The 277,024-nt window shown below is 45.5% G+C and overlaps 5 protein-coding genes, 3 long non-coding RNA genes and 1 pseudogene across 15 annotated transcripts; 4 read left to right on the top strand and 5 right to left on the bottom strand.

Annotated features, from left to right (window-relative positions):
- Positions 1-21,737: 21,737 nt before the first annotated feature.
- Positions 21,738-84,431, bottom strand: GAN (gigaxonin). 3 transcript variants are annotated; one of them, XM_028502053.2, is made up of 11 exons: positions 84,090-84,431; positions 53,741-53,855; positions 51,076-51,426; positions 48,484-48,701; positions 48,162-48,283; positions 44,590-44,702; positions 43,501-43,650; positions 42,449-42,585; positions 42,060-42,191; positions 33,915-34,024; positions 21,738-33,826 (listed from the first exon to the last, which is right to left on the bottom strand). In XM_028502053.2, the coding sequence occupies exons 1-11, from the start codon at positions 84,254-84,256 to the stop codon at positions 33,645-33,647; spliced, it is 1,797 nt and encodes a 598-aa protein (XP_028357854.1). In that variant the 5' UTR covers positions 84,257-84,431; the 3' UTR covers positions 21,738-33,644. The 3 variants fall into 3 exon arrangements, with proteins under 3 accessions (XP_028357854.1, XP_035868152.1, XP_035868153.1); XM_036012259.1 differs by lacking the exon at positions 84,090-84,431 and adding an exon at positions 83,431-83,501; XM_036012260.1 differs by lacking the exon at positions 53,741-53,855 and having other exon boundaries at positions 84,090-84,204.
- Positions 84,432-87,270: 2,839 nt separating this feature from the next.
- LOC118497554 lies at positions 87,271-87,921 on the bottom strand (annotated as a pseudogene).
- Positions 87,922-104,166: 16,245 nt separating this feature from the next.
- On the bottom strand, positions 104,167-135,220 carry BCO1 (beta-carotene oxygenase 1). Of its 2 annotated transcripts, XM_028502105.2 has the most exons (11): positions 134,658-135,218; positions 132,837-132,965; positions 127,414-127,543; positions 125,734-125,881; positions 123,983-124,130; positions 120,619-120,839; positions 117,828-118,085; positions 110,769-110,874; positions 107,776-107,870; positions 106,609-106,720; positions 104,167-104,817 (listed from the first exon to the last, which is right to left on the bottom strand). In XM_028502105.2, the coding sequence occupies exons 1-11, from the start codon at positions 134,719-134,721 to the stop codon at positions 104,588-104,590; spliced, it is 1,641 nt and encodes a 546-aa protein (XP_028357906.1). In that variant the 5' UTR covers positions 134,722-135,218; the 3' UTR covers positions 104,167-104,587. The 2 variants fall into 2 exon arrangements, with proteins under 2 accessions (XP_028357906.1, XP_035868151.1); XM_036012258.1 differs by lacking the exon at positions 132,837-132,965 and having other exon boundaries at positions 134,658-135,220.
- Positions 121,845-132,474, top strand: LOC118497553. Its single transcript, XR_004900078.1, has 2 exons — positions 121,845-122,039; positions 129,879-132,474. It is a non-coding gene; the product is annotated as an uncharacterized LOC118497553 (long non-coding RNA).
- Positions 135,221-145,482: 10,262 nt separating the features above from the next.
- On the top strand, positions 145,483-236,515 carry PKD1L2 (polycystin 1 like 2). Its single transcript, XM_028502103.2, is given in 44 exon segments — positions 145,483-146,137; positions 148,155-148,319; positions 150,501-150,686; positions 152,354-152,464; positions 155,531-155,678; positions 164,240-164,469; positions 166,366-166,770; positions 168,944-169,021; positions 171,476-171,525; positions 174,749-174,866; positions 176,381-176,588; positions 177,517-177,637; positions 178,350-178,491; positions 179,668-179,844; positions 181,633-181,778; positions 182,569-182,763; positions 185,863-185,994; positions 186,779-186,961; positions 187,546-187,670; positions 188,348-188,474; positions 189,104-189,235; positions 191,940-192,162; positions 192,683-192,876; positions 197,283-197,513; positions 199,790-199,891; positions 202,420-202,598; positions 204,225-204,371; positions 206,654-206,853; positions 207,518-207,735; positions 208,403-208,610; positions 211,889-212,084; positions 212,732-212,750; positions 214,350-214,571; positions 216,173-216,269; positions 219,155-219,292; positions 220,706-220,891; positions 222,349-222,676; positions 224,353-224,486; positions 226,056-226,183; positions 229,095-229,252; positions 231,150-231,360; positions 232,005-232,106; positions 232,548-232,679; positions 233,839-236,515. Coding segments are annotated over 44 exon segments (7,395 nt in total). The 5' UTR covers positions 145,483-145,836; the 3' UTR covers positions 234,001-236,515.
- LOC118497551 lies at positions 169,342-183,166 on the bottom strand. Its single transcript, XR_004900076.1, has 5 exons — positions 183,108-183,166; positions 179,738-179,923; positions 175,908-176,224; positions 174,608-174,742; positions 169,342-171,511 (listed from the first exon to the last, which is right to left on the bottom strand). It is a non-coding gene; the product is annotated as an uncharacterized LOC118497551 (long non-coding RNA).
- Positions 189,320-204,228, bottom strand: LOC118497552. The gene is made up of 3 exons (XR_004900077.1): positions 204,159-204,228; positions 197,336-197,529; positions 189,320-189,937 (listed from the first exon to the last, which is right to left on the bottom strand). It is a non-coding gene; the product is annotated as an uncharacterized LOC118497552 (long non-coding RNA).
- Positions 236,516-239,966: 3,451 nt separating the features above from the next.
- On the top strand, positions 239,967-253,280 carry GCSH (glycine cleavage system protein H). 2 transcript variants are annotated; one of them, XM_028501797.2, is made up of 5 exons: positions 239,967-240,212; positions 243,711-243,790; positions 245,128-245,191; positions 250,468-250,599; positions 252,625-253,280. In XM_028501797.2, the coding sequence occupies exons 1-5, from the start codon at positions 240,059-240,061 to the stop codon at positions 252,720-252,722; spliced, it is 528 nt and encodes a 175-aa protein (XP_028357598.2). In that variant the 5' UTR covers positions 239,967-240,058; the 3' UTR covers positions 252,723-253,280. The 2 variants fall into 2 exon arrangements, with proteins under 2 accessions (XP_028357598.2, XP_035868149.1); XM_036012256.1 differs by lacking the exon at positions 239,967-240,212 and adding an exon at positions 240,345-240,596.
- Positions 253,281-264,409: 11,129 nt separating this feature from the next.
- On the top strand, positions 264,410-272,327 carry C12H16orf46 (chromosome 12 C16orf46 homolog). 4 transcript variants are annotated; one of them, XM_036012253.1, is made up of 4 exons: positions 264,410-265,089; positions 266,538-266,607; positions 267,975-268,231; positions 270,039-272,327. In XM_036012253.1, the coding sequence occupies exons 3-4, from the start codon at positions 268,022-268,024 to the stop codon at positions 271,038-271,040; spliced, it is 1,212 nt and encodes a 403-aa protein (XP_035868146.1). In that variant the 5' UTR covers positions 264,410-265,089; positions 266,538-266,607; positions 267,975-268,021; the 3' UTR covers positions 271,041-272,327. The 4 variants fall into 4 exon arrangements, with proteins under 4 accessions (XP_035868146.1, XP_035868147.1, XP_028357621.1 ...); XM_036012254.1 differs by lacking the exon at positions 266,538-266,607 and having other exon boundaries at positions 264,410-265,142; XM_028501820.2 differs by lacking the exon at positions 266,538-266,607 and having other exon boundaries at positions 264,411-265,089.
- Positions 272,328-277,024: the final 4,697 nt, after the last annotated feature.

Below are 277,024 nucleotides of genomic sequence, written 5' to 3'. Positions count from 1 at the left end.
TGCTGGTGGTCCTTCACGAGGGTCTGATACATGGGACGGACCCAGCAAGCAAAGTGAAGACAGATCCCCCCGCCCCGCCCTGTGTGTACTACAAACCAACGTGGCTGTGAAAAGATGTAGCAGTTGGGGACTTTCTAAATTGTGGTTGTTACAAAAATGATATATTTTCACCAGATAAGATAGAGGTAAATAAAAAATATATAAGATATATTTTGGGAGATATATAGATAAGTAAAAAGCAAATAGTAAATGTTAGGTACCTAATATATTCTAAGCACCACACACATATTAGCTCGTTTAATCCTCAAATGAGAAAATCTACAGGACGAATGACTTGGTTTCTTCAACAAATAAAAAGTAAGGAGCCCTGGCTGGCGTGACTCAGTGGATTGAGTGCTAGACTGCAACCAAAGGGTCACCAGTTTGATTCCCAATCAGGGCACGTGCCTGGGTTGCAGGCCAGGTCCCCAATACGTGGCGCATAAGAGGCAACCACACACTGATGTGTTCCTTCCTCTTTCTCTCTCCACTTCTCTAAAAATAAATAAATAAAATCTTTGAAAAAACACAAATTAATGGTAAGGAAAACAGGTGAGAAGGAGATGGCATTTACATGAAGAGACAGACATAAAAGTGTCACTGACTATAGAGAGACAGAGGGGTGGACACGTGGCAGAGAAAGCGCAGTAACATGGTGATGGCTGAATCAGGGGCGATGCGGGAGCTCACTGTACACTCTCCCAGCTTCACTGGATGTTTGAAAACTGTCCTAACACAATGCTGGCGGGGAGGCTCTATCAGCCAAAAGGAATGTGTGGATCCTAACTCAAGTATATCGAATTAGAAATACATTTACGGGACAAGCGCAGATGGTTAGATATTCGATGACTAGATGATTAGATATTAGATGATTTTAAGAAATTATTTTCAAGAAATTCTAGGCGTGATAATAGCATTGTGATTTTTTTTTTTAGGAGTCTGTCTATTTGGCCCTGGCCAGGTGGCTCAGCTGGAGGGAGCATCACCCTATAAAACGAAAGGTTGTGGGTTCGATCCCGGGGTAGGGTGTGTGGGGAGGCAACTGACGGATGTTTCTCTCTCACGTTAACGTGTGTCTCTCTCTCCGATCAATAAACATGTCCTCCGGTGAGGACTAGAAAACAAACAAACTTTTAAAAGAGTCTCTCTATTTGAGATCTGCTTTAAAATAACCAGCAGGGGAGGTAGAGAGAAAACGAGGTTGGCAATGAATTGCTAATTGCTGAAGCTAGGTAACAGAGGCTCCTTCGACTGTCCCTTCTTTTGTGAAGGTTGGAAGGGTCCAATAACAAAAAGTTTATTTGAGGGAATAACCACTCTGTTGGCAGATGCTGTTATCTTGCTGGGGAGGAAATGGTTCACACGTGTCGGGTTATTTGCCCAAGATCACCCAGCTGGTAGAACCCTGAGCAGGAATTCTAAAAAATTCTTACCTGACGTCCCATCACCCATGCTCCGCACTTTGGTGAACATCCTTCTAGATCTCCTATGCATGTAAAAGGATTTCGAAATTAAAAAAAAAAAGGATTCTGAATGACTTGGAAGCATATATATTGCCTGACCCCATCTCTGCGCGACACAGATGATGTTAGTGTGTCCCGAAGCGTGTGTTCCTGACGTGTCACTAGGAAAGGGAGCTAACAAACACAGGTGGAGTGCCACCCAGGCCACGCGCTGTCACCTGGGCAGTTCGGAGGAGGCCCCTTCACCCTCAGCACTATCATTAGGCCACACTGTTGTCCCCGTTTATACAGAGAAGGAAACAAGGTCAGAAAGGCGAAGGGGCTTGTCCGAGGTTCACAGAGCTCATGACTGCGAGAAAACCCGTGCACGCATTCGGTGGTGTGACTCGGTGAGGGTCCCTCCACCCCCCTGGCCTGCAGCCTCAGGGAGGGCAGCAGGCTGTCGGCTTCCCAGACCTTGCACTGCAGCCGAGCAGGAGCGGTGACCCCGCCCTGACCTGCAGGGGAGCACACGAGGGGCCTGGCCGGGGTCTGAACCCCTGCACCCAACGGCTGCTGTACTAGGCTCCCTTTTTGAAAAAACTGTGGTAAAACACACATAACATAAAGCTTACCATTTTAACCATTTTCAGTTTACCATTTTAACCACTTCCAGTGCACAGTTCAGTGGCATTAAGTCCATTCCTGTTGTTGTGCAACCGTCTCCACCATCATCTCCAGAACTTTTCCGTCTTCCCAAACTGAGGCTCTGCCCCCATTAAACACGAACTCCCCGCTCCCCTCCCCCAGCTCCCGGCACCCACCATCCTGCTTTCTGTCCCCTAGGTCCCTCGTGTGAGGCGTGTCATACAGTGTTTGTCCTTTTGTGCCTGGCCTGCTGTCCTCAAGGTCTACCCATGCTGTAGCGTGTGTCAGGATTTCCTTCCTTTCTAAGGCTGAATAATGTTTCATTGTATATACAGGAGTGAGCAAAAGGAGGTTTACAATTGTTCTTATGGGAAAATATATAAGGCAAGATTAAGTGATAATACCAGAATGAATAAACTGCTTGTGTACTCACAACTGCGGGCAAACATACTTTGCCCACCCCTGCATATACACCATATTTCATTTACCCATCATCGATCGATAAACATGTGGGTTGTTCCCACCTTTCCGCCATCACAAATGCTGCTGCTGCTGCTGTGCACACGAGCACACCCGTCTCTGAATCCCTGCTGATGCTGTTGTTTTCAACGGGTACATGCCCAGAAGTAGGGGTGCTGGCTCACGTGGCAATTCTCCTTTTCACCATTCTGAGTCATTTTTATGCTATGCTGTATTTTTCACCTAACTCTAAGCCTTTCCATGTGGCCATGATTTTGTAATCTTGGTGACCACTCATGGGTCCCAGAGAGACAGAGCAGTGCCTGCCGACTTCATGCAGGGGGCTTCCTCCCGACAGCCCCCCCCCCCGCCCCCGCTTCTGTCGGGTCCACCAGAGTCAGTTCATCCTCGGACTCAGCGTCAGGGACTCAGACTAGCTTAGGGGCCCGAGCAATGCCTGAGATTCCCCTCCATGCCCAGTTCCTAATTGGTTTTGTACCAGGCTCCCTTTTTGAAAAACTGAAAGGCTCACTCTTTGTGTAATCTGCGGGGCACCACCTGTAGCACATCCCTCACCCCCTCCCCCCACTCTGAAGGCAGCGGCTGCACCTCACGTTCTCTGCTCTCCCCCTCCCAAGGCCCCTTCTCAGTCTCCCGATGAGGTTACGTGAATGAATGGTATAGAAGCAATTAAGTAATTACCTCCTCTCCTGGGAGTTGTTTCCAACTTTCCAATATTATTAACAATGCAACAACAAAGAGAGGCTTTTCTTCATGCTATTAAATCCATTCCTTAGGACATATTTCCCGGGAGTGGAAATACCTCAACCTTGGATTTGGGAGTGGGGGCAGGAAACGCAAGGAACAGGCAGATTGGGGGCCGTTCACTAAGCAAGGGCGCTGGAAGGAAGTGCATGTGGGTGAGGGGAATGAGGGCGGGAGAGGTGCTCCTGTCCCACCCCCGTGAGCGCTGGCTCTTCTCCCACTTCACAGGCCGTCCTTGTAGGGGTTGAACGGTGGCCCCAAAAGATATGTCTACCTAGAACCTGTGAATGTGACCTTATTTGAAAAGAAGTCCTGGCAAATGTAATTAAGGATCTCAGAATGAGCTCATCCAGGACTGTGTGGGGTCTCGAATCCAATGACAAGGCCTTAGAAGAGAACAGAAGGGTGAACAGACCCAGAGAGGAGGCCACGGGAAGGTGGAGGCGGAGGCTGGAGTGGTGCAGCTGCAAGCCAAGGAATGCTGGCAGCCAGCAGGAGCTAAGAGAGAGGCACGGGACAGATCCTCCCTTGCCGTCCCCAAGGGAGGAAACCGACCCTGCTGGTACCTTGACTTCGGACATCTAGCCCCTGAACTACGAGAATACATTTCTGTTACTATGAGGCGGCGAGTTTGTGGCAATTTGTTACAGCAGCCACAGGTAACTAATACCGTCCCCATCTCTGTAGCCTCTTCCAGAAGGACACAGCCACCGCTGCAGGCTCCAGCGGGGCTCATCTCTGGAGCAGGCTAAGACGGCCCTGCTGAGTGCTCAGCCCTCCCAGAGGGAGGTCATTGGTGTGCAGGGGGTGTCGATGTTGGAGGACAGGACGTCCAGCCCTCAGCCCATTGGGAAAGCCAGACCATGAACTGGGGTGGGTGCACCCCTTGGCCATCTAGCTGGGAAAATAGGATTAGATTCTTTCCATACATCACACACACAAACAATTCCTGGTGAACTGAAGCCAAGATGTGAGAAACAAAACATGCAATTATTTGGAAAACATAAGAGTTTCTATGACCTTGGTGTAGGTGAGGATTTCTTAAACAGGATAAACTTCGGTGCTCGAAGCATTTGACTGCATTCAAAGAAAAACCCTGTACGTCAAAGGGCACTAGCGTGAAGCCCAGTGATGGAGCAGCAGACCAGTCTTGCCATGCAAGCCGGTTTCCAGGTTTTACAAAGAATTCCCACAAATCAATATGCAACATACTCTCAACTCCAACTGAAAAAAAAAAATGGGCAAAGGTTCAAATAGAAAATCCCCCGAGGCAGAAACCAAACATATAAAAAGATGCTCAACTTCACTAAGAAAACAGGCACGAGGGTGTGATTGAAATGACCTCCTGCTGGCAAATGCGAGTTGGTACCGCCAGTTTGGAAAGGAATGGCCTCCCTTCGCGCTATGGGATGAAGGGAGCACCCCACTCATATGTTACAGCACTAACCCCAGCACCTCACAATGCGCCTATGTTTGGAGACAGGTCTTTACAGAAATAATTAGTATAAAACCAAGTCACAGTGGTGGGCCCTGATCCAGGATGCCTGGTGGCCTTCTAAGAAGAGGAGATCGGGACACAGACACACAGAGGGAACACCGTGTGAGGACACAGGGAGAAGGCGCTGGCTGTAAGCCCGGGAGAGACGGCTCCGAAGGAGCCAGTGCTGCAGACACTTTGATCTTGGACTTCCAGCCTCCGGCACCAAGACAATAATGTTTTGTTATTTAAGCCCTCAAGTGATATTTTATTATGGTTCCCTAGCAAGCTCATACAGCCATCGGCCAAAGAACGACTCATCCATGGTGGGACATCCGTCCAAGAAAACACTGTAAGAGAGTGAACACTAGCAACAAAAGCCAGCTACAACGTGCAGTACAGAAGGATTTACATAAAGTTTGAAAACATAAAAACACTATATCTCTTTTTTGTAAACACCAATGAATAGTAATAGTCTAAAAACATGCCTGCCTGGCTGGTGTAGCTCAGTGGATTGAGCGAGGGCTGCAAACCAAAGTGTTGCAGGTCAGGGTACCCATCTGGGTTGCAGGCCATGACCCCCAGCAACCGCACATTAATGTCTGTCTGTCTGTCTGTCTGTCTCTCTCTCCCTCCCTCCCTTCCCTCTCTAAAAATAAATAAATAAAATCTTTAAAAAAACACACCTGGAAAGAAAACACCAAGTTTTATCCCAAAGGGGTGATATATCTGTGGGAGATAAGAGAAGACCTGAATATAAGAGCCCCCTGAAGTCGAGGCCTCAGAAGTATCTAGGATGCTATGCTTCTTTGATAGGATTGAAAGAAATATGGTAAAATTCATGCATTCAACAAATACCGAGTGCCCACGAGCTGAGGGGCAGGGGTCGGATCCATGCAAGGAAAGCACCCAAGAGTCTGAGCAAGTGCTTCCTCACTCCCCTCCCCTCGGGCACGCTGCGCCCCTCCCCAGCCGCCACGGCGGCATTCCTCCACTAGCGAGGTGAGGTTCAGAGGGCGTCTTTCACCCAGGTCTGCAGGTATGCACACACATACAGACTTCAAAAGAACAACACAACATAGCAACTTTCCCTATTTTTTTTTATAAACAGAGACTTCATCTTTCACTGTGTGGTAATATAAAAGAACAAAAACGTGCCAGGAAAGCAGCAGCCAGTGAGACGACATGCACCCAGTTTCCAGTGAAAACAGCAAATGAATCCCAGAGCCTGGATCCCCACAAGGGCCCAGGAGGAGATTCAAAGACCAAATAAACGGATGGAAAACGCTCAACCTCAGGAGTGGCAGAATCGCTGCTCCCAGCCCACCCCCACCTGCACACATCCCGGGGTTCTGGGGGTGGAGGGCTTCCGGGAGCTGAGGTGGGGTGTGGGGGTTCCCACTGCAGCTGGCCAGCCCAGAAAGCCCCGCAAAGGACAGAGAGCAAGAGCCGTGCAGAGGGTGCCTGCAGAGTGGGAGAGGGGGCCGGGGGAGATGTTGGGGACACTCAGGCCATGGCGGGGAAGCCAGGGGATTCCCTGGCGTGGTGTGAAACAGACCACTGGTGACCGCCTCTGCCTTGGGCCGGCTGACTAACTGTCTGAGAAATTACCATCCGAGAAACTACCATCCCAGTGCCATCTTAGTGGATTTCCAGTTGTTTTGAATGATGCCTCGTTCTGGGAAGATGTGGTGAACTAGGAAAGGAGAGCCTGTGTGTGATCAGGGTCAGAACATCCGTGAATTCACTGAGGGCCTATTTAGTGAGCACCTACTGTGTGCGGCCTAAGTCTGGGCCCTGGGGAGCTGCCAGGGGTGGCTGTGTGAGAGGGGTGGGGTCTGACAAGCAGGTGGATCGCCACCCACCCACGGGGCCTTAGCAGCAGTGTGTCAGGAGGGGCCAGCAGCCCATACAGCTGGCTGTTCATGGGCTCAGCTCCTTGTCCACCCCCAACAAGTCTCTGTGAGACGATGGCACCGTCTGACTCTAACGAGGCTGAGCAGCACATCCTGGTGTGCCTGGGCACGCCTGGCATTAGCACTGGATGCTCAGTATTCTGGGAACCCTGAGACAGGGTGCGGAGCTGGGTCCCTCAGAGCCCTCGGCGCATGGATGGGGCGGGCACAGAAGTCAAAGGCACCCAGATCGAAGCGCTTTGAGGAAGTCCCCACACGTGCTCTTCTTGGTAAGAGCAGCCAGTCCTCGATGCGGGGTCAGGGCTGGTGAGCGAGGCAGCTGAGCCACCCCTGCGTCAGCACCGAGCCGGCCGTCCCCGGGGAAGAGTGATCTGGCAAAGCGGAGTGAGGCCGTGAGACTGTTTGTCGCCTTTGACTGATAATACTGTGCTTGAAAATCTATCCTAAGGAAATTACTCTATTTTTTTTATTGCTGAAGAGCTTCTGGAAAGAAAATGTTCTCTGCAGCATTACCTGGAAAAGACGAATAAGCCTGCAGAACCCACCCAGGGCGACGGCTTCGTCCAGCAGGACCCACCCGCCAGGGACGTGGTCGCACGGCCATGGACGTGCGGCTGCTGGCCACATGGCAACGCCAAGAACTCGCATCAGGTAAGCAGTGTCTTACGGAACAGAGTAAAAATTACAGGTGTCTTCTGCCTGCAGTTTTGCACAATGTTTTTGATTGAGGACAAGGCTGCAAAGAAATATGCAGAGTATTAGGTATGCTGGGAATAAGGGAAGATTTTTTTAAATTAAATATATTTTTAAATCTCCTCATGTTGTCTTTTCAAAAGCAAGAAAGGGAAGCTTGGAATTTGCTGCACAGATAGACTCATGCTTGTGGACAAAGAAATCACTCACGCAGGTGGTCTCTGCGGCACTGGCAGAAACAGCAAATGACTAGAAGCTGTCTGAATATCCTTCGGGAAGGGTATGGTTAAATAAAAACTAGTATATCCATACAACAGAGTACTATGTCGCTATTAAAAAGAATGAAGCAGCTGTATGGTCACGGGATGACAATCAAGATACATTAAGAAAGGCCAAGCACTGTGCTGCCCTGGTGGGCGTGGCTCAGTTGGTTGGCGCAGTGTCCCATAACCAAAAGATCGCTGGTTCAATTCCCGGTCAGAGCATGTGCTTGGGTTGCTGGCTCAGTCTCCTGTTGGAGTGCGTGCAGGAGGTGGCCAATGGGTGTTTCTCTTTCCCATCAATGTTCCTCTCTCTCTCTCTCTCTCGAGGATAAGATAGAAAGAAAGAAAGAAAGAAAGGCCAAGGGCAGAAGTGTGTAGAGAATGCTATTATTTGTGTAAAAATGACACACACAGCCCTGGCTGGTGTGGCTGAAAGGGCTGAGCGCCAGCCTGCAAACCAAAGATCACCAATCTGATTCCCAGTCAGGGCACAGGCCTGGGTAGCAGGCCAGGGCCATGGGACTTGTGGGCGTGCAAGAGGCCACTGATCACTGTGTCTCTCACACATTGATGTTTCTCTCCCTCTTTCTCTCTCCCCTCTCTCTAAAAAGTAAGTTTAAAAAACCTTTATGAAAAATGATACACACACACGTACCTACATTCGTACACAGGCACAGACTTTCTCTGGAAGGACACCTTGGAACTCTGTGGAGGGCTCTGGGTGCCCAGCAGACAAGGACGGGAGGGCATTTACCTGTGCACCGTGCATTTGGTATGTCGTGAGTTAAATGGTGCCATTCCTCAAATACAGGGGCGGCACAAGTAACACCCCTTTCTGCACAATCTTTTATTACACAGTCCCAAGCACGTAATTCTGTAACATAACACTATCACACTCAAGCACACCATATGACATTCTAGGTGAAATGTTCACATTAAAACTGGAAATTATTACACCCACATTCCCACGCTACCAACCACACTCACGCAGGTGTCACTTCTGCCGGACCCCGAATACGTGCACGTCCTGATTCCCAACGCCTGTGGATACCACCTTATTTGGGGGGAGGGGGGAGTCTCTGCAGGTAAATTTCTGTTGTTGAAACCCCCCGGCTTGTGGCCATTTGTTGCAAGAACCCTGGAAAATGAATGCAGTCCGTTTTGGATTCTGGGGGTAGCATTCGATGACCTCGCCTGAACAGAATGACGTTCACGTGCACGGAAACACAGCGAGCCGAGAACAGCCCGCGCGTCTGCCGAGAGCGGAGCAGGAACAAGCAGGCTGAGGTGTGCACTCCAGACATTTTTATTTATGGTGTACTCAGTTATACCTTCGTTTGTAAAATTAAAAACAGCCCTGGCTGGCGTGGCTCTGTGGCTGGAGTGCGTGTCGTCCCGTGACCAAAGGGTTGGGATTTGGTTCCCAGTCGGGACAAACGCCCGGGTGGTGGGTTCGGTCCCCAGGCCTGGCACATACGATCCCTGGTCCAGGCGCCTGCGGGATCTTTCTCTCCCTTCCGCTGTCTCTAAAAGCAATGAAAAAATGTCCTTGGGTGCGGATAGAAAAAAAAAATTGAAGAAAGTAATGGTGGGCAGAGGATGCCCTACAAAGAACCAGATGCCTCACTCTAGAATGCTCTGGCATGGAGTGAATCTGAAAACGTGGAAGGCACAAGAGACCTTGAAGAGCATCTGCCTCTACTTCCTCAGTTCCTGGAAGAGGAAACTGAGGCTTGGAGAGGCTGCATGATCAGTTCCATGTCACTGTAGCCATGCTGCAACCCAGCAAGGGAGAAGGCTTGGCCGCTCGCTCCAAGATGCCGATGTCCACCGAGTCCCCCCTCCCCTGCCTCTTGCCCACTACAACCAGTGCACGGCGACTCCACGGCCGTCTGTGGATGGAAGTGAGGGAAGCGAGGGATGGGCAGCCAACCCTGTCCTAGGTGAGCGGACAAAGGGACGGTGTGGTGTTGACGCTGGACACCGAGCCTGGTGGACATCGCCAGCCCCCCGGGCAATCTCCAAATGTGCCCTGCCTGCTCCTCTGCTCCCAGGCGCAGGTCTGTGCTTACTTGAGCCCAGCCAGGTGTGGGGATTGGACACATGGTCATGGGTGGGCTACAGGCCCAGCCCTTCACTGTCACCCCCAGGAGGCACTTGGGAGCAAGTCAGGAGTCAGCACCCTCCAAACTCCACCGTTAGAGGCGGCAGGATCGCAGGCTCAAACACAGACTGCAGAGCAGGGGCAGGGAGCAGGGCCCTGGGGGCTGGGGTGGGGGGAGGGCGAGTGATGGGGTGAGGGAGCAGCATCAGAGAAGGGGCTGGAAGGGTAGGTCGGCTGGAGACGGTGGGGGCAGGAGAGCCGGAGCCTGGGAGGAGGGAGCATGGCCATGCTGGGGGCGGGGCAGGTGTCCAGGAAGGGCTAGAGTCCCCAGGTTCTAGGCCTCTGAGGGCAGGGCCCTTACTGGGTCTGATGGAAGGTGCTGGGGTGTGGAGAGGGCAGTGAGGGAGAATAGAAAATGCTTCTCTAGAGAGAGTGAAGTTCCACGTTTGTATCCCAGATCTCTGTGTGACCTTGGGCGTGTCGCTGGGATTCTCTGAGCCTCCATTTCCTCATCTGAGATGTGGGAATAAGAACACCTGGACGGGTGGGGGGGTCACGTGAGTGCAGCACGGAACCGGGAGCTGCTACCAGGAATCACGTCTTGGCCAACATCTACGAGAACCCACTGTACACCAGGTGCTGAGGGCGGCCTGGGGCTCCATGGTGAAGGGTGTCAGCTCCTGGCCTCCTGGGGAGAGACGGACAAGGTACCAAGGCTCTCAGCACGTGGTGGGTGGGATCAGGGTGGGCTTCCTGGAGGGGTGATGGGTGCCTGAAGACCCTCAGAAAGAGCAGGCGCTCCCCTCAAGGAGAATGAGTAAGACAACTGCACTGAGCCAAGACCTTGGGTGGGGGCGCAGCCTGACCCGCTAGCCCACTGTTCTCCCGAGGGCAGAAGGGCCCAGGCTGGCATTTGTCTCAGTAATGTGTGTGGGAGCCCCTGGCATTTGTGGGGGCAGTGGGCAGGGAGGCTAGACACCGTGCACTGTGCCGACCAGTCCCCTCGGACAGAAACAGCCCTGCGTCCCACAGGACAGACTGACGGCCACCAGGGTCACATAGGTGAAAACGGTTCCCCGCTGGGAATTATTGGCATTTAGAACCTAACGTCATTGCACATGTAAATGCAAATCTTCTTTTCCTGGCCGGTATTAAGAGTCACTGAATTCTCTAGGAGTGCAACCACCGTGTCAATGGAGGGAAGGTTGTTCTTGTTCTGTTTGGACAGTGACCAAGAGCTGGTCACCATTTCGGAAAATGACGTCACCAGAGGCCTCGCCCACAGGGCACACCTGTGACCACCTGCGCTAGTGGCCGTTCCCTGCCTGGGGCTCCTGGAATCTGAGCGAGAACCTGATTCCTTCTTGATTTCTCTGAATGGGTCTAGCGTTCCCACTTGTGGAAACCTCCTTCCTGTACATCCCCCTCCTTCCTGTTATAATTATGGCATTATACCGATGCCTGAGAGATCACATGTATAGGTGAATTATAGGTGTATACATTCAACTTCAGGATAGGAAGCCATGTTACAAAATATTTGTTTTATAAAAGAAGCACCAGGCCTGGACGTTTGCAAGCCCCTGAGTCGGGAGATAGGAAAAAGTTTTTTTTTTTTTTTTAAGATTTTATTTATTTATTTTTAGAAAGGGAAGGGAGGGAGAAAGAGAGAGAGAGAAACATCAATGTGTGGTTGCCTCTCACGTGGCTCTCACTGGGGACATGGCTGGCAACCCAGGCATATACCCTGACTGGGAATCGAACCTGCGACACTTTGGTACTTTGGTTCGCAGCCCGCACTCAATCCACTGAGCTACGCCAGCCAGGGAAAAAGTTTTGGTGGTGCTGCCAGCAGTGGAGGGACCGGCCAGCCTGGGGCCCACCCAGAAGCACACATACCTCACGAATGAATCAGGAGGGGGACCTGAATGTCACGCTACCCTTTCCAAAGCCGTGCCCTCAGGCGGAAGCCTAACAAGCACCTTCGCCTGCTGCTGACCCGCCTACGTGGGTCCTGCGTGAGCAGCTCTGAGAGCAGCGCACGGCCACCCCGGTTCGGCCAGGAAGGTGTAGGCTCTTTATGGCGAAGGAGACTTTGAAGCCGAATCCACCTAAAATGCAGTCAGTCTTGAGGGAGTGGGAGTGACCAACATTACCCCCGAGGGAGGCAGGAAAATATCAAATGAAAGGCACTTCCAGATCCACTGGCAGGTCACCTGAACAGAGGGCATGTCCTGAAGCCCGTATATTCTCTCTCTCTCTCTCTCTCTCTCTCTCTCTCTCTCTCTCTCACACACACACACACACACACACACACAAAGAGAGACAGGATGGCCATAAGAAGAACGTCATTTCCTCTTGGATAAATGTGAAAACATTTACAAACTATGGAGAGGACTGTCAAATTTCCAACCTGCCTGGAACCCCCTGGTTGGGTCCTGGCTGTCCCTTAGTGGGATGACGATGAGAAGCCAGCCAGGCATCGGCCAGGTGACCAAAGCCCCACACATCAGGCTGAGAGGCTGGAACTCAATCCCAGAGTTAATGGGAAGCGGATGGTGAATGCTGAGCAGGGAGCAATGTGACCAGATTTGCATTTTAGAAAGTCAGTCTGGCTACAGGGGGGATGATGGATAGGAGGGGCCAAGATTAGAGGCAGGGCAGCCAGGCAGGAGCCTGCCTGTGTCTGGGGAGTAGGGTAGGGGAACAGAGGTGGCTTGGCTTGTCCAGGGGAGACATGACAGTAGCCTGGATGAGCAAAGAAGCATCGAGGAAATTGGTCCTGTGTGGCTCTGAGCCGCTCCGCTCAGTGAGGCTCAGAAAGGGAGCCCCGTGGGTGTGGGGCGCCCTCTGCTGGACATTTTCATCGCCTGCGGTGGGATTCGGATCTGCTTCCGGAAACACACATTGGGATATTTGTGACAGGGAGGGCAGGCAGCCCGGGGAGAGGGTCTCCTCTCTGCCCACGTGGTCAGGGGGTGGCCATGGCAAGGAGAAGATGGCCGGTCCCCAGCCGATGAGAAAGAAGACACAGAGCAGAGGAGTCTACGTTTTTCATTCCCATGTTTGTGCCCCATCAATAGGGGTCTGCCCTGAGTGTGGACACCACCACGCCATGCTCCTCTCGGATTCACAGGAACCACGAGCAGCACGGCATTAAAATCATCCCAGTGGATGTAACCGCTACTTGTACTTATTTATCAGATAGTTTTTAATGGGTATAACTACTACACATTGTGAATATTGTATTGAATATTCTGTTAGATACTGGGTATGATTGACTAGATACTGAATTCACAGTAGCCCACAATAACCATAGTATTAAAACATTTAGTGACTAGAACTACTCTTAACTAATTGAGTGTATGACTAGACATTACCTCGCTTAATCCTCATTTCTATTATCAAGCCTGTTTTTCAGATGACAAAACTGAGGTTCCCAAAGATTAAGCCCCAAGCCGAAAGGCACACGGTGCCACAGGTGCAGACCCTTGTGTAACCCTGGGCTGGACTCTGAGACCACCGCTCTCTCTCCTTGCCTCCCTGGTCCCTCAGCTGAGCCAGAGCACAGGTGCCCCTAACACACGGGGACCCCTCGTGGCCCCCAGAGGAGGTGGGGATGTCCTAACTGGGCTCGTGTGCTCGTGGATGGCAAGCAGAGGGCAGCCACTTACCTTCCGCCATCCCTGGGGCAGCTCCGCGGGCAGCTCCACCCTTGAGTAGCACCTGGGGTGGGACTGACGCCAAAGTCCCAGAGCCTGGCACGTGCGCACCCCGAGTTCCTCCTGTGTGGCCTCAGGGCTGCAGGTGGGCCATCGGGGACCCCTAGACGTCCTGGAGCCCAGCACTCCCTCTGGAGGAAGACAGGACTTCGTGGAAATGAAGAAGCTTTGGACAATTCTGTCTGTGTGATCAGGGCTATTGATTTTAAAAAGGTCATTCCTTGGTTGGGGAAGAACAGCCTTTTCCAATAGCATCCTCCCAGAGCAGACCACCTTTACTCTGCAGGGTGAGCCCCAGGCTGCCGGTGCTTCACGAAGATGCAGCAGGTCTGACGGAGCCCCTTCAGGTTTTCTCTCGGTGGGGGGGCACACCTGAGACAGTGCAGAATTAGCCCCCACTGGGTGCCCCCGCCCCGTTCGCCAGGCCCTGAGCTGGCTGTTTCCCACTTGCCGTCTCGCCAGCTCTGTCTGCGGTGGGCGTTCACTGTCCGCCCACAGAGAGACCGAAGCAGCACAGGCACGTTGGACACCTTCTGTGCCCAGGGTCACTCGGCTGGGGAGCGACAGGCCTAGGACATCAACTCGGACTTTTCCTACTCCCAAACCCCCAAGATTTCCCCCGTAAGGGTGACATCTGTATTTGGCCTGTGGTCCACTCTGACTTCCAGGTCTTCTTCTCCCCACTCTGTGCACTAGGCCGGTCCTATCCCATCTCGCAGCCGTGCGTGGTGCTGAGGTGCACAGGCTCAGGGACCGCCTGGCTGGATGTTATCCTGGGCCTGCCCCTGCTAGCACTGGGGAAATGACTCCACTGCTCTGTGCCTCAGTTTCCTCGCCTGTGACATAGGGATAATGAAAACAGTACCCACCTTCAGAGGAGCATAGGAAGAAAAAATTCTTAGAACCTGGTATAAGTGCTCAACAAATGTGGGCTTTCCTTCCCAGGGGGCCAGTTCCCAGCCCTGGCAGCTGTAGACCACCACCACCACGTGGGGCCCACCCAAGAGGTTCTGATTTAATGGGTCTCAGGTGAAGGCCTCGTGTGGCTGGTTGTTGGAGCTCCCCCTGGCGATTCCAACATTCAAGCGAAGGTGGTGTGCACCCAGCCCGGGTTTCCACAGCAGCCAGTGTCCTGGGTCCCCGGGACAGCGGGCGGCACCCAGCGGGTATCAGGAAATGCTGGCACATGCTCAGATGCCTGTGGGGTCTATGTTCCTCTTCATTTAGCACCTAGATCCCATTGAGTTTGGATCTCATCTCGCATCAGTGAGGAGGGAGAGGTCACCCCGTCAGGCCAAGGTCACCCGCCCTGAAACACAGACCAGCTTTGTCCCATCCTGACAGTCCGAAGTCCAAACATGAAGTCATCCCAGCCCTGCCCCTGCCCAGGGCCGTGGAAGTTCCGCCTGGGCGGGCGGGCTGACGGCATCCCTGAGAATTCCCGAGAAGGGACACGCCCGTTTCTTTCTAAGTCACATGCCGCTGTCTCCTGGCTTCCCTGGGGGACATGCGGGAGAAGCCCAGGTCCGTCGGGACGTGGGCTCTTCATTCCACGTAACCAATGACTTCAGCTCCCTGGGTCTGTTTTCTCATCTGAAAACACCTCACAGGTTTTGTGGGGATTCAAATGACAGAAGACAGGTCAGGGCTGCATTAAGTGACGGCCACACTCCCACAGTCCCGCTGGTTGTTGGGCCGGGGTGGCCCAGGAGGTGGCCCGGAGCACCCTCACTGATGAGGGGCCCTTGGCAGCGCTGGGGGGGGGGGTGACCAGGGAGGAGGGCAGCTGTAGGGGCTCGAGGCCTGAGCCTGGCCAAGAGGAGGATTAGAGACTGACAGACAGCAGACAAAGTGCAGGTGGCACCAGCCAGCCCTGCCCCCTGCTCTCTGAAACACAAGCATTTCCCCCAAACACGCAAAGGGACCAGCATTTCCGGAGCCCCTCCAGGGGCCGGGCACGGAGCAAGATGCGTCACAGGTGTGACGTGCGTCTCCGCTGAGCCTCCCCGCAGGCCTCCCAGTGGGCGTCAGCCTCTGTTCCCACCTACAGAAAGTCGTGGCTTGGAGCCGGCGAGGGCCCCAGGTCCACGCCCAAACTCGCCCGGGTGTGAGCCCACAGCCCTCCCACTGTCTGCAACGGGACGCGGCTGGCATGCCAGCCAGGGGTCTAAGGCCCCTCCCTAAACTATCTGTTTACAGTAACATATGGTGAGAGAGGAGCCACAAGTGTAGAGAGCCGAGTTCCTTTCCAACACTCGTTTACTCCTTCTTTCACAAAGTATTTACTGGGCACCACTGGGTGTCGTGTGAGGCATGGGGAACCCAACAGCAAGAAGACAGGCTTGGTCTGTGGGTTAATGGAGCCGGCATTCCAGGGAGCATGTGGGGAGTGAGGTGAGCGGGGAAGAGAGACAAGGAGTAAGCGAATCCACAAAGATGAGAAGTTATAAGGGCTATACATCAGTTACCTGTTGCTGTATAACACCCCATGCGTATGGCTTGCAAGGACCATCGTTTACTCCTCACGATCTGGTGACTTGGGCTGGGCTTAGCTGGGTGGTTTTTCTGCTGGTCTTGTCTGAGGTCATTTACAGCCCAACTGTCACCACGTGGCTCAACCGGGGCTGGAGGGTTTCAGAGGCCAAATGGCAAAGGCCACCTGAAGCCCGGCTTCGGTGTCAGCACCACATCACTTCTGCGCCTCCAGTTGGCACGGTGAGACCTGCCTGGAGTTAGAAGACGGGGAGAGCGAACTCCCGACAGCCACGTCTTCCGAGCGGCCCCAGGCTAGGAAAGGCCAGGCTGATGGCCAGCACAGAGGTCAGAAATCAGGCCCACGTGCATATTTGTTCTGTGTAAATAGTAATACGTTTTCCGAAATATCGAATTAACTTAAATAAATGCAGAAACCACAGCAGTTCATGTACAACTCAAATTTTCCAGCTTTTTGGGAAAAATCAGAAGGTCTGGCAACACGGGCCCCACAGGCCACAAGGCAGCAGAGCGTCTGCTGAGCGGTGCTGCCCCCATGGGGTGCGAGTCCCTCTCGCACCTGTCGCCGTCCTCCCGCTCCTGAGGGGCTCCTAATCCCGAGGCTGAGGGCCGTGCTGCCGGTCAGGACTCTTCGGCTCCTGCGGCTCGGACAGGAGCGTCCAGAGGGAAACGAAGTCTCCCTCCTACCCAAACCCCTGTGCAAAGTGGGAAAGTGAAAGATGCCCTGGGAAGAGCCCACGTTTGGTTGTCTCCGCTGGGCGTGTGATTCGTATTAGTAGTAATTCAGCCGTCGATGCCCTGCCCTGCTTCACCCCTCTGGAACATCTCAGGCCTTTTCAGCATTTTCAGCCCTCTGAAACAAAGTTGGGGGAGAGGAGCAGAGAAGTCCCCGAGGCGAGGCGCCATCGATGCTTCTCTCTGAAGGATGAGAAGCTGGCAGCCAGGCTGAGTGTTGGGTGAAAAGGCACAGTACGTGCCCATGTCCTGTGGTCACAGGGGGCCCCAGGGTCTGGAAGATGAAGTGTCAAGTGGCACAGAAATTAAGGTGGAGCCGTGGGTGAAAAGCACTTTGCAGAGGTTTGGAGGCAGCAGCACACAGGCTGGGCTCCACTCCAGGCAGGGGGACCGCGGTGGAGGGTTCTAGGCTAGGAGTACCAGGGTGCGACCTCCAAACACAGAGAAAGCAGACTGTGAAGGGAGGGGGCTGGGGTTGGGGGGGATGGATTTTTAGGGTTGAGAGGAATTGCCAGAGATCACTGGTGAAAACAAGAGTCTGTCGAGATTCCCCGTCCTGACTGATTTCTAAAGGAAGCCTGGGTAAATCGAAGCCTCCAGGACCTCAGGTGGGCCCAGGGGCTTCGGCCGTAGCCTCTGGAGGTACATGCCGGAGTGGCTCAGATCTAGAGAAAAGCAGCACCAGTTCTGCTGCTGACATGCCGCCAACCCTGCAAGCAAGACGTCTGACATACGGGTGGTTCTCAGCTCCGGCTGCACATTACAATCATCTGGGCCCTATTCCTGGGCCCTTCCAGACTAATCAAACTCGAACTTCTGCAGGGTAGGGTAAGTTTCCTATAGCTGCTATAAAAATCACCATGAACTCAGTGGTTTAAAACAACACACATTTATCCTCTTACAGTTCTGGAGGCCAGAGGTCTCACAGGGGTCTCCCTGGGCTGAACTCAAGGTGGGGGCGGGGCTGGTTCCTCCTGGAGGCCCCAGGGGAGGATTCACTGCCTTGCCTTTTCTCATTCTGGAGGCGCCTGCGTTCCTTGGCCCGTCTGTGGCCCTGCATGCCTCTAAGCCCCGAGTCAGCTCTCACTCCCTGTGATGCTACTGGGCCCCCCTGGATAACAGGGGACCATCTCCCCATCTCAAGACTCTTCACTTAATTGCATCTGCCAATTGCCTTTTGCCACATCAAGTGACAAATTCACTGGTTCTAGGATTAGGGCGTGGAAGTGTTGTGGGTAGAGGGGGGCATCATCCCACCTACTAAGGGGTTAAGGCACCTCGAGTGTTTTCCTGCAGAGTGAGCATGCTGAAAAGAGTTCCCTGGCAGGGCCCCGTGCTGCAGGGAGCCTCAGAACAGAGGACACTTTGTCAGTGCCCATCCCACCACATTGTGCCTCATGACACAAAGAGGTGGTGTACACACACAAGGACAGTTGCAGAGAGACCGCAGGCCCAGGTACCACACAGACCTGGGTCCAATTCCCAGCTCTGCCTTAGGTGAATGATGTGACTCAGGGCAAGTGACTTAATGGCTTGTGCTTTTCCCCGTCTGTTAGGGAGGGTCACAGTGAGCTCGCAGGGATGTTGTGAGGATGACAATTAGCAGCAAAGGGCCCACCACGGGGCCTACGGTGTTAAGCGTCAGGGTGGGAGGAAAGACAGCTCAGGGGAGCGGACACCCCAGGCAGATGACACCCCCTGCTCCTCCGCCCTCCCTCCCCGCCTCATAGCTGCGCTGGGGAAACGGCAGCTACAGCGGCTGGAGAATCCGGTGGGCCTGGAATTCTTAGTCAGTTTCCCCTTTCCTGGCCGCAACTGATAAGTATATCCTGCTGGATAAAAATACACCCACCCTTACCGTAAGATTCCCAGGCTGGGAATTCCGTCAGCACCCGCCTCCCGCCCGGGGAGTCTGGCCCCACAAACAGTTTAGGAGTGGCTGGGGGTCCCAGGCAGCACCAGTGGGCTGGGGACTTGGCCGCCCTGCCGTGCTCTGAGTCGGGTAGGTGGCTGTGACTGCTACTGGGGAGGCCACAGCCTGGGCTAGGGGGTGGGGGTGGCACGCGAAGCGCGGCTCCTCTCAGCCCTGTCTGGAACCAGGGGCCCTGACGGAGCGGAGAGACAAACGCCGAATAACCAGCACAGGACTCAGTGTGTGCCGGCGTGGCTCTTGGTGCCAAGGCAGCTCCTTTGCTTCTCCCTGTGGCCCTGGGGCCTGAGGTCCTGTCACTGTCCCCAGGACACTGAGGCACAGTGGGTAAGGAGCTAGCCAAACAAGGAGTTGGTAGTGGAGACTGGATTTGAACTGCAGTCTGGCATTGAGCTGGTGGGTTGAGTCCTCTGGAATCTAATTTAGAAAAGTAGTTCAAAAGGCTCCTTTCGACTTCCTGACGGTGTGAGAGACCTAACCTGCAGGTCCCCCCACACACAGACTGACACACACACAGGAGTCCATGCGGAGGGCCCCCTCCCGCACACACCAGACCAGAGGCCCCTCCGGCCCGAACCTCGTCACCCCAGGGACATCGACAGGGCACGCCACCTGGGAAATGAAAGTGGGTCCCCCAGCTCCTCAGTCTTCCCAACACGCAGGATTCACGGTGTTGATCTTTTTTTATTTGCTCCTTGTGTTCTCTCCCTCCTTTTACTGTTGAGACGAATGTCACAGAACACAAACCATTTCCAGGTGTGCAATTCGGTGGCACTTAGCACACGTAGTGTTGTGCACACAGTCTCATCAGCCTGAAGGAAACCCTGTGCCCTCCTCAGCAGTCACTCCCCATCGCTCCCGGCCCTCACCACGCCCCCCCTGCCCCCAGCAACCACTCACCTCCTGCCGTCTCTGGATTTGCTTATTCGGGACACACACATGGCATATCAATGGAACCCTGCACTAGATGGTCCTTTGTGACTGGCTTTTTTCACTCAGCACGTTCTTCAAGGCTCAAGCGTGTGTCAGTGCCTCGTGCCTTTTAATGAATGAGTAATAACAGTCCACTGCATGGATGGACCACATTTTGTGTGTCCATTCACCTACCGGAGGATGTTTTATTAGGGCTCTTCCTTCCTTCTGGCTAGTGTGAATAGTGCCGCTATGAACATTTGCATACTAGTATTTGAGTTTGTTTTCATGTCTCTTGGGGTCATACACCTAGGACTGGACTTGCTGGGTCACGTGGTACCTCTGTTTAACTTGCTGAGGAACTGCCTGGCAGCTTCCCAGTGGCCGCACCGCCCTACACTGCCACCAGCAATGTCACGTACAAGGGTTCCGACTCCTCCACGTCCTTGGCAACACTTATTTTCTGTTGTTGTTGTTGTATTATTGTTGTTGTGAATCCTAGTGTGTGTGACATATTTATCCTTCACTTTGAAAGCGCTGGTTTTATATAATGAGGAATCACTGCCTTCGCCCTCCAGACAAGGAAGTCTAGGGATTCAGTCTCATTTTAGAGACAAGAAGGGAGGCGCTGAGAGGCTCCTGGTGGGCGAGTGGGCACAGCCAGGAACCTCGGTGCTGCTGGCGGGGGCCTGCGCGTCTCGGGCAGAGCTTCGGGTTCCCCAGTGACCGCAACCACGCCCTGCGCATCCCGCGGTCCAAGGCACTGGCGTCTGGCTAAGACTTGGACTAAAGAAAGTGCTCCACAGCAACCTTCGCCCTCCCCGGTGATAACGAGGTTCACAGACCTTACAACCTCGGTGTAGAAGGCAGAAACAAATTAAAACCAACTTCCAAAACAACGTTATGCCCTGCTGTACAACTGGAGATGAATATCCCATTTCTTCTTTCTGTGTGACTTTAGGAGTGACTCCGGGGGAACTTTATAGATCTAACTTTAACGTCACTGGCAGACTCTCTAAGGTCTTTGCCCCTCGCCTTCAGTGGAGACCTGCTTTTGACCTTTTTTTTTTTTTTTTTTTTTTAGTACCACTGGTCCTTGTGGGTTTACAGTCTCTGGCACGGTAGCAAGAAGAAATGATAGAGAATTCTAGTCCCCAGATGGAATGTTCCTATATAACTATACCCTCGACACCAAGGTTCTCTACTGCTCTCAAGTCTCATCTCTTCCTTCCAGGGAGAGGAAACGAGGAACTGTGTGGTGGGGAAGACAGTGTGGAGAGTTGTCTGATGGGGTTGGAGGGCGCCAAGGCAACGACTGGGCGCATGGCTGCCAAGGATCCAGGGCGCTGACACCCAGCGATTTAAGTGGTAGCGTAAAAAAGGCAACATTCCAAAGACATAAACCACTGTAAAAATTAGAATCAATTAGAATGCCTTCCCCATCAAATTGTTTTATTAGGTTAATTAAACAGCTTAAAGATGATTCATTTTGTTCTGTACCCTTCTAGAAAATATTTCAAGTTTTAAATGAACTTCCAATACATAAAACAAAATTACTTTACCATACACAAATTTCAGATCAAAATACAACACTCTGTGTCTGTTTTCTTACAGTTATAAAACCCAGTCAATACAAACTACATAAAAAAGATAAAACACTTCCACTGGTCCTGGGCACGAGAGAACAGCACGACGGCAACACGTCCCGCAGCGCGAGTCCTGCGCCCGCCCGCGGGAAGGGGCCGCCCGCAGGCAGCCCGCAGCGGCGGGCACGGAGACTAGGCGCGCGCTACGCGATGGAAGAAAGTGAACACATCCTTTTTGCATCAGTTGTTACTTGTAAACCATAAAGCAACTTTGTAAGAAAGGTTACTAATTCAAAATTACTTCAACTTCGCTAAATTTCATACAAGCAAAGAAATAGGAAATTACTCCACAGAACAAACACATGTGAACCACAGGACGCCCGAGGCGCGACGTCTCACCGAAATCACAGGAGCACAGCATTTCTCTACTACACTACCGAGGGGGGGGGCGGGGGGGTGATAGTACAAGTTGCAACCTCCCGGTCTTCTGAAGTCTCTGTCTAAGATCTTTCACTTAGCTTACCTATTTTTCATTGCAAATCCCTGTTTTCTCAGTAGTTGGTGTCTCTTTAAAGATCAGGATACACCTTATCACACACAATACAACCTAGCCTGAATATATCCCCAAGTAGACTTCCCAACTTGGAATCTTACTAAATATTAAATATTAATATTAAAACTATTCTGTATGTACCATGTAAGAAGATACAGAGATGTTGGTTAAACAAAGATCTGTGTTTAACAGAGTGAACTTTGATGTGGTGTTTGGGGAATTTGGTATTTCTATGGTATTCACAAGAATTTCCTTATGGTACTGAATATAATAAAATGGCACACCAAGAGGGCACTGAGAACTGGTTCTCGACGAGTGTGGCTGTTGCGTATGTGGCACCTGGTGCCACAGAGGCGCCAGCTGACAGGAGCGACGCTGGCCGTTCACTGGCTCCGGGCCCGCCGTGAAGATCAGCCACAAGTCTGAGAGTAGGGCTGAATTACAACCCTGTTTTAAGGAATCCCCCCTTAGAATAGTTTTTTCTCTTGTGGCAGAGGACTGACATCAGTGCCAGGAGACCAATGGGTGTGCAAGTTTCATGGGCGGGTCTTGGTCAGACAGGCACGGCGGGATGAAATGAAGTCTGCCGGAGCCCGCTGCGGGCGCTTCTGCAGCAGTTTCTGGTGAGGATGGGAGGAAATGGGAAGGGAGGGGAGGTGCCTTTTTTTAAGTCTGCTGATCACCCCCCACCCCGCCCCCGTTCTATGGGTACAAACTGCAGAACTGGCTGCAACAGTTGTTTGAAATTTCTGCCCAAGCTGTGATTATTTTTTGATGATTGTCACAGTTCCCAAATGGTGTGATTCAAAACAAAATGAGTACGACTCTGTCACTGGCGGCCTGCAGGGGCACAGGGGTGAGGAACCAAACAAAAGCTGTGTTACAGATGAGTGAAAATGAAAAGATCCCGTCGGCAGAAAAAGCCCCTGATTAATTATTAAGCAAGTTTCCTAAATACCTGTGCTTTTCTCAACCAAAGGCCACCGACACATTTCCCACCATAAAACGATCCAGCCCATGGATTTGGGGTGATCTGTTTTCAGGCAGAATTTTGAGGTGCCACATAGGAAGACAATGCTATAAACCCACGTAAACCAAAGGCTTGTTTTTAAGCTGATGATACCCCTTTGCTCCATATACTACTGCCTACATAATTTTTTTACAAAGCCTAAGAGTCTAATTCAGTGAGCATACGCTAGATTAATGATAATAATAAATTTTTTTTTCCTCTGGTGTTTCTTCTGCAGCAAAAGCTCCTTTTGAAAAATATATGAAAAGGTCTCTCTTATTGTAAACAAGCACTTCTAATCTCTGACTCTATACACAGTTTGGAGCGCAGCGCTCTCTAGCCAGAGCTAACGAAGAGAAAAGCGAACACGGGCCTTCCTCTGCTCTGACCAGTGCCGGCCAGACTGGTGCGGACCAGAACCCACACGGGACACCCTGTGCAGGCCCGTGGACACCGTGGCCGAGCTCGTTCACGCCAGTTTCCAAGAGCTCCCGGCCCTGAGCGCAAGTCTCGGACGGTCCGGGCCCACACAGTGCCTCCCGGCCGGTGCTGAGGTAGTACGTGTGGCGTCTGGAGCCCCCCTCCTGCCTCAGGGAGGAGCCTTGAGGGCCTGCAGGGCACATGTGGGAGGTGGGAGCCACCTGGGCCCCAGGGAGGCTGTCCTAGTCTACAGTTGCTTAAGGAGCCACAGATCTGTAGTCGGTGATGCCACAGGCGGGGAGAGGCTCTGGGCCCCCAGTCCTCACCTGGCAGGAACAGAGGGTGGCAGATTCTGGGAAGCTTCCGGGGCCTGGGCCACAGGTCTGGCTCTCCTGCAGCCAGGACGTGCTGGCTGTGGAAAGGGGTAGTCACAAAGCCCAGGCCAGGGACTCCCAGAAGATGCCTTTTTAAGAAATAATATTAGGCTAATGACCTGGGGCACTAGAAGAGCCCACTCCCCTTTAATACATAACTCAAGCGGTTAAAAAGTCAGGCTAAGACAGTTACGGGGTGAGGAACAGAGGGCAAGGCAGGTATGCAACCGCCAAGGAAAGTGTGTAAAGCGAGGACTCACACAGGCCTGAAATGACCTCTCCCACTCTGGCGCAAGTCCCTAAACTGGCATAAAGAAGTGCCAACCAGTGGAAGGGCCTACTTCCTCAGAGAGACCCCCCCCCCCCAGCAGTACCTGTGGGCAGCACACGGGGAAAACAACACGGTTCAAACCAAAGGTTATCATTAAGCGAGACGCCTTCGGAAAGGGGGAGCAAGCACATGGGGAAAACAGCCGGCTCCCTCCCGGGGACTGGGCTGCATGTCTCCGTTCGTGCCTGTTTCCGGTCTCAGGGCAGAGCCTTCCTACGGCAGTGGGGGCAGGAAAAGACACAAGGGTGCCCTCCCCGCCCTCCCGTAGCTGAGAGTAGATGGCACTGAGCCTTCACAGAAGAGGGGGAGACCAACCACGAGAGGGACCAGGTCCTGTGGAAACTGTTCTCAAAGGACAGAATGCAAGTTTTATCAGCTTTCTGGAATCTGCAGAGGTACTAAGTGATTAAAACAAAAAAGTATAGAAAAAGCAAGAATCATTGTTCTAGTTGACAATCTGGCTTTAGGGTGATCTCTAGAAAACTCTTGTGGAAGCGCTGCTGAAGACAGCAGGGGCTGTTGGCCGTGGCTGCGAGCAAGAGACAGTGAGCGGGCAGGCAGAGAGGGAGCGAGGGGAGAAGGGAACACGGGAGAGGGCACAAGTTAAAAGAACCAAGACTCTCCTCCTCAAAGACAACGTGAAAGTTAAGGTACCAACATTATTATTTTTTCTTCTTTACTAAACTGTTCCCAGAACCTCTTGTTTGCAAGGAGCTTTGGAGAGCATCAGCCGTGCCGTGCCACAGGGCAGGGCTCTCTGCGGAGCGAGCCAGAGCTGCAGGGAGTCACCCTTGGGAGCCCTTCCACAGACGAGCGTTCAGGACCCCCGGAAGCACCACTTTGCCATGAGGCGGGCGATTCCACTTGAAAGTTCTAAAACGACAAAACTCTGTCTCTCTAGTTTCTGCCTGCTGGCCAGAGCCAGGCACTCTGCAGTAAGCCCACCTGTCCTCCCAAAGGCTTCGCTCCAGGTCGGAGCCTCGGGCCTTCAAAGGCTCTCGCTACAGCGTCCAGAGCGCCCAGCGCCCCAGTGGCCATCCTCAGGGTGGCCCCCAGACCTGCTCAGGTCCCCCAGCGTGCGTGGCCCGGAACTGACAGCTACCTCCATGCGGGCCCTGGATGGATGAAAGCAGCAGAACAGACTTCCATTTCTGGTCATCAGCCCCCACACAAACACGTGCTGTTATTTTAAACCCTGGCTTATGTTCTAAACATCAAGGGTCAGCCCTGCAGCCCCACCGTTTTCCTTTCTTTTTCGATTAGGAACTATCTTCTCTGAAGCTAGACGGAAGGCTTTATATTTAGCTCTCTTATTAGACTAAAGAGCACTGCAGACCTGAACACCCAACACTTAATCCCTCCCAGCACTGTTTCTTTTACCTTTTTATGAAAGTGATTAATAAAAACATTAAAACTGGACACTGTTAGAGGACCTCAGTCCACACGAACAGGGACCCAGTCTCACCACGGCCACCGTCTGGGTGTTCAGTCCGTTCCATCTATAACTCAGCCCTTTCAGCCCTGTTTCTACTTCCTTTTCTCAAAGGAAATTCACAGAGATATTAGGAACGACTTTATCGAACGCCTTACTGAAGTCCGGATAAGCTGGGCACGTCACAGCCTGACACATCTGCCAGTCCCATAATCTGAACTGAAAAGTGATACTAGAAAAGGATAAAAGGGTCAGGCAGTTCACTGTTGTATCTCGGTTAAATAACCCTTCTTTTCTGAAGGTACAAAAGTTCTACTCACTCACACACACACTCACACCAGAATACAAATTTCGTTAGCTTGTTTTTAAGTTTTGCATCGCGTCCGAGTTAAGAGGGAATAGTTTAGGTCTACTGATCTCAAATAGAGATCTAGAAAATATCTCGTTTATCTGACCAATATAGTCTACTACTTTTGATATTTTAGGGGAAAAAAAGGAAAAATTCAACCTTGGTAAAGAGTTTTAAGTATTACTACGGGGCTTCATTAGGCAAATTCTGAATCAAGGGTTACTCATAACAAGTCTAAACACTGTAAACACATATTTTGGGATATTTCAGCTATCCAGAATCATCTTAAACTTAAATATTAGAGAAGCAGAAGGTGTCTAGAAAGTAAATAATCTTATGGACACAAATATACATTTACTTGGGCATCACATGGCAGCAGCCGTGAGAATGAGGAGTGCACCAAGGCCAGGGAGGCTCAGCACGGGGCAGCCCCTGCCCCACAGGAGCTGACGTAATCAATGACCAGAGGCCGAGATGAGGGTCAATGGCAGTCAAGGTCATAACCACCACCACCCTTTGTGTGCAAGGCCCCAGCGAGCCCGAGCTCTCACCATCACTTCCCCTACTCCTCACAGCAGCCCTAAGAGGCAAACACCCATTATCCCATACTTCCGAAGGTAGGAAACCAAGCTTTAGGGTTCAAGGGCTTGCAAAGGTCACGAAGCCGTCAGTGGTAGAAGTTGCACACCCACACGCACCTGGACCACAAGCCCACACCTGCCCGTAACCACTAGGTCTGCTCAGGAAAGTACGTCAAATGTTTACAGATGGTTTCCTCACAAAAATAATTACAACACAGTTAGGAGCTCTAAAGGGCCTGGGTTCTCTTGAAAACCACCCAAGAAAATGTCTCCTGGCCTGCTGCCAGGACCACGGGCGCTCACTGCTGTCACCTGAGGGGCAGCTGCCACTCTACTGTCAGGAGCAGGCCCCATAAAAGACTCTAAGAAGCACGAGTGTAAAAATGAAATCTTATTACTACATAAGGAGAGTCAAGTTTTTAAATTTTATCTCCTAAGTGAAGTTATTCCTAGTATGCTAAGTTTGCAGGAACGGGCTTTACACTTCTGGGCACTATCCCTAGTTCCCATAAGAAATCACCCCTGAAAGGTCAGATCTGTCTATGAGAACCGATGGGCCTCGCAGCTTCTTCCCTCAGCGCCTCGGTGAGCTGACAGGGCCCCAGGGAGAAGGCACACACGGGAGGAAGGGAGGGACATTTCGCCGACACGGGGAACAAACCTCATCACTCACAATTTTAAGTATAATGCAATTCTTTGTTGTTCGGCCAACCTCAACCCTGCACCTGGGCGACAGACAATTCCAGTGGTGTGTTTTAAAGGCCCAGGTTATCAGAACTAAAAGAGAAGAAGAATCTAGTCATGAGCCTATATTTTCATCAACATGAAAGACTCATGGGAATCCAATTCATGAAAACGCATTTAATAGATCCTCAAACTGCTCATGATAGCGCCTTACAGAAAATGAAAAACAGTAGCCCCAGGCATCTCAGTTCCAAACAGTGGGTCAAACTCCTGACAGATTTCCTGCCTGATGCTAATGAGGATGGAAATCAAACTATTTTACACAGCAGTGGTGTTGAAATATACTACTTTCCTACATTATGAAAACACAGTCTTTTGAAGACTCTTTAAAGTTCAAGTTGAGTTTCAAGTAATCACTCTGCAGCAGCTCTAGGAGAATATCTATTCCTCCTGATTGAAAGTGCCTATTAAAAAAAAAAAGCAGTAAAATGGAAAATACACCTTAGAGAATTGTATTCCTCAAGGCCGCTCACTGCTTGCTTCCAGGCTTTTGTCAAAGGACAGAATGTGTTGAATTCTTTTAAACTGGCAGGGGATCAAGCACAACACCACACAATGAGGTAGCCGAGAACAGAGTTTCTCCTATAAATACCAAGAACAAGGGAATAAGTGCATGTAATTCTCACCCAACTAAACAGGAAACATGATAAAGCAAGCTTCAGAGAGTCACATTTAAACCAAGTTCATTGGTTTAACTTCAAAATATATGATCCAAGGTTCTTAGGTGCACCACTGTAATTGTAATTGATGAATAAGAACAATAAAAATAAAGCACTTAACTTATGATTTGTACTGCAAGTAAACTTCTAATAAATGTCATTCACCAACCAGAAAGCAAGATGAACCTGCACCGGCTTGGGGTCTGAGTTACCTGAAGGGGCCTTTTCTTGACAAGGGTCCTGTCCACCTGCTCTCTATCTCTTTCCAGCTTGTCCTAGCAGTGCGCACCAGGGCCTGGCCTGGCGTCTTGCCCCTGCTCGCACCTTCTCCAATTCACATTGCAGCAACTTCAGAATTTACGACTTTGCGGGGCGAGGAGGACATTAACAACAAAAGTTATAATTAGCCCAAATTTCAGTTGAGTAGCACTTTAAAAAACATAGCTTTTATTTCAAAAATAAAACAGAAGGCAACAGACATTTCCCACTAGATAATCACATAACGTTGTTTTAGATATCTGACTATCTAGAACTTTGTTGTCAGGTATTTGAAAGAGATAGAATTTAAAGATCAATTCACTTGCAGAGCTTTGATGACAGAATTAAGAAAGAACAAACTTTCCTAAACTGTAGGCGTCAGGCCAGAGAGCACAGTCGTAAGTGAGCTCCTCAGATGTCACATAAACGGAACTTTTGTAATGAGACAAAGTTGGTATGTGTGTATGTTTAAGTTAAAATGATAACAGATTTCCTTCTGAAAGCTATTAAAAAATTAAAAGTTATCAGCTGGCTTGCCAAAAAAAAAAAAAAAAAGTCTGTAATTCAATACCACTGAGACTTCACTGCCAGCACAGGCAGAACAAACTCTCAAACTGAGTTCACGCTCTTCTCAAACACGGACAAGTGGGGGACTCCTCACCTGTATACCACGAGTTTCTATAATTTCTGAACTGGCTATAATGAATATTCAGGGTTACTAAACAGCTAGCAAAGTATTTTCTTTAACATTCTAAGACACGATTCCCTTTCCCTTACTGATCACCTTACGCGTGGCCAGTAAAGGGAGTTTATATATGAAGCTTCAGCTCTTTTACAGTAAAAGCAGCTTCTCTTTCAAACACACTTATTACTTCTGTTCCTACAGACTTAGTAAATTCTGAAAATTCCTATAACTAGACAAAATCAAAGATCTTTTATTTTATATCTGTGCAGTTTGCAAAAAAAATATGTTTGGGGGTTTAATGATTATTAGATGATTATAAGAATCCTGTCTGCCTAGAAAATGAAGTGAGTCTCATAGGCTGAACGGCGAGATGACAGCCCAGAGGCCTGGGTTCTGCCTGTGGCGAGGACTCCCGTGTGCAGCGCAGTGAGGCTGCGTCTACTGGCCTCGAGGGCGGCTCCCTGTCTAGTAGCGAGCCCTGCGCCTTCACGCAGAGGCAAGGATCAAAGCAGTACGTTCTGGAAAAGATTTTGAGCCCCATATAAAAAGCCATAAATAACACCCAATAGTAAACGTGAAAAATGTTGTTGGGCGTGCTGAGCAGAGGGTCTCAGAAGCCCTGCAGACCAGATAGAAGCCACAGGGCGGCGTGTCACATGTCAGGCACCCTGCGCTTCTTCTGTGCTGGGCTCCCACTTTATAGGCCAGCACACCTGTGCACAAACTTTCTCACTTAAAATCCAGAAAATTCTAAGTCCCCCTTGGAGGGTACTTGGCAGCCCCGTGAAACACATCACTTGGAGCACAGCACGCCACATTCACTGGTCCAGCATTCACTGCTCCAGCCTTCACTGCCTGCCTGCTGTGAAGCTGGGATTAGCAGATGACTAAGGTGCGGTCCCTGTCCCAGGAGTTTGCAGTCCAGAGGGAGAGCAGTGTTCTACCTGCCTCACTGTTAAGCTCCTCAGAAATGCAAGCAGAAACCTTAGTAGGTGCTCAATAAACATTTGTTGATTAAACCTAGGGCAGGCTTTTCTACACCAATCAGAGTCCCCTCTCTCACTGGCTCCCCCCAAAGCTCACAAGCTTGAGAGGGCAGCCACTGAACAAGAGCAGCCTCGTCTTTCCCTTCCACCAGGTGCTTTTTAAGGGGGTGGGGGGTCCCAGCACTTGTTAAATTGATGCAATGTGCAGTGTAAGTGCACCTTATTCTTTCCCCAGATAGTCAAATGTCTTTATCTGACCAGAGGAGGCTCCTCTTGAATCAAGAAAGCCAACATTCTGGAAGGAATATTGCAGTGTTTTCAGTGGTCCCTGGAAAACATTTCAGGGTCCCGGTTTGGTTTGTTCTAATAGGAACATATCAAATGGAACCCCAATGGACCAAGGCAGCTAACACATTTCTCTGAAAGCCGAACTTACTGCCATGGGTAACTGAGATGCACGGCAAAGGCAGCCCCACCCTCACCATGTCAATGTAAGGACTGTATTTCCTGTGCATTGCCTAGGGAACCCCACACAGAAATGATTTAAAAAGGCACTTCTAAAGCACCACTGAAGAAAGTGCCATCGTTAAAGTGGTAGTGCAACAGGACAGGACACTTCAATACAGACAACACGCCACCCAGCATCCCCCCTGAATGTGCCTTTTTGGTTGTTACAGCTTGAAAAAAGCCCACCGTTAGCTATTACCTCCTCACAGCAATGAAATAATAAGTTAACGAAATACACAATGAATTTAGAAATTTCTTAGGCCAAATCTTTATAGCATACCAACTACTAGTTGGCAAACATTGTTAATCCCACTAAAGAAAAGAAATGCAAACACCAAGTAAAACTACAAACTACAAATTTATCAATATTTACACTCAACGTGAGTTTAACACAGTAGTATGAACTGAAGGGCCACAGGCTCAAGAATTTATCAGAAGCACCAGAAAACAGTAATATATGTAGTTTGGAACTACAATTCAAAAGTAAACATATACAAACGGACTTACCAAGTTGCATAGCACACACACGTGTGCGTGCACGCACACATACACACACACACACACACACTCACTCTCGCCCTCACTCTCACATCTCTCTTCACACTTTTTCCTTTCACAGGATATAAGCACTATCAGAAATCCCCCTCACAAAACTTCATTTTAAATTAAACACTTAGAATCTTTGAAAAATCTACATTTGGATGGGCTAAAGAAACAAACAAATCTACTTTAGATTGTAGCACAGGGGAGATCCTTTAAATGTACTCACTTACTCTAACCTGAGACAACTTTCCTTCTGTTGGTGGGATAAGGAAAATAAATTGCACTTCCCCCAAAGATATTATATTTAAAATTTTAAGATCTAGCCTCAGCCGCCAATTCCAACATATGCCTGGTAAAAGTGCCTTATGGAAAAAGAAGTATCAAAAATTGATCGAGAAAAGATGTTTCAAGTCATAAGTGGAATGTTAAAACACAAACCTGCATGAAATGAGTTAAAATTTATTTCGCAATACTGAAATAACTGTAATTTACAAAAAAAGGTCATGATTAATTTTGGAACATAATAAAATTAAATACATCCCTACACTTCAACAAAATATTTTCATATTTATATATATATATATGTATATATAGAGTAAAAATCAGTTTGGCACTTAGCAGCTTTTGTTGGTTGTTGCATCCCATATTATGTGGCAAATTTATTTTATAAAATATTCCCTAATTTCTGCAGCTGTCATGTCAACAAACTGAATTTAAAAAAACATAACTTTGAAAAACAAAGTGCGGGGCACTGCCAAGGTTACGACACGAGCCTGCTCACTCCTGACCAACGAACCCTCTCCTCGGAGAGGCCCGGCGTAGGCTGCGAAGAGTTTAAACTTCAGAACTTAAAAAAGAGAGAACTGCTGACTGACATGGCTTTAATGAGATACCGATTACTACTGTAACGTATCTCAACTGCAGCTTTTGAATGCCAAAGCTGTGTTCGATACAAGATCCCTTACTAAAGAAAATTCACTTTTTCAGCAATTTGTTTTCTCTAAAACGAATACCTAATTGCAAGAAGAAGGTTTTCTGTCTGTGCAGTGGCCATGGAGCTTGCTTTGATAAAACATCCAAAGCATCACTGGGAAAGTGTGCAGACAACAGCGGACCCACACGCAACACGAAGGGAAAGGGCCGGCTTTGATTTACAGGCCCAACTGGACCGTGTTACTGAGACATGTGGCAGACCTGGCCTCGTGCCTTTGACAGAGAAGAGAAAGACCTCACTCCTTCTTTTACCAAAGTCTTCTGCCAGAATGGAGCATTAATGTGCCACACATGACATTCTGCAGAACCGCCACGGGCGAGGCTCCTCCCAGCAACTCTGGTAGCACTGTGTTGTTGACTTCTAGTGGGTATTTGAAACGAAAACAGAAACAAAAACCTCTCACCCTTTTTTCTATTCATGGTGGGAAAACACAAGCAACATTTCACATGCATGTTAATAGCATACAAACATTCCATATAGGAAGTTTCCTAAAGAAATTCCTGTCCTCAAATTTACAACTACCAGATACATTTATACATTAATCTTTAAGATAAAACACTGCTTCTTAGAGCCATGTTCTAAGAGAGGGGCGGGGGAAAGCTGTAGGAAACAATTAAAAAATGAAGAATTCTATATTATTAAATTGATCAGAAATCTGATATTGCATAAAATTCAAAGGATGAAGTAATCGAGCACTCTGAAGTCCCTGATTTCACACTAATGTGGTCTAATTTGAATGGAAAACAAAGTATCTTACAAGAGAAATGCTGCTAATGACAGACCCTCCCCCACAGCGGGATGTGGGGCAGAGCGGCGTGGGAGTGAGAGGGGAAAGGAGGAGTTTGCTCTACGATGAACAGAATGAAATTAAGTTGAGGTAGTTTATTCTACCAGCCAAACTTTATCGTAATTTGTCTAAAACCCTTACTGGTGAATGGCATTGAGGACAGTCTACTACAAAGACTAGATTCTGAACACATGTTCCCATTCTAAGACAAGTCTTCAAACCCTAAACTGTAGTAAACGAGACTCTGTGTGCTTTCAGACAGATTATTTTTAGAAGTTTTGATCCCGTTATATTTTGTCTGGACTGTTTTTGTTTTTTGTGTTTTTTGGGGTTTTTTATTTTATTTTATTATCATTTTGTGTGTGTGTGTGTGGTCACAGCAGACCGTTATTAGTTGTCTGATTCAGGTCTTTCTGCTGTAAAATCTCCTCCTCTCTAATCCGCTCATATCCATAAAACTATTCTGATTACTCGAAGGGGAGACTGGCACTGCCTGAGATCCTTCGCAACTCCGAGAGTGCTGCCCCAGAAACTATGGCGGAACGTACCTTAATCTAGATTCACACAGAAGTTAGCAACTTCCTTTAAATTCATACAAGGGCTGCAACCTGACTTGTTAATTTACTGAGGGTTACTAAGATAGAATGTCATCAAAGAGAAATTTTATCTTAGTTTCAATTTATCATAATATAGTTTAAAAAAGATTCTTAGCACAGAATACTAGTAGTAAATGGAGACTAGCTGGCACACCGTCCAATCTAACACTTGAGGCACAATCCTTAATTTGTTGGGCAGGGTTAGGCGTAATATTTCCTTCCAAGTGCAGGACAAAAGCAGTCTTGGTATGTTTGGATATGTTGATTTGCATATACGGATTTTTGTTTGTTTGTTTACCAAAGCCAGGTACACAGCAGTATACCTTCAGGAAAGATGCACCTTAGTATTTTAACTTCAATATTTTACATAATTACCGATTCCCACCTCCCTCTTCCTTTTGACACCATCTAGCCTCCATTTGTCTATAGACACACCTAACTGGAGGAACCGATTCCTCCCAGGTAGTTTTTGAACAGTTACATGTTCTCCCAAACAAGAGCTGAAGCTCAAGCGCCTAAGCATTATAAAACCACCAGAGTTACCACACAAAGCCTGGCACGCAGAGCAAGTTTAGGCTGCCATCTCGGTCCCCCTTGTGTAGAGCCGTGTGACGGTGCACTTGGTCAGGAGCTCTGCTTCCGCTCTGCCTCCTCTTCAAGGTGAATGAACACGGATACGAAATAAGCCTTGCTGAAGCTGCAGGCGGAAAAGCTTGCAATTTGCAATACGTAAGGCTGCACACCCAGTGCGGCGGAGGTCGGATGGAAGGAGTGGTTTAGTGTGGTGCCAGGTTCCAGTGCTTCTTTTAAACTCACGCACGTAGTCGTAATTGGTGCCTGAACCACAAAAATAAGCAGTGGTGAGACAACATGCTTTGGAATCACTAGGAAACAGTTACAGTAAAAATCACCCTAAGGTCCTTACCTGTGTCAAGATCTCCGATAACATAAATACTGGCTCCTATGGGTACAGCTCCATAAACAAAAGAGGAACTGGCGGGGATGCATAAATTCTGGTCATGAAGGTAGATCCACCTGAAAACAAACAGAAGGACAGAGTTAAGGGTGACTACCAGTGACAACAAAACTTGGTGAGCCTCCAACAGTACTAGGCACCGTGCCAGTTAACCTCAACCCCACCCCCCACTTCCGGGGAACCTCTGATTTGCTTCCTGTCACTACAGGCATTAGAGGTTTGCCTGTACTAGAACGTCATATGTATTGAATCATACAGAATATGCACTTTTCGATATGCTCCTTTTGTTCAGCATAATGTTTCTGACATATCCATGTTGTTGCCTGCATCACTAACATTTCTTTTTCTTTCCAAGTAGTATTCCATGATGTGGACATACCAGATGTGTTTGCCCATTCACCTGCTTGTGCTCATCTGGGTAGTGTCCAATTTTGGTTATTTTAATAAAGTTGTTTTGGATATCAGAGTGCAAATCTTCTTTGTGAACTTATGTCATGGACTTGCATGGTTATATAGCTAAGGATATATTTTACTTGATTAAAAAAATGCTTGTTTTCTAAAGTGTGCCATTTTGCATCCTGATTAGCATGTGTGAGAATTCCAGCTGCTTGGCATTAGTGCCAGCTTCGATACTGTCAGTCTTTTCCATTTTATCGAGATTAATGGAATGCTGTGCTCTGAAGACTAATGACCTTGAACATCTCTGCATGAGTTTACTGGCCATTTGATATATCTTCTTTTGTGAAATGTCTGTTCAAAGATTGCCTCACTTTTAAAGTTGCGTTTTCTGTCTCCTCATTGAACTGTAGGATTTTTTCTGTTCATGGGTATAAGGCCCCTGCTACATAGGTTTTACAGATATTTTTCTCAGCATGCGGACTGTCTTTTCATTTCCTTAATGGAGCCTTTTGAAGAACACAAGTTTTCCATTAGGATGTATTCCAATTCATCCTTTCATTTTCTTTTCCAGCTCATGCTTTCTGTGTCCTTCTAGGAAATTGTTGCCTCTTCCGAGGTTACCAAGGTTTTCTTCTTATGCTGTTTTCTGGAAATTTCATGGTTTCAGCTGTCACAGGTCTTATGATACATTTCAAGTTAATTTTTGTGTATGGTATGAGGTAATAGTCAAGGTTTTTTTTTTTTTTGTACACAAATCTAGTTGTTCTAGCATCATCTGATGAAAAGATGTTTCTTTCTCCACTGAATGGCCTTGGCACTTCTGTTGAGAATCAATTTAATTTCCACTAACAAGATCCGGGATTCTGTGAAGAAGTGGCTGATTCCACAGCTCAGAGGGAAAACACAAGATGAGCCTGGAGCATCTTGCACTGCCAGAGTGAAGTGCTTAAAAAAGGATGGGGTGTGTCAATGAACACAGGGACTGATATGAAGTAATGGCCAAAGCTGGGACAAATTGAGCAACAAAATAACAATAATATTAGATTTATAACTTAGAGTCAAAGAAACACCCATGAGTCCATGCTGATATAAATAAGTGAACATGTTAAAAAATAGGGAGAAGGGCTGGGTCTTCTTTACAGAATTCCAGTTGATGGAATGAAAGAAATGAAATGACCATGAGGCAAACACAACGGTAATAACCACTGCAGGCCAGTCCACTGATCAGTGCTAAACTAGTGGTGAGAATTGAGGAAAAACAGTGTGTGCATATTCTTAAACTCTCTCTTTCAAGATACTCATTCATTAATTGCAAAGGGAAAACTAGTAACTTCATAGTGGGGAAACCCAACAGATATCACTTCGACCAGGTCATCGAGGTCAGCACCACCAGCAAATAGGACAAAATACTGACATTGTTCCCTCTCCGACGTGTCACAGAGACAGGCACTGCACCACAGCTATGGCATCCCTACCCACAATGCCTGCCCACAGCCTAATCCAGGAAACCATTAGACAAACCCAATATAAGAAACATCCTATTAAAAAAACTGACCCATAATCTTCAAGGGTATCATGCACGAAAGACCAGGAAAACTAGGGAACTATCAAACACGGAAGGAGACTAAGAAAACACGATAACTGAGTGCAATGCCGGACCCGGGACTGGGTCCTGGAGAGGAAGAAGAGATAACAGTAGACAAGCTGGTGAGATTCAAATAATGTCTGTCTTTATTCAATAATATTGTATGGATGTTAATATCCTGGTTTTAATACCTGTACCATGGTTATGTAAGATGCTAACATTAGGAGAAGATGAGCGAATGGCTTATGAGAACTCCATTTTTGCAAATTTTCTACTAGTGTAAAATTATCCCAAAATAAAAGTTAGGGTGTTTTGTTGTTGTTGGTTTTTGGGTTTTTTTTGACTTAATGATGTTCACTTAGGGTAATCTGAGCAATTTCCCTTCAATAGCTAAAGGTACAACCAGGTCATAACTGACCTCGGACAGACCTTGGGAATGCACCTAGCGTACTGAGAACATGCAAGTCCAGGCCGACACTCGCTGTGGGAGCATGCAGGTGTAAGGGCATTATTGCCCCGGCATCTCTAACTCTATGATATGAAGTGTCCAATAAGCCAGGGGTGTAGGTCCTGAGCACCTCGATGCTAAATACAAATGCAAAATTATCTCACTAAGAACAGCTGTTATTTCAATGAACATTCCTCTAAGTTGTTATAAAGGAATAGCTTCACCATTTGAATTTCAAGAAAGATGGAAGCAAAATGATTTGTCCAAGATCCTGTAACACTTCATCTACCACTGACTCATCCAACACCTGAATGTTGACTGGTATCCAACGGTTTGCTGGGGCTGAGAATACAGTTTGGCTTCTGCCCCCAAAATACCTCACATTAATAGGAAAAGTGAAAAATCTAAGAGCTCTCATTAAAAAAGTGAGAACAGGGATCTGAACAGACCTATGAAAGAAAAAGTCTGGAAACGTCAAACTACAATAACTAACTGGCTTATTCACATTACATGTTTTCAGGGCTAAACGTACATATCTGAACCCTGACATTTAATCACTTCCTGGGCTCTGAATCAAACCAGCGGAAGAGAACCTCCATGCGCCATGTGCGGCTGAAGCATGCTCGCCGGACCAGCGCCAACAGAGACACACACACGACTCTTCCGAGCAAACCCACTGAAAGACCACGCGTGCACTCAGCAGGTTCGCAGTCACTTCTAAAGTAAGACAGGTGTGACTACATTATCTCCTGAAAAAGCACATCAGAATACAGGGTATTTTGGAATGATTTTATAGAGTTGAGAATCTAACAGAATCCCTCCCTGGAATAATTAAAGCTGATCTATGTAAATGATCTACCAAATCTGGTCACTAGGTGATCTATTTTATGTAATGCTGAGGCTTCCAGTTAAATAAAACTAACATGAAAATTTAACTGGAAGATATATTTGCTGTTGCTTACAAAACAGGTATAAAAGGCACATGGTTTTCCATTTCTTTTTCTACCACGTACCCCTCGCTGACCTTGGGCAATGTAGCTAAGGCAGTCTCTGTTTCGTCATCTGTAAAGCAGGGATACCAGACACCATCGCCAACCCCAAGTGAGTGTTGTGAGGGGGGAAATGAAACTGCCAATGTGAAGCACTTTGCATGGTGTCTAGTACAGAGCAGGCATCACTGTGTGGTAGTAATTTCTGTAATGAACAAGGCAATATTACGCCTTTAGTTACAAGGTTTTTAAATATAGGCTTATCAGGACTTGGAGGCTACAATGATGACTCTGCTGTTAACTCAGAGGTAAGAATACTCCCTGAGAATGACACTTTAAAATCTAGCAGGGCTCCACAGCGGTGAGCTTCAGAGGGGGAAAGCAGGAGGAGAAAGACAGGCAAGAAGGGGAGGAGGGAGGGAGAGAGGAGAGAGAGGAAAAAGGGAGCTTCAGTGAGGTTTCTGCTTTTAGGGAGGAAAGATCTCTTGACAAGCTGATCCTCCTGCAAGAAACAGCTACGGCTCTGGACAAAACACAACACACGACTGCCTGAGGGCTCTGCAGTGTGAGCAAAAGCAGGCAGGTTTGGGGAAGAAGCTGAAGGCTGAACAAGCACCTCACCCACACAAAGTGGTTCCATTCTTCGGAAGCTCTATCCGAGGGCAGTGGCTTGGGGCAGCTGAAACCCTGAGAAACCTGCCATCTTTCTGGCCACTGGAACTGAGGTAGATAACGCATCATGAAGCGACCAGAATCACCGAGGTGCAGTGTGGGGTCTCAGAAAGGTGAGAGGTAGAGAAGAGCCCCTAAACTTACATGCATTCACTTGGCTCAAGTCTTTGACTGACCCCGGGACCACGAAGGCTGGTAACTACGGCTTGAGGGACAGAACTCTGAGCTGCCACCCGCTGTGGATGTGACAGCTGCAGACCCAGTCTAACCGAGGCCACTGTCTGCTGAGGCTCCTGGAGCAGCACTCGGACGCAACAAGGCCCCAGGGCCTCAGCGACGTTCTGTTCACAATGTCCAGGGCGCAACCCAAAATTATTCAACAAAAGAAGAGCCAGAAAAATAAGAACTCATTCTCAAGGGAATAAACAATCAACAGATGCCAACTCTGCATGACTCAGATGCCGGGATTATCTACCAGGCAGGGACTTGAACGCAGCTACCAAACTATGCTCAGTAAGGGAAAGGACAATGTGCGTGTGGTGAAAACACAGGAGGCTTCAGCACAGATATTTTTTTTAAAAATGAGAACAATTCTCCCTGAAGAATTTAGGAAAGGAGGAGCAAAATAAACCCTAAGTGCAAGGAAAGAAAGAACACGGACAGAGGCAGAAGCCAGTGAAGCAGAAAACACACAGAGGAGGAAAGTCAAGTCCACAGCGGGCTCCTTGGAAAGACAAAGGCAACGGGAGGCGCTGTCAACAGGGGGTGCTGGAGCAGCCCAGGCCCGGTCCTCTGGCTGAGCAGAATCGGCTTTGTTTGGAAAGTAACAAGGAAATAGGAAGGATCTTCGGCAGGAGGATGAAGATCAAAATGACACCAGTGGTTCAGAAGCACACGCAGGTGAAAGGTATTCGAGAAGACTGGTTAGAAGGCTGACGACACCGCACGCAGGGAAAAGAGTGCTCCGGGAGGAGCAGAGAAATAAAGGTGGGTGAATGTGAGAAATAGTACAGAGTTTCAAAAAGCAGAGAAGACTGGACAGCGGAGGAGACGTGAACTGAAGCACAGGAGAGACTCGAAGATGACCTTTCTGGAGGGTGGACAATGGGGAGGGGTGGCATTAGCAAAGAACAGGAGCACGAGGAACGGACACAGAGACACCGCCCTTCTGACGTAGCACCTGGTTCCTACGACTAGGTTTAACTTATGGCGATGTCTTTGCTTTCCTTCAAACAGTGTGTGTTCAGTCAGAAACACAGAAAATGATAAGATATGGCATTTTTCCAGGAAAGTTTTAACCTAAAAATAGGGAACAAAGGCAGGAAAGACAAGAGATTACTTAAAAACAATAAATGGTATCCGATCTAATACAGACTGTTCATCTGGCAACAGTTTCCAACGAATGCAAATATAACATACTTGGAAATATCTGATGATCTTTTAAGAAATAAAAATGTTATTTTCTTTCCACAGATACTTATGAGAAAGCCTACACCCTTAGGGCAATAAAGTATGGTAGCTGAGAAGGCTGCCTGTGGGGCCGGAATGTCCAAATTCGAATGCAAGCTCTGCCACTGCATTTGGGCACAGACTTAACCTCTCTGTATGTGGATTTCCTTATGAGTAAAACAGGAATAAAAAAGCATCTATATCGCAGAGGGCTGTTGTGAAGGTTAAATGAGTTAAATGTGTCCATACGTGGTACTCAGCAGTATGAATGTGCTTAGTGTTATCTAAGCAAGTAAGACTCTATCCAGCTGAACCTTGGACAACACGGGGGTCGGGGCACTGACCCCACCCCCACACAGCTGAAAACCTGTGCATAACGTTGACTCCCCCCAAAACTTAACTACTAATAGCTTACTGTTGGCTGGAAGCCTTACCGAACATAGATAGTCAGTTACCACGTATTTTGTATGTTATATGGATTATATGCTGTATTCTAACATTAAAGTAAACTAGGGAAAAGAAAATATTATTAAGAAAATAATAAATAATAAAAACACACTTACAGTACTGTATATATTTATTGGAAAAAATCTGCGTTTAAGTGGATCTGCACAGTTCAAACCTGTGTTGTTCAAGGGTGAACTGTATGCTATATTGACGGGAGAAACTAAGCTTTCTTCATTCTGTTTATGAACTAACACTGAAGAGCTTAGAAATAAGAAAACTAAAGATACATGAATTTTATTTGCAAGTGCATTTAAATACCATGGAAGGAGCAATTCTCTTATGTGTGACAATTATGAACTGAAAGCAATACATTTGCATTCAAAGCTCATCAACTATAAATACGAAACAACCTGATAGAAATATAAAGGTTCTAACAATTTATAGCCTGTCAAGGGCAGACTGAGAGACTTTACAGCCACATTTAAGTCCTATACAATTAAAACAGGCACAGAAAAAGGTCAAGTTGTATGCAACCTTTACCACCCCAGTGGGTCACAGCTCCCTAGCTGGTACTGTCCACACAGTAATTATGAAAAAGGCTTCTAGCGTCACTTTATCAGAAGCCAAACACACTGACCGCTGCTTGCTTGTTAATGAAGTCGGGCAGACCGTCTCGAGATTCATTTGGGCAGGAAATTAATATGCTACAGTCACACCTCGGTACTCATGGGCTTCAGAACCCATCAAACCCTGTACTCGGTGCATTTTGAGAGAAAAATGTTTCATCACGAGTCACCCCGCTCTCGTGACGCGTCTGTCTCACGGCAGTCTGGTGCTGGCCGGTGGCACTTGTGGCGAGTCCCAGCACGAAGTAACGACAAGTACCGAGGAGGCACCACTGTCCTCCACACCTCGGACGGTCAGCCCTCACGGTGAAACCGTCTTTGAAACTTTGCCCCCTCAGCCCCACCATAGCAGACATCCTCTAAATCGCTCTTACACTGCGTCTAATAAATAAGTTTTCCTAAGGCAGCTGACCCTTGTAATTGAAGGGGGGAAAAGGCTATGAAAATATTCTAAATTAAAAAAACATTAAGAGTTAGGTAACATTTATACCTCTTTCTAAAATCTTAGAGGTATAGGTAGCTGTTCACTGTCCTAACCTAAAACAATATGCAAGTAAACATTACATTACGGCACCCCCTTCTGGTATATGACTGAAACACTATCACACAATTAAGTTTAGCCTGGCAGTTTCCCTGTAGGATTTGAACATATTACTGCAATAAGAATACTGCTTAGTGGTTATAACAATAAAACGGGTGAGAGAAGGGACGAGGGGGGAGGTTGGGAGAATATCACCTCCTCTACAGGACACACGGATATGTGGCCGCCTGCCAGAGGTAGTCAGTCTCGACACCACACTTCACCCATTTAATCAGCATTTTAGGGAGCGTCTGCTACAGGCTGGTTACGATGCTGAATCCAGGATTCAAAGCCGGCTGAGCTGGACCTTGCCCTGGCAGAGCTTACAGTTAACAATCCCACCAAGAGCGAAATGTGTACAGAACGTTAGGGGATCACAGACTGAGGAACCCAAATCAGACCTCTAGGGAGTGATACCTAAGGAGAGCTGGGAAGAGGCCAACTTAACGGGATAAATGTGGGGAGGGGAATTCCAGGCAGAAGGAACAGTGTACAAGCACAGGGCTGAGACCACCAGGACACAGCTGAGGGGAAAATGACACTCAGTGGGACTCCAGGGAAGTGTCTGGGTCCAACAGTAGCAGAAAGAGTGTATCACAAAAGGTCAAACATGCGAAGTGAAGGGGTTTAAACTTTTTCCCAAAAGCCACAAGGAGCCAATGAATGCCTTTAAGCAACAAGGTGTCAAGGTCTGATCTATGTTTTAGAAACACTTTTGTATGATTTCCCTTAAGTCACCAATACTTCTGAAGTCACTGAATCAGTATCTGTTATGCACTACGCATATGTCCAAAACAGAGTGGATAATTCCATGACGTCACTTGAAAACAAAACTAAACAAACCTACACATGACTTTTAAAGGCAAAAGAAAAAAGCAGCAGAAGCCATTCGTAATTACCTTTTAAACTCATCATGGTAGAATTCCGACTTGCACGTCACCATCTCGTTGGTGACTGGGACGTCCTCGCGGCCTCGGACGCCACCAAACACGTACAGCTCCATGGCCACCCCACAGGCCACCGCCCCGAATCTGCAAGGACACACAGCCCGTGAGGTGTTTGGTTTACAGCCCATGACCCGGGTCCCCGATTCCTCTTCTGCTGGTTTTAACTTTGCAACATTCAGTGTTTGGTGAATACGTGGATTTTCCTCTTTCAAGAAATGGATTATTCATTTCACTTTACATAAACTAAATCCCAAGTGAAATAAGAGGTTTGTTTGAAAGAAAAGAAGAGCAAGGGCCCAGCACTCAGGGGAGTCTGTAAGGCCCACACGCACACTCTTCACCTTTTCTCTTTCAGCGGACAGATGGCAGTCCACTGCTGGGTCCGCGGGTCGTAGCACTCCACAGACTCAAAAAGTTTTCCGTACGACCCTCCACCCATGGCATAGATTTTCTTTTTCATAGCTGCATAGCAGCCAATCTGAAGGAAGAAAGCAACAGTGAGGGAGGCAACATTTGTTATTAAAGTTAGATTAATATTCACTTATCTGACAGCATTACAGAGTATTTGGAAAAGGATCTGATTTCCAACAGTAAAACTATGATGCTTTCCAGTATCACAACAGAGGATTTTAAAAACGAGAAGAAGAGCAAGGTAATACATATATTGTTAATCCCCGGAAAAGACTTAAGTCCATCTAATATTATTTCACTAAGTATGATAAGTAAATAGCCCTCATTTTTTAAAGGAACTTTCCAGTCTCTATCATTTTACCACTATTTGCAGATTCTAAGATTTAGATTCCGTGGGGCAAGATGTCACTCAGTTCTTGCCCAATTGACGTAGTTAAAGGGAACAAGCAGTGAGAGAACGTTTTATGAGTGTGTCCCAGCACCTGAAGGCGCACGCACGCACGCACGCACGGCGCTGGACAAAGCTTAGCTTGACGGCAAACTCCCTGCCTGCACGAGGGCATACGAATAAAGGCAGATGCCCTATAGAGTGAACGTGACCATCGGTTTTTCACTCTCCCCAGTAAGCAGTGGCAGTTCTTTACCTGTAAATTAATGTTTCTCCCCATCCTGCATGATGACTGAGAAAACAGGTTTAGGAGAGGTGGTTGCTTCCCAGGTGACTGCACTCACAAAACGTGTATCAAGCGTAGGCCTTGGACAGAGCAGGGCAGCACAGCACGCACCCCAGGATAAACGTGCACACACCCCGTTTCCTACCTTGGTGAATGGCTGATGAGAACAACTGCAAGCTACCGAGAGAGGCAGAATTCTATAACATTACTTCTTTTAACACTATCAGTTGTATTAAAAAAGCATATGTAGATAATGAAGGAGTATTAATTTTAAAATCCAGTTTGTAATCATAAGATACAGCTCTCACCTTTCTAACCATGGTCAAATCGGGTTGCTTTGTCCAGGTTTTAGAATAAATATCATAACACTCCATGGAAATTAGCTCTTTGTCACCATCCTCTCCTCCTAAAATGTACAGCATTCCATCTATCTCCACAATTCCAAAGTTATGTCTTCCCTGAAAAGACATCGACTATCACATCAAAAGCTGATACTTATGCATTTAATAAAAATTACAGATATCATTATATGCCAGAGTTCCAGCAAAGAAGTGCCACGCTCAAAAGCCCCGCTGTTAAATATTTCTGCTTTCCCTAGCAGCTCACTAGTCTATCACAGAAGACAGAAAACCCCAGCCTAGGAATTTCTCAAAACAAGGGAATTACCGGCTCGGTAAACTCATGGTCAGAATCAGTACTTTTTACCCACAATAGCTCACAACAAGAAAGGAACTGTTAATTTTTGGTTCCATGAGGTTGTCTGTGTTTGGTCTACAGCTGTTTCCAAGCTGATGCTGAAAGACAAGAGCCACAGCAACGGGACAGACAGGCAGTGGGAGAGCAGGTTCTGCGAAGGCTATGGGCAACGACAGAAGCCCGAGGCGTTCCACATTCACTGTTAGTCTTCTCCTCGCGGCCCCTATGTGCCCAGCACTATTTTAGCACCAAGGACAGAGTTCTGAACACAGGTAATATCCCCTGCTGTCAAAAGAGTTTGTGTGAACAATTTAAAACTTCCTACTCTGCGAGAAGGTGCTGCATGGTATGAAGGGGAAGAAAGGGGGGTAGGGGAGACAGGAGAGCTGCCGGGCTGGAGGGAAGGCTGCCCTGACAAGGTGCTGCATGGGCAAACACTGAGGGAAGCAAGGAGCATGCCACATGGGCATCTGGCAAAGGTCCTGAAGCAGGAGCATGTTGAGAAGGTCTGAGAGACCATGAGGTCAGCCTGAGCGACGGGAGGGCCCTGAGAGAAGAGCTGGGAGGCCGAGCACTACCGTCTCAGGCAGCACAGCCTGGCAGGGCTGCTACGCTATTTTCTTATACTCAAATAGAGAACAAACAGTCAAAAGTGTCAGAGGGAAAAAAGAAATGTGCCAAATGAAAAAGTAATGTTTTACCTCGTTCATTGGTGGCAATGCAGTCCATGAATTTGCATCCGGGTCGTACTTTTCTCCAGAGCTCAGGGTCTGCTTATTTTCATCTTGTCCCCCAAATACAAACAAAAATCCCTCTGCAAAAATGAAAGGAGGCACACAAGAAAGTTGAAACTTTAGTCCTCAATATCCGTCTCCTGTCAAATATGAATGTCATAGTTGTAGAGCCAGTACGTGGAGAAACCTTCTCTGATAACAATGGATTCGAGATCTTTATCAGATTTCATTTCTTCCCTGGTGAGAGAGCCAAGTTTGTGAGTCACCGTGACCATTTTACTTCTTCAGTGTGTTTTAGTGGCGTCCCACCACCTTGCAACGTAAAAGGAAGACTGACACCACCCACTCAAGTCTGCAAACGGCTCTGGGTTATCTGAGTTCATCTGTTCTGGGAAACTGTTCAACCTTTCTTTTCATGGCTTTGAGGGGATGTAAAGGACAGAAATCTGAACCCCAGGCCCACAGAAAATATGTCTTCTGGCAGAAAAGCCTCTGCAAAGTTCTAACCAGCAGAAGCAAACAACAGAAAGTAGTCTTGCAAAGATTTCAAATTTCAAATATTGGAATAATAAAAAGACTTATACAACAATGTTTTCTACGTTTAAGAAATAAAAGGCAAATTTGAAGATAGCCCTTGGAAACGAGGGGCTATGGAAGTGACTTGCAGATTTGAAAAAGATTTAAAGAGAACTTCTAGAAATGAAAAGAAAAGAACAGCCCAGGCTGGTGTAGATTAGTGGATTGAGTGCAGGCCTGTGAGCCGAAGGGTTGTTGGTTTGATTCCCAGTCACAGCACATGCCTGGGTTGCAGGCCAGGTCCCTAGTGGGAGGGTGCACAAGAGGCAACCACATATTGATGTTTCTCTCCCTCTCTTTCTCCTCCCCTTCCTCTCTCTCTAAAAATAAATAAAATCTTTAAAAATAACTAAATTAATTTAAAAAACCCAGAAAATTAAAGCTCCAATGGATGGATTTAATGGTAGATCCATTGTAGCTAAAGAGAGAATTCATTAAATGGAAGCTAAATCAAAAGAAATCACGACGAAGCCAATATGGTGGGGCAAAAAGATAGAGAAGAAAGAGGAAGGTAGGAGGCAGGCAGATAATGGAGTAAAAACATCTAGCCACACTTAATCTGACATCCAAAAGCAAAGAAAGAAAGTAGAACAGAACAGGGGCAATATTTTGAAGACATAGTAAGAATTTTCCAGATCGGATAAAAGGTCATGCCACAGAGTCAAGATGCCCCCAGTCCCTGAATATGGTAAAATTCCAAATAAAGTGTGCACCTAAGCACAATGTAGTGAAGCAGCAGAAAACAAAAACAAAAAAATCTTAAATACAGTCTGAGAAAAGGCAGATGTTTAGACTGACAACTGACTTAACAATAAAAGCCCAAAGTCAGTGGAAGGTATCTTCAATGTGCTGAAAAATAATAAATACCAATCTAAAATTCTATACCCAGCAAAAATATCCTTTAAAAATGAAGGCAAAGTAATGACATTTTCCGGCAAATAAATTAAGAGTTTGCTACAAGAGAACCACATTAATGGAAATGCAAAGGGATGAACTTCAGAATGAAGGAGAAATGATCCTATATGGAAGGTATGAGGAGCAAGGAAGGAAAAACGAAGAAAGTGGTAAATATGTGGGTAACACTAAACACTATCTACCTATAGATACTTATATAAAACATAGATCAATGAAACATGTACATATGTAAATATTATATTTATACACAATCATGTATTTTAACTTTGTTAGACTTGAAAATATGAAAAACACAGTATAAAAGTACGGATTAACTTCAGGCTTTGATAACAAGCTATAAGGTTTCTAAGGAAACTTTCAAAGGAATATACACAAAGACTATAATTTCTAAACTGGTATAAATGGAAAGACTGAAGGGAAAAAAAGTCAATCAATTAAAAAAATGCAAGAAAAGAAGAAATGCAGAATAGGATGGGCAAATAAGAATTAATCATTTCACAACTTCAGTCCATACAACTGGACACAATTCCTCTCCTCTTGGTTTAGCTTCTGAAATGCCAACCCCTCTGGGAAATCTTTGAGAATTAGTGCTATAGGAACCTTTGTGGTAGGTGTGCATGTGAGGAAATTCTGAATATGTGTACATATTGGGGGAAGAAAACTTAAGGAAGCCAAAGGTGAAACAGTAGAATAGGGAAATCAGCCCCACACCCTACTGGTTACACCACTCCATCTAGTTGTTTAGTATTAACTGTAACTTCAATTATCCTGGCACCTGGAAAATGGTTCCATTTCTATACTATAGTACAGATTTACCCATTTTAAAAAATAATTAAAGATTTTATTTCTTCATATTTAGAGAGAGGGAAGGGAGAGACAAAGAGAGGGAGAGAAACATTAATGTGTGGCTGCCTCTTGTGCGCCCCCCACCGGGGGCCCGGCCTGCAACCCAGGCATGTGCCCTGACTGGGAATCAAACCAGTGACCCTTTGGTTAGCAGGCCCAAGCTCAATCCACTGAGCCACACTGGCCAGGGCAGATTTTGCCATTTCTATAACATGGTGTGAGTTGGTATAGCTTTAAATTGTTTTATTATTGAATTTATTGGAGTGACACTGGTTGATAAAATCACCTGGGTTTCAGGTATACAGTTCTATAATACATCATCTGTACATTGTACTGCATGTTGACCCCCCCAGGCCAGTCTCCTTCCATCACTATTTATCCCCTCTACACCCTCTCCTCCCTCCCCTTACCCCCTTTTCCCTCTTGTAATCACCATTCTGCTATCTGTGTCTATGAGTTTATGTCTGTGAGCTTTTTGTTTGTTTGCTTAACCCCTGCACCTTTTAATGTCAGTGGGCATGCAGGACTACAAAGTAGGGATTCCAGGAGGACCGCTGCCGATAACTAGAATTCAGTAAAATGGGGCTTGTGGGGTGAACCCAAAAGGCAGATCCAAGGGTAAGAGAAAGGCAGCCAATAGCGGTGAGGCAGTGAGGACGATCTTTTCTATCATCTCCTTGAATAAGAACATGGAGCTATTTTCAAATTGTAAAAGCCAACTAAAACATACTTTCTGTAGTAAAATAACCTTAAGCCATTGCTAAAGTAGTACTTTCTAAATTCTCATTTGAAATGCCTGCTTTTACATCACACTTTTATTTTAGACAGTTACATACTGTAATTTTCAATTGAGTTTCAAAGATGATGGGACCATCGTGACTCAGAGAAATTCTGTGTTCCAGGTATGGTCACACGGCTCACTGGTGGTCAGGGTCACTGAATTCTGCTCTTCTATCAGTTAGTCATCAAGTAAAATGCTCCTCTATTAATGTCTGAAAAATGGCCATGTATTACAATTTGGGGATAATAAGGATGGACAGAAAGGACGCTTCTCACCATAGTCTTGAAAGCTAGAGCTACAATGAAAATGTCATCCTAGAGAGATAAGATTATCTCTTTAAAAGGCTGAGTCATTCTGCACAACCCTGAAATTACACTTGACTTGATCTTGTGTTTCAGTAAAATGTACCACAAAACAGTACCTGCTGAGAGCACTCCGTGGTTAATTCTTGGCATGCTTAAAGGGGCCAGTTCAATCCAAAGCTGCCTATTGGGGTCATAAAGAGGGCACATACATCGCATTGCTGCTGTTGGTTTCCGTGAACTAAAAAGATAAATAGATTAGCAGTTAATGTGGTTTATGTAGTTCTGCTATAACAAGTATGACAAGTTTTACCACTCTAAAAAATGTCTAAACCGTTAAAAAAGTCTTATTATTTTTTAAGTACTGAAAAACAGGAATTCTTGTTTACATAGAAATCTCTCTTCCCTTATTCCACTTTTCAAACACACACTCACACTTACACTCTTTCTTCTCCACCAACAGTCACGATGCATTCCGAGTAGCCCCGGGGTTTGAAATTGGCCAGCATCGCCTCCCCCTGCTGCGGCTGGCTCAGTGGTATGTTGCTGCACTCTTTGACGATTTCTCGTACTAACGGTTCATTCAGCATCTGCTCCCGTAAGTAGCTGGAGTCCAACCCCGAAACCCACAGTGCTGACATAACATCCTTCATGTGGACCTGCAGGAGAGGGTAGAAAGGAGGGATGGGGAATGGAGAACGTGGCACATAGCTTTTAGAATATACACTTTCCAACTCATGGAAAACTAAAACTGTTAATAGCTTATCAAGAGGCAAGTAGCAAGTGCCAGTGCTGCTTAAATATGCCTACTGGCCCCCTTCCTTTCTACTTCCCACAGCCTTGATTAAAAAAAAAGTTTAATTTAAAAATCACTTCATGTTTATATTTGATGTGTCACTGCAAAGTTTCAAGCAGTTTTCTTTACACTCTAGAACAGGGGTGTCAAACTCATTTTCACCGGGGGCCACCTCAGCCTCACGGTTGCCTTCAAAGGGCTGAAATAATTTTAGGACTGTATAAATGTTAACTACTCCTTAACTGTTAAGGAGTTGAAATTACATTCGGTCCTTTGAAGGCAACTGCGAGGCTGATGCGGCCCCCGGTGAGAATGAGTTTGACATCCCTGCTCTACAGAGTTCTCACATCAATAGGAAAACTTACAAGAACTCTGCTATAATTTGCTTTATCTTACATACTGAATGTGTTGTGAATTACATCACATTTACAGAAACATTCTATACAGTAATAGCTTGATACTATGTGGTAAACTAGATAATGAAAATGTACCAACATTAATATTATATGAAAAATATAGAAAAGCCAAAGTTCCAAAAAAAATTCCTGGGTACTATATAATCATTTCTTAAGTAATTATTGTTAAAAATATCTATAAAACATATCAATATAAATTATATATTTTGTATGCTCCATCATCAAATTTGAACTGACTATATTCTATATACATAAGGTGAAATTCTTTAATGATTAGTTTTCTTGGTTTTAAAATACCGTATTTTTTGAACTATAAGATGCACCACCCCTCCCCCACACCAGGGGAGGAATAATGGTTGTTAATGCTGCTGTTGAGTTCTGTTTACATTTACATTGGTGAAATGTTATGTTATTTATGTTATTAAATATTTTACCACATTTTTTGCTTCAAATTTTTTTTCCTATTTTCCACCTCTAAAATCTATGTGTGTCTTATGGTCCGAAAAATAGAGTAGTCATTTTAAAATATACTCTTCTATACTCTGAGTATTAAAAGGCAATACTCTTTACAGCGTCACGTTCAGATTAACCAAAGGATGAAAAACTGTCCCGCTTCCCCAACAGGCAGCTGACCTTACAGCATCCTCATCACTTCAGGGCAAGAAAAGGGCTGGGGAGAAGCTACGGATGGTGGACTCAGTGAAGGGCAGCCAGCTGGAAGCTGTTCTATCTCCTTCCCTAACTTACCCACCTCATGTGGAAAACAGAACATTAACTGTACAACCACACTGAGACAACAAGCAGAGTTGCTGCAGAATTTTAAAAACTACAAGATGAGCATTAAAACATAAGCCAGTGGTTATCAAGAACAATTAACAAGGCAACTGTACATTTTGAAGACTACTCTGAAACCGAATATATCTTTCATTTTGAATACAGCGACTGAAGCTAGTAGCTGATGTGTAAGTATGGGACTTAGAGCCCCATGATTTTGCTCCCTCCCCAGTGTATTACCAATTTGGATCTAAAGCCTAATACTCTCTAAGACCCTTCTTTCCCAGGCTGTCACTCCCAGAGCCTTCCTATTTGGACCTGCATTGTCATGAAAACTCCTGGGTACTCGCCAGTTTTCTCCCAAGCGGTGTCATCACTCCAGGGAGAGCCCACACCCCCAGCCCTCACCTGCCGCCTCCCTCAGAGCTGCTGTGGGCGTTCATTAGCCCAAGGACGTAGGAGGGATGGATGATGAGCGAGAATGGGAACACTGCATTTCTATGATGTCCAGCTTAAGCTTGAAATGCATTTTCCCATGAAAAACAACATACAAAGGACATTATGTTCCTTACAAGTATTCATATTTTCATTGCTATACTGAATTACATGGGCTTTTGTAGACTGGTCTGAAATACCAACTACTTCAGTGGTCCTATGGGAAGACGTTTCATAAATATCTTTTATCTATTTATTTTAAGATTTTACTCACTTATTTTTAGAGAGAAGGGGAGAGAGGGAGGAAGAGGGAGAGAAACATCAAAGTATGAGAGAAACATTGATCAGTTGCCTTGCACATGCACTCCAACCAGTGACTGGCCTGCAATTCAGGCATTTGCCCTGACCGGGAATCGAACTGGTGACCTTTCTCCTTGTGGGATGACACCCAACAAACTGAACCACATTGTCAGAACTACAGATATCTTTTCGATCATAACCTTGCAAGTGTTTCATGTTGAAGGAAAAAGAGAAGACAGTGATCATTTGGATTAAAAACAGCTAAATCAAGTGAAAAGGCAAAGACAGACCATGTTAAAAAACTACAGGTACCTTTCTTATTTCTGTATCATGTGCGATCCATCGAATTACTGCCTCAAACACGTATCTTTCATTGCCAACATTTAACTTCTCAAGAGAAATCACTTCTTTAAGCTTCTGAGGACTCAGTTCCAGGAATTCCTCTGTGCTGCTGACATCTCGGAAGTGAGTCTCCAGGTATTCCGTTGCCAGGTAATGCACGTGGTGCAGGCAGTAATGGAGTGCAAAGTCACGGATCCCGATGCAGTTCTCGGCGGCGATGCAGCCTTCTAGAAACTCGCAGCACAGAGTTTTAAGGTCCGTCAGCAGGAGCAGGTCCGCTGCCTGAACAACATCTTGGATGGTGTCTTCGTTTAGCCGGATCTGTAAAAATATGGTAAGTATTTTATACCTGAATGTGTGTATTTAAAACCCAAATCACGAATCTATTCAGCTGAACCACATGAAAGCTCCATTTTTGAAGATGATCACAGACTGGTAATTACATATGCTTTCACACAGTACTTTTTTCCAAGAAGAATTTGAGGGCCCCAAGGATCCTCTGAACAACACAAGCGGCACATGGCTGGCTGACTCTTCCTACTGCAGCCCCTGCTTTACCAACATTAACCACCAACAACTCTTCGAGGTGAACTGTCCAGCTGCTCACTTCTACACTTAATTTAGAGAAAAACCTTAAATGACTGAAATGCTCGGGAAATTGAAAAGTTCTGTATCCTATGGTAAACTGCAGGTGATTTCTTTAAATACTAGCACCAGAACTGTGGAAAATCTTACCTCCACTATATTAAGTTCACTCCTTTGCCAAAAGGTATGCCAAACGGAAGGCGAGCCCCTTGGAGAAAGGGGACCTGCACCGCCTCCGAAGCCTCAGTGACCACCAAACACCACACGCGGCGCGGTGCGACAGGCACAGTTTGGTTCCAGAGCTACTTTCTGGAAGGACTCCCCAATATAAGGTTTAAAAAATCATTTTGAACATTTACTTTTCCTTAATTTTGTTCAGTTTTATGACTGATGCTTCTTCCTCCACCCACTTGACAGTTGTTCTGTCCAACAGGGAGGGGTGTAAAGAAACATCGCCAGGGAGGCCTCTGAAACATTGCCAGGCCCACCAGCAGCCCGGACTCTCCCGGGAACGGTCTCGTCCTCCACTGGGGAAGGTGACGGAGGGTTTCAGAGTGCAGCAAGGAACATTCTACTACGCGTACACACCGCGTACCAGAGATACAGTCACCTTGGAAAATGAGCAACGGAAACAGAAGGAGGTGCATGAAATAAACTACAAGTACACAGAAATATCCCTTTTATATATCATATGAAATTTAGCCACAAGACAGTGGAGAGCTGCAGACTACCCAAATGTAGGCATGCAAACAAAATAACACACACACACACACACTAAATTCCATCTCAATAAAACTAAATCGCCAAATCTGGAATTTGTTATAACTTACCCTGCAACTATGATTTTAAAACCACAATTAATTTAAATTAGGAACAAAATCTGTAAATAAGGTTTCAAGTTTCAAATCTAAGCCTTAATATGAGTAAGTTTTCATTCACTTATAACTTGTGATAACTGCTGCGGAATAGATTTTAGAAGTTAGGTAAGTGGCTGGCCCTCAGGCTATGTGGTGCTGTGCAATATCTCCACTACTTATAGGGTGTCCCAAAATTAATTTAAATCCATTTGTTTTTTTATCAACCACACAACACTAACCTTACATCCATATACCCACCACCTAGTGTTTAGAGAAGAGGAGATAAATTCATGAAACTTCACCAAAAAATTCAAAAAGGACGACAATCACCAAGTTTGACTCTAGACAGACTGAATATATTTGGAGAAAGCAAGCAGCACACTCAGAATACTTAGAAACATGTAGGAGACACAGCCATCACAAAAAGGAAAGGTAACATAAGATGAAGCAGGAATAAAAAAGAGAGTAAGAAATAACATCTCAAAAAGAGGAAAGGTAAAACATATTCTCACTAACTTCTTCCTGTTACAAGCCCTGGTTCACACATTAAGATTTTTCTTACCCGTTACAAGCCCTGGTTCACACATAAGATTTTTCTTACGAGAGTCCTCATGCTATTGATAGCAGTTGGGGGGGTGGGGTGGAGGAGGCAAAGAATAAGAATGAAGTCTGATCACTTATCACTTTCCTTCCCAGGTTTCATGAAATCCCCAGAAACGTAAGTGGGTAGAGGGAATAAAGGGAAACCAGAAAGAATGGGGGGTGGTACAGGGATGCCAGTCCTGCTGAGTGACAGAACCAGGCATCATAAGTACAACGCAGGTGACTGTCATTTGTATGAGTCTAGAACTCTTTATTTCCGCCAAAATTGGAATTAAGATTGAAAAACAAAAAGAGCAGTGAAGAGGGTGCCTTACGTTCTTTGTAACTCAGGCTGGAAGATGGAGCTCAGAAGGGTAAAATCAAAAACTGGGACTGGGCAAGATCTTATTTAGTCTGCCTCCCTGTTAAGGGCAGAGCCCTGGAAGAACACGCTTGGGTGCCATTAGCAGCAGGAGACACGAGTCAAGCACACGGCAACAGAGGATGCAGATGAGGCGTTGTTACGTGGTCAGAGAATGGATGAAAGGAGACCCTCACCCTGAGCTTGAGAAGCCTTTACTTAGTCTTCCTTCCTGTGTGTCTCATCATACCTGCCCACTGAAGATGTAATCCAGGATCTCTCTCATAACCATTACCGATATCCCTTCAAGTTCAATCTTATAGGTTGATCCATCATCTTTTGGAGGATTATAGTTTAACTTTGTCCTAAGAAAGGGAAAAAAAAGTGTAAAATTTCTATGAAAGAACAGATAGATGTTAAGTAGTTATGCACTAAATATTCTATAATAATTTTAAGTATATGAATCCCACCTAGAAAATGCAGTTTGTTAACAGTAGATTAATGTATTTTTTTGTAACTTTCAACCCCTAAACATTTGTCACAAGTCTCAGAATGCTAATTCTTAAACAGACAGACAGACAGACAACCAGAGAACGAAGATCTGTGTGAACAAGGATCTTACTTCACCTTGGGAACCCTAGGTCTTTCATCTTATTTTTTCAAGTACTTAATTATCCGATTATTTTTAATACCATAACAAGGAGCCCTCAAATCGACCAACCAAAACAAAAGCTATGACCCTGACAATAACCTGCTTCTAACCAATGGTCCCCCTCACCAATCCATTCCTCTGCTTCTGCATCTGAAGCGACTACTACCCTAAATTCTACATCCAGTTTCCCTTGCTTTTTAATTATTGTATCCATGAAATATATATAATGCAATATTATTGTATCCCTTCAAAATACAATATACAGATTTATTATTGTAGTCCTGAAATATATAAAACATCCATGAAGTATATATAATAGATAAGTGAATAAACGCATATATATAATTTTAAGTTTAGTTTTATAAAAGAGTTCATGTGTCTGTAATCTCTCGGGGCTTTCTTTTTAGTTAATATTACATCACTAAAAGTTATTTATATTGCTGCATATCACACTAGTTCTTTGTTCTTTCTGCTGTATAATATTCTACTTCCTGCCCATGGGCTGCTGGGCCATTTCCAGGTTTTGGTATTGTGAACAGCATTGCTCTGACTATTCTCGGACATGTCTCCTTTTGCATTAGGCAAAAGAAATTTCCCTTGGTTGTACTCCTGGGAGTAGAATTATGCTAAATTATTTCCCAAAGTATGAAATGATACGAAATTACTCTCCAAAGTAGTAGGAGCAGTTTGCAGCCTCATCCGGTATATGTGTAAGAGAATCGGTGGGTCCACAAACTCTCCGACATTTGAGTCTATCATGCCTCCTAAGTTCTGACAAGCCAGTGAGAGAAACAGGGTCTCTCATCTCACTGTGGTCTGCATTTCCCTCAGGATCCAGGTGCTGAACACCTCTTCACGTGTCTGTGGTCACACGCGTTTCCCCGTGGGTGAAATACAGGTCCAGTGCAAGTTTCTTCCTCAGGTTTTTATTGAGTCCGCTGTCATCCTCATATTGAGGTGGAGAAGTTATTTATTATATTCTTGAAATTAATCCCTTGGCGGACTTGACACTTTTCTTAAGGTGATGAACAATTTGAAGAATAATTTTTCATGGTCAGTGCTTTTTGTGTCATGATTAAAAACTGGTACTTTACCCAAAGTCTAAAAGATACTCCTAATTTAGCAGAGCAAAGCTAAGACACGGCCTAAATTGCACTTAAAACCCCTCCCCTCTGCAAAAGGATCGGAATTGGCTGTATGGAGAAACTGTGGAGCGAGGAGTAAAAGATGAGCTAAAAACAGAAGAATGGATTGACAAAGTCTTAAACAGTTGAACTCCCAGGTCCCTCTTCCACATATGTACACAACTATCCTATGCTCTCCCCACTACAGAGGGAGGTAAGTGGTTTATACTCCGAAGTATAAAACTGCAGGTGGGTCTCTGGGCAGGGAGATATCAGGCACATTTGAGGGCAGGTGTACTGTATCAAAAACCGAATTAATAGAGTATTTACATACTGAATGCTGAGACTATTAGTTTTTTTTTTCTCAATTCTCCTCCTGAAATGCTGAAAGCCAGACCTATATCCTCCATGCAAAAAACTGGAAGACTCTTTTGTAGGATTTTCTCGGTCCAAAAGGAAAGATCTAAAAATATGGACATAGATCTGCCCAAAGAAAACGACCCAGCTTGATCCTGCAATGGTAAAACCCGTAGTCAGTAAGCCTAACTTCCAGGCTCTGAGCTGCTGACACATTTTGGAGCAGCACTTCTGAAACTTCTCCATGCCACAGAAACCAAAACCAACAGAAAAAAAGAAAGCTTGGAGGAAGTAAAGATTATGCAAAATGAAAAGTCAAGGAAAAAAGAAGTCCTCTCATTACTATTCACAGAGAGAAGAGAGGATACTGTGTTCATGAAACAGGAATTGGATGCGGTAAAAAAAGGGACATTCAGGGGCTAACAAAACAATCTTAAGCACTGTGAAAAGTTTAAAATTAAAATAAAAAGCCGTATAAACTTCTCAGAAAAGCCAAAAGACAAAGGCAGCAAATAGGAAGACAGGTTAGGGAAACGAAAAGATCAGTCCAGAAGGCTGACCGCCTGAAAAACAGGGACGCCTCTGCAAAAAAGAGAACATTCTCAAACAAGGGCTCAAAACAATGGACGGAACAGCCCCCTTCCAAGACACATCATTGTCCTAACCTCAGAATACTGGGAAAAAAATTCTTACAAGCTTCCAGAAAGAAAGACAGGTTATATAGAAAAGAACAGGAATCAGAATGGCTTCACACCTCTAAAGGAAAGTTAAATAACAACAGGGAAATCAAAATTCTAAAGGAAAGTATTTCCAACCAAATTTTAATTATCAGCCAAACTACCAATCAAATATCGGCACAGAATAGACATTTTCAGCTATGCATGGTCTCAGAGCAGTTTATCCCCCATGTAACCTTTCTAAGAATGGTGTTAGAAAATGTGCCCCGACAAGCAACACAGTGCCTCAAGAAAGAGAATGGCCCTGGACACTAAACAGGGAATAATGGAGGGTAATAGCTATGTACCAGCTGGAGGAAGCTAGTCGAAGACCTTAAAAGGCCTCAAAGATGGAAGTGATGTAATAGTTCATGATCTGAAGCTATAAAGGGATATTCAGACAACTTTGTCCCTCCCTCTATTTCACATCTGCTATTCCTGCCTCTAAATTGAACTAACAGTTTTACTCAAAAGGTACTTCATTTCTTCTTGCTGCACCCTAGCTTTATCTATATGCCTGACACTTTTACTAAAAGTAAAAAAAAATTTCAATTAATCCTCAATTAAAAGAGAATAATAACATAAGTAGTACAAATAATAACTAAAACATTAGTATCTGGCTCCGACATGCACCATGTAGTATTTCGGCAGCACGTATGTCTTCTAGTAATGTTTCACTGAGGATGTCACAGGTATTTGTATTTTTCAGTCACTACGCTGGTGATGAGAAATTGGTACGTTGATAAACGTATGGATTCTCAAATCCAACTTCACCCTTTTTACACGCTCTGAGAAAGTGGATCTGAGCCTTTTAGAATTATCCTTTGTCAACGGGCAGAATGTTAAGGTTTTCAGTAGAGGGCGCTGGAAAGACACTGCAGGAGGATAGAGTTCTGCTTCCTGGTTCTGGTCCAGCAGCTGTGTATGCTCCTGCAGCGCACAGCTGCCCGCAGCACCCTGCAGGTTTTCCCAGGTTCTCTTTCTGGCAGTTTTGTAGTGGAGTGTTTCTGGTGAGATGCCTCTCCATCCACAGCCTCCCCAGGCACCTTAAAGGGCCGGTGCCAGAGGGCTGATTTGAAGTGGCTTCTCTGCCACGCCGTGAGCCACAGCTGTGCTCTGTCCAATCCAGTGTAGATCTTGGCCCTGGGGGTGGTGGCTGCTTCTTGTATCACCAATTCCTGTATTTTTTAGAGCTTTCTTCATTTGTTATTAAGCCAATCCCTCATTACTCTAATCTCATGTCATAATTAATAATTCTTTCTATTAAACTTTCTTTGTTCTGGTTTCTGTGTGGAGTAAAGGCTCCAAAATGTGTTCAGAGACAGAGGCCTCAACCCAGAATTAGAGTTGTTCTTATTTTAAAGTAATTCACATTCAACAAGAGCTGGCTGCGCCTGTGTGTGGGCTGTGGACGGTGGTGGGAGGAGGGTGACTGGGCTGGAAGGCAAAGTGGTTACAAGGAGATCATTCATTGTTGTGCCTTTTTATGTTTGAATCATGTGACTACATTGGCTTGTGTTTTTTAAAGACAACTATACTGTCATTGTTTTTACAATGGAAAAGGATCCCTTTTACTTATTTTTTTAGAGAGGGGGAAGGGAGGGAGAAAGAAAGGGAGAGAAACATCAATGTGTGAGAGAAACATTGTCTGGTTACCTCATGCATGCCCCCAACTGGTGACTTGGCCCACAACCCAGGCATGTGCCCTGACCAGGAATTGAACCAGTGACCTTTAGGTTCACTGCCCAATACTCAATCCACGGAGCCACACCAGCCAGGGCTGAAAAGGATCTCATTTAAAGAGTACAGCTTTCTCTGAGCAGGTGGCAGGGTGTAAGACAATGGCTAAGAGGACAGAAAGAGAGACTCCTTTTAATCTGAGAACTGACCATCAGATTTCTATAAAACCTGATCCTTTTCAAAGCCCATGAAAATCACCGTATAAAATCTCTAAACAATTGAAGGTAAAATTACAAAACTTGCCCTTGCTGGTATGCTTCAGTGGATTGAGCACCGGCCTGTGAACCAAAGTGTCACTGGTTCAATTCCCAGTCAGGGAGCATGCCTGGGTTGCAGGACAGGTCCCCAGTAGGGGGTGCTTGAGAGGCAACCACACATTGATGCTTCCTCTCCCTCTCTGTCTCTCCCTTCCCCTTTCTAAAAATAAATAAATAAATAAAATGAAAATAAAATAAAATAACAAAACTTATCAGGATTATGGTTTAAATTCAGGCCCTTACACCTGTTCTCTCAAACTTTCTTATTTTCCTACCCTGCTTTGGACCCCCACACCTATACCATTTGTGCACATCTGATCCTTACCCATATTCTAAAGACTGGGGGGGGGGGGGTTTGAGGGCACTGACCCCCGCCAGCTAAAAACCTGTACATGACTTTTGAATCCCCCAAAGCTTAATGAGTAATAGCCTACTGTCAACAGGAAGCCTTACCAGTAAAAAAAAAAAAAAAAGTCAATTAACATACAGTTGGTACATCTTATGAATTATATATTATATTCGTGAGAAAAGAAAATGCTAAGAAAATCACAAGGAAGCGAGAATACACGTACAGCACCGTGTGTATTTATTTAAGTAAACCCACATGCAGTGGACCTGTGCAGCTCAAACACACACTGTTCAAGGGTCAGCTGCAATTCAAACACCAGTTCCACTGAGGTTTTCCACGTTGCTCCATCTGGTCAGAGGAGGCACCTCCGCCCTCACCTCCCTGCAGGTAAAAATCATTTCTCCTGTTATAAATTTCCCAGCACTTGATATTGTGGGTCCCTCATTTTTTATCGTGGTGCATATGTAAATATCCCCTTTTCTGCCTCCTTCATGGAGCTTTCAGCTCCTCGAGTCCAGAGTCCTCTTTATCACTGTAACCCTACAACCTAGCCTGGCAGTTTACAAAGAACAGGTGCTCAATAATTATTTGTAAAACTCATTTTTGAATTGACAGCAGTCTCGAAATATTTGAAGTGCTGTCACATGAGATGTTTTCTCCGCACCACCTCAGGTACAGTGAAGCATACTGGAATCAGTATGAAGAAGTGCTTCCTAATGATTTCACCTGTCCAACACCGAAAAGACTGAAGCACAGCTTCTCACGCTGTAATGTTCACACAACTCATCCTGGGATCTTGTCAAATGCAGGTTCTGATTCAGGAGGTCTGTGGCTGGGGCTGGGGTGCCTGCATCTGTAACAGGCTTTCAGATGATGTAGAATTCAGGGGGGAATGGGTAGGGATTACAGGAACAAATTTGGAGGACACATGGATGATGTAGAAGCTGCTGGTCTATGTACCACTCTGAGAAGTGTGGGGTTAATTCACGCTTCCCCAATTACCCATGGTATGTTTTTGTCTTTCTAAGCCTTTCCAGATGAATACTTTGAAAGTTGCTAAGGGAGAAAATCTTAAAAGTTCTCATCACCAGAAAAAAAAGTAGCTGAGTATGGTGATGGGTGTTAACTTGATTCATTGTGGCGATCATTTCACAGTAGATACAAACATCAAATCATTATGTTGTACATCTGAAACTAACATAATGTTATACGTCTATTACACCTCAATTAAAACAACTTATAAAAATGAAATTAAAAAGACAAAATACAGGCTTCAATTATTGTATTAGACTCAAAAGACATAAAATTACTCTGTCAAATCGCTACAAGAGTTTCTGAACTCTTACTTTCAACGTGTGTATGTATATGATTGTGGACAAGTAACAATTCACAAACCACCCGTCCGCAGATGACATCTTAGTAGGCTGGCTGATCATCTGTCCGTCAAGAACAGAGTGAAAGTCTGTCTTAGTCACTCAGATCTGTTGTGAAAGAGTCATGGCTCACACCTATTGTTATTCTCAGGTACTTCTTTCACTGCTTAGTCACCTTCCCTTTCTCATTTCGTGACCTCGTAAACTTGTCCTATCCTCCCTCTGTGGCTTCATTTTTTCCCAACCCAACTCAATCTCTATATCCCTTTTGTGTGTGTTCCATTCTGTCTTATATTTCTTTCCTTCAGTGAACACTAATTTTTACATGCTGGTTCTTCCAATACAACCAATTACGGCGCTTAGCACTACTCCAGCACCACCTTCTCTCCTCGGCCTTCCCCTTTGCATCTGGAACGTCCTCATCCTGCACAGTGGCTCCACCTCCTCTGCCAGATGTAACTGAGAACTGACGAACTGGACTGAGTGAATGAATTTTAGAAAAAGTGAGGCTGAAGAATTAATAACTGATACTTTTGTTTCTAAAGTTAGCCCATATATAACAGGAGGTACGAGTAAATCAATTGTTCTTTTCTGTGTTTTCCATCTCTGTCCCAGGAAGCTGTAAGGTCATATGTAAATATCACAGTATCTTTGTTTTTACTATTATGTGACTGTCAGTTTACAAACTCTCTCCTAGAAAGTGCAGCAATCTTAAAATATCACTTTGAGAACTTCATAACACTCTTTGAAAAAAAACTAGAAATAATTGGGAGTGTGATAAAATTGGGCCTCGGGTATTTAGATATAAATACTCATGCCTATCACGTTCTTCCCCAGTTTTCTGTTTCTAGGGCAGGACATTTCCCCTCTCTGCCCGTTTTCTCGTTCGTAAAAAGAAGAGGTTAAATAAGGTGATTTGGGAGCTCTCCCTTCCCTGCACATTTCTAGACTGACCTGCTGAAACAGGACACAGACTTACTGCAGGGACTCTCTCTGCTCCGGAGACACATCCTGTTGGGTCCTAGAGGGCAGAGTCCAGCCAACTCTGTGTTATCTAGGGTCTACGCCTTCTAAGGGTCACGTGGTGTAAGTTTATTTTTCCTGCAATCACTTACTCTCTGGGCAAGTATTTTCTATTAGAGTTGAACAGAAGTGAAACATAATCCTTTTTTTTCCTTGACAACACTAAAAAGAGGTGTTATAAGGAGAAAGTTGTAGGCTACTAGCTAATAAAGAAGCTGGTATTCAAAGTTTTACAACCATGAATGAGGTTGACAACTTTTAAACAAGTATAATAGAGCCAAAGTACTCTGTTGATTTTTTGTATATATTATTACTCTTATTACTGGCTTCTAATTGCTGAAAAAATTCATTGTGTTTGAATGCCAAACAAACAACAAAGATAATTGGTTCTCCTCTTCCAAGAACCATTTTAGACATTACTGAATGGGATTTAACAGTGACAAAGAGTAAGTCTAAGTGACTCTTCTTCCCCTCTGATGCAAAAGCTAGTCTCCAATAAAAGCAAGGAAACATAATCAAACAGAATGCAAGAGAATGTAATGTTCAAGAAGTCAAGATTTATAGAAATTCTGAGGTGATGCATGGTATTACTCATACAGTTTCAAATGATTCCTATCACCTCGGACTGTGTAGTTTCTAAGAGTAGGCTCATTAGGATGTGTGCAGAGGGGCTCGGGCCCACCACCCCATTTGCCCACTCAGGCCAAACTAACAATTTGATTTCATGTGGGGAGTCCATTTTACAGATGCCCTGCCCCCCTTGTCTTCGTGAGCAGGAAGAAAACCACATCAAAAGAGGATCTTGAGGGCAGAGGATTGTTAGGGCAGTGACACTACTGTGCATGATAATATAATGGTGGCCACATGCCATTTCACATTTATCCAAACCCACTGAATGTACATCACCAAGTGTGAACCCTAAGGTAATCTATGAACTTTGGGCGAGGGATGTGTCAGTGCATATTTATCAGTAGCAACAATGGTACTCCTCTGGTGGGAACGTTGGTAATGGGGTGGAGGGGCTATGCATGGGGGGCAGGGGTATACAGGAAGTCTCTGTGCCTTCCTTTCAATTTTGCTGTGAACCTTAGACTGCTCTAAAAATAAAGTCTGTTTTAAAAAATGCATTTCTTTAAGTCTCCACTCAACTTAACAAAATATAAATGTGCAGGTAATATTTCCAAAAGACGGCATCCTCTCATGACAAGGCTTTTTATGGCTTGCTTTTCCACCTCTCATGGTTCCTGCCACCGAAGAAATCCATCTGCCCGAAGAGTATTTTCACGGATGTCTGAGCCGTGATCAGGGGGTCTCAGGGGGAGGCCCAGGCAAGCCCCTAGGCATGCGGTCGGACAAGAACCAGGTGTCACAGACTGACTTCCAGGTAAGCTTCCCTCCCACAGCACCTTCATCTACACGAGCTAACCAATCCAATCACTGAGGCATGCCTCCTACAGGGCCAACCAATGCCAGGGGAGCAGCGAGATGAAACCACAAGAAAGCACAGGCATGATGCTGTGGGACCCATCTGCAGCGGCTACCAGCCTAGTATTGGTACACTTCGATGAGGAGGTGGCCAAAAAAATAAAACTGGGCCATGTTCCTCCTGTTACGACTCTAGAGTTGAGCTTTATTACAGGAGTGCCATGCTAATAAAAAGTCAATACTATTGTTTTTCCTTCATTATTTCCTTTAATTTTCCTCTATCTCCAATTCTTTTTATCTGGAGAGATTATGGCTTTTACTTTTTTACCATCAAAATGGTTTCCTCATATAGATCCTGCAACGCATAATAAGTTGAATGGGTATTTTTAATTATTTTACTGATTGGGCTATTACAGTTGTCCTGATTTCCCCCCTTTGCTCTTGCTCCATGCAGCCCCCCACTCCCTCAGGCAATCCCCCCACCACTGTTCATGCCCATGGGTCGTGCTATACGTTCTTTGGTGACCCCATTTCCTCTACTGTACTTCATATCCCCATGGCTATTCTCCAACTACCTGTTTGTATGGGGTTTTATTGTTTTGGGTTTTTTACCTATTTGTCCTTCTTAATCCCCTCACCTCTTTACCCATTCCCCCACGCCCCCCTGCCATCTGGCAACCATCAAAATGCTTTCTGTGTCCATGATTCTATCTCTCTTTTTCTTGTCTGCTTAGTTTGTTTTTTAGATTCAATTGTTGATAGATCTGTATACTTTGTCATTTTATTATCCACTGTTTTGATCTTTTTCTTAAGTAAGTCCTTTTAACATTTCCTATAACAATGGTTTGGCGGTGATGAAATCCTTTAGTTTTTTCTTGTCTGGTCTTGTCTTGTCTCTTATTCTGCTCTTCAATTCAAAACGATAGCTTTGCTGGGGAGAGCAATCTTGGCTGCAGGTCCCTGCTTTTCCTGACTTTGAATATCTCTTGCCAATCCCTTCTAGCCTACGAAGTGTCTTTTGAGAAATCAGCTGACAAGACTTATGGGAACTCCCCTTTAGGTAACTAACTGCTTTTCTCTGGCTACTTTTAAGATTCTCTCTTTATCTTTAACCTCTGGCATTTTAATTACGATGTGTCTTGGAGTGGGCCTCTTTGTATCCATCTTGTTTGGGACTCTCTGTGTTTCCCGGACTTGCATGTCTATTTTTGTCACCAAATTAGGGAAGTTTTCTTTCATTATTTTTTTCAAATAGCTTTTCAATTCCTTGTTCTTTCTCTTTTCCTTCTGGTACCCCTATGATGTGAATGTTGGACCACTTGAAGTTGTCCCAGAGGCTGGTTATATTATCCTCTTTCATTTGGGATTCTCTTTTCTTGTTGCTGTTATGATTGGTTGTTTTTTGCTTCCTTTATGTTCCAAATCATTGATTTGATTCTCAGCTTCATCCACTCTTCCGTTGTTTCCCTGTAAACTGTTCTTTACTTCAATTAGTGTATCCTTTGTTTCTGACTGGGTCTTTTTAATGCTGCTGAGGTCCTAAAAAAGTCCCTTGATCATTCTTATAACCAGTGTTTTGAACTCTGCATCTGACAGATTGCTTATCTCCATTTCATTTAGTTCTTTTTCTGGAGTTTTGGTCTGTTTTTTCATTTGGGCCATGTTTCTTTGTCTCCTTGTTTTGGCAGCCTCTCTGTGTTTGTTTCTATGTATTAGGTAGAGCTGCTATGACACACTGTCTTGGTAGTGTGGCCTAATGCAGTAGATGTCCTGTAGGGTCCAGTGTTACAGCCTCCCCTATCACCCAAGCTCAGTACTCGAGGTGTGTCCTTCACGTGGACTGAGTATACTACCTCTTGTAGTTGAGCCTTGATTGCTGCTGGCAGGCCAATGGGCAGGATTTACCTAGACCAGTCAGCTGCAAGGACTGGCTATGACCATCAAGCACCAGCCTCTACCCTCTGTGAAAGATCAGCTGTGCAGGGGCAGGGTGGTGGTGCTCCAGACTGGTCTGTAGCTGTCTACTGGGTGTGCTGGCCCTGGGGTTTCCCAAGTGGTGCAGGCCAAGGTCAGCCTCCACCTGTGTTTTGCCCAGGGCCACCCTGCCTGAGCTATAAAGCAATCTGAGATGGCTGCCACTTGTGCTGGACTTGGAGATTCCCAGGCAAAGCCAAGCTGTGAGCCTAGGCTGGCTGCTGCTAGTGCTAGGCCTGGGGCTCACTGAGGCTAGCTGTTGCTTGTTTGATAGGCTTTAGGAAGGTGTGAAGCATAAGCCAAGACCAGCCCTTCATATGGAAAAGCAGCTTGGGTAGGACTGTAAGTTGGGGTGGGCGGGGTCTCTGGGGATCTCCAAGGCAGGTCAAACAGTGTTATCCTGGTTGATGGAGTCTCAGATATGGCACCAGCTTGCTGGCTCTGTGAGAAGGGGGTTTAGAAAAGGGCCTATGGCCTCCGCTTGCCTTGATGCCAGACACTTCAGTTCCTCCCCGTATGCCATTGGTGCCTTTAAAGATGCTACCCCGGTGCTGGAACTCAGAGGGAGTGAGTCTGAGTAGGTGAGTCCATGTGTGGGTTCATTAAGAGGAACTGCTTGGGGCTCTACCAGTTTCTTCCACCGACTCAATCTCTGTTGGTTTTTGCAGCCAGAGGTTGCAGGGATGTATTTTCCTGGCACTGGAACCCTGGGCTGTGGGGGCCTGGTGTGGAGTTGGGACTCCTTGCTCCTGAGATATCCCTCTTGAATTTTTATCCTCCATACGTGGATGTGGGACCAGCCCATTCTGTGTCTCTGCCCCTGCTGCCAGTCTGGATGAATGTGGTTTCTTTAATTCTGTAGTTATCAGACTTCCATTCAACTCGATTTCTGATGGTTGCGTATGATGGTTGTTCTATATTTTAGTTGTGACTTTGATGTGGTTGTGTGAAGAGGTGAGCCATGTCTGCCTATGCTGCCATCCTGACTGGAAGTCCCTCAATGAGTTTTAAAAGTAGCTCCCTAACCTGGCTTCCCAGAATCTTCTGGAAGCTTTTCCAGATCTCAGACCAACTAAGTCAGGTCTAAGACTGTGCATATTTATATAGTTCCCCAGCTGATTCTGATACATTCCCTCCTCTTGGAATGTTCTCTCCCCCATTCATCCCACCCCCTGATCACTTGGTTTAACCCTTCAATGACTTCAGGTTTCCGCCAAAGAGCAGCCCGGGCACCACACTATCTAAAATAACACCTACGCTCCCTCCCTTCCATGCTTTATTCTTCTTCATAGACTTTAGCACCAACTAAGAAACTGCATCTGTGTCTGATGTGAACATCCATGAAAACAGGAAGTTGTTTTGCTTACTGCTCCACCCCCACATCCCATAAACTGTCTGGTACTGAGTAAGCCCTGAGAAGTACACACAGACCTGCTACCAGCACACAGCCAGGTGGGGCGCCAGCAGATTTTAGCACAGCAGCGTCAGTTACTGCAACAATGTGGCCCTCAAACAAAGTGAGCACAACCATTTAGAAATGGCGTCAACCAGCAGAACAGCTGCAAGCTTTCCGGCACTGCCTCCTGCTGGCTGGTCCACACTGGGGGATGCTGCTTTCCTACAGCACCCAGCCCAGGGTGTGCTGTGCAGTCAGCAACTCAAGAACTGAATGTCAAATGCTCCCCTACTGAAAAGCCACCCAAACGTCCGTGATGCACTAATCCACCTCTGTGCTGAGGCCCTAAGGCTGTGCCGGCTAGGCCCTAAGGCTGGGTGCTGAGGAGGTTTGTGGTTTGTGAATGAGCCCCGTTGTTCAGTGTGCCATCTCACTTGCTTCACTGCCTTCTACTCACCATCACTGGCGCACTGCACGGGGAAGTCAGGAATGATCAAGTGAGGGAAAATGCAAAGATTAGGGAAGGTTTCCACAAAACCCAGGCTTTACTGTCTGTCCAGGTGTCATTACCCTCATGGTAATGAAGGTAGAACCACTTCACCACAGAGGATGCAGAACCAACTCCAAAGAGGCCATGGCCCCATCCTCCCTGACAGTGCGACACAAAAGGATTCATAAGAAGGCTTCCATTTTCCTCTTGGTATCACATCATCATTCCAAAGAGGAAATACAGCACTTTGCATTGTGATCTGCTCTGAGAAACCATGTCCAAATACATCGATACCTGGAAGGAATACGAGAACAGAAAGCACATCTTCCAGAGTCATGTGATCTGAACAAAGGAGGAACTTGTCTGAGGGAAGACAATGTTTTCTGAAGAGAGAACAGGAAAAATACTAACTACATATTAAACAGGTAGAATTCAAGGAACCTTCTATAGTTTGTGTGTGTGTGGCAGGGGGTGGGGCAGGTAGGGAGGGAGGGAGGAAAGGAAGGACCCACAGAGTATCTCAGGGACCGAGGGCATGCACACCTACAGGTGACATTAATTACACCTGGCAGCAGCACAGCAATGCCCGGAGGGAAAGAGACAAAGTGTGACCAGACCAATACAAACCGTATTGTCAGACAAATGACTTTGTTTTGTACAGTGAGTCCCTTCCCTGTTCCAGGCACAGCATCAAGTACTAGAGATGGACTCAGAAACTGGATCTCAACCAGTGGTCCCCACCCTTTAGGAACTGACCATCCATCACTTCTAACCATGGGCTCCAGCTCTGCAAGATGAACTGATGCAGCTATTTCCAGTAGCATTATGTTCCGTGACCTAGTGACTGTGTGTTCTACAATAAATCTTTTGACCCAGTCTGCTGAAAGCCTACTCCTCCCTGAGTTGTCTCCATCTTAGGAAATCATGCTATTCTCTGTCCAGCTGCTTAAGCTTAAAATATAGGAGTTCAACTAACAAACGACAGAAGGAATGGTTGAGTTCCAAAGTATAAGAGGATGCTAAAACTACCCAGTGCAAGTTGACGAGGAGTGGAACACAGGCATGCTTCACAGCTACTGCGGTTTTCTACAAAGACAAGGTGAGGCCCTCCGCCAGCAAAGTGACTACGACTCACTGAAGGCTCAGATGGTAGTTAGCAACTCTTAGCAAAAAATTATTTTTAATCAATGTATATACCTTGTTATTTTAGACAGTGCTATTGTGCACTACTAGACTACAGTGCACTGTAAACACAACTTTAATATGCACTGGAAAAGCAAAAACATCTGTGTGACTTGCACTGTCAAAGTTCTCACCAGACCTCAATACCTCTAAAATATGTGTTTTCACACAACCTTGAAGTATCGCCCCTTAACATACTCATTAATTATGAAGAGAAAAAGAATGGATTAGCCTGGTGAACACCATCTTTACCCACATGATCAAACTAACGTTACCAATGTTGGGACAAAATAACATCAGGGCCCCTGGGAACGACACCATCTCACTCCCATGGGATTCTTACCGAAAACGCATACTTAACCTCAAAGTAATTGTAAGAAATGAAACAAACCCAGGCTGAGGGACACTCTGCAAAGTAACTGACCAAGACTCACCGAAGTGCCAAGGCCATGGAAGACTTGGGAAGTGGAAGGAATGTCACAGAGTACAGGAGACCACAGGGACGTGACAAGTGAATCACTGAGAACTGTGACACAGGCGCTATGCTAAGCACAAAGGGGGCAGAAAGTCGGCTCCCTGGGGAGAGCCGGCAGAGCAGCGGCACCGAGGCGGCGCCTGAGCTGGGTCCCAGCTGAGTATCTGACAGGCACACTTACAATATTTATGGTACACCACGCAGGGCGGTGAGGGCGGGGGCGAGCCGCAAGACACCGAAGTGAAGGGCAGCACATTCGAGAGACGACAGAACACAAGTCCTTTAGGAAAGCCGGAGAGGCGAGCGGAGACAACTCAAGGGCAGAGACAACGCACACGCGGGGAGGGGGAGCGGAGGGGGCCGCCTCCTGCAGGGCCTGCACAGCACACAGATGAGTCTGGGCCTCACCTGAGGGAAATGGGGTTGCTCATGAGGAGCTTTTCTCTCTAATCTTTTTATCCTGAAATAACTTTAGACTTATACAAAAGTTTTAAGGAATTACAGAATTCCTATATACACTTATCTAGCTTCTACTAATATTAATACCTTAAATAATCTTAAATAGTAGAGTCGTCAAAGCTAAGAAATAAGACTGGTGCAATACTATCAAATAAACTATGGACTTTATTCGAATTTCGCTGGTTTTCCCCATCATTTCCTTTATCTGCCCTGGGATCCAACCTGGAGCTCCAAACTGCCGTTAGCTGTGGGCCTCTAGGCTGTGACAGTTCCTCACTCTTTCTTCACCTTGCAAGACCTTGATGCTTTGGTGGGTGCTGGTCAATTATTTTGTCCCTCAGCTTGGGTTTGTTTAATGTCTTACAATTAGACTGGGCTGATGCATTTTTGGCAGAAAGCATAGGCATCACACCAGGGAGACCGTGTGTGTATTCCTGGCGATGTCCGCCTTGGCCCACTTGGCGATGGTGATGACTGCTGGGTTTCTCACGACAAAGTCAGATTTACTCTTTCCCTCTGGTACAGGCAAACATACTGGGAGACATCACTTGAAGATATACAAATATCCCTTCTCTCTTCACACTCTGGCTGGCTAATTTTAGTATCCACTGGTGGATCTTGCCTGCAACAACCATATACTATGGTGTTCAAAGAGTTGTTGAACACCATATGGTGTTCTGTTCTCTTATTCCCTCTGTATTTATTTATTGAAATTCTTCTGTAAGGAAGAGCTATCTCTTCAATCCTATTTCTTTTTTTTTTTTTAAGATTTTATTTATTTATTTTTAGAGAGGGAAGGGAGGGAGATAGAGAGAGAGAGAAACATCAATGTGCGGTTGCTGGGGGTCATGGCCTGCAACCCAGTCATGTTCCCTGACTGGAAATCAAACCTGCGACACTTTGGTTTGCAGCTCGAGCTCAATCCACTGAGCTATACCAGCCAGGTCAACCCTATTTATTTCTTTATTCGTCTTTCATTTATTCATCCCTACACACGTGGATGTTTATTTTACTCTATGGATTATAATGCAATGTTATTGATACTCATTTTCCTGCTCAAATTATTGTAAGTTTGGCCATTGAGAGTTCTTTCAGACTGGCTCCTATGTTCTTTCAGAAAGCCTCAATCTTCTTTAAAGCATCTCCTTACTTTCTGGCAAAAACAATCCAGGTTCGTGGTGTATTTATTTTCTCTATCCCAGTGCCTAAGTCAACCACATCTTCAAAGACAGAGTTTTAAACATGATCTAATTACATTCTGGAAACGCCATTCCGGCGGCAGCAGTGCAGAACTGAGCACGGAGGCAGACAGACCAGTACGAGATCCCACCGTGATTCTCAACCAACAGAGGCTAGAGCATGAGCAGTGACAATGGTGAAGAGCACACAGATTCCAGAGAGCTGAGAGGCTGAACGACAGTCTCAGCATGCATGGGATACTGAGGAGTGAAGGAGGAAGTGATGTCCCTGTGGACTGCCGTGTTTCTTCTGGGGATTCTGGTAGCATAGCACACCCTGCACAGTAAATGGACAAGCCCTGGGGGGCAGAGGGTGCTGGGCCTGCCCGAGGGCAGGTTGGCCATGCAGCAGGCTGTCGGATATGCAGGCTGGGGGCTCAAGAGAGAGAACAAGGCAAAGGCATCTTAGGCATCTTTGGGGTATATGAGATTGTCATGGAGAGAATAGAGGGAGGACAGAAGTTTGTGCAACGTCGGGTACAGGGACAGACAGAGGAGAGCCAGGAAAGCAGACTGTAGGAGGGATGGGCCCAAAGGTGTCGGAGAAGCCTGGAGAGAGTGAATGTCAAGAAAATGGCCAAGCATGTCAAATACAGCATACAAGTCCAGTAAGATAAAACACCTAAAAGCTTTCACTTGGTTCGGTGATTATATTTAGCAAACTTTTAAAGAACAGTTTTAATGAAGCGGTAAGACAGGAGTCTAAATGCAGAGTGAAGGGAAGAACAGAAGGTGAGACTGTGGACAAGATGAACATGCTTCTTTCAAGAATCTTGCTTGCAAAGGAAAGGAAATCATAGAAGACAACACAGAGTTTGTCTGCTTTTAACAGATCCATTCCTTCAACATTTGCACATTTCCTATGTGCCAGGCACTGGAAAAGACTTAAACATACTTTTATGCTACAGGAAAAGGAGCCAGAAGAGAAGGGGAAAAATACAGGAGAAGAACGAGGATGTATGACAGAACAACATCCTAGAAGAAAAGGGAGAAACGGGGAAGGGGGGGGAGGAAGAATGGGGAGGGAGGGCCAGAAGGACTGGCCTTGACTGCCCCTTCCTGCTCCGCAGGAGACCGGCGTGCAGATCCACACATGGCATTTCAACAGCATTTGCAAGCTGATCTTCAGAGTTCAAGTTTTATGCCCAAATTTTTAAATCTAATACTCCGGATCAGTGGTGGACAAACTACAACCCACAGCCTGTGTCTGTATGACCTTTGAGCTAAAAATGGTTTTTATGTTTGTACAAGGTTGTTAAAACAAAAACAAAGAATGTCTGACGTAGACCAGGTGCAGCCTGCAAAGCCTAAAATACGCCTGAACCTTTACCGAACAAGTCCGTCAGACACCGCTCTAAATGTTTTTACAACAACAAACACAAATTTTAAAATCCAGTCTAATAGATGTGCAAAATAGTAACAACTCTGGGAAGTCACTTGCAAAAGTGACAAGGCAGTGGTGACAGACCTGAGAAAAAACATCAGCTATACATTGCCAATTCCAGATTTTCTACTCAGGTACCGTTTTTCAGATACCATTTATCTTTTTATAACCTTTACATGATAAAGCATCTCCTGGACAATAATCTGGTTCCATGTAACAAGAACAAATCTGTTTCTAGCTTCAGAAACAGACATACCCAGGACACGCCTTCCAAAGTCAGTTTACTGGCACCCACAAAAATACAAAGAAAAGAAAGCTCCAAAGTTTTTTTCTAATTTGTTTCAGAAGAAAAGAGAACTGGAAATTAAAATGTCAAATCAGGGAATGATGAAGCAAATTATACGGAACAGCAATATGATGTAATAACAAATAGCCACTAAAAATGATTATGGGCATTATATTGAGATATGAGAGGGCTATGAAATGGCTTCAAGTGAAAAAATGAGCCATAAATAATGTGAATATAGATCACAACTGTAACGATACATTGAGTACCCTGTTCAGAACCAAAAATTAACTTAAGGTGACATAAATAATTAAGCTCTCCTGTGATTTTCCATAAATTTTTATGTAAAAAAAAAAGAGATTCTTAAAATTTCAATCCAGTTCTTGTAATTTTTAAAATAAAGCAGTCAATAAAGTTTATGTCTTAGAAGACAAAGTCTGAAAACAAATGTTAAAAATTTTTAAATGAGTTCAAAGACAGAACCATGATGCAGCAACTTGTGAAGCAAAATTCTTCTACAATGAAACAAGCCTGGTTCCCCGTTCTGGGCACACCCTGACCTTTTGGAAACACACACATAAAAGAAAGATGTTCGTGCCTCGACCTGTCCAACAGTTCCAGATTTTCTACTCAGGTATGGTTTTTCGGATGCTATTCAAGCAAGGCTCCTGCTATAGCCCCGAGACCCCATGCAAATGATCATCTCAAGAGTAAGTCCCTTTGATTTGGGGGCACTCTTACAAGGCTTCTCTCTCCTCTTAAAAACTGCCCTGTACAAATGGCACCAACTACTACAAAAGTTCCATATTTCAGAAGTAGGTCCACCCACTTTCCATTCTCTCCTCCCCAATGTAAAGAGTTAGAAGAAAGGGTTAGGCTTTTTCGAAGGCAGAGAAAGGACAGCTCCTGAATAAATTCACAAAGTGAGCATTCATATGAATTTATTGTTGTCTTTGAATTCATCCTTTCAAAGTAGCTCAGGACAAAGTATTAAGTGAAGGTTAAGAAACTTATCTCTTTTTTCTTTTTAAAGGAAAGTAGTAGGGAAAATAAAACCCCAAGACGAAAAACAACAAGCAGACCGCTGGAACACACCCCCTTTCAGTTCCCTTTAATAAATGAGAGCAGCTCTGCCTCCGCTCCACTTCAGCATCTCTAAACTCAATCTTAAAACCACCTTTTTGCTTCTGGCACCTCCTTAATTTATAATCTACTGTTATAAACTTCTCCAAACAACCTGACGCTGAAAGATGCCTTTCAAAGTGTTGTCAAGGGAACGAATGCTTCCCAGCGAATTCTTTAGTCATGCTGTAACAAAAGCTCTCTCACTGGAGCTACCGCTTCTGAATAAAGAATTTGGTCCTTCTTCTCCCAGGGTTCTTGGCACCAGAAATGGACTTTGTTGGAGCGGACTGTGCCATCTGAAACAGTCCAAAAGTGAAGATTCTCTGGTAGGTGAAACTGTCGTTAGGTGGTTTATTTTGTCCCTCTCCCCCAGCCCTCAATACATAGTCAGCTACAGAGGAAAATGTTGTAGCAAAAAGACTGATCCTGTTTGGAAGCGGTATGTATACAGTGTCCGGAATCCGGATCTGGGGCTTCTTCAGCAGCACTTGCAGACTGCAGCCAACTCAACTCTCTCATGCACAGCATTTCCACTCACGGAGTTAGTGCCTCTGGCCCTAGACATGAAAGATGGGGCTTCAAAAGCCCCCAGTCCTCTGCCTGCTCCATTACTCCTCCCTGAACAGAAGACTGACCCGGGCAACCCTGAGGACACAGTGAAGGCACAAGGCACAGAAGGGAGCCCGTGGGAGGGGGTGACTGCTCTGCAGACTGGAAAAATGTGACAAAGGAAGGGGTATTGGAGCAAGGTCCCAAAAGATGAATATGAATTGATCTGCCAGAAAAGAGCAGGAGATGGAGAAAAGCAGAGAGAAGAAACATGTGCAAACACACACACACACACACACACACTCACACTCACAGATACATGAAGTACTGTGCAGAATTTTCAAGAACTAGAAGAGTATAATTAAGTTGTTTATACAGCAATTGTCACCTCAAGTTTAATGCATCAAAGACAGATTATCTCCCCCACTTTCCTTAAGCAGCCAGGCTCAAAACCTGTTATCTCTTCCTTCTACTTCACGCGCCAGGAGCAGCCGGGTGCTTTCTCCCCTGATCCCGGACACCAGGGACACCAGGACGTGCCTTGCTGGACTAATCTGAGTCTGTCAGCAACTCCAGCCCTGTCCCTCCAATCCTGAGAACAAACAACTTAACTTACCTTCTTCAAGTACATCTCCATTCATCGTACTGGTGCTATTGTTTGCTAATTGAATTTAAAAACTAAACTAACCTGGCACTTTAGAACAGCGATTTTTAACCTTTTTTTGTTTCATGGCACACATAAACTACTAAAATTCTGCGGCAGAGCAAAAAATATCTTTTTTTGCCAATCTGACAAAAAATAGGTATAATTTTGATCCATTCACATTGGATGGTTTATTGTTGTGTTGGCTGTTGTCATTTTTCTATTTGACAGTCTAAGGGAAAAAGGGTCAGTGCCCCTGACTAAATGGTCAGCTACTGCATGCTTTAACAATTCTTGCAGCACACGGGTTGAAAATCACTGCTCTAGAATATTGTTCTTAGCTGCCCACCCATACACACTTCTCACATTCCAACCCAAGCCGCTAGTCTGGTCCGGTCCAGTGTACCCACTGCCGTGAGCACACACCTCATGTTCCCACACATATACCTGTGTCCCACCTGACTGACCCTCCTGGCCCCTCTCTTTCCCTACGCCCCTCCCCCGTACTCCTCCTTCCAAGGTCTTGCTCAGATTCTGTTTCCCCCATGAAAGCTTATGCAACCACCCAAGCAGCTCTTCCTCCTCGGAATCCCCATAGCCAGAAGTATCTACTCAATGAAAACAGCTTTTGTTCCATTCTTTGTTTTTGTCACAATGAAGCTCTAAACTTCGGAACAGGTTCTGTACTTCAGGGAGTCTTCTACACTGTCCCTAATTGAAAGCTCCCAGTAAGTGATGATAAGCATTGTTTACTGGTGATAATGAGGAAGTGGTCTCCTTGGTCTTCCCTTTTCTCACTGACAAGTGCTACCACTAACAACACTCCACTCCCAGCCACTCACTCCAACTCCACCGACAAACCCACATCCAAGGCATCCTTACGTCTTGTCCAAACCACTGCAGAACCCTCCTAATAAGACTACTTCTTCTTAAAGCCCAGCAATGTCTATCCATAACCCTTAAAATAAAGTTTAAACTCTCCCACCCAGACTAAAGTTGGAAGGTTTTTCTGGGTCCCTTTGCCACACCCTGCCAGCTCCCAATACACACCAACAACTCAGAAACGTTGCAGCACAACTTGAACTCTCACTGGGGAGCAGTGTGAGTGCCAGCCTGAACTCAGACTCGAGACCCTGCCGCCTCTCTGCTCCTGTTTCGGGCCCCTCTACCCACTGCTCACCGTCCCATCAGGCTTCCCTGTGCTCCCTCCTCCCGCTTTAGCTCTCTGCTGAAATGGCACTTGCTGTGAGAGGTGCCCCCTTCACCCCGTCCTCCAGTCCACAGCAGCGAGCCCGGCCGTCCCTCGCATATCTGTACTCAGACTCTTCCTGTCTGCCTCCGCTGCAAGCTCCCCTACATGCTGGGGCCCCACCTGCCCAGTGTGTGGCCGTGCCACACGTACCTACTCAAGACAAATGTAGGGAATGAATGGTCGTATTAGGGAACCTAAATCAAGAATCTAAGTTCTCTACTTAAAAAAGCTGTTCCCGTGAATGTGACTTGTCAGGGTTACTAATACAGTAGTGGATGTTCTCTTAGGACTTAGGGTCAAGACGATGGTGCAGGCAGACATGACTCGCCTCTTCGCACAACCACATCAAAATTACAACTAAAATATAGAACAACCATCATTCAGAACCATCAGAAATCAAGCTGAATGGAAGTCTGACAACTACGGAATTAAATAAACCATGTCTGGTAGGAGGGGCGCAGACACACAATGGACTGGTCCCTCACCCACGTGTGGTGGATACAAATTCAGGAGGGATATCTCAGGAGTAAGGAGTCCCAACTCCACACCAGGCCTCTCAGCCCAGGGTTCCAGTGCCAGCAAGATAAGTCCCTGCAACCTCTGGCTGCTAAAACCAACAGGGATTGAGTTGGTGGAAGAAACTGCTGGAGCCCCAAGCAGTTCCTCTTAAAGGACCCACATATGGACTCACCTACTCAGACTCACTCTCTCTGAGCTCCAGAGCTGGGATGGCAGCTTGAAGGACATCAAAGTGAATAGAGGCCACTGTCCATTTTCTAAACCCTCCCCTCATACAGCCAGCAAGCTGGTGCCATATCAGACTCCATCAATGGCACTTCCTGTGAGTGGTGCTCCCCTCACCTAGTCTACAGCAGAGGCTAATACTGTTGGACCTGCCTTGGAGATCCCCAGAAACTCCATTCTACCCAACTTACAGGCCCACCTTGGCTCATGCTTCACACCTTCCTAAAGCCTATCAAACAAGCAACAGCTGGCCTCAGTGAGCCCCAGGCCCGGCACTAGCAGCAGCCAGCCTAGATTCACAGCTTGGCTTTGCCTAGGAATCTCCAAGTCCAGCACAAGTGGCAGCCATCTCAGATTGCTTTATAGCTCAGGCAGGGTGGCCCTGGGCAAAACACAGGTGGAGGCTGACCTTGGCCCACGCCACTTGGGAAACCCCAGGACCAGCACACCCAGTGGACAGCTACAGACCAGTCTGGAGCACCACCACCCTGCCCCTACACAGCTGATCTTTCACAGATGGTAGAGGCTGGTACTTGATGGTCATAGCCAATCCTTGCAGCTGACTGGTCTAGGTAAATCTCATCCACTGGCCTATAATCAAGCCCCTCGTCAACATCAAATAAGGTACCTACTCCATCTGTGATGTCTTACCACACAGTACACATCGATACTTTTAACAATGCTAACCCTTGAACTATAATTTATTGATGGTAAGCACAACCCCACAAGCAGTGATGACATTTCTGAGGACTGTAGTAACAGCTGGGACAGTGGGGAATGTTTTCATAAATGCCCTTCTCACCAATAGGAAAGAAGATGGTAAACAAAGAAAGCACAGCAACTAACTACTCTGTTCCTGCCCTACTGCAGGAGGGGATAAAAAAATGAGAATTTCACTCTCTCCCTGCCAAGAGGAATTAGCATTTCCAGGCAGGGGACACAAAGCTGGTAGCTCTGCTCATACAAGGCAATATATTTAAGAAGCCAGGCAGGAAAATAAAATAGCAGGCAAACAAACAAATAAACCACGCCCAAGGAGAAGTCCCCAATCTGCTACTTTATTAGTGTATACTTCCCAAGCTAGCTCTGGTGTAGAGGAAAGTTGAACGGTGGTGGGAAATTCCTTCTCACCAACCCAATCAAAGCTATGCAAGATGTGGGTCCAGGTGGCCTCCAATTCCACCCCTGAAGTAGCTGTGGGTGATGGCAGGGGGGGAAGAAAACAATGACCAATGACTTCTCTTGCTAAGGAGTCCCACCGTGCCACAGTGCAGCTTTCCTCAAACTTCAGGCTGCTCCCAGGGAAGGAGTGCGCACTACATGTTGGAAGAGATGCATGCTGACCTCATACCAGAGCCTACATGTGGGGTTACCTCCAATTCAGGGGCCGATCGATATAAAACTATGTTTCACAATACTTCTACCCACCTTACCATGTTAACATAAAAATGTTAACAAGCATCACAAGCATCAGCCCTGGCTGGTGTAGCTCAGTGGATTGAGTGTGGGCCTGTGAACCAAAGCATCGCAGGTTTGATTCCCAGTCAGGGCACATGCCTGGGTTGCAGGCCACGTCCCCAGTGGGGGCCACGTGAGAGGCAACCACAGATTTATGTTTCTCTCCCTCTCTTTCTCCCTCCCTTCCCCTCTCTAAAAATAAATAAATAAAATCTTTAAAAAATAAAAAAAGTTTTTTAAAATAAAATAACATACCCCTTCTTTAAAAAAAAAGAAAATCACAAGCATCAAATAGTCTTTAAAATTGTTCCTAAAAAGATATGGAAATACTTAATAGTTGAGAGAATCACAAAGTACCTATGAGCAAAAATATGCATTTAAGGTTCTATAGCCATAGGTATATTAACTCTAAAAATAAAAACATAGGGCCTTTAATTGTTCTATATTCTATTACTTAATAGTCTATTTTTAAAAACCAGTCCCCCCATCTTCCATTTATGATACACTCTGCTTCTCAAAGCTTTGTTGCTTGAAGACTCTTTTATCTGACAAAATATATCACCGAGATGTTATTTTCCTTAAGTATTCTATTTTTCTAATATCTCTAAATAGAGGGGAAAATATAATTTATTCCCACAGCGAAGCAGAGACAGCAAACACTAGATCATCATTTCACATCTAAGTTGCTCTTTGGCAATAAATACTTGAAAGGACTTCACTCTGCTCTTCTGAGCACAGGGATCAAGAGCGCCCGCTGAGCCCTGAAGGGATCTAGCTGGACGCACACCTTTCTGCTCCAAGAGCTACAGCTGTCACCTTTACCTGAGCCTTTGATTTCCTTTCTTCTTTGGACTCATTGTGTCTTAGGAGGCAAAGAACCCATGGGAAGCGCTCAGATTCAGGGTTGCAACCACAGCCTGCCACCTGTCACACCCCACACCCCTGCATCTCCACCCTTAGCCTAGAATTCTAACTTACAAAGTATTCATTTCTATTGCAGCTTCAGTACATAAAATGATAGACTTGTATAAGGGAAATGACTCCTTATTTGACCTAATTATGTTTTCTTTATGGATGATATACAGACCTGAAGCCTCACTTTGATATTATGAGATGAACTGATTAGCAGTTTAAACAATGGATAAGGTGGTTTTATAATCTGGATGCTTAGTCTACATTATGGAAAACTAAATCCTAAGACCCAGTGTTCCTATGTGGAAAAACACTTTGCTTGACTCTCTGAACTATATAAAAATGTACCCTGAGCACATTTAAGAGGACTTGCAGGAGAAAACCCAGGTGTAAGCAGACGTGGGAGTCTAAGGGCGCAGGTGGAAGAGTGAGGACTTACCAGTCAGTGTTCATTAGAACCAGGTATTGTTTCTGTCGCATTACTGTTACTCAAAGTAATCCTCAGGAAAGTCCTACAATAAATCTGAACATTCAATACTTTACTTTATGTTAGAGTCACTAGTCTAACAAGAATTTTATTGATTTGTTTCATCATTTGTAACCTTCCAAAAACCTCTCCAGAGTTAGCGCATTCCCTGCTGCTAACAGTAGCACCACTCTCATGTAAATAAACAAATAATTTTAAGCTGTTAAACTTAGAGCTCCAATTTACAAGTACTTTGTTTCCTTAGAAGCCCAGAGAAAAAATACTTCTCTGATTTTCTGAAACTGAACATACTTCAATATCGCTTTTGAAAAACGCACATAACAACAGGGTTAACTCAAACATAACTGCAAATACTAAAAAAAGGGAAGGAGGAGAAGGGGGTGGGGGAGCCAAAAATCATTTTCAACCACAAGACTGTAAGTCCTTCAGGATGGAGTTCATCTTTTTAAGGCAGTTGTGAAGGATGCCTTACAGTAGGCAGATAAAAAACAAACAAGGCCTAGGTCCATGAAAAGACAATTCAGGCCCAACTTACTTCCCGTCATTGTAAGAGTAGCACAAGAAATAGGTATAGTCCATTTGATTTAAAGGATGCTCAGAATTCAGCAAGGGTCTCAGAACCCAGAGCCTCTACCTTTGTACCCTGAGTACAAAGAAATTTAGCAGGTTACAGTGACTATTCAAAATCCTTTTGACAATCACCTTTCAGAACCACCAAAACGAGCCACACAAAGGGAGGAGGAGAGGCACCCACTAGTGTGTTCCACAGGCCTTTTAGAGAACATGAACTTGCTCCTTTGGCCACATGCATGGGAATCTACAAGAAAGGCAATATTGTAGACCTCAAAGGACTGGGCACTGTTCAAAAAGGAACGCCCCACAAATGTTACCAGGGCAAAACTGGAAGAGTCTATAGCATGTGGTGGGCACTGTAAACACACAAGTTAAGGGCAAGATCCTTGCCAGAGAGTTAATGTACGTACTGAGCACACTGAGCACTCTAAATGCCGAGACAGTTTCCTGAAACGTGTGGAGGAAAACGATCAGAGAAAGAAGGAAGCCCAAGAGAAAAGCACCTGGGTTCAGCAGAAGCCCTGTCTGCTGCGCCCAGAGATGCGCACTGTGTGAGAACCAATGGAAAGGAGCTGCTGGAACCCACTCCCTCCGAATTCATGGCAGGATAAGTGTAAAAACATAAAAATAAAAATAAAAGACCTCTTACCATGAAAAAAAAATCCTTATGACAATCATTTAGGACTTGATATCTATGCAAGGTGACTATAAACTCAAAGTACAAGTGGGAGAAAGGGGACTTGGAGACAAACAGCATGCTCTGCATGTAACAGAGAACACTAATGGACTTTGGTGCCCATAAACTACAGGGCAAATTTCAGGTACCAAAAAAAAAGGATGATAATGTCTATGTTACTGTGAAACTTGGACTCCTACAGAGATCACATTAGACTCCTTAAGTAGTTTCATCAGCATCATCTATGAGTCAAACTTTATATTTAAATGGCAAAACAGGCTCATCAATAATTAGGCCTTGGAACACATCCAGGTTAGCAGCATAAAATAAATGCTGGTTACAAAACAACTCTACGGGGCTGGGCTTACACAGCAGAGTATCCAATCAAGGCGGCCTGCACGACAGGGCACAGGAAATACTTTAATGCCAGGGCATGACAGAACTTAGTGATACAATAAAGCTGTAAGAACGTAAGAACAGAAACAGACTCCTTCTCCACAGCATATACACACAAAACAAAACAAAAACAGCAGGGAGCCACATACTTTAGACTTACAGAGGGGCTCTGCTGTTCATGTAGCTTAACACCCTCACTTTACACATGAGGAAACTAAGTCCCAGAAAAGTTGTCCAATATGACATAGGCTGGATTCTAGGCTCAATGTCTCCACTCCAACCTCATTAGACCAGCTTTCTCTAAAAAACATGTGGGGAGAGGTGCAGCATTGCCATTCTTATTGTTGCCTGACACTTCAAAGGATTCAAAGATCTTGGGAATCTTTTTCTTCTTCACTCTCCAGGACTAAGAGCTAAACAAAACTAGCATTCCAACAGATTCCCCAGAAAACCCAAAATTCTCAAAAGTCAATACAGGATGAGGACCTGTACAGAACCACTACAACATTACTGCAGAATAACAGTGATTCATTTTCAAATCCATTTCACATACACTTCTCCCCAAGCACCACAGCTCAGAAGAGAGAGGAGTCTGAAATCCAGATCAAATCAATGGGGCTGTGCCAGAATCAGAAGAGCCTCAGACATGAAGCAAAGCAAACTTTATCTTTGGTTTGCAATATTCAGAAGAAAGGGGAATTTTCTGTAAGCCTCGGGGAACCTTTCCCAAAAGGTCTCAGGGCTGCTGAGATGAAAGATTCTGTGGGTCGTTACATCCATGAATTCCATTTTATCATTCTCAAAGGTCATCAGCTATGTTTAGATTTAGTTTTCCCCTTAAACTAAAGGGAAGATGTCACTCAGGGATCAGAATGAAGAAAAGCTGGGAAGAGGGCATGCTGGGAAAGCAGCATCCAACTTAGGTGAATGGTGGACTGTGGAAGGCATCTTTCTGCAGCATCTGCATCCCAAGGCTGCATGACAGATTCTATCCAACCTTTTTTCAGGATTGGTTCCTTTTGCTGAGCATACAGAAGCAATACACAAAATTGTTTCCAAACCCTACAACTTCAGAAGCTTATGACAGTTACTAGAACTATGCTTACTATCGACATTAAACAAAACTCAGATTTTTATAAAACTTCAGAGACTATCAAACTTTTAAATAACCAATCCATATATTAATGACATCACAGACCTAAATGCTTAAGCTTCAATAGGGAAAGAAACATCAAATTTTAGAACATACAAGTTTGTTTTGTTTCAATATAAAAAACCCAATGTCATTAGTATTGAAAATGACTAAACGCTTTGTTTCTAAGTAGTAATACTGATTAGTCAAATTGCTTTTAAGTGACCTTGAGATTGATGATTTTAGAAGAACCCCCAAGAACATTCTACCACTTCAATAGGCAAATAAACATAAAGCAATTAGTCACTGAAATAAAACACATACTGACTGATCCATGTTTATCTGTAAAACTTCAAAAATATCTGCCCTACTTACAGCAAAAGATGGTTGAAAATGAGACAGTATGTGAAAGTACTTGATAAGCACTTAAAATCATAACATATTGTATATAAGTCAGTAAGTAGTAGAGTTTACACAAAGAATAGTTAAATATAAGTAATGCTGCAAGTGGGTATGGTAATTGAGTAGCAGACAAGATGTCATTAACATGGCATCTAATTTTAGTTCAATCATTAAGTACTAGTAACCTCATCATAAGATAATTCACTAAGGCCCACTGAACCCCATTTCTTATTTGGAAAGGAACAGAATTGGAGTAGAAATCTTAACTCCTTTTTGGCTCTGCTACCTTGATTAGTAATATTTCACACCTAAATTATTGCTATTCTATAAGTAAGTAGCATTTCACATAACTAAACATTCTCATTGTGTGCTACCACATCATGGGTGAATACCACACCTTTCCCCATTCAACAGATATACAGCAGTGAATGCTAAGACCTTTTACAGACCTATGTGCAGACCTGTGACACATTCAAAGAGCTATTACATTCTCCTTCACAGCGTGGGTCAAAGATCAAATGAGATGAAGACATTTTGTCCCTCATTTATCAGACTAGTGAGCTGAAGCCGAGATTGTCATCTGCCAGCAATGCACAGCTGCAAGAGTAAAAGCTGGAAGGAGAAAACAGGTCCCATGCTCTTCTCAATCAGGATGTAACTGAGCGTCTGAAATGGAAACATAACAGAGCCAACCTTCTAATATCCAATCAGCTGTGCTACAAAAGCAGGCAGCCACTCATTTATGTTTGCTAGACCATTAGGCACTTTCTTTCTGGCTATCAGGGACACAGCAATGAACAAAAGAAAAATCCCTGGCTACACTGACCTTACACTGTGGTTGGGAAAGATCAACAAAGTAAACGAGTAAGATATAGGCTATATCATAGTGGCCAGTGCTATACAGAAAAATAAAACATGAAAAGATAGAGAGCAGGTGTTTGGGGATTTACACTTTTCTTTTAAGCTTGCTGGACGCCACTTAAAGAACTACAACAATAATGCATCTAGAGTAGTTTTCCTAAGCATTTCCCCAAAGAGGGAACACTTTGGACACCAGGAAGACTCAGGCCTACTGATTCCGGTTTGAGATTGATTGCTCAAACCTCCAAACCGCCAGCTCTGAGCTGTCATATTGGTGATCTAAATCCCCTACTAATAAAGATTCCCACCACAACACCACCTTTAAATCCAGAGTGCAAAGTGATTTACAAAAGAGAGCCAGAAGTTACAAGAGCATTTGAACTGCTTCTGAGTTAGGGCAGATGTATCCTAATATTAAGGTCAAAATGCAGTTGGTATGATGAGCTCTGCTAGGACAAAGCACTAAGAATGCAGTACGCATCATTTTGCTTTTTCTGACCTGTCAATTCTAGTGACATTCTCTACTATCAGCCTATATTTAACCAGCTTACTAGGCAGTTTCTCCAGCTTTTAGATTTTTTTTTTTAAAGAGCAACCCGGTTGCGAGAAACTTGCTATAAGAAAAGTTAATAGCGCCCTGCAAGATCTGATACACTTCGTTAGGTACTAGCTCATCAACCTTTAACCAGGTTAGTTGAGGTGACTAATCAGGTTAAGTTTTGTTTCACTGAAGTTCTAAAATGCTCTCCGAGTCACTAAACTCTTCTGGTCCTCCCGTTGTAACTGCATCCTGAGAATTACAGCAAGTCTTAAAATTCGGGACAACTTACTTTAACGTGTATCTATAATGCACAGCCCTTCTTTTAAACGGAGTTCCCACAAGGGAGTGGAAAAGACACATTTGACAAGAACTTCAGCCTTGGGATCGGATCGCCTATCCCAAGGAGAAGATACAATACAATACAATACAATACAATGCAATACAATACAATACAATACAATACAGGTTTCCCTCTGCCCACACCGGTCTGGATGTTGTTTGGCCCCTCCGCGGGAGGAGCGCTACCGGCCCGTACCCCGCCGACTGCGCGTCGATAGGAGGCAGGCTAACAGCCCGCAAACTTCAGCGGAGGGGGTGGCTCTTCTCGGGCGCGGCCCTGCCCTGCTCGTCCAAGCGGGTCCGGAGCCAGTCCTGGTCGGCGCTTGGGGGCCCCCGGGGCTCTGAGGCCTGGGCCAGCGCCAGGCTGTGGGAATCAGAGGAGAGAGGGCCGAGGGACTGCAGCCCGGGTCCGGGGTCAGCTCCAGGGGGGCAAGGGTCCTGTGGGCCGGACTCGAGGGTGGGCGAGGCCACAGGAGCTGTCCTGGGAGCCCCGCAGAGAGGTCGGCCAGGAGGGACCCCAGCAGCGGGGGGCGGTAACAGGAACTCTGGTGCCACGCCCGGCCCGCCCCGCCCCCGGAGCAGCGTAGTACCGCCCGACCCCCTCCTCACCTGATGTACGGGCTGGCTGCCGCCAAGATATTCTTCTGAACGGGGATCTCCTCCCCGTCGAGGACCAGGTGCGCGTCGCAGAAGCGGGACTCCTCGCGGAAAGAGCTGAGCGCTCGCAGCAGGCGCGCGGCGTGCTGCGGGTCGGACACCGCGCTACCCTCGGCCATCGCAGCGCCCGCTAGTCACCGGCCGGTCCCGCTCCCGACGTAGCCACGTCGGGCCCCTTGAGCCGTCCGCGTCCGACGCGCGGCCCGCTGGCACAGCCCGCGCGCGCGCGCGCCCGTTTGGCCCAACTATCAGTGATCCCTGAACAAGCGGAGCCCCCGAAACGCGCCTGCGCCATCCGCGGCAAGAGGGACTGGTACCTTTAAGGAGCCGCGGTATTACGTCATTTCTGCGCGACGCCTCCCCGCCCGCAGTCGCCGGAAGCGGCGAGTCAGAAGCCTTGGTATCTGTCAGACCCTCCCGGCCCGCCCCTGCGCAGCCAGGGGCTGTCCACAGCAAGAGTGATCGCTGCGGCGTGGGAGGTGTGCGGGCCGCCGGTGGCTTCTGGAGCCCCGAGTCTCGGCTGTCCCATTCCCTTGCTGTTTGACCTGGGTGCGGTGCCCATCCTCCATTTCTCCGTCTGCAAAGTGAAGGTGATAACTTCTCCGTGGTGTGGACTCACGTGAGATAACGCCTGTAAGCAAGGGCTCTGTAGGTGTAGCTTTCCTTAAGTATGAGAGAAAAACCGCTTCCCAGGTAAGGGCAGCGACGCGAGCAAACAGGGTCTGGAAAGAGCGTTTTTTCGGTTACGGCCTGGGGAGGAGATGGAGCAGATGAAGTTGAAGGAATAAATGGCAGATTTCAAATTTGTCAGGTCCTCCTTGGCTGTGGTAAGGGGCTGTCCTAATTCCGGTAGTTAGGTACCATGGAAGGGCTTTGAGTAGGGGGCTTTTATAGAGATCACTCAGCCGCTGCATGGAGAAGGGGTGGGGGTGGGGAGGGTGCTAAAAGCAGAGTGGTGCTTAAATATTGCAGTACTCGATGGAAGAGAATGGTGGTCTGGATGGAAGGGTGATGATGGAGGTGGACAATAGTGGATGGCTTTAAAAGAATAGACACAATTGTGAGCGAGGGGGGGTGCCTAGGATAATGTTCTGGGTTGAAGAAACTGCATGGATGTTGGTACCTTTGAGCAAAATAGGAAACGCTGAAGGGTTGGAAGATGGAGAGGCCAGACGGTGCAGTTGTGAGAGGAAGCAACCCTGGGTCAGTTTAGCCTACGGGGCAAGCCCTATGCCATCTGAGGTTTCCCGGGAGGATGTTAAGGGCACATGGGAATGTGGAATGTAACCACCGTATTAAGTACAAACAGGTACTCAATAAGCGTCTAAAGAAATAGCAGTTTTATGAGGACCAGGGCCCAGAAGAATGTGATCAACATTCCAGATAAGGCAGGATGCGGTTTTCACTGGATCAGCTCAGTCCTCCTTCAGCCAAAGTCTCTGATAAGGTCTTGGATCTTTACCCTGAACCAGCCAAAGCTTTGGAGTCACTGGCAGGAATCAGAGTATATAACTCTGGTAGAGTCACTGGCCGAATAGGAGGATATTATCGGTGGAAAGTCCAGGCATTTCTAGTCCCTTCTTCAAAGGCAGCTCAGTATTTATGGGAGAAATGATAAAAAAGTTTAGGTTTGACTTCAAACAAAAGGAAGGGATGGAGGGAAGCAGATGGAGATATAGGTGAATCAAGAGTGGCTCTGAGTGACTAATTGTTAAAGCCAGGTTATGGGTACATGGAGATTGGTTGTACTAGTCTCCGTATTTTTGTATATGTTGTAAAATGTCGTTAAGTTAAAAAACAAGCAGCCCAAGTGTTTCTTCCCCATGATACCTGCCCAGTATCCTAGGGAGCAGTAGACACTCCTTTCTCCAAGTTGTTGCTGTAGTTTGAACATTTCTCTGGGAGTAAACTTATTGTAATGAGTTTATTTATCCATGGCATCTGCTAGCTTGCATATTTTAGTGTGTCTCCATTCTCAAGTGCCAAGCAGTGCTCAGTGAATGGTAGATGGATAGAGGGATTAAAAATGTGGGTGCTCTCCCTCTTTGGAGCACACCTGCGCCTTCCACTTCCCCCTCTTCTTCCCCTTCTTCTTCTGCACCTGTGGGTGCATTGTCTTCGCCTTCCTGTCTCCTGAGTTCCAAGGGCCCTTCTTTTACTTACATAACTTGTTTCCCGAGCCTATGCAGACCAGCTGTCGCACTTCTACTACCTCTGTAACTTTCTAAATAAACTTGATCTTATAATTTGTAAAGTAAATTGTGACTACCAGACACTTAATAAATGTTTTCAGCCTGGCTGGTGTGACTCAGTGGATTGGACACTGGCCTGCAAACCAAAAGGTCACCAGTTCAAGTCCCAATCAGGGCACATGCCTGGGTTGGGGGCCAGGTCCCCCCCAACTGGGGGCGTGGGACAGGCAACTGTTGCACTCTCACACAGTGATGTTTCCCTCCCTGTCTTGTCTCATGCCCTTCCCCTCTCTCTTTGAAAAAAAAATAAACTAAATAAATGTTTTCAGAATTGCAGTCTCTTTTTAGTTTGTCTTTTGTGATCTTTCTCAGCTTGGGGTCAACAATGACAGAGTTCTCTACACCTTGTAGACATTTGATAAATAATTGATTCGTTGCTGGGAATGCTGGTCTACTCTTCACATGTCAGAGGTTTCAAAACAAAACAAAGAACTCAAATAACAGAATCACCCTGAGGTAACCAGTTATCCCAGAATGGGAGTGTTGCCTCAGCTGAATTAATTGGAGGTAAGTGGGGATTAGTCAGGCAGGCTCTTCCTGGTAGGGGTGAACCTTGTCTGGTGTTTTGACAGATGGAAGGAACGGCAGGATCTGGGCAGCGGGTTGTAAACAAACCAGCGTCCCTCAGGGGACAGGTAGTTGCTGTCTTGAGAGGGTCACCAATGCAACAGGCAAGCTGATCAGCAGAACCTGCATATGCTTTCAGGACTACCTCACTGTTGGCAGTGGCCCCAACCAGCCCGCCTGCCTGAATAACTCATATTCAGTTCAACGTGACTTTCAGGGAACCTCCAGCCACTTTTTCATGGCAGAGTCCCCATGCTGTGCCATGCTCATGCCTTCCGTGCTGCACTGACTTCATTGCACTGTCATCGACGGGTTTAGAAGTTGGTTTGTGAGCTCCTCCAGGGCACTTAGTAGGTGCCCTGTGATGCCTTCACATAGGTAGAGGTAGCTGGTTGGGGAATTGAGCAGGGGAGGTGGGATCACAGGGAGCTGAAGGTCTCAAGTGGGAGGCAGCTCCTCAGCTAGCTGGTTGCACCAGTGGATAAGGGCCCAGTGGTGCCAAATCCAGTGATTTTTCAAGAGATGTAAAAATTCAGATTCACATGTCAAATGTCCCAGTTTTTCTGTTTCTTTTTTTTTTTTAATTTTTAAATTTTATTTTATGTGCAAAGAGTCATTCTGTGGTAAGGTAGATGTCTTGAATGACCCACTCACAGAAGTTCACTTAGTCCAACTTCATGAAGCCTGTACCCTTCAAGTACTGATGGAAACACTAGCGGCACATAGAAGGCTGTGCTTCTGGATCAGGCCCTGCGCGTTTCAGCAGGGTTCTCCGCACGAGGAGTACCCTGGCCCAGTTTTCTCAGATGGCTCCAGTAGAGCTGCTGGTGACCCTCTTGCTCTCTGCTGCAACCCGAATGCCCCAGTTTTCCAACATGAGCCACTAATTCCATTTGAGAAGCGAAGATGCAGCCTAAATCTGGCTTTAATTCATTTTCAGAGCTAACCAGAAGCCCATCTCGTTTTATTGAGGGAGTTAACAATCAAAAGTATGCTAGGCTCTCAATAAAACTTGTTGAGCTGAACTCAGGTGCCCCAAGAAAACTCATCCTGCTGCAATAGGCAAGGAAGAGGGTCCAAATGTGGGAAGAAGACGGGGGTGGGACCTACCCTTCCGTCAGCTGTAGGAGCCACTCCTGATTGGGCAATGGACTGTTTATCCTTTCTTGATATTGCTCAAACTGAGCCAGCCTTGGTATTGTTTATGACCGTCAGAATGGTATATTTGGTGCTATTGTCTCTCTACATTCCATAGATACCAGTTATTGTGAAACATATAATCTGAGAGATCCGATATCGTCCCAGCAGTTTCAGTCTCTGATGACTATAACTGTTCCCTTCTGGTTTAGAGGCTAAATAGGCAGTTGGAAGAGGACTTACGTTGTTTGTTTTTGGTCTGAAGATTAAAAAAGAATATTCAGGGATATTAATAGTAGTCATTCATTCAATAGATATTAAGCACCTACTATATGGTACACACTTCAGACAGCGATGGTGAAAACATAGTTACCTCAGTGATATCATCGTGGAGGTTTTTACTCTGCTTTTCTGACCATGTATCAATTTTTTATACTCAGAAAAAATAAGAAAACAATTTCCACTTGCAAAAAGGAGAAAAAAACAGATTTGCTTTGCTTTCAAAAGTGATCCTGTGAAGAGAAGAATCACTTTGGGGCTTGGGACTTTATCTTTTCATAAGTGTTAGGAAGAGGAATGGGAATCCAGTAAAAGAACTAATACAAAAGGAAAAAAATGAATAGTTTGAAAGCTCTTTAGAAGCCATCTAATCCAGTGGATTCATTTTATTCAAGAGAATACTGAAGTAAGATGAGCAAACAGCTTGGTCAAGGTCATACATGTGACCTTGTCAGGCAGAACAGACAGGCCTAGAGTTTCTGCCTTCCAGCCCTGTGAGCTTTTCTATTACACCAAGTTGACTCTTCGTAAACATCAGTTTGGTTGAAGCAGTCTCTTCTGATTCATTTTAAGACGGTCTTCAAATATTTTATTGCGTAAATCTGTCATTTATCCAAATCTATATATAGCTCCTTTCTGAAAGTCTAAGCTCTTCCAAATTGCTGAGTCAGAGAACATCTCAGTATTTATAACTCTTGAGTGTTGCTTCTATATGTTTATACAGTATTCGGAAGTGTCTCAGAAACCAGTGAACTAATTAAGTTGTAATGAAGATAGTGACTGTTTCTTTCTAAATCCGCGCTATACTCCCCAGCAACCAGCAGAGTGCCTGACACACAGTAGGTGCTCAGTAAGTATTTGCCAAATGATTAAATGTTAATGGGTAGGAGAACTGGGATTTTTCTGTCCGTAAGGGACTACTTATGATATTGTTTTCTGTAAGTCCCCACTGAACTCCAAGCTCGTATGGCCAACAGCCTACCTGACATATTCAGTTGAATATCTAATAGATACCTGCAACTTAACATATCAGAGATAAATTCTGATTTTACCCCTTAAACCTAATCATTCTGCAAATAAATGGCAGCACCAAAGAACAGAAACTTAGGGATGTTCTTGACCTCTGTCTCTCACACCTTTCATCCAGTTCCCCAGCAAACCCCACAGCTCTTCCTACAGACTGTCTCCCGAATCCAGTCTTGTCTCACAGCCTCCACCAGGACCACCCTGGGCCAGACACCAACTAACTCTATCTGGGCTCCTGAGTAGGCTCCTAGCTGCTCTCCCTGCTTCTCCTCTTTCCCCCTTATGGGTTCTTGCTCCCCATAAATTAATTAGATCAAGTTGCTTCCCAGTGTAAAAACCTCCAATGGCTTCCCACTAAACGGGGGAAAAATCTTAAGTTCTTACCATGCCTTACAAAGTCCTGTGTGATCTGGCCCTGCACTTCCTCTGTGACCTCACTTCCTAGCACACTCCTCTGCCTCAGGGTACACTAACCAAACTGGCCTTTTTGCTCTTCCTCGAGTAGGCCTTGCATATGCCCACCCTGGTTTCTCAGCCTGGAGGTTTCTTTCCTCATTCTTGTAGGTTGTTCTTTCCTTCTACTTAGAGCTCAAATGTCACCTCCTCAGAAAGTTCACTTATTCTCCTGTATAATGGCTCCCTTTAACCTGCTTTATTTTTCTTCACTGCATTCAATCACTGCCTAAAATTATACACGTTTATTTGTGTATTGTTTGTCTCCTTAGACTATAATAGAGGTTTCATGAGGTCTGACAGGAGCTTCCTAGTTTATTTATCACTGTATCCTCAGCCTTTAAAGCAATGCACAGAATATAGTATGTACTCAATAACTACATACTTACAGGCAGGAAGGAAATCTTACTTGATGCTTTCATCCCTTGCTGTCTAACCTGACATTGCCATCTTGGTAGAAGATGAATTATCAAGAATGATTCAAAGGACCAGCAATGAAACTTCCAAACCTTCAAAGGTTACCGTGCAACATCTCTGGGCATTGATTGCCCCAATAATTTCTTTCAAACTAAGTCCAGTGCAAGACACTGTATTTTCCTTCTTCAAGGTACACCATTTTGCACTTGTACCCTGTAAATTTGTTTTGGGTATTGTATGTTGTTTATGTACCTGAAATCATGTAAAAGATACTGAATTTTTGTCCTTCCCCCTAGATTTCTAGCCAATACACTTAAACCTGTTTAAATGTCTGTGAAGTCATGTGAATTTCTTTAATTCATTGGATTTCCTTGCTGCCTCCTCCCCAGGTCTCTTTCCTCCATCTTTGGAGACTCTGGTTACCTTACTCCACTTCTTCAGCTTCTCCCTCTGAAAAACTGGGATAATCACAGTCACTTCTAGAGAGTGGTTGTGGACATTAAATGAGAGGGTACTAGTGAAGCTCTGATGACAGGGTCTGGCATATAGTAGGCGCTCAATAAGTGCTGAGTGTTGTTATGGTTATTATCGCTATCATCACCACAATCATCATCCTGGTTTTTAATGGCATCCTTGCCCAGCTCAGGAATTATTAGCTTCCAGTTGATTTTCAAGTTAAAAGTCTAGTTTCTCCTCTACAATCAGGGCCCCACCAGCTACATCCTCTCTGGGTCTAGGTTGACAACGTCACTTCTTGTTTCACTCTGACATTAATGCTGGGCTTCAGGTGAACTTCATTTTCTGACTCCATCCGACATTTAAATTCCCTAGTCTAGCTCTTTAAACATCCCATCCTACTCCTTTTCTTTCTTGTTCCAACCTTTAATTTTAACATTTAAGTTCATCTGATATTTTCTGAAATCTGTTAAGCCTCTTTGGCCAGTAAGTTTTGCAACTAATTAATATTTAAATATGTTTTTTGTGTCTCAAAAATCTTTATTGAGATACATAGTAAAGTGCGCAGCTCAATGAACTGTTCCATGCGGAAATCGCCAGGTGACTCACAGATCGGCATAAGGAGCATTTCCGGTAACCGAGAAGGCTCCCGCAGGCCTGTTTCCAGTCAATACCTCCCAGAGGAAACCACTGTTCTGACTTCTATTGCTATTGATTAGTTTTTTCTGTTCTTGAACATTTGCATTTAGCTTTTTTCACTCAATACGATGTCTTTGAAATTTTTCCATTTTGTTGTTTGTAACAATAGTTGGTTCTTTATTACCATGACCATACCATTGTGCAAATGTGCCACAATTTATTTATCTATTTTTCTGTTGATGGATATTTGGACTGTTTCCAGTTTGTGGCTATTATAACAAAGCTGTTATGAACATTCTTAAACAAGTCTTCAGGTGGATATATGCGCTTATTTCCCTTGTGTACGTGCCTGAGTTCAGTCCCAGGTCATAGGGTGAGCATATGTTCAGCTTTAGCAGATACTGCCGAGCAGTTTTCCAGAGTTTTTGTACCAAATTATACCCCCAACAGACATGTATAAAAGTTCCAGTTGCTTCAAATCCTTAAGTAATAGGTTGTGTCAGTCTTTTAGTTATCCATTCTGGTGAGCAGGTAGTGATATTTTGTTGTTGTTTTTAAAGATTTTATTTATTTACTTTCAGAGAGAGGGGAAGAGAAGGAGAAAGAGAAAGAGAGAAAGAGCAATGTGTGAGAGACACATCAATGGGTTGCCTCCCACACACCCAACAGGGGGCCTGGCCTGCAACCCAGGTGTGTGCCCTGACCAGGGATCGAACCAGCATCTCTTCAATTCTCAGACTGGCGCTCAATCCACTGAGCCACACCAGCCAGGGCTCTTGTTGTTTTAATTTGAATTTCCCTGATGAGTCATAATGTTGAGCACCTTTTCATATGATTTTTGACCACTTGGATAGCTTTTTAAAAAAATACTTGTTCAAATTTTACATCATTTTGAAAAATTGGATATCAAACTGATTTTAGTAGGAGAAACACAAATTTCTTCTCTTAATTTGTGGTTTGCCTTTTAAATCTCTAAATGGTGTCTTTGATGAACAGACATTCTTCATTTTAATGAAGTTTGATTTATCGACTTTCTCTTTTATGGCGAGTGCTTTTCATGTTCTGTTTGGAAGTCTTCTCAATCATGATAATATTCTCCTATGCTTTCTTCTAGAAGCTTTGCTGATTCACTTTAACATTTAGGACTATGACCCAACTCAAATACATGTATTTTTTTTTTTAAAAATCCAGCTCAAAACTCATTTAACAGGGTTTTAAAATACCTATCATATGCCAGGCACTTATGGTAGAACAAAAGCAATTAGAGTCAACATTTAAAGAACATATTGGGCAGTAGAGGAAAGGGGGAGGCTTGCACATAAACAATATCTCGAAAGTAGTAATTTAGTTGGAAAATGTGATATGGCCTAATTATTCAAACACACTGCCTGGAGTCATTTCCTCTTCACACATAGGCAGATGGATTCCATTTCCTACATGCCAGTGACCCTTTCTTTCTCACCCTTCATTGGTCCCCCATTTCCTCCAGGTAATATCCAAGCTTCTTGTGCCTGGCATGTGAGGTGTCCCACCACCTGGCCCCCCTCACTCCTCAACCTCCTCTTCTAGACCCACTCCGACCTCCATCCAACACCCTCTGCACACACCCACCTGAATTCCTGAACAGAGCGAGCTGTTCATCCCGCCAGCTCTTTGAATCTGCTCTCCCCTCTACCTAGGCTCCTTCTCCCATCACTTTGATGCCTGGAAATCTCCTCACCGCTCCAGGACCACCTCTGCAGAGCCTCACTCAGTTTCTTTCTATCTCACTGTTTGTGCCTTGAAATCTACCTCTGGAGCCACATTGCTGGGTTTGACCCCTGCTTCTGTCATTTTCCAGCTCTGTGACCCTGGGCATGCTACTTAAACTGCCTAAGTCTCAGGTTCCTCACTGGAAATAACTGTGGTTCCTGCTGTCTCAGGTTTTGTGCAGAATAAGTGAGATTATCCAGGTACAATTGTTTAGCACAGTGTCTGGCACATAGTAAGGGGCTCAGTAACTGTCTGCTTAAAAAATAGTTATAACCATCATACTAATGACTTATCAGCTAACATAACTGGTCTTTTCATTAGACTGGGTGTTCTCTTTAAATCAAAGAGCACTTCCTTAATTTTTCCACAATTGCCCCTGCTAGTAGTACCCACTTTTGGGGTTCTTAGTGTAGTCCCTGGCACAGGAAGCTTTATGTCCATCACCTTAACGGATCTTTACAGCAACCTACAAGATAAGTACTAGGATCTCCATGCTACGGCTTTAAGAAACTGAGGTTCTGAGAGGTGAAACTCTGCCCCATGCCCCTCAGCTGGCTCGGGGAGAAGCCGGGACCTTGACTCCTGCTTCACTGCAAAGTGTGTGAGCCACTCACTATGAGTCCCTGCCTGGCGCCTACACAGTGAGTTCAGAACACATTTGGTAACTAGAACTAAGTCTAACGAACCCAGAGCCTACCCAAATCTGGGGAAAGGAACATGGGCTCGTCTGTGCTGCCAAGGTTCTGAATGTGGCCCTGACAGGCCAAGCAGCCCGAGACGAGACCCTTCTGGCAAACAAACAGCATCTAGAGCAGGTGCTTTCAACTTTTCCCTCTTGGGAAACGGTGGTTTCAACATCAATAATTTATACTTTGCGACTTCAAGGCGTGCTCTTTAATTGACACAATGCTACCTTTCCAGAGGAACAGGTTGTCACTTTTCACAAAATTTGTCCTATTTAAATGAAACTTTATTTGTTGTCTAATTACCTACCATTTCCTTTACTGCCATATTACAGTCCCAGGCTTTTAAGATGCTGTGCCAAGAGCCTTAGGAAGATCACCTTCCAACAAAGTCTGGAACCCTGACCTCTCTGGCCCAGGTGTAAATGTCTTAAGAGCTGGGACCACGTCCTATCCCAGCTGCGTCTCCCATGGCACCTCACTTGGTGAGGCAGGAATTCAATAAGCGTTTGCCAAAGTAATTATCTGTGTACATGTTTCATGCTGGGTATTGGGCTAGGCCTTGGGAAGGAGGTAGGAGTAATCAGATTCAGATCTTGCCCTCCAGGGGCATCTAGTCCAACCCAGAAAAAAAGACTCAAACCTCAGCAATAAGCATCTGATATGGGAAATGGGTCGTGTGGTGGGGATTGTAGCAGAGTCATGCTGGGGTACACCCCCTTCCCAAAGCATCATTTGTACTTAAAGATTGCTAGGAAATTCTCTGATATTAAACAAGCATGGGTGTAATATGAAGTACACTATAACATGTGTGTGCAGGTTAAGGTAAAACACAGATTTCGAGGTGCTATATTTGGTAGACCCTTCCCCCCAGCCTTCCTCCTAGGCTAGGTGGCCCCCTCCGCTGTCTTTAGGAGTGTTTTGGTGGGTGACAATGATAAGTATGGCTGTTGGCATCAGACAGAATTGGGTTTTCAGTCAGGCTCTGGTCATCACTTTCCAGCTATGTGTTTTTGAGCAAGTAGCCTGAGCTCTGTGAACCTCAATTTACTCATGATTTTATGAGGATTAGTGTTTTATATAAAGCTTTTGTCATATGCACAGTAGCTTTTATGCATATGGTGAGGCAATGTTCATGGGATGGATGGGTGGGTGGGTGAGTGGATGGATGAAGTAGGGAACAAGCCAGTCTATTGCCACATAGCCAAAAAAAAAAAGGCACATATTCCCTTTATTATTAATACTTTGCAATTCTATACCATTTTGTACCCTCAAAGCACTTTCATATTCACACACAAGTCATAGAAAGTAGAGTCATCTCAATGCTACCTATGAGAAAAATGGAGCCCTCAAGAAATGCCCAGAGTCTTGCAAAAACTGAGACTGGTCAACTGGAAACAGCACCCAGTTCAGCATCTTCCACACAGTAACCTGGGGACTTGTTGGGGGGCGGGTGGGGATGAGGAGAAGGGGGCATGGCTTTCAAATCACTGCCTTTCCAGTCTGAGCTGTGTATAGCCGGTTAATTTGAGCTATATGTCATGAGTCTTACAATCACAGAGTCCACACAGCTGGGGTGAGGCAGGGGTTCTTCACGTTCCCTGTTGAAAAGCTGTTTGATACAAGCTATGGACTCTAATCCCCTTGAGAACATACATACACACAAAAATCCACATGCCATTTGAGGAAGCCCGTGGGCACCCAGAAGACCCTCCAGGTGCTCAAGACGCCTCTGGAGTGAACATCCTGGGCCTGACCAGCTGCAGACCACAGGCTCACGACCTCCAGGCAGAGCAGTGGAAACAGTACAACCCAACATAACAAACCCTGGCAACCTCAGCCAGGGACAGCGTCCCCTCCCAACTCTGCAATCATCTGAAATCTGAAAAGTTTCTCTTTCAATAAATACCCAAAGTCAAGTCATCCATTTCCATCCCAGCTTTTCGAAAGTTGTGGTGGAGATGAAAATTGAGGTCATCTGTGTTTTAGAGATGAAAATTGCCAGCCTGTTAATGGAACGGGGTGGAGACTCATGAACAAGATAATACAGAGTCACTACGGGCAATGCTGTTGTTGTCATGAAAGCCAAGATCCGCCATGAAAGATAAAGAACCAGACTCACTGCTGAGAGGAAACTTGGTGAGGCCATTCGCACCTTCATTCAACACTCATGTATTGAGCAGTTACTATGTGCCAGGCACTGTCCTAGACCCCTAAGCTACATCTGAGACCAAAACAAAGGAAAAGCCTTGTCCCACATGTAATCCTTAAGCTTATAGTCTAGTGAGGATGATGAACAAATACCACTAAATGTAATCGATAAATTGTACAGTATGCCAGAAGGCACTAAGTACTGGGTAGGGGGAGGGGAGAGAAAGGAAGCTTATCAGGATACAGAGATTAGGGGTGTGTGTGATGGAGGAAGCAAGGTGCAATGATAAAACAGGGTCAGGAAATCTGCATTAAAGGCAGGGTTTGGCGAGCTTTGCTCAAGACTTGAAGACATGTTGCTGTGGTAATGCCTGAAAGGGGCGAACCAAGAAGGTGCCAATAATGATACCAGATGGCTAACATCTAAGCATTCACCTAGCAATTATTCACTGGGTGTGTGAAGAGCTAGGTGCTAGAGGCAGGCTGAATAATGGCCCCCAAACATACTCAGGTCCTAATCCCTGGAACCTGTGAATGTCACCTATATGGCAAAAGTGACTCTGCCGGTGTCATAAAGTTAAGGATTTTAAGATACGGAGATTATCCTGGATTACATGGCAGGCCCTAAATGCAATCATAAAGGTCCTTATAAGAGAGAAGCAGAGGGGTACTTGACTATAGATGAGAAGAATGTCATGTGCCTATGGCAGTGAGGGGAGAAAGGGTGATGCGACCTGGGGTCACGAGCCAAGAAAGAGGAAGCTAGAAGGATCACGGAAACACACCCTCCCCTACAGCCTCCAGAAGGAAGCTGTCCTTCTGACACCTTGATTTTCTTCCCCCAAGACTCCTTTTGGACTGCCGACCTCCAGAACTGTTAAGACTAAATCTGTGCTGTTTTCTACCACTGTGTTTGTGATAACTCATAGCAGCAATAGGAAACTAATACAGCACTTTTACAGACAAGGACATAATAATGAACAAAAGTGGCAAAAATCCCTACTGTGTGACGTCCTATCCTTGACCACTCCTTCTGTGCCAGGCACTAGCCTGTGCCCTTGTTATGCAGTATCCCTTTGTCACATCAGTCTGAGGAGATGGTTATTATGGTGCACGAGGCTGTGTAACTCAGAGACCCTGTTCTTTAACCATCTGAGGGTCTTCTGGCTGTGCCCGATTAGACTGGGTTTGTTGTATGATGACTATTTTGGGTGTGCGAGTGATTTGTGTGTGCCATCTCTGATGCCATTGGACACCTGGGTGGATGGGACTACTCTGGGTGCCTGGGAAGCTAACCCCTTCCTCTCTCACCACACCAGCAGTAAGGCTCTTCCCAAGGAAAGGAGGAGCCTCCTTTATTCAAGGGTACATCAATCAGTAGCATCCTCTACATAAACTGCCCATGGAATCTTAGCTAAGTCAGGTGGGACTAAGTGGCAGGCACTTCTAAGGGCTTTAAGAACATCAACTAATCTTCGTGGCAGCCGTATGAAGTGGGTTCTACTGTTACCCCATTTCACAGACAAGGAAAGAGGCACAGAGAGGTTAAATAACTTAGCAAGGGTTATATGACCAGTAAGGGTTAGGAGCCAAGATTCAGCCTCTTAACTGCTTTTAAGGCTCATCAATAAAATACATTTTATTGAGCAACTACTATGAGTTAGGTACTCTCTGTTTAAGCTTCACAACAGCTTTTCGAATGAGAGAAAAGTACTATCTCTATGTTGTGGATGATAGAACTGAGGACAAAAAGGATCAAAACCCAGGCAGGGAGCCTGAAGCCCATTCTCACCTACTGTGCTGTCATTTTTCTAAGCACCCACTGTCCCAGCCACTGTACCAAGGACCTAAGATTAAGATTAAGGCAATAAAAGTAAGTGGCTAAGAAATTGGACTCTGTACTAGACTTATCAGGGTGATCTCATCGTAAAGTATATAAATGTCTAATCACTATTATATTATATTCAGGTGTTGTACACCTGAAACCAATCTAATATTGTATGTCAACTATAATTGGAAATTTTATAAATTAAAATTTAAAATGTTTTTTAACTAAAAATAAAAATCCCCCCCACAAAAGAAGTTGGACTTTGGAGTCTCAGGAGCCATCCGTTTGATCTTGGACAAGTGATTTCGCTGTTCCGATACTCGGTTTTCTCTTCCATAAAGTGGGGACAGTGCTAGGACCCTCCTCAGGGTTGTTGCGAGGATTACATGAGAACCAGCACGTGGAGTGCTTCAGCACGGTATTTGGCACAGCGTGAGTTGTCAGTACATGGCAGCTGTTGTCATGTTATTGTTATTATTAATAAGAAAGTTCAGTTCCTGGACTTAAATAGAGGAGAATGCACAAACAATGTAGACATTGATTACAATGGTAATTTAAAGAGCCCCAAATGAAGGTAAGACTTCTTGTTTGCCCAACCCAAATGTCAGGCTGAAGAGGAAATCAGAGGACCCAGCCACACTCTTCACCTGCCCCAAAGACACCCACCAGCTCTCCTACCCCCTGGAGCAGAGCAGGGTACATAGGATCATCCATCACTTTAGCCCTCCTGGACCACAGTGGATGTACTTAAAGAGAGATAATAGTAGAAAATCCCACCAGGGCGAGTGGGTCTGAGTTGAGCATGCATAGACGGGACTTACCTGGAATTTCACCAGGACCGTGCGAGGAAGATGGAGGAAGGTTTCTAAATCCCCACTGCAGAAGGCGTCATGGCAACCACTGCCGACTGAGGATCCTACCTTGGCCTCCTGGTCTGTGGGCCAAGGCCTTGCTGGGACCAGTGGAGAACTGCCTGGAGTTGTTCCTTGCTGGTTGAAGGAAATATCTTCTAGGAAATGATGGAGAAAAAGGAGCTACATTTTTTTCCCTGCCTGGAAGACTTATAAACCCTAAAAGGTGACTTTAATGCTGGGACAACCAGATATCCATATGCAAAAGAATGAAGTACACTAGAACCTCTACCTCTTACTGTGTATAAAAATGAACTCAAAATGGGTCATAGACCTAACTGTTAAATACTAACACTATGAAATTCATAGAAGAAAACACAGGAATAAATCTTTAGCACTATAGATTGATCAATGGTTTCTTAGATTTGACATGAAAAAGCAGAAAAAAGAAAAATTAAATAAATTGAACTTCATCAAAACTTAAAAGCATTTGTACTTCAAAGGGTACTATTAAGAAAGTAAAAAGGCTACCCACAGAATAGGTAAAACTATTGCAAATCATATATTTATAAGGGACTTAAATCCATAATATATAACAAACTCTTACAACTTAACAATAAAAAGACAAATACCCCAGGCTAAAAATGGCAAAAGATTTGAGTAGATATTTCCCCAAAGATGATATATAAATGACTGATAAACACGTGGGAAGGTGTTCAGCATTATTGGTTATTAGGGAAACACAAGTCAGAACCACAGTGAGATGCTGCCTCGTTGTACTGAAGATGACTAAGATGAAAACAGCAGACCATAACCAACCAGGGAGGATATGGACATATTGAAACTCCCATACATTGTTGGTAAACTGTAAAATGATGCAGCCACTTTGAAAAAACGGTCTGGGAGCTTCTCAGAATGTTAAACATGGAGTTACCATATTATACAACAATTTCACTCCCAGGAATATACTCAAGAGAAGTGATAACATATGTTCACATAAACACTTTGCACACAGATGAATGTTCACAGCAGCTCTAGTCATGATAGCCCCAAAGAGGAAACAACCCAGATATCTATCAACTGATGAATGGGTAAACAAAATGTGGTCTATTCATACAATGGAATGTTATTTAGCCACAAAAGGAATGAAGTACTAATTCATGCAACAACATAGACGAAACTCGAAAACATTATGCTAAGTGAAAGAAGCCAGTCACAAAAAATCCCACACATTGTCTGACTCAATGTATATGAACTGTCCAGTATAGGCAAATGCATATGAAGTGGAGGGTAGATTTGTGGTTGCCTAGAACTGGGGAGGAGGGGTGAAGAATAAGGGGTGACTGCTAGTAGGTACACGGTTCCTTTTGGGAAATGATGAAAATATTCTAACATTAGACAGTGGTAATATTTACACAATTTTGAATATACTAAACCCATTGAATTGTATACATTAAATGAGTGGATTTTGTAGTATGTGAATTAGATCTCCAAAAAGGTATTATTTTTAAAAATGACTGTCCTTGAAGAAGCCATTGGAGACTTCTCTTTAGTTAATGCCAGTTCCATGTTACCTGGGTATAGATAAACTGGGGGATCTGGTTGAAACTTGTCTTTTCTAGGGCCCACCTTTCACCCCACAGTTCAGGTTTTCCAAGCTTACCATGTTGCCCCCTGATTTCAGGTCCAGACACTGCCCCTTTTGCTCTCCGGATCACCCATTTCACCTAGTTACCTGCTGCTAGCTTTCACATACCAGCCACCCTGGCTCCCAGAACAGCATTTTCTTACCCCCGTTCTGTTGAACTGTTTGCTTCCTTGGTGCTGTGTCCTGTACTGTGCTACTCAGTCCCTGAGGACAGTCGAGATACTGGTTTTGCTCACCATCTCATGCCAACATAGTCTTAGTTATCACTGAAAGAAAGAAGGAAGGAAAGAAGGAAAGTAGGAAGCAAGGAAGGAAGGAAAGAAGGAAGGAAGGAAATACATGTCTGAAAAAGAACACGTATGGAGTGGAAAGATACAGGGGCAAGAGAGAATACGGAAATGGAAGAAGGGGAGATTTGGGCTAAAGTTATATTACCATGAACCCATTTTTTCTGTTTCCTGACAAATACGGGTTTCTCAGCCCTATAGCCACGTTGACCATTTGAGCCTCTCAGATTCTAGAATGGCTTCTCTGTTTCCTCTGAATCAAACCAAATCCTTGGCCTTTCAGAACACCCCAAACCTTGTTTTTCTATGTTTGGCTCAGAAATCCTAAGGGGGAAGTTAGCCAAGGAAACTAACAAACACCTGAACACAAGGCGGGGCAAAGGGGCGAGCTCTGGAAGCCCATGCACGGAGCTACTGGGCTGGCATTATCTGCAACAGTCAGAAACCGCAAACAACCTCAGTGTGCAACAGTAGAGTAGTGCACACCCTGCCGTGCCCAAAGATGAAGTAATGTGCACCCATTGGAAAATACAGCAACCTGAGAACATGTGGGTATCATATGTTAAGTGAAAAAAAGCAGGTTATAAACTGGGGGGGGGGGTAGGTTATAAAGTGATTGCTAACATGTAAACTGTGCACAGAAAAAAATAAAAACCGGGGAAAAAATCTCACACCAGAATGGCATCTTCCTTATTTCTTTTTAAAAATGTATCCAGGTGTTCTACAATGAACATATGTGACTTTTATAACCGGGGGGATACCCCAATTCTCTCACTCTTTCCACTGCTTTTTCTTGGGGAATTCACTCTCCACCTGCTTTGTTCCATTAACCCACTTTCACCTCCGAATCCTCATCCCGAGTAGCACTCCAAGCCCACAAGGACCAGCACCTTCCCAGGTGCTCCCTCCAGCCACTCAGGCAGCTCCCGAAGGCGCACACTTCTGGGAAGCCTTTCCTAATCATAAGAGGAAGAAAAGGTTGGCTTGCCACAGTGCCTCCCCATCTCTCTTAGCTTGCCTTGTCTGAGAAAGTCTCCAGCTTCTTGGCTGGTGCTTGACCTCAAGAGACTGTTTCCTGATGCAGCCCAGCAGCTGCTGCCATTGGGCGCATGTGCATCTGCACCTGGCTGCTGAGTCTAAACTCCCAGAAGGAAGCTGGAGTTGAGGTCACAGAGCTCACCATTGTTGGATGACGAGGACGGTGGTGATGACTTTTCTGTGTGCACGTCCTGATTTGCCATGGGAAAGACTGCTCATTTAAAAACCACTCAAGCAGTGTTAAAACAACTTAGGAAGTGATCAAAAGTGTTTGTATTTAACCTGGACTGGCAACCTTCTTAATGGAGTCAGCCCGGCGCTCAGTAATATTGGTTGGGAGGAAATGAACATGAACCAATAATGCTGATGCAGCTCAAATGCACTTAGATTTTTTTGTGAGTTGATTTGTCCAGGTATATAGATGCAGCTTATTGCTGAATTGGAATCATCTCAGGGAGACCCTTGAAGGAAAAAGGTAGTGTGTCAGCAAACATTTGAAAGCTTACCGTGGACCTAACCCTTACATCTCAGAGCACTTGTGAAATGCTGTGGCTTTATCAAAGAGGTAAACAAACCTGGAGTGATCTTTCCTGCAGAACTTCCCGGTCACGTATTCCACCCACATGAAGCATCACAAGGCTCAAGGACAGGATGGACTGTCTTGTGGTGCCTCTAAGAATGGTGCATTCGTCTTAGCCCCTGTGGCATTTTGAGCTAACTACCCTGGCCTGTGTGTGAAACGAGATGGGATTAAGGACCAAGATAGATCAGGTGTCATGGCATGGACCTTCGGTGGTTTTGAAACGGAGAAAAAAAGATTTGGTATGCCGAGTGTGCTCATCGGCCTGGTATTTCACCTCTCATCTTAAACAAAGTAAACAAACCATGGACATATTTTTCTTCCCTGCAGAACTGCACCCTTTTCTTGTGATTGGGTTTGTGTACTGTTTGGCAATTGGAATTGAGTAGAATGAAGGTGGGGAAGCAGCTTTTCATTCCACCCTCTTCTCAAATATTTAAAGTAGAATAATGAGTGAATGACTGTCACATTTGTCACGACTCCTTTCCATTCCTGCCACCTCAGTGCAGACCTCAGTCACACTTTTCTCAGGCCACCATCGTTGACATGATGCATCGTTTTCTCCTGATGCATCCTGTCAAGACTGGAGGTGCTGAGACCTCTGAAGGAAAGTGAAAAAGAGTGGGTAGTCTTCACTCTGCCATCTGTAGAGTTTAGGTTTTTGCTTCATGGGCCCTATAAGCCAAGGGTGAAATGGAAATTCTGGGAGGGCAGAGAGGTTTCGAGGGGCCAACAGGGGAAGAGACAGACTAGAGGTCAGGGGTGGCAGGTGAGAGGAAGCTCCGGGGGCACCTTCTGTGCTGTCATTGGGTTCCACGTGGGCTGTCTTCCTCGTCCTCCTGTGATGTCCTCAGTACAATGTCCATTTCTTGTTGGTGTGCTATTGAGTTGAATCTGTTAGTTGAGGGGATTCATTCATTCAACAAATATTTACTGAGAACCTGAACCCGCCTGACAGTGCTCTAGATGCTGAGGATAAAGTAGCGAATAAAACATACCCCAAAATGATACAAAGTGGATCAATCTCCAGGGAATTCTGCTGTGTGAAGAAAAACCAATCCCCGAAGGTTAATACTGTGTGATTCCATTTATATAACATTTTGAAATGATAAATTTTAGCAATGGTGATTGGCCAAGGGTGAAGGATGGGAGGGGGTGGTAGGAGAGAGGTAGGTATGTGATAAAAAAAAAAAGCGACCCCAGACATCCTTGTGTTGATGACTGTAGAGGTGGATACAAGAACTTACACATGTGTTAAAATTGTATAGAACTACACACACACACGAGTACACATAAAACTGGGAAAATCTGAATAATGGATTCAGTATCTATGGATTGAATCAATGTCAATATCCTGGTTTTGATATTATACTAAAATGTTACCTTTGAGGCAAACGGTGAAGTTCACAGTGCCTACATTTGAGCAGAAGCGGAGTAGGGCTGCAGGGAAAAAGCCAAACCATCTGCCCCCTCCGGGGTATTCATGCACTGTCATCGGAGATTCCTTCTCGTCCTCTGCCAGGCACCAGGCACCCCCGAGACTGCAAAGCTGAGACTCGGATGTCCGTGGGGCTCCCAGTATTCACAGGGGGCCCTGCTAGGCTTGCCACTTGTTTCCTCCCTCCCCACCGCCACGCTCCCTCCCTCCTGCCCCAAATGCTTGACAGCCCATTCATCTCGGAGAACCTTCTTTCCTGTACAGACATGGGCGTGGCTCTGCTGCCCTGGTTCTCAGCATCAGGCCAGATCTCCTCGTGTGAGCCCGGGCCTGGGATTCAATCCTGCATTCTAGCTGCTCGGCCATGGCCAGTCGGGGCAGTGTCCAGACCCTTAACCCCCTCCTGTAAAAGGTGGATTCCCACCCCCACCTGTTGAACCTTTGCTTGTACAATGAGCCGTCTAGCTTGCTAAAACCATCTAGCTCTGTCGCCGTATTTTATTGCCTTAGAAGCACTTCAGAGGAAGGAAGCCATGTAAAAATAAAATAAGGTTGGAACAGACTTTCAAGTTTTTATTATTTTATATCACGTCATGCGTTGCATGGAATGACCACAAAGGGCTGGCCACATAATTCGCTAACAGGGCATGGCTGAGAAAGCCAGGGCTCCCAGGCGCACAGTCTAGTCCACCGGGAAGAACGGAGAGAGGGAAGAGAGCAAAGGGGAGGGAGGGAGGAGCAATGATGCATGTTCGTCTATCTCTCCTCTGCCGGTGGTTGCTCCTTCTAAGAACGATGAATATGTGACAACGTAAGTTCTGATTCACGATTGTGGTCTTTACAGGAAAAGGTCTTTCCCAGAAGTGCTAGAGCCGATTAACAATACTTGATCAACTTTCCAACAAGGGTTACGGGAGGGATCACACCTGTGTTCTGCGGGAGCCCGCCGGCGGGGCCGTCCAAGCCTGTCAGGTCTGGGAGGCCACGCAGGGCTCTGAGGCCCCGTCCTGGGCGTCCTGGGGAGGGGCCCGTTTGCTCAGGTCCAAGTCTGCGTCTGGGATGAATAACCCGTGGAGATCCAGGTGCATGTCTACATCTACATATGCGCGAGCCAGTTCCGTAAAACTTTTGGCATCCAGAACAAGCAGAAAAGGTGGCTTTTGGGGATCAGAGGAGATGATGGCTGATAAGATAATTCCTTTGGGGAAACAAAAGGAGACACTTTGTAAAAGTGCAGCCTTGAACTTCCTCCAGGTGGAAAGATACGTTTCTCAGCTGTGTCTCCCTGTGCTCGTTAGACCGTCAGTATCTAATCCAAACAGAAGGGAAGTGAATTTGATATTCTGAGGGAGCAGCAGAGAAAGGCCAGGGAACTGGAAATCAGCAGACCCGCTTCCAGCCCTGGCTGCGCCAGTCGCTTCACCTCTCCGAACCTCAGTCTCTTCTTTTGTAGAATGGGGGTAATGTTCTCTACCCTCTTAGGCTTGCTGAGAGGATCTCTTGCATGGTGAATTACAAAAGCACTTTGTAAATGACTGTGTGCACTGAAGAATGGCTATTTCCTTACAACTTAGAATCTCTGATGATAGAGGATCAGTTTTGATGATGCATTTAGGCTACTACACATCACTCGACTAAACTCACACTGGATGAGCATGATTCACCGCATGCACATGCAGCACACAGGCAGCCTCAGCTTTCCCTTCTGTGAAATGGAAACATTCTAAGCACTCACTCTCAAGGAATAGAGTTACATGAAATAATGCACATAAACTTCCAGCCAACATTCGTGCTTCTTCCCAAGGCCTCCTGGGTGTCAGAGTGGCTGAGTGTAATTGAAGTCAGATCAGCTTGGACTCACGCCCTACCTCTGTGGGCACAGGGCGTGTGACCTTGGGCAAGTTACTTCATTCTTTGAGCCTCTCCTTTGGTGAAACGAACACAGTGCTCCTCCCTGCCCATGGAGAGAATGCACGGGGCACGCTCAAGCAGCCCAGTGGGAGGCCAGCATCAGCAGGTGGGGGTCCCAACAACCCCCAGCTTCAGAAATGACCGTGACATGGGGTCCCCTGCCTGGCGCCAAGTCACGAATAATCAGTAGGTAGAAAACCACTCCCTTCTCACCTGAGGGAAGCAGCTGGCAGGCTTGGCAGGGCAGCCCCACCCATGGCTCTTGTTACCCTCCTTAGCACCCTCCTGGGTGTAGGCAGGGCATTTCTGGGTCAAAGGCAGAATCAAAGAAGGATAGGGACACTTGTCATGTGGAAACCCAGAAAAGCCAGGTGGGCCTCAAACACACATTTCTAGTTGCTCCGAAGAAAGGTACATGCTTAAATAATGAAGAACTCTGACTCAGCCATGAAAATGAACTTTAAAACCAAGACACCACACTCTGGGAAAGGGCAGTGTTGCTCAGGGGAAAGGAAGTGGGCTTCTGTGGAAGCGAAGGAAACAAGGAAGTAAACAATTTAATCCCCTTCGAGGGAGATCTGACCTTTGCTGCTAGGTGGTGACTTCTACCTGGGGCCAGTCAGATAACCTGTCCTCGCCAAGTGACTTAGATGGGAACTTTAAGCCACACAGTGGTCAGCTTGACCTCCAGAGGGGCTGAAGACTGAAGGTCAGCCACGACTACAAGCCCCGACACAGGCTCCGATGCGTAGGCTGAGGGGAGTTTCCAGGGTTGGCCACACTCCACGGATGCTAGTGTTGGGAGCAGGGAGTGTCCGTGACTTCCCCGGGCGCAGGGAGGTTGGGGGGTGGTGGGGACAACTGGAAGCTCCAGCAAGCTTGCAGATAATGTCAGGGGTATGTGTGGTCTTGGAGACTCCCTAGCCCTGTAGCTTTGGATTCATACAGACCTGGGTTTCAGAGCATAACTCCACCAGCTGTGGCTGTGGGCAGGGTCACTGCCCCCAGTGAGGTCTCTGTGTGAGAACGAGATTGCAAGCTGAGTGCAGTGGGTGGGCTCCCCTTCCCGGAGGCTTACCATCATCCTCGTCTTTGGCGCCTGGCGTGGGCACAAACAGGGGTTCCGCCGGCCAGTAGTGCTCCTCTTCCCATTTTAGGGACGACTTTGTGAGAATGTCATATTTGATCATCTGTACATGCAAAGAGGAGAAACATGGGGATGATGTGTTGGAAAGCAGGCTTATTTCCTGCGAGCAGGAAGGCACCGAGGCCCACAGAGAAAGCGGATTAAGCCCCTCAAGTGAAGACTCCGGAATGGCACGCCCTCTGGTGAGGACAGCAAAGGAATGAAAGCAGCCAGCTTCCCCCTTCAACTCAGAGCAAAGGTCCTCCTGCCACCTCAGAGCTTACACTACGCACTGAATTCTTTTCAAAACAGAAATTCTGGACTTATCTAGTATTTGGCCCTCCAGTGCAACTTGTTGATAGTTAAAACAGAAATTCTGGACTTATCTAGTATTTGGCCCTCCAGTGCAACTTGTTGATAGTTAAATAAATTAATATATTCAATGCAGACATTTAAAGTATAATACAATTCCTGTGTTGTTTTAAAAGTATAGATCACTCGACTTCTCTTAATCACCAAGAGTCCTGTTCCCCCTTAGGGTGTGGGAGTGTCTTGCGGTGTGTGAATGCGTGTAGGGAAAACTCAATTTTCTTACTTCGTACTTTCTGTACTGCACATTAAAAAAAAAAAGACTTTCTATTGTATTGTTAAAAATGAAGATATTAAGGGAAAGTAGTGTCTGTACAGCATTTAGCATAGTTCCTGGGGTAAGTGTTCCACAAATAGTAGTTTAAAAAACAAAATAAATCTTTCAAGTTTCAGCTGTGCCCTCCCTGCTGGAGAGAGTGAGGCCGGGACTGGAACCCCCTGGACACTTCCTTGTCCTCCCTGCCTGCCGCCTTGGTGCTCCGAAAACACGTGTGGAATAAGGGATTCAACCAAACTCTAGCCACGGCCACCCTCCCGAGCTTCAGCCCAGGAGGCGCAGCTCCTCTCCAGGCTCATCATTGTTTCGAATGTATTTTGTCCCAAACTGACCTACTCTCGAACCTACCTCCAGTCCCCCAGGGAACCTCCCTCTTGCCCTCCCTTTTTTAATCAAGGTCACCCAGTCGGAGAATCTGAGAAGTCAGCTTTGTAGACAGGACTGTTGTAGGCCACGCACCTAGGGATCAGTACCTTGTTTGGGATGGGACTCCTTTGAATTTCAGCAGCAAAGACATACCGGTATCGCTTCCCGTTGTGAGCATAATTGATCTGAGGCAGTTCTAAGCCTAGAGAGAATGATACAGCTGATGAAGCCTTCATCACCGAGGGCTGAGGGCATCCACCCTTTGTGCCTGGCCGGGTACCCTTTCTACAGACGCTGCTCCCAGGCCAGGACCCCTGAACCTGATTCAGGCCCTGGACTGGATCAGGGTAGTCATAGGGCAGAGGGGAGGAACCTCTGACAATTATCCTGGCTCTATTAGAAGGTTCAGGAGCAAGGTTTTAAGTATATAAAAATCTTTAATTATCCAAGATAGAAATCAAAAATAATTGCATGATTAAAATCAGAGGCTATTGCAATTTTTAAAAGCTCTTTTAAAAAAAGTCTCGTGTGCACACACGTGTGTGTGGGAGTGAAGAGAAACTTCTGACTCTATGGAAGGACTGTCAATGGGAAATAGTTAAAATAAGCCTGGTGAATTCATAGAATAACACTATGTTAAAATAATATTTACAAAGGATTTTAATAATGTGGGAAAATATCCTTATCATAAGGTTCACATAAAAGGATGACTATAGAATTATCTCCATTCTGTTAAAAATGAAGAGAAAAAGCTTAGAAGCATTGCTGGGATGATAACCTCTCTATATTTAATGGTTTATATTTTATATTGTACATCCTAAGTTTTTTATCGTATGAAATTTTCATTATACTCATTACTTTTGTAATCCAAAAAACCTTAACGTTTTGTCCATGTAAGTGCATATATATTTATATATTCCTGTTGTGTCAAATTAAATGTCTAAGTCTGAGTACCAGAATGAAGGTTCTCCCCATATGAACTAGGACCCGTGGAGGAGCTGGGTGCCAGGGACGATACAATGTCCGAGGAAGAGGACGTGGGGACGGGCACATCTGCCACATCAAGGTCTCCAGAGAAGGGCCCGAGGTGTGCACGGTTGTCGGGCTCAGCAAGGGGTGAAGGGGACTGGGTTACTGAGATGGGAAGGTATACCATCTCACAGGTGAGCAATCATGAACTTCCGAGAGCCAGGGCAGGATGAACAAGAGGAAGAGAGGCCACCCACATACTTCAATCAGAAAAAGATGCCCACGATTGGCCCTAACATAGGCCTGAGACTTCCTATGGTGCTCCTGGGCCCCTCAGACCTGGTCGGGGACCCCCTACCCCACACTGTAAATGGCCAACCATAGGCACTTGATTTATAAAGTCTGATTCATCCCAGCAAATTCTGCACGACTATTAAGCCATGTTCTTAAAGAATCTTCAGATGTGGGAAAATTCTCAGACCACATTCATTAGGTGGAAGGAGCCACTTCAGAATATTCTATGGGGTATGGGAAGATTCATCAAAGTATAAATGCAGAGGTTGAGGGGTTTTGCGTCAGAGAAACCTGGGTGCGGGTCCTGGCTTTGCTGACTGTCTTTAGCCAAGTCGCCCTATTATTCTCAGCTTTCCTGTCCTCAGTTCTAAAAGAAGAATATTACGTGCCAACCTAGAGTTAAGCTGCCTGTTAGAGCTGCCTGTTAGAGTTGTTCTAATAATAATGGCTCCCTTTGGCGGGATTCTCAGTACAGGCCAGGCCCTGAGCTCAGCCCCTCCTGGGGCAGCCCACCCTATGTGAATGACAACACGATGACGGTGCCGGGGTGAGAGGAGAGGATGCCTGAGCAGCTCCCAGCAGAGGGCCTGGCATGTGCCAAGCAACCCGTGCGCAATAGAAAAGACTGGATGGATAATTCCAAAGGTTGTCCTGGGTGGAGGGGCTATGAGGGATTTATCTCTTGCTATGCTTTCCAGTATTGCCCAAGATTGCTGCAATAAATAGGAATTTTCTTCTCAGAAACAAGAAGATTATAATGTTTTAAGCCTTCATCTGTCCATACTGCATGGCGTGGCGGGTCAGAGGACATGGAAGTTGATGCCTTAAGAATTAGAAACAAGATCTGTATTTGTACTTTTAAAACTCCAAGAATCTGGGTGCCGCACAGAACTGGTTATTGGATCCACGGGACGCTGTTTACAGAAATGGTCCTGGTGGGCAAATCTGAGGTCATCCTAGGAGAGTCCCCAGGATGGCACCCTTCCAGACGCCTGAACCTGGCATGGGGCAGCCAGCGTGGGGAGCAAGCTTTGAGTTTAGAGCCACACCCTGCCACTCTCTGAGTATTCTGGGCAAGCCGGTTCACTATGAATTGAAGTGTTGAACTCAGGTCTAGCTAAGCTGGACTTTTGTACATGTTGGTGACAACACTGAGCGCAAAAACATGGCCCTGTCCCACAGAGTTATTATATTCTAGGGCTGTGGTTCTCAGTCAGGGCGATGGTGCCCCTCCGGGACATTGGAAATGCATGGACATGTTTCTGGTTGTTCCAGTCCAGGGTGGGGGTGCTATTGGCATCTGGTAGGTTGAGGCTCAGGATGCTGCTCAACACCCTACAATGCCCAGGACGGCCCCACCGCAGAGAATGACCAGCCCCAGGCGTCAGTAGTGCCAGGCTGAGAAGCCCTGCTCTAGTAGGTGTGACTTCTAGTCAAGGGGGTTTCCATTGTGTGTGTAGCTCAAACTTTCTGAGGCCCGGTTACCTCCTCTGTGAAATGGGGCTGACAGCACCTGCTGTGCAGGAAATCATGGATGTGGAGAGGCGGAGACCCAAACACGTTGTGCCCACAGGTCGGCAGCGCAGCGTTTGCAGAGTGCAGCCGTGCCAGTCCCCGGGGCCAGTGACCATCCCAGTGCCTTCCTGGGAGGTGTCGGAAGATGTACCAGACGCAACTGTCTCCAAATGCTCTTCACTGGGGTGTCCCAGAGAGCCCTCCTTTTTGTCCCTTGTCCGTGCACAGCATCTCTGAATCGGAAGGAGGTGCTACGTGAAGGGGCCTGGGGGTCTTCATGAAGTCCCACCCTTCCCTAAGCACAGGGAGAGGATGTATTTACCTTCACAAAGCAACTCAGGCTGGCAGTAGACTTGGTCATCTTTCTCCTTCAGGGCTCTTGCTGTCGTAGATGCCAGTTTGACTAAATCTGAGCCTACTTCTGCATTCTGAAAGAATCAGTTTTGCAAAAAAATAAAATAAAAATAAAAAGTTGTTATCCAGAGAAAACATTTGCTTTACTGTATACATTTTTTTAAAAAATGCTTTTGCGTATGTCATCTTGCTGTGGCCTCGCATTACTCACAGGAAGCAACTGTTACGTTATTGGCATTATCGGTTAAAAACGAGGGTTGGTGATATGAAGGGGTTCCCCCGAGGTTGCGTAGCTGGTCAGTGGTAGGACGGGGGCCCCTTAAACCATGGCTCTTTTTTTCTTCTCTAGGCTAGCTTATCCCTCACAGGTGAAATTAATGTACTTTTTAAATACTGGATGATTCACCTGTGAAAGGCTGCATCCGTCATTAAAAGAGTGTTTATAAAAAGTTCATAATAACATGGGAAATGCTCATGATAGAATGCTGAGTGAAAAGGTGGCAGAGTACGTTGCATGTACAATCTGAGCTCAGCCAGCTGAAAAGCTTACACTGGAAAGAGCCTGGGAAAAATATACCAAACGGTAACAATATGGTGGGCAGTGGCATTATGGGGACTTTAATTTCTTTTTCTATTCTTATCTGTATTTTCAGTATTTTCTCCTATGAAAATGTATCACTGCTGAAAAGAAAATAAACATGCAATAAAAATTACTTGGGAGAAATATACCTATCAAGGATGTTCCCTGGCCTCAAGTTACAGCCAGACTCTGCTCTGGTCAGCACCTTACGGCCATCATTGTAACCCAGGAGAAGGATTTAACACAATTGGTTAAGTATTTATCGAGTATTTAGTACTTCCTGTTTCTCCACATACTAGTTACAGAGCCTTGAGTAAATTACTTTGCATCTCTGAAGTTCAATGTTTTCATCTGTATGATGAGGTACAGTATATGCATTGTATAAATGGTATATGTGTCTCTGAATTATTGTTCAGATTACATAAGACAATCCATGCAAATGATTTAAAGAAGGCATGGTTAGCAGAAAGTGCTAGATAAATGCTAGCTGCTGTCGATGATACCACTGTAGGATCACCACTATTACTCCTACTATCACGTTGCTGCCACATCGCTGGGGGTGAGTTGAAGGCAGGCACTGGAAGAGAATGCGAAACAAGACCACGAGTCCCTGACTTCACAGAGTTTGCGGAGGAGAATATTGTTATGGCTAACTTCTTATTCAAACTTTTCTCTACCTTCCAGATCTTCCAAAGTGGGCTTTTATAATGAAAACAAACCTATTTGAACAACAGCTGCTTTTGGCTGGGAAGGGGAGACAATTTTCTGCATCCTACCTATTGAACTGCAGGGGCCCCTCAATACTTTTCTAGTTCAATCCCTCAATTTGTAGAAGACAAAACTGAGGCCCAGAGAAGGAAAGTGGCTTGTCCAAGGTCACACAGAGAGAAGCAGAGACTGGGCCCAGACCTTCACATGGCAATTCTTCTACTCAGCAGCAAGAACACTGCAGGCAGACGACAAAGCAGGTGCAAAGGCCCAGAGGCTGGCCTGCTCCCATCCTGCAGGTCTCAACTCGAACATCCCCTCCCCTAACAACTTAGTACGCAGTGTCTGCGAGGTATCTGTGCCAAGCTGCAATTATTTCCTTTATGGAGCTGATTCCTTCTTTTATGCTGTCTTTCCCTATGAACGCAGCAACCAGATTTTATTCAGTGCGTGGCACACAGCTCCCAGGGAGTAATTGCTGAACAAGTGAGTAAATGTGTGACTCAGTAAGCTTTTCCTTGATCTGTCCAGGGGCAAAACATGTGCTTTGCAGAGTGGTTATAAGAATTAAATGAGATGAAGTGCATTAAAAAGTCACCTAGTGCCCAGCACACATGCGTTTCCTTATAAACAAAAGCTCCGGATGCCTCCACCTGCGCAGCACACAGACTGGTGGGAGGCCCCTCCTGGTGACTTGCTAGTCACATGACAGCAACAGGCCTCCTGCGCACGTCCTGGGCTGGATTCTTAGGGAGTCAGTGGATCTGCAGCCTGAAACTGGTCGGACTGGTTGAGGGATAAACTGAATTTTTCCACACACAACAGTAATGAACATGACTCTGCTGCTCTCAGCAGCCATCATACTCAGCTTTGGGAAGAGACTGCTTTCCAGCCAGAATTCAACAGCACTCTGTGGGCTTGCTTTGAAATCCCTAAACTCAAGGGGGAGAAGAAGTCATCTCAGTAATTCCCCGAAAGACTCACTGGCTTTGGAGTTCAGTAGCCCTGCGTGTGAAATCTGATTGACAGCTTTCTGCTGAGCCCACTTTCTTGTTTGTAAAATAGGGGGTAAATTCGTAACTTTTGGATGGGTAGTGAGTGTAAGTGAGCTTCCTTTGACGAGTGTTTGAGGATAATGGTTAGGATTAAGTTAATAATAGCTATGAAAACACCTGATCCAGGACCAGACCCATTATAATTAGTAACCTGAAGCCAGGCAGACATGCATTCAAATCCCAACTCAAATCCCACTGATAATTCTGCAATGTGGGTAGGCGACATTTTCTCTCATTTGTATCCAGGGGATAATAATTCACTCACAGGACTGTCATAGAGACTAGGTGAGAAGCATGCAAAACATGCTTTAACTATCCCTAAAATTGCAGGACCCAGGATGAGAGTGAGCCCCATCAACCCTAGGTCTAAACACATCAAATTGCCAAGTAAAAGACCATTCTCTCCCCCACCTAGGCACACAGACCTCCATAATGTGGAATGATGTTAATGCGGCAACCAGTAGCCACATGTGGCTATTTAAATTTAAATTTTAATTAAAATTAAGTAAAATTTAAAATTCAGTTTCTCAGCTGCAATGGCTACATTTCAACTGCACATGTGGCTAGCGGCTCCTGCATTGGAGGGACAGACAGATACTGTTCCTTCATCGCACCAGGTTCTATTGCATAGTGCTGATTTGGAGGGACAAGTGTGAATTTGGAAGTCTAGGACCCCTCATGTCCGAATCTGGACTAGGATAGCAGGGTGAGGGCCAGCCTCTCGGCCTGAGCTCTCTGTCCCTGCCCCTTTTCTTCCCACGGTACGGGTGGCCCAGCCAGCACACCCAAGCCAACAGCTAGCGCTGGCAGCCTTGTGGGCCCCGAGGAGGACAGAGGCAGGTGCTGCCACCAGGCCTGCGCTGTTTGGGCAGGAAATTCTGGGATCCCAGGTAGCCCGTTCATGGTTGGGGTGGGGGAGGGTGTCCCTCTGGGTGGGCCTGACCCTGTAGCCCTTTGAACTCCTCACCCTGGGGAGAAGGGACACGGCTGGGGTACGGCCAGATCAGGGCCTCCAAAGTGCCAGAGCAGGGGCCCCTCTAGCTGGGGTCTGAAGCAGAAAAGGCATTTTAACACAGGGCCTGGCATACAGACAGCTCTCATGATGGCTGCTCTTATAACATTGGGTCATTTTTGCATTGGAGAAAAGACAACAACCAAATCTACTGAGCTAGGAGTTGAAGCCACCGCTTCCAAGTCCAAGACACTTACGCTCCTCTCACCCCTTGCCCATGACGGCCCCTTATGTATGGATGGCTGTCAGGAGGGAAGTCCGTGCTTATGAACCCACCTGCAGGACAAGGGCAGGGTGCCGTCAGGAACTACCTGCACACACCCACACCCCTCCCAGCCCTGCTCTGCCTTCAACAACCCTCCTGCCACCCTACATGAACAGGCCGAGGGTGCCAAGAGGCCCCTCCTTCCTTTGACCCCAGTGAGCCTGGACACCAGAGAATCTGGGGCAGCTGGGAGGTCCCAGGCTTTTGAATAGACTCCCCCATTGCCCATTCTACACGGAAAACACTTTCCACTTGGGAAATGTTCCACATGCTAAAGACCCTGTGCCCTTTTGGAGACCTTGCCTCATGTTTTCCATTCATTCATTCATTCATTCATTCATCATTCCTTTATTTAAAATACTTCAGAACTTAATGAGAACCTGCGGAGCGCCAGACGCTGCAATGGGTGTGGGGATAAATGCTGACAAGACAGAGTCAGGCCCGCTCAGAGCTTCATTCCACAGGAAGCAGTGACGGAGCAAGCTCATTATACTTGAGACAAATGTCGGGTAGAGAGCTGCAGGTGCCATTAGAGTGCACGAATTCATCTGAGGGGAGTGAAGACCCTGATACGTTCAGGAGGACCAGGGATTTGCTTTCTGGCTGTAAATTAGAATCCACTGGGGGCCCTGAGACCATGCCCACACCTGGTCCCCACCCCTGGGGGTCCACCTTCACTGTCCTGGGCCGAGTCCCAGCAGGAGGCCCCAGGTAGGTCTGACCTGCAGCCAGGACTGGAGTGCAGGTCTGATGGGAAGAGAGTAGGGTTGCAGACAGAGAGATAGGGATGTGCAGATGCCCCAGACTGAAGGACATTTGACAAAGAGTGGCATCTCCCGTGGTTCTCCTCTAATAAGCCTTTGGATAGAATGAAATTAGAGCTGCTGATCTGGGCATATAGGCCATGTCCTCCTGCTTGACTTTCTGATTTCAGTATGCAGGCGGGGCAACTTGAAAGTGAAGCGAGAAGACATTTTTAAGGGACAATAAATAGCAATTAGAAAGCGTGGCCAGAGCTACCCTTCCCAGGGCTCACTCTTCTTTGCTAGTTTCAAAGCAACAGATGGTTCACACGGCGCCTTTTAAAAATATACATGCTAAACTTCTTAGCTTGGTTCCAAGGAAGCAAATCATTTTCAAGCGTGATAAAAGGTTATAAAATCCAATGGTGTGTGGGCAGCAGGAGGGAGTCTTTCCTCTCTGTGTATCATCCCTGGGCTGAGAGGGACGTGTGGGGGCTGGGCCTTGGGATTTTGCCGCCTGCGTGCCCTGTGACACCCCCACTGCTTCCTGGAGCCAGGGGAGGTCGTCTGAGGCCCTGCACGGAGGCCCTGCGCAGAGCAGAGCGAGGGCCACAGAGGGCGGTGGCTCAGGTGACGATTATGTGGGACAGGGGCCGTTCATTCAATAGCCCTGAATCACCTGGGGAGAAAGTTAATTCCTTTTATTCTTCCAAGCTTTCTGACAGGGTCAAGGGGCAAGTCTCAGCTAGGTGCCACTGTGTCTTTAACAGCTACTACATTTTAGAATTTTCTTATTAACAAAGAGATTAAGTCTTGGCAAGCAACAGTATCTGGCGAGACCTTAAGACCTTTGCTTTATTTCCATTTTTCTAATGCTCGTGCTTGCCTTTTATTTGCAGCAAGAAAAGCTGGCTTTCCGCTGGGTAGTGATAGGTTTCCTTTCAACAATGAGTTGATTTAAACAAAATGTGATTTTATAAGTGTTAAATAGAAGTGATGGGAAATGTGGTAAAAATCATGATGGAGATACACAGGTGAGTTCGGATGGGGAGATGCCGGAGAGATGGGGACAACAAACAGACCTGGGGGTTAAAGGCAGGCCCGCTCACTGGCCGGGAGGCGCCCGAACCCCAGCACTGAGGAGCCCAGCAGTGACGGTGGGAGAAGGCTCCCTGGGCACTGTGGGATGATGCCCTCCACTCCCCAGGCTAGCAGAGCCCTGAGAGCTCTTTCCAGGAGTTAGGGCGCTGGGGAGAACAGCACACTTATACCTCTTAAAGCTCCAAGGATGGGTGTAGAGACAGGCTGGTGCAGATAACAACCTTGGCTCTGCAGTTCTGGGCTGTGTGACCTTGGGCACATTCTCTAACCTCTCTGAGTCTCAGCTTCTTCATCTGTGAAATGAGTCTAATATAGGAACCTCTCCCACGAGTTGCTTGCATTGTTAAGTGAAGTAAGGAAAATAAAACGCTTAGCAAAGTACCTGGCACGTAGAGTGCATTTAGTAAATACGAGCCATCAAAATTGAATTGAATTAAATTTGGTTTCATTTAAATTAATTAAGACATGAAGTCAGTGAGTTCTGGAGCCAGAAGCCTCCGTGGCCTCCAAAACCAAGCCCAGAGCCTTGGCAGCATCACCCTAATTGAGGCTAACATCTGACCTAGTGGTCATTTTTAATGCAAGAACAGGACTATTCAACAACAGGGTGTTGGGTAAGCAAATGGGGCTGAATCTCTGCCACGGGCTGTCAGGCAAATATTGTAGCAAAATGGTGTTGTAGAAGAACATGTAACGTCTTGGAAAGATGTGTGGGTATACCAATAGGTGAAAAAAAAAGCAGTACACAAAAGAGTATGCACACATTCAGCTGCGAAAAGGAATGAAGTACTGATGTACGTTGCAGCACAGATGAACCTTGAACTCGTGATGCTGAGCGAAAGGAGCCAGGCACAAACGGCCGCACATGCGCGACCCGTTTGTATGAAATGCCCAGCGAAGGCAAATCCTCAGGGACAGAGCGGAGTGACGGTTGCCTAGGACTGGGGGTCGGGGGTGCGGGTTAAAAGGTGTGAGATTTCTTTTGAGGGTAATGATAATGCTTTAAAATTGATTGTGGAGATAGTTGTACAAGTTTGTGAATATACTAAAAGCCATTGAATTATACAGTTTAAATGAGTGAAAATGGGTGAATTACATGGCATGTGAATTCTATTTCAATAAAACAGTTAAAAATTATGCACAGTGTGATCTGGAAAAGCAAATCACATTTTATGTAATTTTAACCACTTTACTGAGATATATATCAATAGTACATGTAACATGCATATACTATATACACATATCAATTATGTGCATGTACATATATATCAGTGTGTCTATCTTGCTAGCTACTTATCTATGAAGAGGGAGAGACTTGGAGGGTAATACAAATATATTATGATGGGTTTATGGGGGATTTCCTTCCTTTTTACTTAATCTATATTTTCTAAAGTTTCTACTATGACGATCTACTACTTTTGGGGAATAATGAAAATGTTTTCTCTCTTTTTTTAAGAACAGCTCATTTTGGATTTCAGAGTCAACCAGATTAGGGCCACAGCCATTTTCTACCTGGGCTCACGTGTCCCCAGGAATAAAACAGGCCTTCCTTCGAGCCATTACCTTGTCCACGCAGAGGGGCACAGCGAACCTCTTGAGGGCGGATACACAGGTGACCACGGAATTCTCTTCAGAGTTGTTCTTTAAGTGGGCCAAGTAGAAACACTGGTAGAGGCTGCTGTCCTCGTAGGCAATGGCGTCGAACAGGAGACAGCCGTCCTCTTCGTAGGCATTGACGTGGTGGAAGACCACCATGGGGTCCGTGTAAAACTTGGTGGACACGGGCTTCCCGGTCCTTCGGTCGACGACGTGAATGTGAGTCTGAAAGAAGATGCGCATCCCGTGGTCCCTCTGCTGGCCCAGTGCTGCGGCATCAGGTACGGGACAAGACGCACCCCTGCCGCGCACTGGCTCATGGCCCTGCAGCGTCCCCTGCCCATTCCGACCCTCGGTGCCCGTCCTCCAGAGTGCCAGACGCACAGAAGGACTGAGCGGGGGGGCTGTCGGTTGTTGTGTGTCCGCGTGCATCTCTCTCTGATGGAGAGGAAGGAAGTTCGTGGGCCAGGGCTGCTGCGTCGCAAGAGCGCAGTGTTCGGGGGTGCACTGTTTCCCCTCTTTCACCTGATTATGATTGTGGGAGGGCAGCAACATGCCAGCTCCCTGGAAATGGCCAAGCTGGAGAGAGTTGGCCAAGTGCCAGAACTCTACGCGGCCCCAGGCTCCATCCAGCTCCCGGCCAGAGAGTGTGCACAGCCAGAGCCCCTAAACCCAAAGACCACACCTGCCCTTTTGGGTCCCCCTCTCCGACCTCCAGCACAGAGCCTGCTACAGGGACGCAGTCGTCACAGCAACACCCCTGCCCTGGAGGGCTGAGTGACCTGGTTCTACTTAAGGAGCCCACATGGGTATCAGCTCCTGAGGCTGCGGCACGCACTCTGGGTGTCATGAGGCGGTATCACTCTGGGTGGTAATTAGCCGTATCTGTAGCCCCAGTTGCCTAATCCAAAGGGAGGGAGTTGTTTCTATCTGTTGGCAGCTCTGGCCCAACCACCCTCCTCCCTGCTTGTTTGTTTCTTTCTCACCTTCCCCGGAATCAACCTGTGAATATTAAGCAGGGTGCAGAGGAGGAGAGCTCTGATAGCATGGCGGTGGGAGTCATTCTGGGAGGTGAGCACAGGGGTAATTATTTTAGGCCTTTCCTTCCCCCGGATTCCAATCCCTGGGTCGGCCACAGGGACTTGCAGAGAGTTCCCTCTGAAATGCATTTCCAAGCCCCATCCCGGGACTCTATGCCCTGCCCTCCAGACCCAGGAGCCTCAGACTGGAGGCCAGAGGGCCCGGGAGCGCCTGCCAGTGGGATGCTCCTCCGTGTGCATGGGGAATTTGGCTGTGGGGCAAACCCAACTTCCGCTGACTTCCCAGCTGCCGTCTTGCCCCCACTCATTCATTCCGAAAACATTTGTAGAAGGCCTACGACACATCAGACACTTTTTCAGGAACTAGAGAGACAAAATAAAGCCAAGCCTCTGCTTTCCTGGAGCTTATATTCCAGAGGGGGTGAGTCCAACAGCCAATGATCAGACATACAATATGTCCAGGGTGATGAGCACTACTGAGGAAAAGGAAGCTGGACAGGGATGGAGGAAGCCTGGGGAAGGGTCTGTAACAGATGGGTCCATCAGGGAAGGCCTCAGGGTCCGGGGGCTTGAGCTGAGACCTAGAGTCATTGAGGTAGGAAGCTGTGTGGGGCAGGACATTCCAGGGGACAGAACGTGCAAGGGCCCTGAGACAGGGATGTGTGGGGCTGGTTGGAGGAGGCACAGGGGGAGGTGGAGTGAGCAGGAAGCCAGTGGTTGAGATGAGGGCATGTGGGGATTTACAGGCTAAGGAGTGAGGCCTTTGGATCTTATTCCAAGGAAGATGGGAAACACCTGGAAGGTCTTAGCAGAGGAGGGGCCACACCTAACCTCTTTGTTCCCTCAAACACTTCCCTCTCCTCCCTGAGAAGAGAGGATGAGCCTTAATGAGGTGGCGGGACACAGATTTGTATGCACACATAAAGAAGTACATGGTGCATAGAAAGAGGAGTAGGAGAACGTCAAGTGGATAGTGGGAGCTCCCCCTGGAGGGGGCAGTGGATGAGGAGGAGGGAGGAGAGAGGACGGGACGTGGAAGGGGACTTGATATGTCACTTTCTATACTTGTGTATTTGAGACTTACTTGATGTATTTCACAAGTAACAGCAGCAAATATACATGCACACACACACATATGCACATGTGAAGACATAGATCCAGACATCGTATGTACCTGGACACATACGTACATACTCTATGCTCCCGGGTGCACCTACACTGAAGGCGTTTCTGTCCTACCAGCTGTCCTACCACTCTGTCATCATGTCTGAATAAACCCTGGCCCTGTCCCCGGCGTGACACAGTGGCCGCAGGGGTGCTGAAAGGCCTTGTCGATGGACAGTGGAGGCTGGGGGAGCCCAGATATTGTTAGGACTGAGGTGAGTGGGGGCTGCCTTGGTTGGTGAGGCTACCTTGTCCAAGGTCACACACCCTTTCGGGACAGTCTTCTCCACTGACTTACTGCTGGGGGGCATAAAGGCCCAGCACCCGTGCCCTAACTCAGGACCACTCTGAAGGGCCATCCCAACTTCAGAGCTCTCTGGAAGGTTGGCTGACACCTCTGGGGAGACCGTATGGTAGTTTACTTCCCCCTTCCTAAGAAACCTCCTCCAGGCTGACCTCCGTCTCAGCGTCCGCTGCCTGGGACACCTGGCTTTGGCTGTCTGCTGTTGTGGTTCCTCAGGCACAGCAGGTCGGAGGCCCCAGCCAGCGCTTACCTTCTCCTCCTTGTGGAAAGTTAGGCAGGAAGCCCAGTTCACTCCCCGGATGTACGCAGTTGCCAGCTTGAGAATATCCAACTTGAAGGGCTGCTCAAGAAAAACGATGTAGTTCTCGGTGATCCCGAAGCTGTGGTAGTAGCTCGGGCTGAGAAGGGAGCGGGAGTGGATGGAGCAGAGCACCTCCGTGTGCTTCAGGGGGCTCTTCTCCTTTGTCCTGTCTAGAGAAAAGCAAGCCTCAGGCACAGTGCAGGGCCTGGCCAACCCAGGCCGACTGTACCACCACCACCTGCAGCTGAGCCTCTCAAACTGACCTGGTCACTAAGAAGAACTTTTGAATAAGAGCTGACATGTAAAGCAGAGAAGGAGTTGTTGCCTAGCTGACTCGGGGCAGAGGCTCAGAGCCCTCCCTGCTCAGGCTCACCCTCCTGAGACCTGGTTCTGCAATCTGAGAACACTGAACCCCACAGTCAGGCCTCTGGGCCTGGGGTCCACAACCACAGCCCCGGGGCTAACTCAGCCTCCCACTGCCTTTGGGTAAGGGTGTATTTGAAACACAGCCAAGCTCCCGCCTTTTATGCAGGGGCCACAGCTGCTTTTGCCTTTGAGCTTCAATAGCCCTGTTGAGTAGCTGTGACAGAGACCACATGTCTGCAAAGCCTCAGATATTGACTCTCAGATCCTTTACAGAAAGTCTGTTGGCCCCTGCTCTGAGGCAATGCTTCTCAAACTTGAACATGCATGTGGAGCCCCTGAACACCATGACAAAATGTGGAGTTGGACTCAGCATGCGGGCTAGGGCCTGAGGTTCTGTCAAGCTGGCCCAGGCTTATGCTTTGACAGGTTGCTTAGGACCATCATCCGACATTGTGAGTTAATAGAAAAAATATCAATGTATATTGGCCTCTGCCTCAGTTCCTGCCACAACACTCCTAAAACCTGTGTTATTTCGCAAGTGATAAGAGCTCTAGGAACAACTCTTATTCTAATATTGACCCCATCCCTGACACTGGCTCTTAAAACCTTTGTAAATTCCTAAGTGATAAGAGCTCTAGGAGTATCTTTTGTTCTAACGAGGTGACTCTGGATGGCTCCTGTATGGGGGCTGTCACCAGAAAGACCAAGCCACGATGACGAGCTTGGGATTTTTCAGCCCCACCTGCTGTCCGTCAGACGAGAGAAGGGCTGGCAATGGAGTTAATAATTGATCATGCTTATGTAAGAAAGCCTCCTTAGGATCCCAACAGTATATGGGGTTCAGAGAGCTTATCGGTGGCAAACACATCCACACTGGGAGGGTGATGCACCCCAGCTCCATGGGGACAGAAGCCCCCGGGCGCCAGAACCTCCCAGCCCCTGCCCTCTGCCTCACTTCATCTGGCTGCTCATCTGCATCCTTGATCATGTCCTTTCATAAACTGGTGAGCGTGTTTCCCTGAGTTCTGTGAGCTGCTCTAGCAAATTAATCGAGACTGAGGAGGGGGCTGTGGGAGCCCTCTGATGCAGAGCCCGGTCAGACCAAAGTGGGGAGTAACCTGGGGACCTACTACTCTCGACTGGCATCTGAAGTCGGGTAGTGGGGGCTGAGCCCTTAACCTGTGGGGTTTGGCACTACCAAGTGGACCGACAGCCGTACAACTGAGGTTAGCTTTCGGACACCAACAGCTGTCACAGAGAATTGCTTGGTGGGGGAAAGCGCCTCCCCATCTAGTGTCAGAAGTGTTGAGAGTGTCAAGGAGATATTCAGGAGGGAAAGCTGGAGTTTTTTTAATGTAGACCTGAATTTCAGAGCGTCTCCATGAATTCTCCCGGCATTGCCCCTTCTGGAACACCTGAGAATGAGACTTAAGTACACGCGATGATGACGGGCTGTTACACAGACTGTGACCATCAAGGCAGGCAGAGTGAAATAATGGAGCAGTCCAACTGCCTCACCCAGTGCCCAAACACGGAAGGTGCTCAGGATGGGTTCGGTTTTCTTAGTCCTCTGCAAGGGTGAGTCATCAGCAGGCCACAAGGCCTCCCCTCCCAGGCCTGGGGCTGATGTCTGACGAGTTGTCTGCAAGTATCTCTGCCTTCCTTGTGGCCACCTGTGCACATTGTGAACAGCTGGCCGGTGGGAGGGAGGCTGTGGGTTGTGGGTTACTTCTTTCATAAAACAAATGCAGCACAAAGCAAACTGAAGTGCAAAGCACCCTGGTCTGGCAGGCAGGAGACGGGCCTGATCCCAGGGGAGCCACCAGCACGGAGCAGTTGCTCAGAGGGTAGGTAGCTGCTTGCATGATGTTGGTGGCTCCTGTAAGCTGTGTGACCTTGGGCATGTCACCTGATGCCCTGGGCCTCACAGTGCTCTGTAATATGAAGTGGTAAACTCAAATGCCTAGACTATCCCGAGGTCTGACATTCTAGAATCCTAAGCTAGACCCTATGTTCCTTTATTGACTTTAACGAAAATACTCAGTGCACCTTCTGACGTCAGGGGCTTGCTCACATTTGCCAGCAGAGCTGGGTAATTTGCTCAGGAGGTTCTACAGGACTGTGGGGGAGGGGGAGTGGCAGGGATCACAGATAGAAACCAGTTTTCCCAAACCAGGAGGTCAGGTCAAGCACCCTTATACTGGTGCCCTGTCTCCAGCCACCATCACAGGCCTGGTCTCCTGGGTATGCTTTCAACGAGGGGCCTGGACAAAGGCTAGGAGCCCCACCTTCCTTCCCCACAAATTGGCCTGGGCTTCCCTCCAGGATCTCAGTGCTGAGTGGAGAAGGTCCAGAAGGCCTGGAGAACAGGGTGGGGATCTGGAGTTGATCCCAGCAGGGCTGAGCTCCCGGAACAACCCTGGGAACCTGGCTTCCGGGGGCTGGGATGCAAGTGGGAGGCACAGCCCTGACATGCAAAGGTTTGTCTGGAGACTGAAAAAATGACAAGAAGGAGGGAAGGCAGGAAGGCAGGAAGGGAGGGAGGAAGGAAGGAAGGAAGGAAGGAAGGAAGGAAGGAAGGAAGGAAGGAAAGACGGAAGGGAGAGAGGGAGGAAGGGAGAGAGGGAGGAAGGGAGGAAGGGAGGAGATGATAAATGAATGGATGATGGATAGATGATGAACACTGGATAAATAATTAATAAATTAATGAAGTAATGAACTGTAAGGTCCAGGAAAGGAGGTTAGAAGAGTAAAGGGCTTTGCTGCTTCCAAAAGGAAGCCCAGCAACATCTCTTTTCTTGTAAAGAAGAAAAATGGATTCGGGGTCACCTGGTTCATCTGGGAGGGAAAGCATCAGATTGAGCCAGTGGCATCAAGGACAGTCAGAACTCTCCAGAGGGAGCCACCCTTGGCGTCTGTGCCTCATTCCGTCCGCAGAGTGACCTACCCGGTACTGCGGCAGGGATCTTAAAGATCACGTATTTCGTCTTCCCTTTGTCCACAATGGAGGTGCCCATGTTGAGAACATTTCCAGCTGAATCGTAATGAGGATGCGCTGTTGCCAGATTTATAGCCACATATTTTCGATAATCAACCTGCAAAATATATAACAGGCACCTGGTTTTAAAAAGGGGAGAAGTTGAAGTTGAAATCCTGTGAAAAGTGGATTGATTCTAGGTTCAGAGAAATGATGGCTATTTTTGCACATTTTCTGATCTGGAAGTGAGGCAGACTTCACCTTTAAAGAGAATGTTCACTCTTGAGACCTGGTCTAACCTCACGGGGGACCTCCTACTGCAAATAGGTGGCAGGGAGGTTAGTGAGCCGTGTGTGTTTTCTGTGGCAGCTTTTTGGAGCCTGCAGCCTGGCCCTGCCGGGGGTCCTCAGAGTGGAGACAGGACACCTCCCCACAGAGAGCTCTAAGCAGTGGCCTGTGCAAAGAGGCAGCCATAGTGCTAATCTTGGCCACTGCTCTGTGTTCTGCTTCAGTCATTTAAATCCTCCCCCTTTGCATTCCACATAGGCAGAATTCTCCAGGCCTCTCTCATAGGAGTATTCTGGGAATGGAGAGGTTACGAAAACATTTGGTCAAAGTAAAATTCAACTAGCAAGCTCAATAGTGACCCCACTCTGAACAAGCCACAACTGGAGAACAATGGGGTAGCCCGGGAACCAGCTGTCTGCCCTTCCTCCCCCAGAATAGCACAACCTCCAGCCAAAAGTCAACAGATACTCCATTCCCTCCTAGTGTTTCCTCCCTGCAACTTTGTGGAATGTGTACATCAGTTGGACCTATGCCCCCTAGCTTAAAAGGAGCTGTACATAATTTCACAGCTAAGAGAAGCACTCCTTTTAGCAGATCATTAAAATGTATTACAAAGACACCGAGACTTTGAATAGCCAGCTGGAGAAAACTGAAAGTGGGTCTACTGATGTTCACAAAAATGTTGACTTAATTCTGCCCAGGAGAGGTATGTGTTTGGGCGTTTATTTCTGTGCTCTTGCTCTCTGCCTCATGCCTCCCTCTTCAGGTCAATACAAGGTAAGGCCACTGGGAGTCCTAGGCTGTCCAGCACAGCCATCCAGACTCTCAATGAGCTGCCACTCAGAGCCGAGGACTGAGGACACTGTTGTGGGTTGTAGTGTGTCTTCTAAAGAGATATGTGGAAGTCTTAACTCCTGGTACCTGTATGTGGATTTAGGGTCTTTGTAGATGTAATTAAATTTGAATAAAATCATGCTAGATTAGGGTGGGCCTTAATCCAATGATTTACATCCTTAGAAGAGACTGGAGTGATATATCCAAAGAACACCAAGGATTGCTGGCAGGCAACCACCAGAAGGTGGAAGAGGCAGGGAATGTTCCTCCACTAGAAAACACTGTCCTCCTTCAGAGAGAGCACGGCCTTCCTGACACCTTGATTTGAGACTTTCAGCCCCCAGAACTGCGAGAATAAATTTCTGTTGTTTTAAGCCACCTAGTTTGTGGTACTTGTCACCGTAGCTAGGAGTGAATATAGACACAAAGATGAAAAGACAGCCCCAGCCCTCAGGGAGCTGAGATGCTAGCGTGAGTGCTACCCTGAGGAAGCACAGAGCCAGGGGCACTAGAGGGGGGGCTCCTGCAGACCACACGGCCTCACCCAGGGGGTCCTGTCTTGAGTCAAAAACTGATGCTAGGTGTAGATTTGCTGATACCTTTTCCAGAGTTTCCAGAGTCTGTGGGTCGATTTTCCTGATGTAATTGGTCTCTGTGGTTGCATAGAAGTCTCGTCCACACTTTATGATGTTAATCAGGCAGTTGTCTGTGAAATCTGGGATGGTGTGGGACAGGTAGGAGAAAGCTCTGGGGAAGAAAGCAAACCAGTGGCTGTGTCTATGCGACTGGGAAATTCTGTTTAAGGTGCTTTTAGTTTTCCTACCACTTAGGATGCTCTCCTTCAACTGAAGGAAGAAAAAGTACTGGGTCCCAATGGGTTACCTGAGGACTCAGATAGCAAGTGTTCAAAGGTGCCACCATATTGAATCAACTAAGGATTGACAATCAGCTGGGACAACATGACCACCAACTGAGCTCTCCTGGCCTCTCAAAAATCCAGAGTCTCCTGCACCAAAGCTAGAAAGAGCTGGGGGGTTGTTCTGAAGAATTTTAAGAAACTCCACAGAAATCATACATCTATCCATAATGGCTCCCCAAAACTAGCAAAACAACAAATCCTTGCTTTGGGCAGGAATGTGAGTCCACACTGGTTACCTCAAATTTGTCCAGGAAATTTGTTTTTTAAAAAGAGAAAAGCAAAGTAATTTTGAGCTAAGAACCTATAACTAATTTGATCAGAAGGCAAACTCAAATCAGGGGGGAAAAAATCCTGGATCTATATATTGGTTAGTGTTCCCCTCACTGGCAAGTGATGTAACAGCAACAATGCCTCAAAGGTTATGGTTTTAAATTCACTCCCTCCCCTTCCCTTTTCCTCCCTGGCTCTTCCTCAATGTGCAAATGTGAGTTCTGAGCAGTTCCTGGAAAAGCAGAAGCAATCTTCCCTCTCTGGGCTCGTCCGCCCCTAACACATTTCATAACTCTTCTACACCTAAAGAGAATCAGAAAGGAGATACTGAAGGCAGGCCCGATTCCGTGGCCAACCATTTAATTTGTCAAATATGTAATACAGTCACATGCGTCATAACCCAGACGACTGTAAATGAATACAACTACAAATCTTCCCCGGTCCTTTCCCCCATTTGTCAGTTTCCCACCTCCTTTATAACTCCTTCCAGAGTTCTTTACGAACAGACATGTGAAAATAAATCCAGACTTCCTCCTGCCTTTTTACACAAAATATAGCACATTATTTGCTCTTTTTATACTCTGATTTTTTTAACTTAATATATCTTGGAAATTATTCCATTTGGTACATAGAAAACATCCTCTTTCCTTTTTACTTCTGCCAGGTATTTTCTCGTGTAGTTTCACTGTTACTGATCTAACTGCTCCTCTGTGGATAAACATCGGGTTATTTCCAGTTCCTCACAATAAGAAATCATGCCGCCACAAACAACCTTGTACATTCATCATTTCAGCATGAACTAGTACACCTCTAGGCTGAGGGGAATGAACGTTTGTAATTTTGATGGGTAATTCCAAATTATTCATCAAAATTGCTCCCACCAGCCATGTGGGAGAATACCTAATAATCTGTCAGATGCTCTTTGCCGCTCTTGCTACTGGTGATCAAGGAATGCGTGGGGTATGCAGGCAAAAGCCAGTCACACAGACTTTCCGTCCACCCTGAAGATGGCTGTCAGAGGAGCACACAATGGTTGTTCTGACCATCAAGGATATCAAAAAGCACGACCAGATTCAAAATGGATAGTTACTTGGAAAATATGTTTTTGCAGGGGTCTGGATAGGCCATTGTTCCAAACTCTGACACCACAATCCTGTTTGCCTCGATATTGGCGTTGTAGGTGTCACTCCTCAGGTATTTGCTCCTGTAATAGACTTCACCTGAAAGAGAAGAAGCAGAGTCACCCCAGGCTGACACCTTTATAGGCCCGAGTGTCGATTTCAGCCATTCCAGGGCTTGTACTGGGGGATATCAGGGTGAGCAGGACAGGCATGAGCCGTCCTGGTGAGGAGATTCAAGTTTGCACATGGATATGAATCCTTGCTCCATCATCTACCAGCCATGCACTTGACCTTGTGTCACATGCAGGATCAGTCCCCTCCACTGTGATGTCAGGATCATGATACCTTTCTTACAGAGTTGCTGTGGCATTCAAGGCCTGCAAAGCACTTTGCGCATAGTAGATGCTCAATAAAAACTACATATGCTATTGAGATGCAGGATAGAGTGGGCAAGGCTTTGGGCCATTGTCACATATTGATAACTGATGGCTGCTGCAATTCTGGATTGTCCAACAAAATCCTGGAGGCAGGAAGGATCATGCAGGTATTGGTGGGGCTAAACACACTGGCCTTCACACACGGAACCTGCTCTAGGAAAACCCTGGTCTCCCCGTGAGCTGGCACGTCCTTTGCAGCCACTCTCTCTGAGGGTCACCACCCACAGGCACTGGCTAAGGTGCTTTGGACCCTGTGGTGGTTTGCTTAAAGTGTTGAATTTGTTCACTTGAAATGTAAACCCCCAGCCCAGGCTGGTTGTAGACAGGCGGCCCATTTCCTATAAACAACCCGCCCCAGAGCATGGAGCACTTGGGGCCACAGCAAAGTGTGTCTCTGGAATTGCTCAAGGCTGACACTTCACTCTGAAGCTAAGATTAAAGAAGGAGCCACTCCGCATTCCCTACCACCCTGCTCCTGGGAGAGTCTGATTAGCCACATTCCTTATAAAGGAACACAAGTAAACAGACTCCTGCCTGGAATCTTCCAGAACTGGGTCTGGTTTGGGGGGATGGGGATGGATATATATACACACACCCATATATATACACATATATAGAATATATGTATATATACACACACAAACACACATATACTTATGTATATACAAGTATATATGTGTATGTGTCACTTACGCCCATTTTTAAAGCTAACATTCGAAAAGGTCACTTTGGAGCTGTACCAACTGACAAAGCTTTAGGAAGGCTAAATTCTCAGGAGCTCTTTTTTCTGTAAATCTTGGCAACTCTGGTTCTTGGAATTACATGTTCAAATCCTCATGGGACAACAACTTATCCTTTTATTAGAAAATTATTGAATATATTTCTGAGGTTCATGCACTTCTAGGCCTACTTTATAAAAAATGTTTTATTTTAAAATCATGTTTGACTTATAGAAAAGAGCTCTTCTGTATACCCTTCTCCCAGCTTCTCTGGCTACACTCTGCCTCTTTTATTAAAATCTTTGTTAGTTTTTTAAAGCATCAGTTTTCTGGCCTCTGCTGAAGACCACCAGCCTTTTTTTCTGTCTTTTTGCTTTCTTGCTCCAAAGTCTTACCGGTTCAGCACTACCTAGGTTCCCTGTGCTGCCCGCATACTCCAGTTGCCTGGTGCTTTTATTACAGAGGCTTGAGCCCCATCTCGCAGCCCTGATATACTCGGTCTCGGGTGGGACAGGGCAGCCAGGCTGGAGGTCCTCTGTGGGGTTTTTTTCAGACCTCATGTGCTCAGGGTCACATTGGAACCATGCTAGAAACTCAGATGTTCTGTCTTTATTTTTCAGGATTATGATTCATTCAAGCCCTGTGTGTGTGCATGTGTGCATGGATTTGCAGCTTTAATTAGCATTTCAGGGGATTCCAATTCAGGAGGCTCACAAACCACCTTTTGGGAAATACTTTGTGTTCGCTGCAAATCCAAGAACCCTGCTTGCCCTGTGCATGCCCCCTTGGTTCATACATAGTCGCACTTAACACTGGTTTCTGTTGTTAGACAATGGGAAGCCACTGAGCCTTCTAGAGAACAGACGGGGCCAGGCTGTGCCACACCAACATCGACAACCTGGCGGCCTCCAGAGGACTGGGCTGGGGAGATGGGGCCAGATGGTAGCTGGCAGGATGGGGTAACGGGGGCAGAAGTGCATAATGACTAAGACTTGGGATTCTGGATTTGGAGAGTATTGGGTTTATACACGACCTCCACCACTTAGCTGTGGGCATTTGGACAAATACCTTGGCCTCTCTGGGCCTTAGACACTCATCTGAAAAATCAAAATAGTGACAGTGGTACCTACTTCAGGAACCATAGTGAGGGCTGAGGTGGGAATGAGCACGAAGCCAATGGCCAGCAAACACTTCCTGTAGTGAGTATTGAAGACATGGGCTGGGAGAGTATTGCTTCCTGCTACCAAAATAATCTTTACTTTGTCCGTGTCATTTCAGCTCCATAAAGAGTTTCAGAGTTCCCCTCTGTGCCAGGCCCCATGCTAATTGATGAAGATACAACACTTTGAACAGGAGCTCTAAACTCTGGGGCCTCCCACCCCATGCTGGAGAATGGCAAACATCACTGCAAAGAAGGGTAGGGCTTGTACCCTCAACACATGACCAAAGTCAAGAGGAGGAGAGGGGAAGGGGAGGTAATTGGGTATACTCTCCACACTTTCCCTTCTCCAGCCAGTTCCAGATTATGAATAGAACTGAGTTTTTCATGCCACTGTGCTGTATGTAGGTATATGTGCATATATTATATATATAATTATATGTATTTATATATATGAAATATATATATACATTTTCTGTGTTTTAGGGAATATTCTTTTGCTTTAACCATCCCAGGGCTAGGTGCCAGGCAACTAAAGACCACCACTATCACCCAAAGACCACTGAAATTATTCACATAAGCCATTCCTGAGCAGTTCACCCTGCCCTATCTTGCTTTCCCTTGAAACCTCAATAAAGGCCATGGCCTAAGCATTTCCCCTGCTCTTGACTTCTGCCTCCTGACCGCCCTGGTGTTTTCCCATGGGGCCCTGCATGACGTGCTGAGCCTCCCATCCCTAGGAACCTTTAAGTACAATACCCTTTGTTCTCCTGAGCCTCTCTGTGACTCCTCTTGTGGTCACATCTGTCTGACTACCTCATAAAAGGATGCACAATAGCTATTTATCTTTGACAATGAATTTTTAGTTTGAAAACCCATGAGATGCTTTTAGAAATTCTGAACAGCACACGATAGCTTTGGTTATCTCCATGCTTCCATAAGACAGCCATGGCTCAGTCATTTTCTGCTGGTTCCTTTGTCCCTGGGGTTCTCTACAGAAGGACGCTAGAGCCACTGCTTGGTAAGCTGTGAGGGGTCACTTAAGCAACCTACTATTTCTCTGGCAGTGGTGTGTGTGTGTGTGTGTGTGTGTGTGTGTGTGCACTACAGTGAGGATGGGGGCGATAGTTGCAAACTTAAACTCCAGACCACAGATTGAGATCTCAGCCCTAACTTGATGACCTTGGATAAGCCACTGAACCTCTCTAATGTTTCCATTCCTGCCTCTGCAAAGAGGGGACCGGAACACCTTCCACACAGCATTCACAAGAGCACCAGAAATGGCCGCAAAGAACCCGGCAGCCTGGTGAAGCAGGGCCTCACAGAAGGGAAGCTGCCTCTCCTGCACTTCAACCAGAACAACATTTGTTTTCTCCAGAATCATGGGTAACATCTGCCTAGAAAAGGAGATGATGAAGACTTAGAGCTGTCAGGGAATTATGGAACCACCAACTCTGTAGGTGAGTCTCAGTAAAATCTGTAAGTTTTTGAAATCATGGTATCTCCATTCCTGAAATGTAGAGTCTTAGCAGACTCTACGCTAAGTTGCTAGCATAGAGTCTGCACTCAAAAAACAATTGCTGACTGGCTTGAAAGATATAATAGTTATGCAAAAAAAAAAACAGTTAATGCTTACTGAGCACATAATAGTTAATGCCAGACATTATACAAGGCTACTTACACATACTAATTCCCTTAATTTCCACAGCAACTCTATGAGATATGCTACTAATATATCTCCAATTTGAGGATGGGAGACTGAGACACGGAGAGGGTCAGTAACTTGGCCAAGGTCACATAGCTTAGATTAGCTGGTATTCAAACCTAGCAACAACCATGGTGTTTTTTAATCCACTAGCATCTCCCAGGGGTCAAGCCCTGGCTAGATATCCATTCTTCTAGTCATCACAACAGTTCTCCAGGGAGGATGATTAAGCTCTTTTTACTGATGAGGCCAAGGGAAGTGAAGTGACCACAGATTTCCCATGCTAGAATACGGGAATTAAAGAAAAATTTCACCACGCTCAAGTTCTTGGATATGAATTTATCTGCCTTGTGCCCCTGAGCCTGCTCAAGCCTCATGCAACCCACCCTGGACCTCTTTGAGAATTCAGCTCATGCTATGTGACATTAACCAGCCCAATGGGCGACTGCAAAGAGTTTACAATCCACTTCTTGAGCCACTACCATGCACTCAGAATTTTGCCTTATTTGTGGCATTTCTTACTTTCTGCTCTATATTCAGTGTCCACTCAGGGAGAGCTACTGAACATATTGCATGTGTGACATGGTTCTCCTCTGCCTGGTGAGTAATACATTCAGCTTTGTTCTTTTCAGTTTTGTATTCACCGTTTTGATATGGTATGTGTTTGATTCCAAAGCCTGTAACATTTTGCCTGCTGTTGCCCACCTTATTGAGAATACATAATATTTTGCAAGTTGGACTCTTTGAAAAAGAGTCACCTTGGCCACCTTTCCAGGGAGGTTTGTGCTTATAGTGGGCTGAATGATTACCTCCCCAAGGTGTCCCTGTCCTAATCCCTGGGACCTGTGAATATTACCTGACAGGGCAAAAGAGGCTTTATGGGTATGATTAAGATAATGAATCTTTAGAAGGAAGATTATTCTGGATTATCTGGGTGGGCCCAATGTAATCACAAAGGTCCTTATAAAAGGGAGATAGGAAGGTTAGAATCACAGAAAGAGATGTGATTATAGAAGCAGAAGGAGAGAAAGAGAGAGAGAGAGCTGGTTTTGAAGATGGTGATGGGGACACAACCCAAGGAATGCAAGCAGCTTCTAGAAGCCAGCTAAGGCAAGAACATGGATGATCTCCCAGAGCCCTCAGAGGAAAAGCAGCCCTGCCAACACCTCGACTTTAGTTCAGTGAAACACATTTTAGACTCCTGATTTCCAGAACTGTAAAATAAATTAATTTCTATTGTTTTAATTTCACTTGTATCTTTTTATTTTTATGAATGTGGCTGAGTAAATTTAAAATCGCACATGTGGCATGCATTAGATTTCTATTGGTCCTTGGACAGGACAGCGATAGCGAACTAATAGAGTGCTTTTACCATCTCTGATGGTGAAGCTGTGGAGCAAGGCCAGGCCGTCAAACCAATGGTTGTAGCTGGTCTCCCCCACTGTGTGCATCCCAGGCCCATTGCGCAGCAGGATTCCCTGAAGCCATGTTGGAATCTTGCCTGTTAAGAGAAAGAATGTTCAGTTTCCAGTTTCTGTGTCTAAACAAAAAGCTACAAGAAATGGCCACGGAAAGGAATTGAGGCCATAGCCCCAACACCACTCTCTACAGTCATCCATTTACCTGGCAGTCATTTCCAGAAAGCGTACCGTATACCTGGTATTGGGCTAGCACTGAGGATACCAAGATAAGTAGGCATCGTCTGTGTCTTTCCGTTGCTTACCATCCATGGAGAGACAGAGACAGAAGAATCAACAGACACTCAAAATCATCTGTGGTAAAGGCAGTGCAGTAGACTCAGCGCGGGGGGGGTGGGGGGACTGTGTGCAACAACCTCATCCTGAGGTGAGGGGACTGCAGGAGGGTAAAGACTGCTTCCTGGAGGAAGTGACTTGGATGAGTCTTGAGGGAGAGTAGGCACTTGCCTCACAAAGGCATAAGGAAAGAACATTCTAGAGCTGCTCTGTCCAATATGGTAGCCACCAGCCCCACATAACAATTAAACGTGGCCAGTCCAAACGGAGATGTCTTATAAGTATAAAATGCACACCAGATTTCAAAGACTATGAAAAAAATGTAAAATATTTCATTAGCAATTTAAAAATATTGATTACATGTGTGGACAGGAAGAAGAGCCAGGAAGGTAAGAAACTTGGAGGACATAGAACTGCTAAGACTCAGAGTTGGACTACATATGGGGAGAAGAGAAGGGGAGTTTTCAAAACAGTAAATTCCATCCAAGTCTCTTGCCTTGGGCAAGTAAGTGAACGGGAGGGTTATTCATAGACACCCAAAACACAGGAGAAGGAGCAGGGGAGGCAGAGCAGGGAGAGGTGAACCAGAGCATAGAGTTGATACCATAGATACATACTAAGAACATTTATTGAGCACTACGCAACTTCCAAGGCAATTTTGCATCTGAAAAAGCTCCAATCTGACTTTCCTCGCAAAGAACGTTCACCATTGTCCTCTCCTTTTGAAAACATCCAGTCTGTCTCTCCAAAGCTGAACTTGCCTGTGAATCTGAGCTGACCCACTTGCTGTTCTCAGAACACTGAGCAAGTGCCAAGCCGGGGACCCGAGAGTTCAGACCCAGTCATTGTCCTGTACACTGTAAACAAGATGGTACCAGAAAGTCAAGTTGCAACTCAGAAGAGAAAGCCAAACAAATAAATGAGACACAAAGCCCGCTGGAGGAATGCTCCTGCTGAGGCTCCCGCTCTGGGGCTCCTTCACTGGCTCTGCAGGTACTCACATGCCCACGTGACCCCCGTTGTACCTGCAAGGAAATCACAGCCGGTTCTGCGTACCCTCCAGTGAGCACTTGTGGGAGTGTGAACTCACCCCCACTTCTCGTGCCATTTTGAAATTAATTCAAAATTAATGCACATATTTGCATAAACACAGCGGGAAGGGGCCACATTTTGCAGAATAACCCCATTGTATATATGCCAAACGCAGAATTCCCAGGACTTTTCTCCTGGAAATAGTGAGAATGACTCTCCCTCCTTGGAAACTGACTTATCATATATGAAAGCACACCTAGATTTTCACAGAGAATGTGTCTGGATTATGGATCATTTTCTCCCAGATAATGTTTTCCAGATTTTCCAGAAATGATTTATAACAAGCAGAAAAAAGGGCATACATCTAAACATGAAAGAAGAGCCAATCATTTATGCAAAATGCTCACCTCTCACTTTGGCCCTCACAGGCTCCACTTGTTCTTTCTTATTTCTGCCAAATATTACGTCCATCACTCAGGCGCCACGAGGGAGTGCTGTGACAGTGAACAGACCCGCCTCCGTCTTCAAGGCAACTGCTCCTCCGCTCCTCCTTTCCTCTCCTTCATGCTCTCCCGCTCCCTCCTGGTGCCACTCTGCTTTCCCCCCTCTGACGGCCCGGTATTTCTTCACATTCCAAGGAGAAGCTGCACCAGGATTAATTATGTTTGGTCAAAGGTCAATTTCCCAGCCGCATGTTCTGGTTAAACTTTAATCCTCTTATTGTCTCTTCCTTTCCAATGTCACTTTTGGTTTAACCGAGAAAAGCTTCATAGTTTCCTGCTGGGCTGAGGTTGGGGAGAGCTTTAGCGGTGCATTCTGCTTTGGCGGGCTGTCAGGAAAAATCCAACCAGGAGGTGGAAGTGGTTTGTAATCAGAAGACAGACGGTCAGGGCCATCAAAGACACCTGAAGTCAATGAGGAGCGCTCGTATTGCCTTGAAGGAAAAAAAAAAAAAGACACTGGAATTAGGGCTGCCAAGAGCACGTTGATGGTGTGAATTCCTGCTGCACATCATGGGAAGTTCTTCTGCAGAGACGGGAAAGCTTTGTTTTGTTTTGTTTTGTTTTAAATAAAGTCCCCTGAGCCTCCTACCACCCCCACCCCCCAAATCATACATACAAAGCAATTTAATTCTTAGTTCTCTTTTGAAGAAGTAAACAAAATATTTCATGTACCCATTTAAATAATGAATGTGGGCTCAACGTCCTGGCCCATCAAGAGAGAGAAATGATGCCTAAATTTGCTCTTAAGGTCTCCCTGTATTTGTGTATCTTGATGCAATGCCATTGCCTGAAATCCATATTCAGTTGCTATGAATGTTGGGTGACGCATTCATGAACTCATCTTAACTCATGCTGCTCAAAGAAAGAACCGGTTACTCCCTCTGGGTAGAGCAAGGAAAGCGGGTGGTGCTGCCGCTGGGTGCAGTTATTGTCAGGCCTGGGCTGAGACTGTGTTCCCGTAGCTCAGGGCTCAGTCCTGACAGCAGCTGGCTGTACTTGCATCCTGGCTGCACATTCCTTCACCTGGTTGGGCCACACTCCAGACTCACTGATTCAGAATCCCTGAAGGTGGAGCCCAGCCATGTACTGTCCTTAAAGTGTCTCTAGATCATTCTCTGTGTGCAGCAGACATTGACAGAGAAGCGCAGGCCCAGGGGAAGATGTCACACGTTTGGGTTGATACCGAATCACATCCCTCCCCTTTCTGTGTGTCTTATCCTCTTTGAGCCTCTATTTCCTTGTAAAATGGGGCAAAACTTCAACATTATTATAGATCAAGGGTCTAGCAAAAGCACCTGGCCCCGAACAGTTATCAACCAATGTTATTGCCCTATTCTTCCCCATTCTCTCAGAAGGCACTTCTCTCTGAACTCCACTTCCCACTAAGTCCCATAATAACTTGCCAGTTTATTCAGCTATCTGGTCTAAACATGTGTATCCATGTCAGGGTTATGACTTACTCCTACGTTGTGAAAGCTGCGCCCTTGTGAGGATTAAGTGAGAATGCCTGGCATACAGGGAAGGCTCAGGAAAATATCGCACCACCAGGGGCAGCAGCTCTGGTGCAGAAAACCAAGCTCAGGGCTTAGAGATCAGAAAACCTGGGCTGGGATCTCAGCCCTGCGACCATTGTCACATGTCACATGATTCCTCTGATAGTCACCTTAATCTGCAAAACAGGATGGCAAGGACTATGTCATAGGGTTTGTTGGGAGGATTATATTGAAATTATAAGTGAAACCATGACCATGTTCTCCTTTCTGGTCCATTTTGGGTAGTATTCAGAAAAGCAACAGCCCCCAACTTTTGAGCTCACTCTCTGAGTCAAGTGCTTTGCAAAGCGCTCTGCATGTACCAGCTCGCTCTGGCCTTATGTAATCCTATGATATGAGTATCTTTAGGATTATTCTAGAGGTGAGAAAACTTGGGGAAGGTAACCTACTTGCCTTAGGATACACAACGAAGAGGTTGAATTAGGCAGCTGAGCCAGGCAGCCCGACTTCAAAGTGTACACTCTGTGACAGCTTCAATGCAGCATGGATCTTGACTAGATTTTTACTGAATGAAGAGTCAGGCGGTTGTATTGATGGGTGGAGGGCCCTCAGAGCCAGTCTGGGGTTGGTGTTGCCTTGTTATATAATGCTGAGGAGCCAAGCAAGCTCTCTTCATTCAGGTCCCACGTGCACCCTGGGGACAATTATATGGTGAGATAAGGATGTTCTGATAATGGTGATAAAGTATTAATCACAATGATAGATATCTGTCTCAGTTTTGTAAGGCTTCCATAGTAAAGTACAATAACATAGGCTGGGTGGCTTAAACAACAGAAATTTATTTACTTACATTTCTAGAGGCTGGAAGTCCAAGTTCAAGGTATTGGCAGGGCTGGTTTCTTCTGAGGTCTTTCTCCTTGATGGGCAGATGGCTGTCTCTTCACTGTACCCTCACACGGTCTTCCCTCCGGGGGCACGCATCCCTGGTGTAACTGCGTGTGTGTCCAGATTTCCTCTTCTTATTAAGGACACCAGTCAGATTGGATTAGGGCCTACCCTAATGGACTCGTGTTTGACTTAATCACATCCTTAAGGCCCCTAGGCCATCACATTCTGAGGGCCTAGGGGTTAGGGATTCAATATATGAATCTTGAGGGGACACAATTCAGCCCATAACAATATCATGAAGGCTCAACAAGTTAACAGAAGATGCTTTGGCGGGAAATAACCAAGTATCTGCTGAAACCCTCACGAGATGCATTTACCTTGGACATTGAGTTCTCTGGGGGTCCTGGGTAGCTCAGAAGCTCATCTGAGTCATCTCACCAGGCTCACCATCTACTGCATCGCCATCTTTGGAGGGCTGGCTTTCATCCTTGGGCTTGTTCAGTTCTGTTTATGAATGACTCCCTTCATTCCAGGAATCGTCCCGGTAAAAGTAGGGACATACGATGGGGACAAAGGAGGTATTTTCTTTTCACGTCTCTCTCCTTTTAAGCTGGAGGAAAATCTTCCCCAGAATCCAATTTTTTTCTTAGTCTTCTTGGCTGAACTGTGTCACAGGCACATCCCAAACCAATTCCTGGAAAGGAGGAACAAGAAGTTCCTGATTTCCTTAAATCACCAGACTCTTCCGAGGGTGGCGTGTTGTCCCTTGAATCATACCAGGATTCCATTATCAAAAAAAAAGGAGAGAATGGTTTGGGGTAGGCAACTTATAGGCAGCACAGCACTCATGCATTCTCACAATGGTTCATTCATCAACATACATTTACTGAGTATCTATTGCATGCTGGAAATATAGCCGTGAACAAAACAAGAAAATAATTCTGTGACTTCTTAGAATTCGTACCGATGACACGCCAAGTTCTGAGGATATAGAGGTGATTAATAAGACTCAGTCTCTGCCTCCTTGGGCTCCCATTATGTCCTTTTTGTTTGGGGGCCAAGTCTGCATATCCCAAAGGACATGAATTTCCCAAAGGGGTCAGGGGCCCTGCAGTGGTTCATGGGCCCTCCACCCCCCCTCTTTATAAACAGAGATAGCAAGCAGCAGCTGCTCTTCCCCAAGAAGCTCTGGCATTGCTCTGAACCCACAGAAGCCTGACTGCTGCTTTCTAGGTCTTCACTAACACAGGAAGAGTGGGATCCATCCTCTAGCCTCTGATAAATACCGTTCACTGGGCACTTGACCTGTGCCAAGTACCTGCTAAGGGTCTCATGAGCAATCTCTCATTTAATCCCTATACATCCCTCCAAGGGAACCATTAGCAATCTTCTTTTTATAGACTCAGAGACGTAGAAGGACTTGATCAAGGTCAACAGCTATTCAGTGCGTACTCTATCTCACTACGCAGTAATGCCTCCCACCTTTTGAAGTTGCTGGTTAAGCAGATATGAGAGCAAAAGTGGGTGTTCCACAGATAATTGCTATAATGTATGTGCTGCCTTAAAATGGACAAAAACTGTCCAGTGCATGAGAGAACCAGGCAATGGGAACATGAAGGGAAGGCGTCTTATGCAGAGTCTCAGTCTGCCCCCAGAGGGTCTGAGGTACTCGCAGGGCCAGCAGGAAGGCTTCGTCTCCTCCCTTCAGGAGAGGGGAGGAAGGGCGTTCACCGATGGGTGGCCCCTGCTCTGGACTGGCACACACCACATCTCCTGATTCTGGCATAGACCTGATAGGCACTGATGTTGCCCCCTTTTAATGAGGGAGCAACTGGAGTTTTGGTGAGGTCGTGCCCCTGGGCCAGATGTCCTATAACGAGTGGCAGGGGTGGAAGATTTGATCTGCGGGGTCCTCTTCATAATTTTGGGGAAGGATTCAGGAAGAGGAAGCTACCCTCCTCTGGGGCCGCTTATTCCTTGAAATGTGTTGCATCCTTAAAATAGTCAGGAAGTGAAGAAGTATTGTAAAAGAGGAATTCAAAAAGAAACATTCTGTGCTATAAAAAAAAACAGCCTTATTTTGCAATTCTGTATCTTCTATTACAAAGGTATTGAGTAAAGTGAGTTAATATTTCCCTTTCAGAGATACTGTTATCATATCTAAATTATTGTGGAATTTTCCAATTAAGTTAGCTTCTAAATGATACCTTTAATTAGCCAGGGAGATAAGCTGAGCAGATAATGTGGAAATCTTGTATAGCAAGGTCCAAGGTGACAGGTAAAGTCCCAGCAAAGGTGGCAGCTGCCTCCCTGATGGAGCAGCCTTGGCTGGTGAGCCCCAGAAAACCTGCGCTCTGCACAGGCCTGTTCTGGAGGCAGGATGTAGGCGGGGGTGGGAGAGCCACCCTAGACCTCCTGGAGGGAGTGCTCCACCGCTAAATGAAAGATCACACATTAGGCAATTCACACCTAAGAACATTCATTCATTCTGCAAAGTCCTACTGGACAGCAGAGACTAGTGTCATGCTGGGAACTGGAGACAAAAAACATGGAAAATCATAGCCCCTGACCTCAATGAGCTGAGAGACTAACAACAGAGAAAGGAATGCAAATAATAACAGTAGTAGCAGTAGCAGTAGTAATAATAATAATGATTAATAATAAGCCACACTTGGGAGGCAGAATGGGTGAGACTGAAATACTATGGGCACTACTGTTAGAAAAGGAAGTGCCTTTGTGGTGAATGAGCTGGAAGACCTCAACCTTCCACCATGTACTCAGGGCCCCATCAGTGAGGCTGGACAAAACCTTCAATTTAAATAATAACTATACTAGGTTATAGCCTGGACAGTAGTCCTCACATTTCTACTTCCTAAATAATCTGTCAGACTCTTCCTCTCTCCTCCAGCCCCCCAGCCACTGCCCCCACTACTGAGTACCTCTTGGAAGCAGGCTCATGGGCCCCAATCCCTTCAATCTACCTCCCTGCTGCCACCAGGTGACCCGGCTGAAATTCAAACCTGATCCTGTCACTCTCCTGTTTAAAACGTAGTTGAGCACAGTGCCTGGCACATGGCCTCATTGTGCTACATCATCTTGTGAGTTTCCTGCCATGACAAAGAACCCCAAACTCAGTGGGAGCAGAACTGTCTAAGCTTGGGCTCTCCCCAGAAGCGGACCCCAAGACAGGGATTAAAAGGCAAGTGGTTTGTTTGGGAAATGAACCCAGGAAAGGCCAGCAGCACAGCGGGGAAGTAAAACAGGGAGGGAAGACATCAGGCATCATTGTCATCACAGGCAGCTGAAGCCGGCGGGCTGGGGGACTCTGGAGACGATGTGAACGTGCTTCGGGGTTATTTTGAGAGAGCTGGGGGACCGGCCCACCAATGCTGGTCTGGTCGGTCAAGGGTGAGAGTTTCTCCTGAGAGGAGTTAACTTCCAGGCAGTCCCATCCTGTCCCTTGCATGCAGAAGGAGGCAAAGAGCCACAGGAGCTCACATTTAGAAGCCTTACCTGGCAAGCGTGACAGGTTAAGGTGGGACCTCGATAGGGTCTACGACAACCCTCGGGAGATGACTCAGCCCAGTCTGAAGGGTAAGTGCAAGAAGATATTCAGTGTTGACTAGAATAGCAAAACTGAACACGTGACAAACAACTGACGAAAACCACACAAAGCATCTAGCGACATGGGGTGGTTTAGTAATGTCCATTTATAGAGAGGAGGCACAGCTACCACCATGCCAATTTCAAAGCCCTTGAGCAACACAGAAAAGGTTTACTGTTGAATGTTAAGTGGCAAAAGGAAGGATGCAATAATCGATTATACATACACTCTGGTTGTGCCTGGGTGAACATCTATCTTCAAGGCAAGAAGCATTCGAAGGAATCACAAAGAAATGAAAAGATATTAGGGTGATAGCACCATGAGAATTCTTTTGCTATGTTGTCTTTTCAATCAAATGGGGGGCAAAGATTTACTATGACTAATTAAAAACATCAGTTCATATGAACCGATGGACTCCCCCCGCCCCCACCACTGTTTCCTGCATCCCCTCCCAAATACAATGTTGGCTCAGGAGTCACGTCTCAGTTAGCTTTGGGGGAGACACAGGCTAAAGTGGTCTACTCTCAGGACTGGGATGCCTGGGCCACAGGGCGTGTCCATCTTTACGGTTCTTTTCATGGTTCTATTTCAACCAAACGCCTCTCTTTCTGTTTTCATTTGCTGATCCTGAAAACTGGGATTTGGTGGCTCAGACAGCTGCACTGGATCATTGGAAACACATTCGCATGTGTCCAGCCATCCCCGCTTCCTTCCTTTGTGTACACAGAGGTTAGGGCACTTTGGGAGTTGACATCATCAAGGCAGATTCAGTGCCCAGAGTCTGCAATTTATCAAAATGTAAAGGATGTGAAAATGGAATTTAGCCCGCAGATTTGAGTTCCTTATCAAATGCCTCCAAGCGTGTTCCGTGAGTGACATAAATTAAGTCTTTATCCAGAAGATACACTATCTCTGTGTAGGGCCTTCCACATTGTTTTCTGATGGAAGTCATTAGAAGCTTGGGTCCCACAGATAAGAGACCAGTTCTGCCCCATCTATGAGTCAGCAAGGACATCGAATCCTGCCCTGGGCTCTCTCTGGCAGGACTGTGCCAGAGGGCTTGGAAGGGCTTCTGGGAAAGAGAAGAGGGGCAAGAGTCAGCCCCAGGGACCTGGGCAATGGGGCCATGCTGGCACACGTTCATTGAGTCCTACTATGTGCCAGCCACGGGATAGAGATTTTGAGACATTATTTCTTCCCCTCAGGAAACTCACAGAGTAATATAACCCAAATGCCCATCGATGGGTGAATGGAGGAATGAAATGTAGTTTATCCATAGCTTACAATGGGGTATCATCCAGCCATAAAAAGGAATGAAGTGCTGATATGTGCTCCGACACATGTGAACCTTGAAAATATTACACTGATGAAAGAAACTAGACACAAAATCACATAATTGTCTGATTCCATTTGTGTGAGATAATGTATAGAACAGGTAAAAACACTAAGACAGAGAGGAGTGATTGCAGGGACTGCAGGGTGACAGAGGTGGGAAGAAGAAAAAAAAAAGACTTATCTTAGACCTAAGTAACAACTTAAAATCAAATATTAGACAACAGTGTTCTCTAAACCCTGTGGTCACCCTGCCATAAGAAATGGCTTACCTGACACCTTTTTTGAAGGTTCCAGGGTTCCACCACATTGCAAAGCTCCCGCCTCCAACCTCAAATTATTAATTTCTTATGTAAGAAACATAAGAAATACTTTAAACATAAAACACTTAGATTTTTCATCAAGTGTTGTTTTTGTTTTTATAGTATAAACTATGACCCTGGTGTCTCCCCTGTCCCGACTCCAGTGGCCCGTGTGGGTGTTTCCTAAGGAGAAGGCATCCAGAAGAACAATGGTACTGGTAGTTAAGGCAATGTTCCCACCACTAAAGTAACATGGTAATTTTGGCAACTTTAATTAATTTTGAAAGTCACCATGAACAATGAACATTATTCAGGAAGGCAAACAAAGATGGAGATTTATTAATTCTGGAAATGTCTGCATTTAATTATTACCGTATGAACATTTATTGAGTGCCAAAAAAGAAAAAGGAAAAGGAATGACTCACTCCCTGATATGTGTGCTATAAGACGGATGAACTTTAAAGACGCTATGCTAAAGTGCCCTGGCTAGTATGGCTCAGTGGATTGAGGGCCAGCATGCAAATAAATTTTTTAAAAACTGTAAAAAGAAAATAAAGACACTGTGCTAAAGTGAAAGGGGAGTGTCACAAAAAAAGTCATCATCATATTGTATGATTCCGTTTACCTGAGGTGTCTGGAACAGGCAAACCCATAGAGACAGAAGGTGGGTCAGCGGCTGTCAGGTGCTGGGGGAGGAGGAAATTGGGTGTGAATGTAACTGTACACAGATCTGGCTGCCGGCTGCTACGAACACTGAACTCGAGAGACAGGTGCTGATGTGAGGGAAAGTGGTTTATTTTCAGGGGCTGGCCCCCTGGAAGATGGGATCCATGTCTCAGAGCCCATCTTCACATCGCAGTGTAGGCAGAGGTTTTTATAAGGAGGGAGAGGGGAAGCAGAACAAAGAGATCAAGGGAGAGGCTTGAAAAGTTCTCGACGTGCAGATGAGCACAGCCCATTCTGACTGTCCGGTGATGGTCTGGTGGGTGCACCATCCTGGCTCCGGGGTTGGAGGTCAGCGAATTTCCCAAAGCTGGGGTGCCTGAAGGTCAAAATCTATATCTTTTGAAGTTAGTTCCTAGGATTCTTATACAGTCGTGCTGTTTATCTACAAGCTACATATTAGAGTCAGCATTTACAGAAACAATGTCAAAAGAACGATGGGGTGGGTTACAATTTCCCACTGTTATGCAAATGCTAATGAATTTTCTTTTGGTGTGATGAAAATGCTCTAAAATTGATCATCATGATGGTTATACAACCTCATGAGTAGACTAAAAGGCATTGATTTGTGTACTTTAAATGGGTGAACTGTATGGCATGTGAATTATATCTTAGTAAAGCTCTTATTAAAAAATAAGAACAAAATTCAGAGGGGATAAGCATATTATATGAGGCAAGTTCTACAAAGCTCACAAGGGAAGTGAGATTTGAGCTGAATGTTGAGGGTGGTCAGGGAAGGACTAGGGAGAAAGTGGCCCCTGGCACAGGGGACAACACAGGAGCACAGAGACGAGTAAGGAAAGGTCAGCAGCAATTCATTAAGGCAGTTAGGAAGAGCAGTGACTTTGAACTTGGCAGGGGAGGGAGATGATAGGCCCATGATACTTTAAAAAAATAATTTATAATTTTTGAACAGGTTATACATTCACGCACATGGCACAAAATAGAAAGGCTTTAGAAATGTGGCCAATAAAACAAAAGTTTATTCCCTTCTCTGTCTCCCACTGACCTCATCCCCGCACCCAGGCACTCACTGTTGCCAGTGTCTGTACATCTGTTATGAGATATACACGTACAAATAAGTCTCCATGTGTGTTTTCATGTAAAAGGCATCACACCATTAACAATATCTCATACTTTGCTTTTAATATGAGCAAAAATCTTGGAGATCCTTCCAAAGTTGTATACAGAGAATTTGCTCATTTTGTATTGGGAATGTAGGACGTACCACAGTTCGTTAACCAATTTCCTGTCACTGGACATGCAGGTTGTTCCCAATTATTCCTTCCCACAAAATTCTGCAATAAATAACCTCATACATGTGACCTTTCACATACGTATGAATTTACCTGTAGGTGAAATTCCTAGAAGTGGAATTGCTAATTACAGAGCTTGTGCTTAGAATCTTTTTCTCAGAATTCAGCTTTTACGGAACGTGTTCAATGAAAGAGGGTTGGTCAAAAAGACCCAAGCCTGTGTCATCACCAGACTCCTCAGACTCTCCCTTCTTGGCTTTCACTTTCTCCTCCCCAGCTGGGACAGCAGCGGGGAAGCCTACGCTGCCGACGAGGCTACTGTGTTGACACTGGCCAAGCCTTCGCAGCAGGCCTGGCTGCCAAGGTTCAACATTTATACCCTTTAATGAGGGTGCTGATCTCATCCTCCTCGACCGTCACCTCGTCACTGTGCAGGATGAGGCCTGAGAAGATGCAGGCGAGCTCCGAGACAGACGGAGGCCGTGCTGTGGGCGGGAGCTGGGCCTGCGCTGCTGGGCACAGTGCTTGTCAATGGATGAAGTGAGGGCCTCGCCCCCTGTGGCCCTAGCTTCCTAGTTAGGAATCAGCCCCTTACTAGTAGCTGGGGAGAGGGGCGAAAATTTTGATAGATACTGTCATGCTGCCTGCAGTAGAGGTTGTGCCAATTTATTCTTCTATTGGGAAAGAGAGCCCGATTCCCCACATTTCGAGATGAGTGTTTGGAAATGCTGCCTGGGGCCAGTTCACACAGGGCGTTGTAGGCAAAGCTAAGAAACTTGAACTTGATCTGTCGTGCACCGACACCCACTGGAGGGTTTAGACACTGGATGAGGATGGTCAGGTTTGAAGTTTTTAGAGCTTATTTCCATGATAATTTCAAACAAATTTTGTAGAAAACATTATTCTCTAACAGGCACGAGTGGTAATGTGATGGACCAGAGAGGGGAAAAAGTCTCCTCTGGGATTCAAGCCGTGCTGGACAGAATGTGATTATCACGTAGGCACAGCGGCCATTCTAGACAATAACATTGGATATGAGTGCAACCTGTTTGGTTTTTTTTTTTTACAATCCCATAACTCTGACTGTCTTGTCATTTTTCTTTTATCATACTCTTCCCACATGCGGATGGCTTCTAACGAAGCGTTTGGCCTTCAAGGGAAATGATATAAAACCGACAGCCAGGAATTTTTATCAGAAGCTAACAGTTGACCAGATGACAAGAAGACAGGTGATATAGCAGCTTCAGCTTGCTCTGGAAGACCATTCTGCAAATAATTGTATTTGGAACTGGCATTAAACAAAGAGCCGGGGGAAGCAAAACTGCAGACACATTTATCCTGAGTCTTTGTTTCTCAAAGAAGAGGTAGTTGCTGTTATTTGATGCAAAGAGAGAGGGAGAGATGGATGGCGGGTGGTTGTGAAGGCAACGGCATATGAGGGACTGAGAGCCAGCTCCATCCAGAGTCTCCAGCAGTGGTTCAAGGATGAGCTCAGCAGGCCTGGTCCTCCTGGGGCTTGCTCTCAGGTTTATGGCCGCTATTGCTAAGCCAGAGGAGGGCAGCGTTTGCTCTAAGAGCCAAGTGGCTTTCAGAGACTCTTGCTATGAATTTGTGCCTTTGGGCTGCTCCTTCAGTGATGCCCAGAACTGGTGTGAGAGGCAGGGAGGCCATTTGGTCTTCATCCGTGATGAAGGCACCCAGCGGTTTCTACAGAAGCATATCTCTCAAGACAGGGAATGGTGGATTGGGCTGACAGGGAACTCGGCTCCAAACGGAACCACAGAAGGTAGGTGGTGCTGGGATAACTGTTTCACGGTAGCCTCTGGCTGCAGTTCTCACCACTGCACCCTACCCAAAGCTCCATAGAACAAATGAACATGCCCCATTCTCATGGCAAGGAAACCCTCCTCTTTGGCTGTTTGGTGGATCAAATAAAATAATTCATGCCCAGTATTTAGCACAGAACCTGGCACATAGCTGACACCCTAGAAACTTGCATTTCTTTGCACAAGCCTCATCATAATATTAGCTATGAAATATTTGTTTCTTGCTAAAATAATGTACAGCACTATCCTGAGTGCTTCATGTGGAATCCTCATGATAACTGGTAATAAAATTATCAGTTGTCTCTATTTTACAGGTGAGAAAACTGAATATCGGGAAATCATTACTAAGCTATTTTCAAAGCACTTCCACACCCCTACCCGCACCCCTACCCCTGAGGCTGAAGCAGGTTGAGTGCTTTGCATGGCCCCATTTGTATTAGATAATCTCATTTTAATGGTCTCCTGGGAGCTCTCACTTACCTTTTGCTCCGGGAGGGCTCCTTGCCCCAACCCCAGCACAGCCAGGGGAGCCCTTCTCTAAGCACCTGCAGGACCTGTCCACCCCTCTATGAGCATCCCTTTGGCATGACTTCAGTTATGCAGATGTCTTCCTCCCAGACAACAAGCTCTTCAAGGGAAGGAACCATATCCCGGACCAAATCCGCCCCCCCCCCCCACCCCATGCATGTACATATCAAAGCTCGGACAAATAAACCTTGGTGTTTAATCCTCACACCTGCCCCATGAGGTAGACATTGTGACTCTTACTTTGTGGGTGAGGAAGATGAAGCCCAGAAAGAGGGACAGCCGTGCCTAAGATGACACATCTGGGGAAGGGAAGCGTCCTGCCATCTCATACTGCTCAGTGGAAACTCTGGGGTTTTACAAACAAGAAACTTGGTCTGGGCTAAGCACCTAGAGAACTAACTATACCAGAGCGGATGGAAAGTGCTTTAATAAAGGAGCAGATGGGCAAGTTCATTTTGGGATACTCACAGCCAATAGATGCAAATTTTCTGCAATGTGTCTCCAGGCAATCTCTCTTGAATGGTTTCTTGCTCTGTTGATGCAGCCATATGTGGGTTTCTGCATTTTGAACGTCCATTCATATGCACTTAAAGGACTTGGGTCTATTTAAAATCTACAGGGGACAGATTGGAGCAGGCCGATGTGTAACAACCTTCAACAGGCAATGTTATTTAAGAAGCGAGGGACAGGATGCTGTGTGCAATATGATGGCATTTGAGTAAACAGATCTCAGGCACTCCCGGGTGCCAACAAGTGGGTGAAATTCAGCCTGGAACAACTCACAAGAAACATAACAATAATGGGAGCCGTACAGAGGTTGGGAAAGGGAAGATGCTTTCATTTTATGCCCTTTTCACACTTAAAAAAATTTAACCATTTGTATGAATTTCTTTAAAAAATTAATACATACATTTTGAGTCTTTACATTAAATGTTTTACATCTGGCGTTCTCTAGATCTCTAGTGTCCTTGAAATGCCTCTGTATCTCTCTCTCTCTCTCTCTCTCTCTCACACACACACACACACACACACACACACGCACACACGGTGCTTCTTGGAGGAACATCATTGGGTTCAAGGCTCTGAAGGGTCCTGAAGTAAGGAAAACTGCTTCCATGTTAACTCGGCAGTACCCAGATACATTTGACAAAGGCCCCTTTTCTGTGTGAAATACCCTTTCGCACCGAGGCTGAAACCATCATTTATTTAGTTAAACCACCTTGTACAGGCTTTCCAACTTGGGGTGCCAGTGTGCAGGTTGAGTTCTTACATTTGAGTGTTGGGAGATAATGCCTAGGAAATGCCGCCTTGCTGATACGGGAGAGGCCTTCAGCCTGTCAGCACTGATTAAGCACCAACTCCATGAAAGAGTTGAGCCGGGACAAGTCTTCTACATAAAAGGGATCAGAAGAACATTCCTGAGTCCTGGTGCTCATGTTCCCACCCCAGGGCCGGGGACCTGGCTGGACACCTCCCACGTGAACTACAGCCACTGGCACGAAGCGCAGGCCTCCCCTGCTCCCCACGCCTGCGGCTACATCAGGAGAGGCCCTTCTTCTAGGTGGGCTGCCTCAGACGACTGCACACAGTCGTTCGCCTTCGTCTGCGAGTTCGGTGAGCTGGCCTCTGTGGTGGAGTCTACGTCCTTCACCCTGTCTCCTTCTGTCTCTGTCTCTTTGTCTCTCTCTGCTTCTATCTCTGCCTGTCTCTCTACATGCCCACCTATCTCTGCGTGGTCATCTGAGTCTGTCTCTCTCCATGTGTCTCTGTCTCTCAGTCTCTCTCTCTTCGCTTCTATTTCTCTCTGTTTCTCTGTGTGTCTCTCCAAAGGCCCACATCTCTCTGTCTGTGTGATACTCTCTGTTTCTCCATCTGTCTCTGTCTGTCTCTCTCTAAATGCCTGTCTATGTGATGATCAGTCTCTCCACGTCTCACTCCATCTCTCTACTCACATCCTCTCTCCCTGTCTACTTACCTGCCTACTAGTCTTGCTTGTCTCTCTTTCTTCCTCATATACCTGTGCCTAGGCGGAAATGCTCATTCACCCTTGACTCCTGCTCCCTGATCAGCCTGGGTCTGAGCCCCCCTGGCCACATCTCACCAACTCCCCACTTCTCTTCTCTTGTGCCTTTTCTAGCTGTTGCCCATGCCTGACTCCCAATGTAGACCTTGGGGACTGCGATAAGAGGCCTGCAGCAGTGGGTTGTGGCCGCACACCAGGTTCTGCCCACCAGGTGGTCACTGCAGTGGGGCCTGGTCTTGGAGCTGAGCCTCCTTCTGATCCCCTGACCCACAAACCAGGCTTGATAGAAGCTCCTGGGCTTCCTGGGTCCAGCCCCATCCATGGTTCTAAGCTCCTGGGTCCTAGGCCCTGTCCTGGGTTCGGACACTCACAGGCACCCCTGCTCCATTCTTACCTCCCCCAACTTTAATTAAGTGCACACAGGCTTAACTCCCTCTGTTGACTAGCTCTGAAAACACGAGAGCTTCTATGAAGCCCTCCCTGGTCTGTGCATTATGCAAACTCCCTTTCTTTTTATCACAGTCCCCTTAAGTCCCTGCTCCCTCTGCCACCCCAACTTCGAGTCTGTCTCTCAGGCTGTCAGCCACCAGGGTCTTGGAGCCCTGACATGAGAAGGTCACATTATGAAGAACTAACGAGTATCAAGCAGAAGTTCCACTGTTGAGAGAGGTACTCCATGTACATTTTATTCATTACGAAAGAAGTCCTTCCACCATTCTACGGTAGGCCCATTATAAAGCTAAGAAAAGTGAGGCTCAGAAAGGTTAAGTTCCTTGTCCAAGGCCATGCAGCTGGGAAGTGACAGAGATGAGACCTGACTAGGTTTGCCTGTGGTCAGAGACAGAGAGAGAGGCTGGAAGATGCTACAGTGCTGGCTTTGAAGATGGAGGAAGGGGCCACGGTCCAAGGGATACAGGTGGCCCCTAGAAGCTGGACAAGGCAGGAAACAGATTCTCTCCCGAAGACTCCAGAAGGAATGCCCACATCTTATAGTCTAGAGAGGCCCATTTCTGGACTTCAGACCTCCACAACTGTAAGATGGCAAATTTGTGATGTGTTAAGCCACTAAGTTTGTAGTAATTTGTTACAGCAGCCACAAAAAATGAACACAGATTGTGGTCTCAACTCCTACTCTGTGGCATTCCCACAGACAGGCCTGAGTTTGAATTCTGGCTGTTCACATCTGAGCCAGGTCATTCTTTTTCAACAAATGTTTACTGAGCAGGTGCCAGGAGCAGGGCTGGGGTGGGGTCTTTGCACAGTGACCCCACTGAGCCCAATGTTCCTGATGGGGAGAATAATAGCTCAGCTCATACAATGGGTATGAAGACTCATTGAAATCACTCATTGATTCAACAAATGCTTGTTTAGCATCTATCATATACTAGGCATTGTTTTCAGATAAGGCTCAAGGAAAGCACTTGAAATAGGTGGAACAACAGTCACTACTTTAATAGCCCATACTCCGAATGTACAAACTCATTTAATTCTTTTAAAGTCCCTGTGGAGTATGGTAGAGACTCCTCCCTACACAGGGTAAGCAGAGAGAAGCTAAGTAACTTGCAGAGGGCCACACAGCCCCTGGGTGACTGGGCTGGAGCTGCCCCTGGGCAGTCTGGCTCCAGAGCCACACTCCCGCCCATGCTGAGGCAGCTTCCCCTGTGTCCTTGCCTCTCGCAGTCCTGACCCCTGAGACTCTCCCACCTCCCCCCAACCAGGAACTCACCCATCCATGACCATAAGCTTCCTAAGTGTCACCTTACCTCTTACAGGTGTTGGCCAGAGTCTGGCCTGTGAGGGCCTCAATGCCATCATGCACTGTGGCTCAGGGGAGGTCATCCAGATCCAGGATGCTTTCTACGGGCGCCGGACTCCCCATTATTGCTCCCAGGAGGCTGGGCACCCCTTGGACCTGGAGGAGGAATGCAGCTGGCTCAGCGTCAAGGACGAGGTGGCAGGTAGGGCCCAAGGGCTTCACAGCCATGGCTGTGAGCTCAGGGCAGTTCCTGGTGTCCTGTGCCCAGCAAAGGGTTTTGGAAGGCTCAGGCAATCCTCATATATGACCTTGAGCCTCCAACACTGAAAAAACTAGCCAGTCTCTGCCCACAGCACCGAGCTGGTAAGTGAGGGAGCCACAACTCATCCTTCCACTGGACTCCAGTGGGTCAGGTGGGCATTTTGCTCCCCACCCAACTTGGGTGCAAGCAACATCACTTGCTTTTTAATTCAAGTTTTAAAAAATCTTGAAATACTTGACACATATAGATAAGAATAAAAAATATTTCAGTGAACTCCCATAGACCCACTGCTCCCTACTTCTTCAAATCTTAACATTACGCCATATCTGTTTAAGATTCCCTCATTAAAGAAACAAATACAACAGTGGATACACAGCCGATGCTCCTGTGAAGCCCTGGTCTGCTCCTGTCACGAAGTCAGTGTGTATTAATCACATGCGAGGTTTGGTTATTGCTGCCTTCTATGTGTGCAGCCCTGAACATTATCTAGTATCGCTTTGCAGGTTTTTAATGTTTATTAGAGTGGTATCATATCATATGTCATTCTACAATCTGCTTTTTTTCTCTTTTCCTTCTTTATCTTATTTTTCTGCTCAAAGTGCTATCCATCTTGATCTATGTCATGCGAATTTATCCATTTCATATACTGTGTGACCATGCCACAGTCAGTCCCTTCCTCTGCTGAGAGCTGTGTGAGCGGGTCTGAATCCTTGCCGTCGTTAATGGTGCTGAACAAATGCTCCCGGTGGCATCTCCTGTTCACGTGGGCGAATTTCCCTAGGACCTGTTTTTCTTAGATTAAATCTGCCTCTGAGCTGCCTTTGCCCCAAGGCGACGATTCACTTTCAGGGAATGGGGGGCTCTCTGCATCCTCCTGAAGGCTGCGAAGGCCTCAGAGACCTCTGTCATCCGGGACAGAGGGGAGCCCTCTCCTCTCTGCTGCAGTGACTGCTGTCGGGCCTGCAGGGCCCCGTGAGAGCAGGTGGCCTGCTATAAGCCAAGGAGGAAATCAGGGCCATGGTACCTGCCTGTCCCTTTCCCAGGCTTCTCCGTAAGTATTTAACTTGCCTGCATAAGCAGGAGGGAGAGGTACCAGTGTCGGCAGGGCCCTAAAGTTCTGGCCTGGGCTCTCTACAGTCCTCCCTCCTACAGGCACCTGGCGTTCTGGTATCCACAGGTTTCCTAAACCTGTCCACTCTTTGACAGTTCTCAGGGTGTAGACTTCCAACTTGAGGCCATTTGACTAGATGCCATTGGACCAGTGGTTCTCAAAGTGGGGTCCCTGACATGACCCAGGAGCTTGTTAGAAAAGCAAATTCTCAAGTTGCCCCCACATCTATTGGATCACAAGCCCTCCAGGCATTTCTGGTGCGATCTCAAGTTTGAGAACCACTGGGCTGGACCCTGAGCTGCCTGAGGATAGGAATCCTACTTCTCTGTCCCCCAGTACCCAGAACAGTGCCTAGTCTTCAGCAGACACCAGGTGATATCCATCGGGCAGATGGTGGGTGGATAAACGAACATGAGGCCATTCATCTCTGTCTGAACCTGTCCCTTTATGTCCTTCACACTGTTCCTGCTTCTGCTGGGATGTGGACGCTTCCCAGGACAGTGCCAGGGGCTGCAGGCGTGCCAAGTAACAGCAAATGAGACCTTCTTTGGAGATCTGTGCCCCACCCAGGGCAGCTACCTGTGGGTGCAGTACGAGTGTCGGGAAGGTGAGTCCCCAGCTGGCCTGGGTGTGGGAATTCCCTCCTCATTTCCATGCCAGGTCCAGCCCCCCTCAGAGTGGACAGAGCATCCACCCATGGGGGCTCAGCTACTGTGTGCTAAGAAACTTCCTAACCTAAAACTGCCGTCCTGAGGGTGGCCCGGCTTAGGCTGGGGATAAAGCGTTTGAAGGTCCCATTGCAGAAATGAGCTGTTGAGCCAGAAGTTTAAAAATAATTTCTTTTTTAGCCCCAGGACCCTGCAATTTAAATCTCATGGGGTGACCCAATAAACATAACTGACAAATCCAAGCTTACTTGATTGAAAAGAGTCAAAATATCTCTCCCACATGTCATAAACATTCAACCACTGCCCCTCCCATAGGCCGCCTTTTCAGTACACACAGAGACTTTGTAAAAATACAAATCCCGAAAGCCATAAAAATAACTAACCCACATTACCACAATTTAGAAAAGTTTTATAAATCAAGAAGGAAGAATCCCTCCCTTTAGTTCTACAATCCTATTCCCCATAACCAAACCACTGTTAACGGTGTAGAATAAATTCTTTACTGCTTTTAAACATATTTTCATAGACATGGCTGTGTATGAATTTATATATGTATATTTTTATAAAAATATAATTATGTAAAATATGTTGGCTTACAACTCATTTTCTTTTCACTTAATATATCCCAGGCATCTAAGTCACTAGCTTATTTTTTTTAATAGGTACATAGTATCATCATAAGATTATGTCAAAATTTATTTAACCAGTTCCCCTATCGATAAATATTTAGGTTGCGTCTGATCTTTTGTTGCATAGCAGCAGTGCCCTCTCGTACATTCTTGTGCCTATATCTTGACATGTGCCTGGGACTATTTTTAGAGGAGAGATCCCTAGTAGTGCAAATGCTGGGTCACAGGGTATGTGCTTTTAAATGTTAATAGATGTTGCCAAATTACCCTCCAAAATCACTGTATTGATTTATATTGCTATGGGCAGTCTATGGGAGTGCCAGTTTCCCCTATGGCCGTGAAACCACATTATGCCATTTTCCAGCACATTAAATCGGTCAGAACTGCAGCTTCTATTGAGGGTGCGGGTAATGGTGCAAGGAGCTCTGAAGGGAAAAGATGAGTCAGGGAACGTTAGGGTCCCCGGGGGCCATCCAGCAGAGCAGAGTATGGGAGAAGGGAGGACCACACAGAAGAGAGGGCACAGGAAGGGGAGGGTGGCACAGAGGACAAGCTTTCCCAGGGATATTAATTTGCTGGACATGCTTGGGTGGAATAAGAGTGAGCAAGGTGGCCCTGGCCGGGTGGCTCAGTTCGTTGGAGCGCCATCCGATACACTAACAGGTTGTGGGTTCAATCCCGGGTCAGGGAACACACCTAGGTTGCAGATTTGATTCCTGGTCAGGGCACATACTGGAGGCAATCAATTGATGTTTCTCTCTCTCTTCCTCTAAAATCAATAAATATATCCTCAGATAAAGATTAAAAGAAAAGAGTGAGCAAGGTGTCTCAATTCTGTTTTCTGGGAAGAGGAGGCCACGTGTTTTGGCGGCACCTTCCATTTGGTGGTTTTGCTAATGGACAAAGTGCCCCTTGGCTTCCCGCCCGGCCCGGCGCTGCCGTCATCGCACAAACGTATAGCTTAGGGTGGGGGTGAGCCATGTCTGGCAACCACACGGTCCGGATTCTCTGCCCCAACCTTGTTTCAAACGTCCTGTCAGCTGGTGAATCAGTGTGTTCTGATCACAATCAGGTTCTGGTTTGTGAAGGGAGGGACTTTACCCAGAAGTCCCCACCCCCAACTGTGCCCAGAAGGGCCTAATTATACCTGACTTTTCCTAAGGTAGTTGACAAAAGTCCTTTTAATTTGCATTCAGCTTCTTTTACCTTTTCCCTTCTCATTTGCGCTCAGAAAGGAAAGATCATGCTGCACCAATTAGCCCACGGCTGTGTTAGAACCCAGCAAATTCTACCCTTCGCCCCACCTTCCATGCCAAATTTTGAAGCTCAAAGATTTGTTAAATTTAATGTGCACTAAATGGCTTACAATGAATCATCAGCTACCTTAGCCAAGTAGATTTTCTTAAAGGTGCTTCCTTTGCCTTTTGTCTTTTTAAACACTATAAAATACATTTGGACAATCAATAAATCCTGGTTAAATAAATTATGGTACATTGTGCAACTATTAAAAAGAACAGGGCAGGTCTAACTGAATTTATATAGAACGATTTCCAAGATATATTAAGTGAAAAAAGAGGAAGGTGTCAAATAATGAATATAGAAAGAACCATTTGTATAAATAGAAAAGTATGTGCTTGTGAATATGTAGACATTTCTGGAAGGTGACCTGGGATATTGGTAACCGTGGTTGCCTCTGGACAGCAGAACTGGGGGCTTGAGTATGGCAGTGGGGGGCAGCTTATACATGTCAGAGTCTGTACTGTGGTCATGTATTACCTATGAACAAAAAGTAAAATTCAAAAGACCTTTAAAAAGTAAAACTAAAGATTTAAAAAATTTAAAAGCCCTACCTAAAGATGCAGGACAGGTGGATAAAAGAGTCAGGGTGGTTTAATTAATTAATTAATTAATTTTTATTGATAAAAGAGAGAGGGGGAGACAGACAGAGAGAGAAACATCAGCTTGTTTCACTTAGTTATGTATTCACTGGTTGACTCTGGTATGTGCCCTGATCAAGGATCAAACCTGCAACCTTGGTGTTTCCAGACGACACTCTAAATAGAGCCACCTGGCTACATGGCCAGGGTGAGAGTTTTTTTTTAAGATTTTATTTATTTATTTTTAGAGAGACGGGAAGGGAAGGAGAAAGAGAGGGAGAGAAACATCAGTGTGTGGTTGCCTTTCTCATGCCCCCGACTGGGACCTGGCCCACAACCCAGGCATGTGCCCTGACTGGGGAACTCAACCAGCGACCTTTTGGTTTGCAGGCCAGCACTTAGTCCAACTGAGCCACACCAGCCAAGGCCAACAGAGTTGGTTCTAAATATGCGGTTTTGCTCTGCAATGGCACACAACCTTTTGTGTTTTCCTCTGCAGGCCTGCAGCTGGCGGTGTCCAATGAGAGTTTCACCTTTCACAATGTCACCATCTCCCTGGCGTGGCTCCTCTCTCCTTACACCGGAAATCTGTCCTGTATAGTTAGTACTGGGGATGGCCACACGTTTGATCCTTACTACCCTCACAGGTGAGAGGACTCTCTGAGCCTTGAGTCAGTATGTTTCAATCAATTTTTGCTGCATAACAAAACAACCCCAAACTTACAATAATACTTATTACTTGTCATGTTCTTTATAGTAGCCAGGTTTTCTTGTTTGGACTAGCTCAGCTTGGGGAAGATGGCCTAGAAGGGCCTCATCTGCCAGCTGACTGTCAGCTAGGTACCTCTGTTGCTCACACCCAACAGGCTAGCTGAGGCTCACTCCCATGGCGGCAGAAGAGTTCTTGGTTGGCAGTGAGTGAGAGCAAGGTCCAATGTGCAAACATATTTCAAATCTCTACTTGGGTCACGTCTTCTTATCCTCACCCAAGGACATGCTTATTGATTTTAGAGAGTGGGGAAAGGTGGGAAAGAGAGGGAGAGAAACATTGACATGAGAAACATCAATCAGTTGCCTCTTACACGTGCCCTGACCAGGAACCAAACCCACAATCTAGGCATGTGCCCTGACCAGGGATCGAGCCCATGACCCTTCTGTCTACGGGATGGCACTCCAACCAACTGAGCCACACTGGCCAGGGCTACTTGTGTCGCATTTTCTAATGGCCCATTGGCCAAAGCAAAGTCATTGCCAAGCACAGACTCAACAGGTAGGGAAACAGACTACACTTACTGATGGAAGAAACGGCAGAGCCCAGAATAAAGGCGTATGCACATGGGAAAGCGAGAAACTGGTGCTCACCTGTTCCTCATTAGGGAGGCCACCTGAACAGTCCTGGGGAGCTGGGTCCTCTCGTCTTGGCTCTGTGTGGTCTCCTGGGTCACTGTCTGAGGAGTTGGTAGTAGGGTAAAGAAGAGGCTCACCTGGGTATGGGAATGTTTTTTATTAGTAAGGATAATAAAAATCATAGTAGCAACATTAATAACAGCCCAGCCAAGCAGTTTTCACACACAGCCTCACTGGAGCTGTGTTCATATAACCACTTGCCACGTGAGCCACTGAACACTTGGTATGGAGCTGTTCTCGGTTGAGACGTGCTGTAAATGTAAAATGCACAAGGGATTGTCAATGCTTAGTCCCCCTCCCCCCCAAAAGAATGTAAAATACCTCACTAATAATTTTTATATTGATTACACATTGAAATGGTAGTACCTTGAATATGTCAGGTTAAAGAAAACAAATTATTAAAATTAATTTAACCTGTTTCTTACTTTTTCCAGTGTGGCTTTTAGAAAAGTTAAAATTACATGTGTGGCTCATACTATTTGCATTGGATGGTGCTGAACTAAATAATCATTACCTTGTTTTTACCAAGGAACAGTGGTGTTGCCCAAGCCTTGTAGCTAGTGAGTGGCAGCACTGTGCTATTGTACAAGCAGGACAGTCTGGCCTTGGGCGGAGCTCAGGCTCTGAGGCCCTGCAGGATTATATAGCACATAGCATCGGGGCCTGAGGGCACTGCTCTCCTCCCCCCGGGAGACAGTTTCCTCCTGAACCTGTAGCAGCCAAACCCAATTCCTAACATTTCAAAGTCTTACCTGGCTTGTGTAAGCTCCAGTCTGCCCTGCTGGGGGTACCCCAGCAGGAGGGGTGCCCCAGACTACTTCAGAAAATCCAGATCCTCTTTGGATTCTGGGACTCCTTCCAGGGACCCCCAGTTCAATATGGATCCCCTGAGAAGTCATGGAGACCTATAAGCCTTTCTTCTAACCCCACGCATCTCCATTTCTACTCTGTGGGACCAAGAGGTTCTAGCTGCATGGGTGCTGGCATTCCACTAGGTGGGGTGAGGCAAACAGGGGGCCAGCCCTGTCCACAGCCCAAGTCTGCTCCAGTGAGTGTGCGTCTCACATTCAGCCGTGCTCTGATGTCTCTGGCATTGTGCCAAACAAAACTGTGTCTAGGAGCTGGGGTTCTAATCCCAGGCACTGCTAGTATATTGGGAGTGGAAATTACCCCAGGTCTTGGGTTCCTGTCTCCTTCACTGTCACATTTATATTGATGGTTGTCACATTTATATTGGAGTAAAATCAGAAATTACATGTGAAGATGCTTTGGGAGGTAAATGTTTAAGTAATACAAAGACCTATGGCATCATTCTGCAGGTTTCTTCCCATTTGCCACCATTTCATTAATGAAACAACAAATTCTAAGTTACATAATCCTTAACCCCCGAATTTTATAGAACTAGAATTTGGCATAAAACAAAATTCACTGTCTGTAGCCCTGCTAAGAACTTCAGTTACCCAAGGACTTATTTTTAAATTTTTAAAAAATTTACTTATTGCCCTAGCTGGTGTGGCTTACTGGATTGAGTGCTGGCCTACGAACCAGAGGGTCATCAGTTCAATTCCCAGTCAGGGCACATGCCTGGGTTGTGCCAGGTGCCCAGTAGGGAGTGCACAAGATGCAACCACACATTGGTGTTTCTCTCACTCTCTTTCTCCCTCCCTTCCCTTCTCAAACAAACAAACAAACAAACAAACAAATACATCTTTTAAAAATTAATTGATTTGAGAGACAGACATTGATTTGTTGTTCCACTTATTTATGCATTCATTGTATGTGCCCTGACCAAGGGCTGAACCCACAGCCTTGATATATTGGGATGACACTCTAACCAACTGAGCTACCTGGCCAGGGATCCACAAGGACTTTATAGTAAATAAACAAACAGTAGTTAAAACCTGGAGCAAACAGAACAAAATGGAAATATTTGTCAACTCTGGGTGGTGAGTCCAAGGGTGTTTGCATATTACTCTCTGGAATTCACTGTGTGATTAAACTTTTTCATAATCTAAGACAAACAATAGTAAGCAGTGCTTTGCATTTGCAGTCCCTCTGGGCATTAGCTCTAAGTGCAAGTGACTGGCATTGTTTTTCTTTTTCAAAACACACAGATAGCAATACCCTCCACCATCACCCTGCCTACATAATCCATTTCCCCTCCTTTAAAGACTTGTTAGACCTTGAAACTACCCACCACCTTCTTCTATCATTTTTACTAATATTAGGAAATATATTTCTGACACTTTCTAATCAGTATTAGCAGCTTCCACACCCAATTTACAGTATGAAAAATGGCATGAGTTTTAAGTATACAGATGTCCCATACTTTGTGTGGATGTCACTGGGCTCTTCTTTTGTGTGTGTGTACAGACCCCTACTTCTGCTGAACTCCTCCTTAGGCTAAGACTTAAACTCGATGCTCTATGTCCACTGTAGATAAATAACATGAGCTGATAGGGAGAATCCAACCTCCAATAGAAACGGTGTAATAAAAGTCAAACAATTGCCCCTTTAAAGCTCCTTCTTGCCTTGCATTCCCCATGTCTTGAGTTCATTTGCATGGCAGGTTGTTTTGTTTCTACAGTTCTGAAATTGTATTATGTGCTTTACAGAATAATTTGCATAAGGTGAACCATGCCCGTGTCCAACGTTAGGTAACTCAGCGCCACCTACTGACAGATCCGGGGATTGCCATTATTCTTCAGTCCATTCGGTCACCTCTGCACACAGCCAAGTATGATGCAGTGTTGGTGGTGGGGGACTTCGTAAAAACCCATCATTCACAAGGCAACATAAGCCTTAGAAAAGAACATAGAGTGACTTAGATGTACACAGGCTGTTGGGAGGCGCAGAAGAGAGAACTCTGTGGGAGATGACGGTCAGAAAGGACTGCAGAGCTGAAGTCCTTGGTGGGGAACCAGAAGTAGGCAGGAGCAGAGGGTGCAGAGAAAGCAAAGTCACGGGTGTGGAGGAGCACGGCCTCCCAGGGTAACTGTGAGCACCTCACCTGTACCTGGAGTTCAGGGGTATGTGGGAAAAATGAAAGATGGTGCGGGAAAACCCAAAACAGTCTGGTGATGGAGCCTTGATACCTGTGGGTTTAAAGAGATTGTTTTTTTTAGGAGTGTATGCAGGTCAAACACCAGCAAACAAGCCCTGATTTGGGGTGCAGGAGGTTTCCTAGGGGTACTAAGATGGGGCAGGGGGAGAAATGGGACTGAGATGCAGTGGCAGCACAGGCATCACCGACACTGGATGGAGGGCAGGCCTGGGGAGGGGCTGCCACCTTGAGCTCCCTGTGGCTACGGAGAATTCCTGGAGATGTTTCAGGTGTGAGCCCTCAGCGTCTGTCACACCAGGAAGCTTGGGGTGGGGGTGTTGGGGGGTGCAGTATGTGCAGGCTTTGGTCTTAAAGGGTGGACCCAGGGGGACATGCCACCATATTCACCACAAAAGATATTTAAGAATCTTTAGGCCACAGTTACATGATCTGTGATGATTAGTATTGCCAGTGTTAAGTAATACTCACTGAGTAATTTTAAAAAGTGAATGGGACTACAAAGGATAATACAGAGTTGATTCTAGCAAATGGGTAATTGTTACTGCTATATTAATATTACATAAAAGTATATACTACTTTTAATAGGCTAAGTGCATAAATGGCATCCTGTTATATAAAAAGCTACAGTATTTGAGTCTATTACATGCCAGATACCTATCCAGCCATGGCATTGTTTAAATCTTTCAACCTAGCCAGGAATAGTACTCAAGGCATTCTATAAACAAGAGCACTGAGGCTCACTCAGAGAGGGTAATTGAGTTGTTAGGTTATCCAGGCAACCCTAGGAGTCCTTGGAGATCTCATTTCCAGTTTCCTACCCTTTCCGCTCCATCACACTGCCCAGTTTGGTCAGATGGCTTCATCCACCAAGCTGGCTGGCAATTTGGAGCAACAAACAAAATCGTGTTCTTAATGATGGACATTATGAGCAAAGACTGTGAGCTTTCATCTCAGCTTTCCTTTTAAGTTGCATCCCATTAACATCGAGTAGCAAAGCAGGGTATACAAATCAGTGAGTGACAGAGTCTTGAACCAACTTTTAAACATTTTATTTAAGCATAATACATGTACAGAAAAGTATGCAAAAAGATACAGATTAATTAATTTTTACACAGTGAACACACCCAAGTAACCAGCACCTAGATGAAGAAACAAAACATGAGTTGTCTCCCAGAAACCCCCCTGTGCACTCCAAGGGTTCTAACATCATCAGACAGTGTGACCTGTATTTGAAACTTATGGAAATGAAACTGCATAAAGTATATACTCTTCGTGTCTGATTTCAGTCCAATAGTGCATTTTTAAAAGTTTTTATTTACTGATTTTAGAGAGAGGAAGAGCGAGAGAGAGAGAGGGTGGGGGAGAGAGAGAGAAACATCAATTGTTGCCCCACTTATTTATGCATTCACTGGTTGATTCTTACATGTGTCCCGACTGGGAATCACACCTGCCAGCATTGGCTTATCGGAATGATGCTGTAACCGACTGAGTTACCTGGCCAGGGCCAATAGTACGTTTTTGAGATTTATCCATACTGTTGCATAGAATCCTGATTTCTTTTTTCCTATTGCTGTATGACATCTCATTGTGTGAACATACCTGAATTTACCTATCCATTCTAGCATTGGTAGGCATTTGGAATGGTTTACCATTTGAGGTATTATGAATAGTGAATCCATAAACAGTGTAGTACATGCCTTTTGGTGCACATATGTACACATTTATGTTGTGTTTCTATCTAGGACTGGAATTGCACAAATCCATTGGGTCATAGCACAGATTTTTAAGTTGTTATCTTCTTCTCTTTGTACTCTGAGCGTATCTTCCCTTTGCTGGCAGCAGTTTCTAAAACCACTCTGTGGTCTTCTCCCTTGGGTGAGCTCACTGGGAGAGAAAGCAGAAAAACAAATCCATTTCTCTGCTCTTTAGTCCTGGACAATTTCAGCTGGCACCAGGGTTGAAAGAATATAACAAATTGCTTTTTCCAGACATATTACTGAAAAAAACGGGCTGGGTTTTGCAATTCAAAACCATCGTTTGCAAATCCAGAGAGTTAGCATTTTCTTGTTCTAAAATCTACATTATTTGATATTCATAATGGCCATTTCAGAATTCTTCTATTTAGTGTTGATTGGTAGATCTTTCTTCTATCCTTTTACTTTTAACCTACCTACACCATTATATTAAGGGGGTTTCTGGCAGACAGTATATGCTCGAGTCTTGTTTTTTCAATATCCCTATGGCATAACAATTGGTGTGTTTAGAGCATTTACAGTGAATGTAATCATTGATATGGTTAAACTTAGATCTATCATTTTGTTGTTTTCTATTTGCCTCCTCTGTTTATCCCCTGCCCCTGGTTCCTCTCCTTTCTTGACTTTTTTTTTCTGATTACTAAATATTTTTAATATTCCATTTTAACTTAGTTACTGGCTTTTTTTTGTTTTGGTTTATCTCTTTGTATTACTTTTTAGTAGTTTCTTTGGGAATTTCAATATACACGTCTAATCTTTCACAGTCTACTTAGACTTACTGTTATACCATTTCAAGTAAATGTTGAAGCCTTACTACCATGAGTCCCTTTGCCTGCCTACCTCTACATTGTAAGTGTCAAATGTAGGACATCTACACACACTGAAACCCCTTTCAACAATCAGACATGTTTTAAAGAACTGAAGAGGAACAAAAGTCTATACAGTTACCAATATTTACCATTCCTTGTGCTCTCCCTTCATTCCCGAAGTTCCAAGTTCCTCCCGGGATCACTTCCCTTCAACGGGAAAAACTTCCTCTAGCATTTCTTTTAGAGTCAATTTTCTGGCAATAAATTCTCTTACAGAATTTCTTTATTCCTGAGAATGTCTTTATTTTGCTTTAATTCCTAGTAGATTTTTTCGCTGGATATAGAATTGTGTGTTGACAATTCTTTTCTTTCAACATTTGAATGGTGCTGTTCACTGTCTTCTGACCTCTGTGGTTTCCGAGGAGAAATCTATAGTCATGCAAATCACAATTCTCCCTATACGTAATGTGTCATTTTTTCAGGTTGATTTCAAGATTATTTATCTTTGATTTTTCAGCAGTTTGATTATTATATGTGTGGGTATGGTTTTCTTTAAATTTTTTTCCTCTCCATGGGGGTTCATAGCACTTCTCAAATCTTTATGTGTTTTGCCACATTTTAGCAGTTTTCAGTTCTTATCTCTTCAAATACATTTTTCTACAGCAATCTCTTTCTTCTCACTGGTGCTCTAATGACACAAATATTTTCCACTTTGATATTATTACACAGATTGCTGATGCTCTGCTCATTTTAAAAAATTTAATAGTTTTTTCTCTCTGTTCTTCAGATTGGATCATTTCTCTTGCTCTATCTTTAAGAACATGGACTTTTTTCATTCTTTATTCTGCTGTTGTACTCATCCAGTGAATTTTTAAATTTCAGATACTGTTTTTCATTTCTAAAATTTGCCTTTGATTCTTTGTTATAGTTTCTGCTTCTCTGCTGAGAACTCCCATCTCTCCACTCATTCGCACAGCGTCTACTTTTGCCTCACAGAGCACGGTCACAGTAAACAGCCGGCTGAAAGTCTTCGTGTGATAGTTCCTACATCTGAGTCATCGCAAAACTGACATGTCTATTGATCATGTTTTCCCTTGAAATTTGATCTTATTTTCCTGATAAAGGATGTGTGATTCTTAAAGTTTGACTTTCCTCCACGATCTGCTTTGCTCCCCCCCTTCTGCACCCTCAGGTAGTTTCTCTGTAATCAACGGAAGAAATAGGCTATGGTGGGGTTACTCCAACTTGGCTGGCACCAGGAATCGGGTTATTGTTTTCTAAGCTTTTTCACAAATATGTTCATTTGTCAACTATTTCTCAAGCACAAACTATGTGCGAGGCTCTATGCTAGGTGCCAGGCATATAAGAGAACTAGACAGACGCTGGGCCAACAGCCTGGCAGGGAAGAACAACAGTGAATAAGCAAGCACGCAAGGGATGAGTGTTGCCTAGGAGAGGCAGCAAAGCTACGGCAGTAAAGGGAACCTAAGGAAGGCTTCCCAGAGAAAGTGGTGTTTAAGCTGAGAACCTGAGGAGGAGTGTGAATATGGGCAAAGACATAGTCAAGAACCTTCCCAGCAAAGATCAGTGCATCTGCAGGCCTTGAGGTGAGCCAGAGGTGGCATGTTCTAGGACCAGAAGAGGAGGTCTCAGTGAACATACAGTCAGAGGAATGTGTCAAAAACAGGGAAGAGGTCAGGAGGGAAGGTCATGTGTATTTTTGCAGATGATTGTAGAGATTTTGAATTAGTCCTCTTGGGAAAATGAGAAGCAAAGCAAACCCATGATTTTGACATGTTTGGAATTTGATCCATTTTACAGATGGGGAAAATAAGGCTCAGAAAGGCAGATGGGGCCATAACATTTTACAGATGAGGTGAGAAAACCCAGAGAAGGGATTTATGTGGGTCAGAGGGAATAAATGGTAGAACGTGGACCTGCAGCCAAACATTCAGCTCCTGGTTGGTCAGTGCTATTGCTTCCACTCTTACCTGCTCCAGGATGTTCCGGTATCATCTTGGCAAACAATGAGAGCTCGGTTTGTGGCATCTTTTTCTTCTTTTTTAATCTCTGCAGAGCAGAAAAGGTGTGAGGTGGGTGACTGCATTTGTGAACACGTGTGTAAATATATGTGTCCATGTTCCCAACACTGGTAACATTTCTGTTTCCGGCAGTTTGTCTAGCAACTTGACTTACCAGTTCACAACACCTGGGAAATTCACAATGTTTGCTGAGTGCACAACTAGTGAGTGGCATGTGACGGCTCAGAAGCAAGTGACAATTCGAGACCAGAGGGAGAGACTCAGTGTGAGTGGGTGTTCCAGCCTGTCCAAGTCAGGAGCCAGCCCTCTCTGCCAGACTGTCTTTGGGGACCCTATGTGGATTCAGGTGGAGCTTGATGGAGGTGAGTCTGCAGAAAGGTCAAGGTCAAAGCAGCCTTGATCTCCCCCAAATTTATCCATTCAACTGCCAGACCTTAATAAATACCAGCAACAATCATCTATTGAGTTAGTTTTTTAGCTGTTCATTTGTTTAGCACTTTGCTCGTGCCAGGAAGTGATCTAAGTGCTTTATATACACTAGCCCACCCAGCATGCCCTATTAGTATCTCCTTTTTATAGGCGAAGAAATGGAGGAAGGGTTCAGAGTCAAAGGTTCAAAGTCACAGACTACTAAGCCAGTGAGAGCTACCAGACCTCCAAAGGCCCTTCTTTGCATGCCCATATAATCACATCTCAAGAACTGAACTTGTAAGACACTCCTCATTGGGGAGGGGGGATTCGAATAGGACGGGGCATGCTACCAGCTGGGTGCAGCCAGCATCAACCAACTTGGCACAATTGTGTTGCCCCAAGTTAGGTCTGATACTCAGCTGTGCACACTGCTACATCCGTAGCAGATGTTATGGCTGGTGTCCATTCTCATTGGTCTCAGTCTCTTTTCTGATTGGTCGCAGAAGCCATTGTAATTGTTCATCATGTCCATTTTGATTAGTCAAAGTGTCCATTCTGATTGGTCATAGTAACATTTCTTATTGGTCACAATGTCCATTCTGATTGGTCTCAGTATCCATTCTGATGGGTCACAGCATTCATTCTGATTGGTCACAGTGTCCATTCTGATTGGTCACAGCATCTTTTCTGATTTATCAGAACATCCATTCTGATTAGTTGGTGCCCATGCAGTTACCGTTGTTAAATATTTTGAATTCCACCCCTCCTTTTGGTAGAGACCCTCCCAACTAAGACCCATCGTCACCCAGTGCAGCATCTGTCCTCAAGGCACAGGTTCAGTCAGAGATCTAGAGAGAGGCTTGTTAACGTAGACTGTGTGGCACAGAGCTGCAGAGGCGAGGGCATGAACTCACATGACCTCACACCACCTGAAGCCTCATTCAGAGCAGTGACTTGTAAGAGCTCTAACTGGGCCTTGAATACAGTACTTGGGGCTCCTTTCCATCTGGTGTGCTTGTTGGCTGAAGATGGTGGCTGCACATTCCTGGAGAAGTTTAATACAATCCTTCATGTATTCATTTATTCTATAAATGCAATATATCGAGTGCACACTGTTTGCCAGGTATGGGAAAAGCAGCAATAAACCTGAAAGTCAGGATTCCTGCTCTCTCTCAGGCTTATGTTATCATCCTCACCATTGTGTTTATCATCCTCATCATCACTCAGACAAGAAACATACTAGCTTAATTTCTATTGGAAAGAATCCTAATTTGTTGGTTTACATCATAGTTTAAGGGTCAACCACAACATTTAGCATTCAGTTAGGGCAACTAACCCCAACCTGTAAGAGCACCATCGTGACGTGAACAGACTGAGTTCTGCTGGGCAGGGTTTCGGGCAGGCAGCTGTGGAAGTGGCAGGAAACAGTGTCGAGTCTTGTTCCTGCTTGAAACAAGACTTGAGGCTCATTCCCACGTATCATGCATAAACATCAGCCATACCCTTAAGAGATGTTTCCTTTTTAGGCTTTCTCCCCACAAAAAAATCTCTCAACGAAATGTTCTAATATTTTTATTATGAACTTTTAAGTTTATGGGTAACACATGCATAGTATAATTAGAATATTCAAATGAGTAGAGAGGACCCAAAACTCATGAACCCAATACTCAGAGATAATCACCATTAATATTCAGGGTCAGGGTGTATCCTAACTTAGGTCTTTGTAGCTGTATCTGTATCCATGTCTGTATCCAGGATCTCACTTCAGAGCTTGGGTCTGAACTATCTCCGTATAATCAGCTACATGGTTATTATCAACATTCTTAAATGTTTCTTACCCCACCTAGAAACAGGGGTGACTTACACTGTGCTGTCAGATAACACCACCCTGGCTGAGTCCACCGCACAGAGGGGCCTGCTCCCCTACAATCTGACCCTGGACAGAGCAGCCCAGCAACGGATAGGCCCAGGGGTGCACCACCTGGAGATCCGAGCCACCAGCAACACCACCATCTCTGCACCTTCCACAAACGTCACAGTCTACTTCCTGGAGCCTCTGTCAGGGCTGCAGGCCTCCTGGGCTTCTGACCGCTTGGAGCTTGGACAGGACCTACTGGTCAACGTCTCAGTGGCTCACGACATCCCAGAAGAGCTGACCTTTGAGGTAACTGGACTCAATGCGTCCTTCTCCCATAAGGAAGACAGCCTTGGACGGCCATCTGGGATTTACCATGTGACAGTTCCTCTTGAAGGTACTTGGGATTGGTGGCTCCCGTTCCAAACCTTCCTCCTCTTCCCTTCTCAACTTAGACCCCAGGGTCCTGACAGCCAGTTTTCAGGGTGTCCTGGACACAAACAGGGTTAAGAGCATCCAACCCGAGTCACAAAATAAGGCAGAGACAGATACTGTCTGCCTTTGTGGATCTTGTTGTCACTGGGGTTCTCAACTCTGGCAAGTCCAACCTTTGGGACTGGACTATTCTTTGTTGTGGGGCTGCACTGTGCATTATGGGATGCTTAGCAGCATCTCTGGCTTCTACCCTTTAGATCCCAGTAGCACCGCCTCCTAAGTCATGACAACCAAAAATGTCTCCAGACAATGCCAATTGTCCCCTGGGGAGCAGAACCACCCAACTGAGAACCACTGAAGGAGGGTAGGGGTATTCAGATTTCTGCCATCATTTCTAGTTTGGGAAACTGCAGTCCATGCCCTTGGGAGAGAGACAGGTAAACACTGAAGGGTGGAAAGAGAAGAGGGTGGGACAAGAGATTCTGTCAGGATTCTGGCCGGAATGGAGATAAGGCAACTGACTGGCTTGGGGACAGACTGGCTGGCGCCAGCCAGGGGAGGAAAACACAGCACACATTTGCATTTAATCTGAAAAGAACAGAGTCCCTGAGGGCAGTGTGGTGAGGTCAGCAGGCAGGAGTGTGAAGAGGGTCCAAATCTCCAGTCCACCCAGGATCCAGCCCCCCAGATCCCATGTCCTGGATCTCAGAGGTGTGTAAGAAAGAGGGTAAGCCTATGCAGGTGTGGGGCTACCATGCCCTCAGCAAGGGATCCGGCAAAAGACATGGCAGAAAGGATGATAGGTTTATGAAGGAAAACAGTGGAACTTTGCCAGATGCCAAAGGTCCAGTTTGGAACAGGAAGAAGCCAGAATGAAATGAAATGGCAGTGGAAAATATACATAATACATATGCTATAGCACAAGTGCAAAATAATTTTTGTTTCCTGCAAAAATGACTCAGTAGGGGATAATAGATAAAATTTCAGCATGCCGTATGACTTTATGGCTTGCTCTTAAAAGGTAAGCAGTCTTTTTGCCCCCACAAGAAAACAGATTTGGATGAGTCCTGTGGTGAAAGGGGTGAAGGAGAAGGCTAAGGAACCAGGTAGGACAGGAAGGCTCTCCCTGGCTGGTGCTGGCCCAGCCATGGCTGACTTAGCTCTCAGGGCCCAGAACATATTTGCAGCTGCCTCTGCGCTTTCAAGGACCCCTGCTGGGTCCCTGGGCTCCAGGGCTGGGTGTTACCTGTCCTTCAGCTGGTCACACCCTCCCTGCTGCTGCTGCTTCTAGACCACCAGCAGGGTCATTCCCTGTTCTCCTCATTCTCATTACCTTCTTCAGAGCCCTCTCTCCCCAAGGGGAACATTTGGTCCATAGAAAATTCTTCCCTATTCCTTGGCCTGCTACCAGCCGATCACGTTATTTCCCAAATGCAGAAATGTAGCCCTTAACTCCCTCCCTTTGCTTTACCCCGTGTCACAGGCCACTCCTGCAAGGGCCCAAGTAAGGAGCAAGCCCATGGGGGTTCCTGACCTCAAAGAACACACACTCAGTTTTCCAGGGGTCCCCTCTGGTAACCTCTCTGGGCTTGAGAAGAAGGTAGCACCTACCATCCTTCTCCCTAAGGGAGGGTGGGTGGGATATACATGCGTTAGTGCTCTCCACAAATAAATCTTAAAAATCCTCTCTCCCCTCTCCACCCTCTCAACACTTTCTAGAATCCTGTCAGGTCTTTTGCTCAGCTACACTCTCCTCTCCAATCTCATTGATGAGCACTCCTCCTCCTTTGAATGCCCCCGCCCCATCCCATAAACCACTTCTTTGTGCCCTGAGATTAAAGTGACCACCCACCCACACTGTGCACACAACACCCCCACGCTGATTCCTACCAGGGCTTGGCACTGTCTTGCAAGTCTATTAAGCCATAAGGCCCCGAGGACAAGAACCATGTTTCATTCATTTCTGTGTCCCCAGAGCCTCACACCATGCCTGGCATAAAACAGGGTTTCGCTAAATGCTCAGATGATGAAAGATTTGGATGCTACCATCAGGGGAATGGAGAAGGGGGAGCTGTCTCAGCGTGAATTAATCATCTTATTACAATCTTCATAATTTTTCACCTTTTGCATTGCAGGCACCTTTCAGGTCACCGTGCTGGTGAGAAATGCCTTCTCAAACTTGAGTTTGGACATTGGAAGCATCACTGTTGCAGGCAAGGGCTTTCTGCAAGGGGGTATAAAACTTGTGACCAGGAGTCCAGGGCATTGTACTTGCTTGGGATCTAGTGAGGGGCCCTTCAAAACAGGACTTGCTCTTCAGACATTAAGAATTCTCTGAGTACGCTAAAGAGGTAACAATGTATGCAGTAAAATATTCAGCTGTTGATACAGAATTCTAAAATACCTGAGTTTGTATTAGTTGTGATGCTTTAGGCTGCAAGTAGCAGAAAGCCCAACCTCAGTGGCTTCACATTTAAGGCTTTATTATCTAATATACAAAAAAGTTAGGAGGTAAGTTGGGTTAGTTCAGTGGTTCAGTGTCAGCAGCAAGGACCCAGGATCAGTTTACTATTCTGTTCTACCATCCTCAGAGATTTTGCTTCATCCTTAGGCTTGCTTCTCCTGCAATCAGGAGGGCTGCTACAGTTCCAGACATCACATGTCAACCTAGCTTTATCCAGCAGCACAGAACCATTTCCTCTTGTGAGCCTGTTTTCATTAGTGAGAAATTTTTCCTGCTAGTCCTCAGCAATCTTCTCCTTAGATACCATTGACCAGGGTAGGGTCATGTGCCGCAGCTGTAAGGGATGCTGGGAAGCAGACATTCAGCTTTTTCAGCTCTGTGGGAGAAGGTAGATTCTGGCAGCCAAGAAGCAGGGATGGGTAATGTTTGTGGAGTGGACAGCCAACAGAGCTTGAAGGTTACCTTGAATGTGTGTGCCAGGACTCTTTGAGTAGCAAGGGACTCAAGCAGTTCAAATGGGCTCAAGTCAAAAGGAAATTTTTGTCAACTCAGGAAGTGAAAAGTCCAGGGTTTAGATGCAGGTGGATCCAGCCATTCAGAAATCTGTCGCTATCTCTTGGTTCTATGTCACCTCATCCTGATTCCCTCTTCCCAAGCAGTAGCAAGATGGCCCCAGGCTTCAGTCCTTCAGCCCAGAGAAGAGCAAGCACCTCTTAGACATTCCCAGCAGAAGTCCTGAGGCTGTCTCTCACTGGTCCAAGCTTGGTTCGTGTTCCCCTGTGGACACACTGATGAGACCAGGGGGCAGTGGCACTCAGTTTGGGCAGACAAGGACCACACGTCCACCCTGGGACATGATGTAGGGATGGCTTCACCCAAATCAAGGACTGAAAGTGGGGGGGGGATGGTTCCCCAGAGAAAATATCACCTGTAGGTGCTGTTACCAAAAGAAGGGGGTATGGCTAGGGGAAAAGTCATTAGATATCTTTTTCTACATATGGAACTTGAGGCCTAGAGAAGTGAATTGACTTTGCAAAAGTCACTCAGCTAATTCATGGCAAGATCAGAGATAACAACAGTTTTTCTTGATTTCCTCATTCAGGATTATTGGACCCTCTTCTTACTTAAGGTTAAGAAAGTCCTCCGTGTTTCATATCTTAATTTGGTTTGTATAATTTTACAAACCTTTGAAGCTATAGTTGTCTGAATGAGATTTCCCTGGGAAAGAATTTTCCAAAGATCAGTAGTACCCAGCTCTTAAAAGATCCAAGTCACTGGAGCCTAGAGAATCACATGGAATAACCCTAAGTTCCTGTCTTAATCTATGCTTTCATTAGACATTAATCATATTCACATTTCAGTATCTTCCCAGCATATCAATTAAATGTACCCTTTCCATTTTTTAAACTTAACACACTAATACTCTTTACAGATATAGAGATTACAAAGCAATAGTATATATAGCACAGCATTCAGTCCTTCCGGAGCCTTGAGAAATAGGGATTGCTTTCAGTGTTTTTTATGGAGGAGGAAGCTAAGACTCAGAAAGAATCACTAACCTGCCCAGGTTTGCACAGCCAGTAAGAGGCCAATAAGGGATCTGGAGACACGCCATGGGGTGCCAAGGCCAGGCGCTACCAGCTTGCCAGACAGAGCTGGTTATGCCCATCTCTTCTCAGTCTGCATTCAGTGACATCAGCTTGGTAGCTTTTGTGGGAATACAGATGTGGGCAAAAGTAGGTTTACAGTTGTTCGTATGGAAAAAGACCTGGGTTGTGATTATTACAATGGCTTTATTAACTCTGTTTGCATGCTCACAATTGTAAACCTACTTTTGTCCAGTCCTGAACACCATAGAAATTAGCAAATGCTACAAATACAAATCAGGGGTCCCCACCCCAACCTCCTCGACCGGTAGTTAAACATTCAGAGCACACAGCTGCCTGTCTGACTCTAAATCTTGTGTGTTATCTGCGTTGGCAGCTGCATGCCTCTTTCTTTACTACTGAAGAGATGTCTCTAACCCAGTGGTGAACTCAGTGGTTTTGCTTTTGACCATTTCCCTGTGACCTGAATGTTTGCTATGTCCCCCTGAACCATTTCCAAAGACAGGCAGGTCCCCTGGGGCCCTTCAGTATACCTTATCCTTTGCAGCTTGATGAACACCACCAAAGTCTGACATCCATTCCCACTGTGTTCACAGCTCCTTCTGGTCTCCAAGAACCATCTGGAACAAGTGCTGAGGAAAAGGACGTGAGTATTTTATTAAAACACAACCTCATGAAAAAAAGATGTCCAAGCACACTCTTTTACTTTTGGGGTCTGGTTTTTCAGTGTACTAGGAATCACCAATATTTCTTCTTCTGGAAAAGACACCCAGATGGATTGAAATTAAACAGCAAAGCATGTTCTTTATGTTAAAAATCAACAATAAGATATCTAGGATGTGAATATATCTTTTAGCCATCGTGGAAATTAAACAGCACACTTCTAAAAAATATCAATGGGTAAAAGAAAAAAATCACAAGGGAAATTTTAAAATATTTCTGCTCTGGCCAAGTGGCTCAGTTGGTTGGCGTGTCATCCCATACACCAAAAGGTTGAGGGTTCAATCCCCAGTTGGGACACGGACAGGAGGCGACCAATTGATGTTTCCCTCTCACATCAATGTCTCTGTCTTTCCCCTTCCTCTCTCTCTAAAATCAATAATAAAAAAAATAAAAATAAAAATATTCTTAAGTGATAATGACAATACAACCTATCTAAATTTGTGGGATGGAGCTAAGGCAGTGCTCAGAGGGAGATTTATTTCTTTTAATGCTTATGATAGAAAATAGGCCCAGGTCCTTTAGTCTTTATAGCAAGACTGTCTTCAACTCTTTGCTGTTGACACTGCTTATGCATGCACTTATTCCATCACAAAGACTTACTGTGCATTTACACTGTTCAAGACTTGTATCAGGGGCTGGGGATACAAAAGTGAATAAACAGACATGATCCCCACCTTCATTGAAATTTACTGGGTGAGATTAACAAACAAATGAGCATATAATTAAGATTTCTGATGTGTCTAACTAGAACCAATAGGGTTCAATGACAGCTACTAACAGGGTGGTCTAGCAAATGTGATCAGACAAGAACTCTGAAGAGGAGACATTTAAGTGGGGACCTGAAGATAAAACAATCAGCCACGCTGGAAAGCAACACAACAGCTTTCTTGGTGCATGGCGTAGAGGAATCTGAGGCCTGTGTGGAGGGGGAGGATGTAGGAGATTAAGAGAGATGGACAGAAGACAGACCACATGGAGTCGGGGTCTAATGTGCCAAGGCAAGAGGACTTTTTATTATCAGGCCATGGGAGAGCACTGGGGGTTGAATGCTGCTGCAGCCTCATGTTACTCCAGGTTAAGCCCTCTGGGCATGGCTGATTGACAGGCCCTACCAGAGCTGACTCCAGGAGCACACTGTATGCTGCTGGAATCCACATGGTCTTCATTGTTGCCCTGCTCACTGTCACTCCTCCAACTTCACAACAGCTCTGGGGTCCTGTCCTCTGGGGGAGCTTGTCCTGAAGCCAGCTCTCTGCTTTGTAGAGGTTACTACTTGGCACCTTCCCCAGCACTAGACACAAGAGGAAGTACATCACTAGTTTCTCTCACTTGATCCACAGCAATCCCAGGAGTCAGATGTTATCAAAACCTCAGAGGAACAGAGGCTCTGTGAGGCTTAGATACTGGCCAGAGGCCCCAGGGCCAATGATCCAATTTGCAATCTGGCTGGCCCCAAGGCCTACATTCTCAACCTGTTGCCCCTTCTCCTACATTCTCATAATCTCCTGGGCCCTCTCTTCTGCAGTAGTTAGCACTCTGTAGTTTTTCTTTTCTTTTTTTTACTTTTTAATTTTAATTTGAGATAGAGAGAGAGAAACATCAGTTAGTTATTCCACTTATAACCAAATGCAGATCCAACTGCCTGCTGCTTTGAAAGCCAATACTTGAGAGACAAGTACTGGTATAAAAGGGAGGTGGTTTATTTATTCAGATGCGGGCCATCTAGAAGATGGGAGACTCATGTCTCAAAGACCATCTCCACCTCTCAGTGGGGGCAGAGATTTCTATAAGGAGGGAGAGGGGAAGCAGAACAAAGAGATCAAGGGAGCGGGTTGAAAAGTTCTCTACGTGCAGACGTGCAATGAGCACAGTCCATTCTGATCAGGCCAGTGATGGTCCGGCGTGCGTCATCCTGGTTTAGTCATCCCGGCTTCACGTCATCCTCGCTCCATGGCCGAAGGCCAGTAAATCTTCCAGAGCTGGAATGCCTGCCTGAAGGCTGGAGTTTGTATCTTTTGAAGTTAGTTCCTAGGATTCTTACGTAAACATGCTGCTTATCTACAAGCTGCAAATTAGTCGGAGTCAGCATTTACAGAAACAATGTCAAAAGAATGGTGGGGTGGGTTACAATTCCCCACTGTTATACATCTATTTATGTATTCATTGGTTGTCTCCTGTATATTTGCTGACCAGAAATCAAGCCCACAAACTTGGCACATCAGGAAACACTCTAACTAACTGAGCTCCCCAGCCAGGCAGCACTCTGTGCTTTAATCACTGGTTTCCTTGCCTATCTCACCTGTTGGGCTGGCCAAAAGTCTGTAGGGTATTTTTTCCTTAAAATAAAAGACACGTTTTTCATTTTTATGAATAACTTTATTGATTTGGATATTTTGAGTATGCCGGCTATCTCCTCTACAGGTAATAACGTTGATTGTTCTCAAATTAAAGTCTCAATTTGCTCACTACCAACTTCAACTGGTCTACCTAACTGCGGAGCATCATCCAGAGAGAAATCTCCAGCTCAAAATTTCACAAACCACTTTTGACATCTTTGATCATTCACAGCACCTTCTCTATACACTGCACAAATCTTTGTGACATTTCAGTTGCATTTTTAACTTGCTTGAAATAATAAATCATAATATGCTAAAAATGTGTATTTTCTTCCATGTTCAATACTAAAATGGCTACACAAAAATTCACCAATTTTGATAAGTTTTTTTTAAATGCACACTGACATGACAGCTGTCACAAAACAATCCAACAAAATTGTTTCAAATGAAGTTAAAAACAACTAAATGCTACTAGAGCCATCTTATGGAAAAAAAAAAACAAACGAACTTTTTGGCCAAACCAATACCTCTAAGGACAGAGGCCAGGTCTACATTCCTGTTTGTCTAGGTATCGAGCACAGGGCCTGGCCTAGAGCAGCCTTTGATAGCGCAGTTGAACACACAGCGGACCCTTAGCACTGAGCCCACATCCCAACTAACGTTACTTACTCAGTGGTCTGTCCTGAGGGGAGCTGGGCAGATTGGACAGGGTCTGTCTCCATTCTACACCTTGGCACAGGCAGCTCTGAGGTAGGGGGTGCGGTGCCAACTGTGGACAGGTGTCTTACAAACCAGCTGCTTCTCCTGCAGAGAGATAAAGGGGATGTGGAGGTATACGTGGAACCTGGTCGGTACGTGGATCCTTTCACGACAGTGACCCTGGCCTGGCCGGATGGTGACGAGGATTTACGCTTCCAGTGGTCATGTGGTAGGTGGCCTCCGAGTTCTGGAACTGTCCTATCTCACCACGGAGTGATGGATAGCAGTCAGCTTTGCTGTTCTTTTTCCTGCCCTTTCACCGAGGCGTACTCAGCCCGACATTTTGTGTACCTTGTATGTGCCAGAGATTGCACATTCCAATGGGAATGGAAATGGGAGGCAGCCATGGCACACCAAGGTGGGGGTGGCCCTGAAGGCAGGCAACAGGGAAATGCCTCATCTGTAGAGAATTTAAGAACTATAACAACCCTGAGGTCAGTCTGCTTTTCGTATTATCACTACAAACAAGGTCAGAGAGAAAATACTCCTCCCCTCTTAGGGGGGCCCCTCCTTTTGCCCCCATGCCTTTGTTTTTCCACTGGGAAGAGCCTAGGAGGAGAAAGTGACGAGGCATTTTCTGACAAACCAAAATCATAGCATCAATGCTCATTTTTAAGTAATGGTTGTCCTCCTTTTCATAAGGGTATATCCTAGCTACACACACATTCTTTTAGAAATAAAATGAATGTCATTCATACTGTACATATTGCTTTTGCTACCTTTTTTTTAATTGAACAATATATCCTGCATTTTTTTAATGCCCTGGTATCTTTTTCTCCACCTTGATATTCCCAGTAACTGCATAATAGACTGTCAGGTTGATGCATGATCATTTATTTCTCATTGCCCTCTTTTTGGACATTTTTGTTATTTCAAATTATTTGCCTTTATAAACATTGTAATGAACACTTTTGTAGTTCAATCTTTATTTGGACCTGTGGTTACTTTCATAAATAAATTCTTAGAAATGGAATAGCTGGGTCAGAATCATACAAAATTTGAAGGCTTTGATATTACTTGCTAAGTGGCCAGAACATCCTTCTGAATATGAGTTCTTGTTATCTGAATTAGTAAAGGGGACAAATACAGAGTTCAGGTGACTGAGCCAATGATCTGACCCCTGGACATGTCCTGGGAATGACTATCATTTTGAGAGCAGTGGATAAACCTCAGTCGACAGAGTTGAAGGGCAAAGGATATAGAGACTCACCGAGCTGGTTTCATGAAGCTGGAGATGACACTGCAGCCTCCCAGATGAAGGGACAGCTCCCCAGGGCCCCCAGGTACCCCACAGGGACATTCAGCTGAGGACAACCACTTCAATGTGGAGTGAGAATGACACCAGTGACAAGAAGCTCCCCTGGACATTCTCCCAGGCAGGCACGTCTCCTGTTATATGCCTGCCTGCTCATCCGTGCAAGTCACTGGTGCAAAACAAGCTGACATGTCCTGCAGGTTTGCTCAGAGTCTGGGCGAAGCATGGGTCCTTTTCCCAGAAGGTTCCCTCTGCAGCACCATTCCTGCAACCTGCAAGTGAAATTTTTTTTTGAAGAATCAAAATCTGTTTGAAGCCCATTTTCTTATCCACGACACTTTTCTTCTAAAAACTGCAAACCAGACGATAGCCACAGGTGTAAAGTTCAGAATTCCTGGATGGATAGCGTTTGTCTGTCTCTTTTTCAGGCCATTGCTGGGCTCAGTGGAGTGACTGTGTTGAGAGAAAGCTGCTCCACAAAGACCAGAGAGAGCTGGTGATTCCACCATCCTGCCTGCCACCGCCTGGTTCTGCAGTCACCCTGCACCTGGCCGTCTGGAGGGGCCAGGAGCTGGAGAACCAGGAGGAGCAGTGCCTCTATGTGTCTGCCCCCCTGGAACTCAGGCCTCAAGTCAGGTGGGGCCTCTCTCCTCTCACCCCCAAACTCCAGCCAATGCTTCCCATTGGGTGATGCAATCTATAGAGACCAGTCTCCTAGTGCAGAGCAGCAGAAGTTGATGGAGACTGGGCTGTAGGGAAAATGGAGAATGTCTGGCCACATGTACTAGGATAGACATGAAGACAGGAATAGGGAAGATTTAAGAGCTGTTATCAAGTTAAAACGGAAAGGACCTGGGAATGGGTCAAACATACAGCAAGTGCCAAAGTGATCTCTGATTGGGTCAAGGGAGGGGTATTATAGAAAAGGCCCAGGATTCAGATCAAGTCGTGTTGGTTCATGTTCCATCCCTTTACTTAGGAGTGTATCAATGAGACAAGTCATATAAGCTCCCTGACCCTGCCTGGTTCGCTGGTCTATGATATGAGGATTGTAATATGTCACTCATAGGGTTGTGGTAAGCATCAGATAAGCTAATAACAATGGAAGTCATGTATAAATGGGCATGCATGCTATAAAATCACAGCATTTGTTTATTATTGTTAGAACTAGGGAGAGTCACAGAAATCTCCTGCTCTGATCCCTTCACAAGGAAACTGAGGCTCAGAGAACGTAGGTGACTCATACAAGGTGACCATTCATAAGTGGTAGGCACAGAATTTGAGCTCAGGGTCCTGTCTCAGCCTTATGTACTTCCTATATCCTTACCCTGAGCAGTGAGTGAAACGGGAATTCAGTCAGGCACGAGTCACCCCATCTTCATGGCCAAAGCTATTTCCCAGTTTTGGCTGGGGAGGGGGTTGCTTTCATTCCCCCTTTCACTTGAAAGAAGGCTGTTTCTCACCTTCTCAAAGGACTTGAGAAGAGCTGGACCAAAGACTAGGCAGGTAAGTGGCGACAATGCCTGAGTGAGCTTCCTCGCTCTGTCCTCTGCCTCCCTTTCAGCTGTGAGAGGAACTGTGGGCCAGCGAATGCCAGTGAAGATGTTATGCTCAGGGTCACCATGGGTGACGACTCCTCAGTGGCCACGTTCAGCTGGTATTTAGATGTCACCCCTCTAGAGAAGGTGAGGATGCCGGCAACTCTCAAAAATGGAAAAGTCTTCCCACTTTGACTTCTCAATGCCCAGGACTGAGCTGGGAATGGGTCAGCTCCACTCGGAGCTGGTGGAGAGGGAGCCAGGGGTTGGGGCACATTCCCCAGAGGAAAACCAGGGCACTGGTCAGAGAAATGGGTGCCTGGGAGCAAAAGCAGTGGGGAACACCACAGCAGATGCTGTTGGTGCCCCAGTCCCAGTCCACGGTGGAGTGGCCCCTGCCAATAACTGTGAAGTCTAACGGCCCAGCCCCTCTGCCTCGGAGGGAGATGTTTTCATCTCCCGAGGCTGTGGTGCAGCTTATGTGCTCCAGAGTGCCCTGTGGGATGAGGCTGAGTCTGGATGCCGCCTGACACCATTTCTTTGCCTAGTTTCATTTCCTACCCTATTCGGCTTCCCCACCTCTTCCTCTGGTTTGCCCTAAGAGCCCTCCCTTAATAAATGACCTGCACACGGATCCTCATCGCAGGCTCTGCTTCTAGGGAACCTGACCTAGTAGGACAATACCCTAACCAGGCTGGAAATTGGCTATCTGGGCTGACCTCAGAGAAGCAAGCAGTGGCTGTCACTCACCTGTCCTAGACAAATCTGAAAGGCACCCCAGGGGTCAGAAACCAGTGCCCTGCTGAGATCCAGTGGCCTGACTGTAGCCTCTGGGCCTCTGGGCTGTGTTCTCTTTCAGACCCAGCCCCTCCCGGCAGCCTGTAGACTCCGAGGGTTTCGGCCTCGTTCTTTAATCCTCCTTCAGAGCAACGCCTCCACCCTGCTGCTGAACAGCTCCCTCCTGCAGGCCTGGGGCCAGGCTTTCCAAATCAGAGTCACAGGTGGGAAGGCCTCCCTTTAGTCTCTTGTCATGGGTTTGGTCTGCTGCAGAAAATGAGCCAAGACAAACCCAGAAGCCCTGAAATACGGGACATCAGTATAGGGTGGGGGCCACACACAGGCTCTGGTGTGAATCCCATCACCACCGCTTTCTAGCTGGAAGAGTAGGGATTTAATCTCTCTGTGCCTCAGTTTCCACACAGGTAAACTAGGCGTGATAAAAACACCCGCCTTGAAATTGTATTATGCAGGGTAGATGAGAAAACACCAGCAGTGTAAGCAGATTTCTGGGGTCGTGCAGCCTGAATATCCTACCAGGATGATTCAGCACTTTTTACTTAAATCCAGCCCAGAACCCAGAGAAATACAGAGTCTCAAAAAGATAAATAACGAGGGTGAGAATTCTTTTTGGGATGGATTCCTTTGACTCAGTATTTATCAAAGTGGCTCATAGACCACCCACGCTGGGATAACTGGAAGTGCTAGTTTAAAACACACACTCCCGAGTTTGCCCCAAACCTTCTGAATTAAGTCTAGGCCAAGGAATGAGTTTTAATTGATTAAGATTGTCTTTATGCTCAGCTCTTCCACGTAGATACTCTTTTTGAAAAATCAGGTGATTATACCAGGTGATGTGTGATGTTGGTGCAGGTCAACTGGGGTTGCGGGGGGAGCTATGCATGGTGCTGTGGGGACCTGGCAAGAGCATGGTTTCCAGTGGGATCAGCCTGTTTTCAGGTCCTGGCTGTGGCCCTACCTAACTCAGTGAGCTTGAGCAAGTCGTTTTTCCCAATATACTCCTTCCTCACCAAAGCTCTATGAGGAAGCTACTCTTATTTACCCCATTTTATAGATGAGGAACTGATTCTCAAAGAGCTTTTGTCCAAGGTAACCTGTCTAGTAGGCAGCAGAGCTGGGATTCAAGTTCAGGTTTATTAGAATCTGTTTCTCTGTCTCTGCCCAGTTTCTCAAAGTGAGACCCCAGGATGCCCTGTTTCAGGGTAGTTGTTAGATTTGCAGAGTTCTGGGCTTACCCCACAGCCCCCAGTGAGGTCTGTGGCTCAGTCCAGAGAGGGCCCTGGGAGTCTACACGTCCAAGTTTCCAGGGGAATCTGGAAGCAAGGTGGAGTTTGTATGAGCCACACAACCCCTAAGCATCTTCTGTCTTCACTCCCCAGCAGTGACCAGGCACGCCTACGGGGAGGACACCTATGTTATCAGCGCTCTGCCTCCCCCTGAGGTGCCCACCTGCACCATCGCCCCGGAGGAGGGCACCGTTCTAACAAGCTTCTCCATCTTCTGCAACACCTCCGCTGCCCTCGGCCCCCTGGAGTACTGCTTCTGTCTGGAATCAGGTACTGGCCCAAGGCTAGGTTCCTCCTTTGGCTCCTGGGCTCCTCCTTTCCCAGAACAGGGCCTGTCTCTCTCTGGAAGCTGTGAAGAATACATTCCATGTGTGATGTATGAGAGAGGTTTACAAGATGAAGGCTCCCCTAAGTCTTAACACTCCCACCCCCAGACACACTGGCCCACCCACACACCTCAGATGAGAGCAGATCCCATCAGTATCTCTTCCACAACAGTGGAGGCCAAAATGACCCCTGTTCTGGCATGAGGGATATGGAAAAAGTTAAATTGATGAGTATACACAGAAACATGACCACGTGGGGCCACTACTAGGACATTATTGCCCAGCACTCACTTGGAGTAGCCATGACCCCTTGGAAATATGAGCTATTCAGGACAGAGATGGGTCTGGCTCATAGAATCATCAGCAATTTTATTGACCGCATAGCAGGGAATGGGCAATGTTGCAGATCATGTTCAACTGAAAGGAGACATTTTTGCAAAGGTTTACAGGCGTGAAGCACGTAGACCCCATCCCCATTGCACAATGCCCTGCACAGAGTCCTGTCACCACAGCCCACACCCCAGGACAGCTATAGGGCATCAGCAGGAGAGATGGGGTGAGCGGCCCACACCACATCTGGTCTCCCAGTTTGGGGATAGTTGACCCTTGGAGGGCTCATCTGGGTCCTCGTCTCCTCCCAGTGAGTTTTGTGATCCTCACATGAGCTCTGAAAATGTTCCAGTTATATTGAAACTTTCCTCCAAACCTAGGCATACAGGAGTGTTGCTATGGAGCTCTCTGACATTCAGCATTGAACACTATAAAGATGTAAAGTGAATGCCTTGACCAGGAGGTGGATGTAAGCTATCCTGAGACCCAAGCAAGTATAAATTTCATGAGTTGTCCCATCAAATAGTTGTGGAATGCAGGGCTGTGAAGAGAGCTGTGGCTAGGTCTCAGCCAAGAGGGAAACAATTCAAGGAGGGAAATAGATTTTCATTCCAAACCCATGTTCCCCTAAATGGAGAGGCCAGCCTAGCTGCTCCAATTCTGACTGATTATCCTCTGTAGTACGTCCTCCGGAATCTCACAGGTTAGCAAGGAGGCAGGCAAGTGTGATCATATAAAAATGAGTTGTCAATTGCAGTTCAATAACTTCATGATTGAATAGTGATTCCTCTAAGAATACAAAAAATATTCATTCATTCACTCATTCTTGTAATCAATATGTACTGAATGTCAGACTCTGTCCTAGGTGCTAGATATATAGCAATGGACAAAATAGAAGAGCCCCTGACCTCAAGGCATTTACAATAGTGGTGGAGACAGCTGGTAAACAGAGACATCTGACAGGGGGCACTGTTTGAGGCAGAGCAGCCAGGGAAGACCTTTGTACAGGAAGGGACATCTGAGTGAGCTTGAGTATGTTTGGAGCTAACGTTAAGACCTTTCCCTTTTCCTCCTCTTCCTCCTCCTTTTTGTAGTCTGGTTTACAATCTTGATCTAAAACAAAAAACAAAAAACAACTTCTAAATAGGGATTTTTTTTCTGAAAATTTTCATGGATTTTAGTAAAATGAATCCAAGGTCCCAGCAGCAGGCGATGACTTAGGGAGGACAGTAAATCAGCATAAATGGCTGTCTTCTCCCTGAAAGCATGGAGCCCCGAGCACTTGCCATGCCTTCACCAGCTATGGCTTTTGTGTCCTTGTCATCAGGCCCTACCTTGGTGGACCTGCAGTCTCCCTGGGGCCTGGAGGTGCTCCCCTAATTATCTAATGTCCATTTCCCAGGTTCCTGTCTACACTGTGGCCCTGAGCCTGCCCTCCCATCAGTTTATCTGCCACTTGGAAAAGAAAACAACAACTTTGTGCTGACAGTGGTCATTTCTGTTTCCAATCACGCGGGGGACAGGCAGCACACCCATGCAGCAGTTAAGGTGGGTAGCAGCCACTGTTTCTTTACTGAGAAAACTTGACTTGTCAGAACTTCACTGAGAGGATGGCTGGCTATTGAAAGTCAGCCCTCGACACAAGGGTTTGTAAAAAAAAAGAAAGAAAAAGAAATTTTAAAAAATAATAAGAGGGTGGCTGGGTTGAAAGGAGCCTAGGGCATGACCAGATGAGTCACTGATTCATTCATTGCTTCAACAAATATTTACAGAGCACCTACCTATGTGCCAGGCCCTGGGGATACAGCTGTGGACAAAACAGACTCAGTCCCTCCCTTTAAAGGTCTTATGATTAGTGGCCAGAATAAGGGTGCGGTCCTGGGGGCTTAGAGCAGGGGACCACCTCAGGTCCCCTGCTCTAAGTGAGGTGAAGGACCCATGGATGAGTTAGGCCAGTGTGTTTGAAGTTAAGAAGAAGGAGGACCAAGATCAGCTAACAGGGCTACAAGGCAGAGGCTGGAGAAAATCCCAGGTAAATGCCCAGGGTCGGAGGCCAGTGGACTGGGAAGGGATTGAGAGTACCATGTGGAGGGCAGTGAGGGTAAAGCGGTGACTTGCCCAAGGCTTGTTTTTGTTGGCCATCAGGTGCCTGGTGCAAGCTGTCCAGCTGCCCTCAAAGCTCAGAAAATGCCCGAGGCCTCTACACCAGGTGCAAAGGTTTCTAGGCCTGCTCTGTACTGTCCCACATGGAGATCTGTGACATCAGGCTCTTGCTCTTGAACAAGAACCAGCGAGTTGAGGTCTTTCCTACACAAAGCATGTTTCTGGTTTCCCACAGGTGGGGCTTGGAGACACTCGTGTTGAGGATGGGGCATTCCAGGCTGCAGTGTCAGAGAACATTACTGCTGCTCTACAAGGGGAGCAGGGCCCAGAGCGGCTCTTCCAGCTGGCCAGGTCTGTGTCCTCCATGCTGGACCAGGAGTGCCAGGGGCTGGGACCCAGGCGGCTACAAAGAACGGGCGCCAGACAGAAGGTACTCGAGATGAGCGCTTTTATGCCTTCTGCTGGAGCCCCTGCAGCCTGTATGTAGCTGTTCGGGGTGGGGAGCAGTGCTCAGGGATCTGTGAAGAAGCCTTTGGTGTCTGCTAAGCTGTTGACATTATTACCTTGCCCCTTTGGTCCTTTCAGTAAGTGACAGAAAACGAAGGCCTCATGGTGTCACAGGCTCCTGGAGTGGGAGGGGACTTGGAGTATCGCTCCAGTCCTTCCCATTGAAGACGATGGTACTGAGGCCAGAGGGGAAAAGTGACCTGGCTGCAGTCACAAGGTTAATGGCTTGGAGTTGGACTTAGACGCTGTCCTAACTCTGTCACTTACCATATATATTATCACAAGCTGGTGACGGAACCTCCCTAAGCCTCAGTTTCCCAAGTCTGGAAAATGGAGATAATAGTATTTTCCTAATAAGGTTATAGTGAGAGTTAAATAAGAATTAAATTCACTGTAACTATAGGTCGAACCATATGAAATCGTCCACATCCAATCACTTTTAATCCACCAAATGGCCACTTCATGTGTTATAAACTAATGTTATAAATAACTATTGCAGAACGTATGATTACTTCCGATCCCAGTGCATGGTATGTGAATATGAATATGTACTCACAGGCACGGAACATGTCTGCACCACACACAGCATCACACATCCACGGTGGGCATGGAGAAGGGAAGAAAGACTTCTCTGGTTCCCTGAAAGGTTTTCATGAAAGCACTTGGCAGAGTGCAGGACACATGATAAGAACTTTTAATACAGAGGAGTGGTGGTTGTCAAAGTAATTAAGTATGGAGAAGTAACTATCATTTTTTGAGCATACACTATGTGCTGTCAGGCCCCGAACTAGGGCTTTAAGGGTGTGTAACCCCCATTAAAACCCTACGAAGTAAATGGCTAGGTCCCCGTTTATGTTATAGTAGAAGAGACAGGGTAAGAATTTTAGTAGCTTGCCCAGGTCCCCATTTCTAGTAGGGGGCAAAGATGGTTCGAACTCAGGTTGGCTTTTCCCCCACCCACCTCCAGCCCCCCAGCCCTCCCACCCAGCCCTTGGCTTCACGTTAGAGCCCCCACATACAGACATACCCCCACCTGGTTCTTGGTTGCATTCACTCAGAGCATTAGCTGTGGCACATTTCCCTTCAGATGTCCCTCGGTCCCTGAGCACACTGATCACACAGGACAACAGCAGCTCCACCTGAAGTGACCGGAACCCAAAGGGGGCAGCTGTGTGAGAAGAGGGCTGCCTGGTAGGAGCGGTGGCTTTTGAAGAATGAAGCAGTCAACCCACCTGACAGGGAGGACACTGGGACAATAACTTCTAGCTCTTTTTCTTCCTGCCCTCCGTTCTCCCGCCGAGTGAATCCATCGGCCAGAGGATCAGGGGCCAGTGACATCTCCGTGTAGACTGCCTCTGAGGCGGTGACGAGGGTGGTGGAAGATCTACAGAGGCAAACATGAGATGGACCATTTTCTGAGTTTCCCTTCCAGAGCATTCTAACAAGAGTTCCCTTGTATACTGGCCTATTCTCTCCTCTATCCAAGCCACAGCCTGTATACACCCTGAGCTAACGGCAGACACACAAAAATCTGCAGCTGCCGTGAAAAACTGTTGGATGGTTGGACTGAGCCAGCTGTGACTAGCAGGCGGTGAGAAGGGTTGTTCATTTGCATTTGTGCGATTCCAAATGGTTTCCACTAGCCATGTCCAGCTACTTACATTTAAGTTAAAATGAAATAGCCCTGGCTGGGCAGCTAAGTTGGTTGGAGCGTCATCCCAATGCGCCAAGGTTGTGCATTCCATCCCTGGTCAGGGCACATACAAGAATCAACAAATGAATGCATGAGTAAGTAGAACAACAAATTGATGGGGGGGGGGGTTCCCCTCTCTCCCCCTTCCTCTCTCTCTCAAATCAGTAAATAAAAATCAAAATAAATTAAATTAAAATGAAACAAAGTTAAAAATTCAGTTCTCTAGTGGTACTGGCCACATTTCAAAGGCTTAACCATCACATTTGGTGAGTGGCTACTTCACTGGACAGCACATTGAAGATGTTTCTTTCAGTGCAGAAAGTTCCGTGGGGCAGTGCTGAAACGATACTTAGTTTGTCTGTGCTGCTGCCAAAGCCAGCCCCTGGCCAGCCCCTCATTAGGGCTTTGTGGCTTAGAAAGCACACTCCTCGGAAGCCCCAGAGGGCTTAAGGTGAGCGTCAGTGGATGAGGAGGAGGCATCCTGGTCCCCAGTCACTCCAAAGGCGCACAGGGACCCAAGCCTGCCCCAAGGTCTGCCATCCACACTGGGCCAGCAAAGCAATGTGACTCCTGAATACCATGCCATCCTGGTCACAAGTGTCACCCTGAGATGTGACTTATTTTGAAATGATGCCAAATTTTACAGATTTAATTTGAAGATTTGCAGAAAGCTGAGAAATTCTGTATTAGTGTTCTATGGCTACTGTAACAAATTACCACAAATTTAGTGGCTTAAAACAACACAAATGTATTATCTCACAGTGCTGGAGGCCAGAAGTTTGAGAGGAGTCTCACTGGGCTATGGTCAAGGTGTTGGCAGGACTGTGTACCGTCTGGAGGCCCAGGGAAGAATCCATCCTTTGCATTTTCCAGCTTCTAGAAGTTGCCTATGTTCCTCTCACCATCTTCAAAGCCAGAAGTTTAATGTCTTCAAATCCTTCCCCTACTCCTTCTCTCTCTCCCTCTCCACCACTTCTGCCTCCATCAACTCTGACTCTCCTCCCTCCCTCTTATAAAGATCCCTGTGATCACACTGGTTTCACCTCATTAATGTGGGACACTCCATCTCAGAATCTTTAACTTAATCAAGTCTCCAAAAAGATTTTGACGGTCCCTTTTGCCATGTGAGATAACATATTCATAGGTGTCAGGGATTAGGATGTAGACAGCTTTGGGAAGTCATTATTCTGAGGCAAACAAAGGTCTGTGGGCTTTGAAAAACCCCGGAGGAGTCTGGTCCCTTGCTCTGACCCTAAATCTTTCTAAAACTGTTTCATCAAACTACTGGGATTATATTTCCTCTCCTTACCTTCCTCCCTCTGTACCAAGGTCAGAGAACGCGTGCTGGCGTCACTGTCTGCAGTCACGGCCACCCTGGGGGACATGCAGAGGGTGCAGGAGCTGGCCACGGTGCTGAGAGAGGTGACCCATCGCAGTGAGGAGCTCACGCCCTTGGCCCAGGTGAGTGGTTTCCGGCTGCTGAGCCAAGCCATGCTACACGTACTTCTATGATGTCTGACGACTCACCCCAGCACAGGCAGCCAAGACTTCTGCCATCTCTTTCCAAGAGCCCTACAAGGGTGATGCTAGGGGAGGAAAAGTGCTCTGTGTCTCCTGGGTGTGATGGTCTATGTGCTTACACACCACACACCCTGCCAGTAAATTTAACTAATTATTGGGTGGTTAAGTGTGTGTCCAGACAATGCTACTACTGACCACCCATGTCTCCCACTCGGGTGCACAGCAGCCTGATGCCCAGCCACCAGCTCTAGCCTTTCTTTCATCTCTGACATCTGCCCCCCCGACCCCTGTGTACTCTGCCTCCCACATGGAGGCTTGAACATGTCAGGGAATCGATGCTGTGGTCAGTGATGAATTGGCTGGGGCACATATACCCCAGCTTCCCCACCCCTCCTGGTGGGTAACTCCCACCTATCCATCTATTCATTCATTCATCCGTCCAGTCTGTGAGTGTTTACTGAAAGCCTACTATGTTCTGGGCATTCTGCAAGGCACTCTGGGAAGGATCCCAAGATGTACTAGGCTACTCCACTAAAGGAAGTTAGTACATTGTAGGGAGGGAACACCAGCCTCAAGTTGGTGATACAGGCAGCTGAAGTGATGGGCCTGGTCCATATTTTCCCTAGTTTGGGTCCCCACCTTGTTCCCCTCCCTTCTAGCCCCTCTCCCGTGAACCCCAGGCAGGGGCTCATGCTCTTTTTCCTTCCCCTTTGGGTGAGCCCAGTGGGAGGCCAGCTGGGCTCTGCAGCATGCCAGTGAGGCCCTGTTGGCAGTGACTGCCAAGGCCGATCCTGAGGACCAGAGGCGCCAGACAGCCACCAGGGACCTGTTTCAGGCTGTGGGCAGTGTGCTAGAAGCTTCCCTGAGGGACAGACTCGAAGAGCCTTCGGAGTCCAATGGCAGCCAGGTAGGCGTCCCAGCCCAGAGGCGGACCTCACACCTACGATGTGCCCAGCTCACACCAGCATTTCTGGATGGATCTTTCACCACATCTTGCAGATGAGGAAACTGAGGCATGAAAATTAAAGTCCTTTCTAGGGAGCTGAAGGAAGGTTCCAGAGACCATAACTCCTGGGAGGCAGTGTGGTATAGCAGGCCGGGAACAGGCTCTGGCAGGAGACAGACTGAGTTCGAATCCTGCCTCTATCGCTTACATGTAACTGGCTCACAGAATTCCTTGTCTGAAGATGAAAAGGGTTCGTGTAAGTCAAGTGTTAGAAGTTTTATAAGTGCTTACTCTTCGTTCCCCCACTTAATGGCATCCCATCGTGGTCTCTGCCTCACCCAGTCCCTGCTGAAGGTCCCACACCAGCCTATGGCAGTAACCAGAGGTGACACATAGAGACGGGGCTCTCTTGTTCTGTCTCCTCCCTCTTCCCTCTCTAATCTCTCTTTCCTCTCTTTTATCTTCCTCCTCTCTGTCTTCCTTCTCCTCCCTCTCTCCTCTCTTTTATCTCTCCCCTTTCTACACACCCCTGCTTTCTTTTCCAGGTGGCCACAGTGCCCCAGCTGCTCAGAGCTGTGGAGCATGTACAGTCTGCCCTCCTGCTGGGGACACTGCCCAGGGGCCTTCCAGCCACACTGGCCACGCCCTCCATCTCTGTGTACACAAACAGGTAACCGACTGTACTGTGGGTCCCCAGGAAAGCCTGTCCCCTGATCTGGCTTGCTCCACACCCACAGCCCAAGACCCTGTGACAGGCAGAGCCCAGGAGACCAGCATTGGAGGTGGGAGAAGCGACGGGACTTAGAAGTGAGAAGGCTTTTCACTGAGAGATGTCCCTGTGTTGGGTTGCCCTCTTGGATCACGGAGGTGGTTTCCCAAAGCAGCATGCCGATCAGAGCGAGGTTTTGAAACCAGGTCCCCAATGTAACCAGATGGGACAAGGCCAAAGGCTGTAAAAATGGGGCTGAGAGCCCATGGCATCAGAAGTCAAGTAGACAGGGGAGATAAGCCCAGACAAATGTCCACATCAAAGCTCATTTATTCATCCAACAAAATATGTACTGACCACCAGTATGTTCCAGATACTGTTCTAGATATTGGGGATACAGCAGTAAACAAAGCTGGCTAAAGCCCTGTCCTCATGGGGCCTCCAACCCGGGGTAGGGGTATTGCCTGCCTTGCGTACCGCTACTGACACAAACAGGCGGAACCATATCAGGGGGCCAAAAGAGAGCAGCCTATTTTGATGGTAATGCAGTCCTCCCTATGGTGCAATGGGGGGTCAGATATTCCTCTGACACAGACTTCTCCTTCCTCCTGGCACCTCTGTTCTCACCTTGTGGCCAGAATTCAGCCCCAGAGTTTGCAAGGCCCCTCTGTGCACATTGCTGCTGCCGGCTCTGCGACCTTCACCCTGCCTGCTGCCTCCTCCCTTGGCTCCTTGGAGGATGCTCGGGAGCCTGTGGACATAAGGGTAACAACAGTAATAACCTGTTTGGGAATAGCTCTTTACGATCAATCTACAAAGCACTTACACAGCATTTGCTCAGTTCTGTTGATTGACAACAGCCCTGTCAATTACATAGTATCGTGATGCCCATTAGACAAATGAGGTTCCCCGACTTGCCCAAGGCCACAAGCAAAAGTGGGAGAGCTGGGATTCAGACCCAGGCCTTCTGACTCCTAACCCGACTTCATCCCATAACTAGGAAATAGCAAACCCAGGGCTCTTTCCCATTCCCAAATTAGTGCCCAACTGACTCTTTGCTCCTTGCACCCCAGTGAAAGCGAACAAACCCCTCTCTCTTAGAGACTTGTTAGCTTTGCCAGAAGAAAGACTCAGACTGTTTTACAGTCTAGTAACTGCTTAGCTGCAGCCAGTCTGATTGGGTTCTCTAGGCCCAGCTTTCAGAAGCTACAGCCCTGACGTGTAGACACATACCAGGGAAACCAGCACTAGCTAAAGGCAGGGTCCCAGTTTACCCCTAAAGGCAAGGACTACTTGTCTACCCTCCCTTAGGAAACCTCATGACTTCACAGAGGGACCTCTTCACCTTCCAGCCTTGGGGCACCTGGGCCAAAGCTCCTTGTTCTTGGTTTCAGATGATGAGTTTCCCAAAGAGCCCTTTCCCAGCCCGAAGGCACTTTGATGTCAGTGGAACTGTTGGCGGCCTCTCTCTGACCAGCCCTAGCGGACAGCTCATACCCATGAACAATCTGTCGGAGAACGTTGAGGTACATGTTGGGGGTGCTGTCAGAAGTCAGGTGGCCCTTCTGTCTTCTTCAGCTTGATTGGGACTAAAAGTTGGTTGGCTATGAAAGAATACACATTAAGGAGGAGAATTATAAAAAAATGATCCTATCTTAAACATTGTATTTTAACTGAAAACTATAAAAGTACATCAGTATAAATTTTGGGTATACAACTAAAAAGTTTCTTTAAATCTGTTGTTAGAATTTTAATCATCTTCATTACATAACACAGCCTCTGAAAGGTCCAGATAGATTTTCTTTACAGTTAATGAAAGATGTAAGCACACCACAGTGCCACATGAGTTCAGATTCTTTGGAGAGTTTAATGATTTTTTTCTAATCCCTTATGGTTTTTGCATCAATGACTAATTCAATAACAATTTTTAGCAACTCATCTTTATTATCTTCTCAAAACATTCAACTTAAGTTTTTATGCAAATCATTCTTTCCACACTCCTACTTTGCCACTGTGTGAAATACATGATTAAAATTGACCTTTACAGTCACGAGCACAAGGGACTTGGGCATAAGCAGGTCAGACACAACTGCTCAGCAGCGAGCATGTGCCTTGACTGGTAGGAGGGAGCTGCCAGGATTACTGCAGAGATGTTATGAGTTGGGTTCTCTAGAGGCAGGAGTTGAGAAAGAATTTTCAGTGCAAGATGCTTCCTAGAGATCAAATACCTGAGAAGAGCAAAGAAAGAAAACAGGACTGGGCAGAAGTCAGTAATGGCAGAAGTCTCTAATCCAGATCTCACACAGCCTCAGTCAGTCCAGAGGGAACTCTGCAGCGAGTATGAGCCATCTGGGTTCTATTAATTGTGTTTGTTATTTTCTGTATCTTATGTTGTTTTGACATCTTAAAAATCTTGCTGGTGAGGAGAGACTGTCGCTCCCAGGGCCAGCCAGTCCTTAGAGATAGCAAAGGGCTCGAGCCTTTCACAGGCACACCAACTGATCCTGAGTCTCTACCCCAGCCATCCCCTTTATCTAACGCTCACATACCAAGCCAGTATTCAACCTTGACCAAAATCACCCCAGGGCCAGGTACCAGGCAATTAGAGACCCCCCACACACACACACGATGTAGTCTAAGCCAGCCAGAATTATTCAAACTGGTCAATCCTAAATTGTTTACTCTGTCCTGCACTCCTTCTGTTTGGAAACCCCCATAAAGGCCATGGCTTGGGCTCTCCATCTCCATGTCAGCTTCTGCCTCCCGACCCGGCACTTCCCCTGTGGCCCTGTGTGGCATGGCAGGTCCCCTCTCCTCAGGAAATGCACATAACAAATTCTTATTTAAATGACATTGACCTCTCCATGTCATTACTCAGTCACTTCCATAAATTAAAATCCCATTGAGACAAGAGTATCCTGCATCAGGCCAATATGTCTGGACCTTATACCCTCCTCCTTGCTCAGTCACTGAATGCAGGTGGCCCCAGGAAGGGAGGCCCGGAGGACAGGTGAGTCTACAGCCAGGACAGACCCTGAAAGACCTGGGAGCTGGAGCCTGTCTACTGACTACACTCCTTGGGATTGAGCAGCAGGTCCTTCCTGGAAGGCAGAGATGGGCAGAACATTGCTGCCTCTACCATGGAGGGCTACCAGGAGTAAACAGTGTACAATGGGCATACATCAGTCTGCTTTAAAAAGCGAACGGAGAGTATTAGTTAATCTGCAGAGCTGATTAAATGGAGAAAGGCTATGAGAAGTTCTGATGTAAGAATGATAACAGAGTAATAGCAACTATTGTTGAGTATTATTGTGTATCTGGTACTTGGCTAAACATTTTATGTACAGTATCATTTTTAATACTCTTAGTGAGTCTAGAGTCTATGTGTCCTATGGATGACAAGAAACTGAGGCTCAGAGTGGTTTGTTAATTGGCCAGAGGTCCCAGAGCTAATATAGGGTAGAGTCAAGAACCAAACAGAGATCTCTCTGCCTCTACAACCTGTGCTCTAACTTACACATACTTGATCAACACTTTCATCAATACCACCATTAGTTCACAGGGCACCTTTGTGTGAATTAGAAAAAGCCTCTGCTCTTTCTGTGCAGACTCAGCCCTGAGCTGGGGTGTACAGCTTGATGACCATGGTAAGTTGAATAAAGACCCTGAGATGTCCATGTTCTCATCCTTGAGCCTGTGAATATGTCAAAAGGGACTTTGCAGATGTGACTTAAGGATCTTGAGTTATAGAGATGATCCTGGATTATCTAGGTGGGACCAATGTCATTACAAGTACCTCATAAATAGGAGGCAGAAGGGGAGTTGACTCCAGAAGAGAGGAAGGCAATTTGATTACAAAAGCAAGAGGGCAAGGTGATGGGAAGAAGGAGCTATGAACCAAGGGATGTAGGTTGCCTTCAGAAGTGGGAAAAGGCCAGAAGTAAATTCTCCTAAAAAGCCACTAGAAGGAACCAGCCCTGCCGACTTTAGCCCTGTGAAACTGATTTTGAACTTCTAGCCTCCAGAACTACGAGATAAATTTGTGTTGGTTCAAGCCACTGAGTGTGTGGTCACTTGTTACAGGAACTCTAGGAAACTAATAGAATGAGCAAAGCACAGAGTGGATTCCAGTTCCCCAGGTGCTCACCCTGCCCAGCTCTGAACAGCAGCCCCGATGCTAACTGGCATTCCCATCTGCCACACCCTTGATTTGGTTGTTTCTGACGACAGATCCTGCTGCCCCGGCTTCCAGAAGGACACAGCAAGCCAACCGTGTTGAATCTGACCAGTCCTGAAGCTCTGTGGGTGAACCTGACTTCAGTGGGGGCAGCTTTGGGGATCCAGCTGCACTGGAGACCTGACATCCCACTCACACTCAGCCTGGGCTATGGCTACCACCCGAATGAGACCAGCTATGATGCCAAAGCTCACTTTCCACCAATGGCTGCTCCAGGTAGTCACATCATCGGGTCAGCTCCTCAAGCTGCTTCCTGGGAATGAGACCAGCTCAAAATTTGAGAATCAGAAGCCATAGGGGGAAAAAAACACCTGCTACATTAAGCACTTATTTTTGTTGTTAGTGTTATTACTATTATTATTAACAGGTGAGCACTAACTATATGCCCTGAACAGGCAGACAAGCACTTACAGAACTGACCTCATTGCAACCCTCACAACAACTCTCAGGGATGGGGACTATTGACATCTCCACATTCCAGATAAGAACAGAGAGGTTAAGTAACTGGTCCCAAGTCACACATTCAAGAAGGGACAGAATCAGAATTTGAGCCCTCATCTGTCTGACTTGGCAGCCATGCTCTGTACACTAACCAGGGAGAGCCTCTTCTATGCTCTTGGTCTCCAGAGGAGAGGGTACTCCTAGGACACTCGGGAGACCACCAGGGCCAGCTTCCCAGCGAAGTCACCTCAGTCTCCCAAGGCTTCAGGCTGACCCCGAGCCCCCTTCCCTGCAGATGGGCTGTCCACTTGGATCCTGAGCCCAGAGGACCTACATTTTGGAGAAGGTGTCTACTATCTGACTGTGATCCCTGAGTCTGACCTGGAGCTGACCCTGAGCAGAGACCTCACAGTTGGCATCACCACCTTCCTTTCCCACTGTGTGTTTTGGGATGAGGTCCAGAGGACTTGGGACAACTCTGGGTGCCAGGTAAGGAGAGGGAAGCGAAGAAGACACAGCAGCTTGCTTGGGTGCACCCCGGTCCTTTAGGGTCCTGTTTTAGTGCCTCTGGTGCTCCATCTTCAGCCCCTCCCTGGGCCTCTGCACGTGTGCCTGGAACCCAACACCCACTCAGTGAAGTTAACCCCTCCTCAGATCCCACCTGAAGTGTCACCTCTCCCAGAAACTCTCAATGCCCTGGTTTGGCCAGACTTCCTAGGGTGAACTCAGCACACAGGCCCGCCTCCTCTATACACTAAGCAGGGTGGTAGTTCTAACACCCACTTAGGAGACCGCTGAAAGGTGTCCATTCCCGCAGTGCACTGGGAGTAGCTTGGGACAGGAACAATGTGCTTTGCTCACCATCAGGAACAAATGACCATTGAACGAATGGACAAATGACTGGGAAACCCTGCTGACTCTGGGTTGCTGAGAGGGGCCAGTAGTCATTTCCAAGGAAATGAACTCCCAGCTGAGCCCTTTATTCTATGCCAGGTGCTGTGTCCCATGCTTTCTTTTGTTCTCTCATCAAATCTTCACATTAATCCTCTAATAGAGTTGGTATTCACATTTTACAGGTGGTAAAACAAAGGCTCAGGAAATCCAACTAACTTGCCCCAAATCCCTCACCTAGTAGGTAGAGGAGTGGGGACTCAAACACAGGTCTGTTTCCAGAGAATAAGCCTTGGCAATATGGGCACTGATTCTCTGGAGCCCAGCCCAGTCTCACTGGGCCCCTGGATGGTACGTGGATCTATTAATTGCAATTAAATCCTTGTCTCAGGTCAGCTCAGCTCTGCCCCCAAGGAGGAAAAAACTGTGACAGTGTTCTGGCAGTAGACATCGGCTTTGAGGCCATCAAAAGTCATCTCTGTGTCATCAAGGTCCCCCATTCCCCTTCCCCTTGCCCTTGTGCATGCTATTCTCTCCCTGGAATTTTACCTACAACAGCCGGTAAATTCCTATTCACCCTTCAGTCTCCCACTCCAATGCCTCCTTCCCTGGGGAGCTTCTCGGATGTCTGAAGTCTCCCTCTGTTGGATTCCCCAGCACTTCACACCTTCCTCAAGAACAGCAACCTCCATATCTAGTTGAAATTTATTGCACATCTGTCTCTACCTATGGGACTATAAATACCTTCCTTTATTTACTTTACAAATAGTCACCATGTGCCAGGCCAACTGGTGGGAATATAGAGGTGAGGAAAACCAGTGAGCTCTCAGTCTAGCAGAGGACACAGATAAGAAGCAAATGGCACACCTGTCAAATGATGGCAGTAAAAAAAATAGTATAAAAAGCCAGGTTGCAGTAGAGTCATGGAAGGGGACTCAGAGACAAGCTCCTTCCACGTTTGTTTGTGTTGCAACTGCAGCTTCCATATCAGCTCCCGCCCTGGCTTCTAGCTGCCATACAAAGGGAGTTCCCCAAAGCTCCAGGAAGAGATGAGGGTGCACTGAGATGTCCAAGGCATAGCAGGTTCCCCGCACTTGCAGCACAGGCCTTTGTTTCTTGTGAACAAGACCCTGGGTGTGTTGTGACCTTCTACAGCCTGCGCTCCCAGAAGCTGTCTGATCCCCATGTGGCTGGCGGAGTGCAGGCTGCCCTCAGATGCCCGAGGCTCAGAAAGTGGGGTGGTGTAGGGGTGGGCAGCATGGGCCCTGACATTAGACAGACTTGGGTCCAATCCTACTTCATCAATTCTGGCAAGGTGACCTGGGGCGAGTCACCCCCACTCTTGGAGCTTTCCCATTTGAAAATGAGCATAGAGGATACTGATAGTTGGGGTAGGACCTGGGCAAGATTAGGGGTATAAAGTACTTAGTGCGGTGTCTGGCACACAGTGAGCACTCCATAGGCTAAAGTGATTGCTACATAGCCATCACTATGTTAGCCAGACTCACTGTGTTAGTCCGAGCATAGAGAAGATAAAACTGTCTATAAAATGGAAATCAAGGAAAAAATGACCATGGAATTCAGCATGGTGGTTGGGTTGGGGGAAACATGGAAACGGGTTGGGGAAGGACCACTTTACTAACTGTAGGTGATCAGAAAGTGCCTAGCTTTTCACTAGAGTCATGGGTTCTCAGGGGCTTATTATGTTAGTAATAATATACACCTGCTAATGCATCCATAACATACATGGATGTGGAATGTACAAAGGTTATATGTGGAAGTGTTCACAGATGGAAAATTATATTAATCCAATAATGTGTACAAAGTGTGATATAGCTATATTGAGATCACTGAGGACCATAAATAAGTAAATGGGATCATCAAGTTTGCCTGGAAAATCACCACTGAATTCTCTAAATAGCTAAAGAAAGTTCCAGATCTATGGACTATCGACCTTGCCAAGGGATAAAGGGATATTGCAAGGGGTCTAAGAACCATATTCTCACCCGTATCTTTTCTCAAAGGATACTAAAGTTACAGCTAGTGTTGCAAGGGATGTACAGAATAATTTCCAATGTTCAAAGAAGGCTTCATGCTGGAAGAGGCTGAGAAGCTGCTGCCCCCTCCCACCTCCCCAGCAAGGTCTTTGTGGAAACCCAGGAGGGCCAAGTTCTTAAGACATAAATCAAACCTGGTCCCAAGGCTCCCGGCACTGAGGTGGTCTTGTCACCGGCACCTGCTTGGGTTTCTTCTCTGAAACTAGCCCCGCCCCTGCTGGGTGTGCCAAGTGTTCCCAGAAGCCCCACAGCTGCATGCCAAATGCTGGCCAGGATTGGGAAACAGTGAGAAAAACAACAGAGCAAACACCGGACTAGGACCTATGTGAAATCCATCAATAAACAGTCGGTGCCGTGCCTGTGGGGAGGGGTCAGCCTTTGCTGAGTGGCTCATTTAAGGGAAAGGGGGCCCTGGCTGGCTGGCTCAGTGAGTTAGAAGGTCATCCTGATATGCCAAGGTTGTGAGTTTGATCCCCAGTCAGGGCACCTACAAGAATCAACCAATTAAAAAAAAAAAGAATCAACCAATAAATGCATAAACAAGTGGAACAACAAACTGATGTTTCTCTCTCTCTCAAAACTCAATACATAAAAAAATATTAAGGGAAAGGGGGCATGTTTGACATACAACAGGTTCCTCCTTACCAGGCATCGAGCAGATAAGAACTTTCTGTGTGCCAGTGTTTTCTGCTCCCTTCCACCTTATTGTGGGGTTGAATTAAATCTTATTTACCCACAAAATAGTCCTGGGGGGAGATTTCAAGCTGGCCGAGGACTCTAGGGAAGGCCTGTTCCTAAGCGCAGGGTATAAATTAAGAATGCAACTGGGGTTCCTGCCTTTGCCCTTTCCTGTCTCCCTGTCCCCAGCCTCATTGTCCCACACCACATGGGCCTGCTTGCCCAAGCTCCATCCACATGCCCCACCCCCAGAGCCACATCGGGCCACTCTTGTGTCCAGGAGTGGGCACGCCAGTGGCCAGTCCACTGCAATCTGATGATTTTGAGGAATAGGTCTGTGCAGGCCCTGGAAACAGGGAATTCTGAGGTTCTGGGTCCCCAGACCATGATTTAGAAGTGGGAGGCTAGGGTGAGGCAAACAAGGCATCTGGAGTACAAGATTTGGGGAGGGGCTCATTCTCAGGGTTACCCAAGGCCTTGCCCTAGTCCTGGCAGGGTGGTATGTGCTGTAGTGGGAGTGCCTCCTCAGCCCCAACTCCTCACCCTGTATAGAGGGGCACAGCCCAAGTACAAGGCCAGGACAAGGGCTCTCGGTGCCTGGGTCTAAGGGGAAATCAAGTTTCTGGAATACGTTCCTGGTGCCAGCTTAGAATTAAACTTTTGCCCTTCCCTTTTCTTTGCATGGTTCCCCCAGTCTCGGTCTTCTTTTGCTCTTCAGTGTGAAATCACAGGTGATCATCTTACACTTGCCCAGGCCCAAGGGGGGATCCCAGGACTCAGGACTTTCAGTATGAAAAGCACAAAAGTCCCTGAAAAACAGAGATGAAGTGATCACTCTGGATGTCCTCTCAGCACCTAGCCTGTTGCCGGGCCCAGAATTAGCATTCAACAAATAGCTGTACAGTAAATGAGCATCAGGTGGGACAACGGGCTGTAATGATGTACACCAAGGTGTAGTGTGGTTGGTTGTATAGGGTGGGGGACACAGGGCACTTTAGCTTTACCTGCAACACTCACCTAAAAAAGGCAAAGCAGACCAACCAGATGGACACTTGCCCTTTGAGAGTGAAGTGTGCAAAGATAATATTCCCCTCATTTTAAAATTATGTTTTAATTAAACTTAAAAACCCAAATGGAATCCTGAAGCTGGTCACACAACAGGCCCTCCAGTCCTTCCCTAGGACAGTGTCCACTCCTCATCGTTCCCCCCAGGCTCGGGCAATTCAGGGGTGTGCTTGTATTTCCATCAGGGCTCCTTTGTGGTTGCAGGTGGGGCCACGGACCACCCTGTCCCAGACACATTGCCTCTGCAACCACCTGACCTTCTTTGGAAGCACATTCTTGGTGATGCCCAATGCCATAGATGTCCGCCAGACCAGGCAGCTCTTTGCCACCTTCGAGGACAACCCTGTGGTCGTGACCACTGTGGGCTGTCTCTGCGTGGCCTACGTGCTGGTGGTGATCTGGGCAAGGAGGAAGGATGCTCAGGATCAGGCCAAGGTGAGACTGGATGGTCCTGGGGAATGGGAGGGAGGAGCAGGTGTGAGCCCTTGTGGAAGCTCCAGGGAATGGAGCCCAGATGGGAGCCAAAGGCTAGTTGCAAACCTAGGCCTTAGCACCTGGAGTCATCTTAGGCAAGCCAGCCCCCTGGCCTCTTCAACTGTAAAAATGTCCTTTTTCATCACATTATCACATGGATTATAATACTATTTATTGAGGATTTACTATATGCTAGGCCCCAAGACCACCCACAAGTACAATGACTTGCTAGGAAGACTCACCAAACTCAGAAAAGCTGTTATACTCATGATTATGGCTTACTACAGTGAAAGGATACAAATCAAAATCATCAAAGGGAAGAGGCCACAAGAGATCAGGAGAAAGCTCCCAGTTGTCCTTTCCCAGTGGAGTCCTATGAGCAGATTTACCATTATTTCTCATAGCAATGACATGTGACAATATACACAAAATACCGCCACCAAGAAAAGCTCACCTGAGCTTTGGTGTCTAGAGTTTCATTGGAGGCCAGTCATATAGGTGTGGAGTGGCCACATGACTAACTTTCATTACAGTGTCCAGCAAACCACCCCCACTCCTGCCAGCAGTCAAACAGGGCCCACAGCCCTCACCGTAAGTCACACTGTCAGCACAGACCATCTGCTGTGGCCCAGGACCCCAGCTATTCAAAGGCACTCTTATAATGCTGGATTTTCTGAGGACTTACAGGTTATCTTTCAGGAAGTGGGCAAGACCCAGTCCTTTCTTTAAAAGGTGCAGGGTTTGGACAACCTAAGCTTGTTGCGTTCACCCTTTACTGCATAATACCTGAATTATCTTACAGAGGAGGCATCTAACGATCAGACAGCACAATTAACTGGGGGAAGGCCACTCTCCTGGGAGCCAGAACTCAAACCCAGAACTGCCTGACAATAAGACAGGTCTGAGGACAGAAACAAGATCAAACGACAAACTACAACAAAGTTCTGATTACTTTTCCAATATATGCTCCCCATCTGACACATAATGAGTCTTCAATAAATATTTGTGAGTGTCTGAGTGAGCACATAAATGAATGCAAGTATGCAGTCACAAAGCTCTGAAGCATTCTCCATCCTGTCCTCCCTACACACACCACACCTCTCCGATGTTAAGATGATATGAAACAAGATAAATAGTTGCAGCATTTATAGTGCTGACTTTGACTCACCCAAGGGATTAAACATTAATACTTTAAGTGCCTCAGCTGTAGGTTGGTTCCCACAAAGCAGACTCTGATGGAGTTGAGCATGCAAGGTGTTTTTCAAGGAGTGTCTGGGATCAGCCCACGGGAAGGGAGGGAAGGAGACAGGAAGAACAGAGGGAGAAGCTGAGCTGGAGTGCAGCCTGCCGACAGCCCAGCCAGCCCCCCCCAGAGAACTCCGGAGCTCCCAGAGTTGGGTTGAGATGCCCAGGTCTTGATCACACCCAGGCACCACATCAATCTGCTATTGGATGTCCACCTCCTCAGGAGGGTGCATGACCTCAACAGAGGTGGCTCTTGCCTCCCAGACAACAGCAGCTCGGCAACCGGGACAACAAGCCTTCGATCGACAGGAGATCTGGGTGCCTCATCACAGAGCCCCCTGCAGCCTCTGGCCAACTCCAGCTTTTTAAAATATTTTCATTTTTTGCTTAACTACCTTAACATTCATTCTTTTTAAATTCCCTTAGGGGCACAATATGGTTATCAATGCTATGAGAAATTATACAGAAACAGAGTTTGTATCCTTTACCAGATCAAACAGCAAACATTCTCAGCTCAATAGCAAGTTCATTTCCAATTTGACTACTTTGGGTCATATTTAATAACAAATGCATCTTGTATTTTTATTTTATTTTTAAAAGATTTTATTTATTTTTAGAGTGGGGAGAAGGGAGGGAGAAAGAGAGGGAGAGAAACATTGATGTGCGAGAGAAACATCAATCTGTTGCCTCTCGCATGCACCTGACTGGGAACCTGGCCCGCAGCTCAGGCATGTGCCCTGCCCAGGAATTAAATCAGCGACCTTTTCTGTGTCTCTGGCTGGTGCTCAACCCACAGAGCCACACCAGCCAGGGCTCTACTTTTATTTTAAAAGTTTTAGTTTTCACTTGTTCTCACCTGATGGAATGAATAAACAGCATACATAATTTTGCTTTCCTCCTTTGATTGTCATGAATACCCAGCTCACTCTTGGCTGCTGGGCAGTGGATAAACCCACTGAGCAGAGCCCTCCTAACTCAATCCTTCTGTCCAGGTGAAAGTCACAGTGCTGGAGGACAATGATTCCTTTGCCCAGTACCACTACCTGGTGACAGTCTACACTGGACACCGCAGAGGGGCAGCTACTTCCTCGAAGGTACCTGACCATGCAAGATCCCCCAGTCAGTCAGCATGTCCCACCCACCAAAGTGCTTGCCAGTTCATTGTTGGGTTATTTTAGCACAGTGGGTTTGGTGCTGCAGGGTTTTTATAATTTCTTGCTTTTTGGTTTATTTGTTTTTTGTTTTTTTTTAATAATCTTTTTTTAAAGATTTTACTTGTTTATTTTAGAGAGAGGAGAAGGGAAGGAGAAAGAGAGGGAGAGAAACATCAATGTGTGGTTGCACTCCCTTCTGGGAACCTGGCCTGCAACCCAGGCATGTGCCCTGACTGGGAATCAAACCGGCAACGCTTTGGTTGGCAGGCTCGTGCTCAATCCACTGGGTTTGTTTTTTTTTTTTTAAGAGGAAAGGAACCTTTTGTCAAACAGAATATCACCCTAAGCCCCAATATTTTTTGTTTTTAAAAAGAAGGAGTCAATGGGGAGTTGGGGTCTAGCCTAGAGCCACTTGTCATTTCCCTTATCCCCATCAGGAATAACTCAGTTAGTTGGTTACCTGCATGCAAGTTTTGCTCACATGTGAAGAACAGTTAGAAAATTGATCAGTATGTAAAGGAAAAGTAGAATTTATGAGAGAGGTGAAAAATGAAAGAGGAAAAAATGCCCACCATTTGAAAACAATGAGTCTTCATTTACATTTTTTAGGTAAACCGGTCAGCTGGCATCTAGATAAGAGGTTGAACTGAGCCATCTGTCCTTGAACAGGCTGGCTATAGGTAGTGAAGAATGATTTCACTTATTTATGTGTTCTGTGAAATCCTTGAACATTTAGCTGTGGGGTGTACAGCAGGTTGTCTCCACAAGGCCTCGGCATCTTCAGTTAAGTCTGCCCTGCACCACATCCCGCATCGGAACGCATATTCCTTGCAGCAACCTCCATGGTTCCTTTACTGAAACTGAGGGCTCCAAGGAACACAGTTTAAGAACCACTGGTATTCTGTATGCTCTCCTGGAAAAACAGCCATTGTTTTTTTAAAAAATGACATTAGGCTTTATTAGAGCAGAGCATTTATCAGTTTGCTTTCTTATTTTTTAATCTTGTTATTTTTATTTATGTACATATTTGTGTTATTTTTTAGAAGTTGCTTTATTTTTATTTATTGCTGTGTCTTAGGTCTTCAACCAGGTGTCAAAAACAGAGTAAGTGCCAATAACTACTTGTTAAATAAATGTAGGAATCAATTTCATCCATCTAAGGAAACAGCCATCTCACTTCTGTTTGACACTGAAGAATTACCCTGCACAGGAAGTAAAACCTGTGATGCACAGGCCATTTCTCTTCGTGGACAGTTGTCACATTTCAATCTGATATTGTTTTAGTTTGATTTCCCCTAGCACAGTGGTTCTTGACTAGGGGCAATGCTGCCCTGGACAGACAGGTGGTAATATTGGAGGCATTTTTGGTTGTCAGCAATTTGGGAGATGCTACTAGTATCTAGTGGGTAGAGGCCATGGATGCTGCTAAGCATCATACAATGCACAGAACAGCCCTCGAAGCAAGAAATTATCCAGAATGTCTATAGTGGAGAAATCCTCTTGTAGAAGCAGACTCTGAAACAAGGATTCAAGTATAAGTAGCTGACTTGAGAGGGGATCCTAGGACGCCCCAGGAGGGAAATGGGAAGCAGACAGGGAAGGGAAGAAACCAGCAAAGAGTGTATTATTAACCTGTTCCCCTTCCGGGAAACTAGAGCCTAATCCCACTTAGGGACTCTGGAAAACAGTAAGAAATGTGGGCTTCAACATTATCCTAGTAGAGGGCTGAGAGAGCTGGGGTGCTTATGCACCAGTCCCATCAGTCACTGATGGAGGCTGACTTGCAGGGGCCATTCATTATCTGGCACTTTCTGGCCTGCTACTCTAACAGCCAACTGAATGATTGGGGAAAGAGACACAGCTGCCAGCAGTTGCATGTGAGCTCAGGGAGTGCTACAGTGATGACGCTGATTGTTGTCAGCGGAGTATAGGTAGCATCTACTGCAGCTCTTTTTAGCTCAGAAAGTCATGCCCATTAGCATCACCTGGATAGCTTCAGAAAAACACAGACTATTGGGCCCTGTACCAATATTCTTACCTGGTAGGTGTGGAGCAGGACCTGGGAATATGTATTTTCAACATTCATTCATTCATGTCTCAGTGCCAGGCCCTCTTGCAGACACTGGGATCATAATTGGTAAGGGGGGAACCAGTTCCTGCTCTACAGCCCTTACAAATAAATATATGGGAAGTTTGAAAAGGCTACCAGGAAGCATTTTATGAGTAAAACTCATCTTGAAGTCATGAATGCAGATAGTGTCACCCCAAATCTTCATACAACTAAAAAATAACCAGGCAGGTCCAAGATGGGAGGAGAGGAGAGGGAAAAAGGGTTATGCTTTGTTGATTTTCTTTGTTGTTGTTGTTGTTGTTGTTGTTGTTGTTGTTGTTTTGACACTTCCAATGAAATACAGCCAGGGGGCTTGGTTACCATGTGGTGTTGGTCACTCCTCATCTCTGGATTTCAGGTGACTATCACCCTATATGGTCTGGATGGAGAGAGTGAGCCCCGCCACCTGTCAGACCCTGAGATCCCAGTTTTTGAACGCGGAGGAGTGGATGTCTTCTTACTCTCCACCCTGTTCCCTCTGGGAGAACTGAGGAGCCTGCGGCTGTGGCATGACAACTCAGGGGACCAGCCATCCTGGTGAGTCAGTGGTGAACAAACCACGACAACCTACTAAGCCCTAGGCTAAGGGTGGACACTGTGCATATGTTACCCTGCTGACCCTCACAAGCCTCTGCAAGACACATAGAATGGATCCCTATTTCACAGATAAGGAAACTGAGGGTCAGAGAGGACCACCAGTCACAGGTTGAATTAATATCTAGGAGAGAAACTAGAAGTTGCAGCCCTGGGGTCCAGTGTAGCTCCACCCTTGGCACTTTTGCAGCATCAACCTATCATTTAACCCCTTGTTTCACTATCTGCAAAAGAAGGACAAGTGCCTATCATGAAGAAAAACCCTGCCCCAATAAGAGGAGACTACAGGAGACACTGAGCTGATTCTCTGGTAGAAGAAGGTGCTGCTGCTGAACAATAAGCTAAGGTCATCTTCACAATGACTCTCAGGGACAAGTGCTGTTATTCTCGTTTAGGTGGGAAAATCTAAGCTCAGAGAAGATGAGTGATTTGTGCAAAGTCACACAACTGGCGAGCTCAGAGCAAAGACTCCTCCCCATTCTGCTGAGGTCAAAGCTAGTGGCCCAGATGAGTGGTTTCCAGCCTAACCACCCGTCAGCAGCTGGCAGCTTTAGAAAAACACAGCATTTATATTGATGTCTTTGATTTACCTAAGGGATTAAACATTAATACTTTAAGTGCCTCAGCTGCAGGGTGGTTTGAAGCAGACTCTGCATTGGAGTTGAGCGTGCAGGGTGTTTATCAAGGAGTATCTGGGGTCAGCCTCTGGGAAGGAGAGAAGGAAGCAGGATGAGCATAGGGAGAAGAGTTTCAATGCAACCCAATAACAGCCTAACCCCCAGCCCAGGGAGCTCTGAAGCTGTCCTGAGTTGGGTTGAGATGCCCAGATCTTGGTCACACCCAGGCACTGCACCCACCAGTCAATGGATGTCAGCCTCCCCAGGAGGGTGTGTGACCTTAAAAGATGTGGTTCTGGCATGCCTGACAGGGCTATCCTCCCAGAAATGAGAAAATGCATGTTAAGAGCATCCTGGTATAATCCCCATTATGCAGTAATGCTCAATAAAGAGCAGCTACTGAGGTCATCACTATTCTTATTGGCTGTAAGGCAACAGGGGAATTGGCTGCTTCTGGATCTGACATCCAAGCACAGGCAAGATGATTTCATTTCTTCCCCAGGCTTCAAACACCTAACTCAAAGCCCTGAGTCCCAGATCGATGGTAGGCTCGTTCTCTGGGTAGAAGCCTGCAGGAGGATCAAATTTTGTGTACTTATGTCTGCATCTCCCTGAACACACACATTTAGACAACTTGGCTTTCCTCACTTGTATCAGGATGCTGGCCCTGCACTTGCTGCCCCGTGTCAAGGTTAAAGGTTTCAGAATACACCCTCTTGCAGCATGTCTGTGAAAACATGGCAGCCTTCAACAGCTGAGCTCCCCACATGAGGCCAAATTCACCCACTGATCAGGGCATTTTGATCAAGGCACCAAGAACAGTGCAGAAAAACAGTCTCTCTTTATAAGAGCTCTTGTTTTGGGCTTGGGTTTGCAAAGATGTCACCTTTGTGGTGTTCAAAGAAGTCTTATCCCCTGACCTTGTCCTCAAAAGTGTGTGTCCTTTCTCCAGGTACGTAAGCCGGGTGCTGGTGCATGACCTGGTGATGGACCGGAAGTGGTATTTCCTCTGCAACTCATGGCTATCCATCGATGTCAGAGACTGTGTCCTTGACAAAGTATTTCCAGTGGCCACAGAGCAGGACAGGAAACAATTCAGGTACTTTTTCCCCTCATTTTAATCAGATACTCTTTACTTTTTCTTTCATTTCTAGGGAAGCTGCATTATAATCCAGTCACAGCCAAATAAAAACACATTTCAGCCCTATCAGGGCTGGGTAGCTTTGAGGATGTGACATTAAAAACCAATCAGATTTTCTTGTTGAGACTGAAAGGCCCTGGAGGGACATGGACCCTCCAAGACAGAATCTTCAAGGTGGTGAAAATGGTTGAAATGGTTATGCATATTTCCTTATGAATGTCACAGAATACTAGTTTTGTATGTGTGAGCAGTCTGATTTGAATGGTGATTCAATACCTGGTCATTTGGGGTTTCTCCTTCATGTTGTTTTACATTAGTTGCATTTTTTAGCACTTGTCTAACTTGGCTTTACTTCCTTCCACGTCTGTCTCCAAACACATACATGCAATCACAAATGTAATACGATAGATTGTTGTTTCTTTTATCTCCTTTAAACTATACTGCCTTGTTTCTTTAATGATATAATATGAACATCCTTCCAGAAGAGTATGTTCAGATCAAACTTTTCCTTATTGGCTGCATAATATTCCATGGAATGAATGTCCCATAAGTTATTCAACCATTCTCTTATCAATGGACATTAAGTCTGTTTCCAATATTTAAAAATCAAGAGACTTCACTGAAAACATGGCAAGTATGGAAATGCTGAGCCAGTATTCCTACATGACACCCAATGCTGAAGCTGACTAACCAGTCTTCCTCTTACAGGGACCATATGCTCTCCAGTTTGCCACAGTCCTCACCATTCCCTATTACATGACTTCTAACCCACTTCATTCATTTACTTGATTTATTTACATCTATCTGGGCCTGCTTAAGCATTTGAATTTGTGACCTCTACTTTAAATGACTTCTGAGGTAGGTTTTAAAAAAATCTGTTTCCAGTGCATTTACTAAGTCTGACTTTTCCTCCCAGCTGCCACTGTGAGCAGCAGTTCAACCTCCAAGGTAGAAAAAGTCTGAATCAGAGATACTTGGACCTCAGGAAATATAACAAAGACATGAGATGGACTGCAAAGCCCCATATGCCCACTATTGACTTGCTGCGTGACCTTGGATAAGTCCCTCACATCTCCAGGTCTCAGCTTCCACATCTGAAAAAGGAGTTGTTCAGTGTGCCTACTCCAAAAGGGACCTGTGCAGGTCCCATGAAATGATGTATAATATGCTTAGCACAGTGGGTGGCTCAGAGTAAAAGCCCAGTTATAGGAGCAGATACTATCCTCCAATTGTATCAAAACATGTGATGCCTGAAAACTAGACAAGGAGCTCCCCAAAGGTGGGGCAGTGACATTCCTCCATGGATCCCTGGGGCCCAAGCAGAGCACCTGGCATGCAGCACCAGGATCACCAAATACTTGTTAGATGAATAGAACAATCATGTGGACAATCACTGTTGTTGGCAACTGACCTCTCTCTATAAAGAGTACCTTTACTCTGAGTTCAAGCCACTCACACCCCCCAGAGTGACAGTCCAAGTATTGTACAACCCTGGAGAGTGTTGGCACTGGGCCATATGAACAGAGCCAGCTGGGAATATCAGCTCTGCACACTCTCAGGGAGACCAGTCTCCACCCATTCCCATCTCCTGAATGCCCATCCCTCTCTCTGGGCCCTTGAAGAGCTGCTGTGGTTAAACTATACTGTATTCATAGAGATACAATATGGATTAAGGAGAATGTGGTACCATTTTCAGGGCCCTGTCTTGTCCATTTTCATTCTCTCAAACTGAGCCTGAACCCAGAACCTGGAATTTTTCACCACTATCTTTTAATGCTCTAATTATGATAAATTTAATATCATAGTTATATTATTACATTAAAACTATAACAAAAGTAATAATTGCTAACACTGATGAACACTCACCTATATACCACCTACTTAACCAAATGCTTTCCAAAAATTATAACTTTTAACACTTTCAACAATCTGGTGAGGCAGATTCTGTTATTACCCCCATTTTACAGATGAGTAAATTGAGGTGCAAGGAGTAAAGTGACTTGCCTGAGGTCACACAGCTAGTAAGTGGGCAGTCTAGGATTCCAACTCACTGTCCAGAGTCCCCATCGTTAACTCTAAGTGATTCTGCCATGAGGCTGTATTACTTTTACAACAGAAAATAGATGATAAATCTTAGAAACAAACCCCACCCTCTCATCCCAAGATTGTTCCAAAGAGACCAGTCTTCTCCCATTCCCATCTCCTTACATGCCTGTCCCTCTCTCCCTGCCTGTCCACAGACACCTGTTTTTCACGAAGACCTCCATGGGCTTCCAGGATGGACACATTTGGTATTCCGTCTTCAGCTGCTCAGCCTGGAGCAACTTCACCCGCGTCCAGAGGGTGTCCTGCTGCTTCTCCCTGCTCCTTTGCACCATGCTGACTAGCATCATGTTCTGGGGGGTCCCCAAGGACCCAGCTGAGCAAAAAATGGACTTGGGTAATTCCCACTGTCATGGCAGTTAGAGCTAGTGGCTGGTGGACCTGAGCTGTCACTGTCCCAGGAACTCCACGCAATTCCCGAGCTCCCAAGACCACTCTTGGCTTCAGTAATTCGCTAGAAGGGCTCACAGAAGTCAGGAACACCATTATACTTGTACTTATTACAGAGAAAGAAAATACAGATTAAACCAGGAAAGGGAAGAGGTACCTGGGGCAGGGTCCAGGAAGGACCAACTGTGGAGCTCCCAGTTTTCTCCTCTCAGCGGAATGGTGGATGGTGCTCACTCCTGATAAGGATGTGCGATAATACACACAGAGTACTGCCATCCAGGATGCTCGCCCAAACCTTGGTGTCCAGAGTTTTTATCAGGGCTTGCTCACATACACGAGGCTGAAACCCTATACAGCTGACCCTCCAGCCCCAGCAGAGGTTGAGGTAATACCACGTGGCCAAGGTCCCCACCATAAATCACACCGTTAGCTTAGACTATACAGTGTGGCCCAACATCCCCTATAAACAAAGCTGTACCTACAAGGCAGGACATTCCAAGGGCTTAGAGGCCACTTCTCAGGAGCCACTCAAGGGCTAGACCTCTCTTTGGGCAAGATTAATCCTTACTGCACAGCCACCTCCACTGACCCTTTCCCTCCCTCTGCCCCAGGTAAAATTGAATTCACTTGGCAGGAAGTGGTGATTGGACTGGAGAGCTCTCTCCTCATGTTCCCCATCAACCTCCTGATCGTTCAGATCTTTCGAAACACCCGTCCTCGGGTCACTAAGGAGCAGAGCACTAGGAAATGGGACAGGGGGTCTCTCAGCCCAGCTCCCTCACCACAGCCCATGGAGAATGGCCTTCTGACACCTGAAGCAGTGACCAAAGTATGTCCTCAACCTTGGTGGTATGGGAGGTGCTCCAGCCTGGGCAGAAGTGGGGGTGAGGACTAAGGCTTGGGGCCTGACAACCCCATGTTGTCTCATAGCAACAGTCATCAAGATTCATCAGCTGCACACATGTACATGCATGTGCACGTACACATGTATGCATACACACACCACAGAAACACACATACCTACAAACATGTACATGCATACACATACACACACCCACACACCCTCACAAGCATGTACACACATAAATTTACAAATGTTTACACACACATACACACACACAAACACCTACTATACACATGCATATATACACACTTTTGGGGTGCCTACTATGTACAAAATGTTATACCTTTATTATAGACCACAGATTGGAAGTCTGTAGAAGGAACTGCACTGATGCACTCAATAAGCATTTATTGAGCACCTACTATGTGCTACATTCTGAGGAACATAGCCTGGAGTGCATCAGTTCAAATCCTAGGAGAGGGATTTTGTAGGTGACAGATGGAAGCTCAGGATGGCCCAGCATCATGTCTCAGTGGGCAGAGCTGGGACTCAAACCCAGATTGTCCAAGCCCAAGGCGAATGCTATTGACCACCTGGCTGGCCCCCTTACCTGTAGCTTATACCCCCTCACCCTACCTGGTTTGATTTGCAGGATACGTGGAGACTTGTCAGATCCCTGCTTAAAGCTTTAAAGGTGCCATCCCCTGCCTCGGGCTGGGACTTGATGGACATCAACCAACTTCTGGCCTTGCTGGAAGATGTCATCTGTCTGCAGAATGTGGCAGGGCAGATGTTCTGGGAAGAAGCCAAAGAGAGACAGGACCCATTAACATTCACTCCTGGGTCAGTACAAGTGAAAGGTAAGTCCTGATGTTTCTGTGCTGACAGGGGGCATGTTGGAGCCAGGCGGAGACAGGACTGAGGGCATGTCTATATCACTAAGGGGTCAAAAAGTCCTACCAGAGTCTCTCTCACCAGCCATCACTCCAACCACTTGCCACTGTCTCTCAGTACCATAGGTACCCTGCTCTCTTCCTTGCAAGGCCACGCTCCCTGCCCACTAAAGGCCTTCACATGTGCTGGTCCTTTAATCTAGAATGTTCTTTCTCCTCTCCTCATTTGGCTAACTCCTACTAAGCCTGGGTTTAAGCATCCCTTCCTCAGAGGAGTACTCCAAGTCCCAACCCACAACTGGGTTTCCAGCCACATGATCTTTAGCCCCAAAGCTTCTCTTACATTGCTTTCACACTGCTTTTTGCCAAATTACGAATTGTGTGAAGTGTTCTTTAACGTCTGTACCATCCTTCCTAGCACATGAGCTATATGAGGTAGGAGCCATCTGACCATCTCGTTCTGCTGATTCCCCAGTGTCTGGCCCCACGCCACACATAGCAAGCATGCAACAAACATGTGTGGGATGACCTCACCATAAGAGGTCCCTATGGAATGCACTGCAAAGAGTCATGTCCTTATTCTGTGTTTGGTTAAGATGAGCATTGGCCAGCCTGATAACTTGGGCCACTCGAAAGGACCGTGTCTGGGTACTGGCTCTGTCGTTAATGAGCTGTGTAGCCTCGGACAAATTAATTCAGTTCTCTGTGATTTAGTGTCTTTTTCTGTAAAGTACTCGGGTGATGCAAAGTCAAACCAGATCCATTTCCCAATGTGTGGGGCAGGACACAGATGACGCATAGGGCAATAGAATACATTAGAGAACACTGAATCCCTGAATGAAAAAGTTATTCCTTTTCCATTCTCTTCCAGTCCTTCTAATTAAGTCAAGAAAAAGGTCTTGGTTTGGTACCATTGTGTCTTTAACACTTGCTAATCTCTGTTTGGCAGAGACAGAGCAGGCCTCAGCCCCAGAGCCTTATGAGACAATATTCATGTAGCATGTGGTAACATGGTTTCATTTTTATTAAGTTCTTTATACTTAATAAATATATAGCACATTATTCTGCTATATGTATGACACATTATTCTGGTTTGAATTAGTGTCTGACTCTCCTCTTGCCCCTTTCCTGTCCATCTTCCACCCAGATCAGTGCTGCCAGGTTCACACAGGCCGTCTCATAGAACTGCAGGCCGCTCTTCTACATCTACAACAGTTCTACATCTGTGCTGTCCAAAATGACAGCCATTCACCACAGGTGGTTGTTTGAATTAAAATTAATTAAAATAATGGAAGTACGGATCCACCTAGCTCATTGGCTTGTTGCACGGACTGAATTAGATCATAAGTCACACGCAATACTTAGACCGCAGCCTGACACAAAGCAGGTATTTAGTAATTGGTGTTATGACTGGGAGTGATGACATCTTTCAGAGACATTGCCAGAACACTTGCAACAGGAAGGCTCTTGATGCTAGAGCCGTCAGCTGAAGCTTCAGTGAGGGGACCCCAAGTCAGGAGGGCTCGGGAGGCGGCTTGGGTCAGAAGGAGGAGGAGCCGATGCCCTAGGTCTTTACCAACATCTAGTCTGAGGCAGCCATAGCCTTTTTCACTTTCACTTCTCACTGGTGATTGGATAAGAATCCTGGGGTGTGGGTGCCTCAGGGCCTTTAATGGCCCAGGAGCATGTGCCCCAGAGTGCCAGCCTCCCAGCTCAGGGTCCAGGGACCCAGGCCTGGCCGGTTCTGCCCAGTGAGGTCAGATTTCCTTTGGAATGCACAGGAAATAATAGAAATGTTGAAATTTTTTTTTGCAATAAATATGTATTATCCCTTTAAAGCAAAAAAAAAAAAAGAAAAGAAAAAATCAAACAAAAAACAACTTTAACAGATATTTTTAGGAAGTGGAAATATGAACAAACCAATTAGAGAGATAATAGGGTGAAACTTGACCACTGACTAAATATTTGATGCTATTAAGGGATTATCATTAATCATTTTAAAGATTAATAATGACATCCTGGTTATTGTTTTTAAAGAGATCTTACCTTTACCCTGGCCTGGTGGCTCAGTTGGTTGGAGCATTGTCCCATACATCAAAAGCCTCTGGGTCTGATTGCCAGTTAGGGCACATACCTAGGTTGCTGGTTAAGTCCCTAGTTGTGCAGGAGGCAACATATCAATGTTTCTCTCTCATATTGCTGTCTGTCTCTCTCTCAAATCAATAGACATATTCTCAGGTGAGGATTAAAAAGAGAGGGGGAGACCCTTCTATAGAAGCATATTACAATATTTAGAGATGTGACATGAGGCTTGGAATTTGCTTCTAAATAATCCACATGGAGAGAGTTGAAAAGTACAGGTGAAACAGGAATGGCCACGAATTGGTAATTTTGAGCAGTAGATATGTGCAGTTCATCTCAGCATTCTACTTTTGTAACTTAAAAATTTTTCATATTTAAAAAAAGTTAAAAACAAAGGATTAAGACTGACTATCTTTGGCACTAGGTGAACCTGGGTTCAAATTCAAATCTTGTGAATATTAAAATATTTGCAGATGGGCCCTGGCTGGTGTGGCTCAGAGGATAGAGTGCTGATCGGTAAAGCCAAAGGGTCACTGGTTCAATTCCCAGTCAGGGCATAAGCCTGAGTTGTGGGCCAGGTCCCCAGTAGGGGGAAGGGGGTGCACTCTAGAGGCAACCACACATTGATGTTTCTCTTTCTCCTTCTCTTCCCCTCTCTCTAAAAGTAAATAAATTTTTTAAAATTAAAATATTTGCATTTGAGATAACACTGTGCCTAAGATTTGCTTTAAGGTACTTCAGAAAAAGTTGGGGGTATAGTGAAACAAGGCTGCAAAATATTGGTAACTGCTACAGCAGGGTGATAGTTACATTATTTTCTTCTCTTCTGTTTATGTGTAAGGAAACTTTGAAAATGCCCTTGATAACACCCTAAATGGGGAACACTCAAATCCTAACTGGCCGAGTGAGCCTAGTACCTTACCCCATCTTTCTGGACCTCAGTTTTCTTGTGGCTTGGCACATAGTAAGTGCTCGATGTAAAAAAGTCATTACTAACACTATTGTTTTATTTTACATTATTTTTTATTGTAGTTTTCCCTTTACCATTTATCCCCACCATACCCTCTTCCACATCCATCCACCCAGCACTATTGTTTTTCTTGCAGGGAGTCTGCTCTGTCACCCAGCACCAGGGGATGCTCTTTCTCTCCATTGTCTGCCAGAAAAAACGCAATGCTTGACACATGAGGTGGGCCCAGGTGACCCTTGGAAGAACAGTGTGTACAGGCAGTGTCTCTACTTTCAACTGGAGCATCTGGAACAAGAGCTGCGGCTGGTGGGTCCTGGAGGCTTCCCCCATTGCCAGAGCCAGGCCTGGGCCCTCAGGCAGCTGCAGACCCTGAAGCGCTCCCTAAGGGGGCATCTGGACACTCTACCGCCTCCAGCATACACCAGGTAATTCATTCCCCTGGATGGTGAGTGGGGCTCTGTCCCACCCCAGCCTGGGGCCTGTGGGGAGAGGGCATCCAAGTAACCCTAGAAGGATGCTCACCTAGATCTCCCCAGGCAGGAAAGATTCAGGATTCCTGCACAAAATCTGAAACAAGGGCTTGAACAAGAAGGCATTTATAGCTCTTTGTAAAGCATTTTGCAGTTCATAACCATTTTAAGTGGATGTTTCCTAGCTGTGAGCTCATGGACAAGTCCTTCCACCTCTCTGAGACACAGTTTCCTCATTTGTAAAATGGAATAATAATGCCTGTCTCCTGATTTGAACTTAAAACAAAATATGTTTTTTAAGATAACCAGTGAAATTTGTGTAGGGGAGAAATTTTTTCCTCTACCCTTCAAGGTTCTTCTGGCTGGACAGATAATCAAATTGACATGAGACCGATTAGCAGGGGGAAAACAAATTAAGGTTTTGGGTTTTATTTTTCACATTAAAACTTTTTTTTATTTATTGACTTGAGAGAGAGAGAGGAAAGGAGAGACAGCAAGAAACATCGATTTGTTGTCCCACTTATTTGTGCATTCATCGGTTGCTTCTTGTGTGTGCCCTCACCCAGGGTCAAACCTGCAACTTGGTGTATGGAGACGGAGCTCTAGCCAAGCCAGGGCCAAATGAAGTTTTAATAATATGTATATCACCTGTTTACCTGGGAGAAACCCAGCCAAACTAAGTAACTCACCAAAATGGCAGAAGCATCACTTTAAATACCACCTTTGGCTTAAGACAAAAGATGTTATGGGTGGCGTGTCAGCTAGGGGGCGGGGGAGCGGTCCACAGGAAAAGCCCAGTGAACAAGAGTCATACTGTTATGCAGATTTAAGTCCTTCCTTCTCCAGTGATAAGTTGCTAGAGATTTACACATCCACCCGTTCCTGGTACAGTGAGGAAAACATCCTTACAAAGGAGATTTTCCTTAACTTCTACTTGGTTTTGAGAGCTTCTTCCTCATCTACTCTTTCTTTAAAAGTAACCACCTGCAATTATCAATATCCCCAAAAAAAGTGTATTTTGGGGGTGGCAAACTCTGTTGCCCTTTATTTAAATACAGATAGGTTATTGATGGCATGAAGGAATTATTCTTAATTTTGTTAAGTGTGACAACAGCACTGTAATTCGGTAAGAAATTGACCATCATTGAGAAATATTCCGAAGTAATGAGGGATGATTTTATATTATGTCTGGAGTTTAATTTTAAATAGCCCAGTCAAAAAGGTGGGGACAGAAGAAATAAATATGACAAGGTAGTAATGGTTGTTAAAACTAGTTGATGGGAATTCCTTGTACTTGCTATGTTTGTATGGAGGAATTTTAATAATAAAAACTTCAAAAAAATTATATAGTACCAGCCTTCGAGGCTTTCCATGAGGAATAAAGGAGCAAATCTGTGTAAAGCACTTCACATGGGGACTGGCTCCTAGTAAGCACTGAATGAATGTGACTTCAATAGAATACATATAGTGTTGACCTAAAAACAAAAGGCTAAAGTGAGAGGTAACAAGCCTTTATTTGAGATCTCAAACAATATTTCAGGAAGCATTGATATAGGCAGAAACCCAAATAGTGTTCCCATTAGGAGGTGAAGACAAGGGGAATGTGTAAGGAAGGGAAGGGGAATAATTACATGAAAGGCAGAAATATCTATGGGTGTTAATAAGTTAAGAAAGGCATTGTTGTAGATGCAGATAAACTAACATAGTGATGCCAATTCTAAACAATGTCTTTAATTTTCATGCCAGTAGTCTTAATGTCTGCTTTCCTGTTTGTTTTGCAAACAGTCGTTTGTAATATAATGCTGCTTTACTTTAGGCCCAGTGCAAAGGTTATTTTGCCCTCTTTTAACATTCCCAAAGCTTGAGGAGTATGATGCATGAGGCAGTTCCCCGGGAGGGCCACTCCCACTCAGTTTGGGAGTGGCTTGGTTTACAAACTAAACTGATAAGAACATACTGCACTTGGTCTTAGCCAGAAGGCCAAGAAGTGATGGGTTTATATTATTTTTTACAATATGTATACAGAATAGAACATAGAATAGCTCATTGAAGTGGGTACAAGATATAGAGGAGGAATCTGAGGATCTGAGAGGTTGAGGAGCCTGACCAAGCTAAGGACTTTAGCTTAGCCAAGGTCCCTCAGCTGATGGGCTGCAGTGGGATTTGAACTGATTCTGGACTATATCCCCTTTCCATTACAGCTCCCTGAGAGCAAGCAAGCCCCCTCGGGGCCTTCCCTGGTGGTGTGTCCTGGTGGGCTGGCTCCTGGTGGCAGCTACCAGTGGTGTGGCAGCCTTCTTCACCATGCTATACGGCCTGCACTATGGACGGACCAGCTCTCTCAAGTGGCTCATCTCCATGGCCATCTCCTTTGTGGAGAGTGTGTTTGTCACCCAGCCTCTGAAGGTCAGGACCTGGATGTGGCTGCCCTTCTCCCCTCTGCCCTTATTTTCTCTCCTGCCAGCTGTCTTGTCCTTACTTTAGCTGTTCATTCATCTATCCATTCAACACACTTACATGGTACACCACCTCTGTGCAGGTCCCAGGGCAGGGGCAATAATGAAGATAATGACCATGATGACCCAAGCTCTTGGACGCTCACTCTGGGCCAGGCTTGGTGGTTGGATGAGATGCTGGCATTTCATCATCACAATCACACTCAGGGAGAACCTCGCCTCCGTTTTACAGATGAGAAAACCTGAAGTTAAGAAGTTAAGGTCATAAACATCCTGCCCTAGACTACACTTGTAAACAGGAATAATACAAAATTTCCTCAATTCTAAGACGGTTTTAACGGAACATGACATTTAGATAACTCCCAGTCACTAAATGTGTACAACAATTGGAAGATACACTCCTATTTCTGAAATGTAACTACTGTCAGAGTGGAAGAAATACTGAGCCCTAGCCTGGAGTTCTGGGTCACAGCTTTCCCTAGGAAAAAAATCAGCTGGCAGGAATACTGTGTCTGGGGGGGGGGGGGGGGGGGGGGTGGGGGGGGGGAAGCTGCATAATGAAGGGATGTTTTCAGTGAATCTTTATGTCTATGAGACTCACCAAATCCCCTACCCTCATCTACCCTTTGGTCCTCTGTCCTGTCCTGAACAGCCCTTTTCAGAAGACTTCAGCAATTCCTGACACCTCCCACAACCTAGTCTGAGAATTTTAGGAACAGAGTCCTGGGCTTTTTTGTTCCCAACCAACCATAAAATCCAATTATACTTGCACACTGCGGGCACTGTGGGGGAGGAAGAAAACTTGTGTCTACCCTCAAGGTTCTTTCAGTTGGTCTAACAGTTAAATCTACATGAGATAGATGAACACAGAAAATAACCAAATTTTATACATATATATGCATGGGAACCTGGTATACATGCAGGAGTCAGAGAACCCCCACACACGAGGGGTTCAAAGACAGAAAGGGAAAATGAGGTATACATGACATTCTGAGCTAAGGATCATCTTGGTGCTTCAGAGGAGAGGAAAGTCATTACAGAAAGATGAGCAGATGTTCAGTAATTAGTTTACCCTGCCTTACAAATAGGCCATAAAAAGTTATTTCCAGTAATAACTCTTATTATGAGCAAGGCCCCTAATTTAAATTATTTAAGAAAGAGGTAAAATTTTATCATGAGTTTGCAGGGTCTTGATTCTCTCAGTTCAGAATAACTCACATGCCAAAGAGAATTATTGGAGGCCTGTTCTGAACCCTTACAGCAGAGGCAGTAAAAGGAAGCTAATCACTTAGTACAGGAAGGAAGGGAGGAAGGCTGGAAGAGTAACTTCACCGCACTGAGGTGCAAGCCAGGTGCACGCAAGCCCTGGCCCTCACCCTCCATACACATGTCCCCTCTCTGCGGAGGAGGGCGGGTTCCCACCTGACCTCCCCAGAGTGTGGCTCCTGTGCCTGGGACACAGATGCGGCCTCAATCCAGCCCCATCTCAGACCGGGAGTTGATACAGAGTTTTCAGCTTGGGTTTGGGGTTCACAGTGGGTATTTTTCCAGGTGCTGGGGTTTGCTGCTTTCTTTGCACTGGTCTTAAAGAGTGTGGAGGATGAAGACGAGTTTATGGCCCCTCTCCTAAGACATCTGTCCAGCCCAGGTAATGGTGCCCAGATGGAGGCAGGGACGGGGAATCTGATAAAGCTGAGAAAGCCTCGGAGAGCCCAGCCACTGGGGTGGGTGGCCCTGGCCTCAGGCCTTTGCTCCCCATCAAGACTTCTCCCCTGACTGGTGAACCATCCCCAAACCATCCAGAAACAAGTGACTTCTTCATTGTGTCTTGAACTATCTTATTCCTTCTCTACCTGGGCCTTTCTCTCTGATACCTAAGCATGATAGGAGGCATAGCACCTCAGGGCCATGCTCTGTGTTCACTGTCCTTCTCTGTATAATCCCAATCAAGCAACTTTTTTCCTGCAAAGCTCAGATCCTGGGTCTTTAGAATGAAGACCAAAAGAAAAAAAAAAAAAAGGAATGAGCTTGTGGGTAGGCTACACAGTCATGGTAAGGTAGAGTTCTAGGACAAGGGTCTGCAAACTATATATAACCAGGGGGACCAAATCTAGCCCACCACTTATTTTTGTACATAGTTTTACTGAAATCTAGTCAAGATGAGCCCTGTTGCATGAGCCCACTGACCACCCCCCTCCCCCCAACCAGATTTCTCACTGCCCAACCAAAATTCCTGAGGGTGCTGACAATAAGAGAATTATAAAAACAAACATGCAAACAGAACAGAATCAACGTTCTAATAGTCTATGCAGAGAACTTGACCTCCAGGGAAAAGAAAATAGGAACTAGCAAAAGTCCATGTATCTACATCGTTATGCGGTATAGTTATTACCTCCACACGGGCCTGTATTCTTCCACTCTAAATTAGGGTTTTGGTTTTGCAGATCCTAAGGCCCATTAAAATCTTCTTCCTCAAGACAAGAGTAATTTTTCTCCAAGGAGAGGCTGGCCTCCAGACTAATTAAATATTCATTAAGTCATTCCTTTGGCAATTATTCAGGAAGTACTTGCTTTGTGCTAAGCAGTGTGGTGGCCTGGGAACATAATTTACATAAAGTCGACTCGTAATGTATAATTCATAGATTTTAGTAATTTATAGAATTGTGCAGCTATCACCACAGTTCAGATTTGGAATAACTTCATCACCCCGTAAGGTCCCTCCTGCCCATTTGAAGTCAAACCCTGCTTCCACCCCGGCCCCAGGCAACATGGCACTGACTGGATGGAGCAGACAGCTGCCCTTGGAATTGACAGCCCATTTGGGGAGACACATTAAATAATTAAATGCATAAATAGACACATATGTGAATTGTGATGAGAACTGGGTGTGGGCGGATAGACAGTGCAGACCTCTTGGCTGACGTGGTACCTAAACTGGCTCTTTGGGGATGGGGGCAGGGAGGGACTGCTCACTAGGAATGTGCAAAGGCCCTGAGGTGCAACACAGCTTGTCATTTCATAACAATAAAATGACAGCGTGGCCAAAGCTTGGGAAAATGAGGGGAGAATGGTTCAAGAGGAGGGCAGATAGGTGAATGGGGAGCAGGTCGTGCAGGACCTTGTAGGATCCAGGTCAATGCTGGGGCTTTGAAGTGTTTTAAATAGGAGAGTGGCATGGTCTGTTTGTGATTTTAGAAAGATGACCGTGGCTGCTCTTAGAGGTCAGAGGTATTAGGTCAAAGTGGAAGTGGGGAGACCAGTAGGAAGAATATCACAATGGTCCAGACAAGAGATGACATGTATTGGTGGTGGAGGTGAACAAAGGGCATGGATCCAAAAGATAGCTGGGTTACTACACCCCTAGCAGAATGGCTAATGTGAAAAAAAGTGATAAGACCAAATGCTGACGAGGATGTGGAAAAACCGGGGCATTCATACATTGCTGGTGGTAACGTAAAACGATACAGCCACTCTGGGAAACAGTTTGGCGGTTCTTTTCAAATTTAAAAATGGACTTACCATATGTCCCAGGACTTGCACTCTTGGGCATTTATCCCAGAGAAATGAAGACTTACTTTCATGCAGGAACCTATACACAAATGTTCACAGTAGCTTCATTTGTAATAACCAAAAGATATTTGGCCACTCCTAAGAAGCTACCCAAGAGAAATGAAAATGTACATCCACACAAATGCCTGTACTTGGATGTTCATAGCAGCGTTATTCATATTAGCCAACACTAGACACAATCTCAATATCCATCAGTGGGTGAATAGAAAACCCCTAAGTATATCTATACAATGAAATACTACTCAATGATAAAAAGGAACTGCTCATATATACATACAACAATACGGATGAACTCCAAAACATGCTAACTGAAAGATGCCAGACCCAAGAAACTATGTATGTATGACCCATTTATGTGAAATGGAGAGAAAGGGGAAACCTGCAGACACAGAATGCAAACTAATGGGGCTGAGCATGGAAATAGAGTGAAAGTGGGGACTAACTGCAGTGGGACATGAGGGAACTTTTTGGGGTGATGAAAACGTCCTAAAATTGGGTTGTTCAAAATTCACTATAAATTTACTAAAATCATTGTGTTATAGACTTCTACTGGGTGAATTCATGAACATCATAACTCAAAAATGTGGTCTGAAAAAGAAGATACTGGGATTAAGTGTGACAGGACTTTGAAATATTAGTTACCCTCATCCTCCCACCCCTCAAAGTTGTGGAAATGTTGGGATCTGTCTTGGAGTCCAGGAACACAAGGAAGACAGCACCAGGAGTCAGTGACCCTTCTGGGAGGGGAAGGTATTTGTTTTCAGTACCAGGGGAGTACTCCACATGCAGAAGAAGGGACTGAATTCTGGGCATGGGAACAGCATGGGCAGAGCCCAGAGGGCAGTGTTGGGAAGTGGCCCCCACAGAGGAGGAACTGTGAATCCTGGTTGCACCCGGCTGCAAATGTAGAGCCTGGTTCCACTGCCCATGGGGGTAACTGTCCTTGTGTCCCTGCTTTCACAGACCCCTCTTCCTTGTTCTGAGAACGGAGAGACAGCAAAAAGGATGTCTACCAGCCACCTCTGGCCACCAACATTGAAAAGATGAAAACCACTCACCTCAAGGAACAGAAAGTGTTTGCCCTAATCAGAGAAATCTTGGGTAGGCAGCAAGATTATCCATGCTTCTACCCTATATTTAAAATCCTTCAAAAAAAAAAAAATCCTTCGATGGCCTTTAGGATCAAATTCAAACCCCCTACACCACCCACACCAGGTCACCTCTCTCAGCCACTTGTGCCCTGAACTCCAGTGACACAAGATTCTACAGCTTCTGGGACATAGTGCCCATTCCTGACCCCTGTCCTTTGCCCGGACTGTTCCATCTAGTCTGCTGGAATGTGCTTAGTCCACTTCTTTACCTTTTCTTCTGGTGAAGTCCTCTGAATTATTTTATTCTCAGCCCAAAGGCTATGTATGTCCTCATAGAGGCTTCCCCTGGCCCTCTGGCCAACAGCTTTCAAGCCTCCATGTGTCTGGGTCTCCGCTCCCCACAATAGATTTGGGTATGGACGGTTGTTTTCGGAGGGGATCTTGGCAAACTTTGGTAGGGAAGAGGAAAGTGCAGGGGTAGAGAAGAAAGCCAGTGGAAAGTGGAATGGTGAGTGGGTTCCATGTGGACAACTGAGGTTCACTCCTGCTAAGGACCTTCGCAGGAGCATGTAGTAAACACCCCATGTTGTCATCCAGCACGTCACTGGTGAAGTCTGCTCCTGAGGAGAGCACTGACCTTGCAGCACTCCTGGCCTGCCTTCCCACTGGCTGAGCACGATCCTGGCCAGAGCTGAAGGACTTGTGCAGGAAGAGCAGCACATGCACAATGAAGAGTTCCAAGGGGTGTGGGCAGAGTCATGAGAAGTGACCCCAGGGAGGGATTTCCATAATGCAGATCCCCAGGCCCAGGGCCCAGAGAGTCTGATTCAGTAAGGTTCCAAATTCCCCACATGTTGCTGATGTCCAGCTTCCTGAACTAAATCTTAGTACCTTTTGGGGTCCTTACACCTGTCTTCTACAAAACAGGTGAGCTCCATGAGGGCAGGGAGCACATCTGTCATCTTCATCACTCTATCCTCAGCATCATAATATGGCAGGTGCCCCATTTTCTAAAAATTCTATTTAAGAAACACTTATATAACATGAACTTGTGCATGTACTGTTTTAAGAGCTTTGTAAATACTAATTTCTTGACTCCCTCATCATAACCTTGTGTAATAGAATTATTACCCCCATTTCACAGATGATGAGAGTGAGACATAGAGGGGTTAAATCACTCGGGAAGGGCACATGGGTAGGAAGTGACGAAGCCAGGATTTGAACTTAGGCAGGAGGTTCACAATCTGTGAGCTCTATTTCTTTCTGCTGCCTCTACAAAAATCAGTCCCACTGCCACCAGAGGAGCAAATAATTGGTCCATAAAACCTCAATTGTTTTGATCCCATGCACCATTCTGTTTCCTGCCCTGAGCTTGGTGGGAGCTGGGGAATCACCTGACCAGGGGCTCTGTTTCCTTTCCCAGTGTACCTGGGCTTCCTGTGGATGCTGCTGCTGGTGGCCTATGGGCAGAGGGACCCCAGTGCCTACCACCTCAACAGACACCTCAAGCACAGCTTCACTCAAGGCTTTTCAGCTGTCCTGGGCTTCCAGGAGTTCTTCATGTGGGCCAACACCACACTTGTGAGAAACCTGTACGGTCATCACCCAGGTACTGTCCCCTTGCCACAGGATGTGTCAACCACCTGATGCACCCTTCTTTCTAGGAACAGGTGTGAGTCTCAGTAAACATCAGCCTTACAGAGAACCAATAACCATAGAACCATATGCTTTAAAGGAGAAACATTCAGAAGACTGTGTGTATATAGAGGGGCCCTAACACTCCCTTGATGCAGAGTGGAGAACTTCCTAAATGAGAAATAACTGAGCATGAATTGGCCAGGCAGAAATGATGTACCAGGCTGATGCGGACCCCAGCTCGTGGGGTCCGTGACACTGTGGATGGGGGAGAGACATTCACACAGACTACCAAGTCCTGTGGAGGAAAAGGGACAGCATGACTTTTTCTCTCAAGGGGAACCAAAAGCCGCGGCCTCCACCATGACAGGCCTTTATTGGGTTTCTGCTCACATTACATGACGGTCCTCATTTACTATGCACAGGTTCAATTTAGGTGGTTACCTTTTATAGAAAACAAAGGAGCCAATGCCACTAATCACATCACAGAAGAAGGATATTTGCAAATGAAAAGGGAAAAGTAGTTGAACTGGTTACACTCCATACTGGGGAGTTTTAGCATGGATTTTACAAAGTTACAGTAAGTACCTGCTGTTTCATTCAGGGTGAGGGAGTTTTTAGCAAAAGCAAGACTCAAAGCAGCCTAGGCACATTGCAGGCCTGATTCCCCATGGGGGAACCTATCCATGGGCCTGGGTCCTGTGTATCTCCAAGTGGGAGCTGGGCCCATGACACACAGAACAGTCTCCTACAGCAGGTAGAAGAGACAAAATGAGAAAAGATGAGCCTGAAACACCTTGGCACTTTCTTGGAACTACAAAGTGTTGAGTGTAGCTACAGGTAGGAGTTGAATACTGGTGAGCATCAAAGCAGAGGAAAAATGAGGACCAGATCATAAAAGATCTCAAAGTTCTTATTTTATGCTCAAGGAAATTGATACAATGACTCCTACATGAAGGAGTTACACAATCCAGCTTGTGGTATAATCAAACTTCCAGAAGGATCATTCTGGAATTGTGGGAGTTGGAGTAGAGTGTTGGTGTGTTAGTAGGCTGGGGAGAAATAATGGGACTGATGCAGGGATGAGGGGCATGAGAAGTGGAGAGGCAGGGATAGATGTAGACAACAATGAGGAGGTAGAATTGTTGGCCTTGTTGACCATTAGGATGAAGGCATTGAGGGAAGGGGTACAGATGTTCTCCAGGTGGATGACTGGGTGGTGAGGGTGCCATTGCCTAAGAGAAGTGTACAGAAAGTAGACCAGGTCCCCGGTGGGGAGATGGTAACGTAGCCTGTGGTTGGCCATGAATTTCTCTTGGCTGTCTATACAATGGGTGCACTGAAATTTATGTTAGCATCCAGGCCAGGGAGCTTGGAATGTGTTAAGATAATTTTGCTTACTAGATTTACCCACCTGATTTTGATCATCAGGCTTCATCACTGATGGAAACTCCAAACTGGTTGGCAGTGCCCAGATTCGTCAAGTGAGAGTCCGAGAAAACTCTTGCCCTCTTGCCACATGGTTGCAGACTTCTCTCGATGGGTGCCACACACCATATTCCCTGGATGTTGAAGACTTGTCAGACTATGGGGAAGGCTGGAATGCCTCCAACCTCAATAGCAGCAATGGCTTTTCCAAGGCCTGGCAGTACCAGAGCCAGAGCCAGCGCCAAGGGTATCCCATCTGGGGCAAACTCACTGTGTACCAGGGAGGAGGTTATGTGGTCCCCTTGGGGACCAATCGCCAAAGTACAGCAAGGTAAGGCTGACTTGATTCATGTGCAGTTGAGAAAAGCCATTTGCTGGAGTTCCAGTCTGATCGGCTTATGCAGGCTTCAAAACAGGGCTGAGTCAAGCTCACTCATGTCATTGTGGGGGATTCATAATCATTTAGGTCATATTTTCAGGAGCCTGGAATCTGCAATCTCAGAGTTGGAAGGAAAGCGCCCCACCAGCATTCCCAGGCCAGTGATCTCAGTCTGGTGGCCTCTGCTAGAGCCAGTGCAGGCATGAGGTGCTCACACTCACACAAAGCTGTCCACTAGGCAAGTGAGAAGTGGTTATGGCTTAACCTTACCAAGAATCATGCAGGGTCTGAAGCTTTACCCTAACAGCTAATGAGCCTGCTAGTGTTTCAGGGATGGTGGCAGAAGACAGGAGTCTCCTGAGGTAGAGACAAATGGCTTTATTACAACAAAAGCAGCAGCAAAGCTTCATGGTGGTTTGAGTCAGTTCCCTACCAATGACCATGATAGATGCTTGCATGTGCAGTGAGCTGCAGGACAAAAGGGCAACAGTGAGCTTGGAAGTGTTCACAACTTTATAGTGGCAGAAGCCTGCTGTTTGTCCAAAGAAAGATGCCACCTCATCCCTCAAGGTTGCCCACTGCAAACCCAGCCCTGATAAATGGCCTGGGTGAAGCCCAGCCAGCTGGAACGCTCAGCACAGGGACACTCAGGGCCCTGAAGACTGCCTCTCCCACACACTCTAGAGTCAGAGAGCTCTAGGTTTGAAACCCTGTCATTGCTCCTATTAGCTGAGTAGCCCCAGGCAAATTAGTGGGTCATGTGAACCCCAGTCTGCCATTGCATTATTACAACACTGAGGTTGTTTATGAGGGCAGGGTTCCTGCCTACAGCACAGGTAACAAACCCCTAAGAAAACTTCATGGGTCCTCTGAAATTAAGGACAGGCCAAGAAGAGCCTATTTCAGAAAAAGTTCTTTTCCTGCCAGTTGGAATAGCTGAGACTCTCTGCCTGCTTCAATGTATCAAGCAAGATGCAGACCCACAGCAGTATGGCATATTTTTAAATAGTCCCATTATTATTGCTCTAAGTAATAAAAGCTATTATTACTATGCACGCATGCACACACCCACTCCATTTTCTCGTCACAATGATCCTGGCGCTTGTGTTAACACCACTGTAGATAAGGAAACTGAGGCCTGAAGAAGTTATTTGCTTATGGTCTTTCCACTGCACCAGCAGGCAGATCTCTAGGAACTAGTCCCGCGAGGGACATCGCGGCTGCAGCTGCTGCCTGCCCAAGCCACCGATATTTTATGTGGCTCCTCTAACACCATGGTCCTCAAACTTTAAAAAGCATCATAACCCCTTAAAGGGCTCATCAAAGCACAGATCCCCAGGCCCCACACCCATCATTTCTGATGTAAGAGGTCAGGGTGGGGACTGAGAACAATCATTTCTAACAAGTTTCCAAATGATGCCAATGCTGCCAGTCTGGGGACCCCACTTTGGGAACCTCTACTCTGCAGCAAGGAGACCATTGGCACTAACACATTGTGCCATGTTAAGTGAAACTGTGTGACCACTCCCAGGAGTGGCCCCAAAGCCCTGGGAGAAGTTTCAACAGGAAGCCCTGGCCTCCTCCCTGGGGCTAGGGTAGAAATGCCCTAAATGCTCTTCTTCCCACAGAATTCTCCAGTATCTCTTTGACAACACCTGTCTGGACCGCCTGACCAGAGCCGTGTTTGTGGAGTTCACTGTCTACAATGCCAATGTCAACCTGTTCTGCATCATCACTCTGACCCTAGAAACCAGCGCCCTGGGTGAGCACCTGCCTGTGAACCCACCTGCAGAGTTCCAGAAGATAAACCCTCCTCCCCTCCCTCTGGGCTATGGCCTAGCTGTCCCAGTGTCGGAGCTCCAGAGCAAATGGTGGTTTGGGAAATTCAGGGAGGGGGGTCTTGGTTATCCCTGGACACCCAAAAGCAAAGCTTCAGGGTTATTCCCCGCCCCCACCCCACCCCTTCTCTTGCCATATCTCCCAAGTTGTCCTAAGAGAACCCAGTTGGGGTCTGAAAGCGGTTCACATCCCTGAGCTTCCTACTCTGCTAGTGGTGGGACCTGGCAGTGAGGGGCTAGGAAGGGGGTGATCTGGTAATAATAGATTGTATGTAAAGCAATAGATTGTACCTCAATCTATAGTATGAAGTATATTTTACATCATAATCCAACACACAAATCTATACACTTGGGATAGAAGCTTCAAAAATATTTCCTTTAGCTACATGATACATGGATATTTTACATCCTATTCTAGTCTTTTTCCCCCTTCCCCCACCTTTCATTCTCTTTTAATGCTAATCACAGTTTATTGAAAACTCTGACGAAAGGTCTCTTCAGCTAATAATCAATTTGCCTAAAACTCAATCACATCTCCTTTAAAAGTTAAACATTTTCAAAATATGCATTACTTTTATTAAAAAAATTGTAATGTTTGTAGTTTTTTAAAAACATCAGAACTATGAAAAGGTCTTCCATTATCATTATTATATCACTTTCCATTATCATTCCCCATTGTCAAAAGTTCCTTTCTAATTCTTTTCAGGAGCTTATCTGTATCTCTTGTTCTCCTCTTTCTTTTTGTCATCTTTTTGGCTTTTTTTAAGAACCACTTAAACAATTGTCCCCAAACACACCTGATTCCATTATGTGTTTCTACAAATACAAAGCATGGGATAGGTTTCGGGTCTGGTTGATTTAGCATCCACTGATGTCAGGAAGGGCTCAGGCTGTTTGCCATTCTCCATTCTGCTATTCTTGGGGTTGGCTTTGTTTTTGTAGGAAGTAGCCTTATTAGTCAGATTGGTTTTTTTTAATCATTAATAAAAGATCATTTTAATACAAAGTAAGAAAAACACACAAATGGATAAAAGATGATTCCAAAGACAGTTGAAGTTTAGGCATATGTGTCAATAGACGAATAGATCCTCAGTGAACACTCTTTAGATGAAATGGCTTTACGTGAGCCAGTCTGAAGTAAACTGGTGTTAAGTGGGCGGGTGTGCTTTGGCTGGAGGCGACAAAATGCACAAATGGCAACCACCAAATACAGAGGGTAGGGGGCGGGTTTTCCACTGCAGCTACCTTTGTCTCTTCTGATCTGTCCATTCCCTTTGACATCCATTAACTGTCCTCATTCAGTCACTTGGGTCTGTGGGTCTGAAGGACCTTTAACTTCTCTGTTGGCCCTGGCCAGTCTCCAAAGGGCTTGAGCTTGAGCCATCCCACTGATGACTTCTATTTAGAGGTGGTGGGTCTGAATGGGAAATCATGGATCAGGGGAACAGGACAGGGTCGGGGTGGTGGCCAAAGAAATGCACTCTGCTTCCCAGGAACCTTTTTTGCACACTCGGACCTACAGAGCCTGCGCCTGTATCCCTTCACTGACGGCTGGCACCCCTTTGTGGTGGCGGCAGAGGTCATCTACTTCCTGTTCCTCCTCTACTACATGACTGTGCAGGTGAGGAGTGGACAGTAGCCCCATGGGCAAGGGATAGAGATGGCACTGCACCTATTCTCTCTCCCTCCCCTACACTCTTCCCTGGGGTGGGGTCTGAAGGAAGGGGGAGGAAATGTTCTGCTTACCTGTTTGTCATGGCAACCTTTGGGGGCCCTTCTGCTGGTCCTGAGGGCTAACCTAGTTCAGGGACCCAACTTTGGCATTTCAGAGGAACTAAGGACTCAGAGGGTGGTCCTTCCTGGGTGGGGAGGAAAGAGGAGTAAAGCTCCCGTTTCCCCTGAACTGTGACCTTCCAGAAATGTTGGAGGTAGAGATTCTCCATAGCTGAGGGTTCACTGAACTTAGATTGGGTGGGGGTTTTTAGTACTTTTGTTCTTGCTGTGGTCCTGAAAATTAGGACACATCTCCCTTGCTACCTTTTCCACTATGTTGCACAATGAAGGTGCAGATGTTTATATGATGGTGGTCTGAGGATGCTGCGAACACACCCAAAGCATATTAGATGTTCTTTTCCAAAAATGGAAACCATATACCCAAAAGGGGCATCTTAGCCACCTGCCCCCATTCCCTGCTCCAACAACCACAGCAACGACTTTAAAGTCAGAAAGATAGTTTGAGGGCTTACTATGAGGCAGGCATTGTGCTAAGAACCTTAGGTGGCTTTTCTCCTTTAGCAACACCAGGAGAAAAGTCCTTTTGGATGCATTTCAGAGTAGGAAGCTAAGTCCAGAGATGTGAAGTAATTTACCCAATATCAGAGCTGAACACCGAGAGTCTGACCCCAGATCTTGACACTAAGCCTTGCTGCCACAACCTCAGCCTCAGACACCGGCAATGTGGTCCCGAGCATCCAATTCAAACTCAACCGCCAACAGTTATCAGATAGCAACTTAAGTACTAGAATTTCTCTAAGAACATCAAAGGAGGCCCATTCACCACCTCTCTGAGGCCCACTCCTCTCCTCTAGATTGCCCTCACACTCTGCCTGCAGCTGTTTCAGAAAGCCTCTCTCCAAAACCCCTACATCTTTCTCAAATCTTTAAACTGCTAAGTGAGCAGTTTAAAAACAATTTCCTCTCGATCTATCCCTTCCGAATGGAGGCAAATTTAGCCTCTTATCAGGCAAATACTAGCCCTTCCTCTGTAGAAGCAGGAAGGGGAGGGACTGGAACAGACAATAGGAGATTCTCTTGAGTAGAAGGGAAAGAAGGAATGGGAGGGAGGCGGAGAACGTGCATAGGAGAATTCTTTTTTTGACCTGTGACACCTGGGAAAATAGCATCATAAACAAAGTCTCCTGCCAATCCAGGAAACCTCTCCACAAAGGTAGAAAAAAATTACTTAAATTTACTCATTTTGAACTGTTTTATATGTACAAGTTGTATGTAAAATACAATGTACCATTTTAGCCATTTAAAATGTGCAGTTCAGTGGCATTAAGTACATTCACATCATTGTGTAAGTATCACCCCATCCATCTCCGGAACTTTTCTCCTCTTGCAAAACTGAAATTGTACCCATTCAGTAATAATGCCAACCTTTCCCCTAAGAAAACAACTTTTAATATTGAAAAAACATTAGACCAGCCTGTGATATGCAGCCCAGGCAATCCTCTAGACAGAAAAAAATCTCACCCTTGAATATCACCACGCAGATACAATCCATTACATACATACACATCCTGAAAATAACGGTGAAAGGGTCAGGCCAGTTTCCCAACCCCCAGACTGCTCATGACCCAGGCAGGCCAGTTTTCGAACCTGCTGGACTGCCCATGACTCAGTTATCCCAACTCAATTGATAGCCTGAGGCTTAATCAAAGCTCTCTGCCACCTGGCACAGTAGACATCTGACACCAGCCATAATGGTCAGTGGTCAGACTCACCTTCCTGTACCTGAGAACAGCCTGGGCCCTTTAGCCAACCCATTGTCCTGACTCACATCCTGAAACCCTGAGGCAACTGCCCAGAAGAACAAGAGGTTAGCCCCTCCCTTAACCCCCCATAAACCACACGCTTTCTCTTTTAAAAAAACCCATTCTTGCCCCCCCCCACCCCCGGGGCTGCAGTCTGTCCAGACTCAGCCCACCTATAAGTGCAGTATCAAATAAAGGCACTCGGATCAGATCATCTGGCTCCTCCCACCTCTATCTCTCGTGTATTTCTAACAAAAGGCTGAATAATCCTTAAAAGGCATTATAGCACTATTTGTTCTACTAGTCCATCCTGAACTCACCTGGTTATTAAGGTGGCCATCTGAGTTTGCTAACTGCCTTTATGAAAAGGAAAACTAAACTTCACCTATGTTTGCAATAGGAGGTAGTTTTGCAACTGGGAGCCAGGTACTTGCCCTAAGCTGAGCTCCTATGCTCTCAAGGAAAGCAGGAGATGGGGGTGCTAGTTTCTTTGATGATTACATTTCAAAGAGATGGCTTCCAGTCCTTGAGAAAAACAGTCCTGAGTTGTAAAACTGGCAAGAGGCTTGTTTAGCTTTTAAATAGATTTACACATATCTCAAAGAGACAGAGAAAGAATTCACAATTATAAGTTTTCTTTAGTAAATGCCCTATGGTGGAGGGAATGTCTTTTCCCTTCCCCCCCTTTTTTTTTGCATCACAGAGAATTAAATGTCTGTCTTATTAGATACTGCAAATCCTTATTAGATACTGCAACTGTCTGTCTTATTAGATAGATACTGCAAAGCTCGGATTATAGGGTCTGGGCATATAGTTAGGGAGAGGCCTCCAGCACTCTGCGTGTGGGGCCAAGGCTTTGAGAAACCTCCAAGGATCCAGAAAACCCCTCCCAGAGTGTCATTCTGGGTGGTGCAGGGAGCTACCCTGGGGGTGAAGCCAGGGGATGGGCACAGTTCTGGCCACAGCCTTTGCTAGAATCTATGGCTCCTTTCGCAGGGCAAGCTCATGAGAAAGCAGAAGTGGTGCTATTTCCACAGCAAGTGGAACCTTCTGGACCTGGCCATCATCCTGGCCAGCTGGAGTGCCCTGGTGGTGTTTGTGAAGAGGGCCATCCTAGCGGAGCGAGACATACAACGGTACTGGAAGCATGAGGAGTAAGTGGCTCTGCCTCAGCCCCAGGTCACAGCACTGGCCCTGCTTCCTCCAGCTCTGTGTGGCTCAGGGGTCAAAGAAGGCTTTTGAAACCTTGTTGATGCTCAGAGAATGAAGGGTCACTTGAAAAAATAACTATAGCTATCATTTAGATTCAGGCTTGTGGTCTGAAGCATATGCAATTGGAGAGCACTCTAAGACAAAATAAAACCGTCCTTTTGCAAATCTTACCAAAACAAAAGGACCAAGTGACACTCTGTTAAGGTCCTTCCCAGACTTTTGGGCAGGGTTTTTGCAAGTATTAGTGTCATCAACCTGCTTCTGCTACCATTTACCAAGTGTCCACTCTGTGCTAGGAAGGATGCCCTGACCAATCAGATCCTCATGAATACCGATGGAGGTAATGTTATCATTACCCCATTTTACAAATAAAGAACTTGAGGCTCAGAGAGGTAATGTGACTTCCCCAAGGCCACACAGCTAAAAAGTAGCAGAGAAGTAATTTAAACCTAGCTTGCGTGTCTCCAGGATCCCAGTTTTTACTCTGAACCACTGTTTCTTGACTCACTGATTCTATAGATACAGCTAACATTCATGGAGTTATCTCTATGCTGTACATAGTCATACAGACACCACTTCAGGGTCACTAGATGCCACTTCCTCCCATCTGAGTGAATGTCCCTATTGCCCTTACATTTGAAGGTGATGAAAATGCTATCCAGTTGCTGTGCTAAGTGAGAGCCTAACAAATTTTAACTGCATTGTGTCATATGTTTTTGAAAGGCACTGGGTGAGGAAGTATACTATCTCTATTTTACAGATAAGGACAGGGTGTTGGCACAAGGTCAGACAGGTAGTGACATAGTGGCATAACTGGTGGGGGAAGAATGATAGTTGGAATCCAGGTTCTTCCACATCCCACCCTGCCCTTCATTCGCCTGTCATGCCTCTGCACTCTGAATTCATTCCTCACGTTGGTGTGTCATTAAAAATGGCATAGGTCTATATCTAATGACATGGGGGGTTATAGAACAAAATTATATGATTGCAAATTTGTAAAAACATTTCATATTCATATATAATTCCCTACTGAAAGCTATTCTTTTACCTAATCTCCTACCTTCAAGAATCTTTCTGCCCCAGCTAGTGTGGTTCAGTTGGTTGGAGCATTGTCCTGTAGACCAGAAGGTCACGGGTTCAATTCCTGGTCAGAGCACATACCCAAGTTGTGGGTTTGATTCTTGGTCAAGGTACATACAAGAAAGCAACTGATAGATGTTTCTCTCTCTCACCCCTCCCTTCCTCTCTCACTAAAAAAGCAATGAAAAAATGTATTTGGGTGAAGATAAAAATAAAACAATTTTTTTAAGAAGTTTCCTTTTTTAGCAGACTGGAGCTGCTGATAAAGATGGTTGCTTCCTCCTTTGGCTTCTGCCACACCTTTCCCCTGCCTCTTTTAAAATATCCAACCTTCGTTCATGTCTTTTAATTGTTCATATATGTGGAAACAATAACCATGTAAGCCCTCCTTTATGATGGCAATCAGCACAGTCCTCCTGAGCCTGAAAGGATTCCTCCTCTGTCATTCTTCCATAGCTCTGCAGCCATTAAACAAGACTGCTAGGGAATGGCCCCACGAACTTCCCTGCTGAGGCCCCATGACCACCATCACCATCATCATCCCTATCATAACCATCATCCTCACCATCACCATCATCACCATCTCATCATCACCTAGCTGGGGGGTTGGGGAAGGCCTCTCTCCCAGACCTGTTGCAGGAAGTGATGACCTTGATATAAGTTGTCTAATCCTGCACACCGGGCTGAACTGAGTCCAAACACACTCTGGCAGAGTTGTTCACACTCTCTGAGACCCAGTCTCCCCTCTTGGTCTCAAAGGGGGATCAGTTTCAGTGAGACAGCAGCTGCTGATGCTGCCCTTGGTTACATCATTGCCTTCTTGGTACTGCTGTCCACAGTGAAACTCTGGCATCTGCTCAGGTTGAACCCCCAGATGAACATGATCACGTCAGCTCTGCGCCGTGCCTGGGGGGACATTTCGGGCTTTGCCATCATCATCCTTATCATGCTCCTGGCTTACTCCATTGCGGTGAGTGGCTCCTTTGGGAAAACCTCAGGGTGGTTTTCCTTGGAAGCTAAGGCTTCTCAGTGTTGGGAGGCTGGGGATTAGGGTTACGGGAACCCTGGAAACCTGAGGGAGATGGTGGGTCTTCTGAGTCTGGGTGCTTTCAGCTGGGAGCTCACGAACTGGTCACTCCAAATGCAGACCTCAGTTGGGTGAGAGTGAAGAGGTATTGTCTCAAGACTGAAAGGGTCAACTATCTCCAGCAAAGAATTCCTTTCTGTCTCTAGACCCTGCCTGGATATACCAGTTCTTCTGCATTCCCAGCAGCTCAGGCATGCACAGAGCACGCCTTCTGTGCCGGGGGATGTGGAGATGAGTTGGGCAGCCCCTACCCTTGGGCTGGGGCAGCGGTGGGGAAGTAAGGATGGACATATCTGCAGGCCATGTCGATGCTTGATGCCCTACACATGAGGCACAGCCAACCCCATTTCATTCAGCTCCTTAACACCGACAGCAGTTTTTAAATCACATCTTTTGTGTCTGAAACAAAAAATTGCACTATTAACATTTTTATATCAAGTAATGTGAGAAACAAAAACCCTTTGACACATCCTGATCTCCATCTAAATACGCCTCCCATCCTCTCCTATATACTCTTTCTGTAACAGTCAAACTTAATATTTGGTTGGAAACTCGGTTCCTACAAAACCCTCTTTGATGCGGCAGAAACGATGATCAGCCTTCAGCTAGGAATCTTCAACTACGAGGAGGTAATGCGGGAAGGTCAGAGGACGTGGACCCTGCCCCCTACACCAAGCCTTTACAAAAGTTAGAAAAAGTAGTCCCCTCAAATGCCTCCCACAGCTCACCCTGGGAACCCCAGCTTACAGAAGAACATCAATCGGGTATTGGCTACTCTGGAGAGGACTGTGCTAAGGGGTCCCTGGAAAGGGATGCTCCTGGCCCTAGCCAGAAATGGTGCTCATATTTGGAAATGGCAGCAGTGAGGGCTGGGGGCGCCGTCCTGTCCCTCTCCCGGCAGCCTGAGAGCAATGTCTGTACTGTCAGCCCCCAGGCAGAGGAGGACCTTCCTGGCCCAAGGCTCTGCCTAACTCTGAGGATCAGCTTTCCCTCTGAGGGTGCCTAGTGGGGGAAGGTGGCCAACAGGAAACAGGACCCCTCAAAGATGACTCTGGATTTCTTCCTAACAGGTCCTGGACTGTAGCCCAGTGCTCGGCTCCCTTCTAATTGGGTCCTGCATTGTTTTCATGACATTTGTTGTGCTGAATCTATTTATCTCTGTCATCCTGGTGGCCTTTAGTGAAGAGCAAAAATACTATCAGGTGAGTCCCTTTGGACTATTTTTCAACAGCCACTGACCTTGAAATAGAAAAAGGCTGGATGAGCAGCACTAGACATTGGGGAAACTTGAGAGATCATTGTAGCCTAAAGCCTTCATTTCACAGGAGGAGAAACTGAGGGCCCGAAGAAGGAAATTATTTCACCAAGATCACAAGCAAATGAAGATCACACTGGAATTGGGCCTCCTGAATCCCAGTGTGGGACTCTGTTCATTACTCCAGTGATTTTCAGTTCTGACTGCACATTAGAATTAGCTGGAGCATTTGGAAATGACTACTGTTGCACCTGAGACCCACAAACACAGAACCTCTGGGTGAAGGATGCAGGCGTGGGTATTTCTGAAGTCTCCTGTGTGATTTTAATAGGCAGTGGAGGTTGAGACCCATTAAAAATAAAGATGATCATTGAGGTAATAAAAACTTGAATACTTTATGACGTGATCAGTCTCCATTCAGAGAACTGCAAAATGGGTGGAAGGCAGGAAGTTTTTATAGGATAAAGAATTTAAAAAAACAAGGGAGAGAAAAATACAAAATTTTGGATTGGCTGGGGCTACACAGTCAACCTTGTCTGGGTAAGAAGGAAAAAGAAATAAGTACAGATAGAGAGAGCCCTGGGGTGGCTTGGCACCTGGGGACTGGCTGACCGAACGTACTGGTTTCTGGTCAAGGGGAGCATTTGCAGAGACACAAAAGTTATCTAAGTTTCCGTTTCCTGACATGGCACCCTAGGCAGGAGCGGCTCCACTTTGAGCCTAGAAATTTACTTCAACAAGTTACCTGGTGACTTTGGTTTAAATTTTGAGAAACTGCCAAACTGTTTTCCCAGGCAGCTGTGCCATTTCATATTCCTAACAGCAATGCATGAGAGGCTGTGTACATAAATTCCTACCCACCTCTGATGGGGTGGTGGAGGAATTGTCATTTTCATCAGAGGGGAAGGAGGAATCCCCCTAGTGATAAAGAGGGGAGCACACACCCTTGGGTTTCCCGGAAGGAGGTGAAAGCAACTCTGATGAGCAAGGTGACTTGGGCAGGGACCGAGTTTCACAATAACACCATGGTTTCCCCTTAAAAAGAAAAGCCCAAAGAGGATGTACTGGTGTCCATATCTGTTGTATGGTTCTCTCTCCCTCTGCAGCTGTTGGAGGAAGGAGAGATTGTCGATTTGCTGCTGATGAAAATACTCAGTTTCCTGGGCATTAAATGTAAAAGACGGGAGCCTGGAAGCTGCGGCGAGCAGCCTGAGTTGCTGTTAGAAGCCCAGCCCCCTCTATCTGCACCAGCTGCGCTCCAGGTTTAAGCTGTTCATCCATATTTGATCCTCCGTGGAGTCAGCAGACAGCCAGAGCCCCAGGCCTACACTTAACCAGTGATTCTGTACTCGCTCCAAGTCAGTGTTTTCTGTGTCCATTGATGTTGCCAAGGCTGGCAAGTAAAAAGACTAATAAAACTATGTATGTATGTACATGTACAATTGCCACAGTATCACAATTGTGATACTGTTTCAAATGTATTTCCTTCTAGAAATAAAACAAATAGCCTGGAATTCAAGAAAAAATCTCTTCTGCAGACTAATTATTTCACCTTGTTGATCAGTCAGGGGTTGCCTTTGAATGATTCTCTAACAGTTCAGGGTTTCTCAACTGTGTCCGAGAGATGCTAATAACCATCATATTAATTTGCTAGGGCAGCCAGAACAAAGTATCACAAACTGGGTAACTTAAAACAACAGAAATTTATTGTCTCACAGTTCTGGAGGATAAAAGCTTAAAATTCAGGTGTCAACAGGGCCACGCTCCCTCGGAAGGCTCCACAGAGGAATCTTCTCTCTTAGCTTCTAGCATTTGCCAGCAATCCTTGTCGTTCCCTGTTTGTAGTTGCATCACTCGAACATCCGCCTCTGCTGTCACATGGTTTCCCCTGTGTGTCTTCTCTGTCTCTCTTTTCCTCTTCTTATAAGGATACTAGTCAGAGTGGACTAAGGGCTCATCCTAGTCCATTACAGCTTCGCCTTCACTAATGGCACGTGCACCAGTTCCTATTTCCAGTTTGGTCACATTCTGAGGTATTGGGGGTTAGGACTTCAATGAATCTCTGTAGGGGACACAATTCAACCTGTAACAGGTGTCATGGCCCCCAAAATGTTTGTGGATCAAATAAATGTGGGAAACACTGGATTATACAAGGCTGTACCAGTTCTTTAGCATCGGAATTGTCAGAGCTTTTAACATGCTAACTGTGCATTGTGAATCTCCTGGGATGAGATGAGCACGAGCGACAAAGTATGTAATGATTCCCAAACCCCTTCGGCCAGGGCACCCAGTACTGTAGCACCTCAATAGGGCAAAGTATCATCCTTAGATGATACTTTGAGAACTGCTGATCTATACCAGTGGTTCTCAACATTGGCTGCATGCTAGGATCCCTAGACTTCATTCCTAAATATCAGAGTCTCTGGGCTGGGGCCCTGGTGTCAATACTTTTTTTAAGCCCCCCAGGTGATTCCGGTGTGCAGTCAGACTCGATAACCAAGCTCTAAAGTCTGAGAGCCACAGGTCTAGATAATAAAAGGCATCCAGAGGTCTGTGTGGAGAAGCGCACCGTTCCCCTCACTCGTGCCGGGGAAGCACCTCAGACATCCTCTGCAGTTCACCCTCACACACCCATTGTGGCGGACACTCTAGGTTGTCTGTCCCAAATCCATTCTCTGCTTTCCTCCTTGCTATGAGAATCTTGACAGTTTCAGGGAACCATCTGCCCTTCCCCTGCATACTCCTGGGAAGGTGACCCTCTAACCACCTCAAGGTAAAATCTGATTTGTCCTAGTAATGGTAATTCCTTTATCTTGACGGTGAGCGGTTTAGTGTGAACCTGCCCCAGTCAGGCCAGTGAAAAAGGAGAGGTCTGTAGGACACTTTCAGGAAAGGCCTGCTTGCTAATAAAAAGAGACACAGAGAAGGGCTCTTACACTGCTCGACATTGCCTGGTCTGAGCAAGACCCCTGGAACTTTGGCAGCTACCTCGAGGCTATGGGTAACAATCTGAAAATGGCAGAGCAGTAAGATGAAGGGAACGTGCATGCTTGATGAGGTCTTTAAAAGCTGACTGAATCAAGCCTGGAGCTAAACTACTGCCAGCCTTTATCTGGGTGAGAGCTTAAATGTCTTTTTATGATGGTTGAATCAGAATCCCACCCTGCTACCATGACAATCAAAACCTAGAGAGCCATGTAACATGCAATATACATAAAACCTTGGTGATTTCATTATCTTCTATTCATACAAAAGCCCACAGCCATTGTTCATTATGTCAGGTATGAACATAAGCTCTCTATGCAGAGATGCTCATCAAACAACCCATACAAGGTGTACACACCCCCCGATAAGCAGAAATCTACCCAGATACATACAAAATGGTCTGTTTTAAAAAGGAAGTCGGGAGCAGTCGTACATTCTTCATTTCTCTTTCTCATCTTTCCCATCTACTCTCCACTTCTGTACTGACTGTGAAGTTAAACTTTCTGAGCCTCCGGTTCCTCATCTATGAAATGAATTTAATACCCACCAGAAAGGGGTTTGGAAAGGATTGAAGAGAGAATGTTTGCAGAGTTTCAGGCACATTGCAAGGGCTCAAAAAAATGACCATTATTTGCTCAGGTGAACATGCAGCATGTTCTGGGTACAGCCCTGGCACAGTACCATGCAGATGCGCCGACAACCCCAACTTTATAAATGGGGCAGAAGCTCAGTGTAATTACAGATGGGCCTTCCAAACACACACTGCAAGGTGCTTGAAGTGTTTTTCACCCCGTGTTTCTTTGCTGGTTCATGCCCATCCACAAAATCTGTCTTTCCCAGAACTTAATTATTATCTGTCTGTGTGAATGGGGACATGTCCTCTGCTTTTCTCAGAAGACCCTGGTTCAGACCATGCTAGGTCTGAACTGTCCGCTTTTCCTTTGCTTTTTTTTTTTTTTTTGAGATGGAGAAAGATGAAGAGAGTTGGTAGAGACAGGACGAGAGAGGGAGAGAAGAATGGAGAGAAACAGGGAGAAGGAGAGGCAGAGGGAGGGAGGGAGGGAGAAAGAGTGGGGGAAAAGGCAGAGGCAGAGGGAGAAGGGGGAAGAGAGAAAAAGGGAGAGGGAAAAGAGGGGGGAGAAATAAGGAGAGTGAGAGACAGAAGGAGAGAGGAAGAGGGAAAGGGAGATTGAGAGGGAGAGAGTGGAAGAGAAAGTCAGAGGGAGAAGGAAAGGGGAAAAAAAAGGAGATAGGGAGAGAGAAGGAGAAAGGTAGCAAAAAGGAAAGTGACAGGGAGACAGAGAGAGGTTGAGAGAGGCAGAGAAGAGAGGGAGAGAGGGCAGGGAGTGAAGGGAGAAAGAGAAAGAAAGGGGGAAAAGGAGAGGGAGAGGAGAGAATGGGAGAGAAAGGAACAGGAAGAGGAAAAGGGAGAGGGTGAGAGAGAGAGAGTGGAAAAGAGAGAGAAAGAGAGGGAGGAGAGGGAGATAAAGAGGTAGAGTGAGGGAAGAGTGGGAAGTGAGGGAGAGGGAAATGAAGAGGGAGAGAATTAGAGGGAGAGATGAAGAGAGAGGGACAGAGAAAGGGGGAGAGTGAGCAGGGGAGGAGTGGAAAAGGGAGATAGATGGAGAAAGAGACAGACAGGGAGAGGGGGAGAGAGTAAGAAAAGGAGAGAGATGGAAAGTCAGGGAGATGGGAAGAGAGAGAGGGACAGGTGGGAGAGATATGAGAGGAAGAGATCGGGGAGAGGGAGAGTGCAGAAGAGAGGTGGAGAGGGAGGGAGGGAGAGGGGAGAGTGGGAGATGGAGAGGGAAAGAGGAAGAGAAACATAGGCAGAGGGAGAGCCAGAAAGGCAGAATGAGATATAAAGAGAGAAGGAAAGGGAATTAGAGGAAGAAAGGGAGAGGGAGAGAGAGAGAGAGGCAGGAATGGGAGAGGGAGGAAGAGGAAGAAAAAGGGAGATGGAGATAGATGAAGGAAGAGATAGAAAGGGGGAGAGAGGGAGAGGGTAAGGGAGGAAGGAAGAAAAGCTGGGAGAAGAGAAAGTGACAGGAACATGTAGAGAAAGGAAAAGAGAGAGAGAGAGGGAGATGGAGAGAGGGAGAGGCAGAGGGATACAGAAGAGAGAGCAAGAGACAACGGGTGAGACGGGCCAGTAGCCAGAAGTACAATAGGGGAACTGAAACAGACAGAGCCCAGCAGTTTGCAGCCATTAAGTAAATCGAAAAATCCTATCTCCCCTAACCAAGGACACTTAAAGAGTAAATAGTCTACACTCTTCCTCCACAACCAGAGTGTAAAGATCTTCAATCACAAATCCAATTAGTGCCATTAGTGCCAACCACGCCCAAGGACAGATGAAGATAAGGAAATTAATCTCATTTTGGGGAGTCAGCATAAAGCTGATGAATATTCTATTGAGACTCTCCCCTAAACTTCAAAACCCTCAGAAGGATGGACCCACGACATGCTCTCTTTTGGGAGCATGCCCACACCTTTCTTCTCTCACAGGCTTGCATCAACCATACTCTAAAGATCCCCCCACAAGACTTGTAACCAGGGGGCAATGAGTAGCAGCTTGTTCTGGGCTAACCCCCAGAACCTGCTGCTAAGGTCGCTTATCTTTGACTTTCGGATGAGCCAAAACAGTCCCACCTAGGCTCACTTCTTTCCTATAACATTTCTAGAGAACCAAAGTTCTCTCCTTTTGCTTTTTTGACCCTAAGCCCTCCTTTGTTTCACTGTCCCCAGCTTTAACAAATGTACTCTCACAAACTCCTGGACTGATCTTGTGAAATCTTTCCCGAGTGAAGTCAAGAACCCACATACTACAGGCCTCTGGAGACAGGCCAGGTCTGAGCCTGGTTCCTATCCAGTAGTAATGAAGGAATAAAGAGGGAGGGAGACAAAAGAAGAGAGGGAGAGAGGAAGGGAGAGAGAGAGAGGGAGAGAGGGAGAGGAAGGGGCAGAGGAGAGCGGGAGACTTATAGGGAGGGGTCGAGAGAGGGGGAGAGGTGGAGTGAGGAAAAGAGATGGAAAGAGAGGGTGAGAGAGGCAAGGGGAGAGGGAGAGAAAGGGAGGAAAACTGAGAAAGATAGTATGGGTGAGGGAGAATTTAAAGAAGTAAGAGAGAGAGCGAGAAGAATAGGGAGAAAGAAGACAGAGAGGGATAAGTTAAAGGCGATGGAGAGAAGGAAAAGAGAGGAGGAGGAGAGGGAGAAAGAAAGGGAGAGAGGAGAGGTTGAGAGGGCGACAGAGAGGGGGAGAGGGAAAGGGAGAGGAAGAAGAGAGAGGAAGAAAGACGGAGAGAGAGGAGGAGAGGTAGTAGGAGACCAGAGGGAGGAAGGGAGAGAGGGAAAAGGATAGGAAGGGAGAGGGAAAGGAAGAGATGAGATGGAGAGAAGAAAAGAGTTGGAGACAAGAGATGGCAGAAGAGAGGGAGAGAGAGAAGGCGAGAGAGAGGCGGAGAAGGTAGGGAGACAGAGGAAGAAGAGGGAGAGAGGAAGGAGAGTGGGCAAGAGAGGTAGACAGAGAGAGAGAAAGGGAGGGGGAGAGACGGAGAGACAACTCTGCCTTTTGATTGCTCCTGCATTAACGGGCTCTATCTACTCCAGTCTCCACCAAGACGCCAATCCTGATCTTTTGGCAAGTCCTTGCCCTTCTTGAGTTTCATGATTCTGTCGTTCCCTGTTTGGGGACCCTGGCCTTTTTAGGCTCTGTAAAGTAATAGAGGGTTCCTGGATTGTTTCCAATACTTCAAAGTCAGACGCAAAGTCAGAAACTGCATTTGCGCCTTGACCAATGTCCCAAAACCACCTTCTGCTGGAATAATTCTGTTTGGACTTCACTAGGATCACACTCTGCGTGACCTTAACCCTCCGTAGCAGGGCGGGGCTGCATCCTAACAAGATTGGGAGCACCGAGCATTCCCCGGGACCCCTGGGTCCAAAAGCAAGGGAAGGTACTGGCTCAGCAGAGCCATCGTATCCCGCAGCCCCTCTCACCGTCCAGCCCGGTTGCGAACCCCAGAGTTTCAGATCCAGCAGTTAACCTCGCCTAGAAACCGCGCCCGGAGGCGTAGTCCCACCCATCTAAGGGTGGCCCAGTCCCTACCACTAGCAGCCCAGCTCCGCCCCGACAAATCCCCACCCCTCATCTGCTGCCCCTTCCGGGCTTTAGGACCTTCCGCGCCCCTCTGGAACGTCATCCTAACAGGATGCGAGCCCCGCCCCCTGTCCTTTAGGCCCCGCCCCCAATTTCTGCCAGGCTGCGTCCCGGGCCGCCCCTTCTCCGCCCCCAGCGGCCCGGGTGGCGGAGGAGTGGTGCCGCGACCCTCGGACTCCAATGAAAATGGCGCTCCGAGCGGCGCGGAGCGTGCGGGCCGCGGCTTGCAGTCTGCGAGCTGTGTCGGCGCCCCCTGCGCCTTGCGCGCCGCGGCCCTGGGGCCTAAGGGCCAGCGCCGTCCGGACGCTGCACAGCGGCCTCAACCTGCTCTCGGGTAAGCTTGGGTGGGCACGTGGAGCCAGCCGGGGTGCCTGGGGGCGGGGGTTGGGGGCTGGGACACTTCCCTCCTCGCCTTCTTACCTTGAGTCCCCGCTGGGGACCGTCGGGGTGTAACCTGGCGACCCCTGAACACACTTCTTTTATCGCCGGGATCTCCAATTGTGTGACCCCAGCTCCCCTCTTTAAGTGGCGTGGACGATGCCGCAGCCTTTGTGCTGCGGGTTAGGGAGCCGGGGCAAGAGGCCTGGAGCACGCGCGGTCGCCGCGTCTCGGCTCTTTCTGGCTGGAGCGTCAGCCGCTGGCTACTGGAGAATCCAAGTGGCGCTGAGCTTCTTCGTGACCTTAGAGATTATCTCGATTTGTGGGTATCGTGGACCCTGTAAGTGGAGACAAATAATAGGTTTTAGGTTGCTCCACGGACCATCACTGACACCTTTTAAGTAAAAGTAAACACTGGGTCTGGATTTTTACTAGGTAAAATGAGAAGAAAACTTTCAGTTTCCCTCAAGAGAAAAATGGAAATAATTCTACCTCACAGAGTGTTTGGGAGGATGGAATGATACAGTGTAACTATTGTACATATAGCCTGACACATAATAAGTACTTGATAAATGTTACTTAAGTTTCAGTTCATAGAATCAAGTAAACAGTAAAAAAGTTGACTGATATTAATATTCAGGGTCTGACAGAAGTAACGTCTGTGTGAGTGTAGTTGGTAGGGTAATAATATGGGTGTAATTGTTTATAGTTTTAATTTGAATATTTCACCTAAAATGTCATATGGTGTGCTTGAATGTGATACTGTCATGTTACAGAATTACATGCTTGTGATTTTGTAAGAAAAGGCTGGGGCGTTACTTGTGCCAGGCCCTGTATTTTTATGTGACCAGTGACTTTGAAGGAAGGAAAATACAAACTTTTCATAAATTACTCAAAACGCCTAATTTTGAGACCAAAAGCTGTTTTTCAAAGCTCAGTAAGAAAGTAATTATTAACCTAATCTGTCCACTTTTTTTTTTTTTTTCCTGTTGGGCCAAGGGTTAAAGAATTGTACTAATCATTGTCTTTAGCTTAAATAGCATAGCCTAGAAAAAGACATAAATGGACTTCATGTTAGGTGAACCTGAGTGCATTCAGCTTAGTAATGTTGCTGTCTCTTCCTCTAAACCAGGGGTGTCAAACTCATTTTCACCAGGGGCCACATCAGCATTGCAGTTGCCTTCAAAGGGCTGAGGTAATTTTAGGACTGTATAAATGTAACTACTTCTCAACTCCTTTAACTCCTGTTAGAGTTGAAATTACACTGGGCCCTTTGAAGGCAACCACAAAACTGATGTGGCCCCCATCGGCCCCACTGGGGAGTTTGACACTCCTGCTCTGAACTATTGGTTGCTTAGTTGCTAATTTGAATGTGAGAGGAATCTTATTCTTAAGATTATCTTTACAATTAGGTAAAATGGCAAGGCCAAAATCAGGACAATAATCTCAGAGAAAAGTCATGTATTTATAGTTCTCCAGCCTTTTAAAAGGTATATTAGATTTAAACTTCTAGTTCTAGAGTTGAAAGGTAATAATAGGGAGAATTAAGAGTTGTTGCCAATGACCCTGTACTGAATATTTTGCTCAGAGTCCCCTTACTTAAATATCACTTCACTGCAACTTGATAAATGTTTACAGTATGTCAAGCAGTGTGTTTAGAAGGGGGAATGCAAATGAAATAAACTCTGGTCTTGCTTGTGTTGCACTTACAATCTACTTCCTGGGGGAGATTGACAAATGGTCTATATCTGTAGCACATTAAGTGCTATGAGTGTGTTTAGGGGTCAGGGTGGGAGGAGAGGAGTGCAGAGTGCTATGGGAGCATGCTCAATGGCCCAGGAACCCAGGCCTGAAGGGCAAGACAAGGCTTCTAGGAGGAAAGAGCTTCTAAGAAGCACTATGAAATGGTCAAGAAAAGACAAAAGACAGTGACAATGTTGCCTTCAGAACACTGAGTACAAACCTTAAACTGTTTTTTATATTGATTCTAGAGAGGGAGGGAAGGGGAAAGAATGAATCAAAAATGTGAGAAAGAATCATTACCTCTTACATGCTGAACCTGGGACCAAACCTGCAAGCTCAGGCATGTGCCCTGATCCAGAATCAAACCTGCAACCTTTCGGTTTGCGCAGGACTGTGCAGGATGATGTCCAACCAACTGAGCCACATGGGCCAGGGCCAAACCTTCAATTTTTAATGGAAAGATCAGATTGATCTGAAGCATTCAGTTATTTGAAGTGGAATGAAGTAAAGCAAATTTCTCTGTGACAAATTTTGCAACTTCTTCCACTGACGAGTATAAAATGAAAGCTTTTTATTGATTGGGGAAAAACAACATAATAAGCTATACTGTATTTACATTCTGTTGCATATCAGAACTGTGTGATCAAAGCAGTTAAGTGCTGTTTTAAGCACAACTGTCTTTGGGTAAGGGGAAAGGGTAAACCAGCAAGGCTGGTTTATATACTTTAAAACCATATTGGAATTAGTGAACCATTTTCCAATTAACTTCTGATGCATTATTTTTGGAAAAATAGTTCACTTTGGAAAGATTATATATATACATTTATACATATATATAAAAGATAGCATATGCTTTTTAAAAAGTACTTAATTCCTTAAAGCAAGTACTTTTAATATTAAATCCTAAATAATTTCTTTTCACATCTCTTGAACTTTGGTCAGTCTTCCATCCAGGAATCCTTGAATAATAATAGTTCGACCATGTCTTTGAGAGAAGCAGCTCATAAAGCCAAGGGCTAACCTGTCCAATGAGTGTTCAGCAGAGCTTGATGTTCCACCAGTAAATGGCTTAGCTCTGAGGTGACCATTAGTTCTGATCTTGTAGTTTGCTTCTTTAAATGGTGGTAGCCTATTTCTTCCAGGGCAGGCCTGAATTCCATTAAAATGGACTTTTAAGAACTTGTTCAAATTATATTGTACCAGGTTGGTTTCATTCCTGTAAATTCCACTTTTATAACCAAGTTGCAGTGAAGCTCTCTTAGGTCAGCTCTGAAGAGGTAAGTTGTTATTTTTTTAGGTTAAGTAATGTATAAGCATCTGTGCTCATTCCAGAAACCTCATCACTCCATATCTGTCTTCAGAGGGACAGACTTTATCTTCAAGACAGACCAGTTAGTATATAAGTATACATTTGAAATGTCCTCCAGAATTTTTTGTGTGATTTGGGCTAAGTAACATTAGAGCAGATGATCAAACCTCCAGAAGATGCACACGGTGTTCATGTCAAGCCGTCTTTGAGTAATACCACTGTTGAGATGTGCCCCCCTTTCACATGACCTGTTTTTTCTGGGGCAGTGTACTATTGAAAGGCAGCGTCAGTAAGTCAGACACAATTACTGGGAAAGTTTTGCCTTTTGACAGCATTGATGTAAAAAGTGCTTTTTAAGAAGTGATGCTACTGCTTTTCTGAAATATTGGTCTTCTATTTTAGTGCGTAAATTCACAGAGAAACATGAATGGATAACAACAGAAAATGGTATTGGAACAGTGGGAATCAGCAATTTTGCACAGGTATTGGATTGTCTTGAAATAGTTAAAACAGTCTGCTCTCACCTAAATTGGATTGCCTCTGCCTTTTAAAATTTGTTTATTCTGCCATTAGTTTGGGCTCTTTACAGGCCCTGAGAAAAAAACATCAATCATACTCAAGAAAGAAACATGTTTGTTTCATATTGGGGCAATTAAGGAAGGAGGCAGGAAAGGAAGAGTAAGTACAGGGCAGAGAGTTGTCAGTGTTTTGAGGATACAGTGCTATGCACATGACCAGGGGAGCATGAAGAGGGGAAACCTAGACTGGCACAGATTACACAGAGGGGAAACCTTTTATTTGTCCAATTTCTCTGTTAACTCCCCTGTCCCCATTGATCCCATATTTGAAATACTGTGTAAAACAGGGGTTTCAAACTCATTTTCACTGGGGGCCACATCAGTCTCACAGTTGCCTTCAAAGGGCCGAATGTAGAACTCCTTGCCCCTAGTTAAGTAGTAATTACATTTATACCGTCCTAAAATTACATTCAGCCCTTTGAAGGCAACTGTGAGGCTGATGTGGCCCCCGGTGAAAATGAGTATGACACCCCTGATGTAAAAGAAAACAAGTCAAGTAGCAGAACAGGTCAGTGATTTTCACCTGGATGTCTGGGAAGTGGGATACTAGAGGGAAAGAGGATTTAACTGATGGAAATACGATATTCTTTAGAAATGTTGGAATATCAGGTATTAAGAGTCAGTGACAACTATATCTCTACTGGCATATCTGTGTACCTACTGAAGCCCAGTATAAGGTGCTTTGTGAGGTATTGTGTATGTTGTCCTCACCTCCTGGAGCTTATCTATGAGTGTAATCACCTACATGGAAAATGACATACAAAACATTATATGATGGATAATGTGAGTGGTACAGGGTGTGGTAACCCTCACCTGATAGATCATTTCCTATTGGAATCAAGATCTTCAAGGAGGACAAAGGCATGAGGACTATGATTTTCAGAGTCAATGGGTAGGATTTCAGCAAAAGCAGTAGGAAAAAGGCCTAAGTAAAACTGCAGAGGTGAAAAAGCACAAAGTGTATTTGTTTTTATAGGAGATAGTTTTTGGGGGGACATATGGTTTGTAATGGGGGTCACTACTGCTTGTGGGAAATCTAGCTACATAGCCTGTTTTCTTGCAAGTCCTGAGCTAAGAATAGTTTTGTGTTTTAAGGGTTATAAGAAAAAAAAATTGGCCCATCAAGTGTAAAATGTGTACTACTATCTGAAATTATAAGGGATTTGGTGTTTGGCTTATTCCTATTTACTTAGAGGTTTAATTTGATTTCTTAGAGGATTTTTGTTTTGTTTTGTTTTTAGGAAGCTTTGGGAGATGTCGTTTACTGTAGTCTGCCTGAAATTGGGACAAAACTGAACAAACAAGGTAAGTGTTTTTCTCATCTTGGTATGTTATGATTCATGCCATGATCCTCCTTACCTAATAACTTTTATGCACCCAAGATCAATTACAGTGCTTTTTCTCAAGTGAAGGAAAACTTAAAAGTAGATTAGTCAATAGGGATTTATACCTTATAATACAAGCAGTATGGACATAGGTAAATACAGGATTGGCCGAGTGGCTCAGTGAAGGTCATCAAGGACAGCACCTCATTTGGTACTTTTCTGCCTCCATGTATCATACACAGGTCACAAAATGGCAGCAAAATCTTAAAAGCATCACCTTCTCAAACAAGTGTCCAAAAGCAGGAAAAGAAGGACAGGCGGTTTTTTTTTTGTTCTCTCATATCTCATTAGCCAGATCTGGGTTACATTGGCCATCCCTGACTGTAAGGGATGATGGCAAAGAGAGTAATGAACATGTGTAGATATTATAATGGAGGGTAAGACGTAGAGAAAAATGGCTCTTAGAACCATCACTCCCCACTCCACTCACTCATATCACTGCAGTGTAATATAATTGAGGTCTATTAAGTTTATAAGGTAAAATCTACTTTTCTTCAGAGGCAGTAAGAATATGGGCTTCGAAGGGTCAGAACCTGGTTTTTAAGCCTGGTCCACAGCATATCAGCTATGTGATTTGGGGAAAAATGCTTAATCTAGGTATCATCTATAAATTAGGATGATAATAATATTACCTACATTGTACTTGTCAGTATTAAATGAAATTTAGCATAATGTCTGACATAGATTAGTGCTTGATAAATGTTAGCCAGTAGTACCACCTATATTTATTCATGGATTCCTTGACATATAGAAGACAGCCCTACAGAATTTATTTTCTAAGTATCTTTGACAGTATTGGCCATGTCTTCTTACATTTAAACTTTTTCCAGCATTTATTTTACTTGAACTTTTTCTGCTTCCTGTCTCTCAATTTCCTGGCTGGTCAAATCCCTCTTTATGAAGGTCTTCCTAGAGATCATTTCTGATGTAAAAAACCTTGTGATTAATAAGCTTTTTTTCTGTACATCAAAACACTGTTCTTGTTTTCTTTTTTTAAATTATATTTTATTGATTATGCTATTACAGTTGTCCTGATTTTTCCTCCTTTGCCCCCTTCCACCCAACAACCCTTACTCCCTTACTCCCACCCTTACTCCCACAGGCAATCCCACCACCATTGTTCATGTCCATGGGTCATTTGTATATAAGTTCTTTGTCTACTTCATTTCCTATACTTTACATCCCCATGGCTGTTCTGTAACTACCTATTTGTACTTCTTAATCCCCTCACCTCTTCTTCCATTCTCCCCTTCCCTTCTCCCATCTGGCAACCATGTTGTAACTAACTTCTTTTCTGTTGCTGCTTTTAAGAGTCTGTCTTTAACCTTTGGCCTTTTAATTATGATGTGCCTTGGAGTGGGCCTCCTTGCATCCATCATAATTGGGACCCTGTGCTTCCCTGGACTTTCATGTCTACTTCCTTCAGTTTGGGAAGTTTTCTTTCACCGGTTTTTCAGATAGATTTCCAGTTTCATGCTCTTTTTCTCTGGCACCCCTGTGATGCAGATGTTGGACTTCTTGAAGTCCCAGAGGCTGTTTATACCATCCTCATTTTTTAAAATTATTTTTTCTTCTTGGTATTCTGAGTGGTTGTTTTTCGCTTCCTTGTGTCCCAGATCATTGATTCGTCGGCTTCATCCCCTCCACTGATGAGTCCCTGTAAATTGTTCTTATTTCAGTTAGCGTATCCTTCATTTCTGACTGGGTCTTTTTTATGCTGCTGAAGTCATCCCTAAGTTCCTTGAGCATTCTTATAACCAGTGTTTTGAACTCTGCATCTGATAGATTGCTTATCTCCACTCTAGCTCTTTTTCTGAAGTTTTTATGTGTTCTTTCATTTGGGCTGTTTGTCTCCTCCTTTTGGCAGCCTCCCTGTGTTTGTTTCTATGTATTGGGTAGAGCTGCTTTGACTCTGTGTATTGGTAGTGTGGCCTAATGTACTGGGTGTCCTGTAGGGTCCAGTGGCACAGTCTCCCCTATCATCCAAGCTGGGTACTTGAGGAGCACACTTCGTGTGGACTCAGTACCTCCTCCTATTGTAGTTGAGCCTTGGTTGCTGTTAGAAGATCAATGGGAGGGATTTATTCAGGCCAGTCAGCTGCAAGGACTGGCTGTGACCACTGACCACCAACCTCTACCCTCTGTGGTGAATCAACTGTGCAGGGGCAGGGTGGTGGTGCTCCAGCATGGTCTGTAGCTATCCACTGGGTGTGCTGGCCCTGGGGTTTCCTGGGTGGTGCAGGCCAAGGTCAGCCCCCACCTGTGTTTTGCCAGGGGCACCCTTCCTAAGCTGTAAGGCAACCTGAGATGGCTGCTACTTGTGCTAAGCTTGGAGATTCCCAGGTGGAGCCAAGCTGTGAATCTACTATGGCTGCTGCTAGGGCTCACTGAAGCCAGCTGTTGCTTGTTTGATAGGATGTAGGAGCCAACACCAGCCATTCTTATGAAAAGCAGCTTTGGTATGCCCATAAGTTGGGTGGGGTGGAGCCTCTGTGGATATCCAAGGTCAGTCAAACAGTGATAGCCCGGTTGATGGAGTCTCAGATATGGAACCAGCTTGCTGGCTCTGTGGGGGTTGGGGGGGGGGTTAGAAAAGGGATACAGTGATCCCTTACCAACTGCGGGAGTTACGTTCCAGAGACCCCTGCAATAAGTGAAAATCCATGAAGTAAAGGCGTTATATTTATTTTGTTATTTACATATATTTTAAGGATTTATAAACCCTTCCCACACTCCTATAAACCTTTCCCACACTCCTATAAACACTTCATATGCTCTTAAACACTTTCTATACTCTTAAACCTACATAATTTTAACAACATATAAAATACCCATATATGGGTATTTACCAGTGAGGTAAACAGTTGTCCCTCACTATATCCTGGTTCACTTATTGCGGCTTCACTGTATGGCGGGTTTTAGAAAACCAGGACTTGTTGACAAGTCGTGGATATAGCGAAGGACGACTGTAATTGGCCTCTGCTTGCCTTGATGCCAGTGACTTCAGTTTACCCCTGTGTACCACTGGTGCCTTTAAAACTGCTACCCCGGTGCTGGTGCTCAGAGAGAGTGAGTCTGAGTAGGTGAGTCAGTGTGTGGGTTCTTTAAGAGGAGATGCTTGGGGCACCAGAAATTTCTTCCGCTGTCTCAATCCCCACTGGTTTTTGCAGCTAGAAGTTGTGGGGACTTTCTTCCTGGCACTGGAACCCTGGGCTGGGGGACCTGGTGTGGGGCTGGGACTCCTTGCTCCTGAGATCTCTCCCCCAAATATTTATCCACATGGGTGTGGGACCAGTCCATTCTGTGTCTGCGCCTCTCCTACTAGTCTGGGTGGATGAGATTTCTTTAATTCCATAGTTGTCAGACTTGCGATTCAGCTCGATTTCTGTCATTCCTGAGTGATGGTTGTTTTATATTTTAGTTGTAATATTTGATGTGGCTGTGCGAAGAGGCTAGCCATGTCTGCCTACACTGCCATCTTGTTTGGAAGTCTTGTTTTCTTTCCTCGTGTCCTTTTATTTACTATGTACCCACTCTGCTACTCTCAAGCAGGACATTATAAGTTTCTGAACATCTCTCTTTTTTAATATCTTTATTAAGACCTTTTTTATTTTTTAAAAGATTTTATTTATTTAGAGAGAAGGGGAAGGAGAAAGAGGGAGAGGAACTTCAATATTTGGTTACCTTTCATGCACCCTGTACTGGGTACCTGGCCTACAACCCAGGCATGTGCCCTGACTGGGAATTGAACCTGTGACCCTTTGGTTTGCAGGCTGGCACTCGATCCACTGAGCCACACCACCCAGAGCTTAAGATGTTCTTTTTAAACAAAAGCTAAAGATAATAATCTCCTTCTAAGCATTATTTTAGCTATATCTCAAATAATTTGGTGTGTTGTATTCTCATCATTCACTTTAGATCACTTGATATTGTCCTATAGGTGACTAAAACTGTTAATTTTTGCAGCCTTAAAAAAAAAAATCTGTTCTTTAGCCCTGGCTGGCGTGGCTTAGTTGGTTAGAGCATCGTCCCATAAACGGAAAGGTTGTGGGTTTGATCCCCAGTCAGGGCGCACACCTAGGTTGAGAGTTCAGTCTGTGGTCAGGGTGCATTACAAGAGGCAACCAATCAATGTTTCTCTCTCCCATTCCCTCTTTCTCTAAAATCAATAAGCAATCTTTGGGTAAGGATTAAAAAAAAACACTGTTTTTTAGATTGGTTAATTTCAGATGATCTTTCTTCATGTTCACTGACCCTTTCTTCTACTGTATCCAGTTTGCTGTTAATGCTATCCAGTGAATGTTTTATTTCAGATATTATACTTTCCAGTTCTAAATGTACATTTTAAAATTTCCATTTACTTTTTAATCTTTATTGTATTTTTTCCCCATTACTATTTTGTCCTTTCATAAACCCCAGCTATCACCACCACTAATGGAATTACCAGAAAACCTTTAGGTAGCTATTATAAATATATTGAAAGACTTTTGCAAAGAAATGGAAATAGATGATAGCTGGGAAGGGAGAGGTTAGGGGGTGGAGGGATTGAGCAAAAAGGAAAAAGGACTCATGGACATAGACAACCCTCATTTTCCAGCCACCGTGGCAGCTTCATACTCTACCTTCTGACCCCTCAAACAAATAAGACTGGTTTTCTATTTGTGTTATAGTTATACTGTGCTATTTGGGTACGGTGGTGTTATCAGGGTACAAATTGTATGAATTTGAGTACGAATTCGAGTTCGAGGGACTCGAACTTGCTCAGTTCGAGTCCCTCTTTTCAAGCATTGACTCTGTTTGATCACTCTACAGAGCCTTTTGCATGTGCTCCATTTGGGGTTTATAACTGTTACCTGTAGGAGGGTTGGTCTGAGGTACTGTACTGTTACTGTATCTTCATTTTTCTGAGCCATAGCAAATTGAAAGACGGTTGCATTTCACTGAACTCGAGCACATCTGGTATTGGGATACATCACCATTTGTTCACTCTGTCTAGAAGAGATAGGTCTGCTTTATTGAGGCTATTTATATTCTTCTCATAGGTGATAGTAACATGACAAAACCTACGATTTTATTTGTAATTGAAGATGTTTAGAATTTTATCATGATTGTATTAGAAGTCACTACTTTTCCATATTTTGTATTTTTAGGTCATTAATTTGACATTGAATATTTTCTTTCATTTTCTCAATTTAGATGAGTTTGGTGCTTTGGAAAGTGTGAAAGCTGCTAGTGAACTCTATTCTCCTCTAACAGGAGAAGTAACTGAAATTAATGAAGCTCTTGCAGAAAATCCAGGACTTGTCAACAAATCTTGTTATGAAGATGGTAAGTTGTTAAGAATTTTTAAAAGGATTATTGCTGCAGTTAACATTTAATCTAGAGTTTAAAGCAAGATCTAAGTATTACAGGTTTGACTCCCAGTCAGGGTACATGCCTGGGTTGCAGGCCATGACCCCCAGCAACCGCACATTGATGTTTCTCTCTCTCTCTTTCTCCTTCCCTTCCCTGTCTAAAAATACAGAAATAAAATCTTAAAAAAAAAGAAAAAAGCAAGATCTAGCTGCTAGTGACTTTGTCTTTTTGCACTTCTTAGTAGTAGAGATTTTTTTTTTTTTTTAAGATTGATTGATTGATTTCTTTTTAGAGAGAGGGGGAGAAACATCAATGTGTGAGAGATACATCGATTGGTTGCCTCTCTCACATGCCCCCAACTTGAGAACGGGCCTGCCACCCAGTTGTGTGCCCTGAGTGGGAATCTAGCCAGTGACCTTTCAATTTACAGGGAGGTGCTCAATCCACTGAGCCACATCAGCCAGGATGAGCTGTTCTGCTTTTAAAAAGAAAAACACAGACTAGCTGAATATCTAAAGTTATGTTTAAAATCTTTGTTGATAAAAGCATTGCCTATTTTACAGGGTTCTTAGTGTCAACCACTTGTAAAATATTTATCTTTTCAAACATAAAGCATTTATATTATGTGATTCAGGTGGTAATAGAGTACTTCATTAATTTTCAGTTTTCTCACGTAATCTTTCCAGTAACCCATTGAGGTAGGCTACTAATAATTCTCTCCATTTTGTAGATGAAATGAGACCCCAAAGGGTTTATCTGTTATGGTCACACATCCAACAGACAGCAAGATTAGGATTAGGTTGTAGTTCTCTGTTGCCTGTCACCTAGCCCTTCTAACGCTTTACTTTCTAATGTCCACCACATCAGTAGTTAACAGTGTTGGTGTTCCTCTTGTTAATGAAAGCTATACCTGGTCTTGTACGCTTGGATCCCTATGTAAAGTCTTCAGTGTCCTCTGTCGATACTTACTACGACCTAAGAGTTGTCAATCTATTATAGCGGAATCTATCTAATTGTAATGTTTTTAATTGTGATATGCAAGAATATTAATTCGGAGGCTAAAATGTGAAGCTCTTTTAACAAGTAAAGAATTATGTACCGTTAGGTAAAGAATACTATATCAACTTTGAGGCAGTAGAAAATTTATTTTAAAACAAGTGTTGGCAAGGATGTGGAGAAAAGGGAATCCTGGTGTACTGTTGGTAGGAAGGCAGATTTGGTATAGCTACCATGCAAAACAGTATGGAGGCCCCTCAAAAACTTAATAGTGAAAAACTACCTTATGACCCAGCAGTTCTACCTCTGGGTATACATCACTAATTCAAAAGAATATATGCACCCCTACATTCATTGTGCATTATTTACAGCAGTGAAGACATGGAAGCAACTCAAGTGCTTATCCACAGACAAGTAGATAAAAAAATGGTGGTACATATATACAATGGAATATCACTCAGCCATAAAAACGAATGAAATCTTAATTTGTGACAGCATGGATGACCTAGAGGATATTATGTTAAGTGAAATAAGTCATACAGAGACAAGTATATCATTTTACTTACATACGGGATCTAAAGAACAAAATAAATGAACAAAAAAATAGAAACCAACTGATAGATACAGAAAACAGACTGGTGACTTCCAGAGAGGGTGGTGGTGGTTGGAGAGCTGGGTAGAAGTGAAGAGAATAAGACGTACTAATTGGTAGGTACAAAATGGTCACAGGTATATACAGTACAACATAGGTAATACAGTCAATAATATTGTAATAACTATGTATGGTGCCAGGTGGGAACTTGAGATATTGGGGGGAATCACTGTACAAAGTATATGATTGTCTAACCACTATGCTGTACATCTGAAACTAATACAAAATAATATTGAATGTAAACTGTAATTTAAAGTAAAATTTTTAAAGTATTTTACATTTTGAATGAATTTGACTTTTACCCTTTAAAAGGTAATTTGTGATACAAGATTTTTTTACTTTGGTTGCAGGTTGGCTGATCAAGATGACATTGAGTAACCCTTCAGAACTAGATGAACTAATGAGTGAAGAAGCATATGAGAAATACATAAAATCTATTGAGGAGTGAAAAATGGAACTCCCCCCTAAATAAAGTAGTATGAAACAACTTAATCTAGCATAGTTGTCTTAAATTAGTGGTGAATAGAATTTTTAAAATAACAATTTGTATTCATACCATGGAAAAACAAACTACAACAATGCTATTGGAAGAAAATGCTCCTTAACCTTCCAATGATCGAAGATAAACACAATTTGCATCTTTTTTTACAACCCCTGTGATTTTTAAGATAGGCTACAATTATAATATTCAGAACTCCTAAGATCATCTGTGGTGAAATCTAGTTGTCAAAATTATGTATTTCAAAGATAACATTTTATCTTAAACCTTATTAATATTGTAACTTAGATCAGTTTCTGGATTTCGGTCAAAATACTTAATGAGCCTTCCATTGGAAATCATTGGCAGTGGAGATAAGTTTTTGTTAGCGTCAGATGACGAACAAAACTATCTTAGTTTAGCAATATACTAAGTTTGCTGGTGCTATTTTTATACAGTGAAGCAGCAGCCTTGTGGGAAAACAAGAAAGTTTAATAATAAAACATTCAACTTCTTCATTAATCTTGATTTTTTTGTTTTGCTGTTAATATTTAGTGACTCTGCTAGTATTTGTGAAAATGCTAATTTTAACTTATGGAAAGTTGGTTTTTTTTTTATGAAATTAAAGCCATAACATGAAAGTCCAAGTAATGTTTCCTTTTAGTTATAAATGTGGTATTTATTAAGCAAATATAATTGCTTGGTAGTATTAAGTAATTTTAAAAAGATTTATTTTTAGAGAGGGCAAGGGAGGGAGACATCAGTGTGTGGTTGCCTCTCATGCACCCTTTACTGGGGACTTGGCCCACAACTCAGACATGTGCCCAGACTGGGAATTGAACCTGTGATCATGCCTTTGGTTTGTAGTAGGCTTGCCTAAGTCCAGTGAGCCACACCAGCCAGGGCTGGTCATCTTTAATATCATGAAAAAGAAACCAATGACATTGTTTTTCTATCATGCTAAGTTAGAAAAGAGAAAAACAAGGAAAGGTGAAAATTTGATCACATGGATGGCATCCTTAAGAAAGTTAAACCACATTCAGGTTTCCACTTAAGTAATGGGAATAGAAGTTAAACTTTATGAGTTCACTCACTCAGGGAACGTGCTTTGTAGTTTAAGTGCTTTGTAGCACTTAAGTGAATGTGCTTTGTAGCATATTTAGAGTGCCAAATGGTATTTTAAGCCAACTGTAGTATGCTAACACTTTGAGGGGAGGTATATACACAGATTTAAATATATGTGCACACAGCAAGAACAGACAAACACCTCCATCATTTTCCTTGTTACTAGAGGAAAAGGAAAATATTCAGACTACTCCCTTCTAATGGTGAATAAGCAGCAAATATGAGAACCTAGAGGAAGTAGATAAATAATATCTAAATCTTTCCTGCTCCTCAGTAGAAACCATTCTTTACAAGACTGTGCCAGTGGGCATATCACTGGTGAGCTATATCTTTGCACCCTTATCAAGAAGGAATCCAAGAGCCCTGGCTGATGTGGCTCAGTGGATTGAGCACCAGCCTGCAAACCAATGGGTTACTGGTTCGATTCCTAGCCAGGGCACATGCCTGGGTTGCAGGCCAGGTCCCTGATCCCTGGGGGTGTGTGAGAGGCAACCAGTTGATGTCTCTCTCACACATCAATGTTTCTCCCTCTCCCTCCCCACCTCTCTAAAAATAAGTAAAGTCCTAAAAAAGGTATCTAAGATATCTGGGATGATTATCTGCTTGTTCGTGTAATTATTATTCAAATTAACTAATTTGACTACCTGCTTTGGAAATAAAGAGGGATTAGTAATAATGACATAGTAATTATTACATAGTAATAATTACATAGGTTTACTCTTTTGTTTTAAAGGTACTCTCATATATTACCTTTTCGGATGTTCACAATAACCAGAGCTAGACAGGACATATCCAAGGCTACCACCATTTCACAGATAAGGTGGTAGAGGATAAGAGGTTAAAAAGCTGGGCAGTCACAGAATTTTCACATTTTTTAAAAAGATTTTATTTATTTATTTTTAGAGAGGGAAGGGAGAGAGAGAGACACATCAATGTACTGTTGACTGGGGATCGAACCTGTGACACTTTGGTTCACAGCCCGTGCTCAATCCACTGAGTTATGCCAGCCAGGGCTAGAATTTTCACATTTCCTGGTGCACTCTTCATCAGTTACTTAGCAAATGTTACTGAAAAAAAAAACATTTAAATGGGAATTGGAGCGGGAAAGGATGAGTGTTCTAAAGATGGGAAGCAGAAATGGCCTTTCTAAAGTGAAAGTCCATCAGTGATTGAGTCTGAAACAGATGGGCAGTTTTTTATTCTATCATTCTTCCTCGGAGACAGACCTGCTTGGTCTGTTATACCCACTCTGGGGTGTTTCAAAGAGCAGAATATTATGAATGAACTTGCTCTTTCACAATTTAGAATACAGAGCCAATTCAACCCTCATTTTTATTATACTGCTGCCAAAAAATAGGTGTTGAATGGGGACTAAACTGACAGTTCAATTTCTTACGAGCTCATATTCCTTGTGAACGGTTTTGGTCTTAATAGAGTAGCTTAATAGAGGTTTTGAATATGATTTCAACTTCAAAAAATGGAACAGGTTACTTTGGAAGTGTTAAAAGGATTTCTTAATACCACCTCAAAAAATTTTTTTATCATTCCCCAGATAGCTGACTGTTGACAGTATGTTTCATGAGCACAAACCACTAGAGGGCTCTCTGCATAGGCATGTCAGCATGAAAAGGAGGCTGGTCAACGCATCTAGTAAGAATTTTTGAATGTTTCTGAATTTCCCCCGTTTTTCTGGGGCTGCTAAAATGTACCACCTACCTTCAGTTTAAAAAATCATGCTAACTATAACTGTGCCCTCATTATTGCTCCACAATCTTATTTCAGACCTAATCACATATTTGCCTTTCTCAGAGAGGGCTCCCACTTTACATCAAGATAAAATCTCTGCTGCAAGGTTTTACTACTGACCACCTACCCGTATCAGTCTTTTTACTTTTTCTGTACACCTCCTGATCCCATCTTTCTGTTTTGGAAACATCCCTTTGCCAACTCTGAGATATTGTACCAGAACTACCAATAATCTTGCTTCAAACACACTTGTCCCTTAATGTTTCTGCTCAAGCTATCAGGGCATTTACCTACTAGACTTCAGTAGTGATTACTAGTGCACTTAAAACATGCAGGCCCAGTTAGTGTGAAGGAAATTAGTTACCAGATTTTCCAACTGCCACATGCACAATACTTACGAGAATGTACTTTCCGTCAAGAAGTTTAATACTTAGTCTTAGTTAAGACTGTGGTATGCTTCCCAGAAAGCTACAAAGCTACAACGAAGTAGCTCTAATGACTGGGTAACAAATTCTGCTAGTCACATGGTTCCAGATTTTCTGTTTTCAACAGAACTGAAGGAGGGTGGAAGCAAACTGTCAACTGCTCATTAATTTTTTTGTTGATCATTATGTGATTTCTGGCGTGGACAGTGGTTTAAAAGAAGAGACTGCTATTAACAAAATCCCTCTCATGTGCATCTTCATATGGACAAGGTATCTCAGCTTCCATCTATGAAAAAACTGGAATCAAACTAGGGTTGAATTTTTCTCATTCTAATAATAGTATTTACCCACAGATAGATGGAGGATATTCTTAATGTTCACCAACTGAGTAGGAATAAAGGTAATTCTCTATCTGGAAAGATGAACTATTTTAGCCTTACAGTCTTAAGATAATTTTTAAATTTAACTTTCAAGTTAAACATTTTTGTTGCACAGAGAAATGACAAGAGTATTTAATAAAAGTCCCTGACCATAAATATGTTAGAATAAAATTCTGTGGAGGAAGCAGAGTAAGAGTACAATTATAAATTTAAGGAGAAAAAGCAAAAGAAAAACCTCCATTTTTTAGTTTATTCATGTATTTTATTTTTTAAAGATTTTATTTATTTATTTTTGGAGAGAGGGGAAGGGAAGGAGAAAGAGGGAGAGAAACATCAATGTGTAGTTGCCTCTCACACACCCCCAACTGAGGACCTGGCCTGCAACCCAGGCATGTGCCCCGACTGGGAATGGAACCGGCGACCCTTTGGTTCCCAGGCCAGCACTCAATCTGCTGAGCCACACCAGCCAGGGCTTATTCATGTGTTTTTAAATATATATTGATGAGTATCAAACTGCCATTAAATTTAGGGTTTTTTAAATATTTTTAAGAGTAACGTTAACATTTTAAATGCCAACATTTATGATACTCCGGATATTACATCCTTGGCTATTATGTAGATTTAGGATTAAAAGTTTAAGTTTCAATACAAAAAAATGCAATGGGGTATGCAGTTTTGTGTACAATTCTTTTTAGTACCATTCCTTTCAGGCTGTGAAAGCCAAATCATCCAAATATATATATTTTAGGTAAAGAAATACACCTAAAAAAGTAGTCATGTTTTACAAAAGTACTTTGTTCTAAAAGTATTAGAATAATGTAATATTATAAGACATTATATAAAATAATCTTTGCATGGACTTGAAAGCCTTTCTAATTATGTTCTGTAACAAAGCAGTATAATACCTATCTTTCCAAATGCCTTTTAATCAGTGATATAAAGGACTTACATTCTAATATTGTTCTACAGCAGAAATATTCATACTTCTAAAACCAGAAAGCAGAAGGGTTTTGGAATCAGACCTGAGTTGGGTCCAGGCTCTACCATCTAATACCTAGGCATAAGTTCCCACCCCTGGCTGCACCTCTGGGTGCTCAATAGTTCCTCGGTTCACTTAAGGTCGCAAGGCTACTTTTCTTCATTAAAAGTGAAACAAAACTCCAGCGCCCACTTCACAGAGTTAAACAACTGTTAGTTGGCATTGCCAGTGGATTCAAACCAGTACTGTCCAGTCACATGAGCCAGGCACCGGGAAGTTGAAGACCCATGGACACTACTAAGTTTTTGGCATGCATCCCCTACAAGTCGTTCTCACGGGGGAGGGGAAATTCAGAGTCAGCTGGCAAAGCTGGGGACATTTTGGGTTGTCACCTTGTGGGTGGAGGCCAGGGATGCTGCTAACCATCCTGCAGTGCACACGGCGGCCCCACTTCAGAAAAATTCGGCCCTAGAACGAGAGTCGCTGGCGAGAAGCCCCGGTGTCTGAGGGGAAGCCAGTCCAGGACCCGGCGGGCACCCAGCCCCCGGTCTACTCCCGTAATTGGTGCTTAAACCTACGCGTTACCTCACAACACCGCCTCACGCGCTCGCAGCCGGCCGGAGCATCCCCACGCGCGGCGGAAGGTCTACGCCCGCATAAAGCACTAGGGCACCGAGCGCTCGTTTCGTCAACCAGCGTCGCCTCCCGCGCTCGGGTTTGTGGCGCAAGGCGGGACTACCTCACTTCCGCTGTAAACACCTGCGGGCCCACCCACCGTCCCCGCCTCCAGTGCGTCGTAACCCAGGGCAACTGTCGCCCTCGTCCGGCGCCGGCGAAGACTAAATTGCCTTGGCTTTCCACCTGGTGACTCCAAGTGAGGGTGTGAGTCGTGGCGGCCGCTTCCCAGTCCCCGGAGCGAGGCCCAACACCACTCCACGGGCGGCAGAGGCGGAGGACCTGCCCAACGAGAGGAAGCTGACTTCCTAAGCGGGGAGGCAAAAGGGACAGGAAGTACGAAGACTAGCGGGATTGAGGGCGGGGCCTGGAGAGTAGCAGCACGGAGTGGGTGGGGCAGTGGGAGGGGCCGTTGAAAGGGCGGAACCCTGCGGGGGAGGGGCCAATCATGGAACCGGTGGGGCTTGGTGAGGCAAGTAGGGTTTTGCTGGAGGGGTTAGCTCTTGAAGGTAGAGAAGGCATCTTTTGTGCCTAGGTAAGAACTGCTGGAGGGAGGGGAGGAGGTAGATGAGGAAGAAGGAGAAGAACCTGTAGGGCAGGGAGGAACTATTAAACTTTAATACTTCAATAGTTGAATATATTAAAGGAAAGGGAAGAGACAGGTATGAAGTGCCTAAGTGCCTAGGCCCTGGGAAAGGCAGGTTGGGGTGTGTGTTTGATGACTTGTATTTTCACGTAGACTGTAAACTGTATGAGAGCTGGAAGACGGGCATTGCTTTACTATTTTATTCCTGGTGCTAGGCAGCCAAAAGAATGAGTGAATGCAAGTAAGTGGAAAAAGTGGAAGAGTTAGAGTGCCTGGAATAGAAATGGTCTGATTGGAGGAGGGATGGTTGTAGGAGCCACACTCCTAGGAGTCACTCAATGAACAGTCAAAGCTGCTGTGTTATGTGGGCACATAATAAGGATAAGGCACAGATAATTAACATGGGGAGATAAGATTTATACTCTTGAAAATGTGAACAATTTGCCCAAGTTGGATGGCACATGTGCTTAACCTGGAGGCAAAGTTTCAACTCCCTGTTGACTTGTGTTCCAAACCTGTGAATTAGATTGAAGTCCTAATGTCATTTTCCTTTAGAAACTATGTTACTAGTGATCAGCTTGCCCAGGCCAATCTTTAAGACCTATTTAACCAGTTCATAGGTATGAAGCTTAGCTCTGTATTACGAAACCTAGCTTCCACCATGGCTGTTTTTGTTCATTGATATCTTCAACACATAATGATAAAGGTCCCTAGGAACATCCATTCAGAATTCCAAGTGAGGCTGCCAGAAACCCATCTTTCCCTGGCTGAAATTCTTTAAATGTGAAACTTCCAGGTAGATGGGGGTAGGTGTGGTGATATGGTGTAGAGTCAGGGAAGTGGTAAGGCATTTTGAGGTGTTACAACCTGCTTTTGACTTAAACATCATGGGCTTTTTGTTTCTCCTGGCCATCAATATTACCCCCGCTGGTAATTAGTTAGGAATGTGTTAACCAGGTGTAGGAATCTAGGGTAAGACATCTGTAGATAGGCAATGACAAATATGTGAAAAATGTGCTACCAACTTCATTATTTGTTCCCTGACAGACATCATTAATCCAATCACAGAACTCTTTCCTGTCGTAGCCAAGTCTTAAGATCCTTCTCAACACAACACACTAGGTAGCAACTACTTGTTTGCAACTGACAATTTGGAACATACTCTTCATCCCTAATGTAGATAATAAATGTAAAAAAATATTAGACAACAATGTAAATGTAAATTGTCTTAACTCTGGGTAATATTCCTTTTTGTTTTCAGTGGGATTATCTAAATAGATGGATCAGGATGCCATAGATGAAATTTAGAAATGTAGGCCAGATAATTGTATAGTAAGGTTGGATAATTAGTAAACACCCAAGTATCAGGGATACCCACAGGACATTGTCCTTTATCCTCCCTTCGCCAGCATTTATATTAGAGATTTAGATTAAATTACAGAAGGAATGTCCATTGCATTAATAGAGTCTTAAATTGAGAATGGGAAGAAATGATTAAAAATTATCTAAGAAGGTTGGGATGATGGTCCAAAACCATGAAAAGGATGTTTTAAAAGAATCTATATACATTTGAATGTCTACATTTAGCTGAAGAAAAGAAGAAAAAAATTAAGAGGAAAACAACAGCATGGGTATGGAATTGAGAAGACAGAAATTATTAACATTTCATGTGAAAGAAATCTGGAAGTTCCAGCTGACCTCAAGCTCAGTGTTAATCAAGATTGAGATATAGGGTTAAAAAATAGCAATCTTTGTTGAATGAATAGTGTAGATTTCAGATCAAAGGGAGTCAAATTTTAAAATAAGCACATCTAACCAGATCAAGTTTGAAGTATTGACCTAATTTTTGGGTACTACATTTTAAAGACATTGAGAAGTAACTGTACATTCTTAAGATGAGGGAATTTGAGATTCTTGTCTGAAGAAATGATAGCTGTCTTCAGATATTTTCAGGACTGTCATGTGTTGCTTTGGGAGGAACACCAGGAACTGAGAAGAAACGTTTGCAGGCTTGCAGATGTCTTGATTTGAGAGCATTCCAATTTTAAAGTTGCCACTAGAATGGAAAAATAGTTTGTAAAATAATGAGCTCTGTTATTACAATTATTTAAGCATGTCTAAGAACAGTGCCTAACCTCAGGTCGCAAAGATTTTCTATGTTTTCTTTTAAAAGTTATATAGCTTTATGATTTTTATTTAGATCTATGATCCATTTTGAATTAAAAAAATTATTTTGGACTTCCGGCCAAGATGGAGGTGTAGGTAGACAGTTTGCCTCCTTGCACAACCAAAAGAAGGACAACAACAGTTTAAGAACAAAAAACAACCCGAACTGACAGAAAATTGAACTGCATGAAAGTCCAACAACCAAGGAGTTAAAGAAGAAACATTCACCCAGACCAGTAGGAAGGGTGGAGGTGAGCAGCTGGGAAGACAGGACTTGCAGCAAGGCAGTGGCTGGCAGACCCAGCAAGGTGGCAGATTGTGGAGTGGGGAGAGCAAGGCTGCAGCTGGCTGGCAAGGTGGTGGATTGTGGACTGGGTGGTCCCACATTCGCACGCAGATAAACCAGGAGAAACAACTCGGGAGCGGGACAGACTGTGCAACCCAGGGCCCCAGCTCGGGGAAATAAAGACTCAAACCACTGATTGAAAACACCTGTGGGGGTTGAGCTGGCAGCAGGAGAAACTCCCAGCCTCATAGGACAGTTTGTTGGAGAGACCTACAGGGTCCTAGAACGTACACAAACCCACCCACATGGGAATCAGCACCAGAAAGGCCCATTTTGCTTGTGGGAAGCAGGGTTAAGTGACTGAAATCCTGCAGACAGCAGAGCAAGCGCGATTGTTCCCTCTCGGACCCCGCCCCCACACAGCCTCACAACCCAGTGATGTGATTACCCCACCCTGGTGAATACCTAAGGCTCCGCCCCTCACTACAAAACAAGAGCATCAAGACGGAAAAAAAAAAAAGGCCCAAATGAAAGAACAGATCAAAGCTCCAGAAAAAATACAACTAAGCGACAAAGAGATAGCTGACCTATCAGATGCACAGTTCAAAACACTGACAATCAGGATGCTCACAGAATTGGTTGAATTTGGTCGCAAATTAGATTAAAAAAATTGAAGGCTATTCTAAGTTAAATAAAGGAAAATGTACAGGGAACCAATAGTGATGGGAAGGAAACTGGGACTCAAATCAATGGAGTGGACCAGAAGGAAGAAAGAAACATCGAACCAGAAAAGAATGAAGAAACAAGAATTCAAAAAAATCAGGAGAGGCTTAGGAACCTCCAGGACATCTTTAAACATTCCAACATCTGAATTATAGGGGTACCAGAAGGAGAGGAAGAGCAACAAGGGGAAAAGTTATTTGAACAAATAATAAAGGAGAACTTCCCCAATCTGGCAAAGGAAATAGACTTCCAGGAATTCAGGAAGCTCAGAGAGTCCCAAAGAAGTTGGACCCAAGGAGGAACACACCAAGGCATATCATAGTTACATTACCCAAGATTAAGATGAAGGAGAGAATCCTAGAAGCAGCAAGAGATAAGGAGACAGTTACCTACAAAGGAGTTTCCATAAGACTGTCAGCTGATTTCTCAGAAGAAACCTTACAGGCAAGAAGGGGCTGGAAAGAAGTATTCCAAGTCATGAAAGACAAGGACCTGCATCCAAAATTGCTCTATCTAGCAAAGCTTTCATTTAGAATGGAAGGGCAGATAAAGTGCTTCTCAGATAAGGTCAAGTTAAAGGAGTTCATCATCACCAAGCCCTTATTATATGAAATGCTAAAGGGATTTATCTAAGAAAAAGAAGATAAAAAATATGAACAGTAAAATGACAGCAAACTCACAGTTATTAACAACCACACCTAAAACAAAAACAAAAGCAAACTAAGCAAACAACTAGAACAGGAACAGAACCACAGAAATGGAGATCACATGGAGGGTTATCAGCAAGGGAGTAGGAGGGGAATAGAAGGGGGAAAGGTACAGAGAATAAGTAGCATAGATAGTAGGTAGAAAATAGACAGGGGGAGGGTAAGAATAGTATAGGAAATGTAGAAGCCAAAGAACTTATATGTATGACCCAGGGACATGAACTAAAGGGGGGAAATATGGATGGGAGAGGGTGTGCAGGGCAGAGGGGAATGAAGGGGGGAATGGGACAACTGTAATAGAATAATCAAATATATTTAAACAATGTTTTTGCATATGCAGGGCCACTGGTTGCCATACTACAGTTGAAAAGACTATCCTTTATTCATTTAATTAATTTTGCTTTTTGTCAGAAATCAATTGGCCATGTTCGTGTGGGTATACCTCTGGACTCCCTGTTTTGGCTCATTGATCTATGTGTCTTTTCCATTCACTATTGTCATACTGATAGCTTTCCCTACGGCTTCATGGTGACTTTTAAAATTGGGTAGTGTGATTCCTCCACCTTATACTTAGTTTTAATCATTGTTATAGTCATTATAGTTCCTTTGTATTTCCTAATAAATTTTAAAGTCAGATGGGCAAAATTGATAAGAAATCCTGCACTAGATTCATATCTTGATATTCAATAGTTATACCTCCAACTTCTTTAAGATTATCTATTCTTAGGCCTTTATATTTTCATACACATTTTAGAATCCAAAGAAAGGAATAAGTTGTAAGAAAAGAATTTTTTTGTTATAAGCACATAGTCTTATCTTCTGAAGAGCTAGGACTCCCCGTTTCCAGAGGCCCTGGGCTCTTTTCAAAGACTGAACATGCCCGCATTTTAGGTAGTGACATTCTTAGCACATAAAGACCCTCTGCTTTGTATGTCACATCAGATAATACCACACTAGTGCAATACCAAGATATTACTGCTGGTCACCAAAATCTGGCTTCCTTTTCCTTCTGGAGATTTAGGAGGAAGTATAATCCCCACTTCTCCTTAAAGTTAGGCAGTGCCTTGTGACTTGTTCTGGCGATTGACATGGAGACTGAAGTCAGATGTTACTTCCAGGCAGAAGCATCCAAGAGTCAGTGTGTGACTCCCCATGTTGGTTATTACAGTTCGCCATGGTTTCCCATTATGGTGTCTTCATTAGTTCAATTCCAGAGTGAGGATAATGTGGAGCAGGGTCTGTAGCATTGCTCAATAGATATGTAGCATGTGTTAGAAATAAACTTTTGTTGTTTTTTTAACACTGGGGGGGAAATTAGGAGTGCGTATTATTGCAGCATTGCCTTGCCTATCAACACCAATAGTACGTAGCTCAGGTTCATGCCAAACTGAAGTGTACTCTGGGAAGGCTGCCGGGGCAACCTTTTCCAAAAAGAACCTGGCAGATTGAGCCTTATCTGGGACACACTCAAAACAAAACAAGACAAAAAAAAATCCCAACATTCAGTGTTTTATGGAGATTTTAAAAATCAATTTCTAACTTCACTTTCATTACAATGATAAAATAACCACATTATCACCTTCTTGACCAAAGAAATTTAAAAAAATACAAAGTCCCTTTCTGTACTAATATGACATCCTTCTGTCTAGTCTCTTCTTGTGTCTTCTGCTGTCCTTAGTTTCTCATCAGCTACTGGCCTTTTGGAAATGTATGTTCTTGGTCAGGTGGTCTCTATTTCACATAGCTTTTTCTTTGGTCAACATTATTTATTTGCAAATAGTAAATATGGTCATTGTTTTCAGTTTACATTGATTTCAGCCCCTCCCACCTGATTTTAACTTTTACTAGACCTCAGTCAACATTTTCTTCTTTGGTTTGAGTCACGTTAATAGCATATGTCATGGAATTTAAGGCCTTCTGGACTACATGTACATGCCTTCCTGCTTTGTACTCCAAATCCAATTTTCTAGTTACATCTGCAAATGCATTTTCCCAGGGTAGCTTTCCACTACGATACTTGTGTTTTCTTAATGGTATTTTCATGGAAAACATTTGTAAGGATTTTGATTTATGCTTTATACCAGTAATTCTCAAACAGAATCAGGTTGTAAAGCTCACTGGGCATCAAGAAGTGGAATAGCATGAGCTTTTGATTTACTTCAAATCTGTAAAGTAGGCATAATTTTATCATCAGAAAATATAAGTATTATATCAGTGCAGATTTCTGCATTCCAACAGAAAAGTAAAACAATATAATTTGTAAGTCACATATCTACTCTTTTAGTTGATCTTTGATTGCTTCTTGTACATTTCTGTTTGTCATCTCTTATAAGAGACAGAAGACAAGAAAAGCTAGAAGGCAATAAATCTTGAAGTCACATTTATAGGAGGAAAATTCAAAATTAAGACTATGCTTCCCACTAACTGATTTTTTTTTCTCATTAGGAAAAGACCGCCAATATTCTGTCTTAGTTGTGGAGCATCTTGATCAGTCTGGTGTGAAGAACACCAGGGTCCTGGAGGAGCACCTAGCAGTCCGGTATGCAGGAATCCGACCATTTGACTAAGAATACTATGCTTACTGACGCAGAAGTGATTCTTAGTTTTTAGTCATAAGGAGTCAATATAGTTCCCATGACACCCCATTAAATGAGTCAAGTACTTATAAAATGTGTTTATAACTAATATGTAAAGCTCTTCTAATAATTTTTGGCAAATAGTGGGAGCTATGTAACAGTAAGTTTTATTATGAAGTTATTATTGTAACCTTGACTTCTTTTGGCACTTTGTAATATAATGTGACTGGAACCTCTTCTGGTGCCCTCATTGGGTCCAATTCTATTGACTCCAAAATAGGGCTTACCCAGTATTGTGTCCTTGGCCTCTGCTCTTGCTCTCTCTAGATATACAGAGATATAAAGTCATCCACTAAGATTTCACATATTCTCATGGCATATAAGAAATAGTTGAAGGCACTGGAGATGGTCGGTCTAAAAGAGAGAAGAGTATATGGAACTTTTTCACAGGGCTCTTGGGAGGCTGAGGCAGTGGGCCATCTCTGGGTCAATGATTCTTCAGCCTTTTGTAGTGACAGACTGCACTGTGACTCTGATGTAGGCCCTTCCCTGAAAAATCATTGACCATCTTCAGGGGCATCATAGACTTTCTTAAGCCCACTCCAGTATGGGAAGGCTTCTCACCACACAGCCTTGCTCTGGAGGGCAAAACGAGGCTCAGGGAGCGGAGGATGTTGATGGGGCAGGAAAAGCAGTCTTGGTTCAGTAAAAGGAAGAACTTTCCAACAGAGCAGTAGTTCTCCAACTTTGCTGGATTTTAGAATCATCCAGGTGATTTAAAAAATCCTTATGGCTGGGATGTGCCCCTACCAGTTATAATCAGAATCTCTGTGGGTGGGGTCTGGGCATTTTCATTTTTTTTATAAAGCTCCTCGGATGATTCCAAAGTGCAGCCAAGTTTCGGAACCAGATAATTGGAGCATTAAATTACTTTGCCATTTGAGTAGCCTCTCTAAGTAGTCTTGTCAATGGAGATACTTTAAGCAAAAAAGCTTTTCTTATTGATTCAAATATTCTAGAGCCACTTAACCTTTCCTGAACATTATCTATTTCTTCGTTATAATAACCTCAAGTTTAAGGTTATTTATTATTTAATAAGTGGCTTCACTTTTGATTCTCTGCTTTTCCCCTTTCGACCTGTTTGTTTATTAGGTCTGTGGAGTTCTGTGGTATAAATATATTTGTAACTCAGAAAAGAACAAGGTCAGAGTGTATTTATAGGAGCTTTTTTTTGGCCTGGAGAGTGACTTTTCACACACATTTGCTGCAGTTCTTTTGGCCCGGAAGTGAAATTTCATAATATGAGAGGCCAGGCTGATTTGCATAATCTGCCACATCCTTGATCATCTGTTTGTAAATAAAATAACACTCTCAGTTTTTAGTCACTTGTGATGTAAGTTTTTCTTTTCAGACCTCATTAATTTCCTCTGATGTCATATTGGAAAAGATCAGAATATCCAAAGATATTTAACCTTCCATAGGTAAATGGAACTTTATTATGATCAAAATATCACTTTAAGCCTAAATGAAAAAGCTGAATTGGTAATCGATCAGATACCATTATAAGAAGTTACTTATCTCTGCCTCAGCAGAAAATCACAAGTGTGAGTGTCCAGCAGGGGCCGTGTCGGGGTGTGAGAAAGCAAGCTGTGTGGTCACCAGTGAACCTCTGTCTCATTACAAGTAAGGACTTCCTCAAGGAGGCACTGACTGTTCATCAGCACTCAGCTGGGTCACTGGCAGTCACTGCTTAGGCATTAGAGTCATCTGTGCAGCTCCTGGGGTCCCCAGGAGGAACATCTGTCCATGGGACGGTATTATAATCATGCCCTTTTATATATGAGCTCACGGACCCAGAAAGGTCACTCATCTAAGCCTCACACAGCTAATAAATAGGATTGGAACCCTGGCTACTTGGTACTTGAGGTTGTGCTCATAATCAGGATTATAAATTTTCTAACTTTTTGGCTGGATTATAAATGCCAAGTCCCATGTTTTGACTTGGAAAAAACATCAGTTAAGGATAGATATAATAGTTTCTGTCATCGTCACCATCACCACCACCACTACTGTCACCATCCCCTACTGTGTTAGTTTCCTAGGGCTACAAAGGACCACAGACTCGGTGGCTTAAACAACAGAAATCTATTATCTCACAGTTCCAGAGGCTTGGTGTCCAAAATTGAGGTGTCAGCAGGGCTGATTCCTTCTGAAGACAGTAAGGGAAGAGTCTGTTCCAGGTTTCTTGCCTTTGCTTGTATATGGGCATCTTTTTCCTGTGTCTCTTCACATCATCTTCCCTCTATGCATGCTTGTGCCCAAATTTCCCCTTTTAAGAAGGACACCAATCATATACGGTGTATTGGGGTGAACCAATTGACTGAGCTTAGACCACATGGTCTACCAGTTTCCTCAGAAGCCTAAGGGTCGCCAAGCTGATATCCAGAGTTGGGAAAGAAAAGAAGAGGCTGGGGTGCCTAAATCACACATGCCCACTGCAGTTCCTTTGTTATTAGCACAATATCATTTGGACATTTTTGGAGTGGAGGGTAGGGATGCTTCAACCTACATTGCTTACTGCTGTCTGTACTCCATCATGGGATTAGGAGTCTGAATTAATATCTTCCTCTCCTCTTTTCATCACTTCCAACTTTGGTCTTTAATCATATCCATTAGTCTTTAATTAAAATTAGATTTATCTTTTATAATGACAATAGTTGGCAATGGATGGTTTTGCAGTATTTCTTCTGAGTCAATTCCTGAATGTGTTAAAGATACTTCACCCAAGTTATTCTTTTTTTTTTTAAGTCAGTATTAAAAAAACTGAGTTCAGTTTTTCAAACTACAGGAAGAAGATGTTAAAAACTTTAAACAACCATCAGAGTAATAACAATAATGGATCTCTGTCAGAAAAATGAGACTGAGATAGAAAATAGTGAAAATAATGAAATTCAAAACATGGAAGGAAAAGAATTAACCTATACTTGTCCAGATGGAAGAAGGGAAAAGAATCATGTTTGTTGTCTTCTCAATATCAGTGACATTACGTTTGAACAAGATGAAAAAGCCCGCAAGTTTGTTATCGAAACTGGATGGGAGGAGGCAGTGAGTATCTTCTTGAGTTGGGTCTCTTGCACATCAATGTTTTGATACAAGCCTGTTTACTTTTTTCAAAAATAGTTACTATTACCAAAAAGTATGTAAACAATGAAATATAGAAACCTTTGGAACACAAGTAAAATATTAATGATGAGGATAGCAGTACCTCTTAGTGAGTATTTATGGCCACTTGGTGTCAGCAAGCACAGTACTAAATGCTTCGTGTGCAACACTTCATTCAACCTCACAATAGTCCTATGCGGCAGGTGTTATGAACAGCCACACTTTTCAGACAGGGATACTGAGGCACCCAGAGGGTAAAATAATGCAGTGAAGATCACCCTGCCAAGGGCCAAGGTCTTCTGGACTCCAGAACTTAACTCCTTAACTACTGTACTACTAAACTGCCCAAGAAACCTGAGATTTCTGTCCTGTGGTTCTATTCAGAATCCTGTTTAATCTTAAATTGTCCTTAGAATCAAGAATGCAATCCTAAATTTAGAACTATAAGGAAATTTAATCTAAAGTTTCTCAGGTGACACTTGGCAATGTCACAACAGGGGATGCAGGGGAGGAGTTGCTACTGGCTTCCAATGGGTTGAGGCCAAGAATGCTGTTCCACATTGCACAATGTCCAGGACAGTGCCCATCGCTAGGAATACTCCCCATCAGAGTTCAGGAATATCATACACAGGGTGGCTTAAGCAACACACAGCTATTTCTCACAGTTCTAGAGGGTAGAAGTCTAAGATCAGGGTGCCAGTACCAGCATGGTCGGGTTCTTGGTGAGGGCCCTCTTCCTGATTGTGCCCTTATATGGCCTTCTTTGTGGTGTACAAGCAGAGAGACAGAGAGAGAGATTGAGGTCCCATGACTCTGACTCCTCCTTTTCTTATGACATTGATCCCATCCTGAGGGCCCTGCCCTCTCGACCTCCTCTAACCCCAACTACCTCAAAAGCCCCACCTCCAGATACCATATCACACTGGGGATTAGGGCTTCAGCCTAGGAATTTTGGAGGGACACAAATGCAGTCCATAACAAGTCCCAAATATTGGTAGTGCCAAAGTTGAGAAACCTCCGTCTACTTGGTTTATTTTATAAATGTGGAAACTGAGGCCAAGACAAGGCCCAGTGGTTCGCCCAGTGGTTTATCCAGGTGCACTTGACAGTTGAAAGAATCACGTCTTCAAGAGCCCTTCTCTAGTACTCTCTCTCCTGTATCACCCCAACCGCCACCCTAAGCATTTATGACCTTCCAAACTCATACTCCCACGCGTGATAAGTCAGGGCTATAGGCTGTCCTATTTAAGATTTTAAAACTTTCTAAATTGAGAAGGTTTTGTTTACTACCGAAAGTAACTACTTTGAAATATACATCTAAGGGCTGTTGGCATAGACCTACCTTTGCTCATCTACTCTCCCCCTAGCCCCTCCATGCGGCAGTCTCCTTGCTTGTGGTAAACCAAGCCTGGTACAGCAAAGCCTGGTGCAGGGGACAAGGACAAATAGTTTTGAATTTATTTTTATTTAATAGTTCCACATTTATTTTAATGTACATCTGAAAAACATAGCATGTCAAGATGGCCATTTACAGATACAATTGCTTAGTATTTTACAAGTCCTATTGCTAGTATTTCAGATTTTAAAATACTATTGCTTAATATGAGGCCAAAATAGGTATTTAAAATATCAGTTCAAATAGGATAGCCAAAATGGGGATGTGGCCAAAATTGGGGTGGCTAGAATGTGGGCAGCTCAGCTGAGACTAACACACTGCTTTTTTTTTTTTTTTTTTTTTTTTTTTTTGCAGGTTCAAGGCTGGGGAAGGGTTTCTCCAACTGCCTGCATCTGGCCCAGGAAGAAGCTTAAAAAGGTGAAGGTGGGAGCAAGTGCCAGCAGCTGCTTAGTCTGTGTCAGTCTCTCCCAAGGGATCCCTGAGACCAAGCCTCAGTCCGAGGCTGGGAAGTTGGAGTCCAGGGCTCCAGCTGAGGCAGACCCAGAGAGGGATCAAGGCCGCCCCTCCCAGACTCAGAGCCAGGAGCACAAAGACCCCACCACCACCTCCAGGGAGAGTGGCAAGATGTGCCTTCCCTCCTGCAATCAGGGAGAGAAAAAAAATCTGCAAATAAAAGAGTTTATTTGGTGCATGGAAAAGTGGGCCACGCCAGAGACTGTTAGGGCCAAGGGCCCCAGCGGACGTGCCGACCGGGGTCATTCTATCTCAGACTCATGGACTTCCAAGGGCCTTTTAATTCTGCCTCCTCTGAAGGCTTCAGCCCCAACTGGCTTGGGTGTTCTGGGTAAGAAGAGTAAGAACTTTCTCTTGCAACCAGAAGAGAAGGTGCTGCGTGTAGACAAGGATGAGTGTGTGGCTTGTGCATGTGAATTGAAAACAGTTGGCAGGAAAAATGGAAAGAGACCCATTGAGCTGGCCAAGCACCTTAAGGTCAACTGCAGGCAGCCTTTTCCTCCCGCAGTGGTCGGGACACCCCTAGTGGCCAATCTGGAGAGGGGCTGCCTGCACTGGTCCATCCTGCCTGAGAAAAACCTGCTGTGCCCTCCCCATTGCAACAATGTTTGCTGTCTCACTACCAGGCAGCTTTTGCAGAGAGAGGGAGCGCAAAACTACAAAGCCAAATTCAAAGCTAGGGAGCAGAGACCTCCCGTGAACACTCAAAAGTGCGTTCCCAAGGAGGCCAAGCAGGAAAACAGGCACCAAACATTGGAGACCAGTGTATTCCCAAGACCTCCCTTGCCATCTCTCACAGTGAGCAGAGTTGTTATTCCCGTATCCACTCACAGATTCCTCTGAATTGCCACAATTCCCTGGGCATAAGTACCTTTGAAGCCCGTTCATCCTCTCTTTCTCTTCTGCCTGTACGTCCTTCTCTTTTCTTCCTTTCCCACATCTCCCCTCCCCTTCTCTTTTCTCATTCCTTTCCCCCCTTCTTTCCTCTCCGTCTTTGTCCTTTTTTTTTTTTGTAGTAGAACCAGAGGAAATAAACTCATTGTATGGGTTTTTGATTTATTCTCAAAACACCCATATTTATGTTACCTGCTTCAGTAGCTCAGGTATTTACAAAATGCAAACTGGTAATGCCGGTCTCAGCCTCTGCCCGCCTTACAGCTCCTCTCCCACTGAAAGCCAAGTGGATGGTGGGGAATCTGAAAAGGACCTCTCTTGGTGATGCCCCCGTGCATCCTTGAGCCCACTGGAAAGGGCTCTTTCTGCCCCACCCCAGTGCCTTCAACTAAGTGTACTGGGCCTGTTTGGATGAAGTTATTTCCTGATAAACCAGGCAGCTATCTGTCTGTTGCTTCATTTTCTCTTGCAACAAAGGTCTGAAATGTTGCTTTAGTAGAAAACTCCAGCCTGTGTCTAAGTGGATATCCTTGTGTTCCAGATGACATATCCTTATATTATATCCATGGGTACACCATATCCATTGGTGCTACATGTCCAAAGTGACATAAATCCATGGGTTTACCATACTTATTGTATCCTATGTGTCCAAAGTGACATGTCCTTATATTGTAGCCTCGTGCTAATCTCTGTGTCTGAGAAGTTTTAGCCACAGTTCCACAAAATCCGTGTTGGAAAACAGCTTAAGAATAGTTATTTGAAAAAAGATCACTGTGATTATTGTCGCCCCACATACTTCCTCCACCCTTACTTTGCATCTAATATTTTGGAACTCAACAACCCCAGATAGACACTTAGAATGTGGTGGTTACTTTCTCCTTTCTCCCCTTTCATTTTACTCCAATGCATGTTTCCTGGAGTTGTATATAAATTAAACATTGCTTGTAAATGAGTTATATTTTAAATGCCAAGTGAGCAGAGAAATGCTCTGAAAAAAAACTTTGCAATATGAATAACCATCTAACTGCTCTGTAATTACTGTTTGAATTTGCTTAAAGTAGGTTGTACTTGAACTCTGGACTTTCCATCCCATAAATGATGACTATTTATAAACATCTGCTTTCTGTAATTGCTATTTAGTTGAGGTTGTTTGTTTTGCTGGTTTGTTTTTCTGAAACACGGGGAATGCAGGGATGATTATAGTACAGCAGTCATTAAAAGGTGTATTTTTGCCTACTTTGGTTGCAGACTCCTTTACAGTCTAGAAGCAATTTTTAGGTTCTTGTCATCCCTTCTTCCCTGAATGAACTGCCCGGTTTCCATCCCCAAGAAAAGGCACTGATTTCCCTCAGTTTCTGGACAGCGGGGATGTTGGACCTGGTATGTTTGAGGACACTCCAGCAATGGCAGCCTGCCCACCTAAGCCCATGGGTTTTTAAGCCCCCTTTTACAAGCAGCAGCATAATAAGCCCAATATGTGAAACAATCAAAAGTATTTGATTGGGAAGGAAGAATATGGACCAGCATGAGTGAGGGCTGGAGCCCCACCTACTCAGCCCAGAAGTGCTTTTGAGAAGTGCTTTTGAGGCAGTTTGAAAACACTGATGTAAGTTATGACCAAATATTTCTTATGAAAAACTCTTTTGTTGAGATGCAGTTGTAAATTCTATCAATTTGGGGGGTAAACATGTAGCAATAATGTAGAATTAAGAGGAAGGTGAGTCTGAACAAAAAAAAATGGCCGAATTTATTACTGAAGATTCATGGTATCATTCTTTTTGAACAAATAATTTGGCCAACAAAATATTGAGTAGAACATTTCTCTGTGAATGCATACGAATGTTCTGTTGGTATCTCTCTGTTAGGTAATTACCCAGGTACCTGATGAAGTCCCTTTGGGATCCTGTTTGTATTAGCCCATGTTTAGTTTCTCTGTGGACAAAGTCACTTTAAGCCTTGTCCCAATTTCCATTCAGATTAAATCAGGTGCCCAAACTGGTCTTTGATGTCCAAGTCTAGATAAAGGCTAAATGTTTGCTAGAATGCAGTCCCCACTAGGGATCTAGGTCACTAAGGAAACTTGCAGGGTAAGTCTTGCTGTTTTAAGGCGTCAGGCGTGTTCTAACACAGGTGAGCAGCCTTTTTCCTCTCTCAAGGTGATGACTGATGAGGTTTGACTCCTCTACTCCTTTCCAAACCAGGCATGGAGAGCTCTGTGTTTCATCCTTTGTTCTATTATTTTTGGATGTTATCTTGAAAACTTAAAAATCACAAAGTGGAATTGTGGGAGCATCTGACACAGGGCCGGAGGTCACCTACTGGGTGAGGCTGGGTGAAGCCTGGGGATGCTGCTGAGGGTATAGGTGAGGCAAGGGAGAGGCCAAAGGGGCAGGAGACCTTGGGCAGATGGAATGTCAACCTGAGAGTTGAGAGGGTGGCATGTGTGAAGGGCAAGGGGGAGACTTTAAATCTATTCCGATTCTAGACCTGGCTATATACATTTGGACAAATGCACAAGACTTCGGCTACTCAGGGAGACATTCCCTAATTTTTAGTTTTATTCAGTTTTTATTCTGGACTTTGCCTCTACTGTAAAATTTACCTGTACTTCGAAGATCATTCTATAAAGTAATTTGGACCCAGAATCAAATTCGTTTTCAGTCCCCCCTTCTAAGTGCAGGAGCCTCAGGACCCAGAGCGACCACAGCCGGCCAAGCAGGCCAGACTGCACTGCTGGAAGCCTCATATCTTGGGTTTTGGGGGTGTCTGGACTTATGTCTACTTGGTGCTGTAGTTTAGGGGCTCCTGAGAAGCAGGGTGGAGAGGAAAGCAACAGGGGGGTCCCTGGGGCTGTGAGAGAGGGCAGACCAGGGCGATTGCTGGAACCACGGAGAACACGTTTCTGCTGTCGCTCTGCTCCGCTAACAGGAGCCACGAGAGACTCAATGTCAGGCTCTCGCTGCCAGGGCTAACCTCTGCCCTGAGTTCCACTAGCCGGTCACACGATACGATGATTCCACTGGTTTTCAGTTGGGCTTTCTAGGAGTTCAAACCTTTTGGGCATTTTCTCTTTTTATCCTGAGCATATGCATGCATGTCAGGGATCAGTTTCTTCTGTAACCCAAGGAGCATCCAGTCAACAGCCAGGTTGAGTTTAGTCAGGCCAGGGTAAGGTATGGAGCCTGGTGTCTGGAGGCTCCAATGTGTCCCCCAGGAGGAGCACAGTTGGAGCACTAGGTGGAAAATACCACATGCGGCAGGAAGGAGGGCTGGAGAACGTCATTCCTTCCTGTAAGGTGGGGACAGCCTCAGACATAGGATGTGGTGGGGATGATGAGGTAATGTATGTAAAATGCCAGCAGAAATTTATGGTTTTCCTGAATGTATTGATCAGATCAAATGTAAATAACTGGATCATTTATTTCCCCTTAATGAATAAACTGATTTCAAAATTGTATAGAAATCCTATCGCTATGGTGAATTTGTTATTTGGAGCTTGATGGGTCTTTACTTTTTTTTTTTAGATTTTACTTTATTTTTTTTATTTTTAGAGAGAAGAAGGGAGGGAGAGAGGGAGAGAAACCATCGACTGGTTGCCTCTCGCACGCCCCCAACTGGGGTCCTGGCCTGGGACCCAGGAATGTGCCCTGATCAGGTATCAAAACTGGGACTTTTGGGTTTGCAGGCTAGCGCTCAGTCCATTGAGCCACACAAGCCAGGGCGATCTTCATTCTTGAACAATCCTCCAAACTCGGCTTTGTAACTTGTTGACGAAGGCTCTTTGCTTGGGACCCTGTTAACCAATCTATGGACCATCTTCATTCCCTAGTCCTTTTCCTCATTATGGTTTTGCCTGAATTTTCACTGCACCAGTCTAAACACCACCATTCTGTCGAGTAATACTGTGTTTCTTGTATTGATTTTTGTGTTATCTGCTGAGGTATTACAGAAAAAATTTACTTTTCAAGTTCAATCTCCGAGATCAAAGCTGTTGTATATCTTCTTGTCTTAGGATAATTCCAGTGTCCAGACAATAAGTAAAAATAGACCCGTCTTCCTTTTTTTCTAGGAACTGAGAATGAGGCATTAGGAGACTTACTGTTTTTTTTTTAATACCCCAGCTTTGCCACTGGGCGTGGCTGTCTTTGCCCCATAAATGAAGGGATTGATACCTAAGGTCCTTTGTATTTCTGTCACTTTAGCATAGTTAACTTGCCTGCAAACATCTCTAGAGACTCAGAGTGGTAAATAGGTCTTTCTGTTACAGATTTGTGGTCATATTTTCTCTGGATCCTGATCTTTGTAATGTGAAATTTTTTAAATATTTATTTATTTATTTTTAGAGTGGGGAAGGGAGGGAGAGAGAGAGAGAAACATTAATGTGTGGTTGCCTCTCACGTGGCCCGCAACCCAGGCATGTGCCCTGACTGGGAATCGAAGCTGCGATGCTTTGGTTTGCAGCCCAAGCTCAATCCACTGAACTATGCCAGCCAGGGCATAATGTGAAATTTTAAAAAAGATCTAAGTGAATTTCAATTTGTACATTTCAAAATTTGCTGATAGTAAAAATCCTAGAGATTAAAAAAAATTTTTTATGTAAGACTATGAGGATTCAACCTTCTCTACTAACATATATTAAGTTAGTCAAAAAGTCTGTGTAGTTTTTTTGTATAATAAAAAATATATTTTTCATTTTCACCAATAACGTTATTGATTGGATGTTTTGAGTATGTCAGCTATATCCCCTGCATGGCATAACAGTGATTGTTCTCAATTAATGGCTTGATTTGACTTTTGACTGCTGTCAACTTCAACTGGTCCACCCGACCGTGGAGCATCATCCAGCGAGAAATCTCCAGCATGAAACTTTGCAAACCACTTTTGACACAGTCAATCAGTCATAACACCTTCTCCATACACTGCACAAATACTTTTTTGCATTTCAGGCTTTCTTGAAATAAAGTGTAGTATGCTAAAAATATTGTATATTTTCTCCCATCTTCAATATTAAAACGGCTATACAAAAATTCACCAATTTTGATAAGTTCTTTAAATGCACACTGATATGATAGCTGTCACAATACAATCTGACAAAATTGTTCTGAATGAAGTTAAAGACAACTAAGCTCTACTAAAGCCATCTTACAGAAAAAACAAATGAAGTTTTTGATTAACCCAATACTTAAATAAGAACATACTTAAAGAACCCAACAGCCCAGCTTGATATTGCACCTACCACATGCCTAAAGTTCCGCTTCAGCAACTGGCTTACCGCTAGGGCAGGGCTTTTCAACCTTGGAACTGTTGGCATTCCTTGTGGTGGGGGCTGTTTTGTGCATGATGGGATGGTTAGCAATATTCCTGGTCTCTACACACTAGATGCTAATACTTACCCCACGAGGGCAAAATTGACCCAGTTGAGAACCACTGCTGGGAATTAGTAATTCTAGAAACCAGTGCCTTTGTCTGCAGCTTCTCTGACAGCTTTGCTTACAGAGCAAGCAGATACCTTGCCACGGAGGTGAGGGAAATGTGGGAGATCTGCTTCTTTCATCCTGGAAAGCACAGTACTTTGGATGTAAAGCCCTACGTGCTCTCAGTTTTGACCTGGTCCTCCAGGGTCTTCTGGTGTCACCTGCCTAGGTCCTCTCCAGAAGTGACAACCAGCCTGCTGTTCTCTGAAAGAATCTCTCTCATAGCAGCAGCAGTAGGACATGTTTAGGTAGCACTAGGAAGAGCTGTTGGCATTCACTTATCCCTCAAAGAATGTACGTTACTGTTTTGGCAAGGTGTTCAAGAACATTCTAACATGTTAATGTATTTACATTTAATGCCATTATTAGGAAATCTACTGTTTAAGCAATACTCTCTTCACATACACTGTGTTAAATCATTGTAAATATTAAGAGGCAGCCAACACTATATATGACATC

This window comes from Phyllostomus discolor, chromosome 12 (genome assembly GCF_004126475.2).
Source record: "Phyllostomus discolor isolate MPI-MPIP mPhyDis1 chromosome 12, mPhyDis1.pri.v3, whole genome shotgun sequence".
Classification (NCBI taxonomy): Eukaryota; Metazoa; Chordata; class Mammalia; order Chiroptera; family Phyllostomidae; genus Phyllostomus; species Phyllostomus discolor.
Note: the sequence above shows the minus strand (reverse complement) of the source record. Positions and strands in the feature narration are given on the sequence as shown.

Excerpts from the sequence above, each read along its gene's own strand:
- C12H16orf46 (XM_036012253.1), top strand. The coding sequence starts at position 268,022 with ATGGATCTCTGTCAGAAAAATGAGACTGAGATAGAAAATAGTGAAAAT. Across the intron at positions 268,232-270,038 it reads AAACTGGATGGGAGGAGGCA|GTTCAAGGCTGGGGAAGGGT; the intron begins GTGAGTATCTTC and ends TTTTTTTTGCAG.
- GAN (XM_028502053.2), bottom strand. The coding sequence starts at position 84,256 with ATGGCCGAGGGTAGCGCGGTGTCCGACCCGCAGCACGCCGCGCGCCTG. Across the intron at positions 51,427-53,740 it reads ATTACATCTTCAGTGGGCAG|ATCCGGCTAAACGAAGACAC; the intron begins GTATGATGAGAC and ends ATATTTTTACAG. Across the intron at positions 48,284-48,483 it reads GTTGGTGGAGAAGAAAGAGT|TTCACGGAAACCAACAGCAG; the intron begins GTAAGTGTGAGT and ends TTATCTTTTTAG.
- GCSH (XM_036012256.1), top strand. The coding sequence starts at position 240,416 with ATGCCGCAGCCTTTGTGCTGCGGGTTAGGGAGCCGGGGCAAGAGGCCT. Across the intron at positions 240,597-243,710 it reads TTGTGGGTATCGTGGACCCT|TGCGTAAATTCACAGAGAAA; the intron begins GTAAGTGGAGAC and ends CTTCTATTTTAG. Across the intron at positions 245,192-250,467 it reads GACAAAACTGAACAAACAAG|ATGAGTTTGGTGCTTTGGAA; the intron begins GTAAGTGTTTTT and ends TTCTCAATTTAG.
- BCO1 (XM_028502105.2), bottom strand. The coding sequence starts at position 134,721 with ATGGACGTAATATTTGGCAGAAATAAGAAAGAACAAGTGGAGCCTGTG. Across the intron at positions 118,086-120,618 it reads CTTTCCACAAGGAGGAGAAG|ACTCACATTCACGTCGTCGA; the intron begins GTAAGCGCTGGC and ends ATCTTCTTTCAG. Across the intron at positions 106,721-107,775 it reads GGAGTCCCATCCCAAACAAG|ATGATCAAATATGACATTCT; the intron begins GTACTGATCCCT and ends TTGCATGTACAG.